Consider the following 239,369-nt stretch of genomic DNA (forward strand, 5'->3'; position numbering starts at 1 on the left):
TTCACTCTGGTGAGACGTCCTTTTATCTTTCTCAGAAGTTACTCTGAGTAGCATCTTAACATGAAACATAAAGACATTCTAACTTCATCTGCCTTAAACAACAAAACATCCGAAGTCCATATTCAGTGCTCAGAGGATACAGGCTTTCTACTTGTGTGAACTGTGTAATGTTAGAAGACTTCTGAAACATTTTAACTAAGACTTACATACACGTTAGTGAAAGAATGTCATCAAATCACATACTTTATTTTCAAGGAAATGCCATCAGGCATCATGCACAGCCAGTCTCTGTAAATGCAGTATGAGGTTATGGTTCCTGCTCTGCAGGGAAAAAAGTGTTTTTTTTTAATTACTGCAAAGCACTGCTGTTGGAAGATATGAGTACTTCAGCATAACATCAGGAAGCACTTGCAGCTCCAGATCAGCCCAAGACACTTTTCTGTCCCATTTAGCAAAACACTTTCAGTTTCCAGCTTAAAGCAGGTGAAACCATAACAAATATTGCACAAGGAATGTTTATCTGTATTCAAAGCATTTGAATAAAGTGTTTATATAAATCAGTGTGAACTTGTTCTTTCTTGACACTTATAATGCTTTACTTTGAATTCCAACAAGTTTTGACATGGTATTACACGCTGGTTCTACAGCAAGTAGCACTTAAAGGTCAAAAGGAGTGAAGCACAAACACTATTAAAATGAGCTGGGCAGGTCGCATAATCACAAAGTCACATTGCGGATGCTCAGTGAAAATTAGAGGTGCCTGTGGTTATGTGGAAAATACTGCTGGACAGATTCACCAGCACAGCAGCAGTCTGTGTCACAGTAGAATAGCGAAGGTCAGCTCACAGTATTGAGCCACAAATAATACAGCTATGTGAACATTGTCATTTGTCACCGCAGATGAGCAATTAAACCAGAAAATATTCAGAAGTGTTTTGGGTCATCCAAAATTATGCACACTAAGAGCTGCTACAGGATGAAAGCTCAGCTATGCAACCTGCATGCTGCTGCACCAGCAGTGTGCACAGTGCCGCTTGAAGATTGCCCAACACTTCCTCCTTCAAGATCCCATGTCAGTTGCTTATAGCAGAAATATTTATTTTATAAACTGTCGACCACTTGGACTCGCATTTGCAAAGCTTTGTTCCCCCCTCCCCCTTTTTTTTTTTTTAGTTGCCTTAAGTTTCAGAGTCAGAATTCTGAGGATTACTGCAGTGAAAAGAATATAACTTTAGCTTTTCCTCTAAAAATCTACTCATATCTTGTCAAGCTTTTTGTATATGGAGCCCAAGAAATATATAATTTTAAAAAACAAATTTTTCACAGTAAATACTTAAATGATACTCATAAGAATCATATAAACAAGTTGCTTATTGTGGCATAACCCTAGTAGGCAGTTAAGCACCACACAGCTGCTTGCTCACTGACCTCCAGTGGGATGGGGGAAGAAAATTAGAAGAGCAAAAGCAGGAAATTCCAAGCTTGAGATAAAGCTTAGAACATATATATATATGAAAGGAAAAAAGAAAGAAAGAAAGAAAGAAAGAAAGAAAGAAAGAAAGAAAGAAAGAAAGAAAGAAAGAAAGAAAGAAAGAAAGAAAGAAAGAAAGGAAACGGAAGGAAGAAGACATAACCAAGAAAAACAAGTGATGCAAAGCACTAATCTACCGATGCCCAACCAGCCCCCAAGCAATGGCAGCTCTGGCAAACCTTTCCCCCATGCTTTTATTGATGAGCACAGGCTCTCTGGGACAGGCTAGCCCTGGGGCCAGCTTTTTCCTCTGTGTCCCCTCCCAGCTGCCTGCTCACCAGGCCTCTCTGCTGGCTGGCTCGAGTGAGAAGCAAAGACCTTGATTTTGTGCAAGTACTGCTCAGCAACTACTAAAACATCGCTTGTTATCAACACTGCTTCTGTCACAAATCTAAAGCACAACGCCATACTGGCTGCTACAAAGGACACTTATTCTCAAGGATTTCTTGTGCAACTTTACAACGTAATTGCATGACACTCAAAAGAGTTCTAGTGTCTATATTATTTGCGAAGTACATTAAAGCTGTGTTAACTCTCTCTTCCAGTCACTATTTTCCTCTATGAAGCTGTGAAGATATACTTGTTCATCAGCTAAATTCACACGAAGATTTCCTAGCTTTACTTGGCTCCCATTTCTGCCTCAGAGGGAAGGGGAAAGTGAAATTTATTTTTGAATGCTTACAAACCAACAACGTTTCTTCTGGGTAGTTTGCTTTTTGTATAGACCTACAAGAAACAGGAAGCAACTGGACAGTCTGTATTTTTGTCCCTAAGGTACCAAATGCCGTTCTTTTCCTTTAAGAAGAGCTTGGCCCTTGGGTTTGCTATTCTAGCTAACTTCCAGTAATTTATTCTGGACTTGGCTCTGCATTCAACTGGACATTTTAATTTCTACTTGGCAATTTGCTTCCTTGCTCAGATGAAGTTCAGTAAGTTTGTGGAAACAAATCCACCATCTCTTACAGGATTTTCAATATTGGAGCCTTAACAATAGCATCATCAGATAATTTCTAGTTATTCGTGTCTGTTGGAGAGCCAGCAGTTATCAGAGAGCTCCATCAGTGTGCATAGGGGTGTGGTGGCTCCGTTAGCTTCTTTCTGAACAATGGATTTCCTGTGAAGGTAAACTTACACTCCAGAACAGCCCGATCTATTTTATAACCTGAAACAGAGAGGGGGAACACTTTATCTGTGGCTTACAAGCAAAATGCTATCACCTACTCAAATAATGACCCCAGCTGTCCTCCCTCTCAGCACTGTCTTTGCAAATGGTTTATGCACACACTCACAAAGGAGGAGCAGCTGATGAAAGAGCTTCCACAGAAAGACGGTCCGTAGGACAGACCCAGCAGTTCATGTGAAACTCTGTGAGTTCTGGACATAAATACATCTGTGAACCAAAATCAGTCAGGACAAACACTCTCAATTGAATTAAACTTTCATTAAGCTTGATTATTTTATTTTGTTTTTGACAAAGCCCTTTGCATTTATTATTACACCAGTGGCTAAAACTGAAATAGTTTTTAAATTTCCCATGTTTAGTTCATTGTTATTTCATCTACCAGTATCTGGCACAAGAGGAAAAAGGGTGAGAAAAGTAAGCCAAATCAATTTATCAGTACCGCTAACTTATCAGCCCATTCTCAAATCACATGTCCCACAGTGTAACTTGAATGACCAGTTTTTCCTTCCATTAGCAAGCACATTAAGAGAAAGGGGTCTCCCTGCCAGCAAGTGTCAGATGCACCAGATACGGTATCCTATCTGGACATTAAAGTTATATGCAGGGCCTCCAGCTGGATTTCAGTCTGGTTTCTAGCAACATCAGCACTAAGCAACAACCGTGGCTAACAAACAAGTATAAAGTACAACTTTTTATCTCCTGAAGTAAAACAATCTTCCCACCATCATAAATAATCTACCAGTAAAGAAATTCAGCCTTGACTCCCAGCAGCAGAAAGTAGAAGAGGCTCTTCTCCCACAGCCGGCCTCCTCTGCTGCAGCCCTGGTCGCAGACAGCACCAGCTCTGTCCTTCCCACTTCCAGCTGGAAAGGGGCATTCCCAGCACCAACAGAATTCCAGGTAGCTGAGATAAAATGTCCACTTGCAGCTCTAGGAATGGGTCTTGCTGCAGTGACAGGTGCATGCAGGACCTTGCTCTTAGTTAATAAATTCCATTATCACTGGAAAAAAATCCAGCTGGTTCAAAGCACACTAAGGTCTACGCAGAGAAAGAAGGACAGTTGTGAGCACGCTACTCTGACATCTGCAGTGGCTCTAAGCCAGATGTCAAGGCTGTTCAAAGCTGTACTTCTAACCTGCAGCATTCCCACTTGTAGAAGCTGCAGTCATGTGCCACTGCAACCATGGAACTACAAACAACATTTGCTAGCAATGCTAAGAACTTGCTTCCACTCAAGAGGAGTTGTTACAAATCTATCAGCTTTTAGAAATGGCTCCTTCTTCAATTTCTCTGAATTCTTTTGATAATCAATTACTTCTAACTTAAAAAAAAATAAAATAAGATTCACTATCATTAGAAAAGCCAAATTATTCAGAATATAATAATTTGGAAAAATTTTATGTTGATTAGTTTGAGGGACTGAAAGTGACTTTCATCACTGATTTTTCACATTAATCCAAGTGATGACTTCAGAGCATTTCTGACAATCCACTGGGATTTTTTTCAATTCTGGCTATCTGTAGCTACTGCTTTTGAAAAGTCTGATAGCTGTTCTTAGACCAAGTATTTAACTTATTTGTATTTTATTGCTTACCTGGTCTTCCTCTTCTGCCAGACTTGCTGAAAAGCCCTTTAGCACCACCAAAAGCAGTGTTTAGAACCTAGTTACCATCAAATTCTTCTTATGTAAAGAGGTGGCACAACTTTTTTGCTATTTTTATCTGGAGAACCTAAGGAAAATCAGTTTACTAATGTGTGAGATAAGCCACAACAGCATGCAGTTCATAAGTGAGGATTTCAATCTTTTACAACTCAGAATGGGTAGGCCTCTTCTAATGCTCTCCTTCTTTTCCTTTGCAGGTAGTAGATAGACCAAAGAGAGAAACAGATACAGTCTGTCTAGTCTTACATTGGCAAACACAAACAAAAATTTATTACCAAACTCCACCTAACTGAATTTACCTTTTACAGTTTGGGCACAGAACAGCTGGTAGGTGGCAACGTATTCAACACTACCCTTTATTATGGTTACTACAGCAAAGAACTCGTAAGCATTCCACACAATATATGTTTATATCACATTCAAATGAGACCTGCTGTCTATTTGAACTAAGAGGTGCCTCCAGGGAAGGGTGGAATGCAGCTCAGCTCCTCCATCACTGGAGACATCAAGGATGAAAAGTTTATATAATCTTTTACAAACATATTTTAAAGCAAATTATGATTTCCTTTTGATGTTTCTACTTCCTGTTGATCCTGCTGCCAAGTTCATATGTGACAATAAAAACAGGGGTGCCATGTGAGAGAACTGGTGAGAGCTGATGTGTGTCAATATAGTCTAACCACTGAGAAGTCAAAAGGGTGTTAATAGCAAATCAGAACAACTGCATTTATATAGCAGGTTTTAATCATTTGATTATTTCTCTACAGTCACTCCACAAAGGATAGGCACCGTTCCAGAAGACTTCAAACCTGTAACAATGACTATAAGCTTTATTTTTTTTATACCTTCATAACACAAAACTATGCACAGGTAAAATAACGTAATTTCATAGTTAAATAATAAGTTGTACTATCATGAAGTACATACACATGTATTTATGCATACTACAAATGTAGCAACAACACAGTCGAAAAGAAAACAAACATGTGGAGGCATAAGCAACTGGAGGAATAGCCTCAGAAGCTGACCAGCAGCATGTCTTAGAAAGAGAGCAGTGTGCTACTAGTACAAATGGAACATCCTTTGTGTCCAGGAAGAGCCCATGCTCCCATCCAACAAAGGATGCTAACCATTTCCCACCTGCCTTTGGCTTTCCTGAGTCCTGCGTGGCAGCCAGTGGTGCATCCCGCACTCATCATCGACACAACAATCACAACACACAGGAAACCTTTGACTGTTTCATCACCTGAAAGGGGAGAAGGGGTTGTCACAAACAGACAGTGATTACACAGTTCTAAGTATTCTTAATTAGAACATAAACATGTAAAAGAGCATTTCAAAACTCTCTTATTACAGCTGCCCATGTTTCAAAACGTCAGCTCACAGGAATGCAGCAGCTGAAGGATCACTGCTGGATACTGAAGAGAAACCTTCACACTATTTTGTTACTCGAAACTTAGTCTCTTTAATACTATATATATATATATATATATATATATATATTTAAATAAATAAAAATAAAGATAAATATATGAAGTGCCTTTTGCTAGGTTTGTGGGATAGTGAAACACAGTCTTTTGGCAGGACCAGCTGCCCCCCTCAGCGGGTGAGCCAATCAGGCCCCACTGCTCTGTAGAGCTGTTCAGGATTTCCTCTCCTGACACTTCTTTTCCCGTTCACTCTTCTTATTATGTCCAGAATTTTCAATTCTGTACAAAGTAAATGGTAAAATTCGGCTTTATTACTCTGAAGAGCAAGTGCATAAGGCTACACTAAGCATAGCTCTGCAAGACAACCCGCATCTCCAGTAGGCAGCTGCATAGAAAGTGACACATCTGAAACATACTAACCTGGCAGGGCAAGTTCAGTGTTAAAATGTATCATAAATACAGATGAGTACAGATACTGCAGAGGAACTGGTACCAAGATGACTTGTTTCTCCTACCTGCACTGCTGAAAGCGAAACCTTTGATGAGCTTTATTAGTCTCTTCATCCCTCCTTTTCCCACTGTCCTCTGCAGATGGTGAGATGACAACAGTCTCACGAGAAGTGAGCCAACATTTGTGAAAAGCTAACAGGTTACTGTACAGAAACGTGCTTGTTCTGCTTCTGCAGCGAGAATATATTTTCATATTTCTCAGAGCACAAGATTTGCGCAGCAGGTACTTCAAGAAGAGCCTAAGGAGATTCTGCCACCAGCAGTTAACAAATAACCTGCCTCTATAGCAAGCATCTCCCTTTCATCTTCTGCAATTATGGACTTTAATTACTCAAGTATGAGAGTCTATAGCCCTGATCAGCCCTTAATTTCATTGATTATACAAAATCTGGTTGAAACTGGATGTCTGAATTAACAGAAACTGTAACATACCAGATGGGTCTTAAGTCCGCCATTTTCTGCCCAGAGCTTGCCAAGCCAAAAAGAAGCCAAATTTCTAATTCAAAAAGACACAACATTTGACTCTGAAAGCAACCACATATCATAATATTTCCTAATATTTTAGACATTAAATACAGTTTGGCATATGACAGCTTTGAGCTGAGAACTCAGCTACATGAATTGCTTCCTGTTAAATGTATCGTGTTCCGAATTTGCAAACAAACTCTTTATCAGGTGACTGCCATGGATGACTCATCAAACCACTGAAAAATAGCACAGGTGTAGATCAGAGTTAATATTTATATGTTGAAAGCACGCAATAAAACCGTGACCAGCTCTGCAAAGCAAAGTACGACCAACCGCATGCTCCATTTGTTGTTTAGCTAGCTGGTGCCTGCATCATTGCAACACTGGCTGCAATACTGTTACTTCCTGGAGCTCCAGCGGGCAGCTTTCAGACAAGAAGGAACAAGTCTTGCCTGGGTGAAATGCTGCGTAGCACTGAAGCAGTTTGCTTGGTTTAGTTTTGCCTTACTGTGGCTTCCTGGAGGAAGAATTTGCATGTTGCTTTTCAGTAGCCAGAAAAAAAGCAGGCTACACCTCCACCTTTTCCTGTTTCTTTCAGACTCCTTGTCTTAACCATTCAGTTGACTTCAGTTTGTTCATTTCACAGTCTTTGTTTCAGTTCCTATTCACTTTGAATGCTACTGAATGTTCCTCCTGAATGCATCCAATTTACAGGACTTACAATTTATAGAAGTTACATGTCCAATTTAGCGACTGCTGTGAATAATTCTCACCAAATCCAATGGGAAACAAAGCCTAAATTCAAAAAGGAGAAAAGACAGTCTTACTTCGTGTTAGAAAGCTCTCATCATCATTTAATTCTGCAGAAAAATTATTTTGTATGTTTAGATTTGCACTATTTTTAAAGTAGGCTAGAAAGGCGGTAGTAATCTATAGACACCTATTAAATTCACAACACTGACAATAAACATAAATATAAATCCTGGATCACAGCCTCACTTGGTCTGAATGGATCCATCTTCTTTGAAATCAGCACACTCACAGGTTTGTAACTTTTCAGAACCAGAGACACATGTATAGAGGAATATACAGGAAATAAACCTGTTCGTATAGTGCAAGTTGTAGGACTGACTGCTCAAAAGGCTATTAAATAATTTATGCTATCAAAGGGCAAAGGGCTCTAATTTAGCAGTAAGTTTGAAAGGTGACAGAAATGATGTCCATTTGGAGAATGACTGAAGTTACTTCAGACTCTCTAGTCTGGAGAAGAGAAGCAGCTGGCAGAAGTCTGGTTCAAAGCAAACCAGGAAGGTGTTCCTCATGTGATAGGTGGTGGTCCTGTGCAATTCCTTGCCACAGCAATGCTGAAGATGATGAGTCCACCATGGGCTCAAGGAGAAGTCTTCTGAGGGTTACTACACACCTCAAAACCCACATTCAGCCTATGAGCTGCCAGAGCAGCAAATAGTTGGAGTACATGAACATACTAAGAGGAAGTATCTTAGAAACTTCCCTCTTTCTTCTTTAGGATCCATAAAAGTTCTTGTGTAAAAGAAAAGCACCTGTAATGCACTTTTGAGTGAACAGATCCTGTGTGTGACCTCCTCCTCTCCGTGCCATGTTACACTTAACCACCTACCCTTGCCCAGACTAGAACACCACATCACAAGCAAATAAACCTGGTTTTCAATTTGTTGCTAAATCGCAGGACAGCCCTCACAGCCACGGCATGGCAAAACTTGGAGATGCACATTTTTCAATCAAATAAAATACCTTCAGTAGCTGGTCTGAAATACAAGCAAATAGAAGGAGTCTGGATATCTGCTCAATTTCTGTGTAACCCAAAGAGATTATAATGTTTCACATGGTACACGGAAAACATGACACTTTAGTATTAAAAGGTATCATCATCCAGAGTTGGTTAAATCATTTATGACAACTGCACAAACACTGACAGAACTTCCATGATGGTATGTTATCAAATCATCTTCATGATATCAGGAGAAAAATTCGAGGAAGCGTACACAATTATGCTAGTAATATTTTGTTTGTTTGTTTTTTAAATGCACTTGAATTGATTCTTCAAATTGCCAAAGGAGACAAATGGGCTTGTCCACAAGAGGTAATCGGAGCACAGGGAAGCAGGAGATAAATTCAAAGCACGCTAGCCAGCCTCCAAGAGCTATTTTGGTCTACTTCCACATGGAGGAAAAAACTGGTACCATGGGATCTAATGTCTAACAGCTTAAGCTTAGTTATAAGTAAATGCCAGACTCTGTGAGAAAAGCCATGATCGCTCCTTTCCCACTGGTAAAGACTTTATTGCCTAAAAACCATCTTTAATTGCATAAAATCTTTCCATCTTAATGTGCAGTGAAGACTGTATTTGCCTATATGTGGCACTAGGCAGAGTTAATTTTAAGGTGCAAGTCCACACATAAAGAAGCAGCATTTTTCTTTTAAATATATATGCAGCTATTGATAGTAAAGTTCAGGGAGCTGTGCTGGGCTTAACTGGAAGGACTTATATCTCTTTAGAAGGCACAAAGCCTGTTTTCCACAGGTGGTTCTTGCAAATACTGCAGTCCATGAACAAACACAGCAGTTCCCTGGTTAGTAACTGGGGGAAGAAGAATAACGAGAATTTCTAGCCACAGCACCACAGCACCATGCTGGATTTGCATCAATAGGAAGATGTAGAAAGACCTGATCCACAAAGTCAGTCTTTGTGGGCAAATTTGCCCTTGCAACACGATGAGTTTCAGGAGAGCTCCATACTCAGGATCTGCTTTCTAACAGTTTTACGGGATTAAGAGTTTCCTTTCAGTTCAATAATATCACTCTGCATAGAAACATATGTCACAAACTCCATTTTGTCTCTTGCAGGAATCAACAAAAAACTACCTACTTTCAAAACACAGCTGGATCAGCTCAAAATGGATATTATACAAGATGTTGTAATAACACCAAAATAGTTTCAGAGGTCTACCTGGTCCCCATACAGTTCTGTGTTCCTGAACAGTCCAGACATAAGCAAGAATAAAGCAAAATGTGAATTAGAATCTTTGTCCTTCTCCCAGTACCAGCCAACATAGATACCAACTTTATTTATAATCATACAAAAATTAAAGCCACTTCAATTATTGCACCTGCCAGTTAGTGTCCATTTGCGGGTAAGCTGTCAAATGCAATCAGTTCTATAAGACAGATTTTGTTAAAAGCCTGTGTGCAAACCAGCACTAAGATATAGCTTTATATTGTTTTAGTAGGCTTGGGTAACCTCTGTTCTCACTCAGACTGTCAAGTAAAGCAGAAGCTGACAGGGATGCCATAGCTATAAACCTGAATTTTTATACACTTTTAGCAATTTGGAGTTGTAAATTAGGTATAGACACTTCATCTTATTACGGCCCCTTGTAGGACAGTGGACCGGAGAATGCTTGCTGTGAAACAAGTGTGAGACATGTAGAGATGAGGGCAAAATGCTACAGCTTCAATACTGCTATGTGTCATTGAATTCACCACATTCATCAGCACCATTCATCAACCTGGGTTACCTGCAGTATGCAGCGATAGTAGCAGAGATTATGCTTCCCATGATCTCTTAATACATATTAACATAATAGCATGGCAAAGAAGGAACGAAGACAAAGCAGGACTCATAACAAAAAAATACAGAAATTACAATCAAAAAGAGAAAATGATTATTCTGATCACACTTTTGGGTCACAAACAGGAGAGATGAAATGCACACAAGGCATAACTCTACTGGAAGGGACAGAGTTGACTGAAGAAGAAAAAAGCCTAGCATAATAACATAAAATTGGGCCCCAGGACTGTGTCAGTTCATGCAGTTGGAAGTCCTGGAAAAGATTCAGTACATCAAGTTTTCATACACAATGAAACAATGAGCAATTTTGTATAAATAATTTCTGGCTTCCTCTAGCATGCATGTTAATTATTGCAAGTGTTTTTAATTAATCATTCAAAATTTTAAATCTGGAAAACATGCTTTATGCAATAATCATGGAGTTCTACAGAAGCTTAAGCTTTCAGCTACTGTACGTTCAACATTAAAAAGGTTGTGTTCCATTTTAATTTACTGTTCAGGGTTTTGCCATAATTTTGTGCAAACAGGCAATGAGGGACCACTAAAACGCAACTAGTCCTACTGGCACAACTCTGCAATGAATTTAACATAAAGGTCTGTTCCTCTAATGCTAATTTAGCGAGGTTATAAGCTGAAAGCAGAAACAGATTTTAATGAGATAATGGCTGAGTTTTAAGCTGCTTTTATTTTCTGCTACTGGAGATCTAGGGGAAAATATTCCACTGAAGCGATCTGGTTTCACTTTAATTCCTGGAGATTTTATTGAATAAAATCTCCCATATTTAAAAAAAGATATGTGAACAAATTGGAATCAACAACATAATTGAAAAAAAGCCAAATAAATTAAGTGAGAGAAGGTTTGGCACTTAATCCATGGGAAATGGAGTATCAGAGAGACAGATTTTCAAATAGAGTAAGTTTGCTATAACGTGTTTTTGCTAAAACAGTCCAGAGAGAAAGAACGAATATAGTGATAATTTAGGTACAATGTCAATGCTATGAAGACAATATAAAGCAATTTACACTTTTCTCCCAGTAGTTGATTTGTGATGTCTACAGTACTTGGTAGACTTCATTTGAAACGTTTTATATGGGAGGCTTTCATTGACAAAATAGGTTGGCCTTTCTTAGACTCTGTGTTTAAATGCACCCGTAATTGCATTCCCTTTCCTATGAATGTTTCATACAGTTAATGTTTCCTGTAACTGAAGTAGGCATTTCTTAACTACTTGCCTATACAGTCTCTATAAAAAGTTCTCTAGACTTCACTGGAAGTATATAACCTTTATTCTTAGCCTCAACTGCAGCCTGCTTCCATAAGCTATTTTACCACAAGTTGGTAATTTCATAATTCTTTACAAGCAACATACAAGAAGCAATTGTAATTCAAAGCAAATACTTTTTGGACCAAAATACTGAAATTTGATGGCAATTACATAAATGGCAGTACACTACAAGGCAGCTAGTTAATGTAAATTTAAAGTATAAATTGCTGTCTCCACAACAGACTTCGACAGATACATTAAACAACATTTTTTGAGAAGCTTTCTTTTTCTAGCAGAAGCATGACTTAAAGATTAAATTCCAGGTAACAAAATTGCTATTTCAAATCTCTCCACCTACTGTTCAGAACTAAGCTTATTGTCTATGTAGTGTGATGGGCTCATTTACCTCAGGTACCCAGGTAAGCTGCAATTTCCTCACTCCTGTTTGCGTGATTTCTTTCTGCTCATACTTTAGGTCTGAAACTGGCAGCTCTACCTACTGTCACTCTGCATCTTTAGCTGGTCATGGAAACAAAGATCTCTGTTGTAGCAAATATCTGCAATACTTCACCAACAGAAAATGGCTAACAAAATTTTCTGTGGAAATTGCTGGGAGCAAAATCAAATTCTCATTTAGTATAGTACTTTAATTTCACTCCTATGCAGGCAGCTTTGTGTGGTCTCTGATATTTATGAAATTCAGTGATTGAATACTCTGCTAGAGAGATGGCTGTACATGCTCCTGGATTGAAAATGAGAGCATCCCTCATAATCATGCCTGGTAAAGGGCTCTTTTGTCCTCTGCTGCCTCTCATTATGTCACTCAATAATAAAGACTTCTCTCCTTGACTTCTTGCATCAGTTACATTTTTATTTGGGGATGTAAGAAATCCTCTTGCAAGTATGTGATTTAGGATCTTACCTCTGAAATGCTAATTTTAATTCATTGTTGGTATTTCTGAAACAATTTGATTGAATGTCTACGATGAAAGAACAATTTATCCTGCTTTTTTTCATTTTTGTTCTTATTTTTTTCCTAGTACTTCCATGCCAAGTGTTGATAATCTTCTAATCACACAGTCTCAATGTCATTGCCAACTAACCTTTTTTAAAAATATTAGCTAATAATGAAAAGTCATTCAGAGTAAAATAAGCAAAATAAGATTTGTTTGAATGTAAGCCACAAAGCCTTCTCACTGTATAAACTTCAGAGCAGAATTTTACACAGTCTAGAAATGGATATTAATCTCAACCTGTAACCAGAGGAAAATCTCTTCTATGAGTGACATAAATGTGACCATTTATAAGAAAATGTATCACAGCTGATAAAAGGGCAGCTGAACTTTCATTGTGGCTATGAATTAATTTTATGAACTTCCATAGAGACTTTATTCTTCCTTTCCTTTCCTTTTTTTTTTTTTTTTTCCCCTCTAGAAAATAGTCTTTAAAAAGTCCTCCTACATTTATAAAGTAACTTTCTGAATTACAAAAGTCCAGATTACAAGGAGAGCATTCAGGGAAGATGGTAGTCACCAGCAGCTACAAAGCTAAATTCAGGAGAAGAGTGCTCTGACAGAAAACAAGAGAAAAGGAAGCAATACAAAAGGAGAAGACATTGCATAAAGGAGAACATAGAGACATCAAAAGTGCTACTTTGAAGAAGATGAAATCAAGATGCAGAAAGAATGGGTTTACAAATGGAGGTCAAACCACAACCTGAGTGACTAAGAATTTGTATGAGACATTTTGATTAAGGAAGTCCACCAAGACAAAAGGAAATTTCAAACAGGGAAGAAAGACAAACCCCAAAGTTAAATAATGAAACAATGGGCAATAGATCACCTGATCGAGTGAAAAAATTGGAGTTCTGTGAGCAACAGTTCCCAATGTCTGATCTCTTACAGATGTGTCTTGTGATGTGATTTGCTGTTGTTCACAAAAATCTGAACTATGACTGATGTTCCAGCTGGTGTTCAGTATTAATAATAATTAATAATTGTGCATTCACTGGATGCAGCGCATGCTGCAACCTTTCCATCACAAACGGCAAGCACAGATCTTTCTTCTTCACCTAGACATCAGTCTCCATGAAACTTGCAAGAAGTTGGTATTCTTTAAAACCTTCACTCATCACTGAGATTGCAGCTTACCAATGAGTTTGAAAATGGGTCATTAAACATAGATGCTCACATAAACATACACACAGCTGAACCAAATAAGCCTTAAGAAATAAGACAAATTGGGTGGAACAAATTCCAGAGGAGGAAGAGCTGTGGTTATTGAGTGGAAAGGAGATGAATGAGGCAAGACAAAGAGAAAGCCGACTTTGTCGTGGCTTCAGGACAAATAGAGAAAGAGGAGATAAGATATATTGGGACAGCATCTAGTAGAAAAATGACAGGGAATAAGGCAGAAGAGAACAGTTTATTGAAAAGCTAGAGAGAAATGAATAGACAGGACAATAAGAGGCTGTGGCTTCTAGAGGAATATGAGAAAGATGGGTAAGAGAAAACTGCAACTCCCCACAAATAGCCGTGAGCTCAGAAACTCAAGAGGAGATAACGAGGTAAGAAGAGTATACGCAGTTTCTGCAGCAGTGGGAGATACAGCAGTGCTATATGACTGACGGGACAGAAGGCAGCAGGGCACAGGCGGCCAGAGATGTGGATGTGGGGAAAGGATAAGCTGACATAAAGATGAACCACATAAAGAAAAGGGAGTACTAGGCATTAGATCACTTCTGCCTTGCAACTGTGTGCCAGGGGATGAGAAGGAAGGCTGGAAGAGGCCGGCAGGCCTGCTCAGCTATTCTGGGCTGAAGACGCTGCCAAAGGGGCAGGTGGAGCATAACTGGTAAATGCTTTGTTCATGAGAGAAATATTGAATTATGCCCAGTAATTACACGGCCAGAGAACTAAAGATAATTATGTGTCTGCACACCAGTGACTCTGGGAGTATCAATTAATCACTGCACCAGTCCAAGCCGGTTGTGAACTCCCCAGTAAGACCTGGCTCTGTCAGAGCAGGCTGCTACACTGGGATCAGCATCTTGGACAAGCCATGGGGCAGGAGGCCAGGGTCCTCTGGGCACATGGCCCTGCAGGCCCGGCAGCCAGCTGGCACAGAGGCACAGCAGCTCAAAACAGGGGGCGACCTGGAGGGCAGACCTGTCCTAGCAATGCAGGCCTCGGAAGAGGAGCAGGCACAGAACAAAATTAACATGACTGTAAAAGCCACAGCTGCTGTTCAGGAGGTGGCATCGCTGAGCATGACGAGAACCACACCAATGTCAGCCAGCAGCTATCAAAGACTGCAGAAATTGCAATCTCCTTCATTGCAGAAATCCCATGTGTTGGTATTTGCAGACTCTCTTTTCAGCAGAGATTCTAGCTTACAGAAAACACCAGAAAATTGTGCCTCTCCCAGTCAGAACATAACCAAAAGTTTTCCTAATATCGATAATTCTAAGATTTGGCCAATTTTGCTTGTCACACTAATTTGCTGCTTGCAGGATCATAGCTTTTCCAGTCATGTTGAATTGTTGAAATGTTTTGGTACTTGGCAGTTTATGTATCATCCTCCCACACGTCATTAATTTGACAGTGGACATTAAATCTTTCTGCCATGACTGCAGTCCTCTGAAATGAAGTACACACAGAGGGTAAAAGAACCTCTGCCTGACTCCGAGCCACATCAGAAAAAGTGCAGAACAGACATAACTGCAAACCCAGCCAATAAGCTACAAATATTCAAGGCTGATGTTCAGTAAACGAGTACTTTTTCCTCAGTTCACGATAAGTTTTGATAATTTCAACCTACAACTTCCTGTGCTTCTATTCCATCTTCTACAAAGGAGGAACAGGCTTCTATGCTCCAAGAGGCAATGCTTAAAAAAGCAAATGTTCTGAACATGGAATTAAAAAAATGTAATTTTTCTTCTAAAAGTTTGCTTCAATTAAATTGTCCTCCCTCTCCATATTTATAGTATCCAATTGCTCTACTTTCTATCCTGACATGTCTCTCTGTCCTGAGGTCACTGGAATGTCCTGTCCTTGACACAAAGGGAGGTTAGCAACAGTGACGTGACAGGAGGATAAAAAACAGATTTGCTTCTGTCAGCCAGTGCTGAAACACAGATGTTGAAAACTGTTTAAGATCATAGAAATTGTTTCTCATGACATACGGGCAGGAGCTCCACTCCATGTTCCTCATCCGAAGGAGGTTAGCTACTCTTAGCACAATCTTTCCTTGCTGTTGTCTTTACGGTGCTCTCAGTATCTTTGTAATATAGATCAAACCTAAAATTCTTATCATGTCACATGTTGCAGTTTAGAAATAAACACTGCTTTGAGGAGAAAAATGGCCCTCTATTTTTAGAACAGAAGCACAAAGCAGAAGATATAGAAAAATATTCAACTCTTCAACTGTGAGTACTACGTAACTGTAAGCTTAGTTTTATTAATACTGTCACATTTCAAGTATATGTATGATACAACCATTCTCATGGATACATTCTCTCTGCATTATTTATGTATATGGCACTATACATAGATGAGCTTTGAACAAAAGTACTTACAGCAAGTTCCTTGTACATGTCAAAATAGAAATAATGTCCGAGCATACAGTCCCTTGAAAGTGATAAGTGTTCTGAAATTACTGCTTGTGCTTTCTCTCATGGGTCTTATGATTAATTCAAGTAATGAGTATGTGGCTCTGAATTTCATATACATAAGAGCCAGATGTTTAACACTGAGATTAAAAAAAAAAAGCATTTATGAGACATTAGCTCAGAGAAACACACAGTGCTGGACGCAGTCTTCCCAGCCTCAGTACATATCCTTGGCCTGGATATCTTTCCAGGGATGCTACACTTACAGGTCAGTCCAGCAAGAGAGAGAGATGCAATGGGCATAACAGGACTAATGACAAAGACTTTCCCACTGTAATTGGACAAAATTATTCCACCTGCCACTGACACTGCTGGTTTTCTTCCTATACCCAAGCAGTGTGAATCAATAAATAAATAGGACTGTACCGATCTTTTGTCTGCAAGAAGCACACACAGCTGTGAAGGAAATAGAGGTGGAACAGTATAAAAACTCCAGCTAAATACTACTAGGATTATGGATATTTGGATAAACTGGGTTAAGATTCTTGAAGGAAGTCAAGTAACCATAAGCAAGTCTGCAATATTAATAAGGGAACAGACAATTGTACAAGCCAGTAGCAAAAAAGTAAGTAATTTTGTGCAAATATCATTTAAAAAACAGCATATTGGAAGTAGATGTGATTGCTAAATACACTAGCGGCCCACCTGCTACTGTCTACATTGCTTTTCTCCCTTTTACAAGACAACTTTGAGCACATCTATATAAATAGATTAAACAGTAGAGGTTTCTTATCTGTAAATAGCACACACAATTCTGCAAAAAGCACCTTGCTTACACTGGTCAGAACAAAAGAAAAGATGTACTGAGTAAGTGGAGAGGGTGATGGTGACAGTTGGTGGTTCCTGAGGCTGAAATCTTTCATTTAACAACAGCACTGTGGCATAAGCTTACTTTGTCATTACTGTTCACCTACCCTCATCTGCAATGACTAATTATGGAGGTGAAAGATATACCTACAAACCTTGCTGTCTTCTCTCCTTAAACTCTTGGTTAACAAATGTGATATTGATACTACTTCTTGTCTCTTAGTCACTAGAAGATGCATTGGTTAATCATATGCCAAGACAAATGTACACTCTCACGTAATCCAACCTGCTGGGAGAAAATGAAGCAGCTGAGAAGGTACAGAGATATTTTCCAGCAGGGACAAGGACCCACTACCAGATGTTGACAAAAAACTGTCAGAGAAGAGCAGGTTTTCTTTTTGATCTTGCACATATTTTCTCTATCAGCTATTTCTGCAATTCTCCTATTTAGTAGGGTCTGATATCAGCTCCCACCAATATTCCGTAGTCCTTCTCTGGAAGTCACCACTGCTAGAATAGTGAATTTCTTTAAGGCTAAATTTCTCCTTAGCAATATATTTCTTTTTCCCAGAAACATAATAGGCTTGGAATTTGCATTTCAGCCAGCTGGTGATGAAGGAGGATGTCTTGAAGCAAATGAGCAATAACATTTGCCTCCTACCACAATTTAGGGTAGCTCAGAAATCCATCCACCCTTTCTCCTCCCTACCCTGTTCCATCCTCCTGATCTCCTTCCAACACTGCAGCAAGCTGTGTTGAGAGCCCCAGCAGCGCAGGGCTCTGCAGATCTTGGCCTGCTGCACTCTGCAGCAGCTGTCGAAAAAAGCTTTGTTTGCCCAACACAGCAGTTGGTTGGCCAGGTTGTGCTCACTCATAAATGGAAACTCACACCTGCCCCACCACAAGCCAGCTGTGGGGCTGAGGAAAGCTGGGCGGTGCACTTGTGGTCAGACCTGTAGCAGACGTGGTCTCTCACCACAGCACTGAATGTCAAGGCTTTGGCCATGTGCACTGGATCAGGCAAAGGCACTGGCATTTAATCTGCCTCCTGCAGAAATGTTGTGATTAGCTGCAAATGCGGCACTTGTACTAATGAAAAATGCTTCTTAAACTTTGTGTCTTTGGCATTATGTTGTGCTAGAAAAATACATTATTTTTACAGCTGAATTCTAAGGAAGTCAGGAAAGTCTCCTGAAGAAGCACAGATTATTCCTGTAATAACAGAATCTCTAACAACAGAAAGTTCTCACTCGTTGGAACAAGTGCTTTCTCTAGATCAAAGTCTTGTCTGTTTTTATTACTACTTTCATTATGATGCAAAGTGAACACATTCTGATTGAGAAAGCAGATAAAATATTTCAACCATTACTAAGTAGTAACCTCAGCTCATTATTTTTGAAATAAATACAGCTCTTTAATCAGATCATTTCACATGGCAGTAATAAGATACAATGTTCACTAGTAGTTAAAGTTCAGGAAATAACAAAAGTATTTAAATAAAAACGTCCAATGCTAAGTGAAATTCTGAAATTCTGAAATGAACTTATTCAGAAGCAGTTTTCATTTCAATAAATATTCCTGAGGAGACTTCACTGAAATTTTTAGGCTTAAAAAAAAAAAAGTTCCAAAATGTTTCTTTTGCCAAGCCATTTCAATTACTTTCTTACCAATCCTATACCTCTATAGACTTCTTTGGTATTTTGGTATTTTTCTTCTACAGAGCCTTATCTGTCACTCCCTGGCTGAAAGTGAAGAAATCTCCACTCATCTTTCTAGTTGTACTGAAATTGGTCGTTCCAAACTTTGAAGTCAGGCATGTCACTTAAGCTCAACAGCTTTGGCTCTTAAAAGCAAGTGATCAGCAGTTCTTGTCTCACATCAAATTCAAATCCAGAAACTGGGAAGCATCTACAACTCTTGCCTTCAACCATTTGGGGAAAGTCTTGCAATAGACAAACTCGGTAGTATAAAAAATAAGAGCAAGATGATGCAAACTAGTGCCAGCACAATAACATTCACCATTCTTTGTCCTCAAGACTACATTAACACTCCAGGTAGCATTTTCACCAACTCACTGTGGGCTGGGGACAGCATTATTCTGACTATAAGAAGAGGGAACTAGAAAGAGTCACAAGCAGGACTGATTGGACCTTTACCAAGGGAAGTCTGGGGGAAAAAAATCTGATGTCCTGAGTTCAGGGTTTTATCATCAGCTAAAGCACCCCTCGTCTGGGAGTTTACAATATTTATGCTAGCATTTACTCAAGGAACTGGGGCTGTTTAGTCTGGGGAAAAGGAGGCTGAGGACAGACCTTATTGCTCTCTTCCCATATCTGAAAGATGCTTACAGCGAGAGCGGGATTGGTCTCTTCTCACTGGTGACAGGTGACAGGATGAGGGGAAATGTCCTCAAGTTGTGCCAGGGTAACTTTAGGTTGGATATTAGGAAACCTTTCTTTACAGAAAGGATTGTTAAGCACTGGAATAGGCTTCCCAGGGAAGTGGCTGAGTCACCATCCCTGAATGTGTTTAAAAGCCCTTTGGATGTGGTGCTCAGGGACATCATTTACCGGAGGGTTGTTAGTTAGGGTAGAATGATTAGGTCATGGTTGGACTCGATGATCTTTAAAGTCTTTTCCAACCCGAGTGAACCTATGATTCTATGATTCTATATGTCGCTCTATTACAGTATCACCTAATGGCAATCAGCCAGGATCTGTGAGAGGCTTTGCTTGAATACACTAGATCACCTATTCAAACATCAAATACATCTTTTTGTTAATTTCTCATTCACCAAGTAATTATTTTCCACAGTATTTCATGTATAACATGAAGAACAAAGCCTCACATTTAAGACAGGCATTAGTCTTTATATGTCTCATAAGTAATAATTTCATGAAATCAGAGTGGAGACTCTCTCCCTGGATCTTCAAAAGCCACCTGTACAAGGCCCTGGGCACCCTGCTCTAGGTGACTCTGCTAGAGCAGGAGTTTGGACCAGATGGCTCTACAGGTCCCTGCCAACCCCAGACATGCTGTGATTCTGTGGATCAAAAGATTCCAATGGTTTCAGTCTTTGCTGTGCATGACCAATAGTAGTGCAACTCCAGACTCTCTCTTCTGGTATTCCAGTTACTGAAGCTGAAACACTGAGTCATACAGTTCCTTCTGTCAGCAGTACCTTTGGCCATCCACAGGGATTCACCCTCATGAGAGTGAGGGATTGCTTTGTTAACCTGACTTTCTGCTGGAAAAAGACTCCGTCTTAAGGACCGAAGACCTACCAAAGAATGCCTTCCTTGATTTCCTTAGCCTTGGCCCTGATCAAGTCCCAAATACCACAGCACCTCTCTTTGCTTTTGTGCCCTGAAAGGCAGTGGATCGATGTAATTCATGCTGCACAGTCACTTCCCCTCCTGGGTGCGGTTTTACTGCCTTGGCCTCACCTACAGTTTATGTTGACAGAAGCTGACTTAAACGAGGATTAAATATAGTTGTGCCTCAGCATGACTATTCACACATACAAGGAAGGTGATGAAAAATTAATGAAGTTATTTTACTTTTTAATATGTTTAAAAGCTGTCTCCTACTGCTATTCTCATTTTCAGAATTTGACTGAGAGCTGAGAGCTAATCCTCCACTGCTTTGCATTTTTACAGAGAAAACCACTACCATCGTTATAAGGTAGTATTCTGCAACTTCCAGTTTTCAAAAATATAAATACAAAGGCATTGCTGAGAATCAGATCTAAGCTACAAGGTTTTCAACTGAAATCAAATTAACTCTGCTGATTTATCCAAACCAATTAAGCAGAGTAGGTCTTTACCAGAAGCTTCATCTGTTTTACGTTTGAACTTCCCAAAGAAATCTGACAGTAACTGACCGGCAAGTGCAAAGCTGCATAACAGAGCAGCTTGCAGTCCTCATTTGAAATCATATTTGGTTAACAAAAGCAAATTGTTTTTTTGTTTTTTTGTTTTTTTTTAATATGAGCCACCCTAAACAGGAACAGAGAATAACAAAGATAATGGATAGATATTGCCACGTATCCATTTAGCTGCCACTTCAAGTCAGAATCATGTTTAACTACTACTACAGTGGTTCCTGACTAATGCTAAATATTTTCATCTCAGCCTTTCAGATACTTGTGTTGATCTACCTCAGCTGTGATTAACCAGTTATTTGTTCCAAACTATTACACACCAATGAAGTCAAGTGCTTCACGTTTTCACATACATTTACTTTTTTCTGAAGCTTTTTTTCCTGTCAGTGCTCATAAACCCTGCTTAAACAAAGCTTCAACACTATTCACAAAAAAATAATTTTATTGTCTGTACGAAAGGAAGATCAATAGTTTCTCAAGTAAACACACGGGCTTAATTATAATGCCACGTAGACTTTGGCATTTGGTATTGCTTTTCTTGAGATAAATTTACATGAAAAGTCTTTCAAGAAGGTTTGTTTTGCTGGAAGAGCTAGAACAAAGCACATTTACAATGTCCCAATTTTAAAGTAATGAAAGAGGTACTAAGTAAACTCAGCAAGACAGTGAAATCGTTAAAACAGAGGAGGCTCTTAAACAAATGGATAACCGATAAATGCTGTAAAATGTTTGAGATGCAATCAGCTCCCTGCTTGTAAGAACACTTCACTCTGCTAACACAAGGTTGGCTGATCATCCCTTATCAGAAAAATACAGATTTTTTACAAGCCTGAGTTTATACACTGCCTCCTTAAATGCAAAGGAGAGATGCTAAAACTCTGTTATGAGGATTGTAGATAATAATAATACTTACATGGGTGCAGCATTACCCAAAAGGAGTTCTTTAGATAATACAAAGTAAGATTTCTCCATTTGGAATAGCACACCTAGAATATGAAGAGGGAAATATCAACCGTTTAACTCTCAAAATACAAATGTGTCATATTCCGGAGAAATTATTTTGGGAAGCATTTTCAAATATCGATCAAAATTATCTATAAAAATCCTGAAGGAAAAAAAACAAAACAACCAAAAGGCAATGTATAGGAGAACATAATAAAAATTACCTTTATTATCTCCATAGTTTGATTTATTAAATCATAGTCATTAAAAATCAGAGATACTGAATAAAAAGGAAATAAGCACAATAAGCACAGAAACCATTCTTAAAAGATGTAAACAAGAGCTGAACAAAAACCCCTCACCAGATGGAGTCACAGTAATCTAATCTCGAGCCCATGAAACATTTAAAAAAGAGCAAACACTTGCTGAACGTAGTGGATAACTAAATGAAATATTTAAGCAGCAATTCACTGTTTATAGTAAAGAATGAAATATTAAGCCATTAATCAGAACTTTATGGGACTAAGTCCAACAAGTAGAATTGTCTGGTAAAATTCAGAATTCCAAACAAGACAGAAAGTAAGACTTTCAGAAAGAGCCCAGTGGCCAAAAATCAAACACAGTAACCTAGAACACATAAGCAGACAGAATAAGGACAGAAAGGAAAACCTACAATAGCATATTTCAAGAAGCACATTCAGGACACATGTAACAGATCTGTTGTCAGATGCAACACCGAGAGGCAATTATAACTAGTTCGTAAAGTGGCAAAATAATTCTCATTACAGTATCTACAAGAATTATCCTCCTAAATTCTGGCATCCATTAAATATCACTTGGTAATTAAAAATCTATTTACTAATTGGTCGCAGGACAAGGAAGTCATTGAATTAAAAGAAAAAATCAAGCTTTAAATGTATCTTAATCAGAATGAAAATGAAAATATTTTCATATCTTGATTGAAAGAAACTACAGCAAATAGATGATTTCTTACCAGGGAGTAGGAGAAAGGCAAAGGAAGGAGAAAGGAGGAGGTTCAATATAAATTTATACTGTTTGCTTATGTTATTTATAATATTCCCAGACAAGAAACAAAGTACACTTGCTTCATTAGAAAGTATAATGCAAAGGCTGAAGTTTCCACGATCAACATTGTGTCAAAAATACATGATTCATAGCTGTTTAAAAAAGACAAGCTGCATAAAAACTATTAAGTTATTTAGTCTAGATTGTAAATATGAAATAAAAGACTGAGGTGATATCATGCAGATGATAAATATTTGCTCCCAAACTAACCAACACATGAGGTTTCAGTGCTGCTTAGCTTACAGAATGTGTATTTCTCCCTTGTTATCTTAGAAAATACATAATGTCGCCCCAGATGTCTATATGAATTGCAAAACAGTCTGATCTTCCTTCGTATTGACAATATGGGAATACTGGATGGTAAAAATATTTCGAAAATCCATCTTGAAAGCAGTTACAAAGATAGAGATAGAACTTGAACAGGACTTATAGACATGTGTACTGGGGTTTGGTCTACCCAGAAGACTTAAGGTAGGCCTAAGGAAGCTACTCATGTTCTTTGTAGGATAAAACGAAAGCAATCTTAAAACCATGGAACCAGGCAATAGATCCCACTATTTATCACTGAAAACAAGAACAAACAAACAAACAAACAAAGCCTATTAGTATAGTATTTAATAATGGATGACAAAATATTCTGTGAGATCAGTGCCAAGCAAACTCACAAAAACGGACAGAAGTGGTGCCATACCTTGCAAAGACAACAGAACAGAAATGCTAAGCTTATGAAGCTTCGATATAGGCATAAACCTATGAATCAAAAGGAAGCAAAGAACCTTCCCAGGCAGAAATAAATGAGTTGAGCAGTGCAACTTCTCTGATTTTCTTTACTTCCTCTCTTCCAAAGTATTTTCAACTCCTCCCTACTAGCAAATACTCAGCTACACAGTAAAGGTCTCTTATCTATATCAAAACATAGCTTCATTTGTATCATTTGAAAACAGAGCACAGCTACATATAGTACACATTTATTTATTCCTATCATGTAGAAAGTTATGTCAGTGGTCTCTGTTACTATAACTGAAATGTTTTATTGCAAATGGCTGAAATATACATTTTTTTAATTTTGAAAATCTCTTTTAATTTCACAACAAAAACATTATTTTCCTGGTTTCTGTTTCATTTCCCCACTCACATGCTTTAATTTACAAGTACCAACAAATTAGTTAAATGAATAAACATCATGCAGAGATGCAAAGAATAAGTTTAGTGGAGCAGATCCAAACCAGTTCATCACCTTGGCAGTTTAGGTGAATTTAGGTCTCTATCGTTACATGCATGAAACAGTACAGAACCACAACATTATTGTGTATTCTGAGATATGTACTTCCAAAATAGTTTGTACAAGTCAAGGCAGTAAAAGGGCTGTTGTTACACAAGAAGTGCAGATATCAGATGAAAATGAAGAAGCAGACTTCTTGGCCAAAAAGCTAGACAGGTACTAGGACTAAGAAAACTCTAATTTCTAAACTAGAAAGCAGACTTGACAGAAACTCTTGCTATTGAAGTTCTCCTCACTTCAGAGCTAATCTTGCTCTGTTTGAATAAAGAGACAGCAGTCTTCTCTGGGTTGCAATGGCAGAGCCAAATGTAAGCCCTTTGTACCAAGAGCAGCCTTTCCACATGTGGATTTGCTTCCCAGAGGCATGAAGAAGAACTCTGCACTTCAGCTCCGGCCCGCACAGGCTAAATGCCATCCTATTGCTACGGCTACAAAATCTTTTCATCATTGAAACAAGGAGTTGGTATCCTTTGTATGTTTGGAGTTTAGTTTCTATGTGAGAACGAGCCACACAGTATCGATGTAAACTTCCAAATACTTCCTATTTCAGCAGTATACAAAACAAGCATCAGTACCAATAGCTTGTGTATGCCTCTTTTCACACTAAAAGAAAACAAGAAGAAAAGTGATACAATCTGGGACAGGCAACAAAATATTTATCAATTCAAGTGTCTATCTCTTGAAATATTTTACGTTCCAAAGCACTGCTGAAGAAGCAGTACTAATGGCAAGGCAAAACATGCACTTCAAATCAATGAATGGTTCCAAATTAAGTGAGAAATAGCTTATGTTCTCTGTTGTGCAGTATCTTTATGTTCAGGAGATGTCAAAGGTCCTTGACATTAAGACTCCAGACCATACTTCCTCCCGCTCCCAGCCTTTGCGGAAGAACTGCTTTATCACCTTGAACAAGCCACTTCCCCTCTTCATGGCCCCAATTTCTTCTCTGTACTTAGGGGATAATACAACAGTCATATTCAACAGGCTATTGTACAAGTTATTACATTCTGAATTGTACAGCAGAGACTGTCTGTTCAGGTGGAAATATAAACAGCCTTACGTTTCCTTCGCTGCTCTTCATAGAATTTTGTTGCTTTCTGTACCTCTTTATGCTGTGACCATGAACTGCAAGTACTCATAGACAAGGGTGAAAGCTCATCTCTCAGCACTGTCAGGCTGCCTAGTACTAGGCAATATCTACAATCAAATTAAACTCTCTGCCCCTCTGTTTCTCTCTCCCCCTCTCTCACACATACACAATGCACCATCCACTGCACCCATTTGACAGCCTAAGTCCAAAAAAAGCTTCCAAATTCTTCTAGGATTATTTGAGCAGTATCTTGGAAAAGTTTAATTTCAATAGTTTTATCACAAGCACAAAGATTTATGACTGCATAAAGTGCAAGTTGCCTACTCTATGACCTATCAAAAATAAAGAAGGAATCAAAAAGCTTTACAAGCCCACCATCCCACACGCACAGTGCATCCCCCGCTGCAGCGCAGAACTGATCTGCTTCAAGCAATGAGATGCACTCTGAAGGCATGACAGTCTCTCATCCATGGGAACCCAACAAGTAAAACAGCTATGGAAAATTACTTCCTCCTATGCCATATTACATGGCATTAACACTGTAAAGTACACTTTAGCAAACAACCCTACACTATCAGCTAGAGTGCGTTGGTGTCCCTGTTGCTCAGTTCTACTGTTTCAGTAGCCAAGGAAGGAATTTATTGACAATGTCATCTTCAGTTCTTGCAATACAGATTATCCACCAGCATCTTCAAGCCAGCAATGCGATTCTATGCATGTATCCACTGCTTAATGTTTGCCTTCTTATGTGCATCATCTCTACAAACGGGTGTAGAAATTTCTTCCTATCTGGTTTTAGAATCTAGACATAGCACTGCATGGTTTGAGAAAAGGCAGGGTAAGGCAAGTGATTTTGGAATGACAGTAAGTGAAGTTCGTGATAAACATATATTTCAGACAAATTCATTCCATATTCTCAGACTGGTTCCAAAGAAGGTCCTCCTTCCCATCTATGAGATCTTTAATCTGTGTAACTTTTTTTCATCATTAACACATTTCCTCTTGCAGACACATTGTGGTATTTTTTATCAGTTGATGTCCCCATCAGCCCTTTCGTTCTAGAAAGTTTCTACATTAGAGAGAGTAAGTCACAGTGCACTTGAGTAAGGCAACACCTTCCATCAAAACAGAGATGCAGTCACCTTGAATACAGCGTTGTATTAGAGTTTAATATCAACAAGAAAAGCATGAATCCTCATGAATTAAAGGTTTGAGGCACTGGCAGAGGCTGCTCAGAGAAGCTTTGGATGCTCCATCTCTGAAGGCACTCAAGTCAGGTCGGATGGGGCCCTGGGCATCCTCATCTGGTGAGTGGCAGCCCTGACCGTGGCAGGGAGTTAGAACTGGGTGATCTTTAAGGTCCCTTCCAACCTAAGCCATTCTATGACTCTATGAAAGGGTAAGAGGAACAACTTCATCCTTCGTGAAGGATCTAGACTTTTAGCAGGAATGGGCCACTTAGAGTTTAACAGTGTACAGAGAAAAAAAAAAAAAGCTGCTTAAAAAAAGCACATATATTCTAACTTTTGCCTCACTTGCAAAGAGACAGTAGTTTTTGCATAGAATAACTACTATCTAGTATTTCTGCTGTGTATTTCCTTACAGCGGTAATTTTTCAGAAGACTGCCTGGTCAGAGAATGAAAGCCTTTGTTGATACATAAGAGTTAAACCAAATTCATACACAGCTTAGAAAGATCTAGAATAATCCCTAATAGAATTAAATGAGCACAGACTTTCCAACTATTATGCAGGGCAGAGTAAAGAATAGCAAGCCTTCATAGGGCTGCTTCAAGGGAGTTGTTTGACAACAACCCTGTGACCAGACTGCTATAGACATAATACTAAAGATGAGAGGAAAAAGATCCCTTCTAACCAATAAACACTTGAAAATTAAAAAAAAAAAAAGAAAGCAGTTTATATTCTTTCTGTGCAGTATCTTTCTGCTCAGGAGAGGTGAAATGACCTTGGCAATGAGGCTGCAGACCACACTTGTGAGATCGAGTTTCCATTCCCAGCCACTACTGAAGAATTGCAGGACTTCAGAAGTCTCTGCTATTACACAAAGATTGAATTTCTTTAACAGGAAACAAACAGACCACAGTTCAGAATACTGCAAAGTAGATCAAAAGGTTAGTTCTTCCTTTGAAGGAATAAAAAGGAGCGTTTAATACTTCAGCATACCCACAATGCTGATCGTAACACAGGGTCTGAGCTCGCCAGCGGCGGGCTGAAAGGTGATAGCAGCGGCCATGCAGCGCTGGGCCCAGGCCCAGCTGGTGACAAACGGGTGATTAAAGCACTTGCACTGACAAACAGCAGGACACACAAACACTGGAAGGTTTCATTGCCAGAGCAAAACATTCTCAAACAGAAATAATAGTTCACAGAAAGTAGCTTTGCTCTGGGGAAAAATGAGGAAAACCCAATGGGTTTGGGTCACAATGCTGGCACTGCACCAATGTCTGCAAGAGACAGAACCTGGTTTCAAGCCTTCTTTTCATTTCACTTTTCTGGGTTTTTTGTGTTTGTTTGTTTTTTTGTCTTTTTGTTTGTTGGGGGGTTTGGGACACATCACAGCTCACAAATTTGCTGAACTTCACAACCTGTCTGTGGGTTCTAGAGGTTTCTCTATATTGTTTTGTCCAACCTGCAGAAGCATTTCTTAAACATCCATAGGACATCCATCTCCCATACAAGTTAAAACAATCTTGAACTGAATTAAAGGAACAGAAAATCCTTTCCTTTTCAGATAAGTTCTGACAAGCAAACTGACTACTTTTTTTTATTTTCCTCCCAGAAACAACACTAACTTTCAGAATTGCCAGATTAAAAAAAAAATAATCACAGAATGCCAAAGGTCTGGAAGGAATCTCGAAAGATCACCCTACTTTTTTTTCTTTAAAGGTGAAAATATTAAACATTTCAGTGCCCCCAAAGTGAAACCTTAGGTTCAAAACACGAAGCTGAAGCACAGTATTTTGCTTTGTCTCAGCACATTAATCTTCATCTCCCTAAACTAGAACAGGCTTCTTGCCCTTGTTCTTTCCAGGAGGCCAGGCTCTCCTCCAGCCCACACTTCAGTGAGGCATAGCCACCTCCCCTCTTGCTCTTTTCCATAGTGCAGGTCCCATCAAGACTGTAGACAAATTGAGATTGAAAAGAACTTCCTAAATCCATTTTACTGCCTGAAAAATGGCCAACTCTTTGTTCTTTCTTCCTCTCAGTGAAAGCTGTCAGCAGAAAGAAACTCTTGGAAAAACTTATTTCACTGAAAAACTTTCTCCATCAGCTTTTCCTTTCAGACATCCTATTAAGTTCATAGTCTTATTTTCTTATTTCTAACACTAATAAAAACCCTATTTAGACCTCAGCCTTGCTTGCTAACCTTTGAGAACAGCTGGGGAACAGGACAGGACAAAGAGGAATTCTACGTCACTGATACGTCAAGCTATTGGCACAGGGTATGTTTAGGTCTCGCACAGTAATCTGGAAACCATCTTGTAACTTCCAGTGAGCTTACTGAAAAACTGCTTCTGTGCTTAGCATGTGGTGCACACAGCTGCTTTCCCCAGAAATCAAATGCAATGGTATCTTCGTTTTGGTAGGCTTAGCTGGGACCAGTCAGGGATTGGTCAGGCCCTTGACTTTAAAGCATGATGCATCTCAGTGATTTTATCTGTTTGGTGAAGTGCTAGCTGCATACATACACATCTTTCCCGTAATGGAAAAGTTCCGCATAAGGTCTGAAACAAACACGACAATGTACCAGAGCAAAAGGATTTACCTGAATCACCTGAAATTGGATATTAAAAAGAAAAAAGAAAAAAAAACAAACAACAGTAACCAGCTGCAACAGGCTTTGGCTGATGATTCATCTTTTGGAAATTTCCACTGGCACTTATTCTCAGTCTGACCAACACGTTGTTAGACACCATGGTACACTGCATCAGGCTGCTGGAGATACAACAGAGACACACTGAGCAGCACCAGCCGTGCTCTGCTGTATGTCTCTTACTTCCATTTTCTTTGTGTGAATCCAGCAATCTCCAGTTGGCAAATTACTGAAATAATGATAATGATAATGATAAGAATAATAAAAGACTGCACAAAGCAATGATCTAGGTTGGTTTTGTAAGTGCAGGGTTGAGCTTCAGCCAAAAGACTTGCCAAACTGCGATAAATGGTCACTATGGGAACAGATGATGGATAAGCGATGATAAAGTCTGGGCTGCCAGTGCAGTTAGGAGACCATTAAATATTAAGTATTGCTTTCACAATAGCACCTTTTTATTCAGTTGTGTCCAAAGGCAGCTGGAGGCCCAGCACGGCTCACACCCTCTTTGCATGGAGCAGGAGGACAGAACTCTGCTGCTCTGTCACTCACACAGGATCCTCCACTTGAACATGAATGCGGTACCACATGCTGGGAACCCATCTTCTTTGCAAACTATGTCATAAAGACAGTGGATTTTGCAGACTGCTTTGTTACTGTTTTTTAAAGCACTAATTCTTACAAAGTAAACTTTTCATGCATAAGCTGTCCGCCAGCATGCGGAAAGGGGCAGAAGAGGAAAGTTCTCAGACAACATCTTCCCACATTGTCATCTTTTTGGAGCCTTCGAACAGCTGGCACTATCACACAGAATTACTGTGTGTAAATACTGTCTACTGCATACACCTTCACGTAAGTTTGGAAGATATCCATCTGTAAGGTGAAAGCAGGATTTCCTTGTTCCCACCCCTTTTATTTAAACTGTGCATCTGTCAAGGCAAATCTCCAGTATCTACCATAACAAAAACCTACACTTTGTTACACCTCCTTGACAGCAGTTCAACAGATATCCTGTTTCTAAAGCTACTGTTCTCTCCACAAAGCAATTCCCATTTATTACTGAATCATGTCTATAACTAACACGTTTTCAGAATAACTGCAATCCTTCATGACAGAAAATTTATTCTATCTCTATCTTCACGATCATCTGCGAGGGATTCTACCTTTTTGTCTAACTTAGTAAGACACCTTCCTCTCAGCTTTGTCTAGATTTGAAGAAGGAAAAACAAGTAGGAATTATCTTAGTGTAGAAATGCTGAACACAAAAGAATGCATTGGCTGCTATTGGAAAAATCTTTGAAGTAGATATTTGTGTTCTGTTTCATTTGTACCAGATACCAGTTCTCACTCAAATCAACATTTTTAAAGCATAGAAAACAGTGAGCTATTACATATCAGAATCATTTTCTAAACAGTCACCTCCACCCAATGAATTCTTACAACTCTGTAATAGGAAAATAATATTTATAAACAATGCTGCTCTAGTTGATGATGAATTTATAAGCAAGTGATTGGACAAGGAGTAACAACTTTAAACTAGAAGAGGGTAGACTTAGATTAGATATTAGGAAGAAATTCTTTGTTATGATGGTGTTGAGGCACTGGAACAGGTTGCCTCAAGATAAACTCCATTCCTGGAAGAATTCAAAGCCAGGTTGGATGGGGTTTTGAGAAACATGAGGTGTCTCTGTGTCTCTGCCCACTGCAGAGGTGTTGGAAATAGGTGACCTTTAAGGTCCTTTCCAACTCAAACCATTCTGTGATGCTGTGAAATACAGGCAATTAAAGACTTTGTCATTTTAGCCAAATTGCTATCTTTGCAGATACTGCTCTGCACAGAATAGGACCTGGTTCTGAAACAGACGCCTTTAAAGGCTCTGAATGAATACATGAGCCTACACCCAGGCAGGGGAATTAAAGGCAGATAATCTCCTTTCTAGCTTTTAACCCTGGAATGAGCAGGGGTCAGCTACAGCTTGAAAAGCTTCAGGGCACTCTGTGTAAGGACTCCTTTCAAGCTGTTTTTCTCACCTGCAACTACTAGATTGCATCATGTCCTAGGTCCCTCCTCTACCATCTTCAACATATTTCTCAAATTATTAATTCTGTTGTCCTCACCCAAGCAACCACAGTGTAAGTACCACAGCTGGCTGTGAGGCTGGTGTGGGGATCACTCTCATCTCACTGCTTTTGTTCAAAGGGATCTTAATAAAAAATGAGAATATGACCCTTCATTATCTGCTGTAATTCACTTTTGAAATATTGTATTTCCAAGTGGAAAGATTTCTACCTAGACAACCTTCCTGCTGCTGGGATCAAACAAGCAGGGATCAGAGAGCGAGATTCTTACCATAAGAAGGGCTTAACTTAAGCATAGCATCTTATTGTGCCCCATACTCTGCAGGGCATCTTGCAGCACTAACCTAGTGCACCAGCCGCATAGCTCACTGGGTACAGCAAAGATGCAGGAAGCAGTGAGGAGGAAGTAAAGCAGGAAATAACATGGAACTTCAAACAGATCGTGGGCACAGCAGGGTTTGGTGATCCTAAGGAATGGCAACAGAGTCTGGCTGCTCTCTATTTGTAGCAGTCTGTTCTCACCGAGAGATTTGAGCACAAAAGCAACAAGAGATAGGTGTTCTTGTCATTCTGAGTATACAACCATACCACTGACTACTGTACAGCTTAGAGATATGTCCAAATTTAAAGTTAGATATACAGAATACAGCTAGCAGCATTGATTTCACAGAGTGGAGGTCAGAATGTGAGCAAAACCCAGCTGAAGGAGCTGAAGAAAATGTGCTCATGCTGGGCCCCACGCTGTGCTGGACCAAAGGTAAGGTGAGGCAATGCTAAACCAGACAGAATGTATCTCTGAATCTGTCACCAGCCTGAGAGTGACGCAGACACATCCTGGTTGGATACAAGGCAGGCAACAGGCAACAAGACTTCGCTTCCTGCCTTCCCTCATACACAGACACATACACACAATTTGAGACATTTCCCTTTTCTTCCCTGGGTCACCCCACACCACTTGCCCCACAAGCACTGGCACAAGTATGATTGTATGCTAAAGTTTTCCTTTTATGTTTTTGGAGAGGCCTCTCTGGGAACTGGGAGCCTCACAGCTTTTTTGTTGTGGTAGCTTTTCGGGGCATTTTTGTTGTTTTTATTCTTTTTTTTTGTGTGTGTGTGTTTTTAAACCATAGTAGGACTTACTAGGCAGGACACAGATCTATTTCACTTCCAGTTCCAGGACCACCACAATCTCTTCAACTCCGAGTTGTCTGAGCCAGGGCAGTAGGTTATTTCTCCAGCACCTAATTGGGAAGTTACACAAATCATGTCATCATTACTTGAGTGGACTGTGGACGAAAAAATTATTTGTGCCAATGATAATAAAATCTATATAACTAGTGTTTAAATCATTAATCTTTAAATCTGTGAGTGTCTACCTCATTAAAGTAGCAAGATTTCCATGGGGTAGACTTTTCAAAACATGAATGTACGTTGTTTAATGTTAGCTTCTGACTTGAAAAATATTGACCACATTGAAAACTCAGAGGTAGAATCAAAATGAATAGTGCAGTACGCAGACCTTTTTCATGAAGTATTCACACCTGGATATTTCCTCCTAGCTACTGCATACAAAGTAAAAGTATTCTGTAAGATTCCCAAGCAATAGGACTACTGTCCTTTCACAGATAAATCCTGCAGGAGTTTGAAGGACACTGTAAAAGAATCATAAAAATTATAAGCCCTGTTAATTAACATTCTGCCTGTATGTCTGCCAAAGAAGGATTATTTTCCTCAGTCTTTTTTCTGAGGTTTGAATCATCCAGCTTTAAAATGGATGAGAAGATCCCCTTTTATTGCAAAGGAGCCCTAATTAATGTTAATTCACAGTTCTGGAGAGTTAATTCGAATTCTGAGCTATATGTACAGCACTGCATCTATCAGCCAAAAAACACTGAGACATCTGAGTCCAGGAGCAGCAGCATCTCTTTCTGTGCTATTCCCCCATTTTATTCCTCGTCCTTCCTCCTTTCTGTTGCCATTTATACAAAACCAGGATCTGTTCAGCAGTTCGTCTGCTCCTGCTGCATAATCCTCTGCAACACAACTATTGGCAGGAAAGTCCTGGCAGTGGGTAGTGGCCAGTGGCAGGAATGAATGAACTTGAACAGAACATTTTATTTCCATGCAAATTTCTTCTAGAAAGGCAGAGGCATGCTGAGAAACCAGCAAAATGTCTTCTCAATAAAACCACAGAATTTGCAGACAGTATCACAAATCCATCTACGCAGCACCACCACAGCACTTTAACTATTTAAACTTTTCCATATCTCAGACTTCTCAGCAGCAAAGTGAGGACAAAGTATTCCTGACAAGGGTGTTGTTTTCTTTCCACCTCAGGACAGGACTCGTAACTTGGACGCTGCCAAAGCGTTTTCAGACTCCCAGAACTAGGTTATTAAACACGGAAGAGAATCAAATTCCTTCATAGAATGTGCTTACAACAGAGTACAGTGTTTTCCTAAAGGGTCTTTGTATGGTAATGTGACATTTCACAGGCTGCATGTAAGCAATTATCTTTGAAAGAAAAATGACCGATTTATTTTTTTTCTTTGAGAGGAGGCTTTCATTAAAACACATTTCTGGGGGAGCTGATATGCGAGGACTGAATGTGGGTACAAAGCTGATTCAAGAGCCAGAGCTGTTGTTAAAGGTACTGGAATTAAGGAACTTTGGAAGGCATTCAGAGAGCAACAGACCCTGACACTGAATGGAACCAGCGTGGTCTGCTGTGTCTGTAACATATTTATTGGTATTTCCCAGATGGTTTGCACAACTAGGCTGCTGCAATGCATCACGATGTAAAGTGAATAAAGGAACAACTAAAAGACCCATTGGTGATGCTTAGCATCTCACAACTCTTTCAGCTGCTATCAAATGACGTATTGTATTAAACTTTAACATCATCTGTTTATACTGGGTTGCGTGCAAAGTTACTGATTCACTGACCTCAGAAAGAAGCTGTAATTGCTTGCTCCTACAGCATGGAAGTCGGTGGAGTTTTTACCACAAGTACAGTGGGAGCAGCAACAGGTCTAACAAGTAGATACTTTGAAACCACATTTCAAAACATGCCAGTCATCTCTATCCACATGGCATCTTTGCTGTGTGAGCAGAAGTACTTCCTTTTCTTCAGCTCACCACCAAAAGTACTCTGGCTGTCCCATGTACAGCATTCCCATTAGTTGTGTGCACGGCATCATTGCCTATTCCGGCTATGCATGAGCAGATGCATTCCCAGATCAGAAGGACCTGACTAAACGAGTCTTACGGGTGCTTGTAACTGGTACTGTCCAAACCAGAAACACACAAACGGTATCCACAAGCATTCCGAACAAACTCATTCATTTTTCCACCTGTATGCTTTCATCTATCATCTGACACTCATCTACCACTCCAACATTCCAGTTAGATCAACAAAAGAATAAATTTAGGTCCCTTCAAGCACCTCCCTTAACCACTCCACTTTCTCTCCCATGTAATAGCCATGCACTGAAGGATCTATACTTGAGAGCTTTCGCTGCAAGGATAAGGAGGCAGGAAGACAGGCAGGGCAGCAGTCTGAGCAGATGCAAGTGCAAATGTCTTCAGTATTCAGCATTTCACTGTGTGCTGGATGACAGTGCTTTTCAAGGAATGTTTTCCCCACTTTCCTTTTCCAGAAACTTCAACAAATAACTGTGGTTTAATTAGAAAACACAAAAAATGACAGCCAGCCTCCATCTGAGATTTAAGCTAGAACTATTGCAACCAGGCATTTGTAAGTTAAGAATGATTAAGTGAAGAAAAAAATACGTGAAAATCAGTTTTTTAGAGACGTTATTGTTCATCCCGAATGAAAACACTACCTGCTTCTGAGCAGCTTCATTCATGAGCCTTTGCTTATGAGTAGTATGTAAAGTCAAGTACACAAAGTTATTGATTCCTTCTCCTGACACCCTGTAGTTTGTGAATTTACTGGCGTTTAGCTCTACATTGTAAAATAAAACGCGAGCCAGAGAACAAGGTGGTGGATCAGACCCAGCATTACTATTTCTCTCCTCTGTCAAGAAAGTTAGCTACTCAGCTTTATTATGGAACAGTTTTCCTCCTTCTGTGCATCCGAAGAGCAAACCAGGTTGACAGAACAAGGACTCCAGTGGGGAGTAGCAGCCTACTTACACAATTTCCCATTACCAGAGAATGTGTCACAACAGTGAGGAGTTTATTCTGCTGGAAAGCAAATTGGGTCTGGTGATGCTCAAACCTTCCAGTTGAATCACCCCTAACAAGAAATCTATTCCCCCAGATGGCTTTGTATCTTTGGCAAAAAAAGAGAAGGAAAAAAAGCTTGGAAACCAGCTTTCATTGGTTCCACTGCTGCTCATTCAACCTTTGAATGTCAGGTGAGAGATAAAAAGGCTGTTGATGATTCCTGTTATTGTAAGAACCATATAATGCAGCCTTCTCATAAACCGATCACAGACCATCCTAAAATCATTTATGTTTCTTATCCTACAAGTCCATTTCAAAGGCTATTCTAGAATGTCACAGTCCTCATGGCCAGAAGTCTGGAAACAGAAAGAAATTCAGTTTTTCTTGGCCAGTTTATATCATTTGCTTTATAGTCAACACTGTCCTCTAGCTGAAAGACCTCTTTTTCTCTCAGTTTTTCTTTCCTCAGACTCCTTTTCTGGAAAGTATGCACTAAACCAAACTCTGTTAATCCCCTTTGTATTACAAACTTAAATCCCATCACCTACTCTGTTTTAATTCTTGTCTCCTGAACGTGTTTGTTCAGAATTTTACACAGTCGTCTCTTGTACTACAGTGCTATTACCTTATTTCTTCTTTAACTTGATTCATATAACTCCTAAAATTGCACTCCTTTTTTTTAATAGCTCTGTTACACTCACAGCTCCATGTCTTTCCTTGTCATTTCCAACTCACGAACTCTGAGCATGACCAAAGATTTCTGGTTATTAATTCTTTACATGATCTTAATACTTTGAAACGTTATAAGTCAACCTGTTTCGCAGACTTGCACCATTAAGGTCTCTTCTTCTTTCTGTACCATAACCCAATCTGTCATTCAGTGGTATCTCCTTTCTTTAACCCAGAAAAAAGTTTCGTTAGCATACTAGTGTTATAATGTTAGTATCATAAGGGAAACCACAAAGTGAATTGGTCCCAGAATTGATCCTTTAGATGCATCATCACCAATCTCCCTCTAAGCTGGTTCTTCATTCAATTACTTCTTATTCCAATTTCATGGCTGTATAGTCCACTTAACCAATCTCGCTTGTTGCAAATTTCTGCATATTCAAAGATTTGTGCCCTTTTCAGTCTTCCCATTTCAATCCATGATGAATTATTCCTATATATTAACACAATAGTTCCAGTCTATATCTTAGAACTACATCAGTCCCACAGGCCAGTTTTGCATTAATAGGATCCAGCACAAACTCCTTGCCAACCACAGATGATAATTAACATTTTTCACCTCCATTGCTATTGATTGTGTAGCACAGCTAGTAGGACCCTAAGGCTTGCATTCAACAGGAGTGACTGTTATTGAAGAAGATATTTCCATACGAGCACTTCTCTTCATTGCTGCCCTATCTTTAACCACGGCAAGCTGCTCGACTCTTCAGGACAACTGGAAGCTATGAGATCACAGTGGTTTCAGTTCGTATTAGATAAACTTGAATGGGGTGTTATCCACAAAATACTGGGACTTCAACTTTCCTATCTCCCCAACTTTCCCATTGGCCCATACACATTCTTACTGATAAAGAAGCTGAGCTTTCATACAGGTATGAAAAGAGAAAATATATATTGCTATCAACTTTTTCAGGATCAGAATAGAATTGCTCCTGCAGCTCTGTTCCTGTGGAGTCAGAAAGAATGGGCATGGAAGAGCACACAGGGAGTACATTTGACTGTTTCAGAAGAAGGCTGAGAGTGAGCATACATAAAGGACATGGAGAATAAACCAACTAAATAAAAGCAGAAATATTTTCAACACTCTTCAGTATAATTCAGTTTTAAAAGTTCTAGGAGATGTCCACTGATTATTCTTGTTTCAGCCACCTAACCAGGGTAGTGATTTTTGAGGTTGTGATACCTGATTCCCATAAGAGCAGTTATCTTACTGAGAAAGAGAAAAAATAGGTGCCCTTCTCAAAATTTCAAGATAAGGCAAAGACAAAGGGATGATGAGAATTCCTTTGACAGCATTAAGTTTTAACTCAAGTGTAACACATAACCATTCCTCTCACAGCAGCTCTTTTTCAGGAATTCACACAAAAAAATAAATTAGTGAAGAGTACCTAACTTTGGGAAAAAAGTAGCTTGTTTGTTGGGTTTTTTTTTTCAGTGATCAATATTCACCAATGCTCTTAGCATCCAGCCTCTTCTTCAAACCAGATAAGTTGACAACAATCTGCTCTGCAAAATAGAAGCCACTCATGAATTTAAGGATGACTGGAAAGTATTCCAGTAAACTACCATTTGTGCAGGTTTTAAATTATTACTATCATTTTGGATCACAACTAAAGCAAGTTTTTCCCATGATGGGCAACACATGAAAAGACGTGCAGTTTCCCTACCAAACATACTTCTGTAAAAAGAGGTAAAATTTTTGAAAGGTATCACTGTAAGCCATTTCTGTCGCTCAGTCACTGCCTGCCCCCAGGCTCTCTGGCACTGTCTTTTGCCCTCACTTATTTGTGACCACTCTTGAAGACAGGATATTGACTCATGTGGACTATCTATCTGAACAGGTTTGGCTATTGTTATGTTCTTACACCAGTACGATTACAGCCAATATTATCTATTCAGAGACATCAGGTTCCAGCCCAGTAGATACATGGAGCAGGAACACCAGCACTGGACTGCTGTAACACAGCATCACCAAAAAGCTGCTCTGAGATGAAAGATGGCAAACTCACAAGCTACGGTTGGTCATGACGAGAGAGTTACACTGATTGTCTGAGAAATTAACACACTTGCAACTTAGATGAAGCCCTCCAACGTATGTTCCTTAGAAAGCTTGATTAATATTTGATAGTTTATTACCATTCTTTTGGTAAATTATTCAAAAGCATAGCTCAGCAAAGCACACAGGAATTCCAGAGTGTCAGGTCAATTAGTTGTTTAAGCATTATGGAGAATTTCAAGTATTTGTTTCAAGTTCAGAGGATAAATGCTATGATTGGAGAACAGGAGGAAGTGAAATAAGTTAACTATGTTTCTTTTTAAAAAATCTACTTAAATTTTTGAGGATTAGTACCTCAAGTTCTAGCTAGTGCTACAGGTTTTGTAGTAATAGCAGCTGAGGCAAAAAAAAAAAAAAAAAAAAAAAAAAAAACCAACACATTGCTGTGTATTAACAGAGAAAAATTAAAACATTAATTTCTGCATGCCTTTACCTTGATTAGATGAACAAGCTGACCAGCTACAGAAGTGACTACTCTGACAGAGATCAATTGACAAACTCTCCCAGAATTTGTGAGCAGGTCGCAATTCCAGAGTGAGACAGCTGTCACTTGCCGGTGCATTTTGTCTCTCTGCCACTGCAAGATTGTTCTCCATTGTACATTTCCAATTGATCCCTCCAGAGCACTGAAGCTTTTTAAGTCTCATATATAAGGAACAATGCTTTCCTTCACAGGCTGCTTAGGCACCGTAGGGCTCATGAGGAAATACAGCCAGCCCAATTATTATTCTTCTTAATTAAGTCTAGCTTCTCCTGTATGTTTCTCCCACTCTGGAAATAGCTCTAGTCTTTTGAGCAATATATACATATCATTCCAGTACGTAAACATCCTCTACATGCTTCACTCTTAATTACTCCCTCAGTTTCACTATCCCCCTGGGTGCTCCAGTATAACGGTATGAAATGTTTCAGCATCTTAATGTCAAGGTCTGTAATTACTCAGTTTTCCTTAATGATTGTTGCGTTAGTCCCCTCATTTCTGCTAATCCTTGACTATGCCTTTGCCATCATACACACACCTAATCCATGCTGTATTGAAAATTTAGTAAGCAATCTTAAATCATTGAAAGGGGATGAGAAGATTGGTTTTGAATAATGGCATTGAAGATCCTAACTTTAGGATCAAACTCATTCTTCTAGATGCTATACAACGTCAGGTTTCTAATAGAAAGAAGATCTTGATTCCTGTCCTTAAGTACAAGCACTTCCTACTGCTTTCTGCTTCTCCTGCAGAGATCAGGGATGGGCAGCATTAGTCCTGTAACTATTCTGCCTGAACACAAAGTAACTGAAATTTGTGCCAGCACTGAATGGAATGGTCCTGCCCATCTACACATCACTAAGCACTTATTCTCACTATGTCCCTTGTTTCAGCATCACTGCCCACACAGGCACACAGTGAGCTAGATCAGGTAACTGGCCTGGCAGAAGGACAAAGAAAGGCAAGGCAAGGCAAAAGAAGGGGAAAGGGAAAAGGAGACAGAAGAGAGCAGAGAAGGTAGTAGAAGGGAACAAGGGGAAAAGGTGTTAGATGATTTAGTTTATATGGCCACACAAATACTGGTGCCCTATCCAGGGAGATAGAGGAATACTTCCAGAAACAGAGCAATGAGGGATGATCTCTCTCCATGTCAGCACAGATCTGTGCTAGCTTAAAAAAAAACCTATACAGCCACAGCTCATATGTGGCAAGCATCTTGGCAAGCCAGCAAACACACTGCACAGCCGCATCCTGACTCCACAGATGAAGCAGCTCCCCTTTATCTAAAGGTCAGAAACAAGCAGGTAAATGGGCTGATGTTTCAAGTCAATAGAATCTACATTTAAGATAGTGTTGATTACAGAGTGGGGGGGAAAAAAAAGAAGAAAAAAGAAAGAGAGGAAGGAGTACTGCAAATGGGTGCTTTAAGGCACATCAGCATAAAGGCAAGTTGACATTGCTATTCATCAACTAACTAAATAATTTCCAGACATATCTGAAGCAAGGGAAGCATACAGATTTCACATCATTCTCCATTCCCATTTAACAGGGACATTATATCTTGCTCTCCAAAGGTTTAGGTACATACCACAGCTAACAACCAAACTGGCAGTGTAATGGTGTGATAAAGCAATTCCCAAAAGCATTGCTAACACTTAGCATTTTTTTCAGTTATTTCAAGAGACTCTCAAAGTCCTATGCACAAAGAATGAATTAAAGTTCACAACAAGCCAATCAACCCTTCTGCACAGCTGGAAGACTGAGGCACAGAGGTAGTGCCTGTAACAACCACATAGTAAAGTAGTAGCATCATGTCAGTTATACGCTGATATAAAAATGTGAGATCTCTAATGTCTGCCACTGGGACCAGTGCTGATGGTGAATCAGTTACCAAACCCTGGCGGTTGCAGTTTGGGGATTGACAGACCCCATGCCCCACTGAAACAGTTCCATCCATCTGCCACATTTCAAATCAGTTCTAACTTTTCAAATGCTGTCAAGAAAGCACTATCTGTGAGGTGTACAGAGTTACTTCATCATCCAATGTTTATACATTCTTCAAAAGTAGACCTAAGGAGCAACTTGGTCAGCCATAGAAACATCACTGGACTACAGTGATTAGTTCAGGGGAAAAACACAGAAAGAAAACAGATGTGCTCACAAGAATCCGCATATTTTTACTTTTACTGCTCTAAGAATGGTATGACAAGCCACATATCCTTCGGCACACTGCTTTCAGCTTTGCACCACAGTAAGATGTGTGCATCAGCACCTGCTCCCAAGGCAGCTTTTCAAACTGTGGGAACCTGTTGGTAGGAGCAGTGAAGCTCAGCAATATGGGACCAGTCTGTTTCCACCTTGGCACTAGCAAGAGGTGTACTTATACATTAAATAACTGCGGAAAACTCATGGAAGAAGACATTTCCTGACAAAATTATCTTCTGACTACCCTTGCAGAAAAGCACACTCCTGGTGGCTCTAATCAGATGGATCACCAGTTTCCATTCTATTCATTTCTTGGAGCTTCGGGGAATAAATGATGCTGGTTAGAACTTTGAAGGATCATCCATTCTCCTCCTTGGCACGTACAATGTAACCAGCCTTCCCAACATGCCAGTTGAGCAGCCTTGCCTGCTATTAGATAGACATGCTCTTCATTCCCTGCCATACTGCCTTTTTGTACACAGAGCATTAAGTGAAACTATTCCTAAATCACAAGGGAACATGAAGTAACCCACCTGAACACAAGGCATAGAAACAACTAGTACAGAACAACTCCTGCAATACTTATCACACTGCAGGATGTCCCAGCCATCCTGTGCCAGAAAAACTGCACATGTTGCTGCATGACATCTTTGCAACCACTGCAGAGAGGTGTTTTATCTCTCCCAGAACTTCCAGTCAAGCTTTCTTGAACTTCCCAAAAAGAAGTATGTGACTCCCATGATGTATTTTCTCACATTTACATTTTGCGATTGATTCTCATTGCTCCCATACAAAAATAGATGTGAAGTTTTGAGAGACCTGTGCACAGTGTTCTTTGACAGTGACTCAGTGCAGTTCCACAGGGATGCACATCTTTTCCCATGGAGCCAGAGCATGCTTCACATACAATTTAAAAGTGAAAGATCTTGAGACTAAACAGCAACAGCAGAAGGAGATTCACATTCTTGAAGGATTTGTTGATTTAATCTTACGTTCTCCAATTCTAGATACTTAGCTTTGCAACTCCAAAATTATTTTCCATGGAAAGCTGACGTAAAAACAGATTGCATGTGCACAGATCTCACTGTGAAGCTGTAGTAAAGCATGATGGCAGGGGACAGAGATAAATTAAAGGGACCAAAACCAATCTGTGATATTAAAATAGACTACCAAAATCTTGAGGCAAAGGAGCCTCACAAAAAAATAAAACTGATTATAGGTCTGCAGAAGTCAAACCCACAACGTCCTCTCTAACACAAACTAGAAGATTTCTCAGTGCCCTTAAAGATGACTGCCGTCTCATCTTCTGGCAAACTTCTCATTGTGAGCTCAGACACAATGCAGCTATTTCACTAGTTTCTCAGCCTCCTCAGCCAACTTCTGGCTTGGTTTTTTTCCATCATTTTTTAAGATGCTTAAACAAATGAAAAAGCAATAACTTTTTCAAGTCATAAAGGTCATATATATATATGACGTCATATACGTCAAACAGCAAAAATAATTGTATTTAAAGTGTAACCAAACTAAAAAAATTAGAGGGAGTCCTAGTCACTAGTAATCTCCCTCAGTTTTTGCATTGCTTTTAGCACTGAGTGAAAGCATTCAGGTAGAATTTTATAACCAAATGTCCTTTCAGTAGGAAGCCCCAGATCACTTTGCTTCCACACAACATTAAAAAAGGCTAATGAGTTCTCAGCAGTTCCTCCATTTTTATACCTGAGGTGCACACAGAAAACGCTGATGCACTACAGAGGAGCTCCTGGTATCTCCTTGCTGTATCTCCCAGCAGCAGCAGCAGCACATCGCTGGCAAAGCACTGCAGACGCTTGCACTCAAGTTCCTTATTCCATAAATTCCTCCTGGAGCACTTGCCAGCATGTTCTCCGCACTACCAAAATGTTACATACAGCTTTGAAACATCTGTTAAGGACTCTCCCTGACAGGTACCTACACATCTTTGTTTTTAGCTGCAGGCAACTGCTTGTTGTCCTTCCCAGTTTAGGAGCTGAATGCAACTCCCTTGCATCTGTTATTGTGCCTTACCATACACATGTCACCGTAAGCATACATGATAGCTTACAGAAAATAAATGCAACCCTTTTTCCAGAGATACGGAGTACACATGACATTCTCTTTCTGAGATAAATTCACATACCACAAAGGAACAAAGGCAGCAGCATGGCTTTGGCCTTCAGGAAAAGCTTTAAGGAACAAGAGAAAAGGACATCCCATCAGATTTATCTGAGATTGCTATATGTATATGGGTAGATAAAGGCGTGCACACACATCCAACTTACAGAACCGGGAGCTCTGGGGCAGGGAGAACTGCAGCACAAAGGCTGTGTGGGAGAGACATGGGTGCAGCTGGGGCAAGGCTGGCACGAACAGCATGTGGGCCTGCGGGCTGAGCTGTCTGCTGCCTTGAGGAAATTCGATGTGGATTTGCACATGAATTTGATGTGGATTTGCACAAGGATAGATTGAGATTTATTTATTTGTACAGTTCCTTGGCTAATGTTCTGGTCAGCTCCACACTCTGACGATTCCAGAGCTCAGGGTCAGCACCGGCCAGCACAGCGCAGGCACAGAGATGCAAGACCGCCAGGAGCAGCCACGACTGCTGCTGTTCACAGACAACGCCATGGGCAGACATTGTCCATGGGACGTCAGTCAGTCCTGGTGACCTCAAATCTGCGCACCGCTTTGTTTCTGTCGGAAGGATGAAAGACGCTCGGATGTGAGAACGAGCCAGCTATTTGCCGCGCTTACCTTAAAGAAAGCACCCGCTGCGAGATGACGCCCTCCGGCCGCGCTGAGGCGGGCAGCCGGCAGCAGCCTTCCAGCGCCGCCTTCCCGCCGCCCGGCACGGGCGCGGTGCCCCGTTGCCCCTTGCCGCCATGCCGCCCGCCCTCGGGCACAGCGGGGTGTCCGCCATCGCCCTCGGGCTGTGGATCTGAAAACACAGAAGCGTAGCATAAATACAGGTTAGACAGTGAATTGAGCTTGTGTTGAGACTTGGAAGGGATGGAAACATGGGCGGCTTTGGAACTGCCGACAAAACTGCAGCTTGCTCCTGGGAGGATTGTGGTAGCGGCTGGCAAAATGCTTTCTGTATAAAAATATCTCCACGCAGCAAACGTCTTGCCAACGATATCATCACCAGCTCCCTAAGCCTGACCTGGGAGGCAGAATGGGGCAGTCTGAGGGAAGATTGCATTGTACAGTGCTTCCAGTTCCTGCAGGGCCACAGGAGGGGTAGCACAGCATTTACTTGTATCTAAAGGCAGCTGAAGGCCACCTGTGCCCATATCACCATCAGCAGCACAGGAATATGGGAATTGAGATTGCGGCCTTCTAGGCACAGGAGCAGCTGCAGGGCCCTACATTTTGCTCCACAGCTGCCATGTGGCAGAACTTCCTTTAGAGGCAAGACATCAATTCACTTTCCACAGTGCCTCACAGACTTTGCACTTTTTGAGATAATTTTAAAACTGGACTAAACTGTTACATCTGTGAGATGTGAGCATCCATCAGCTAAGACTCGCATGCTGTTATGACCTACTTGTGTTTGCTCTTCAGAGATGTGTTATGTTCACAAGTGCTGAAACACATGAGTTTTTATGTTTTTTTTAACAGAAGAGACCATTTCAGCTACCGGCTTGTTTGATTATCTTCAATTCCTCCATTTATTCCCCAAAATAATTAAATAGCTGCCTTCAGCCAGGTTGACAGGAGAGCTTAATCCAAGGGCAAATGTACAGGAAACACCTCCCCATGCCATAATGTGGGCCACATGCCCTTACCCAAGGAGTTCTCAGGAAGAAAACATGAGCATGAGGTGGCAAGCCAAGTAAATTGTGCTCAGGAGGCTGAGTCTGGATTGTAAGTCATTAATTGCATATCCTTTGCCAATACAGTGCTGAACGTGTTTTTCTTTGCCTATGCCAATCAGCTGCACAAAGCTTGCAATCAACTCCTCAACTAGATCTAGAAATGGTTTTTTTCTTTGTACCATAACACTGCCATGTTTTCCTCTCTGTAGGAAAGCAGCAGCAAACAGATGACAATTGCTTTTTTTTTGTAGCAACTCATTTACTAAGAAGCAGCAACTACTTCTAATCTCATTTTATTTGGAACTACTCTCTTGCTGTGCCTGGTTTGATCAGCAGATTTGCAATAGCCTAACCAAGTCCATTTCAAAATACCTGCCCACTCTTGAATCTTCAAGAAGTTTCTTTCTTAGCTTGAATTATTAAAGTACACCTGTGTAGTGTCTCTCAAAATATCCTTCTATTTTCCTCATAGATGGGAAAGTAGCCCGCAACACTGAACCAGCCAAGCTCATTTAATTCTGGCCCAGCACGCTCAATAGGCAGGAGAGGGGAGCTGCTTCAGTCTGACGTCACTCGCCATCTACAAGGGCAGCAGGAACAGCAGCATTATTTCATTCGCTTTGTTGCAGGGTAGGCAATGAAAAGACACATCCTTGCTATCTGCGGAGTGAAAATTCTGTGCGCAGAAGTAATCTTCAAGCCACTCAGCAGGGCAGGGGGCAGCCAGTCGCGTCTCACTTGAGGCATTTTTCAAAGAGACCCACTTCAACACTAGCACAAAGAGGGAAAAAACAACAATGAAACTTCATCTGCAGCTGCAATTAAGTCTGTCCCTACTTTCTCTGCACATCTTTTCTGGAAGAGACTGAGAATTTTGTGAAGCAAAGGAGTGGTTTCAGAAGAGGTAAGGGCAGGAGGCTCAATGAGGCAGAGGTCTTACCCTTCCCACAGGGAACTTACCCTGCTGCAGTTCTGTCTTTAGGACCCCACTCCCCAGCACAAGTGCCAGTCAGGTGGAGGAAACGCATTCCAACCAGGGCTGTGAGGACAGGTGAGTGGAACTGGTTGTGTCGTTCAGAGGTTGATGCAGTAGCAGTGTTGCGTAACCTAAACGAAGCTGGAGAGCTGGCAGGAGTGTGAAGGATCCACCATGAGGCACTGACATTTAGAGTTTGACATTACTTGGTCTCAGGTGGGTTCTTACCAGAGGTTGACATTATGAAGTTACTATGCTCTTCTGAGAATGACGCCCTGCCACACTGATCCCATCATGTGGGACTCCCTGAGTGTCCAAGAGCTTCCAGAGGTGCCCTGCCTCACAGTATTTTTCCCTATAGGTTGGCTTTCCTGATTTATCCGTATGTGGATTTTGTGCTGTACATTGGAGTACAAAGGTGACACTGCTTTGCAGGAGAGGGTGCCTGCTCTTTATTTCACCAAAGAAGCATGAGTTAAACTTTCAAAATCAGATCCCAGACATGTATTTCAGTGTCAGGCTGAGCTACAACAGAATGTTTCAGTGTTCATGCATGGAGACTTTTCAGCACAAAAACACATGATAGTAATACTTGATCTCTATTTGCAATTTATGTTGATTTTGCTTTTTAAGCTATGTAGATATTTTCCCTGGGTGAGGAATCGCAGTTTCAGACTCTGAGAACAGTGTCCTTCATTTCCCATTTCTGTCCCATTTTCTATCATCCAGACACCCATAGCTATGTCACTTCACCTTTCTTCCTTCTGTGCAAACTTAGGGAGCTTCAAATTGATTTTATATTTCATTCTGCAGTGTATGTGGGTACATTAGTCTATTTTCTGATATTATACAGTTTGAAATCTCATTTCTCTCTTCTCTTTTTTTTTTTTCCTTCTTTTTTTTCAAGGACCTACAATTCCTTTTTAAAAGAAAGGAATGAGAAGTATCCCCTGCACCACTTAACTGATTTTCAGTGCAGTTTGCATTCATTGTATATAATGTAAGGTAGACTGTTTCCTATCCCTTGATGGTTGTCATCTTTACTTCTCTCTGGAGATGACAGAGAATGATTTACTAACACCTGTACAATTGCAATGTCAAATTCCAGCTCTTGAAATAAAAGGCTTAGCTCTGTGATGTACAGCAAGGCATCTAGAAGTGCATACATCATCTCTACAAAATCTGCCTGGGACTGGTTCTTACCATGTCAGGATTCAGAGACCTTTATTAATACAAACTACTAGTGGCTGAAATTTTAAATAACAGATTGCTCTCCATTGTATAATATTAACTAGTCATGAACTTCCTTTATTTTAATGGGGGGCTCATCTGGTAGGTCTTGGATCTTTTTATTTTTGGGTAGTTCAGGAGTAACAGAAAGGTCTTCTGCAGTTAAACATTCTTTAAGAAACTGTGTCAACAGTCAGAAAGAAGAAAAAAAAAGAGAGAGAGAGAATAATGGCCTAGAATGGGCACTAGAATGGTAATTTATTAACATGGTATTTAGTATCCTGAAAGTTCCTGTAAGTTGCAACAGTCCCTAGTGTAGCTGGAAGATAAGCAGCATAGAGTCTTACTGGAACAAGTTCTTGGTCAGTCAAGCAATGTTATGAAAGGGTGATAGGATGATGTATGCATCCCACTACAGAATTCCTTAAATTTCTGTAGGAGTAACAGTCAGGGCATCAACAGCTTATGTTAAACTCTTTCTTTCCTACTCTGCCTGTTCCTCTAAACAGTAGCTGTAGAGACTTAACATTCACAGTCAGCCTTTTTCAAGTAATGTCCTTGGAGTGAAAAATGATCTTTGGCAAGAATGTGAAAATCCAAACACAAACTGTTGGCACTTATTATGGCTTTCCATATACTTATGCAGTTATATAGTAAGCATTTTCACTGCGTTCCTACAATCTGTTCCAAGAATCTTAGGAATTTGCAAAATAGGCTATTGTTTCTCTTCCTCCAGTCAGGAATCTGCAGAATCAATTCTTATTCCCCATGTACCTAATAATCCTTTGCATTCTTAATTAACAGGAGGAACGGAGGCTGATATTAAAATATTTAGGATGAGCCAATGTTGTTTTCATCCCCTTCCCTAAGCTATTTGTTTGTCTGTTAATCCATCTCCCATCAATTATTGTTTAATCAGGAAGCAGATCTGTAATCATTGGTACTTAAAAGTATGGTGGATGTCTCAAATATAATTATGTGTCTATTATGTCATGTGCTTGGCAGGGGAAACCCAAGGGAGAGGCAGGAGGTATTGAACCATTGCATATTCTATTTGTCAGCAAATATCTTGGAGCCAGCTGGTTTCTGGACCAAACACAGAGCTCGGGCAATGAGGGCTATTGCTGAGGGCACATAGGAGTACAAAATAAATTAATCCACTGTAAATCAGACTTTATTCTGCAATGCTTAGAAAAGCTTATCTCAATAGTGTGATGTACTAAGAGGTTTGGTGTATCTGCCAGGAGGAGATTTCCGTCTTCTTTTTCCTCCATTTTTGTGTACATCTAGTATTTGGAGGTCTCTTGCAAAGTAAAACTCATATTCATCTTTCAGGTCTACACAGTAGTAAATCTGAATTTTGGATTGTTTTATTTCAGTGATGTTATCTCTTCATCTTGCTCATTTCTCTGAGGATACCTTGACAAGAAATGCTGTGCTTGAATCAGAAGATCTCACTGCATATCTGCAGCTCTGCCTGAATATCGATGATCCCCATCCATTCCCAGAACCCTCTGGCTTTGCTGCCTTGCAGGCTGCGATTTAATGTTGGAAATCAGCATTCTTGGAATGTTTTGGCAGCCTTGTGACTTTAGAATATAATTCAATTAGCCATAAATACATTTATCTGTCATATTCAGAGAAGGCTTCCCTCTCCAGATTTTGCTATGATTTGTGCAGGGATTCATTGCTATGTATCAGATCTTTGTTTATTCTTTTTGGAAGCAAATATGTGTATCACATTGAATTGCCCTGTATCTTATCTGAATGATCCTTCCAAGTGGTATAAAATACCACTTCTCACTTGGTTACATCTTTCTTTTACTGGATGGCTAGCTTACATGTCAGCAGTTACTCCCTTTCTCTGTGCTGCTGAGATAATTACTCTTTCTTCTTTTAGTAAAATGCCCGCCTTAATTTCTTCCTCAAAGTGCTGACATGGTACCAGCTTCCACTGTAAATCTCTGTCTTCTTCTGACCATCACTGTGAAATTTCAGTGCAGGCTAAATAAAATCTCCGTATGTAAGTTCCAGTGTGAAATTGTCTTAATTTTGAAATTATAAAAGGAGTATGCTTCACTACATAAATTTCATACCCATCGATATCTCTTTCATGTTGTATTGATCTGTTTATCACCCTACTGAAGAAATCCATATTTCCTCCCTTATTTGTATTCCACAGAGAAGTCATGTCCCTGTAGCTTTGGGGACAGCATCATATGTATAACTTTAGCTAATGATAAACTGAAAAGTTTCTTCAGCTTGAGAACAACTGGAATTCTCACAGGCTTAGTAGGTATACTTCAGATTTCCTGTCTTGAACCAGTTCTTATTAATTCCTTTTCGAAGTGGAGATCGTTTCACAGCAGAAGAGATCTCAGGAAATGTACAACTGATTATTCTTAAGAACAATCAGACCTGAATTTCTGGAAGATCCTACTGCTGTGAGTACACCTGACATGGACGAATCTTTGTATATGCTGTTTGCCGGTATGATAAACCACTCTTTCATCTATCTTCCCAATGTCAGTAACACTCCTAATACACCTTATGAAGCCTTCATTCTATGTAAATATGTGAAATTAATTTATTAAACATGCTTATGAACATATAGTTCAGAAGATGGATCAGATAAGGGAAGCTTAATCTTTTGGTAGACTCACGTGGAAGGGAACATATATGTTCTCACCAGAAAAAAATAGTGTTTCAACACTTCTGTCACTGGTGCACATTCCATGTGAGGTTGTCACTCTTACTAAAATTGAAGACTGCCAATTCACAGACAAATCCATTTCTAGATTATTTTTCATGAGGGGACTGTTATTTTTATTTTCACAAACAAAATCATTAGAGTGCCAGGGTGTTTGCTTTCTGCTCAGTCACACATAAACCTCAAAAGTTATTTGTCTCCTTAGATTCCATTATCAGAACAACATTCAGAGCAGTTGCTGCAGTCTGTGGTGCTGTTCTTGTGGAGGGAACCAACTCAGTTGCAAAGACATCAAGGCCAGCTGCAGGGCAGACGAAGAAGTGAAAAGCTGTGCTAAACCAATTAAACAGGAGGAAAAGATTTCAAATGTAATCACCTCCTCTTACCTTCAACTCTCTATTACTTTTCCTTCACAGCATGCAGAGAGCAGCCAGCAGACCTGAGAGAACAGTCTCTCAGGCTATCTCTGACATAGTTAATTTTAGATCAAACCTGTATCTGCATCACCAGCCGATGCTTGTCTTTTTCTCAGATCAGATCAGCATTTCAACACAAAGAGAGATTTGATGAGCTGTTTGTCAAATCCCAAAAGTCACAGATATTGTTGTCATTTTGGTTTACTTGGCTGGATGCGTCCATCCTACACAGCCATATTATTATCTCAAGTTTAGCATTTGCAATCCAGACTGAAGCAACCTCAATAGCAACCTGAATAGATGCATATATTATTTTGGATGAAGTACAAAGCTGAGAAGTGAAATTTCTCGTGTAGACACTTAATCTCACAACCTAGATGCTTACAAGAAATCAGAGAGAATTTTAAAATGCATTTTATAACATTATTTTCTTTCATCTAGTACAACAAAATAGTGAGGAGCATCTGGCAGGAACTTTTGGGCAATAATTTAAAACTGTGTGTTCTGCTAGAATGTCAAGTCTTCGATTTTGTAAAATCCAGAATACACAGACCAGCCTTTGGGTACTATCTCTTACTCTATAATTTCATTGAGGAGTTAACGTGAGTATAATTTTCAGTATTTTTCAGCTGTGTTTGAGTCCTGTTCAAAGTGTCTTTGTTCAATTCAGAAGAATGAAAAACTGAAGTGTTAAGGAAAAGTGAACTTACTGGTCTATTTTCAGAAGGCATACCCCACGATGAGTGAAAAACCAAATGCTGCTAATGATGAAAAGCAAATCATTTCATTCTTCCAGTGCTAGCTGGTTTTTATGATGATGGCATCCCCTTAAAATAAAATAATAGCTTAATTAAGAGAGGAAATGTGTCCATAAATATGTCCATACAAAATTAAATGACCCCATATTTCTGTGTGAGTAGGAGGTGGGAAGTGAAAAAATGTACATCAAGAAGTTGGTCTGTACTATTTCAATAAGTTGCCACAAAGTGGAGGAAGAGGAAGGGGAACAGCGTCTATTGTAGCGTGTGCAGTTATATTGAGCCCATTGGAGAAACAACTGAGTGAAACAGTTTGTTGAACCAGATGCTCGTAGAGCTGAGGTTTGTGTCTTTAGTGAAAATAAATGCATTCATCTGACATGAGAGGGAACGTTTGATGAGGGTGGAAAGAATGCAGTGGCTTTTTAAGTAATCGGGGCGTAAGCTTACAGGAAATAAATACTGGCTTGCTAGAGGTCATTTCATGTGATAGGCATTCATCAGTCTAAGTTGTGGAAAGTGAATGCTGTAAAGGAACAGAGGGTTCCTTCCACTAACCGGAACCCCAAAAGTGATCCAGGTGCTAATGCACAGCTTCATATCAGCATGCAAACAGAGGTTGCTGGCATACAACTATGCACCTAAAGGTTTTGCATGAGATCACTTAAGGCTTGGAACTGGAAATAAAACACAAGTGAAAGTAAACCTGCACCATCAACTTGCATGAGCAGTCTGATGGGGAGAACAGAGAGCAGTGTGCAGGAGAAGAAATCCTGGGAAACAAATGGGACAGTTCTAGAGGTGGAGAGAAGACAATCTGGCCACACAGCATGCAAAGCTTTCAAGCACTGACTGCTTGATCTTCCCTACACTCGCATAAATAAATTTAATAGGAAAACACACATTTAGAATATATTGAGAGGCTGTGGACCCAGACTAGACAACAGCTGAGTCGCAGGTCCAGACATAGTAATTAGCATTCCTGTTACATTTCTAAATGTAAATCCCAATGATTTCAAGATTATCCCATTTAGACTGAAGCTGGCTGCAGCTTGAAAGCTCTCAAGTTTGTTATTGTGTTGGTTTTTTTCTTCCAGGTATCTGCAGTGTATGTACAAGTGTCACAGCATGCTTCCCTGTATCAGAGATGTGAAGCTGCTCATGAGCTACATTTAGTCTGAATAGCTTAGAATACACGACGTGCACAGACACAAAAACTCCCTTTACTGACCTGAAATCTCTCAGATGCCCTATGACACTCTTGCCCTGATATACACATCAGCTCTTTGGCACACTTTGCTGCCCTTGTGTAGCTATGAAGGCAATTTGAAGAAAAGTATCTTCTGCAGATTATGTTCATGTCTGCTGCTCTCCTCTGGCTACCCACCACAGACAATGAGGGAAGTGTCTCAGGAGTTTTAAAAGGACAGAAAAGGCAAAGGTATCTCCAAGATGCCCCACCAGGTGAGAAAGAGGTCAGGCTTTGTTTGCTTCTGAAGTAGAGAGCAGAATTTTTGAGCTGCTGCCCCTCTACATACTCCTGCAACGTAGGGTGGACTTGCTCTCTGCTAAGGGTAAAGAAGCAACCATGTGGTTTGTATCTCACAGCATCAAAACAGCACGTAAGGCTCTTGTAAGAAAGGGTGCTAATGCCTTCTGGATCCTCCCTGCTGCTTGGGATTTGAGAATGATGTCTAATGTCTTCTGAGTTCAGAGCAAGACACAGCATAGGGGACATTTAAGAAATATCTCCTGCATCCCTATAATTATTCTTGGCTGCTCCTTCAGCTGCTCTCAGGGAAGCCAGATTGGGTCTTAGCTTGATGTGCATGGCTTCACCTGCCTACCCTGCTCTCCCCCTCTGTCCATCAGAATGGCAAGGGCTTTCCTCATGTCCAGTCTTCTTCAGCCTTTGCTGAATACAACTTTACCCTGATCTGCAGAGATCTCCTGTAAGAGTATGAAAAAATTTGGTCTCCAAGATCTGTTTACCTTTTGGCCTCTGCCAGGAGCTGATACACAACTAATTAATACCAATTTTGATGATAGATTTCAATTTAGAAACTGGGCGGTGACCTGTCAGAGCATTGAGGTGTGAAAATGTAACAAAAAATTCTCAGTCCTTTTTCTCTTACATTTGACTCTAAATACGGCCTTTGCAGTCTCCTCAAGGAAGGCGGGCTGATCTGCCACAGTCTGTAATTATTGCTAAAGGAAGAGCAGACAGCTTTGTGAAACCTCTAAAAGTTAAGGGAATAATTTAAATCACCAACAGATTCAGTTACACTCTGGCATATGAACCTGAAAACACAAAAACTTTCCGTAATGTGCAGTCATTATCTTCCTCTGATGGCAGTGTTAAATTGTGCACAATGGCAAGAAAAGCAAGGATCCCAAACCTACCAACTGCTGTGATAAGAGGGAAAATCCTGAAGTGAACAGGACTGCAGTAGGGCTGTGACATTTTAATGATAGTTTAGAAATACAAAAACGTCTGAAGTGGGGACAGTCAATCTTCTATCCATTCTCTTTCTGTGTGAATAGCAGTCCTGATGGAAGCATAAGGCAAAATTCATCCACTAGCCTTCCAGTTTTGTAGACATAAACTTAAGAAACTATTTTAAATCAGAAATAATTTTTATCTGAAAATAATGTAACAAGATCTAGTTTTACTTCTACATAGATCTTTCTGTAACCAGTGATACAGATACATCACAAATGGCCCTACTTCTGTTTTTTCCCCCAGCTGCAAATTTGGGGGAAGTTCATACAGTGCTGTCTGCTGACTTAGAAAGCCCTCAAAATAACGTCTTCTTGAATCTTAAGGTTTTCCAGTAGATGTCATGGTGTGGTGTCAGTCTGACATAAAGTTCGTGTAATAGGCTGTTCCGTGCACAGTTGTACCTATCTGACTAAATTATCAAGTACTGCTTTGCACTTGAGTTTGGTGAATTCATGTGAGTATGTCAGGGTGCAGAGAGAGAGATCACATTTCTCTGGTTGTTTTTTTTTAAACTAAAACAAATTCTGTTAATAATGTGGTGGTTTAGTCAATGCAACCTCTAGGGCACTTTCAGGACTCGTTAAAATTCCATGTTGACTCTTCCTCTAAGACTTTGAAGAGGTTAGTATTTTGAAAAAACTTTTTAAAAACACATCTTGTTGTCCAGACAAACTATAGTTTTGAGGAAATAGTGGAAGAAAAAAACACAGGTGCTCCAGTGGCTTAGGAAGGAAATTAAATATGTATGTGAGGTTTTGGGGGAAGATCTGTAGCATGAAGGCCTATTTGTGGAATTTTGTATTTGCCTTGCACAAAGTCATGTCTTTGTGGACATGGACTGCTTGATTTAGCTCACGAAACAAAGTTTTTGTAATATCTGGTTGCCTGATGTAGTTGCATGCCCTCAGTAAAACTGAGATAATGGTACCCAGTCTGCAATTCTTAGAAGGAATCAGATGACTCACAGATCAGATGAATCTGTAAATTCATCTAGTCAGGCCAGAAGGGCCTGGCTTTGATCTATGAGAAGAAGTAACCATTTAGACCATGCTGGACCAGGCCTATGTTCAAGGGCCTACAAACAGCCGTGATACACCAGGGGATGGAGGTTGGAACCAAGTGTCTGTTTCTAGCCTTCCTCATCAAAGAGCTCTTAGTCTAGGCTATCTTTGTCTTGGAAACTGGAACCAAGACAGTGCTCTCCAAACTAAAACGGCATCAGATTTATTGCACTATATTCTGAAGACATATCTAACAGATGTGATAAGTGTTTGAACTTCATTTGGTAGCGGATGAACTGCTTAGTTGGATTTTTGAGTCTTTGTGAAGTATCAGTTTCACAGGCATGTGGCCGCAATTCTGTGCTTACAGCCACAACAGATCCAGATCCAGGGTGAAGAATTGTGAGGTTTGGAGGGAAACACACCCATGTTTGAACCAAATATGAGAGAATCTGTATAGATTGTTTAACTTTAAAGGACGAGCTGTAGAATTTGAAAGTACTGTTGCCAGAGATCTTTATGGCTTCTTTAGAGCAGGGGAACCACAGAGCTGTGAGAACATTTCAATCATTGCCTGCCTGTACAACTCAGTTGGATGCAATGGTCAGCTGCTTCTTCAGCTTACAAGTCAGTAAAAAAAATTAATAGAAATTCAATCATATAATAAACATACATATCCCATGAGAAATACGAGGATCTTGTATCAGAGGCTTTGGAGATCTGCCATCAGCTCTACTCCACTGTTTCATGTTGTTCTTGACTGTCTCTCAGGCCATTCTCTCCTCTTCCATGAGCTTATATATTTTCTTTCTAAAGCTAATAATGCTAATAGTGCATTGAGGCTCTAATAATGTATTATATGAGATTTAAACAGAATGCCCAATTCCCTCTCTTCCCCTGAAAAGTTTGGAGGAAGAATGACCATGGTTCTAAACATTGACCTTTTGCTCCTCTTTGCCTAGATGTTACAGCTTCTTTATTGCATATGAATGAGAACAGGCACCTTCCTATACCACAGAAAATAGAAATGAAACACATTTCTGTCTTCAGCAGTTGAATAACTAAATAAACGAACAAATAGTGGGATTCTCTTAGAAAACAATATGCTCCAGGACTCTTCATTTTGTTATGGGGGTCTAGCAGACTTAGAAACATAGAACCACAGAATGATTTGGGTTGCAAGGGACCTTTAAGATCATCTAGTTCCAATCCCCTGCTATAGGCAGGGAAATCTCCCTCTCCACCATGTTGCTCAAAATCCCATCCAGCCTGGCTTTGAATGCTTCCAGAGAGGGGGCATTTACAGCCCCACTGGGCAACCTGTTCCAGTGTCTCACCACCCTCACAATAAAGAGTTTTTTCCTAATCTGTAGTCTAAATCTACCCTCTTCCACTTTAAAAACACTTCTCCTTGTCCTCTTGCTACCTGCCCTTATAAAAAGTCCCTCCCCAGCTTTTCTGTAGATCCCCTTTAGCTGCTGGAAGGCTGCTCTCCTTAGAGCCTTCTCTTCTCCAGATTGAAGAGCCCCAGCTGAGCACTGCTCTGGTATACAAGTAGTAAGAAGGGATGATTGAGAGGGATTGCTTATCTACAAGGGTGTGTACATGTTATCAAGCAGTTTGTTTTAGAATTTTGTACTTAGAGGTACAAATTATTTCTTTTGAACTCCTCATTCACGTTAAACCAGATTTGTCAGTTAAGCTTGCATTGGCAAATTTACAGTAACAGGTAAATCAATCCCCTCCCTTTGATGGGAACTTCTGTTTGTTCACACTTAAATAGGGGTGGTGATAGCTCTTCCTTTTAGCCAGAAGTTGATGTGAGTCACACCTCAAATAATTGATAACCCTGGTGGTGATAGTAGCCAGAAATAATGGCTTTACAGGACGCCCATATTCAGTTAAGGTAACATTCATGTTAATCCTTGCTTGATTCCACATTTATTCACCTGTTCTCTGATATCTTAAAGCAGCACAGTCCAGTTCCTTCAGCCTCTAAGGACAGATGGCAGGTTCAGATACCGATGGGGCCTGTAAGTGCTGGGCTGTGTTCCTGCATCAGAGGATCTCTCCTACCATGGAAATTCAGTCTTAAAGCCCCTGACTCCTGCAAACACAAGTTGAGATTTTTGCTTTTGGGCAAACAGTGCACACAGTCAAACACTCGCTTGTCTCCTCTTAGGTAGTAGAGATGGGCTGGGTGTAGTGCACAGTCCCTGGATTGTCAGCTGGACCATACTATATTCACAGAATAAATCTCTACTAGATCCCTTTGGGTTGCAAGACTAATTCTGAAATAGATCATTATGTTCCTCATATTTATGAGCTTGCTTATCACTTTTTAAAACTTGCACACACTTCATCTAATCTCCCCTATAGAAATCAATGAAATCTTGAGAACACTGTAATATTTCAGTTGATGTTCAAAAGCTTGAAAATAACATTAAATATTTTATTAGGAATCTGGACTGATGGCCAGAAAGTAAAATATTTTTTATTAAGCTTTAAAGTGGGGATTCACTTAGTGTTTTTCAGACTTTGAAACTGAATGTTTGAAACTGTTCTTGCAAAACTATGATTAGTTCTGATATGTTTTTTATCTCTCTTTTTTATGCTTTGTGTGTCTCTCTTCTGCTGTTTCTAGTACGACGAATGGAATCAAATGCAAGTGACATGGAAGTACATATTTCATATGTCATCACACCAGAACTTTAAGTGTAGTTTAAGTTAAAAAATTTATTACACTTATCCTGTAAATCTCAGCACTCATCAAAAAATCTGTAATATCAACACAATTTTGAAAGATTAATCTTTTAATAATCCAAGTTACATTAAAAAGAAATAAACCTTGCAACAAGAGAAATATTATGAACATTAAGAATGTCCAAAAACATTAAAAGGTTGGTGTAAAATTATTTTAAATTAAACATGAGAATCTCAACAAAGATAAATGTGATCAACTTTCCTTCTGCAAAAACAGCAGTGAAATTTTTTTATTGGCTCCTGCCATCTACTGTGTGGTATCAGAAATGCAGCATAGAAATGTGAAAACCATGCGAAATCTACTTGCTGGCACTTCAACATAGAAATAGTTCCTATTTCATAACACTTCCAAGCTTAAATACCTTGCCCTAAATGTGTAATCCATCTCTGTAATTTCAGAGAACAGTTTTGCTGTGTCTCATCCATCCTGTGTGTCAGAGTTACTCTGAAATCATGATGTGAAGCCATGTGAAAGCTGAGAAAAGGTGCAGCCTTATACTGCACGTCTTGGGGAGAACAGTAATCTCAGTATGTGCTTGAAGCAAAGAGCTTTTCAAACTGCCTGCATCCAATCTGTTTGCCACTGTGAGTTAGCAGTGTAGTCTGGACCAATTTGTCTGGAGGGCAGAACTTGGAGAACCTTTGATGTAGCCAGGCTGGTTCAAGCTATGTTTCTTCTTTCGGCTTTGGAGTCAGAGCACGTAGTAGAAAAGAAGCCCACTTTTTTTTTTTTTTGCTCACCAAGTTAATAGTTTGATTTCAGAGATCTTGCTCTAAGCAATCTCTCATGCTGCATATTGTCTGCCTCAGAAATGCATCAACTGTTCAAAGAAGCACCTTTAACATCAGTTAACTTTTTATTATTATTATTCAGAAAACCATTGTCCCTGTTAATTCTGTTTTTAGGGAAAAAGGAAACATCTGTGTGCTGTTTGGAACCACACTATCAAAAGAAATGGTGTTCTCCCTGAGCATCAAGGATCCACTTTAGTATTTTTTTTCAATCTAAATGATAATTATCCAGTCAAATTCCCTGCCCCTCAGCACTTTTTCATATTCCTGTAAGCAGCCTTTCTAGAACTGTCCTTACATGACAGCAGTAACAGCCACTCACCCCCAACTGCCGTTAACTGATAATCATTGTGAAAGACAGAGGTTTCCAAGGCTAATTAACTGATAACCACCACTCAGATGAACAAGCAGAAGGATGCAATAGGACCTCTGTTGCCTGTATGCAATGTGCTGATGAAAGGACATCTGCTTCCAGAGAAATAACCTGTATGAACAAGGTGTCTCCTGTGCTAACCAGGCGACTCGACGTCTGCCATGGCAGGTTTGTTAATGGGCTTAATGATATCACCTCCTATCATTAGCTGTTCAGCCGTAGTTACCTTCTCTAAGAAAGTGCTGCAAGTCTTTGGATGAAAATTCTAATATTTATACTGACTACATTCCCTTCCCCACTGATTCAGTTAGAAAGAGCTACAATCTGGACACAACTATAGCTTCAGTTTCTTAAGGCTGAGATTAGATTCTGTTGAAGGCTTCTGGCCAGATTCTACACTTCTACAGAGAATAAAAAAGGATTTAATTGGTCATCAAGTCTTTGCTATTACGCAAAGCTTGGTCAGAAAATCCTATGAAAAAACTCCTGAAACTCTCTCAAGAAATCAGAATTTCTTATTGCCTCCTGATTTCCTCTTTTTTTTTTTAAATTCCTTTTGCCATGAAAATTTTAAATCATTTTTAATAGCTCACTTTTTATAGCTAAGAAAGTCTCTAAATGAGAAATTCAATAGTGAATTATTTCTAACATCCAAATTTGCAAAGCCATCTCCAAATTAAAATTTGTTAGATGAAATTTTGCTAATTATAAGACCCCCTTTAAGTACTATTCCTAAAATGTCAGCATTTCAAGTTTTTAATCAGACTGTAAGCATTGCAAATTCTGTAAGTGCATGAAATTAATAGCAATTCAAGGGCCATTGGTGGAGTTACTAACTAGAGTTTATATGACTGGGAACGGGTCACTACTTTGTAAATTAATTTAAAACCCACTACCATGATAAAAATGGAATATAATTCAGAACTTAGCTACTGCTTACTTGGATTCACTGTATGAAATTCAAAGAAAAACTTGAAAATGGTATGAATGTATTAGCATTGCAGTGGTGTGCCATTGCATACATCTGCCAGAATGAGTGCACAGCTGACCTCTAATGACAGGAACATGTTAGATCAGGTCAAGTCTCATAAATTTGCAACTCCTTTACCCAAGAAACTTGAGAACTGAAAAGAAGAAAAAAACAGTTGAGATATTAAAGCAAGTTCTCAGTAACTGTCCTGATGTTCAATGGGTAATGTTTGCTTTGGGAATTCTAGTTTTTGAATGTCACTAAAGGCCCTCCGTTAAGCATGAAACATGCTTTGCATTTTTATTCTTTCCTCTGCAACAAAGGACTCTAAAATGTAAGAGAAGACTGAAGAAAAGCCCTTGACTTGCTGTCATTTTAGCAAAGAAGTTGTTCTGCTAACAGCAAAAATAATGGACTCCTGTGACCTACAGAATTGTTTCCCCAGATTTTTTTTCCTTTCTTTCAGTCCCTGAGTACACCTAGATTGGTCCCTAGTTTTCTGATTGCTTCACTGTTTGAGAGACAGCATGACTTACTGAGTTAGTAGTTAGTGCTTGTGTGCCTCTGCTCAGTAGCTCCAGGCTGACTCCTTTGCATGCCAACACCTCTGAGATGGACAAGGAGCCGTCTTTCTCCTCACCACAAAATTATGTTTGTTGCATTAGAAAACCAGATCAAAGAGTCCAGAATGTTCACTAATTTAGAGGCTTCTAACTGAACTACACCATGGTGAAATTTGCTGCTCTTGTGCCGAATATAGAAACCTAACTCTGTTAGGGTTCTCTGCTGCCTCCCTCTCTGGTAACTTCCAAGGAAGCTCACCATGCTGCTTCAAATCGAGGATGCGTTGCTGAGGAAAATTCCTTTTTTCTGGCTTTTATAGGATGTAGCTTTGGAAATGTTATTACATGGACTACTATTTGCATAAAGCAGGATTTCTCCCTCAAAGTCAGCCCAATTATAAAATACAACAAAAGAAAGCAGATCCATCAGTTCAGTTATTCTGTTGAGAAACTTCCTTTTCTTGTACACCACAGTGTGTGTCATCTGGCCACATACTTTGACAAGGAATGTTAATTGAAGAGACATTTTAATATGTGGGAGTGACTGTGACAATTTTGTGTCTGCACAGGGTAGGAAGAAGGCACAGATTATGAATGTTTGTGAGAATCTTAGCCTTATAATTACAATACTATGACATATTAACTTCTGACATGTTTCTCCAATTTCTTTATATCTTTTATTATGACTGGAAATGTAACCCCAGGATCTCCTCCAGGTAGTGCTGAACAGGTCATACAGCATCTACTGTAGGTGTGGGAGGAATTTGGAGTTTGTAATTTCAGCCTGCAACTCTTCATCCACAGCTTTTCATCCTGCAGCATTAATAGATGATTCTCATTTGCAACTTTGGAAAGATGAATTTAAATGTAAGACTCTCCCTCACTTTTTAGGAACCTGAATCCAATGCTCATTTTAGACTTCTGTGTTAAAGAGATGTTATTCAGACTTTATTGCAAGGAAGCAGCATATGTATAGGTGCTGGAACAATAACCTTTTGTATATCAGCTGCTCAAGGGTAACTGGACTTTCTTTGAGAGTAGCTGTGAGAATATTTAAGATTATTTACCCTAGACTGACTTGTGTAAATATGTATAGAGCGAGGCTTGCAAATATTAAAGATACGAAATATTTTTTCCTAAACCAATACTGAAAATGAATTTAGTGATTCAGAGCTGACCTACTTAGGAGTATATACCATAATTTTCCTTTGATAGAGCTTATATTTGCATAAACCTCTTGCTCAGAACTTTTGATATCTTTCCCTTTTAAACCTTTCCAGTGTTTTATGAATTTTTGTAACTTATCACAGACATCAGTCAGTCTCTGATGAGGCTCCTATTCTCCATAGACTTATAAAGCTCCACCAGACTTATAAAGCTACAACTGTACACCTCCGTGGTGATACCAAATTCCTTCAGCAAAAGAAACACTCACATAGAGAATCTTTCAGGGGGTATTGTCCATATATTTTGTACAGCTTCCTGTTTTATTGCACAAGATTTGATTCCTGCCATGTTTTCCCTCATGATGCTCATTTCTGGTACGTATTTATATGCTTATTTATTAAAGAGAAAGTACCTCTTCACATGCAGAGAACTCACTTATTTCCTCTTCACTAACCAGAGTGGGGGAGCAGGGGCAAAAGTAAAGGAGAATTGGTATTACAGACCCATTTTGCAGATGAAACATGACAGCCTATGATTTAAGCAGAAGACCTTTGAAAGCCTGACATAGCAGCGAGAATCAAGTTTTTGTTGCCCAGAATAAGTTTATGTGGAGGACTGTCATATTTTAAGAGGTTAATAGCTTTGACTTCAAAAGCCCTTTGTACCAGAAGCTCTGCCTTCAGCTCTATTTTCAACATTTTTTTTTTCTTCTCAAAGCAAAAGAAATTTCATCCCCATTATACATCCCTTTTGCATTTCAGCATATGCCAGGGGCAAGCATGAGAGTTTCTTTCTGCATCTGATGACTCATAAGGTCGCTTCTTTGACCAGTCAGCCTTTGGCTTAACACGCTCAAGAGTGAAGCCAAACAGTAACTTCCTGGTTCTTCACCCAGTTTTTTTCCTCTAACAAGGAGGTTTTTCAGTTGCCACAGGAGCTCTCCCATAAACAGTTTTAGTTTTCCACAAGTATGTTAATAGTGCCTCTAGATGTCCACAATCACCCCCATTACTCTTCTTTAAGGAAAAGAATGAGAGGCATTTGGTTTTTATGTTCTAAAGAACTATATCACACAGACAAAGCGATCATCAGTCTATTGCCAAAATCTGAAATACGGGCTGGTTCTGACCATCGTGGTTTTGTGACTCATTGGCCAGAGAATGTTATTTGGCTCATCAGCATGCACATTTGCCAGAAGGATGCCAATCTGTTGAAGCTGATTCCGCTTTTGGACAGAAGAGGCCAACAGTATTGCTCTGCAAGTATAACATTGCATGTGTTTCATTGTGTGTTATCAGCAAGGTATCAAATGCTATAGTGAGCTTAATTAACAAAGTTTTACAAGATCTTTTAGTCAGATAATCTACGTGGCACCACACATTACATATGTTAGTTTCCTGAAATTTCCACAGGGTAAAAGAGGAAAAGTTACCTGTATCAGAATCAGAAGTTCTGTTCCTTGAAGCACACATGAAATGAATGCAGCTCTGCAATATGAGAAAGAAGTAGATGAATCCATGCACTAAGTCTCTTTCTTTTTTTTAGTTTCCACTATTCTTAGTTTGGGGATTGCTATCAGGATTAGAAGGTGTTACTTTTGGAAAACAGTGAAGGGCAAAGAGGTGGACTGTTTTTTCTTGCTCCCTCTCATGCTATTTTTCAATTTCTTTATTCATGAAATCCAATGCTGTACCACTGATGAGCTGGACTTTTCTATGAAATTGAATGAGAAAAACAACCAAAAAAGCAGCTGTAAGTAATACCTCTTTTTCCAACTGAGGATTACACTTCACTGAATTGGATATTGAGTCAGAATCCTAACAGATTGTGCAAAACCCACCAGAAGTCCATTTGCACCTTTGGCAAAAGGTGCCTCTGAAAACTCTTTCTTAAAGGATATTTCTCTTAGAAAGAGGAAGAAAAGGGCTGGGAGAGAACTTGCAAAGAAGAAATAGAAGGATGCAATGTGGGTTCTCAGTGTTATTCTTTATTCTTTATTAAACTTCATTTTGAAACCAAACTGAAAATTGGCAAAGCTTCAGGAAAATTTAGCAAAGAAACAGCTTGCAGTAATCTAGCAATGAGGGTTACTATGGCAATAGCAGTACACTGTGAGATTTAGTAGATACAATTTTCCATGATTCACAGTATATTTTTAGCTATTTTTCTTTTTGTTCTGTCATGCAAATTGCCTTTCTAAAGAAAAGGAAGGACAGAGTATCTGGATCTTGCCCTCAGAAAAGATAGAGAGGTGTCAGTTTGTGCTTAAGGGAAGTCTCTGTGCTCTAGCTTCAATTTATCAAGTCTCCTAAAGAAATCTGGAGTCTCTGTTCCCCTTCATCTTGTCTTGAGCCTTTAACACCACTGCTTGTTCCTTGCTTCTAGAAATCCTTCCATCCTTTGTTCCACTTAATTTCCTTCTCTAATTTGTGCCCCCGTTTCACAATTCAAACCCTAGGAATAATTTTTCCCCTTCTTTTCCAGCTATTATCCAGCATAATTCTTTTCCATACCACTATCTCTTTTCTGAGTGGCATTGTTTCAGCCCAGACATTCAAAAATCTAACCCGTGTCTCCCGACCTCCTTCCCTCTGCGCAGTCCTCTCTTTGGTCTCTCTGTGGCTTGCTCATATCCTGAGCTGATAAGACTTTAATGTCCTACTACTCTCAATCACACTGATTCTATCACTCTCCTAACCATTGAGATATACAGTCTAAACATAGTGATTTTTATAAGGCTCTGACATGCAAGCTGTTATCCTCTGTTTTCCCTCATATATCTCAAAGAACTGCCCTTCTGTTCTTTGACCACATGCCATACCTTGTCATTGGGTGCTCTTCTTCCATCACAACTAGAGTCTCTGCTCCTGGGATACGCTCAGAGTCATTCAAAGTGTGGATTGCTTCATTTTTTAAAATTTTATTATTATATTTTATTTATTTTTATTTGCTTTCTCAACTGCTAATCTCTTCCTCCTCCGCTATGCCAGGTTCTACTTTGGTTCCTCAACTGCACGAACTAAAAAGTTAACTAAGTGCCCTTACTCTATGTTGGTGCTTTTGATCATCCCCTTCACTTTACCACTGTCTCCAATTTCTGTTATTGTATTCCAGAAGTGTACAAGCGGTGTGTTACATTGGCTTTAATATAAGGTAGATGGCTCATGAAAAAAGTAAAAATAGCTCCTTTTATTTCCCATTTGTAATTCACCTCTGCCTCTTTATATGGAACAGTGGCACCTTAGTAGTTTAGCAACCAGGAAACTGCACAGAATCACAAGCAATCATCAGAACACACTCATGCTATTCTTCTTTGACCATCCTTACTCTTTTTCTTTGTTTGTTGAATTCACTGCAGTATTGTTACTAATTGGGCTCAAAATATCTGTCTGTTATACTCTGTGTACACAGTTCAAAAGAAATGAGGCTTTGTGAAGCCTCTCTAGATTTTGGAAGGAGTGGAAAAATGCTGAAAAGAAGCAGTTCTTTGTCAGTCAGGGCTGAAGAATCTAATGAGGTTCTGTGGAAGGTTTAATAAAAGACCTGAACTTGGATACCCACCGTTCACAACTCCTACTGGTTTCAGTACTAGCTGCAAATGTCAGCATACATAAATACAAATAAACATATACAAAATAAAAACTAAATCCTAAAAAAAATTAAAGTTAAAAAAATACAGAAAGATCATTTTATCAAAGCATAATATAATTTTATAGTCAATCCTCATGCTACAAGATACAAAAAAAAGCTGACAGTTTATGTGAATTCAGAAGCATTTAGACACAGCTGATCAGTAGCTGGGGCTGTGGTGCAGTGTTACATAATGCAAGTTTATGACTTTGTAAGATGACGTTTTCCTTTCCAGCATTACTGATTTGTTTTTTCATTATTTTTTTTTCCCTATGATAAGAAAGTAAAGTATTTCAAATAAGTACTCTGTACACTTTTACACCACGTGAGGCATATTAAATGCACTAATGGTATAAATACAACAATATGATGATTCTTCTGTCACAGAGGACACTAGACAAAGATGTCCTAATCTTTTCTGTGATAACATTCCTGTATTGCTCAGATTAAGCTTTTCTCCTCTGAATCATCATGAAGCATGGCAGTATTCCTCAGGATAGTTGATGGATGCAAAACCCAAGGAATGAGATTTCCTCTCACAAGAATCAGCAGTACTGGGGCTCCATCATCTTCTCTGTAGTGCCATCAGTCCCTCTTGTAGCAGCAGAATTAGCTGGGCAGAGGCTCTGCTGTGCTCTGGAGTGGCAGGTGGCACTGCAGGACAGGAGATCTCATCAAGTTCCCTGCATGACTGTGAGCAACCATTACAGCTAAGAATCTCAAGACTTCTAGTTCTCACTGGGCCGTGTATTTTTCTGACACTACCTGATCTCCTTTGTCCTCTTTGGTGGCTGGGAATGCGGTTTTCTGACTGTGAATTGTCTTCCTCAGGTTTTCTTTTTAAAGGTACTCAAAGACCTTTGGTTATTATTGCAGGAGTTTACAAACAATCATTAATGATATTGCTATTGTTCTACATCTAAAGTAATTAAATACCTGTAAGTAAACGTTATATTTGCAATTAAATGCCCATATTATATTTTCAGAAATGTCTCCTGTGCCCACAGCTATCACATAGCATTTTCCGCTACTAGAAACTAGGATTTCTTAGGTTGAAATCTCTTTTACAGTCTTTACTACACTTTTTACCACAGATGCATCAACATTCACAAAAAGAAAGCAACTGTAATATGTTTTTGGTGGTTTCTTTAAGTGTTTGAAATCTTCAGCGTGTTCTAGGTGGTTTGCTAAATAAATACAATATTGCTATACGTTGTATTTAGTGTTCCAGTTTCCAAAATGTATTCCCTGCACTGTCCAGTAGATGATGCTAATGCATTACAAACTATTCTTTAAGTTTGGTCCAAGGAAAGCTGTGAGTCTCAAATGTCTATTATTGGCACATCTGAATCGCTCTCTTTGATTTCAGTGTTTACTATTATGTGCAATTTATAGTTTGAGAACGTGTTGTTTTTCTGCTGCAATTTTGTTACTTCTTTTGTGTTCCTATGTACCAATCTTTTATAACTTTGATACTCCAGTCAGTCTGACATGAGTTTGACCAGTTTCAGAAGTCCTTTGGGTATGTTTGCCATCTATTTACTCATGATTTGTGAAGTATGGCATCAGGCTTTTTGCTATGTCAACATTTATTCCTGTTTCCTGTCTGCAGTATGTGAAGCTAAATTCTTGCACTAAAAGGACAAAAGCAAAAAGGTGAAATGACTTTCCATGAATCTTCCAGGATACTCAGCTTTTCTAATCACTTTCCCTAGCATAAGCGTACCTTAATTATAGACTTCAGGAAGAAGCATTATGATTTTCCTTTGCAATTGATTCTGATTTTCTTACACTGAGAGACTTGCTGCTAATTTCACACGAAACTTTCTTCATGATCCTGAAATTACTTGCAGAATGAGTATGCTCCCAATCATATATATCAGAGTCCAAGATTTTTCAGAGAGAGTGTGTCTGTATGGCATTTATAGACACTATTTATATTTTGCTACTGAAAAAAAGTAGGTAATAAAAAACGTTTGCCAAGGTGAATGCATAAGAAACTTGAGATCCTTCTGCCTGCTTCAGTCTCAACCTCATCCACTAAAGTGGTGGAATTCCTACTAGACTCTTACAGGGGCTAGATAGCTAGTTAATATTCCTCCTAAGCTAGCAAACTAGCACTTGTGGCCCTTTCAGCTGTTGGATCCTGTCATAGCTGTTACCTGCTTGCTTAATAGACTCACCACCAGAAGGACACCAGCCAAGAGAACCAAATCTTCTAAGGAAGAAAGAAAGAGTACAAAAGAGGGAACTGAGCTACCACTCTTTGGTCTTTCTTTCTTTCTCTCTCTTTTTTTTTTTTTTTAAACTTTACTCCCTTGGAAAAAGTATGAGCACCTGAGAAGATGGAGAAAGAACTGTCTTGTTTCTCACAGCAAGCAGGTCTGATGTCTGTCCTTGCTAGGCTATGGTGCTGAAGCTAACTAGACCATTTGACTTTTCTTATACCTTTTCACCCAGGAAGGATTAATTATATGAGAAAGTTCAAGCTTCCCAAGTCACTCTTTAGCAGGCTCAAAGACAGACAAAAACCATTACCGGTAATTGCATTGCAAGAGTTGGCAGCACAGATGAGATCTAAGAATAGGCCACCCAACCAGCAGCTAGGGCATGAAGCTGGTTTAGGAAATGCATGATTCAAGGTGTAGGTGTTAGACTCATGTGCCTTAATCTAGCACCTGGGCAAAAAATACCAGAACATATGAGTAAACCAGGAAGAAACACTTCAGCAGAAGCATATCTAATTGTGCAAGGCATACAGGCAGATGTGCATGATTAGTTGTTGTGTAGTCATTAAAGCAAAGAAAGAAAGAATGGGCAAATTGTTTGAATAGAGAATACAAAGCAGTCATCTTTTTCTATTTCCCTGGCATAAATCAGCAACAAATATGCATTCGTCACCATGTTCAAGGAGAAAGAAATAGTGAGAGACAGAAAGAGAAAGCACAGCACTACAGCCAACAGTACACCCTATCCCTTGGATTGGAACCACCTGCCTGGCCAGTGGTCTGCCTCAGACCTGGTTTGGTGATGTGTGCCCCTTTGGGTGTAGCTTCATACAGTATCAGAAGACACTGTATTAAAAGTGTTAAAGAGAAATCATTTGAGTACAAAATAGTAATATGTATGTGTAGATACTGATTCATCTCTAACTATCCAAGTAAGTTCTAACATGGAAAATGGCCAAATCAGCAGTCCAATTAAAAATATCTGCTTTTTTCCATGAAGTCTTGTTATATTCGAGATCTGGAGGGCAAAGCAGAAGTACCTAGCTTGCTCTGCAAGTAATTGTCTCTGTGAAGGAATAAAAGGCAAAAATTTTATAGAAATTTAAAAGCAAGGGCAACGATTGAGAAAACACAGACTTTAGAGAGAGATTGCTTTCAGCCCTGGCAGGCAAAAGAGCTATCGAATAGGAGAAAGAAGTACTGAAGAACTGGATCTGTTTTGTTTTATCTTGAACTTTGATGCGCCCTGGAGAGGGGCAGACTTTTTGTGTAATTGACAGGAATTTTAACACGCCAGTACAGCTGGATGATGAGAAAGAAGCTGCTGGTCGCTGTAGCTTAACTTGATAGAATTTGTCAGGAATGACTTTGCTTGCTGTGATGAGTAAGCACGGGAGACATTTCATTGCTACTTTGAGGCTGTTTTTAATTCACTGTAGACATTTGGGTTAGGAAGCTGAGCTTTATGGGCCATTGTGTTTAAGTAATTTGAAACAATTGTTTGGGCTATTTTAGGGAAAGCTTGGTTTCCATTATGTTGGCAATCGAGAAGAAACGTTTATGTTAGCTTTAGCTGGACTAATTTGCTTAGTTTTGCCTTTGAGTTTCATTGTATACATTGAGATTGGTATTTTTTAGTTTAATATAACAGATTCACCTCAAAATGGTTTTTAGGTCATAGAAGCATGGATTTGGGTGCGGAAAGCCTTTATATACAATAAAGATACAATCAAAGAAGATAAATAATGGTAAATGAAATTAATTTCTGGAAGATTAACAGTGGCACAGACATTCAAGAGACATCATCTAGAATGGCCATAATGCCAAAGACATTTCTCTCAAGGTATTACTCATTTATTTAAGAGAAAGTGAATTTTTGCTGAGAAAAACTCATACAGCAAATGCCCAGGGCATGTATTGTTAAGCCTTTAGATGCTGAAGGAATACTGAGTTCTTTGCCATAGCAAGGTGTGCACACTGAAAGTACGCACACTATAATTTCTTTGTATGTGATCTCCACAAATAAATTGCATAGAGAATTGTATAGCTAACAGTCTGAGACTGCATGATTCACATGTGAGATTTCAGTGGGTTGGAGCATACTGGGTAAGGAAAGAAACATTTAAATATGAAGGGCTAGATTTTTAGAACTGTGAATGTTCTAAGCAGTTTAATACAAGTAAAATATAATTTCTAAGAGTATTAGAAACTGCCAAATAGGAGAAATCTGATCAACTTCCTTTTCCTCCGGAGAATAAAATTAAAAACATTGTTCTCTTTTTGTGGGCAGGGGGAAGGGGCAGGGGCAGAATTGCAAAGAAAGTAGGTCATGATGACAGCTTCTGTCCAGTTAGGCAGGATATTTGGAAGAAAATGGAATACAGTTTGTACTTCAGTATTTTTGCTTCAATGAGCAACAAGAAAAGAAAGTTTTTCATAAATTATAATGAATGGAATGTGTGTTAAGTTCATCCTATGCTTTCAATTAGAGATCTGAAAATCAGGAAAGTGTTTTGATTCAAATTCTGAAGCTCTTTGTTTGAAGACAAAGGAACTGGCACATAGAAAAGACAAAAGTACTCTTTTTTGCCTCTTGAGTTAAGTAAGTTGAACTTAGCACTGATAGCCATTGTATAGGAAAGTTGGCAGTGTTAGTTAATGGAAAAACAGGAAAAAAAATAGGGGCATAGGAGCAGTTCATAAAACTTTAACAAGACTTTAAATATTTTAGAAGGAAAGCTTCTTTTTGAGTGAGGAAACTGACTTGGAGCCATCTTTCATAGCGCCCAAGTCTCAAGAATGAGAGAGGAGGTGGTTCCCAGCTGCAGGAGATGTCTTTGAGCAATATGCTGTTTGCTTTTTCATGGCAAAGGTGCAGCTGGGAAAAACACTGAGCTATAGCAGATGCAGTAAAGGGACAGTTTCCTGCATCATGTGAGAAGAATTTGGCAACATGGAACTTCTTTGATCTCGTTCTTTTTTCAAAGTTTGCAGGACAGTCTTGAGTGTGCAGGTGTGTGCAGTTTCATGATGTAATGCTTACAAAAAGCAATGCGATACAAATTCACAGTACCAGTTGTTTCCAGCTGATGATAATCTCCAGCAGTTATATGGCATGTGTCTACTAGTTCAATGTATTTATAACTGTAGACGCATTTTTAATACAGTCATACTTTGTGAAGATGATTTTGAAGAAAGATTGTTGGTTTTTCTTCAGTGTTTTGTCAAGGTGCATAGAACCATTTTACCGAGGCTGTTTTTCAGTTTCACTGAAGCAATGTATCGCAAAGTCTTGCAGCTGGAAAAAAAAAAAAGTACACATTTTCAACGAGTGTTATGTGTATGTGAACTTTCAAATAAAAATAAAGATAAAAGCATTCAGAGTTAGCACCACTGTAACTTGAGGGCATTCTTGCTGGGTTGACAGAGGCATAGGGAAAGAAGACCAAACAGAAAACCAGGTTAACAGCAGAAAGTAGAACCAAAGGGAGCTGAACTAAAATTCTTACTGCAGTTTAATTTCACAATTTCAGAGTTTCAGTTTTCAGTTTTTCACTAGTCAGTATATTTCTGTGGGACCTAATCTTTAGTAATATGCATGGCACCAAGAAACGAGTGCATAGACTACACTACAGGTAATCTTCTATAGTATTTCAGGCTTTCACAAAGGTTTCCCTGGTTTATCTGGAAAACACTTGCAGACCCATGCTGCAATTGCCAAGTGAGTCAAAAGCTAATCAGAAAATACAGAAATAGAATCAGAGATAAACTGTCTTTATTTCATTTGTATCACAAATCGGATTTTCACCAAAGATTTCACTGAATGGGACGAGTTTTTAAGGAACTCCTCTGGGTAAAGTGGAAAATAAGTCTTCAAAGTGCTGTACCCATACACTCCTAAATTTCTCTAGTGATAGCAATTATACCCACCTTTTATTCCTGGATCTGTAATGTCCATAAAGAAATGCAGTTGAGGATGCTGCTGCCATCTGACGACTTGTCCTTTTCAGGAACATACATGCATTGAGTGGCTTGGATTTTGTTGGTGGTACGGGGTTCAATCAAAGTCAACTTTAACAGAAGGGAAGGAAGAGTCTGCTATTTCACAGCAAATGTAGTAAATATATATATGTAAAATAAAAATATATAGTAAAGAAATAATTGCTCCAGAAATGAGACTTTATAGCTGTGTTCTGTTGAGTGGGCAGGGTAGTATAGAAGGGTAATTTATTGCAGACAATTCTGTTGTGTCATTATTCACCCAAAATAATGACTTAACACACTTGCAAACTGGTAGGTTATCTCCATAGATACAGTTAAGTGCTAAATTGAGAACTCTGAAAGTGAAAAGGGCTACCCTGAAAAGCTGTAGTGTGTATGATGCTGATCATTTGGCTTGGGATTTCAGATTTAGAGGAGTTTTGCAGCCATATAAAATTACTGGAAAATGCTACCTAAGCATATCCAGAAGGCTTATTTAAGCCTAAAATGATATTTGTGGGAGGCTGTGTGTGTTTGAGGCTGTCAGCTGACAAACATTTCTTCTAATGACAGTTCTGCCTCAGGCTGTCCTAGACCATGCCCAATTTCTGACACATGCTGGGACAACTGCACAATGAGCAGAAGCAGGGAACTTTTCCAGATGATGAATCACCTTCTTTTTTACCTTTGACTATTTTTCAGACAAATCTTTTTCCTAATGCGAGTCATCATGTAACAGCTTAAATACTCAATATGAAACATTTGAGGACCAATTTGAGGACCAATAAATCGTCAAGAGTTAGAGGTTACTTCTTAGAGCAGCACTGCTTATCTCTGTTCAGCAATATTTGCAGAGGCTCAGAAATTCCCAGGTGCACAGTTATCAGGAAAGACAGCTTTGCAGGGTGTTTATTTTATTATTTCAGCTTATAAGGAAAGATTCTGAATCCTAAGCATGCAAAAGGGAGAGTTGATAGTAAGAAAAAATTGTTAACTTAAAAAAGATTTTAAAATATGAACAAACAAATCTTAAACCCACACAGGCGTGAGCAATATGAGGAGATTTCTGACAATATGCAGATTGTCAAATAAAAATAATGAAAAACTGAGTAACCGAAAGGTTGATCGATCCTGCAAAGATTTCTTTCAGTGCTTTTGACTCATTTTCTATTCCAGTTTTAACCTTTGAGTGAGTATGAAGAGCTTAATGCTCATATTTTCAGGTAAACATTCTAGATTTGAAATGTAATTTTAGATATTGTGGGAAAATGCCCAAGAAATTCAGAAGTTAATTCAAGAAACTTGTAGAAAAATCCTAAGTACACCTAAATAGGTATGCAGAGGACAGGATAGCTTAAATATGGTTTCATAGTGTCCTTGAGATATAGAACTATATTATTTTCATTTGGACAGGAAAGATTATTTTGTAGAAAGCTCTATGTGTTCTTAACTTCAGGCAAATTTTAGTAGCACTAAAAAAAAAATTCTGAATTTATCACTGGATACAGTTTTTGTTAATAATTTGTACATTAAGGAAGTAAAAAAAAGCATCATACACACTCTGCTTATATAGTTATCATTCACTAATTGTGGAATTTTGTTTGGACTTTTGCATGGATACAAGAACAGTGGTATTGTTAATCTTTCCTACCTGTATATGCTAATAATTCTCATCTTTAGAAGTTGAAACTGGAGCTTTATTAAAGAATATAAGCATTCCAGACTTTATTATGTTTTTAACTTGTATTCTAGGGTTAAATGTGAAAGAGTTAAATCTTCCAGAATAGTTGCAAGGAAAAGAGACAAAGACTAAGGAAAAAGAGACAAGAAAATATAAGGTGTTGTTTTCTTTTTCATTTTTCAGATAGGATTAGTTCTTAGGAAAACTGTTTTAAAGCAATTGGTTGGTTGGTTGCTTTCTAGCTGAGTTAGATAGATTTGACTGTGAAATCCATTAACCCAAGGCCTTTGTATGCGTCTGCAGGTGCCCCAGTGGAATTCAGAGCTGTACATTTCTCTGATGTCTGATAACTACTTCAAATATAAGGGGAGATGCTTAGTATTTCTTCAGGAGAATTTTTGACATTCTCTTCCCCTTTGGTCATAGAGAAATGATTGGTAGAATTTTAAATTTCTTGAAATTATAACCTTCTTTCCTACTTAGGTTATGTGAGCCTTCAGTATTCCAGTCATGAGAATTGTCCTGACACTTCAGTCTTGCCAGTCATATCATATTTCTTTTTAAAGAGGAAAACTGTCATTTTTTATCCTGGTTCCTCAGACTCTAGCATTAGAAGATGAACAAGCAAAATGTTTCTTCTCTTTAAATTCTTTTGACAGCTTATGTGTGCCATACGCTGAGTTCAAACAATATTTTTTCTGTCTTCCTCTTCTGTTGTCAATGTTACATCCTTCTGGCCACTTTTCTAGTGAATAAGATGAGCATTCACGTCTGTCAAGTGCAGTAAAATTGCAGCATGCTGCCCTGTTATCACTGTGCTGTTGGCTTTATCTGCCCTTTTTGTCTTGGAGTCACCAGCAGCTATTGCTCACCTTTTTCCAAGAACTCCTGTCAGGTACCTCCTAAAATTTTCTGTTCCACTTTGCCAGACAAGTTCCTCAGCAGGTGACTTGCTGAGCATCTAACACCATTTCATAAATTGAGCATTTTCTGTTTATCTTTTCACCTTGTGTTTTAAGTAGCCAGTCTGCTACAAGGGCTTCTGCTTTTTTGTGTTTTCTGACTGTTGAGCCTTTTTCTGATGATCCTTGTCAATGGTTTCTGAATCTTGTCATTTAAAGAATATCAATTTGCTCCTATTGTATCCAGGATCACACTTCAATCCCAAGAGTATATTTCACACTGCACTTCTGCTGGCTTGTACTAGGTGCACCTCTTTCATTTAACAAAAAGGGAACAAGCATATCCAGTACTGGTCACAATTGCTGTTCCTTCATCATTCGTGCATATGGCAGAGAACAACTTTTTTGCAAAAGGAATCGTACTTTCTTCTGACCTGTCTTCCTAGGTGGACCTACTCCAAATTTCAACAAAATGATATACTCAGAATTTCTCTCCTCTTAACTTTCTGCCCTCACAGTACAGACTCCAAACATCTGATGTGATCAGTGAGTCCAAGACACAAGCTTTACATTCTTCTAAAGTAAAAAATACGCAGATGTCCCTTAAGTAGACCACTCAGAATCACCAAGTTCCAGACCATGAAAAGACACAAGCCAAGCAAAGGCTCATCAAATACCATCATTTCCAAGAACAGGATTTGCAGGTGAGCTCTCAAAAAATCCTGTTATCTATTTACTCAGTATAATCACTAATGGTATCTTATATTTGCTGTTGAGAGACTTCAATGTAAGTTAAGTGATACTATCTGCTGATCATGCAGTTTCCAGATCAATAATAAATATACACTCCACCAGTAGCCAATAAAGTTAGTTTACCTATTAGCGAGTCTTTACATGTTCTTGGGATTTTTTTTTAATCTTTAGGTTTGTTTGAATCATAACTGACTCTGATGTTTCCCATCGTGAAAGTTGTATTATTAGTGGCTGTAAACTCAGTTTGGAAATGTAGAGATTATTTCTTCAAGTTATTCCTCCTTCATTTACTGTTTTCCTAGTTGGACTTCATATCAAGTTACTTTTCAAACAGACAAAATTTTACAAGGTGGGCATATGTATCAGACACCAAAAATTCACAAGTCAATTGTCTCTCCAGTACTTTAGAAAATTAAGTATCCATTTTTATTTACAACAGAGCAAGGTTGCTTCTGTAGAGAACAGAAGTGCTAACATTAATACTGAATGAAGCATGAAGGGCAATGCCTCTGTGTATGAAGACACCAGAAGTAACAATATAGTTCAGGAATTAAAAATATGGCACATAATGATTACTGAGGGCGCTATCAACAGCAGTAAAAATGATAATAAGGAGTACATACACATCAAGACCAGAAAGCCTGAACTCCAGCTAAGACCATTTCAGGATGACTTAGCAGCAGAAAACCTGGGTTCTGCTAACAGATTGTCACACAGGCTACACCTGATATCTCAAAAGAAAGGCAGGAATAAACATTAACAGGAAGAGAAAACAAAGACAATGGGAAGCAGCCTTGACTAAGGATTATGGAAAATGAAGAAAGCTAAACTGGAAAAGCACTTGTAAGATTGTCATTTAGTAATGCCATAAGAATTTTCACAACACTAACACACACACACACACACACACACACACACACACAAAAAAAAGGCACCACAATACTCCCATGGGGCTTCAAAAGATATATCCCTGTTGGGAGGACTTCCATCTGCAGTGAGGGCTACAGTATGAGATGCCACTGGAAGATCTAGCACACTTCCTTCTTCCCTTTTCCATTTTTGCCCACCAAAACCTTCTTCTGCCTCCTTCCTAGGGACCCACGGTTAAGGCAGCTCAGCTCTCTTTAAACACTTTTTCACGGAAAAAGAGCAAATCCACTGGTTGCTATGAGTGGAATCACAGCCCATTTCTCAGCCCTCTTCCTCCCCTCAGCTGAAGCAGAGAAGGCATGAAGCAGTATTGCCCCAGTAAGAAGAAAAAACTGCTGGAGGCAGAAGCACAGCCAGCAGAAGCAGAGCAGAAGTTAAAACCATGGATTGCACAGGACAGTGCTAAGTATGTGCCTAACTTACAATACTTAGTATCTTGGTATTCAATCATTTTGACCACAACATATACATTTAGAATAACATTACTATCATACTGTTGATAAATTACTCATCATGGCTATCATTGCTAGATGATTAAAGGAATGCATTTGTCTGGGCTGTGTTCAAGATGAGCATTTTCATCTCCTGCAAGTCAGTGGTCCATTCATTCTTCCAGGAGCAGTAAATTAAATGTTGAGTAATCTGCCCTATGAAACGTGTAAAGAAGCTGTCAAGAGAGCACAAAATATGTTTAGCCAGCAGTACCAGCTGGATGTGAGCCCGTGCAGGATGCTTTGTTCAGCTGTCAGCTGCTAGCAGAACCACATGAGGGTTAGTCTGTAACTCCCATCCCTCATCCCACTTCTCATCTTCCCCTTTGCTTTACTGTGTAGGGAAGAAAGATAAGGATGTAACAGAGGGGCAGAAGCAGACACTGGTACATAGATGGCTGGGAAGGATAGGCACAGTGGCATGTATATAATGTTGTGCACTATGCTTTAGATCTGTTATTGGGGAAAAGACACCATAAATAGCATGAAATGATGTTCTGCTCATCTCACCTGCCAGTCCTCTTTATCTGAGGAAAGCCATTCCCTTGTTGTTTGTCTGTTTCCATTCTGCCATTGTGAATGGTGGGGATTGGCCTTGTTCCTGGTACCTTGGTGCAGGTGAGCTATGATGCCAAGGGAAGGAAGGAGTGGGGTGGAAATAGGTGTGGGGAGAAAGGTTCTCATGCTACAACCGGTGAAAGCAGCCCTAGGGCAACAAATGCTGTAGCATTCCCTAGGAGCAGCAACACCAGCTCCCTCAGGAATGCTCCAGGACTAGTACATTGACATCTATCTCTCTCCAAATGCAAGGTACAGCAGAGGGAAAGAACTCTGGTATTGAAAAGCCAGAACTTTTTTTAACCATTCCCATCTTCACATGTTCTTCCTGAAAGTCAACATAAGATGGTTTTACTGGGCTAATAGTAAATGTGCTTTACAAACCCCCAAATTTGCTCTTCAGGGTAGAGCAGCAGTGTGCAAAGCCTGCTATTTTGCCGTCAGCAAAAATCAATACAGATCTCCAAAGGAACAAGCAGCAGTCTCGCTGTTATGTGATGACCTAAGCAAGGCGAGCTTTCTAGGGATAGATAAGAGCTTTTGTTGAACCAAATAATGCAGCTGCTCCATTGTGGATCCGTTCGGATCCACAAATCTTCAGAGTAGAAGATCGGACGAGAGCACGATCTCACCAAAAGCCGCTCTCTTCCCCCAGCTGTACCGTTCCGTCAGCTCTCCGTCAGACGCCCACCCGAACACGGTGCTTCCCGCTCACCCGCCGAGGCGCGCGGCCAGCACACACGCCCGGCCCGCTCCCCAGAGCCTGTCCTCCGAGAAAGGCAGCGGGGATCCCGGCCCGTCCCTCACGGCGCCGCCCCGCCCCGCCGCCCGTTGGTGCCGCGCTCTCCCTCCTCCCCCGCCCCGGGGCCCGCGGGCTGCGCCGCCTCCCGAGGCCAATCCGCCACCGCGGTGACAGCAGCTCCGCACCCCTCGCCCCGCCGCCGCCGTTCCCTCCCCTCCGCCGCCCGCCCCCGGGCCCTCCTCCCGCCACTGATTCGGCGCCGGAGCCTCGGGTGCCCGAACCCCCTCCCCACCCCGGCCCCCGCGCTGCCGCCGCGGCTCCCGAGCTGTCAGTGTGCAGGCAGCGCCGCGGCCCCGCGCCCATCCCCGCGCCGCCCACCGCCGCCAGCGGCCGCAGGTACGGGGCCGGGACAGCCGTTGCCGCCGAGGCCGGGCTGCGGCTGGAGAGGAAGGGGCTGGGGCTGGGACCCCTCGGCCGGACGGGGCGACGGGAGGGGGCCTGCTCCGCGGAGGAGCCTGCGGGGGCCGCCGGCACGCGGAGCGGTGGCAGCGGGGCCGTCCGTCCCGCGAGGGCGGGCGCTCGGGACGCGCTGCCGGGTCTGAGCCACGGGGAGCCGGGCGCGGAGGGGCGCTAGGATGGGCTGCGGTCCCTCTTCGTCCCCACGGAGAGGCTGGACCGGCCAACGGGTTAACGGGGAATGCCTCAATCAGCCCCCTCTCTTTTCCCTCTTTTTATTTTTATTTTTCTAATTTCCACTCTTATTAAATGGGTAGAGTTTATGGGGACGGGCGTGAAATCGTGGTCCCGCTTGGAGCCGAGGTTGAAGAACCTCCTGAAGGCCGGCCACAGGGAAGGGAATCCTTAAAAATCTCCCGAGGGGCAGTTTCTCAGATGGCTTTAGCTTCCTAGGGGAACTAAGTCCCATGGGTTTTCCCAAGACTGGCGTATGGAGCTGATTCTGTTTTATACAGTACTCTACCAAATAATCTAGCTCACTCGTTCTCTGTGTACTTGACAATCCCAATGCCAACTCCTCAACCCACTCCCACAAAGTGGGTCAGCACCCCCAGATGATGTATCTACCAGGCATTCGGTGAGTTTCTGCTCTGCCAGCTGGCTGGGAGGCAGCGTTGTGACCCTTCATTATGCACATACTGAATGAGCCTTGCTTCAATTATTCATTCTGATGCTATTGCAACCTTCTGCAGCTTTCTTCTCCAGGGAGATGATGTGTAACAAGACTTTGAAATACTTTGCCATTGAGTCTGTGATCCGATCTAAGCGCACAGCAGCTGTTTGCTTCATGTAGCCATTCTTAAGGGTTAATTTATAGCAGTAAAATGTATGTCAGGGAAGAGTGAGGATTCCCAATAGGGCGCATTACCCTCTGCATTCCCTCTGTTCACCTCTAGAAAGCTGCAATAAAGCTGAAACCAGAGTACTTGAATGGCTAGTGGACAAGGATCTGGAAATATGTTTTGTATTTTCTGTCTCAGAGAGTTAATGCCGCAAAAGTACTTTTGGTCTCCGTAAGGGAGAACCTGTGGCTTCAGGATGGCATTGGTTTAAATCAGATAAGTTGTCCATGTGGTTGACATTTGCTATTTTACTGATGAAGAAACAGGTTCAGAAATTAAACACTCTGGAAACAGAGATTTGGCGACAAAACTGGGAATCTCATTTGTGGTTATTTGTGTTTTACTAATGTGATCATCTGTTCATTTTGCCATGTTCTCCAGATAATACTCATTGATAAATGCAGAACCATTCGTATTTTCTAAGTACAAGAGGCTAGATTGACCCACAGAGGCCAGCGGCCTTACTTGTTGAAATGTAGCTGTGACCCGCAATCAAGCAGGGCTTACATTCTCTCTTTCAATAGTAGACAAATTTTCAAATAGCAGCAAGGCCAATTGTTGATCTCTGGTTCTTAGAATTCTCATTTGTATATCAGACAGTAATCTGGATGGACACAGACACAAAGAGAAATGCTGTATGCCAGAGCTGTAGACAGCTGATGTAACTTTGCATCTTGTGTGCATAGCACCCAAGAATGTGAAGACCAAAAGAGGCTAGTGCTAATACAAGAGTGAACGTGCAGTGATCTTTAGTCATTCTGCTAAAATTTTACATTCTTACGGTTAGTTATAGGCAGAGAGTGCTGAAATAAACAAATCTGATAGCAATGATACATTTTCAAGATGGGAAGTACCCCTGAGAATATTCTCAGCTGAGAAATCTCTCCCACGAGATGTTCATCGCTACTTTGACTCTAAGGCAAGATTAGAATGAGATTAGATTGAAATGTTAGAATCTTAAAAATGCTAATGTCTGGGGCTTTGTTACCAGCATTTGAAGTCAGATATTAGGATCTGGTAGGTTTTACTCTTGAACTCTCCCACTCACTTATTCTTTTTCACTGCTCAAAGCATGAAGTGCACATTTTACTCAAAGATGCATAGTTAAAGAGAATGAAGTTCAACTTGCATTAGAACTACATCTTATTGACTAGTCTGTAACATTGCATCCTTATACTGCCTTGGAAGACATTAAGGCTTGGTATTTGATAGTTTGTCATGCTTTAGTAAAAGAATCTGCCTGATTGATTCCAGGTTTCACTCAGCAGAGCTGAAAAGCTTTAGCTCTTTCTTTCTGATTTGATAGATCCCATTGCCCAGGATATCCAAGCACAGATAAATGAGGACTTAAGTTTTCCTTTCAGCTTTCCTAAATCTTTACCTTTGCCAAGAAATGGAATTTTCCTGATGTTCAAATGAGATAAGTCAGTAATGTGCAAATGCTGTGCTGCTGTCTCTCTTTCAATCACTCTTATCCCCCTGAGTGATTTCTTGTTTTGGTAAAGCCTCTCTCTAGATGCATACATCCTCCATACAGGTTAGAGAAGAAAGGAGGAATTCCTACTGTCTCTAATCAAAGGTCTGAGGTTTCCAGCAGAGGTAGCCCAGTCAGAATCAGGAGCTGATCACAGATTAGAGCAGTAAGCGGCCACTCCTGAGGCTAATAATTGATTACTAGAGCTCCATTGGCAAACAGTACAGATTCATAAAGTCCTGTTTCTTCTTTTTCACCCTTCAGCTGGTTAATTCATTTCACGTATATGTTTTGTCGTCGGGGATTCAGCAGCAGTATCAGGAAAACTGTCATATTGGGTACAAGAATCTGGGGAAGCTATGGAAGCAGTTACTGAAATGGGAGCCGGAGCCAGTTGAGAGATTTGAGCCACTGTTGTCAGGAGGAAAACCAGGTCCTCTTTATGCCCATGTACACTAAGGTTTATGATCTACTGTGTGCCTATTCACGAGTGCTGTGACTGGTGTTTGAGCTCTGAAGAAGGAACCTGTAGTGCTTTGGTTAAGGGCAGGTGCAAAGAAAATATTTAGCTGATGAAAATCTTCTAAATGCCTCAATGCATCTCTTCCCTTGTGAACTGCTAGTTTAACTCAAAGTAAATGGAGTAAATTATGATATTTTGAATACATCCCTAAATCTATGAAGAGAACTGGCTACAACTTTCCCATTCATTCTTTCCAGCAGATTCTAACAGAGTTGTCTTTTATTTTTGTTTCTGTTTCTTTTACACATTAGAAGATTTTTTGTGGCATGGATGAGAGATTTAATTTAAGTTAAATTTGAGGTTCTGGATCATTAATTTAAATATTTGCTTCAGTGAGGTTCAGAGGGTAGCAGGTGAAGGCTATAAATAGGGTAAACATTATTTTCTGAACAGGAAGATATTCCTTAAATAATATTCAAAGATTCAGCACTCATACTGTTTGCTTTCAGTCTGTGCCAATCCTTTAGTCAGGCCACAGGCTGCTTATGACAGATACGATCTGCTTTTCTTCAGTGTTTTCTTAGTTGACTTGGACATGAATAAAAAGAGTAAGTAAATGACATTTGGCTAAGACCGGAAACTGTGAGACCTCACATGCTCTACAAGAAAAGATCAGAATTCAAAATTATTCCAGTAAGTTGGGAGAAATACTTAGAAAAAGAATGGGATGAAATTTGGTCGTGATAACAGCAAGGTGCTGCACCAGGGCAGAATTAATCAACTGTGTAAGCGCAAGAGAGAAGCAAATGACTATGCTGCAACTGCAGAAAAGAACTGCAGAAAGTGTTGTGACAGATCACAAGCTGAACATGAGTCAATGTCATGCTGTTGCAAAAGAAGGCAAACTTCTTGCTAGGAAATATAAAAGACATATAGCCTGAAAGAAATGAAGCACTTCTCCTGCTCTTTCCAGTGTTGCTAAAACCTCACTTTGAAGGCTCGGTGAAGTTTTGGATATTACACGTAGAGATGGGTGCGATTCAATTGGAAACTGCAGACAAGGGCAGCAGAACTCTTCAGAGGTCTGGGAAAATGTAAATTGCAAGAAGATTTGAAAAAACTTAAATTATTTAGCCCAAAGACCAGTGAGCTGCCAGGGGAGTATCTTCAGATATAAAATAGAAGAGAATGGTGCATGGTGGATTGAACAGGAAGCACAAAGTAGCAGAAAAAAAATATATCGTTTTAGACAGTAGAGGTAATTTTCTAGGACCTGGGATAAGAAAACTGATGAATATTTAGTCTGCGGAGTTTGTCCGGTCATTTTATGAACAAATTAGAAAATTATCTCTGGAGAATGTGATTTGACTACGTCCTCCCTTGGGAGCATACGTTGGACTATGTAATTTATTTAGTTTACTTCTATATGTATTCTTCTAATGTTTTTTGAAAGTAGCATATTTCATTTCACGTAAGGGAAATAGAAGCTGTCTGGGAGTATTTTGCTAACATTTGTAAAATAACAAAAGGTAACACAGCCCCTGGAATACAGTGTTCCTCTTTCTGAAAAGAACCTGGAAGAAAAATAAGAGTATACTAGAAAATGGTTTAAAGAGCTTGTTTTAGAGAAAGTGTAGAGAACAGGGCATTCTGATTTCTCTGAAACAGATGCTTACCTGAATTTGAATGCTGAAATCAGTGATATAGAAGAAGAAAAATCAGTGGGGATTAGCAGTTAACAAAATGATCAGAACTGAAAATACAAGCTCTTCCAGTGTATTACTCCTTGAATGATATACCCTCGTCCAAAAATCTTTTTTTTTAGCGATGAAATAAAATATTAGAATTCAGAACAGGAATAAAATAAAACAAAGTTCTACATTTGATCTTAGATACCTCTTCAGGGAGATAAAATCTAGGTCCTGTAATATTCATAGTTTAACATACACTTTTTAATATAAATGGGACAGTCCCTTGTGTATGATGAAAAATATTCTATGAGGAGACAGGTGGAAAGAAAGAAGAGAGCAATGACTGTCTCTTTTGGATGCTGTAGAGATGAGCTACTGCACGTAAGATCCGGAATAGAACTTGTTTTGAGACCAACTGAAGAGTTTTTTAATCCTCTAAGGGGAGAAGGATTTTTCCTTTCCTTACGTTTCCTCTCAGACGAAAGAAAAGCTCTGAGAGGAGTTAAAGCCATGCTGCAAGGAGTTGTATTTAGAACCAACAGTAGGGAATCTTTTCCACAAAAACAGGTACTCTTTGGGACTAAAAGGCTGCAAAGCAACTGCTGGAAGGATTCCATGCTGAATGAACAAGACCAGGCACAAATGAGGAATTAGGCTGAGATTTTAGAAAGCTGTTGCTCAGTGAACTGTAACATATTAGCATTAGAATCTGGTGTCATTTAAACACTCTTACACTGGAATGATCCATAATGTTTTTTAAATTTGCATGTTTTGATTTACAGTGGGACATGTGAGCACAAATGAAATGTTCAGATTGCTCTCCCTGCCCCTATATTTCATAGCTGCTTGAAAAATTAGGCAAAATGAGTTACCTAAAAAGCTGATCACTTGGTGCCCCAGATATTTCAAAGTAAATTCGTGTCCTATCCACTCAAGGACTGACCAGTGATTCCCATTACTTTGCCTGAGTCTTCTCCCATAATTCCCCCTGTTTTCTTCTCTTTTTTTCTTTTTTTTTTAATGAATAAAAGTGATTTCCTAACACAGTCTTTACTTAGGAGACAAAGGAGTGTTCAAAAGAAGGCTTGCAGTGATCTGATTCTAAAGTCTGTTCAGTTTTCTAACAAGAAGATTCTGGAAGGAAATGAAGCAAAGGATATCTAATGTAAAAAATAATAATAATAAAAAAACCTTTTCACTTTTAGAAGTAGGCAACAAGATGGAAGGACTGTTCTCAATGAAACTTGGGAGGAAATGTGAGAGGCTGTTCAGAATACAACTGAACATACTGGTGGGAGTTCTGCAGGTGGTAGGCTGCTGTTGGAAGCTGTTGATAATTGTCGTGAAAAGGGAGAACCTTAGGCAGAGGTCTCTTAGAAGGAGCCCATTGACATTGATGCTTGCCAAACATTATGGAGTCTAAGCAATGGATATGAGCACAATGAGGCAGTGGGTAGTGTGTTTCAGCAACACAGTGATGTGAAAGACAAGTCACATTCTGAACAGCCATGCACAACTGTCACACCATGAAATGAAGAGAGTCTTGATGAGCTCGTCTGTGTGAATCAGCGGATTATGACCAGGGAACTGTGTGCAGAGCTGAGTATCAGCTTCAATGTGTTGGAAATGATGGTGGCAATACTGGAATATTGTAAAGGTTGTTCCAGGTGGGTTCCACGAATCCTCAAATAGGAATAGAAAGAACACCATATGCAAGTTTGTCAGGACCTATTGAAGCAGTGTGAGGCTGAAGGTGACAGTTTCCTGAATCACATCATTACCAGTGACGACGTGTGTCACCACTAGGAGCCAGAGTCAAATCAACAGTCCATGGAGCGATGACACATGAATTCCACGTCAAAGAATAAATTCAAGACACAGCTCTCAGTGGGTAAAGTGATACACACTTTCTTTTGGGACAGGAAAGGAGTAGTCCTTCTGGATTTCCTGGAACCTGGACAAATCAGATCCAACCATTACGTTACAACACTGTCTAAGGTGAAGGCTCAAACTTCCAGAGTCAGGCTATAGAGAAGAAGACAACCTTTCTCTTGCAACACAATAACATCAAGCCCCACATCAGTCTGAAGACTGTGGAGCACATTGCCTGTCTTGCCGGGCTGTCCGGCCACATGCAAACGTTGTATAGTCTGTATTTGGTGCCTTCTGGCTCTCATCTGTTCAGATTAATGAAAGACGGACTGCATGGGCAGTAATTTCCTAGCAGTGATGCTATCGTAAGAGCTGTGAAAGAGAGGGTCACTTCCCTCTGGTGCAGATTTTTACAAGTGAGGCGTGCAGGCTCTTGTTCATTGCTGATGAAAATGCATGACTGATGGTGATGACTGTGTTAAACAATAGTGTTTTGTAACCGACCATTTGCACTATCAAACAGCATTATTATGCTTTTTGTATCTGTTGTAGTTTCCATGGAAATAAATAGGAGACATTACTTTTGGAGCAACCTGTGTACTTACAGTGTGCTGCTGCAGTCATTTCTTCACTATTTTAGCAAAATTCATTTCCTATAAGCAAGAATCAAAGGCAACAACTTCAAGCTGGCAAGGGCAATTTTGCCTCAGAAGAAAAAGGCTGGTTGCACAGATGAGGCTGGAATCTGTGAGCACTTGACAGGCACTGAGTGCTTTCTCTGTGTGAATGAGGAACTGATGAGTGAACAGCAGTGTCCAGCAGCGCTTTTTCATGGTAATGCCAAAGCCTTTACCAGCAGTTTCCTAGTACAGATGGACTTCTACAGAAATAGTCAGACAAACATTTCTGCTGACATTAAGAGCTGATGGGCTCTCTTTAAATACTGGAAACAGTGCAAAGCCAGAAAGCAGGTAAGGAGAAAGCTTTGCAAAATTACATACGTGTTGGGGATATCGCACAGTAAATCCTTCTTTCTGATCCAACATCCAGGGCAGCACACTCTGCCTTTTGGTCAGCAGCACTTCTGTGTCATATTTTCACAGAAAAAAATTCAATTTTAAAAGCGTATTTGAGAAAACTTAAACTGTAAATGGTTTAAGGGAGGAACTTAGTAGCTTCCTGCTGAACAAGATGAGAAACTGGTTAAGCCCGTGGACTAAAATATGCTCAGTGTTTTAAAGGGGGAAGCAAGAACTTATGTTTTCCTGAAGATATCAATGATTAATTCATAGTCCTGTGGTGTCTCATTTGCACCATATAAAACCTTCTGAGAGGTAGTTTTTAGTAAAATGGTGTCTTTCAGCAGGAGTGGAATCATTTTCTCCAGAGTGTCTGGCATGATGCTATGTTTTTGGTTCTAGAAGAGAAACAATATTGGTAACACACTGATGTTTATAGTTGCTGCTAAGCTGTTGCTGACAGGCCTTGGGTCAGCAAAGGACCCAAGGAACTGCTGGGGAGCAGGATTAGGATGTGTAACTTAAACTGGCCGAAGCAATATTCCATACCATATGACATCATGCAGAAGGAGTTTTGAAGGAGGTGAGAGTTCATCTCGTGCTCTTGCACTGCTTGAGGGGCTAGCTGGGCTTTAGTTGGCAGATGGTGAGCAATTGCTTGTGTATCACTTGATATATATGTTCATATATATATATGTACATATATTTATATATAGTCATAACTATTATCCTTTTCTCTATCTTAGTAAATTATTTTATCTCAACCCATGTGTTCTGCATTTTTTCCCATTCTCTCCCCCATCTCAGTGGGAATGGAGGGGTGTGAATGAACAACTGTGTGATGCTCAGCCACATGCTGGGTTAAATGGATAAAAAGTTGAAAGGGCTCAGGTTCCAGCTATCTACAGGCATTCCCCAGAGAGATGTCATTGCAAGAGATTTGTCAGGAACAACCACTGGAAGTGGGGAACTACACACTCCTGATTGTGAGGAGGTCAGCATTAACATATGTGACTAACTATGCTACTTTTTACTGTGTCTCCATGGACATGAATGCTACTTACCTAGAGCATGGTAAGTCCTATTCAATAAAGCAACTAATATTAAGGGGCATTATGCATACTGCAGGACTTCATTGACAGGGCAGAATTTTCATCTTTGAGTAATACTGGGCTCTGCTTATTGCTGAATGCATAATTGTTTCTTCTCAGCTCTCTAGCTCAGCCCTATCTTGACCCAGGAAAAGCAGGAGCAGAAAATAAAGTGTCAGAGCAGAAATAGAAGTAATGCTCGTGGAGATACATAGATCTTAATGCCTCCAATCACCTTCTTCACTAAACCAGAGCTCAGTGAATTTCCAAATTGAGATGTTGCAGAATGTTGGCAGCAAAGAGCAGCACTGCAGTGCAATTCACAGTGTTCTCTGAGTAGCTTCACAGTAATAAAACAGCAGGGCATGAAAAGAAATGAAGGTGATTTCTTCAGATGAGTGTAAAGGCAGATGTTAAAAGACAGCATGCTTTTCTACCTTACCTGTCAAGAAAAGAAAAAGAAAAAAAAAAAAAAACCTCTCAGGGAAAGCATCATTCTTGTAGACAAATATGCCAGTGTACGATTTTATTTTTTTAAGATGGATTTGTGAAGCCTACTGTCAGAAAATACTGGTCAATAGTACGTGATATTTTCCCAAAGTGTGCTGTAGTGCAGCCTCTGATGGATAAAAGACCAAAGCAATTAGGTTTGCATAGATGAAACATAGTGTTACATGTTGATCTATCAAGCAGAGGGAACTGAATCTTACCCAGTCTGAAAGTTTTTTCTTAACTGTGAGTAATCAAGAGGGGGACCCAGCTTGTTAATATCTTCTGTTGCATTGCTGAATAAACTACTAGCAATCAGTGAGCTGAGACATGACTAGGATACCAAAGCACATTTCATTGTCTTTGCATGTAATGCCAGCTGACATTCTGCTATCCATTAGTGTCCTTAGGGGATAATTATTGGACTCTACAAGCTCATCCTAACTTCTAAAGCGATGATCAACCAGCAAGAACCAAGATATCCCCTCTTACTTTTACCCAGTGTTAGGACTTAGAGCAGTGACTAAAGAGCAACATTCTGTCGAGTAGGGAAGTTGGAAGAGACTAATGTAGGCACAGAGTTCAAGGAAAAATGAGATTTATGTGCCCATAAAAGCAAGAGAGAGAAAGAGAAGAAAAACTTTTACTTTTTATTTTTTTATTTTTTTATTTTTGTTGTTTGTTTAATAGGACCTTACTTGGCTGGTAATTATCCAAAAATCTAGCTGATAGGAGGTATAAGAGCACAGACTCACAGAAGGTAAATCGAGAACATAAAACCATTACAGAGAAGACAGAGAACAAGCATTGAGATGGCACCATAGTTCTCAGTATCTCATTCTCATATCTCCATGGTCTCTTGTACAACAGTCTTCAATAGGAAAGAGTAACACAAAATATGTGTAAAGTACAGAAAGTCAAAATGGCATTCCTGTTTACTGCACCTTTGTATATCATGCTCTTCTACAGAGTCCAGCAGTGTGCAGTTTAGGAGGCTCTCAGCTTCTTCACTACTGTGATTTAAATATCTTAATTTTAAAAAAGAAGTTTAATGTAAAGTTATCACATAGCCATTGGGAGATCCTTCTGGTAGGTGCTGTCAAAGTGAGTTACATTTTTTCACCTACAAAAGTGTTCCTGGTATTCCAGGCAGACCTGTCTTGATTAATCCTTGATGCTAGTGTGATCTTGCTGATGCAGGAGTCTGACTCCTCCCTGAGAAATGGGTTGCTTCAGCAAAGCCTTATTCTACAGGCCCAGCATCTCTGGTGCACACGTAAACCAGGCTAAAAAGGGAAACTAGGTTTGGGGGTGGATAGAGAGGTGGGTTAAGTTTGACGCTACTGTAACTGTAACTGGATCCATGCAAAAATTCCTGCTGTTGAAATGGTCTCAGTGTTTTATACCTAAACGTAGCAGTGTTAAATAAACACTGTGCAGCAACAGAATCTCCTGCATTTCTCAGGTAGTGGTTTTCAATCTTCTCTGGCCTGTGTTTTCACATAAACCTTTTAACTCTGAGCTCATTCTCAGCAATATCTATTTTTTTTACTACTAACTACTGATGTGATTTCAGTGGCAGTTTAGTTACAGTCTGTTTAACTGCAAGTGCAGAACAACTTCATAGAATTCAACACATTTTATGAACCACAGATTAAACTCAAATGTTATAACAGTGTTTTCTTTTTCTACTTCACATCAGTGTTGAAGTATGCTTCTTTGCTTTATGTTGTGTTTTTTTTTTTTTAAATCTTGTTTGCTTGAGGATTACATATGTGGTAAAGGGTTGGACTTGTGTAATTTGATCATTGAAAAAAGTATGTAACCAATCTGTATTACATTTTAAAGTATTGGTTAGTTAAGAATAAGTGCTGGCTCCCACTTAGGGTATATTCAGCCTTCTCTACTGAAGAACCACTTTGCCTTTCTAAATTAATATATTCTCACATATGCGTAGTAGTCAAAATGAATATGCCACCTTGGCACTGCAAATTTCCCTGAAAGTTCTTACAGGAATAAAAAAGTTAATATCATAAATATCATGTTTCTATTTTGATCAGTGCATATATATATCATCTTATGTATCATCATTTTAGCTTAAACAGAGTTATTGGGGCTTCAGCTGAAATTTAGCAGGTTTAATTAATATTCTAAAATGTGGGCTAATATTAGAAGACTCTGCCAAAAAACAGTCTCTCCATTTTGTTTTCCCTAGTATGGCTGGAGTTGAGGCATTTCAAAAGAATTTTTGTCTCTCCACAGGTCTTTCAGTGCACAGAAGCTATGTTACTATGCTGACAGACTCCGCTGACTCAAGGAAACATGTAAAATGAAATGCTTTCTGTATTAGTGCCATACAGTTCTGTGATTCAGAGAGCGGTTTGTAATTTCCAAAAAGCATCCCAACATGCTTCAGTGCTTCACCTCTGGATTGATCCAGAGTTCAAAAAACACATTCATCAAAAGCAGAGAAAGCTGAAAGCCAAAAGTTGAATCCCTGGGTTTGTCATACAGTACTCTTTATACTTATTTTGCATTTGAGGATCTGCTACATATTATTTCTCCTTGATGCTGGAAGAAGTGATGCTCTTAAACTGTATCCAAAGAGTGGAGCAGACAGTATGTAGTGTCTGGGGAAAAATTCTTGCTAACAGTAGTTCAAGAAGGCTGTTCATTACACAAGCTTTCACTGATTGAAATAATTCAAACATTTGTAACTGTCCTTTTCTATTAGAGCAAGAGCTAAGAAGAACAGGACTTTGCTCTTGCTGCTCACAGGATTTTATCAACTTTTACTAACAGTGAATCCAAGTGCATCACTTTGTTTTTGTAACTCATTCTTCAGTGATATTATGATCTTATGAAATTAAAGGACTCTTCCCTAAGGTAGGTGTAGGGAATCTGGCTCATTAATGTTTTGCAATAAAAAGAAAACCCTCTGGAGTTTTGCAGGAAGACCTGGCCTACCAGACTAGAAATGGGGTGACCTTTCTATTATTGAAAGTACTTTTCTAAAATCCATGGATTTCATCAGAATAATAAAGGTAATTGTCTTTCCTCTCATGGATTGGTTCAGTTCCAGGACAGAAAAATCACCTCTAGCTAGCACAAAGCTATTAATGTTTCCTGGGTCATGCAGATTTTGAATTCTATCTCTTTACTTTCAAAAAAACGATTTGCAACTCCCGTCTTGCTATGTGAGTCACTACCATTTTAATCCCTTCTTTTCAGGTCATTAATTTAATGTCAGTGCCTTTGAGAACATCGTATGTTTTGTGCCTTCTATTCCAAAATTAGTTTCTTCTCTTCTTCCCAGCAGGCTGCTGTCCCCTGTTGGTTCTCCCTGATGCAAAGGCATCAGCATATCTTGCTATCTCTTGGATCTGCTTAGCTTCATTGTATACTTCTGAGCTAACACCGTAGGTACTATCATAAAAAGGAATGGTAGGGCAGCAGACAAAGTACCCTGATTTGTACATAAATGTAATGAGAATAACACAGCTCCTGTGTATGCCACATATGTGATCCACTTTCTGCTTCTGGCGTGGGTCTTTCACTTCACTCTGCAGTTTCAAAATCTATGCAATAGCAAGAATACAAGGCTCCACTGTAGTGCCCATGACCAGCCTTATGTCCCTAATGGTATCTCAAAGCTACCATAGGAAAAGATTTATGTCTCTTTTTCCTTTTCTAGAGCAGCAACAGAGCATTTTGGAAGGTTTATCTTGCAGATTTAATATGCTAATATTCAAGTCCAAGAATTTTGCAAGTTGTCTTTGTTTATGACAGCCTTGTAGCTAACCGAGCCTTCTTAATGACTGGCAAATTATTCTTAGATTGGTTTAATGTGAGAGGCAGTTGCTAGATACTTTCTAAATTATTTTAAATAGATAAAGAACCTAAGTCGTCCCAAAAGTGGTGAGTGGGAGCTGTCAAGGAAACAATTTGCTAATGGAAACACAGCATAATTAACTACCTTATTTAAATGACTTGACAGTAAGTTATTGGGAAGAGCTAAAAACAGGGGACTCTGCAGCAGCAGAGAGTATGCAATTGTAAGTGAGCTGTCTGCTTTCATAGTGACCTTAATACAGAGAAATTTGCTTTGGGACAGAAACAAGAATAGTGGTCATTTGAAGGAAAATAAGGTCAGATTTGCTATAGAGTTCGTTAAACTGTTATGTCTTTTTGAATTTGGCCAGCAGCGTCCTGCCTGTGGTATATTCTCCAACTAAAAACATCAATGTTAAATTCTTTACTGTCAATTCTTGCCTCGAGAGCATGCAGCAATGTCACAGTCTGCCTGCTTCTCCATGTGGCCACACCAGGGTGATCATTGGAATAACAGTGAATGAGCATGAATCAGAAACATCTAACAGCCCTTTCAAGCTTGCCCTTAGGGACTGGTTTACTAAGCTGAAAGCTGAAATGAGCCTGCCCTGCTAGATGTAGCACTGCACTCTACAAAAACAATTCTGCAGAACCAGGGGCAAGTTCACAGTGTGACTGTTTGGCATTTAGTTATTGGTGAGATGTTAGGACCTATTAGTATTGTTTAAACTCCAGTAGTGATCAAATGCAGCACAGACGTGGGAAGAGAGACACAAGCTGAGCTCACAAACTAAAAGACAAAGTGAGAAAAGATAAAGACAGCATGGAAGCGTATACTTGGCAGTTGAATTCATTTGCTGGATATGAGATTATCTGTCAGACAGACAGCTGGTTAGTTCCTTCTAAGTGTCACAGGTAAGGTTAGTCATTTTATGGCAGAAAGTAGTCAGTGTGATTAAGCATGAGCTACCCCTGATCAATCATGCTGAGCATTCCCAGTCACATCCTTTGTCTTTCTAGCACCTGTTCATAGGAGGACATGCTCTCTGATTTTTCCAGGAAGCAAAGTGAGGAGCTAACTGGCCAAAAAGCTTGTAGATCCTCAGGTTGTCTCTCTTGCCCTTTGTGAAGATGAGTGCAACATTTGCCTTTCTCTGGTCACCAGAAACCATGTTTAATCTCCATGACCTTTCAAAGATGCTGGAGTGTCCTTGATACAAAAGTGATCTCTTCCAATACTCTTCAGTGCTGCCCATAGGGTTCCATGGGTGTGATGTGTTCAGGAGAAGCAGCTGAAGTTGGTAAAATCATTCAGAATATGGGGGCATGGAGCACAGCATCTACTAGGGCTGCAATTCAGATTTAAGTTTTATTCTCTAGTGTGAAGGAGCAGGAACTTTAAGTCAAACTGAATTCCCATTTGTGAGAGATGTAAATATCACATCTTGCCAGAAGAGGATCCCATTACCACCTCACAGTCTACGTGGATTCCATCTGCTTTACTTCTATTACTATTATTATGTCATCCCTAGTTTTTTCAAATGTTTACCCATATCCTTTATAATTCAGGATTTGTTTTCACCCCTCCCCCTATGAGTGGCATGTTTTGCTCCTCTTCTGCCAGTCTGTGAATTCATTGTTTGCTGGCTGGCAAGGCACCAGTTCTAGGGTGACAGATGGGGGCAGACTGCAAACCAGGCAATTGCTTCCCAGCCCGAATGATATTTTAATAAGCACAGAGAGGTGACAGAGGGAGAAGCTTCTCACTGGAATGACTGGCAGTTTTGTTTTCAGCCTGAAAGCGCTAATAGATGACTTTTGGCATCAATCCAAAAATACAAAACCAAAGAAACTAGAGGCAGAAAATCCCATTAGCTCCTAACTTATCCCTCTTTTTTAAGGGTTGGAGAACATTTTTCTCTCTGGTCTATTCTCTGGATAGTGAATTGTTTCCTTGTTTCTTGTATTTAAGTTCTCTCTGAGGAATTCTATAATTTGGGAGACTTGCCTTTCCTTCTCTTTTTTCATTTTATTCACTTTCTCCACTGTCTTCCTTCCTCCCTAAGCAACTCTTCTTCTAGTTCCTTTACATTCTTCACAGATCCACAATGAAGTCTGTCTGAATAACAGGCCTTACCGTCTTGGCTTCCAGCTTCTGCATCCTGTGAAACAGCTGCTGCAGTGCCAGGCAATAAGATCTGCATGGGAACCTCTAGAATGAATGTCCTCTTCTCCTTGCCCTTCAGCTGTACCTCAGTTGCATAATACAAGGCCTGCGTAGGGCTTGCTTTCGTCCTTGGTTTTGTGAATAAAAGCGCTACAGAATAGAGCTCTGGCAAAGCCCCACCAAAATCTGAGATCCCTCTGCAGTGTGAGCAGCACAGTGTTCTGCAAACAAACTATAGGATAGTGAGGCTTTCAGAGAAGAAGATTCTTTTTCTTCCTACAAGTACAGGAAAAAAAGGTCCAGCTATCACTGGGAAAATATCAAAAACGTGCTAGGGTACAACTGAGATCCCATACACTGATCAGAGAACACTTTGAAAACTTCTTAGTATTTTACATAGAATTTGATGCCTACTTAGCAGGATTCAGATCTGTTTCTGATAAAGTACAAACTGGAAATTAATATGATTCCTGCTAAAATGTGGTTCTTCTTCTTTTCAGATACAATAATGGCACTGAAGGTTCAGATTCTGTTTGGCTTCCTCTGGTGTGTGATTTTAATGCCTATAGATGGCTTCCCAGTAGACAGCAATACTGAATTTCGCTCTGCTTTCTCAGTGGCCAGAACCAGCAGCATGGAAGGGAGCTCTGAGATGGTCATTACCTTTGACAAAGTGTATGTGAACATTGGCAATGACTTTGATCCCAAGACCGGTTTGTTTCGATGTCGTATTCCTGGAGCCTACTACTTCTCATTCACAGTTGGGAAATACCCAAAGAAAAACTTGTCTGTCATGCTGATGAGAAACAAGAATGAGGTGCAAGTGATTGTGTATGATGAACATCACCGCAAGGAACGGAAGGTAGCCAGCCAGAGTGCCATGCTGCAGCTTGACTATGGTGACACTGTCTGGCTGCGTTTACATGGAGATCCCAAGTATGCTCTTTACAGCAATGTAGGCCCCTATACAACTTTCAATGGCTATCTAATCTATCCAGACACTTCTGCCTTTTTCCAGAACGCTCTCAGCTCTCAAGAACTGGGCCCTCACCGTCACAGTGTTCAGAAACTTCCAGGAGAGCAGAATGTAGCTTCACAGCGACATATGTTATCTGATCAGCCTAAGCAGGAACAAGACCCTCGCTCTGCATTTTCTGTCGCCCGCTCACAAAGTCTCCTGGGCACAGATGGCAAGCAAACCCAGCATGAGCCAATCACATTTGACACAGAGTTTGTGAATATTGGGAAAGATTTCAATTCCTCCACTGGCATCTTCTCATGCCGTATACCTGGTGCATACTATTTCTCCTTCACCATTGGCAAAATGCCCTTTAAGACTATGTCAGTGAAACTTATGAAGAACCACAATGAGGTGCAGGCCATGATCTATGATGACAACCACTCCAAAAGGCGGGAGATGCAGAGCCAGAGCATCATGCTGCCTCTGCAGTATGGGGACACTGTCTGGCTCTACAGCCATCAGCATGATGGCTACGGTGCCTACAGCAACCATGGCAAGTACATCACCTTCACAGGCTTCCTGATCTATTCGGAGCCTCAGCCAAAGCGGTTCCCAGGTGCCAGCTCACTCCAAGGGTCAGAAAATTAAATGTGGGTGTGAAAGGAGCATAAGAAAAGCCAGGGCCACGAACTTGGGTATAGCTCCTCTTTGGATATAGTCCTCTACTTTGAGCATGCTATCATGTGTACAGTGCTTTCTTTATGCTGCACGCTTGTGCTCTGACTGCAGGGCCATTGCTGTGTCTGTCATTCATCCATAGAAAAGTCTGTACAGGAATGTATGTGTGTGTCCTGTGTTGGTGTTTGACTTAAGCATAAAGCATGAGGTAGTTTTGGGGTGGGGTGGGGCAATGTACTGAAATGTTGAGGATCAGTGAAACACTGTAGTCATGTTACTGCAGATCTCTAGCATCCAGAAAGCAAAGGATGTGGTGACTTTCCTTGCATATGTGGGAAGGAAATAAATGTAATAAAAAATACAAAAGGTGTAAAATTTTCTCAGGTTTGAATTTGTTGTTGCCTTGTTTTCAAAACACTTGTTTTTCTTGTCACTGCCTGAGGTGTCAGTTTAAGAGAAAAAGCAGCACAGTCAATATACGAGCTGAAGTATTGTACATTTGTGTGTGCAAAGTGTTGGTACCTCTTAGGGTTTTATTGGAAGTTTTGCAGTATTTGATGCTTTTCTGAATCTGAACTTCCTGAATCAAGAAGAACACACAAGAAAAGTGTTTAGGAATCTCATCTTCCATTTAATGAAAACAATACATTTGAGAAAAGAAAAGTCTACTTCTGTTTCTTGTGGTAAAAGATGAGGTCTCAAATCTAGGAATGACCCAGCCTCTGAAACAAGATTGCTTAGAAACAAGGTAAGTAAGAGGAATTTTAGAAGTACTTTTTAAAATCTAATATTTAGGTCATGACTTACATGTGAATAGTATTGTGCCATGTGTTGACATTAACTTCTTCAGAAATTAACTCCTAGAACATAAGGATATGGCTAAGGTTTACGCCACACTGGTAACCTAGCACAAATGGGATCAAAGTTACCTGTAAGTGATATGTTCAGCAGTTGTGTTCCAGTGGTTTCCTACGGGCTGTGTTCCGTCGAGCCGTATTGCTGCTGCAGTGGGACTGCTGTGGCTGTAGAGGGCACTGGTATGTTCCTAAAAGGCAGCAGTTGGGATTTAGGAAACCAGCGGGCTGGAAGCTTCAGCGCAGTGCGGTGAAGTGCTGCCGCAGTTGAGCTCAGCTAAACCCTGGTTTGTCTCTTAAAATACACGGCAGAAATGCACCAACTTAAGCATGCCTGGAACTGTGTGACGTCCCTTGAGTTTACTTGTAGGCTGCTCAACAAGTAGCAAAGCCCTTAAACTGACCTTAACAGCATCCTGAATTCAAAAGAGTACACTTGCATCTGCGTCACCAAGCCAACCCCCTGGACCTTTATATACAGCTCCGACTTTGCATTTTGCAGCAAGGCAGTATTTCCAGGCACTGCTACCATCCCAGCTCAGCCTTTTAATGCTGTTCTGTGCTCAAACTGAATTTGTTTGCAACCACTCCCTCACTTTATCACACCATATGCATCACATACATTAAAGACTGAAGGTATGTTTGGGAAAAGGATGACTGGAGGTACATTAAAAAATAAAAAATAAAAATAAAGACCAGAAGAGCACTGAGATAGGACACTAGCTTCCTAGCTTCCTAGAAGCTATACTTCAAATAAAATGATAATCTTAGTCTCTACACCTACATCCTTAGGGGGAAAAAAAAAAAAAAGCTTTACGAGTGGTGTAAATCTGTTCTGTAGCCTTTTGTAGCCCTAACCTGACCTCTAAAACCATTCTCTGTGTCTTCTTGCTTCCAGGCTTCTTATTCCTGTCTCACTATTTTGTCTCTCCATCTGCTGGGCAGCAGTGGCTTGGAGAAAAATAAACTAGGTCAAAAGCTAGCAGTTCCCTCTTTGAATGTCATACACCTCCTTTTTCAGCATGGAAAATTAAGAAAGTATTGATAGAAAAGAAATTACAGATCCCACCATCTGCACGTGCAATGAATACTCAAAATTAACATGGCAGCAGGAAATCCAATAGAAACAAACAAAAAATCAAAACCCTCCTGTGTAGATAATCATATTTATTTAATTCCACACAGCAATGTGTAAGACAGAGAAGGTTAAGAATCTCATTCTATAAAATAATTATGTTTCTGATTTTGAGCATAAAGATTGTGTGTTTGTTATGTTTGTCTTGTAAAGTGCCATAGCAGTACGAAAAAGAACTTCAGAAGAGGTAAAATCTGCTGTAGAAATAACTAGGTCACTCTCCTTGGGAATTTAAATGAGATATAAAAAGTATATTCCAAACTGCTGGCTGACACAAAGCAGTATACGTATGTAAATATAATATACAAATATAAGGAAGCTTTGTAGAATACATACAGTTTTGGTTGATCTTTTAAGAAAAATGAACACATAACGTGGAAAATTACTTTGGGCACATAAAATGCGAATTGCATAACCAGAAAGCTGAAATTAAATGCACTACCTGTATTGTGAAACACAGCTGCATCTGCTTAGCTGATTACTGGAGAGGAGAAAAGAGACTGCATTTGGCTGAAACCACAGAAGGAATAGAGGACGCCAAACTGAATTATTCAAGATAAATTCTGCTAAGACACCAATGTAACATCCTGGAAAAAACCTGCCAGGACAACTCCCTAGAAAGCATCAGTGATCAAGATAGATAACACTTCTAAATAGCACTGCCTACATCAGCCCAGCCCACTTAAAAAAAAAAAAAAGGAAAGTGTGAGATGCAATTTTGAGTTATGTCCTGTTCTATCTAAAAATAAAACGTTGTGTATAAATACAGAGAGCTGGATGAAAGATGTGGCATATTTCTGCAAAGTCCAGAATAATGTGGAAGGATTGTCAGCATTTGAAACAGCCCAGATTGCAGCTGAGGTCAGATGCACACCTTCCCATGGTTGTTTTCCTTATTAAGTGCCTCTCTTGGTCCTGGCCAGATTAGAGCGATAAAAATGTTTCAGAGATGCTAAATGTGAAGGCTTTTCCTTCGAGGGCCAGGAAGCCAAGAGGATGGTGGAATTTGCAGAGCAGAGCCCCTTGCACAGATCACGGAAGATTTCATCAGCTAGTTGAGAGAAAAAACGGATCCAGAGATTTTTATCCAGACCCTGAACTGAGCGGATCTGGTAGGCACAGTAAACACTGGTGAAAAGCAGACGGTCAAACTCTGTTAGAGGCAAAGGGGTGTCAGTCTGTGAGTAATATCTCAGTTGCTGCTCAATCTTCATTGGTGTTTTGGGAACTTCACGCTCTAAGATCTGCATGAACCACCGTGCTGTGCGCAGGGAGGCCAGCTCTTCATCCTGCAGCTGGACTGTCCCGTTGGCCTGAATGTCCAGCCTCCCCCAGAGCATCTAGAAGAGAAGAGCAGCACATGCATTGCAAAGCCGCCTGCTCGACCCCCGTCACTGCCAGCACCACACCCTTTCTCTGCCTGGCTCCATGCCTCAGCTTCCCCACAGGGCCCCTCCAGCCCTCACCTCCCACCTGCATCTCCCAACACCGGCCCACCCCGCTGAGGTGTTTTCCAGGTGTTCCCAAAATACAGTGAGAACAGCGCGCAGCACGGGAGCTTTTAGGTGCAGGCCGATGGGAGCGCAGGCACTAGCAGTGCCCAGGAGACCTCTAACATGACGTCGGCGTCCTCAGGGCCGCGGTGGGGTGCGTTGGTGTTGACATCGTCCCTGCTGAAAGGATGTTCATCTGGAAGACATCAGGCAGAGTTGGACACCACAAGATCATGGCCTTTCCCATTTATTTCTATCATTTGGTTGTCAATAAAGCCTTCAGTATTTCTGAGCTGGCACTTGCAGCTTGACAAATATGATAGATGCTGACCTCAGGATTTCAGTGAACAACACAAGCATCATGAGAGAAGCAGAAGTAGTTAAGGGAGGAAAATTTGAGGTGTGAATATGATGACCCCTGTCCTGCCATCGTGGAGCTAAAGCACTGGGCAGCAAGGGCATTTGATTTAGAAGACAGCAAGGAAGCCCCTCGCACTGAGTTGGGTGCGGCAGGAGTTGAGCAGATGGGTTATGGCAATGGGTTTCTTTGTAGCTTTTGCAGGGAGAAAGAAATGCTGCCCAATGAGAAGAGTGCGTGAGAAGGCTCCTAGAACTTCTGGTGGAAATAGTACTTGATGCTCACCCTCTTTTTTCATTTGTTCCCTGAGCATCTGCCACTGGCTGTTCTCACATCCAGCTAGTTCCTTACTGGGTCACCTAACCTCATTTATATGAGGATATTATTAATAACCTCAATTATTAATATGAGAGTCACATTAATCCTAATATTTATTAAATCTTCTGATGATTTAAAGTTCTGCATTTATTTTACCTTTTCTTTTACTTTCTTTGTGAAAAAAAAATAAAAGAGGAGCCACGTGTTTCCTCAGTCCAGGATTTTGGGATGGAGGCTGCAGCTCCTCCCTTCTCCATGTTGATCTGTGTAGCCATGAGCCAAGACTCCCTTCTATGGATCCTTCGCTCCAGGAAAGATGAAATATAAACTGGTATAAACTAGTAAACTCTCTGACACTTTTTTCCCCCCCACACTTTTATATGGAGGAAGGCTTTTCTATATTAAGAAAGAGGGAGAATATATACTGAGTACTCCAAAGTTAAGGTCAGCAGGTGCTTATGAAAAGCGGAAAAATGATTTAATACTGCATGTGCATGATGACTACTACCAAACCCCACTTCCAACTTTCCATATTTTTTAAAGCTCTTCAGGGAGATGTACAAGCTGCCTGTGCACTGCTGTCTCCACAGACTGAAGTTTGTTTCTCTGCACAGCTGCAGGCTCCCTGATCTGAGCCACTTGAGGCTTCAGAATGTGAACAAAAATGTAGCTGCTCTTTCCTCTTCCTCCATAGATGTGCCAGCAAAGCTTTTACACCATCTGAAAATTTCTTCGTTGGGCTTCCCTTCTCAGCTAACTAATACACTAAATTCACAGAAACCTCTAATAAGAAACATCTGGTTGGCTTGTAAATCAGTGATAGCCACAAAACTACTGTTGTTAATAAACATAACCAAAGCATAACAAATAATTTATTGAAATAATAAGATAAATGTAATTTGGAGATGGAAAAAAATGATCCCTTATTTACTTTTATCATCTCACCATAGTTTTTTTTTTCCCAAAAAGCATCTAGAAAACCTGCAGACATCATTGCAGGAGCAGATTTTTTCAGCAGAGACCAAGAAAACCTCCTCCTGTCATCAAAAATAGCAGCAGGTCTTCATCCTGCAGGTAGGCATTAATGTCTCTCCTGCTGTACAAAAGCCAGCTAGGACTCCAGTTAACACGCCCTCTCCTTCATCAGCACAGCCAGCTGATGCGTTTGATCATATCTGAAGAAGTAGGCCAAGTGTAGTACTGCTGGAACAACACAAATATTTGCCAAGCCAAGAAGCTACATCATGAACGAACAGGTGCACTTCCTACCTGTTAGCCTCTGGGATCCAGCGAACATGCACAGGATCAGCCAGGTGTTGAGCTGCACCTGGGCCATAGCAGCCGTGCTCAGTAATGGTTCACATCCCCTCTGCAGACTGTGCCGAGTGTGAAGTGAAAGCTGTTTGTCGTGGTGTCTTTCCTGGCTGCTTCTGATCCCAGCAGCCTCTGCTAGAATAGATCCGCCTTTCTGTGTTTATGATTGCAGCCCTGGGAAGGGCCTTGCAGCTGAACTTGCTAACCCCAAAGGATATTTTTCATCATATTTTGGAAACTTGGAAGACTTTGATGTGAAGGTTTTGGCAGAATTACTTAAGCTTCTCTTCCAAAAACTGATTTTCCACTGCAATTAATTATACAAAGCTATTTGTTTTAAGAACTTTCATTACACGTGATTGCCTCTGAAGAAGGGGGTCCCTTTCTCCCCCGCACAGTGCCTGTCTCATCTCCATGGAACTTCTCCACTCCTTGGCTTCACGTTCAGTTTTCCCTTTTACAGAGTTAGAAGATCTGCAAACAATCCAGAAGTGTCACAAACATATAAGGCCAGCAGCAATTTGGGCAGATTCATTCTAGGGCTGTAGCAGCCAAAATATACAAGCAGGCAGAAGAAATGTTACTTGCTCAGCTCTGTAGCAAACCTTCAGGAAGGGATACTCATTATATTGATCTAGCAAACAGCAAGGATGGAGTCAGTTAGGCTTTAATACGTCATCATCCTCTCCTATGACTTCTGGGTTACAGTGAGCAAGGTCTACTTTAGGTGTTGAGAATTACCTAGGTGAAACTTCATCTGATTCCCTTCACAGAAGATAGCTGTGCTATACACATCTTTGCACTTCTGTTACTGCCTAGCCCTCACTCAGGATGTCGTGTATTTCTACTCCATGTGGCACAGTATTATTCCAGGATCACCAACAGGTTCCTGGATAATTAGGGTCATACGAATCAGTAATAAGTTTAACTAAGTAATAGTGCCATCTCACTCAAATTAAACATGTTCTTTGGGGAAATATGTCTACTAAAAAAGAAAGGAGGTGAAGCTGAAGTGCATACTTTTCTCAGCAAGTTAGAGAATATCAGTTTGTAGTGACTTTGGTCACCAGATAGTTTATGAGATGGCCTTCCACTTAATAAATTGACAGTGTGCAAACCATGCAGCCAGACTTTTGAAATTTCCAGTGTCTGCAGCTATACTTTGCTTACAGCAACTATGAAGAAAAGCACAGATTTATTAAGAGAGAAAGGGACCTCTGTATCCAGGGCCGTTTTTTCCACATGTGCATCATGTTTATTTCTGTCACAGCCCTGGCTGTCTCACAGCTAAACAATGTGTCTTTCAGTTTTCATTATTTTCTGTTGCTTCCTCTTTAGTTGCATCTCTTTATTCTGGGATGAGATATCTTTTACTAAATTGTAAATAATGTGCTACTCAAGAGAGATACTCTAATGTCCCATTTGTGCAGTGAGATTGATGTGTCATCTGAATCCTTTAAAATCCACTGCATTCATGTAACTGTCTAGAAGTTACTTTGCCAAAACAAGCAAACAAACAAAAAACAAAAAACCCAACAATGCTGCATCTTTTGGGACATGAAATAACCTCTTTTCAGCATCTGTGGTGTTTTGCAATACCTGACAAAGCAGTCATCCAGGACTTTGGCCAACATCTGCATAAGGTATATTTGATTTTGTCAACAGGAATATGTCCTAGGAACTGCATGCAGCTGAATTATCTAGGAAAAGATAGTCGTATTGGTGGGAGAAAGGAGAGAAGGCCCATAGGCTGCGTTCAGATGACTGATCCAGCAACAGGTAGGAGGTGGTAGCATAGGTAGTGTTTGTTGCCTTGAGCTGGGGGAATTTTGCAGAATTGCCTCACTATCCCACAGAGAAAGACAACTGCAGTGATGATAAACACGTGCCTTAGGTGTTTGTAAACCAGCAGTAGTTATATGGGATGTGCTTCGAAGCAAAAAGGTGATCCTGACAGTTGAACATAGTCCCTGTGCAAATGCAATATTGGGTGGTGCATCTGTTCCTCCTGAGGGGTTGTGTCCTTGCCAGCTATTCACAGCTGAATGTGCACATTGCTGCTCCTCCACATGCCCTCTGGTCAGGCCATCTGTCACAGGAGCAGTTTCAGAATGTCAGGTTTCTTCAGGGGCACCTTGGCTGATTGTGGCATTTACACAATGATCTTCTCAATCTGAAGGTAAGAAAGGGAAACAAGATATAGAGTCATAGAACCATGGAATATCCTGAGTTGGAAGAGTCCCACAACAGTTATTGAGTCCTACTCCTCACTGCACAGGACCACCCAAAATTCAAGCTTTGTGTCTGAAAGCATTGTCCAAACTCTCTTGAACTCTAACTTAGGGCCATTACCACTGCCCGTGGTACTTTTTCAGTGCCCAACCACTCTCTGGTGAAGAACCTTTCCTAATACCCAACCTGATCTCCCAATGCAGGTCTTGGGTCCTGTCACAGTCAACAAAAAGATCAGTGCTGCTTATTTTCTCTCCTTGTGAGGGCTGCCATGAGGCCTGCCCTCAGCCTCCACTTCTCTAAGCTGGACAAGCCAAATGACCTCAGACAGTCCTTATACATATTACCCTCAAGACCCTTCACCTTTATAGCAGAAACGCTAAGTCATAGCCTGAAGCAGTGATTGAGCACCTGGGGGGAAAGCAGGGCCAACCCAGGGGAGCTCAGCTGCATGCAATGCCCCTAGGTGACTGGAAAAGCTGGAGCCAGGATCCACCCCTTCTCAGACCTCATTTAAGGGTTAGCAATGGAGGTAAGTGTATCTTGCTGGAGTTCCCTATGTCCCTGAGGCTTTCTAAAGGTAAGCAGCTTCTTTTCTGTATATTTGTGCCTACAGCTGTTGTATTTGAGCAAGCCCTCGCTGCAGCCCAGGATCTTGCTGTTCTGCTATCATTGCTGTGCTTTTCATTGTATTACAACCATCTTTGTGTACAGACCAAAATTTGTAGGAGCTGGCTGAATGTTGAGCCAAACTTTGTTCCAAGCAGCAGAAGGCTGGCTCATCACCAGGTGATGGTGCAGCAGAGGGAGGAACTATCAAAGGAAGATACAAGTGAGGTAACAGCCACTCAAACCTAGTTTTCTGAAGTTACAAATGACATACCTGTTGGGAAGAATTCCTCTGGATCTTGCGTTATATAGACTCCTGCAAGCCCTCAAATCTTGTATCTGTTCATTGGTACACTTAGTGTCTCCATCCACAATTACAGTGCTCATACAGGCCTTTTCTTTTGCACTGTGTTGAGTCTTTGTGTGTTTTTTGTTGTTGTTGTTGTTTGTTTGTTTTTCAGTTGTGAACACACACATAGCAGTGTTTGTACAGCTGAAGCTACTTATCCTCTTGGTGCTGTGGATTTCTGCTGCTGCTTTTTCCCATTGCAGATTACATCTGTATGGTGGGACAAGCATCTTGTTGCATAGGCTGTACTTTGATACATATGTGGTCTAGAGAAGCATCAGAAGGCTTAAGGTGTGCTTAATACGGCACCAGAAGAGCCTCTTTGGAAGGGAGGCTTCTTTGAGATTAGACTGTAGAGTTAGATAGCATCTTGAAAGCAAAACTTTCCTTAAAAACTGGAGGAATCTCTTGCTTCATGTCTCACCCACAACATGGGGAGATCTTAGAATCACAGAAACACCAAGGTTGGAAAAGACCTACAAGATATCCAGTCCAACCATCCACTCATCACCAATGGTTCTCACTAAACCATGTTCCTCAACACAAGATGTTGTTCCTCCTTGTTCCTTGTTGTTCCAGATGTTCCTCCTTGAACACCTCCAGGGTCAGTGACTCCACCACCTCCCATTCCAGTGCCTGACCACTCTTTCAGAGTAGTAGTATTTCCTAATGTCCAGCCTAAATCTCCCCTGGCGCAGCTTGAAGCCAATTCCCCCTAGTCCTAATGTCAGTTCCTGCCCCAGGCCTATCCAGCAAGCGCTCAGGGGAAGAAGATGAGGAGAAGGGGAAGGCTAAGAGTGAAAGGAAGGAGATATGTGGCTCATGGGGTAGGTGATACTCTGAGTCACAGGAGGGGAAGAAGTGTAACAAGGTTGAGTAAAGCATTGTCTATAATCAGATGCAGCCTGCACAGTGACATTTTATTTTATAGATACAGTGATGCTGGTCATATAAAATAGTTTCCTTCTATTTTTCTTCTGGTCTGTGGACCAGCTGCCTGAAGAACTAATGGGCTGTCTAACAGTCTAAGAGATGGCCCCATCCCACTGCACCTGCTAAACAAAAGGGGTGGAATGGGGCCTCACATAAGATGAGGCAGGTGTGATAGGGTGCAGTAATATGAGGTGTGATGTCACCTAGCCAGTCCTCCAGTAGTCCTGTAACTTCTGCTCTGAAGGACTTCAAGGTCCAGCTGAAATCCCTGTCTTCATTTCTGCCTGGAGATCAATCACCAGGGTCCGCCTATACAGCCTGCGTGGGTGCAATGGGGGTGGATACCCTAATGCATCAACAGTTCCATCAGCAGTGAGGAGAGACTGCTTGCGTGGCTGTAGGGAGAAATGCCAAAGTTCTGGAACACACCAATAAAACACACTCAGCTGAGGAAGCTCAAGATGGTGACTGTGAATCATCACCTAACCTCTATTCAGCTCTGTGTTATAAGAAAATGTCTCCTCTGAGTAGGACATCTCTCTGTCACCTACTGCACATATGTGTCTCATCCAACATCCTCCTACGTTTGGAATAGCCAATGTAGGCAAATGAGCTGACAGCCTCATTGAGGCAGTGACAGAGAATTTAGAAGACAGCACTGTGTCTGACTGTGCTGGCAACAGCCTTGCCCAGTGTGAAGCAAGCACCAGCCACAAGGACCCCGGAGCAAGCAGGTTCCCATGCAAGCATGGCCCCTGGGGCTCAGAAACAGTGTAGGTGGTGTGCCAACATTGGCAGTACTTTGTGAGGTTGTGTAACCTCCTGTCTTCTGGGATAATGTGTATGGGTGAGTAAACTGCACTCTTTATAAGCTCGAAGACTTTTCTAATTAGAAGATTTTGGGTCCATTAGCAAATATTTCACATATTAAAGACCTGCTGGAGCCAATGCTTGTCCCTACAGGGCTGGCTGCTTGGACTCTATTGGATTCTTTAGCAAATGCTGCATTTTGTCTAACTTGACAGTGCATTGTGTGATGCTGTCAATCAAATTCTCCCTCTGCACAAGCATGTTTAGTGGTTTTTCCTTCTGTTTTAGTTACTGTCACTCTTCTGACCTATCGTACTGGGAATAGTATTTCTGTGAATGCATCATAAGTCGTGTTATGGTGCTTCAAGCATCCTGAAATGGGTAATGAAGAACATAGTGGGGGAAAAATGTTCTTTATTAATATTTTTCACAGTGACAGAAGTGATGTTTTACACTTCTCTGTCTTGTGCAATGAGCATCACAGTGCAAAAGAGCTGGTGCAACAGAAAATAAAACCAGCTATGGAATATATTGTAGAAATGATTAAAAGTACATTTCCTATTTAATCAATTCAAACACTGCTAGATCCTAAGGGGACCTAGAAATTATTTAAAACACAAAGTTCTGTGGATTTCTTGTGTTCCTTTCTTCTTTTTTTTTCTTCCTATAAAGAGGTGTAATTTTTAAAAATAATGGCAAATGCTACCACACCTAATTAGAAAATGCTGTTCTGAGTCATATCCCAAACATTACTGGCCACAACAGCCTGAAACAAATTAAGGAAGAAAAAAGAATTTAAGAAATCCATGCTTACAAAGCTAGGGTGTAAACAAATATGGAACCTGATTCTTACCATACAGCCCAGCTCTTCTTGCAAACAGGTCGCATTCTAGTTGCAGTGATTTACTACTTTTTTTTTTTTTTTTTTTTTTTTTCCTTAAGTGAATTTATCATTTCTATCCCTTTCTCTGTCCCATACTCTGATTTTCCCAGCCCCTGTTTTTGTTTATGGAATCATAGAATCCTTAGAGTTGGAGGGGACCTCTGAAGGCCATCTAGTCCAACTCTCCTGCAATCAACAGGGGCACCACAGGTAGATTAGGTTGCCCAGGGCCTTATCCAGCCTCACCTTTTTTTAGTGATCCTAGAATTTAAAAAGCCCTGAAGTAGTACTGGGATGATTCAGATAATCTCTACAAACAGTTTGTGAATTACTTTATGAAATTCTTACACAACAGGTTTGAGAGCTTAATGAGGTCAGTCAGCTTTCTGGTAGCAGAAATGTTATGTGTTTTCTGGACTATGAACAATAGACATTATTAATTGATGACTGCTGTGATGTAATATCAACAGCTGGTGGGTGGACAGAAACTACAATACTTCTCAATTTTTATTTTTATTTTTTTGGAGAGCTGAGATTTTCCACAACGGCAAAGATAGTGGTAATGCTATTATGTGACAGAGCTCAGAATAACTGGAGAAGTGACAAAGATGCACACACTTTTGTCTACAAGAAAAGGGAAGAAAAATACTTTAGCTGCAAGGAAAACCACAGTCTGAAGAAGCTGGGAAAAGAAAAAGCTGGTATGGAGTAGAATGTGGGAAGTTACCTGCCACTCCTCCTGCCAGTAGAACACAGACTAAGTTCCCAGAGACAGTGCAGCTATTTCCACTGTTCTTGTGGTCTGAATTCAAGTGCTTCTTGTGTTGTCCTAATAACAGTTGGTTCAGAATCATGAACATACACGAGCTCTCCGTGTTTGCTACATTACTATAGTCTTCCCAGAGCCCATTGTAGAGATGAGACATTCCTATTATTTAAGCTACACAGCTATTTCAGAAGTCTCCTGAAGTTTGCACTATTAAGTGCTCAGGACTTACGCCTCCAGGGACAGCCAACAGAAGCAGCATATCTAAAGCAGCTTAGCCACAGGAAATACCTGAACTCCATTCAATTTCCAAGCAAAAAAGACAAATCTAGTATTTTAGAGCTCAAAGTTAGATCATCAGGACTGTAAATTAACATCCTTCATTCTTTGTTTTTCATCTTTGTTTTTCATCTAGGTTGAAAACAACAATTTACGTGATCATGACAGGCAGGAGTCTCATAACAACTTTTATTACTATAAATATTACATTTGAACAGAAGGGATGGTGCCATGCACCCGCTCCATTCTGCTGCTATTTTGCATCTTCCTTCTTGGCTCCAGCTTGTATTTTCAGGGGTTCCGGAGGTGCACGATAAGCAGGAAATGCCTCCCAAGGGCTATTCAGATCAAACTTGCGAAATTCCTGAGATAGTTCCACAGGTTCTGCCACTACTCGTTTCACTTCATCGTCATACCGCACCTAGAGCAGAGCAAACGACAGTCATTTTCATACAGCCCCCAGTGTCACCTCTGCCACTGGATGTAAATGGTAATGACCAAGTCACCCTCCAGTACAAGTAGCTCTTGTTTTTATGCCTGGATAGGATAAACGACAGGCCTCTGATACAGCTTCAGTTCTCCTAATTCACAAAGAGGAGACCTCCAGATGACACCAGGACCTCTGTAACTCTCCTGGTTAGCCACTCTGAATCAGGAGAACCTAGCTTACAGTCCATACAAAGTCTACTTGGAATAATGTGGTTAGTTTGCCACATGGCAAAGGAAATTCTCCTTAGTCATTGCAGTAAGGTGGTCTATCCACACCATCATAGCTGGGGACTACTCTCGTGAGTCTCTGTGAATTGCCATCATGTCAGCTTGTTTGGTTTCAGTTGTGCTTCTTAGCATAATATTTGGAATACAGGGCAAGGGTAGGTGAATACTAGGTAGGACTGATTTATCCTTACTATGTCAATCCAGATCTCCAAATCTGCTGCCTGCTCATCACTTACAGGACTGCGCTATTTCTAGTTTCTTAAAACCATCTGTTGCCTGCAGAACTTCACTGTCTCTTCTTGAGACTCGGCTCAGCCTCAGAACTACACCAAATACAAATGCTTCTGTGAAAACAGATACTTTGAAACTAGGCAGATAACCAAATATGCTCATTTCGCTTGTGATTTAACACACGGTAGTAAACATTTGATGAATGGAAAGTCAGTTTAACTGTAGTTCTGTAACTTAAATCTACAAAAACTCCACAAAGCAGAGTTCCAGGTGCATAAAGATCTGTTTTGTTATTTACTCCCATAGGCATAAATAGCTTTTCAGTAGAAAACTTCATTCTAAAAGCAGAAGCACTTTCTCTGCCCAAGAAGTGTCTGTGGCACGCTGCACATTAAATTTACTCAGTGTTCCTATCTTTAGACTGCCTTATTGCAGATGGTACATATGATGACTTTAAATGCTGGAGATATGTACAGGTTGCTAGAATGCACACCAGTTAAATGTCTTTAGCTTCCCTTTAGCTGAAAGATTATAAAGCAATTGCATCTCTGCATTGAAACACATAAAAATATTAGAGAGATTTTATAACTTCAGGCACGAATGCATCTCCTACCTCTACATAACCAGAGAGTGGAAAGTCCTTCCGGAAAGGATGGCCTTCAAACCCATAGTCTGTGAGGATTCGCCTTAGATCAGGATGGTTGGCAAAGAAAACACCATACATGTCCCAAACCTATATGAAAGGGAGACAAGTTGAATTAGACAATCTATCTCCATTCTAACCTTTCTAGCATGTCCACGATTCCCCACCTTACCTGGAAAGGCCAATCCAATAATGAAAACAAACAAGCCCTGCTAACAAAGGCTTCTCTTACTTTGAACAAAGTATCCTTTGTTATTGTATCCACAGAATTTCAGTTACTTGCCTGGTTTTGTGTACTACCAGTGCAAGTCATAAAAGAACTAAACAAAAAACAAACCAAACACCTTTTTTTTCCCCCTATTCAGAAGAGGAAGCCAGTGAAACACTTCTTTCTTTCTCAGTGCCCTAAGTATTAAGTTTTATCAGGAAAACACAGCTCCCCTCAATAGAGACTGCTCCCAAGTATGCTGGCACTCACCTCTCTTTCATACCAGTTTGCTGCTTTGTGCACAGACACTGCTGAGTCAATAGGTGTCAGCTCATCAGTGTATGTTTTCACACGGATCCGACTGTTGAATCGCAGAGACAGGAGATTGTAAACAATCTGAAAGCAGAATACAAGAAGGCATTGGGCTTGTATGGACTTCAAAGGTCTTCTTGCGATATAGGACAGGTTGTGCAAAGATACATTAAGCCTATTTCAAACACTCCTTTTCAGCAAAATCACGTTCAGCTCTTAGGAGCTGTGCACTGAAAGGCACTGTAACTGAGGTTCCAATGCATTATCTCCTTAGAAGTGTAACAAAAAGCATGTGGGATTTATAAAATGTCAATTGTTGAAAAACAGTTGAAGAGGAATAGTAAATCTTAGAGAATACTGGAGGAATGAAAACATGACAATAGTCCGTCTCAAAGAAAATGGCTACCAATTACTCTCAGTATTCAGTGATGCAAATGGAACATAAATTTGTTACCACAAGATAAACAAAAGTGGAAAAATAAATTATCTACTTTTCCTTATCCTTGTAACTTGCTGGGAATTAAACCACATCACTTCTCCCATTTGAAGGATGATCTGCCCAAATTGGACAAAGAAAGAAGGATATCTCCTTCATCAATAAGGAGGCAGCCTCCTACAACCTGTGACCCAGAATCTTCTGCTTTTATACTGTACCTTTTCCTAGGGTAAAGTACAATAAATTGAACAGAGCTTTCTAGTACTAGGTGAGAAAACGTCAGGAGACGTTTTTAAAACTACTGAAGTTTGTCCTTTTTTAGAAAATTGTTAAGGAGAAGACTGGTGGGATTTTAGGGCAAACCATGATTGGCTGTGTCAACAGCAGCTGACAGCCCCAGGCAGAATAAGGAAGAGCACCAGTCTGTATTTAGCAGAAAGAAGGCTCTGGACATTTTTGTAAAAACAAAGCAAAACAAACAAACAAAAAACCAACCACTACTACCACTGCCCGTAAAAAGACTTTTAGCAGAACAGAACAGGAAAGCCAAGCTAAGAATTCATGCAGTATCAGTTCTACTACTACTTCCATAATCAACAGGTTAAACAAACCCTACACTTCAGAGTGGATTTCTATTTTTGTGAAGTAAAAATGCAGTTCTAGCTGTAACAGCACCCACAGCCATCAGCGCTTGTGAAACTCTCTGAGTTTGATGTCTTAGAGCAGTGCTTACCTCAAAGCGGTACTGCCGAGATGGGACATCAACAGCAGTCAAGTCAGCCAAGGACTTGAACTGAGCATTAGTATGATCTCGGAGGAAGGTCAGAACTGGAATAATCCCATCTGGATGGATCAAAAGCTCCAACTCATTGAAACAGGTCACCTGATGAAAAGGATGGAAAGGGAACTAGCACACACGCTAATAGGACTGAACACTGCACAGAATCCAGCAGGACATCGTACAAAGAGAGTCTATGGACAGCAGACACAATGACATCAGAGAAAGCGGCTCAGTAATAGTTGTAATTTTCACGTAACTCTGACAATCTCCCCTCCACACAACAACCTTTGACATCTAACAACAAGCAGTGTGTTCATGCGGTCCCTTGCCTCCCAGCAAGAATAATTTCTTGAGCAGCACCTACCTGTACTTGCTGGATATACTTGGGCAGGATCTCAGCCACATACTCCCCAAATGCACACAGCTGCTTCTGTTCTACTTCATTTTTTGGTCTGACAGTAGCTACAGAGAACAATAGATTACAGCAGGGCAAGCCACAGAAAGAGTAGCAACACTCATCACATCCTTAAAAATCCCTTTAATCACTGTCAGTCTCTGAGTAGCTCTTTCAGAAGCTGGGCAGATTCAGGCATCCCACAGAGCTTACTTAAGGTAAATCTGAAGCTAGATATACAATACATGCATAGCAGAGTGCGGAGTTCACTGTCACAAAAATAACATCTGGGGAACAGACAGCTGAGGGGAGACCTCCTCTGAGCTACCTGAGAGGAAGGCTGGCGGTCACCTTTCTTGTGTGGTAAGTAATAAGGTGTGAGGAAAGAGCCTCAAGTTGCAGCAGGGGAAGTTTAAACTGGGTACGAGGATGAATTTGTTCATGGAAGGGGGGGTTGGGCATTGCAGTGGGCTGCCAGGGAGGCAGTGGAGACCTCAACCCTGGGGGCATCTCAGAGATGTGCAGATGTAGCAGAGCAGGACATGGCTTAGTGGTGGGGCTCAGCAGGCCAGACAGATGGTCGGGCTTGGTGATCTCGAAGTTCTTTTCCAGCCTAGACGAGGAGCCACAAACACGTTAGCGTGGCCAGAAAGAAGAGGCAGGAGGGCACCTGCAGCGCGCACGGCCACTGGCACCCTCACCTTCCTGCCCAACATCTCCATTCCCGGCAAGCCGCTAACCGCGCTCGGATCCGAGACAACGCGAACGAAGCCCTCCGAAAACAAAAGGCCCCTCCCGCCGCAGCCCGCTTCACTTACGGCGCGTTTCCGCCGCCGAGCCCCCCGCCAGCCGGGTCTGCGCCGCCGCCGCCGCCGGGCCCGCACCAGCTGAGAACAGAATGGACACGCGTGAGGGTCGCGGCGCTCCGAGCCGTCACCGAGCGCCGCCCGCCCGCCGGTCCTCACCTCGCCGCGCGGCCCGCACCAGGCCCCGCGCCGCCGCCGCCAACATCCCGCCGCCGCCGCCGCACGGACGGGCAAGGGCACGGACCGGAAGCGGAAGGACTCGCCGCCGCCAAGCTTCCCCCGGGAGCCGGAAGCGCGCGGGGACTGCTCGGCGGCGCTTCCGGGTGGAAGGCCGGAAGTGGTGAGTGCCTGGCGGCGCCTGGTGCAGGGTGAGGGGCGCGGCGGAGCCGCTGGGGCAGCCCGGGGCGGCGGTGGCTAAGGCGAAGGCGAAGGCGAAGGCGAAGGCGAAGGCGGAGGGAGGCTCCGGGGCGGCGGCATGAAGGGAGGCGCCGCAGGTGGGTGTCGCGCCGGGCGGAGCGGGGCTGGGGCCTGCTGCGCTGCGCTGCGCGGAGGGGAAAGTGGGGGGGCTCGGGTGCGGAGTGCCGCAGCGCCGTGCTCACCGCCCGGAGGCCGTGCTGTGCGCTCTCTTCCCAAAGATCGGCCTTCCCGTTTGTTTTCTGAAGCGTTATGTCTGCTGTAAAACCCACGTCCTTCCTCGTGGTCTGTAGCCGTTGCTGACGCTTCCCCGTGACGCGGCCCAGCCCTCGGGAGCCGCTTGGGCTGCGCGCAGCCGCTCGTGGCGTGGGTTTTGGGGCTGCGGCTGTTGGGTGCCTGACTGGGAGCGCTGCGGGACGGGCTTCTACCTGCTAGAGATGGGAACTTGGGGCTGAGGGGTTCTGGTCGTTTCCTCGACCTCGCACAGCGTAGTGGATGGTGCATTCAGTCCGACGAGAATGCCGTAGAAAAAGAGGTCGTATTTAAGATGGACTGTTCGAGGTGGGGGGACCTGTCCAGCTGTGAGGTGGAGGAACGGCCTCTAGTGAACAAAGCTTGAGTGAGGAATTAGGAGCTGTCCTGCACCAGCAAAACTGCTGCAGGAACATGCGTGTTTGAAGGCATGGGAAAGTAATCATTAATCTCCTGGAGAGAAGTCATGTATTTGAGAAATCATGTATTGGAAGTCATGTTCAGTATTAATCAGTTCAGTTTTGCTTTCAGTCACCATAGTTGGATAGCTGAGGTGTAGAACCAGAGGGAATGCAAACAGGCCTCTGTTTGTTCTTAATGCTGCCAGGAGCTGTGTTAAAGAAAAGCCTCTTTCCTACAGCAGTCCTTAGCTGGGTCTGAAGCTTCTTCAACCCAGAACGCTGCCAGTTATCTCCGTTGCCTACTCAGCAGTATTGCAGACTGAGTTCTCCTTGTCACTTGGGAAACGATGTCTAAAAGCATCTAGCAAGTTATTTTGCATGCTGAAAATCTGTGGCCACACAATGTGGCCATCAGTTACCTCATGTAGTTAGCTTGAAGGACTAGTGGTTGTGTCTGGCAGACTTTTTGGTAAAAACAAAAATCACATTACTTGGTGCATTGCAAAAATTCATCCCATTGTTTTTGGATGCTAATTAACTCTGCTCTTTGCAGTACGAACCCCTTTCTCTCCCACCTAGCACAGCTGCAGTAGTGTCACTTTCTCTGGCTTTGCAAGTATTTCTTTGCGTCAGTGAAATGAGTTGTGGAAAGATATGCAAATCTTCTGATTCTCCTGGGATGCTGTGCTCACTAGAAGTTTGGTATATATTACAATTTTAATCATGCCAACTTCTAATTTGTTTCAGTTGTTTTAGTTTCTGAAACTCCAGCAGAAGCTTCTGGCTGTGCTATTTATGTTCAGTCTCTGAAATATGCTGGCTGCTTACCAACACGCTTAGTTTTCCCTGTATCCTGAAGGATTGCATAATCTTGTTAGTGGAGGGAGAAAGCCTTATAATCATTGTGATTTCATAGATTGCTGGAGGTCTGATCTGTGTGGCACCATGGACTCGTCAGAAGAGACTGGAGGCTCCTCTGCTGAAGAGAACTACTTTGTTAACTACACCTTCACTGATCGCTCGCACTCGGGCCGCGTGGCCCAGGGGATTATGAAATTATGTTTGGAGGATGAGCTCTTTGCTGACGTTACAATATCAGTGGAAGGCAAAGAATTCCAGCTGCACCGTTTGGTCCTCTCAGCTCAGAGCTGCTTTTTTCGTTCCATGTTCACTTCTAACCTGAAGGAGGCTCACAACCGGGTGATAGAGCTGCAGGACGTTAGTGAGAGTGTCTTTCAGCTCCTTGTGGACTATATTTACCATGGGACTGTGAAGCTGAGGGCCGAGGAGTTGCAGGAGACCTATGAAGTGGCAGATATGTACCAGCTGACTGCCCTTTTTGAAGAATGTTCCCGTTTTCTGGCCCGTACGGTGCAGGTCAGGAACTGTCTGCAGGTGATGTGGCTGGCAGACCAGCACAGTGACATGGAGCTCTACACGGCTGCCAAACACTGTGCAAAGTCACATTTGTCTCAGCTGCAAGACACGGAAGAGTTCCTGCACCTACCTCTTCGCCTACTGACAGACATCCTTACAGGTAAGGAGTTCTGGAGGCCAGCCATGACCTGCATCTGGGAAGAGACTTTGAGTCTGAGAGTCTAGCAGGGATAAAACAGATGGAAAGATGCAAGCTTTCATAATCACTGTCTATTCAGAGGCTTAGCTAAGCAATGCAAAACAGCCTGGATAATTTAATCAGAAAAAAAATTCACCATAAACTGTCAGTGGAAATGAATGATCTATGCTATAAAAAAGAGACGTAGAGAATGCTGCTAATTCTCAGCAGTTTCTGAGTCAACAGATTGAAAGTATTCCAGGTTTTTAAACATCACTTAGTAACTTTCAACATCATTTATTTTTGTTTGCATTAAAAATAAAACCAATAAGCCTTACAAAATAAACATCTTATGAGCATGTTTTTTTTTTTTTAATTCTTTGTCATTTAACATTGCAGTGCAACAAGTCAACATTTGTAAGGCTTGAGCACACAGACCGTGTTTCTAGACTCTGTTAGTGTTACTAACAATTTTATGTAATTACTAGAGTATTAAGGCTAGACACTCAGCTGACTGACACAGAGGCATTGTAACATCTTAGGTATTGCAGTAATTACCTGTAATGTAAATGTAATGGATGCAGTGACTTAGTGTTGGGAAGGATGTGTCAGCACATTAACAACTTTTTTCATTCGACAGCAGTCCTTAAAGATTCTCTGCTGCCCTCACAGGTACAGGCAGTACATTAAAGCTTTTTCTTGATGCTTCAGTCACAATTCCACTTTTGTACAGTTACATATCACTGTTAGAGGAAGCAAGAACAGAAAAGAAGCTCATGCATTCAAATGTGCTGGGCTTGGGTCCTCAGAGATTATCTCTTTCTTGCTTTATTTAGAAAATAACTCTGTAAACAAGTAAAATAATATACTTTGTGTGTCAATGGTTTGTGTGCTGATATAACAATATACCTACCACGATTGGCTTCTTTGGAATAGTAACAAATCTGTCTGGTAAGACTTAAAGTATCCTCTAAAGTTGAGTCTTTACAGATGTTGCAATGCAGTATTGCAATATTTAATTTGCAATTAAAGGAATTCAGAGTCAGAAACCTGTTCAGAATATGTACTGAGAGTTCAAAAACGATGATAAAACTAGGGTAATTTTGGTAACTATCCCTACCTACAGTTTTAAACTAAGTTGTGACTTCATTAAAAACAAAATACTAAAATTATGAAATAAAGCTATAGAGGTCAGTTACCCTCTAACCCTTCCTTATAATGATTTCACCTAGTAATCATAGTTCAAAGGACTATGACCTTTAGTGTTTGTGGTCCTGAAGTAAAATAATTGCTTAAGAATTTTTTTCCATGTCATTTATTTTCATATATAGATTCATGTCACTCAGTTTTTATGGTTAAACTTAGCTCATGAAAATGGATTAAGAACTGAAATACACTCTCACTGCTGGTAGGGAAGAACTTTTGCAATTGCTGCTTCTTTGTTTAGTCAGTGTACAATTAAATAGAAGTTATTACTAGCAAGGATTAAAATAAATGTCATTAGATAGTAAGTTGTTAAGCTTACCTTTTATTGTGCCCCATGATCAGTTTTAAAATCCAAGTTTTTTTCATTTAACCACTACATCCAACGGATAGCTTACAGAAATGCTTTTTACTGTTGAATAGTCAAAATACCTGTTTTTCTTCCTCTCTTTTCCTCAATCCTTTCAGTGGGAAGAAAAAGAGTTAGTTGGAATTTGTAGGATGCCTTCAGCATGGCTGAACTCAGAGTTTGTTGTGAGAGCAAATTACAAAGTGAGAGGAGCCTTTAAAAGGGAAGCCTCTTGATGAACACAGACTTAATTGTGAGTGTTAGAGCAGCTAGCTGACTTTCAGACTACAAGGAGATACTTTCTAAGTAATATATTGATGGTGATGATGCAGTAGTCTGTGGCATAACAAACTTTTAGTTAAGCCTGGAAACTGGTAGAAATCTGATGCAGTCTGTTACGGTAAGTGTCACACTGCTAAAGAAAGCTGTAGCAGCTCACAGGGGATTTCCAAATGTTAACAGGATAGCAATGACAGAGACATTCTCTGAACGCCGTCAGAGCTGACCCTCAAGTCTGAACAATTCCTGCAAATGACCTTTGCTTGATGAGTTTCTAGGACCAGTCAGTGATTCAAGAAATGCAAATGCTGAGAATTTTAAATAAGAGAATTTTTATGCTTAAATGCTTCATTAAGATAATGTTTTTCATAGTCACAAGACAACGTAGGGCCTCTTCCCTGCTCTCTTCCTCTTAGACATAAGTTCTTCTCCAAATTTATCTAAAATGCTTTAGATTTGCCAGCTCTATCTCCTGATGCTTAAACAAGGAAACTTCATGTAGTTGCCAGTCTGCCATTACTGATCATGCCTGCCAAAATGTATAAACCTCCGTATTTTTTTCTTTTTCCTTTCTCTAGGAGGTAGGGCTTTTTGTGGGAGGGGGTGAAGGAGTTGCAGGAAAAGATGTTCCTCGGTACCTATGTCTAGATACCATAAATTCCTTTCTGCCCCAAACCACAGATGGCGTTCCATGTTCTCAGAATCCAACGGCTGCCATAGAAACCTGGATCAACTTCAACAAGGAGGAGCGTGCAGGCTTTTCAGAGACTCTGCGATCAAGTCTGAAGGTATAAAAAGACCTTTTTCAGGCTGATGTTTAGTAGTTCTGCACTTCCCAAGGCAGGGTATATTCTGCCCACAGGTGTCATTGAAAGTTACAAATCACAAATGCCATTGAAATTCGCTGTGTTTGCATGAGGAATACTTTCACTGTTATAAATAGCAACCCCACTGACTGTTTTTTTTTTTTTTTTTTTTTAATTTTAAGCTGAGGTAGCTTTCACTGGTGGTTAGAGCATTTCCACAAATAACTCCTTTTAGCAGATGCTCAGTTGTTTGAAAGACCATTGAGAAATTTTAGTTTGGCATTCTCTTTGTAATAGTTACTCCATCAGCGATGTGACCATCCCTCCATTCAACTGCAGCCACAAAGATTCCAGTGAAGTCTGTGGATAACTTTGCTATGTCAGATATGAGTGCAAGCTCTAGGGTAGCGTGGCTTGGCAAGCAGAGTGCATGCCTCAGGCTCATAGGTGGGTTCCGAAATTCTGATAAAAATCAGTCTTAGGCATCACTGATGTTCGTGTAAGCAGGCCTAGTCCTACTGAGACTGACAAATTCCTCGTTTCTTAGGTGATTGGAGAAAATGTTCACATCTACCTGATTGGAAAGGAGTCATCACGAACACATTCACTCGCTGTCTCTCTGCATTGTGCTGATGATGACTCCATCAGTGTGAGTGGCCAGAACAGCCTGTGTCACCAGATCACAGCAGCCTGCAAGCATGGTAGTGACCTATACGTTGTTGGTGGCTCCATTCCACGCCGCATGTGGAAATGCAACAATGCAACTATAGACTGGGAATGGTGTGCCCCTCTGCCCCGTGACCGGCTCCAGCACACTCTTGTCTCCGTGCCAAGCAAGGATGCAATATACTCCCTGGGGGGCAAAACTCTGCAAGACACTCTCTCTAATGCTGTCATATATTACAGAGTACGAGACAATGTCTGGACAGAGACCAGCCAGTTGGAGGTGGCTGTCTCTGGGGCTGCAGGTGTAAATCTTAATGGTGTCATTTACCTGCTGGGCGGGGAGGAAAATGACTTGGACTTCTTCACCAAGCCGTCTCGGCTTATTCAGTGCTATGATACCAACACAGAGAAATGTCACGTGAAGCCATATGTACTGCCTTTTGCAGGGCGCATGCATGCTGCTGTACACAAGGATGTGGTGTTCATTGTAGCTGAGGGGGATTCGCTGCTTTGCTATAATCCCTTACTGGATAGCTTCACCCGGCTGTGCCTGCCAGATGCCTGGAGCTCAGTACCATCCCTCTGGAAGATTGCCAGCTGCAATGGCAGCATCTACGTTTTTCGAGATCGCTATAAAAAGGGTGATGCAAATACTTTTAAACTTAACCCAGCCACTTCTGTTGTAACAGTCACAAGTGGCATCAAAGTGCTGCTCACTAACCTGCAGTTTGTCCTGGCCTAATGGGGAAGAACAGGCCTGTTAATAGGACAGGCAGTGATGGTGTTCTGCTGCGCAGCTCAGAGGTACTCACTACCCTCAGCACCAGTCCCAATTACTACAAGCTCACAACATCCAGTAAAGAGCCCATCTGCACAGAGGAAGTACAGGCCTGGTCTTTTAGATAGCACTATTAAAGCTGAACTGACGCATCTTAGATTTCAGATGGACTAAATGCTATTACTGTGATCCCCTTGATGATAAGCTGCTTGTGTTTGAGGCCCAAACCACAGCAAGTGGCTTTTTTAGCTTGGAACCCATCCACAAATCCTATAGCATATGGAGGACATCCTCCTTGGCACAGACGGTAAGTTTTAACTGCCTGGGAGACTACGTGTTACTGCCATTGTCAGTCACAGAGTTAGATTTGCACTGTCTGTCCTCCAGGGATGCCCCCACTTAAACGTTCCTGTGTCGCTACTGCAGGAGAGGCTGGCAGAAATATTTACAGCAGACAGATTCCAGAGCTGACCCCAAGTAGGTTGCGTTATTCAGCACTTCTAGAGGAGTGGTAACAAAATGGGAGTTTGCTTATTGCTGTGTCATCACCAACCATAAAGAAGGAGATTGTTCTTATGAGCATTGGCTTCCTTTACTGTACAGGAAATCTCCACCTGTAACCATAACATACTATTGGTAAAAGATGGCATTAAGACCACTTCCTCCTACCCCTCTCTGTTGGCACTGTAACTCCTTGGGTAAGAATCTGAATAAAGTCTCTGCTGAGACAAAGTTTTCTTTTCTTGGCTGCAAGTATTACAAAGCCTTCCATGGATTGTGATTCAGCCCAGCACTCGTGTGTGGGTGAGAATGATAGCACTCCAAGAAAAAAGTGGTCATAAGGAGAAAAAGTTATAATGAAACAGCCCAAACTCTCCTTTACCATAATTTATGTAAAAATTTCTTTATTGAGGGTCAAGAAGTACAGTACTTAAAAGAGCTGAAACTGAGATTTTGGTAGTTCTCACTGACACTCTGCAGTTGTCCCAGCAGTAACATCCTTGTGAAAACTCTCCAGGACCTGGACTTGTTTACGCCGAATAAGGATGTGGGGACGGATCTTGGCAATAGCCTCTATTGCTTCCTGAGGGCTCCAGTGATGCAGCTGAAAAGGCAGAAACCCTGGAAGTGAAAATTCATTCCATCCTTGCACCATTTAAGGGAGCCCCCTCTGGATGTTACAGGCAATGTTAGCACTGGTTAAAGAACTGGCATCTTTATCCCTTCTGTTTACTTAAACTTCCTCAGAAGGGCCTGAATCTCAGTGCACTTTCATGAAATGAGTTCTTCAGTTAAGGAGGGATGGATGGTTGCTGCCTAGGACCTTCACTGTCTATCTCACTCAATTCCTGCATGTTGTGAATAGTTTCATATCCCAGTCCCACCAGACCAGAAAGAAAGGGCAGTATTTTATTAAAACATTACTATTACCCTGGTACTTAAAGAGTTAGTGCATCACTACAGAAAGACTTTCCAAGGAGCATTCAGCAGCACCATCAGTAGGATCCATACGTGGGATTTTGTTTTCAGTGCCAACCCAGTTAGCTCTGCAGAGAACTCAGAAAGCCAGTGCTGCTTCCCTTGATCCTGAGTTGTATTTACCAAGAAGCGTAGAAAGGCTCAACCAAGGAAAAGTTCTGAACAACAAAAACACACGATTATCTGCTCAGTGAACCTAGAATCAATTAAGAATCTCAGAATCTCTCAAAACCTGCTCAGAACTTGGTATATTGATGACTCAGCGGTCCAAACAGCTTCTTGAAGTCTGACTACTTTGCCAGAGCCACTACAGATAGCATCATATTACACGTTTCAGAGCTCTGGCACGACAGCAGTTTCTCTTTCCAGTAAAATCAGGCCATCTTTGCCAGTGCTAATAACATGTGCCATAAGTGCAGGCAAGCTAGGGATACAAAGATAAATGAGATCATCAAAGAAAGCTTAGACCGCTGCTCAGAAAATCTAAGCATACTTGTTCGTTTACCCTACATTTGCCTGGTTCTACAAAGCAGACAATAGCGTGAGTCTGGGGCTTTGCTATATACCTCTCTTGAAATGGGTGTCTATTTTAAACTCTAAAATCACGGAATACGAATGCAGCAGTGCTTGCTCAGGTGTTTCTCGAGCAAACGAGGGTAGCAGCTTGCACACTTGTCTATGAAAACAAACCCCGTTCAGCAGAGAGCTCTCCTTACTCGGATCAAATAGGCCGCCACCACGGTGGCGCTGCGGGAGCGCCCCGCCTTGCAGTGCACGTAGACGCTGTTACCGCGCTCGCGGTGCTTCAGGATGAACTCGACGCCCTGGTGCAGGTTTTCCAAGGTGGGGACTCCGGTCAGATCCACGGTGCCGAGGCGCAGCTGCTCTACTCCCAGCGCCTCCCACTCCTGCAACAAGCGGCACGTTCACCCGCTCGAACTCCGGTTCGCGCCCTCGAGAAAGAACACCCGGAGCCTACCGAGGTACCGACAGGGAGACGCGGCGGTGCCGTGACCGCGGCGAGGCGAGGGGTCCCCCCGCCCGCCGTCCCGTTCCCATCCACCGCTCCCTGGTCCGCCACGAGGCCGAGCGGAGCCCACCTGCGCGGAGCAGCAGAGGAAGCGGGTCTCGTACTCCTCGTTCAGGGTGAGGACGGCGCGCACGTTCTCCTCGGCCATCAGCTGCGGGCACAGCCACCGTCAGGCACCGCCGGGCTCCTCCGGCCCGCCCCGCCGCGCCCCCTTACCCTACGGCTGCGGCCCCGCAGCGGCAGAGCTCCCAGCAGCACGGCGTGGTCGATGCGGTGGAACCAGGGCCGGCGGGAGGCGGGCAGCTGCGCCCGCAGCGCCGTGTACAGCAGCGTCGGGTAGAAAAGCAGCCGCGCCGCTCCGGCGCCCAGAGCCGCCGCCACCCCCATCACGGCCGGGCGGGCGCACCGCCGGGGAGCGCGCGGGGGAGTGCGGCGGTGGCTGCACGGGGCGCAGAAGGGCCGTCCCAAGGCTGAGGGAAGCGGGCCGGCTCCAGCTTTCCCCCGCCTCGCGCCCGGCATGGTCTCTCCCGGAAGCGCCGCCATCTTGCGAAGCCGGCCCGAGGCGGCGCAGGGAGCCAAGCGGCTGCGGGTGGGTCTCCGGGGGCAGGTGAGGGCGGCGGCCGAGCGGGAGGAGCTCGGGCCGGGCCGGGCAGGAGCGGCGTGGAGTCCGCGGAGAGCGCGACCCGCCTCGCGCAGGTAACGGTCGCGTTCCCGCCCCGCTCCCCGGTCGCTCGGTCCCTAACCCGCCCGTACCGGGCCGCGGCGGCGGCCTCCGCGGCGCGCCTCGCTCCCCCCCACCCGCTTTCCCGCACCGCACGGGGGATCGAGCCCGCGGGGGCCGCCCGCCGCCTCCTTCCGCGCGCCGCCCTGAGGTTCTGGCGGCCCCGCCGTGCTCCGGGCCCGGGGAGACAGGCCGCCGGCCGTCGTCCGCGATCCGAGCGGTGACAGCGCCTTGGGCCGCGGGGCGGCGGCGGCGGGGGGCGCTGCGGCTGCGAGTGCGGCCCGGGGCGGTGCCGCCGGTGGGGGGCGGGAGAGCGGCGGCGCGGCCGGGCCGCGGCGTGGGGTCCTGCCGAGCGGCGCCGGAGCTGTGCCGGCAGCGGGTTCGTGCTCTGGGGCTGGTGAGGGGGGAGGCGGGTTGGGTCGGGGTGAATACGGGGCTGGAGGTTATCGCCGTGCGAGGCGGGCAGCCTCAGGCGTGGTGGTGGACGCCGTTGGAGCAAAATATAAAAAGCAGGAGAGGCCGATCGTAAAGTGGATGGTAAACACGTGTCGGAGCAATAAAGGTTAATAAGAGCGTGAGATTTTTATGGGGCTGTTTACGAGGAGGAAGTAGGGAGGCTGCGTTATAATAAAGCACGGAACCTTTACTCCTTCGAATTCCCGAGGATTCGTGGCTCGGACGTTCTCACCTTCAAGGCACGGGCATTCTTTCTGCCAGAAGTCGTCTGTGCGTTTTTCAAAGGCTGCAGCTTTTTCCCATTGTACTGCTTCAGTGTGCTCCTGGGGTGTGTTTCGACAGGAGCTCCCTTGATCTAGAAGAAAACTTGGTGGAGATGTTCACCTTAAAACATGCTTTGCTTCTGATCTGCAAGAGCTCGGCCTTCCTGAGCATCTTGATTTGTTTTATTTCTTGTTTTTTGCTTGTGTCTGTCTGTCGCTTCAGGCTTAGATCTTTGAACTAGCAGTCACAATAATTGCTGAATAACCTCCTAGTGCCTTTAGCTGTCTTTTCTATTGCTTTTTTTTATAGAATAGCTTATCAGCTAGATTAAAACACTGCAGTGACTTGGCACCACGTGTACACAGTAAACTTTTTTTTCTTCATTCCCCTTAGCTGTATTCTTGGGAGCTCTGTAACGTGAGGTATCTGTATGCAGGTCTGTAAGAGGCAGCTTTACTGGAAAGAATATTGCTGTGGCACATGTTTAAAAATCCTTACACCTTTACTGTGTTATAGGAAATGGGAAGGTGGGTGCAGCATGCATCCAGCAGGTTTATGTCCTGTTGCATCTCTGCTGATGAGGAGACCTCTGGGTACAGACAGAATTTATATATCTGTTTCAGGACCTGCCTGCACCTCTACGTACCAGCAGAAGCCTTAAGTAGGGATAATGTGAGATTTGCTACTGAAGCAGCTGCAGTAGCCCAGTATTCTCAGATATGTTTCAGCATTCTTGTTTATCAGACTTGACCTGAGTTTCTTAATGCTTTACTACGATCGGGGCATTTTCAGTATTGCTTCTTGTCTTTTAGTTTATCATTCCCCAGGAGTTTTGCAGATATTTGTTGCCTTGGTAACTGCCCTTAGGTGAGAAGTACCGTTTTAATTCATTGGTCAGAAAAAAAAACCACAAAACACAACAGTATAAATCAAAGCAAAATAAAATACTGAATTGTTTATTGGAATGGGAGTTGTAAATTAAGAAAAGTTGTGTGGGCCCTCTAATGATATTTCTCTTGAGGGTTTGCAACACAGTATCTTGAATTGTTATCCTATTGCAAGGTTTTTTTGAGGCAGGAGAGAGGTTTTGGTGGAAGAAGTATCCAGCTTCTTAATGTACTTCATCTTGACACAGAGCTGCCTGTGCTACATGGAAAAATGCCAGATACCAATTCTTCTGTTTCCACTTGATTGTCCTGCCAAGATGCTTTGTGTTTGGGGCATAAGAGTGAAAAAAGAGCCTTTCAGCATTTGCACTTCCAGGAATTCCCAGATGTCATTTAAGCATCATCTTGTTCACGCTTGATCCAAGCGCATAAAGCTAAAATATACATTAGGGGAAGGAGATCTGGATAGGACAAAGGAGAAAATATAAACTGCTTTAAAGCTATGGGGCAGATAAATCTGCAAAGACTTGCTGTAGGGTTGAATAGCTCACGGCTCTGAACTGTGGTAGACAAAGCAGGTGTGTTTGTTTATGACAGCAATGTGATGGGGCCTGGTTGTCATCTCAGGTAAAGGAAGTCTTTCTGACATCTTGATAAGCGTGTAACTTTCAGCCATTTTAGCTCCGTATGTTGCAGAAGAAAGAACATAACTCTCCCTTCACCCTGAATTCAGCCAGCAACAGTGAGGAGTAAGTAGTGAGGACCCCAGGCTGAGCAGGAGTCTTCATTAAACTCAGAAGAGAATTTCAGTTTTGGAGGTAGCTTGTGTGAGTTTATTTACTTTGTGAAAGCTTTATCTCGGAACTGGAATCATGGTCCATGAGCTGTCTTTGTCCCATGTGCACGCGTTGTCATACTGTCTTCAATCTTCTCAGTATGTTGTGGTCTGTTTTTTAATTTGCATTGGCCATTTTACTGGCTGCCCTGCTAGAGTGCTAGGGGCAACCTGCACAGTTTGGTAGCCAGTCTGTACTGTTGTAGACCTAGAACTAATTTAATGATTTGACTTGATGTGATATCTTTAGACTAAGATGATACAAAGCGGTCTTAGAATTACCTGTTAGATTACATATGTTGGTTAAAATTAGTTGTAAATGTAATTTGGAATAGCTGGTTTAGATATTGCAAGGCAAATAAGTAGGCACTTTGGGCTCTTTATCCTTGTCAGCAGCACATCTCGAGGAGGTCTTAAGTGAGGATGTGAGTGAGAGGGTGAGTGGTTGCTGAGCGTGCATTGTGTCATGTTGGTACATAGCAGGCTTCCCTTTGCAGAGAAATGTTTTCTCTGCGGTTGCATGCTATGTGTTCTCTCAGAACCAATTTCTTGATTATTAGAAAAACTCAGCTGAAGTTCCAGAATGGCTTATATTGCTTTTGCTTGAAATTAATTCAAGTTTTTCAGAACCTTGGTCTGAAAATAGGTCTTTGCTGTAGCTTTCACTTCTGTCTGCAGGCTGTTTTGTACTATGCCTTTCATAATAATAACATCGTTCTTATTTGCTAGATTTCAGCATTACACATGTCAAAGTAAATCCGTCATTCTTCAAACATCTTATTTAAAATTCAGTTTTTCACTGCATCCGTAAATATTCTTTGCTATTTTTTACTCAAAGTGTGTGGTTCAAAAGCAATTGCAGCATATATATATCTGGGATATCCACAAATGCTTCAGAATCAGTTGGCTTTCCAATTGAGGATTCGTGCCTGTTTTCCCAAACCAGAGGAGATGGTTATTTATGAAGTCTGTAACTGAAGTATCTGGCATCGTTCAAGTCCACATACAAAAGTGATAGCATCTTGCTTAACTTACTCTAGAGATTTGCAGGATGGATACCAAGCATCCTAATACATGCAAACATTTTACAAGGTAAAGCTTTGAATGGTTCTTCCTGTGGGAAAGCAATGAAATAATGATCTTTCAGGAACAGAAATATTTTGAATGTCATCTCTAGGTCTTGCAGTTCCCATAGGTAAAACAGTGTGAAGGAAACTCTTCTCTCATTGACAGTGCTAGATTCCCTTCTAGATCACTGTCTTAAAATCTCCCTGCCACCTCAGCTGTACCTGCTCATTATTTACTGTCCACAAATTCCTGTTTTCTATTTAAGCTTTTAAGTAATAATTAAAAAAAAAGAAGTCTTGTGACAACTTGACTTAGTGAAGAATTGCATTTCTTCTCTGTATTGTCTTGCCTGTCTTTGTGTTATGACTGCAGAGTGCTTAGCACGATTCCTGAGTAGAACAGTGAAGAGTCCTTGCACAATCAAAAGAGCTGTTAGGATTTACTGTTGGGAATGATCAATGTGTAAGGTCTTCCGAGAAGGGGTTGCGTATTTACTTCAGGGGTTTTGACTGCTCAGAAGCTTGTGTGAGTGCATTTCTGGTTCTGTGGTACTATGTTCCTAGTATAGCTGAAAGTTACAGCTTACACTTACTCAGATGAGAAAACTTTTCTGCTAGAATTTCTAACTTAGTTCCTTACCACCACATAAAATACATGATACACTAAATAGAAGGAACGGGCAGCAGCACAGGGAGAAAAGGTTCAAAAAGACTGCTGTAATTAGCTTTTGGGCAAAAAATGCCAAGCGTGTGTGTGCTTCCAAAACCAACAAGGGAGACCTGGCCAGTTCAGCAGTTCTTGAAATGTTGGTAAACGTGGGGATTCCCTGGAAAGGAGGTTTTTGTCTCTCTTCCAAGTTGCTGCCAAATTCTATTGGGTAAAGAAGAGCATTGGTAGTTTCTGTGTTGATGAGGTGGACTTCAGCAAAGTGAACTTGGACTCATTTCAAAACAGTGACGACTCCTTTAAGTTTGTACACTTCAGTCTTTTCTTTCCGTACAGAGCATGATGGTGAACGAGTGTGTGCGTGTGTGGAGGAACTTGTCTGAGCCATGGGCTCTGTCAGAGACCATGTATGGGTAAAGCACTTGGGCCAGTTCAGCCCTCTGCTCCTCCCTCCTGGAGAGCCGAGCAGAATCCCTTCTGCTGAAATGCTTGTTCCACTTTCTATATTTGTACAGCAGCAGCAGCAGCTAGCTAGGCGGTGTGGCCGGCCTTGTGTGTGTGTGTGCGGCATTTGCTGAGCGGAATTGAGAGCAGGGTCACGGTCTCTGTCCTTACGTCTGTCTGTCTGTCTGCGTCTGGGGAAGACTGGCATTCCGAGTGAAAGGTGATCTATTTGTGGATGCTGTGTTGTTTGTTTGTTTTTTAATGTAAAATGCAATTTGTCCAAGCTGGGAGTGGAAGAGGGAAAGCAGCTCTCTTGCAGGGAGAGTATGTGGTGAGTGGCAGCAGCACCAACAACGTTACTGCGAGCTGCTGTCTTCTGGGTGGGTTTAATAGTCTTGCCTGCTTTGGGGAGTGGTCAGCCAGGGTCTGATTGTTGCCTTAGAAGGTCTGTTGTCCCTGTCTGCCATGAAGATTAATGAAAACATGATCCTGCCTTTGCTTGTTAAGGGCGGGAGGGATTAATGAAGAGCCAGACCCCGGCCAGCCTAGTGTAGAATAAGGAGTTGGTGTTGAGGGGATGGAGTTGTAGGAAATACCCTATTAGGAAGAGCTGGAAACTTGTTCCTGGGACTTCCCTGGCTGTTGATTTGCATAAACTTTGTACTAAGGTTCTGCAGGCAGTGGGAGGGCTATTCACAAGTGGTTTTCTTAAGCAGTAGATCAGGTGAACAAATAGTGAGGGCAGTCTGTTGGCTGCTTGAACTGTAGTCAACTGTTGATACAGTAGTGGAAGGGTGCTCAAAATAGTGGCAGTAACTGGATCCGCCGTTAACGTTGGCAAGAAATCAAGAAGGGGGGAATGGGAAATAGGATACAAGTGCTTTTTTTCTGTCTTTTAGGGAATGCTGTCCGCTTCAGTTTTTCTTGCCCTTTGATTATCTGTGCAAACTGAAATCTGCTTTTGGAATCTGAGTGAAGAAAACATCGTTTTACTTATAAAGTAGAAGTATCATCTTGAAATCTTTTTTGAGAACAGTGCTTCAGAAAATCAGCCTGATTTATTTTTCTTTCATACCACTGCAGTGTCTTCAGCATATTTCCTGCTGAGAAAGCTGTGTGTACCTTGAATTTGGAATGAGGAACTCCTGGAGATGAATGGTGGGATCTCAGCTGCCTAGCAATGCCTGAATCCCACAGTGCATGCAGGCAGGGAGCTGTGGTTGATGTGTGACAGAGGGACGTGTCATGCATGAGCTCAAGCATCTTTATCATGTGACTGCTTTTGGATCATTCTTTGTGTAACAGGGATACACCGTGGTAGTTTTCTCAACTTCATCAGGCAGACCTGTGGAATTTGTTTGGATTTTTAGGATATTAAGCATGCGTTCTTAAGCATTCTTATATGTTTTGGGATTGTCACGTCCTCTTAAAGCTCTCTGCCTTTTTTCCTGCTTCTCTTCCTGACTCCCCACCTGACATCCTCTGATTTGTGCTAGCTGGAACAAAGTGGCACAAGCAACATAAACTGTTTCTAAGTTTACAGTGACAATCAAAAGCAAATGTTGGTACTATTCAGTGCCAACAATCAAGACTGTGCAATTCTTCTATTTTGAAGTGTTCTCCAATAACATACTTAATTTTTGCCTTTAGTCTTGTAGCAGGCATGTGATTAGGCAGTTTCAACCAACACTTGGAAGTAGGCTATAGCAGATTCAAAAACTGTTTATCTGTTCTGTGAATTCTGACATAATGACAAATGGATAGAGCACCGTAGAAATGCATGTTTGCCAAGTGCATTGAGTAGACGAGATATAGCCAGGCTTTAGAATGGCATTAGGAGTTTTAAATCTTCCATTTTGTGAAAATCTTCTTACCGATGCTTAAGACAATGACATTGTTTAGTCCAAACAAAGCAGTCAGTTGTGTTTCTTGGAAGGCAAACGCTTTGAGCTGTGTAGCAAATTTATCGTGTACCTGTTGCCAGCCAGTGCAAAAAGAGAGACTTTGTACACTGCCCATTTCCAGGAATTCCAGTGGTTCGTGGAGCAAAATATGATGCTTTAGATGCGTAAGGGCAGGAAATCCTACTTGGTGTATATACTTGGAGTTTAGGGGATAATACCTGTTAATCCATTCTGGATTGACTGCATTGTTATGCTGTTTGTAAAAGCAGTTACATCAGGGTTGGAGACAAGTAAGAAATTAACTTTTATCTGACATTCTTTGTAGGTCCTGAAATTCCATAGCAGGAGGGTTTTGTTTTTCTTTTTAATTTCTTTTAAATATTTATTACTTTCATTCTGTGCTTTTTTTGGCATCATAATTATGCAGTTGGAGAATAATGTTATATCAGGGGTGGATATGTGGGAAGATTGTGGGAATTTGGAATTCAGCCCAGAATGAAGTTAGCTATATTTGTAAAGGCTGTTGAAACAGAGGCGTTAAACTTGAAGGGAAGAGGTAAGGTTGATAAGTGATTTAAGCAAAAGCTGATAAGACAAGGTCGCTGAGGATTTACTTTTGATTTAGGAAGCTGAATTATGCAGTTAAGGAAGGGGCCGACATCTTTAAATAATGGAAATAGTTCATGGGTGCAGAGCTGGGAAGTGAAGATAATTGTATAGATGAACACTCACAAACCGTAGTGTGTTAGTAATGGGAATAGTGGAACCCTCATCACTTGGGACCTTTAAAACTAAAAATGGTTAATGAGAAGAGAATTAATTATGACAAACTCAGCACCTAAGTCTGATAGTGCAGATCCACGAATCATCTGAATGAGCACATGCTGGTAAAGAAGCTAGTTCCATCTTTCAGATGTTTCCCCTTTCCTTTGTGCTGCCTGGTTCTTTTGTGAGGTTGTGCAGTGAATTGAAGCAGGGAAGATGGCTGGGTTAAAACTGCTGGTTTCCTGTGATTGGTAGGCTAGATCAGACCTGGGCTCATTACACACAGGTAGGGATGGATAGCTGGGGAGGGAAGAGTTATGCTCTGTTCTAATGTCAAAAGCAATGACTTAAAATGGATCTGCAGTAGGATTATCTTGAATGGTGCATGTGCATTTTCTCTATGTTTTTATCTCATCTTTTTGGAGACCTTATAGCTAGTCTTCTCTGGAAATACAACCTGAAAAGTTTAATTAAGAATCGTTTGCATGTGGCAAATATCATTTGGTCCTAGGCAGAAAGGTGTTCTCCAAACACACTTCATTATGCATGCATATCTGGTACATGCCATGTTTGGTGTTGATATGCAGAGAACCCTGCTCTTGTTTTTGGGGAAGAAATGGGTAACTTTCCTAGTGTAAGGATAAAGAGAAGACAGCGTGCCGTGTTCTTTGTTCTGTGTGGTTTTGATTCTGGAAGTATGAAGTACCTGTAGAATCTAAATGTGAGGTACAGAAACTCAGAGAAACTGGCAAGGTATTAGTGGGTTTTGTGTCCGTTTGGTGGCCTCGTGCAGCCAGAATGGTATTTGTAGCACTTGCTGTGTCATAAAGTTCCTGTTAGCGGTGGAAAGCAGCTGATGTCATGCTGTGCCTTCCAGGAAAAGTGAATGGAAAAAATGGATGGAGATGTCAGTGAAAAACATCTGAAAATATGTGCGTGAAACTACAAGCAAGGGCTGAGTCTTTCCCATTCTTGGCAAAGCATAGGGACAGCCTTGATCCTTGGAACTTCTTCCTTCCCAGCCCTTCATAAAGGGCAGTGACTGATCCAGCCTTTGCAGGAGGGAGTGTTTCTGAGGCCTTGAGTAGAGAGGAGCAAGTGAAACTGCTTGGCACAGGTGTCCCTGAGCAAGAAACGCCAAAGGTTAGCAGTCTGGGTGGGGTGTTTCAGGGTCCTCAAAAGAGCTACACGCATGCTTTGTGCAGTAGAAGGCTACTGAAATGAGCAGGAAAGAAGTCTCTTGATCTACTTAACTAACTTTGGATAAGAATGGACGCTGTGGTTCTTTAGGCAGAGAGAAGTTCAATTTAAGCGTGGTGCTGCGTTTGTGAATGATACTCAGAAAGATGTTCCATGGTGCCCTGCAAATTTATTGATGTGTTTTGGGGTGATTTTGGCAGTGTTCGGCTGTGAATTAATGCAGAAAAACTCGCGTTTCTCAATTATTTACAGCGGTTTTTATACTTGACATGCTATATGAAGATATTGAAATACTGTAAAAAAAAAAAAGAAACCAAAATATATCAAGTGAAGACAAATGTGAAACTTTCAGAGAGCCTGAGTGGAGGCTTAGGAAGAACTCCTTTGCAATGAAATGCTTAGATCTGTTCAAAAACTCAAATGAAATCAGAAGTCAAAATATTCCCAAGGTAATGTTCCCATAGGAAAACCAGTAGTTTCCTCTGAAGAAGAAATAGTATGAAATGTTTTTGAGAGTTACAACTTCACATGCCCAGTAGTAAAATTTCTTTAAGTGTTAATAAAAAATTACCTGCTTTTGAAACTGATTTGAATCAGTTTTCATTCTTTAAAATGGAGTGTTGGCCTCAGTTCTTTACAGATGTAAAGTAAGAGTTTATCCATTCAGTTCTGCAAAGAACGCAACTGTGTGCCTGTTGCCAAACGTGTGTGTGTGTGTGTGTGTGTGTGTGTGTGTGTATGTTATGTAAATATGTTGCAAATGTGGGATTTCAAGCGTAAGTCAACTTCTCGATCAGTTACATTCTGAACTTTAGGAGTTGGGACACATCAAAATTGTTTTCACTCTGAAGCTGGCAGTAGATGCTGAAAATGTGTTCCCTCTTTGTAGTGGGTGCATTAGTGGAGAATGGTGATGGCTTTAGTTAGAGACTTACCATATATTTTTTTTTCCCCTCTGAATTTAAATCTATTTGATTCCATGAAATCAAAGAAGGGCTTACTTTACTGTGGAGCTATGCAAACTGTGTTTATAGACGTTACACAGGGATGCTTTTCCCCAAGGTTTTTACTTCTGGGTTTAATGATAGAGAAGTGAAAGTGTTTCAGTTTTTTGGCTGAAATGGATGAGGCTGTTGAAATGCAGTATTGCTTCCAAAAGCAGGCACAGTGTTTTAGCTGAGAATTTTGCTTCTGTTCAGTATACCCCAGTCTTTTACCCAAATAAGCTGTTAAGCTACGGCCAATTAGTCTTCCCTTGGCATGTGTGGTACCATAAAGCAATTGGGAATTTTCCCATCTCCTTTTTTGTTCTAAACTGCATTGATCCTCAAATGAGTACCTCTCTTATTCTTTAATCTGTTCTTCCTATTATACCTGTTAATGGGTAAACTCAGGCTCTGGTAGTTGAGCAGACTGTCATGGGTGGTTCAGCTGGTGTGCTAACTGGCTGTACAGACTGTCTGGTAACCTGCGTGCAGATGAGTCATTTTGCCTGGAAGACTGGAGAAAACAGTATCTGACAGCTCTGTGTGCAGAAATGAACAGGCACAGTGGCTAGTAGCTGTTGCTTTGTGTTGCTCCAAGTGTTGAGAGGGGCAAGGGCGTCCAGGTTGCTTTAGAAGATGGCAGATTCTCAGATTAGAAAGTATGGTTGTCTCCTTGGTAAGTTTCTGGCAACATAGGAACCTTTAGTTCCTGACAGGTTTCTCATTGCTCTCTCTGTTGTCTTTTTGTCTTGTAAGTGATGTTGATTGGAAAGTGGTGTGCCTTCTGTGGGTTGTGATCTAAACTGCCGCATTAAAACTTGAGCTACTTTGTTCAGGTCTCTCTATTTGTAATCTCACTTATCCAGTCTGCTTGCTCCTCCACTCTCAGATGTGTCATTGCTCTCCTCCTTCATTTCTTCCTTAGAATAGCTATTTTTATATTTCAAAATTCTTAGTATTGGCTATATTGTTACTAAATGTGTATACATCCGTCATGAGTCCAGACTTAACATTGATTTACGTGAGAGAACGTTGATACCACGATGTCTGTTTTACCTGTTTTCTTTTTAATTGTAAGCGGTAGGCTTGATGCCCACAGATGTTCAATTCCTGGAAGGTGCAATCGGAAATCAGAGCTAACTGGTCTAGGCAAGTGCTGACTGTGGCAGTAATTCCATTGATTGGAACCCCATTAATTGATCCAGTAACCTCTTAAAGATAGTCCTGGGTGCTGGGGAGACTGAAGCTTTGCCACTAAGTAACAAAGTGGTATCATAAGATTTATTGGGCTCATCTCCATCCTCCAGTACTTAGCAGCCAGAGCCATTTGTTTTCATTACCAGCTGCAGTTCTGTTCGTATTGTGTGGCATACTGGAAGTTACAGCTCTGCTCATCAGTGGGTATATTTTGTCTCTCTTGGGTGCGGCAGGGCCAAGCGTTAAAGCTTCATTTTCCTACCTGGGGTTGTCAGGTGGTGTCGTCGTTCCTGCCAACTTTGTATACCAAAAATTAGAAGTGACGTTGGAACTCAGATACAGCATTTCAGTAAAGAAGGGTAACTGCAGGAAAAGCCTTAGTGAAAGATATGATGTCCTAGTTTACACTTATTAGTTGTTTTGTTGTCCTCACGAAGAACCCACGCTCAAGCAACTATGAAAACATCTGGCTATCGGCCTCTGGTGCTCAACTGGGGTGAATCTGCATGCAGGAGCATGCCAGCTGTGTGTACCTTCATCTGAGGTATCCAAGTTCTGATTTCTTCTGAGAAGGAAAAAAGTTGTCAGATTCCTTGGCCTTTGGGCTATGTCTGTCTGGTGTGTGAACTTGAATCAAATATTCAGTGTATTTATGTTCTGCATGCAATTATATGAGCCATATTGAAACAATTTTGTTTTGAGAAACACTTATGATTTAAGACCATTCTCCCAGGCTTTCTACAGGTGGTCGTCAGATTTGCTGCTTGCTTTCATGCAGCTTTTATTGTGTTGGATTTTGTCTTTGATTCGGTGAGGTATATATATATTTTTTTTTTCTTAAAAGGATCCAAGAGTTCTGGTTTCCTCTGGCTATGTTAGCTGTAATTCATCTCCTTTGAAGTTTTCAAATTAATTCTCTAGTTTAACATAGTTACGTGTGCTCAGGGAAGGTTTTCTTTTTACCATTTAAAAAGTTGTTTACTGGTATATTCATAGGCATTTACGTGATTGATGAGCTGTATGTTTCAGATTTTACTGAAAGTTGATTATCACAGAAATGTAACTCAGTTTTTATGACATTTTAACTTGGATGAAATACTTTCTAAAGTTTGGGAGTAAGTGGAAGAAAAGTAACATTTCTATTACGTGTTCTGAAGCCAGGGCTGTTAGCAGGAATCTGAGATCACGTTTGGGCCGTAAACAAATACTATTTAATTAAACATCAAAAAAGCAGAGGAATGTGGGTGAGGTGAAATAAGGTGTAGTCAGATAAAATATTTGCTAGGATCACGAGTAGAAGTTAGTGTCTGAAATGGTACATTTGTTTCTTCTGAATTCATTATTCCAAATGTTATAATGAAACAAAACAAAAATATGTTACCAATAGCCAATTTTCAGTAATGTTCTGGAAAATGTAAGTGAACCCATAATTTTGAAAATAGGCATTTCAGGCAACCAAATTATATTTCTCAGGATTCCTGGATTGGTTTTTATTTTTCTTAATTAGTATTTGTAAGAAAACTCAATTTTTTGTTTAAGCTTCTGTACTCATTTAGAGTACAGAATTAATATTAATGTTTTAATAATATTAATATATTTTATTAATATTATTGAACAAAATAGGAATGAATTTAAAATAGCTATAAAACAAGGATGTAAAATTTCCAAGAGGTCTCCCTGTGGAAAAGAGGGTGTGAGTACATGTGATAAATGTCCAAGGATATGGAAGAGAATAAGGATCACTTATTCACACTTCTCAAAGAATATAGAACAAATGTTATGAAGAGGCCTGCAAAGCAAGGAAGATGTGTACACTCAAATAGCCTTATAAAACTCTTCTTGTAGGTGAATGATGGTTTTGGTTGCTTGCCTGTAAACAGATAACTTGTATTTTCTGTAAAGTATTTCAAGGCTGCCATAAGCTTAGTATACAACCTAAGCAGAAGCATAGAAGAAGTTGAAAAATAAAATGAAATTAAAGTCTTGTATTTCAGTGTATTCAGCTTGTGTTGTGAGCAATTATTGAGCAGTGTAATGAGGATTGTTACCACCTTATGAAAACTTGCATTACTAGAAGTGGGCTTTAGTCTCACAGGTCTCATACTTCCTGCAAGGTGCGGTTCATGTTGTGATTATTGCTATTAGCTGATTCTAACTCTGGAGTACTCAATGTCTGTTTTTCTTTTTCTTTTAGAGTGAAGACTGGAAGTGCTAGAGAAGTGCATAGCTGCAGGTATGAACCAACTACAGTTTGTGGCCCACAGTTGCTTAGTGGAGTTTCATGTCAAACGTTCAGAGAGAAGTTGTCTTTACTTTCAGTGATGAAAGCAGTCACTCTCTACTCCAGCGAGCAGCATTCCCTCAACCTTAAGCTCTTTGGAGTTTGCTGCCCTTGTGCTGCTGAAGGGTGTTGGGAGTGTAAACAATTTAGGACTGCTAGTAACTGGCTAATAGGCTCGTTTAGCTTCATCTGTAACTTAATAGTTTTATAAATGTAAGTAACTACAAAGTAGGATTGTGTGTCATGATAGTAATTTATTCACTGGAATAAATCTCAAGTATTCTATTGTACATAAAACCTTAAAGATATTAGTGGAAAATCTCTGAACAGGCATTAGTTGCAGCATAAAAGGAAAATATTTGTATGTAAATGCTTGGAGCTAAATGTGAGGATTTTCTGAAGCAGTTCTGCTGATGCCTGAAGTCCAGTAAGAGTGTAGTTTCATGAGCCAGTTCCTCCTTCCTGCTTTATTTGATTTCCAGTTGTTTTGTTTTTTGTTTGTTTGTTTGTTTGTTTTTGTTTTTTTTTTGTATATGATTCTCGCAATAATTTGACTGCATGGCAAACAGTCACTTTGCTAACCTGGTTAAAAGCTATTTCACAATCAAGTGGTTATTTCTCTGGTTTAGCGAATTGGGTTGTGTGAAACTCTCCAACAACAACAACAAAAAAGTAGATCTGATGGTAACTGTGCAGCTTAAAGACTTGTGGCTGCTATGTTAAGTAACACTTCATGCTCAGATTGCAGTGGCTGCTGGTCTTCTGGTAATCACCTGTACTGTGGCAGAAATACTTCAGGTGTGCTTTAGTCCATCAGCAGAGCAAGGAGGCTCTTTGAGAGGGAAACAGTACACCAGCCATGGCACTTCCCAGCTTTTATACAGAATGCTGGTGGTAGCTTTACCAGAGCTCTTGAGAGATGAAAAATATGTGTTTTTTTTCAATTTCAATAAGAGTCAATCTTATCCCTGCCACACTCTTAAATGTAAGGCTTTCTAAAGAAAAATGTATCACATCGATACCAGCTTCGGAGATATTTGAAGTGATTTGCTGACAAGGTGGATGCTTGTTAACAGATTTACCTAAGCTTGGAGGTGAAATGTGATACAGAGATCCAGATTAAAGTAATTGTCCCTTTTCAGGAGATCTGAGAAATAAAGCCACGTTATGATTTTACAAATTCCTGTGAATGCTGAAAGGACAAAATTGAGTTTGTCCCATTGTACAAATCTGCCATATTATTCTTTGCCTGGCTTTGAATTTTCCATAGCTTAATCAAGTTTCTCAGTTGCAAGAAGAATGATGGTACTGGAAACTTCTTCATACTTTGTTCTCACCTGTTTGTAGCTAGAGGTTGAGCTGGGAGCCAGTGGCATTGATCCTGTCACCTGTTAGATACAAGGCAGCCAGAGGTGCTGCGAGAAAGCATCAGTGACTAGGAAGGATTCCTTCCTTCTGTTGTACTTCCTTAACTAGGAACTTAGAAGCTTGACTTGCTCTGTGGACAGAGAGAAACATCCCCTTACCAGCTTTGGTACACTGACTTTCTTGTCCTGTTCAGACAGAAAAAGAGCCAGGAAGAACTATGGAAAAAATGTCTGGGGCAAACATTGCTGAAGAAAATAGAACAAAATAAGATCTGTGGTCAGTGGAAAATCATACGTGATATGGTGGCTTATAGATGATGCCAGTCCTGCTGGCTAGTCTAGTTGCAGTCCAGGAATTCCATAATTTTTGAGTGATTTTTAGAAATTGGTGATTGTATGGAAGTGCCTATTGGAAGGCATTGGTCTCCAGGCACTGCAGGTATTGCACAGCGTACAACTCCTTTCCCAAGTGGCTAGCACTCTGTCACTTATCCTTCCCTCTCCTTTGCTGCTCCTTTAGGACCATAAAGAACATATGAAAGAGGGGTTACTGTGTTTGTGTCTGAGACATTTCTACCTTCTGAGACAGTCTAATCTGTGATTAGACCTCGTTCTTCAGACTTAAAGGATTCTACCAATTACAAAATGCAGTTCCAGAATCAGTTTGGATTATGGAAATAACAAAAGGTTCACATTATTTAAATAAATTAGTCCAGTTTATGATTGCTGAAACTAAGTTATGGAAAGGAAAACCTCACTTGGGTGCAAGATACATAGTTTCTCATCCTTAAAAGAAACCCTGAATTCATTTGTCTTAATGTGATGGTAGAGAGGTGTCCAAATAAAGAGGAGTAATTCTCCAACATCTGTTAAGGTTATATAAAATTCCTTATGTACATCCCACTATAAAATACCTCTTATGATGAACTAAATGAATTGACAGTACAGAAATGGATTGGGGTAGAACTGTGATGGAATTCTGATTCTAGTCTGGTAAGTGTATGACACTGAAGAAGAGTCAGCTTTGCTTTGAGATGAGGAATCAATGAGCCTTTGTTTCTTGCTTTTATGGTCATTGCTGTCTCCAAGTTTTTGAAATGGAGACTTTATTCTGAGACTTGTGTTTCTTCCTTCTATTCAGAAACTTGTATGCCATGCTTTGCCAAGGCAAATTACAGTTATTCTTGTCAAGAATTAATGCCATGTAAGCACTGATAGTTTCAGGAGTGAGGAACTTGTACCTGCTGGATTGTCACTTGTCAAATCCACGTTCACTGTGCTGATGGTCTTCTGGGCAAATAAATTTACCTTTATGCTGTTACAACACTTTGTGAACAGTCAATGTTCTTGTCCTGCTCCTCCTTAGGATGGTCCTTTTTTAGCTTTCCTGAAGGTGCAAAAAATTATCTGCTTGGCATCCCTGTACCAAAAGCCAGAGGAAATCATGCCTTGTCATGGTGTGACAAGGAAGATAGAAAGGAGATTATTGCAGTGTGATAGGAAAGATTATTGCAGTGTTTCGTATTTCAAATGTGGATTGTACTCTTCTGGAGCTGTCTGTGCTGTCTGTAAACTCTTCAGATAACCTGCAAAGGAACACTTGGATAAAATGAAATTGGAGAGAAATAGTGCTTTATTCTTTTTATTTGTTACTATAGTACAATTCTAACTGTTCCTGTTTTGTATCTGGTACTATCAGAAGAAACAATTTGAGATTAGATTTGCCTGGTTGTTCTGATTGCTGCAAAGGACAGAGAAACTTGAGATTTGTTGCTTTGTTTAGTCCAAAAGGTCCCTTGACACCTAAAAAGGGAAGGGAGGAATCTTAAAGAATGCAGTGTTCTTTAAGGGGATTTTTAAGCAGATCTGACTGCTATTCTAAGAACTATCAGAAATATCACAAATTTAAAATTTATTCAGTAATACAAAGTTTGTTCCTTTGAGTTTAGGTCATGCATGCCTTTTCTGAAGTTTAAAAAACAGAACACGTGAACTGATCAGTTTTTAATTTTCTTTAAATTCTTTATGCAAACTGGGGTACACTGCTTGTGACAAGCCTTAGCCAAAGGTATTTCTCATTACTGTAGTTCTCATGTGGAGTGACAGAAGAATCCTCGTCTATGGTATTGTGCTGGAATGGTACAGCTGGTTCTGCAGTCTCCCCTGGGAAATGTGGTTAGGTGGCTTGCCCATTCTAGTGCTCTGTGATGTGTCTTTCTGACTAAGTACAGAGCTGCACGTTCCTGTAATATAGGAAACGACAGCAAAGTTCAGGCCTCTTTGAAACCAGGTTCCTAGGTCTTGTTTGTACTCATACATTAAAGCTGAAGTTGATCTAAAATATCATGTTCTACAGAATTAATTGCTTGCAGGGTTGTTTCTTAGATAAAAGGCTGAAGTAAATTCTTGGCTGTTAGTAGTGACCTCTTCTAACCTTAAAAATTAAAATCGTTCTTGTAAGCTCAGAAACAATGTTTGGGAGAGAGAAAGAGGAGAAAGACAGCATAAATGCAGCTGCACCTCTGCTTTCAGGGCAGGAGGGCTCGCAAGCATTGATCTGTGGAAGATTGGGCGTTGTGTACCATCCAGACTTCCTACGTGTGTCATGGTCTGAATTCAGTTAATAAAAAACAAGGAGAACAAAAAATAACAAAACAACCAAATCCTGCTGCTGCCTTAAGTATTCCATCCTGCCTCCTTCTAAAAGCTCTGTCATTCCACAGGGCAAAGATGCACATCCTCACTTCTTGTACTCTCATTTCCTGCCTTGACTCCTGCTCTGTCGTATTGCTGCTTTTATTTCCTCTTTCTATTGTTGTGACCAAGCCTTTTTTCCTACTTTCTCAAGATTTTTTTCCTGTCTACGTTGCCAAAGTATCCACAGATCTTTCAGATCTCTTTGGTATTTAATTTTCCATAGTTTGCCTCTGGCAAAGTATGAGCATTGTTATGTCCTAGCACTATAATGATAAGAACTCTAAATGCTTCCCAAACTGTTTGCTGGAATTGTTGCAGGTGTTTAAAATGAGGATAACAGGATTAAATCCTTTACTTTTTTTAATGGCTGTATGCCTTTATAAACAGTAAGTCAATAATGAGAGGAAGAAACTTATAAACTTCTGCTTCAAAAACATTAGCCCTAGGATACGTGCATCAGTGCTGTTTCTTTGTATCAATTATTAATTGTAAAGTGCCTCGCAAACAAGGATAAACATGCAATGATTACTCCTTGTCTTTGCTTTGACAAAGTTAATTATTATGGGGTGCCTGCGTTAAGGCTTGCCATTATCTGTTCTACAAGTACAGCTGCTTTAATATGTTGTCATGCATTAATTGCTCCAGATTCATGATTTGGCCTTGGAGCTATTTGTTCATCTCTGTATGTGCCTCATGCCAGTTATCTTTCCTACTGTTCCTTCTCAGGTCTCTGCTGTCTACTTTGTATCAAATGAGTTTTGCTGATTTTTTTTTTTTTTCCTAGTTATTGTTTTTTTTTAACCCACTGCTACCACCACCAAAAAGTAGCTGATAAAGATGATTTTGTTTCCTTCTCAGTTCCTTTGGTCTGAAAAAAAAAAAAAAAAAAAAGGAGGAAATATGCCAGATTTTAATGAGAAAACGTATCTGGGAAAGACAGAAATTTAATACACATTTTAGATCCCAGTTGTGACCTTAAGAACAGCAAGCTTCAACTACAAAACTGAAATCTAAAGCTGGCAACAAGAAAATGCCTTGCATTAATGAGGGACAGATGACAATCCAGGCACCCCTCCTGTTATATTTTTATGACAATTAACATGTATGTTTAATGTGTCATTGGGGAGCGGGTATAAGAAGGAAAATAAACACGAAAGAAAAGCTGGAGTTCATTGGAAAATGTTTCAACATGAAAATTTTCCTGACATAGACGTCTCTTATTTATTTCACTGTACCAGAATAGCAGACTATTAACTAATGTTGCATAGGTACCGTCCTTGAGAACAAGGTGGTCAGATACTGGCTGCCCTTGGAAAAACGCCAGTAAATCCTAACCAAAGCTGTTTGTTGCTGTACATGGCACTACTATGGGCTGATAGTTGAAGTTCTTATATCAAATATTTACACGTTATTTTGAGTAACCTCAAACCAGAGAACTGCGGAGGTGATCAGCTTACTTATTCTTCATTATTGTAGGATTACAGGAAATGTTATGGTTGGAGATGGGTGTTCGAGGCTGTTGTGAGGAGGTGGTTTCCTCCCAGTTTCCTCCCAGTGGGCCAGTCGATTCCCATTTCTTCTTTATTTTTGTACGGCTTGCGTGAGCATTTGTAGTGTGGCCACTGAAGCAGCAGACACAGCTGCAGCAGGTCAAGCACTGGGTTGGCAGCCCCACGCTGCTGTTAACTGCTAAGAAAGCAGAAGTCAGGGCAGCGTGGTGCAGCTGTTCTGTCCCAGAGAAGCAGGGCATTGTCTGCAGTGCTGCGGGTTGTGCTCACACTGCCAGACTGATAGCACAGCCCCGTTGTTTTGGTCACTGCCTGCCTGTGCTTTCCCTCTCCTGCAAGCAGGTAAAGACTGTGAGAGGAAAATGTACAAATTTTGGGGGTCACAATCTTGAAGCCTGTAAACTTCATTTATCTGCTGTAAGTGGGTACTGAGACTGATGATACAACTTCTGAGTTTATTAGGTGCCCTGGTACTTGCAGTTATTGGCAGAGCAGTTCCTTGTGGAAGGACAGGGTTTGGCTTTGAGGATTTGAACAGATGTTGTAACCCGTTTCTAGTAGATAAGTTCTCCTGTTGCAGGGCTGTCATCTCCCATTTGGTGTATATTGTTTGAAGGAGTGGGCCAGATACTGAGCATCCCACAGACTGAATTGCAATTGCAAGGTGTTTTAAAAAGAAGAAAGGTGCGTACACTGGTAACTGTGCTGTTATGTTCCCTTAAGGCTAAAAGTGCAATTTACTTACTTATTTTTGCTGCTTATGAAAGCATTTGCATAAATTGCTGGTAATAACTTAGTATTTTTAATTATTGTTTACACAGTTTATGTATAGCTTGATTTAGCTCTAAGAAGACAACTCTTCCTTTTATTCAATCATTCTTTTTGCCCTTCTTTTTTCCTGCATGCATATACAGGATCTTTGGCAAGTTCCAGACTTCTGCCATCTGTATTCATGGAGTAGCAATATCTACTGTTTGTTTTCACCTTTTGACTGCAAAATGGACTCAGTAATCATCCATGTTTTCAGCTGTTAAGTACCTGTTGTGGTTTGTCTGGTAGCCTCTGGTCATTTTCTTCTGAGTACTTCTCCAGTCTGCCCTTGCTCTCATGAATGTTTCTTGTCTCTGCAGTATCCTGCCAACAAGGAGTTACACAAATCTGCCCTCCTTTGCACAAAAAAAAACCCATCTCTGGTGAGAGAAGGAATGCTATCTCAGCTATTAAGATTTTACTTTCTTATCTGTGATTTGAAAAGCCACCTTAGAGATATTAGTTACTTGAGAAAACAATAGCCAGGCACGACCTATTTCAGTTGATTCATTTTAGTCTTGTTTAAAATAGAAGTGAGAGGGGTGATGCCTAGACTTGTCAGTCACATGGACGTGTGGCAATTGATGCAGAACTGTTTGCCTTCACAATGATGTGTGGTAATACTGTATATACAAAACTTTCCTATCTGGTTTTACCATTTTTACTATTACATTAAGGTCAAAGAGGGTTCTGTTAGAGCATTACTCAATTCATGGACTTTGCAGTTTGTTTTTCCACCAAAATGAAGGCTTGAAGTCCCTGGACTGTCAGACAACCCAGCGTTGCAGGCATCTCTGCTTCTGCCTGCTGTATTGCCTGGACACATGCAGCACAGGGAACAAACAGGAGCAATTGGATGTCTGTGTGTGGTCTGTGCTTCAATTCAGAATTGTTTTAATTGATTGACAAAAAATAATAAATTTCTGCCACGGAGAACTCAGCTCTTTAGTTGCTTCCTTTTAAAGGAAACAATGCACAAGGTTTATGCCATCATTCTTTCCTGAAAACTTTTGAATCCACTGTTCATTTTCTAAAAATGGCAGAGCAGTAAATGCCTCAAGGCACTGAGTTCATAATAAATCCACATTAAATGAATGTAATATTGCTTTGAGTAAGTAAAAATAAAACATTCAGCTCCTTCTCTTTCCCAACAGTGTGTCAAAAGCTCTGAAGTAGTCTTGTCATTAGCTGTGCTCTGAACAGGTACACAGGTAGAAGACATTGAAGGCTCTTGAAATTCATTGGATTTATTGTAAGGCAGTAAGATACATCTGTAGGAACAGCTTTTTCTCTTAGTTCTGCTTATGGACTGTCTTGCCATATTTGTAGTAAGGGTCAACTCTGCAGTGCTTAGGTTTATTGTCTAGCAGGCAATATTCTCAGTTCTTTATATCTTAGGAAAGCATGGCTGCATCCCAATTGGCTTGTCTGACATCTGGAAAAGGAGCTAAGGGAAATCTCTTAATTTTTACATCAGGTCTGTACAGAGCTGAGAAAATGGAGCCTTTTCTTTTATCACAGTTTGCAATCCCCAGTGCTTCTCTGAAAAAGCATCTTCAAGTGACAGGATCTTTCTGGCCAGCCTGATTCAGAACACCTTTGCACAACAGATTTCTACAGATGTTCTGTTTTGCTGTATCAGACTTGTAATTACAGCTGCCATAGAGAGGCAGTAACTTGGAGATTTTTAACCTGAGCAGTGTCTTCAGCATCTATTTTCATGTTAGGGATTTGTAGTGTATGTGTTAATCATAGAATCATAGAATGGCCTGGGTTGAAACGTACTGTAATGATCATCTAGTGGAGGTTTGTCAGGCAAGCAAGAGCTGAGAAACCATTCGTTTTGATTGTTCATAGAATTAATTGGAGTAGAAGCTACAGGTAAGCAGGTTTCATTCACATGCCAGGGAAGTAAATCAGGAATATGTTGCTTCACCTTGCATAGATTTTTCTTAAAAAAAAAAAAAAAAAATAAAAAATAAAAAAAAATAAAAAATAAAAAAAATTCTGATATATGACAGATATTTGATACAGTACAAGCTATTTTTAGAGTAGATGTTACTTAATTTGAGAAAATGCTGCTGGGTGTGGAGGAATTATATGCTCTGATGAAACTGCTGCTTTCTCAGATAAAAGCAGTTGTCTTCCCTTCCTATTCTTTTCTTCATATAGGAATTTCTATGAAAATATTAGAAAATGACTTTCAGTTAATTTACGTTGTAGGCAACCCAAAGCTTCATGTATTTTAATGGTAAATTCAACATTCTCAACATATAAAATTTCAGTACTTGCAGTGAATAACTGTTGTGAAGATTGGCAGAAGCAGAAACTGCAGTTTTGGCAATACCTATTGAGGTATGGGGAGACATTTCATTTTCACATAAGCAGAAAATATTTGATCACTGCTTACATGATCAACAATGAAACAAGAAAATATTGACAAGCAGTTACTGTATTTTGATGCATATAACCTAGGGTTTATCTCTTGAAAAACAAAACTGCAATTCAGCAGCACTGTAGGGATCTAGATATGCACAGATAATACAAGGGGAAGTTTATTCTAGGACCTGTCTCCTTCAAAGTTTCACAGTGTCTGATTTCCCTATAGCCTGCATCCTTTCCCATAGTTTGCTCTCACCATCCCAGTCGTCCCTCAGCTTCAGAGCTGTATATGTTGTTTGAGGTTCAGATTGTGTAAAATAAAAGATGGTGTTATCTTTAGCTTCCAGAGTTAATTGCTCATTGAAGTGAATGAGGCTTTTTTAGCGAAAGAAATTAGTACATGGAGCTTTGTTTTTTTGTTTTAAGTTTTTTTTGCCCGAAGATGCGATGTAATTCTGCAAGCATAAAAACAAAAGCAAAATGTTTGGCATTTATGCCTTGTGGTCTGAGGAGTCTATACGATGGTATATTTTGCAGTATAGTCTAGGGTTTCAGAAATGCAAAAAAGTGAGATGTAGAATGCACAGGACTTTTGTGTTCATACTGTCAGGTTAGCACCACATTTAAATGTGCAGCTACAGTCCATAGAGCTTGGAATTTCAGACATTGTTCCTATTATCCTTTGAATAGAAACAGTAAAAGAATGGGCCTGGAAGCCAGCAGGAATTTGACATCTGAGCAAAAAATATGTGCATTTAGCTCTGTACATTTTCTTTCTTTGTGAGCAGTGGCTGGGGTAACTTTCATGTTTTTATAATTCCAAAGAAACAGCTTCACTTAATTCTTCCAGTTTCTATGCAGTAGTGAAATAAGATTTTTTTGTACTCTTTCTGATACTTTCACAAGCAAAGTCCAAAGGATTTCTAATCTCATCAAATTCATGCCTTCAACTCAATAATGTTTGAACAAATCTGTTCTCTGTACTGCTGTTTTTTCTCTGAAATCACCAGTTACTGCAGAATTGTGCTATTTTGAAGCATGGATATTTGGCTAATGCATCTTCAGGTATTTACCCACCATTCTAGTATTGATTTTTCCTTTTCTGCAAATTGTGCGTAACAGCATATGAAATATTCTTGGCACTGTTGTTTATTAACCGAAGTGAGCATATCACAGGAGAAATGAGAGTAAGTATGACAAGCATAGGAGATTAACGTATAGCGGGATAATTGCACAAAACCAATGTTTTAATTCTCAAAGCCAGTAGATTGAACTTGACATGGACTGTAACAGTGTGACAGTGAAGGGTTTGGGAGCTTCTCTGCCTGTAACTTTTTCTGTGTTTTAATCTTAATGGAGGAAGCAAAAAAGGTCTCAATTTTGAGGAGCAGAGAGATGAGGAAAATGGTGAGGGTAGAAGCAAATCGTAATGACTTAGTGATTTTCTTCAGTAAACTAATCAATCTCAGTAACATTTTTGAAACCCGTTTTCTAGAATATCTCTTACCAGCATCATCTATTATTGAACCTGTGATGAACACGGCTGCTGGAGTATTTTACCGGCTGCTTAAAAAAGCAAAAGATGACAGGAGGTGTTCTGTTCCTTGGTACGGCTAGAATTTGTAATGGTGAGCTGCAAAATTACACAAACAGTGGAGAGAACCCCACTACATCTTCTACTGTTCTTACAATGTAAATCTGAAATGTTTCTCTTTATGGACTTTTTTTCAAACAATCCCACAAATTGGACTCCAGGTTGAATTCAGCATTTGAAAGTAATGCGTTTTATTCAGCATGGTGTTTTTCAAGAAGGAGGCCTGTGAGGTGTGTCTGAAGGAAGATGCCAGCTGTTTACTGAAAGCTAATAAATTGACCCATGTTCCATAGTGCCTGCTTACATGTTCGTAGGAGTGGTGCATTTACCATGTAGCAAGAGCACGTGTGAAATAGTTGCTGCTGAACATCTAATATGTGTGATAAATTCACACCTTCTTTTATTTTGCAGTAATGTGCTTATACCTCTGTATTAAAAGGTCCAGCTCTTTTTAATAGAGATTTTAAATAAATCTCTCTGCAGGCAGAAGATGAAAAATGGTCTTTTTCCAGAGATTAGAAATAGTTATTAATGTAAAATAATAATAATAATAATAATAATAATGATAGGCATACTCTAATTTTGCGGGCATAAAGAAAGCCGTGTACACTGGCCATTCTTAAATAACTACAGGTAGATGTTGCAGTCCTTAACAGATGAGAAAAATGATCACAACTGCCTCAGTATGCGTTCTGTGATGCTCTAAGAGTTTATTATGTGGTTATATTGGACGTATACATAAGGCTTATCTGGATTCATACTGGACTTGAGCTAATCGTCTGGTGCTCAGACACACCCAGCTGGCTCTGTAGCACGCTCTGCAATCAAATATTTCTCGTGTATCTCACAGTGCACCCAGTATTATCAAGATTATCTCCCCATTAGTTGAAATACTGGAGGCTTAACAGGAGGTCCGTGTTACGTGTACAAATACACCTCACAGTTAGTCGATGAACACGTTATTCCTGTTTTATTGATGAAGAAGCTGTGGTGTTAGCATCAGTGTTTTCAAAGATTATACAACAGTTTTCAACAAATTACTAGCAGGATCAGTACAGAAACAAAAATGGTATAACCACCAGGTGCATATTTTTCACTTTCTTTATCTTCTATAGGCTCTGTATGTCTCTGGAATTAAAGAGGCATGATGTGCAAAGTGCTCTTTCCAAAACAGTATACGTTTTGCTTCTCTAAAGAGGATTACGTAGCCATTGATGTTCTGTGATCGTTATGGATTTTTTTGAGCAACCAAATTTCCTTTGTTCTAATTTCTTTGATAAATTCAGATTTGTCTCCATGTAAGTTAGGAGTGTGTCAAAAATGGCACAAGGTGGAAAGAGTGAGATTGTTAATCAGACACTGAAAAGGTTTATGCTGAAGGAACTACACATAACAAATTGTCTGCCTTAATACTGGTGACGTGGGGAACTGTCTGTGTCTCAAGGTCTTGGACAGCCATTTTGGGATGCAAGGAGTTAGTTGGGGGTGGAAAAACTGGAGTTTGTATTCTTTCTGCTCTGTTACCCATTGCTATCTTCATGGATCTGACACTCTGTTTATCTGACAGTGCGCTCAGTACTGCTTCGCCAGGGAAAATTGCACAAAACAAGCCCAGTGCATCAGCATTTTCATTGTGTATTGAGCTGAGCCTCCCTTCACATGGTCACATCCCCTTTTTAATCTGGGATTCCATGTCCCTTTCCCAGTCCAGCCTGTTTCTGTGGTGTCTATTGCTGGTCTCCCTGAGCTTCTGTTTCTGTGGTTCGAGTGTTTTTTGTGTGCCGAGTGTTAAGACCTGCAGGTCTTTTGGAAGTGGTGTTGTTGAGGGTTTAGGCAATACACTGAGTTAGTGTTAGTAGTTTGTGACAGACTGAGGTGATGGCTGCGTTCAAGTTGGATTTTCTTCCAGAGATGATGGTGGACCATTGCTCCTTGAATGCTAGCCCTGTGTAAGTATTGTGTGTTCACGTCTAAGCTTGTAACCGAAGTGATAGTTGGAATTGCTGTCTCTGGAGCCACTGCTGTCTAATATGTTCCCTTTGTGATGGTGGGAAAAGAGGGATAGGAGGATCTGGAGGTCTGAAGTTTGCGGAGAAACCATACTGGGCATTAAGAGTCAATACTGGGTACTGGATGAGGGGGGAGGGATTAAAAAACAAAACAAAACACAACAACTTGTTTTTTAGGATAAGGGATGAGGAGGAGTAAAGCTATTTGGTTGTACTGATTACAGTATGCAAAAAGTGCTGATATTATAGAATGTTATTAAAATGTGTTGTTGGGTGAACATTTCCATTTCTGTCTGTTGATGACTCCAGAGTACCCTTTAATTGGGAATGAAAGATTCCTTGGAATACTGTTCAAGTCTCATGAAAGTTGCTCGGTTAACAGGAGGTGGACTGTGCTCTTGAAACTGTTCATGGGAAAGAATGCGGGGCTGAAAATTATTACTTAAGGAGGTTAAGTGATTTCCAGTTCTCAATTGGATTCAAAAAGCGTGGAATCTACATCTTTGTATACAGTATTCTTTACCTTGGATATTTGAAGAGTGGAAAGGTTGGGTAGTAAAGGAATTTGTGATTATTTCCATCCCTTCTGGTAAGAAGTCTGTTGATACTGTTGATACTATGGCAGCAGTTCTTTATCAGGCTCTGTACAGCAGCATATCGAGAAGAAAGAATAACTAAACATTGCCTGCTTTTGAATTTTTTTTGAAAAGTCTATTGAGGGAGGAATCTGCAGATGAGCAATGGAACACTGTTTAATGTACTGTTAATAAGCCACTGAAAAATAATCTTTAAAAGGGGAAAAAGGCAGAAGTGAAGGAAGCTGAGTACCCTGGAAGATGGACATTTGTATCCTTCAACAAAGGGTTTGGGGGCCAGCAGGGAATCACTGCATGGCTACTGTTGTCCTCCCTACCTCCTTTCTAGATTGTGCTGGAATTGGTCAGCGATTTTAGCCTGCTAATCACTATAGCTGCAATAGAACAGCTGCTGTTACAGGCAGTCTTCCACAGAGGTAGATCCTGTGGTATACCAGACTGACTACCAAAAACAAGACCTCACACTGTGCTCAGCAGGCAATGAGGAATCAATACTGAAAGCATTGTATGGCTTGCAACTAGCTGAACAGGTTACAGTGCAGTTTATTAGCATGCCATAAATAATATTCATATAGCTAGTAGTGCCATATTCATACATGTAGTGCCTTGGAGCCTTTTGTGGAATCTCAGAGAATCACAGAATGGCCAGGGTTGGAAGGGACTTCATGATCATGAATCTCCAACCCCCTTGCCACATGCAGGGAATGTCATACTCAAAACTTCTATGTTATAATCTAATAAATGTCTCTTTCTCTGTTTTAGCAGCCTGCTGTTAGTCAGCTTGATTTACTCTGAAACTAAGATTATCCAGGCCCAACCTGTTCATCTGCACTGTCAGCCTGTTTTTTTTGTTTTTTTTTTTGCCAAGTGTTGTTCAAAGCTGCCTAGTTTCACAAAGCTGCTCTGTTGAAAATCTTTAATGAGACTTCTCATCAGTTCAGTTGTATTTTTTCTGTTTTAATATACTTATTCACTTTGACAAACAGTTACAGATAGTCATGCTTAAGCATACAGAAAATGTCCTCTTATTTTCCTTAGTTATTAATAACTACAGTAGCTTGTGGGTCAGCTGAGTTTAGTTTTTTTTTCTTATATGGTGTCTTCTGTAAAATGTAACAGAATTGAACCAATATTTTTCCAGTCATCTCTACAGACGTGAAAAGCACGTGAAAAGTAGATGTTGACTACATTATAAGAGCAAACAGTAGGTGAAGTTTTAAACAACTATGTAAAGAGAGTACTTGGTTTCCAAATATGTTGCTTGCGAGTAATAATAATTTTTCTGAAAGTGTAATTGTGTATATATATATTATTATTATTTGTATTCACTGGCAAGCAATGTACATATCTGTGTATATGGCATATATATGTAAATGCATGCATATTGATGTAAGAAATGTTTTTAAACTTGCTGTAGGCATACTGCTTCTAACTGCAATAACATCTAGAATTTGTGGCAAGCTAAGTAACAGACATTCCTTATTGAATTTTTGTAGCTCAAAGAAAATGAATGGTACACTGGATCACCCAGATCAACCTGATCTAGATGCTATCAAGATGTTTGTGGGTCAGGTCCCACGGAGCTGGTGTGAGAAAGATTTAAGAGAACTTTTTGAACAGTATGGTGCTGTCTATGAAATCAATGTCTTGCGAGACAGGAGCCAGAACCCTCCTCAAAGCAAAGGTGAGAACTGTACTTCTCATATTAGAGTTGAGCTCTCTGCTGCTTTTACACTGTTCCAGTCTTACATGTTTGTTTGGGGATGTATGAAGAGTATAGATTATGAGTGCTGAGCAGAGCAGTTAATAAACAAATATTTTGTTGCTCCAAAGCATTGCTATAATGCTATGGTATGGCCAAAATGTTGCTAGAAGTGTTACTATTTCAAATAATATACAAAATTTGATGCAAGCAGTTGCTGTATACCTGGATTTGCAATTCAGAATCATGCAATATTGTATTGCCACTGAAACTAGATGGAAGTTCTGGATACAACCAAATAATTGAGTTTAGAAATGGAAGCAGCCAGGAGTTGTTTGCTAGATGTGTCCAAGTGATTGTTTTAGTGGTGTGCTGGTAGTATTGAGTCAGTTAAGAATGTTTTAATTACACTTAGGAATGTTTTTCTCAACAGTTACTATCAGTGATACCTACCTATTTCATTATTTAACTTCTTTTGCTTGTCATTGGATGAGTAGAAGTGGGACATGTAATTTCTCTACAGCATGTCAAGATTCATGGAGTTCTTCCTTGGTTAGCATTTTGTTTCAATTGCAGGGTGCTGTTTTGTTACATTTTATACCCGTAAAGCTGCACTAGAAGCACAGAATGCTCTTCACAACATGAAGATTCTCCCAGGGGTAAGAGAAGAGACATGCTGCCTTCACAGCTCTGTCTTGTCTTTCTGATCTCTTATGCCACTGATGTAAAAACGTACATTATCTTGCTCTGAAGTCCTGTTTTAAGGGAACTGTTAGAATGAGAAAGATCATAAAATTGGAGCAATAATAGATATGGTAGTGAAGTGGGTGGACGTGTCTCCTGTAATAATGCTGTCTTGGGAGGAATGATGGTATATAATTAGGAAAAGATTTTTCTTTCAGATGCTTATATATTGTTATTTATGCCCTTCTGTAGTGGCAGCATAGGCTACAAACTGACACATTCACCATTGTTGTGGGAATGTATTTCATTTAGCGTAAAGTGAATGCATTTATGATTAAATAATCTGTTTGCATTTCAGATGCACCATCCTATCCAGATGAAACCAGCTGATAGTGAAAAGAATAATGGTAAGATTTACTAAAATCTGAATTTTGTGGCATCATTAATTCCAACGGGAAACTTCAAGATTTTCCTTGTGTTCAACTGCTTCTGACAAAGTCATCTTGCAGTGGGGTTTGGGTTTAATTATTTTTTAAACAAATGTTTTCAATACACTAGGCTGTGTAAGTGAGATCTCTAGAATTTCATGACTAAGTATCTACCACTGTTGCTGTTTGCTGGAAAAACCATGGTGTTGGTTAGGGAACCATCCAGTGAGTTCTTGGTTGAACTAAGGTGGCTGAAATCTATAAATGCTTTTCAGGTCTTAACTAATTTGAAGGCCTATTGTAGCTAGAGTGGGAATCAACACTTCATCTCCAGCAGAGAAAATACTGTGAATGTACTTCTGCACATTGACCATTTCAGACATTTACATCTAACATTGGGTAAAATGATCATTTATCCATGTGTGTATATATGAGTTTATTTATGCACACACATATGCGCATACATACACATGTACACACACACAGGTGTGTGTTTCCTGGGAAAATAATGGAAAGGGAGAGGCAGAAAGGACTTAGGGGTGTTCTAGGATGGCAGATCTGAGGCTATGATATGAATTTTAGTAAAAGATGTAGATGAAATTATAAATATGAAGGCATCGGTTAAAAAAATATTTTAACTTGCCATTAATAAAAGGAATTCTGGTTCTCTTGAGCTAAAATTGACTACAGTAAGGATTTGAAAACAGCTTTATGCTCCAAGAATTTGACAGTGAATTGGGTGCAACTTTAAAGATATAATGGTCAGTTGAAGCCCTGCCAGCTGGAATGGTTTGGGATTTTTCTCTCCAACTCCAAGGAAGGCTCAGCAAATAAATTGCCTCTTACTATGACACTAAATAGAAGACTTTTTTTTTTTTTTGTCTTGAAGCTTCAAATTGTGCTGCAGCATTTGTCATATTATAGCGTTGAATGTTTTATTTGCAAACTGTTTTATATGTCCAAATGGCATTCTGAGTATAATTTCCTCATTCACTTAAAAGTATTTAACAGGTGACTAACATCTTCAAATCCGTAGTGAGAGGTATAAAGTTCTGACGTTAGTAGCCACAAACTGGCAGATGAAGAAAAATGTCTCTGCACCATTTATCTTAAAGTAGTCCACACTGAAAGCTTTCCTTCAATTTTAATATATCTGGTATGCATGGTAGCATTGGCATTTGGAGGTAATATATGGTAATAGCTCAGATTTGAGGTGTCATTTTCATGCTTTTGGTAAAGATCTGAATGGATCAATATGAAACAACTAAAAAGCTTTTGCTTCCGCTGTTGGCAGGAACATAAGGAAATAGGCAGAACTTAATTCACATGATAGAATAGAGAGGTAGAGGGTAATCTAATAGTCTAGAAAGAAGCCTTCTGCAACTAACATGCTTGTTTAGATACAGTGTTGGCTGTCTAGAATGAAGAGATGAGAAACGGTGAAAATGGTCCAGTAAAATACACACAACTCTTCCTCACCAGGAAATGAATGTAGGAGGTACAGGGAAGAGCTGAATGCAATATTTATTTATTTTCACTTCTTGCAGCTCAGTAAAACGTAGTAAAACAAGGATCCATATGATTCACTGAGATGTCTAATATGAATCTTCTTAAACAAAAAGATTCCATTGTTAGGAATCTGGTTTTGACGAGCAGCTGGAATTCCCCAAATTAGAGGAGAAGTAATTCTACAGTTGATGGAGAAAGTTTGACAAAATAAGATCTAGTAAGTACATACTTGCTGGTAATACTCTTATCCTTTGATTTCTTAGCAGTAGAAGATAGAAAGTTGTTTATTGGAATGATATCGAAGAAGTGCAATGAGAATGATATCCGAGTGATGTTCTCCCCCTTTGGGCAGATTGAAGAATGCAGGATATTACGGGGCCCAGATGGGCTGAGCCGAGGTAAGCAGGAACCTTTCTGGCTGTTCTCTGCTGGGTGCTGCTTTTTGCACCTCAGGGTGGCATTTCAGTTATTCCTGTGATTTTTCCAATAGGCATTTTCATTTCTTTATTTGTTCTAGAAATGTGTATATAGTGATGACTTGGTTCCTTTTTGTGTTCTTTCTCCAGGTTGTGCATTTGTGACTTTTACAACAAGAGCCATGGCGCAAACTGCAATCAAAGCAATGCACCAAGCGCAAACCATGGAGGTAAGAGAAGTTAGTGGATGTCAAGAGATGATGCAATTTGTCAGGCAGTCACTGTGGAGTTTGGGGAACTAGAGAGTGGAGAGAAGATAAGTATATAAATACTACTCCTGAGCTGTTGTGTTTGCTCTGCTTGTACTATTAGGATTCAAGATAGAAACCTCATCTGCAGAGAAAATACGGAAATACAAAGTAGAATAAAAAACAAATGAGATTTTGAACCTTTAATTAAATGCATTGTTTGATTATGTGTGTTTGGGGAGGGTATCAGAAATGTTTCCAATGGCTGGTCTTAATGCAGTAGTTTTGTGATGGTAAGTATGTAATTGTTTCAATTGCTATTTGCAGGGTTGCTCTTCTCCCATTGTGGTAAAATTTGCAGACACGCAGAAGGACAAAGAGCAGAAACGAATTGCTCAGCAACTCCAGCAACAAATGCAACAGATCAGTGCTGCCTCTGTATGGGGAAACCTGGCTGGTCTCAACACGCTTGGACCGCAATACTTAGCAGTGAGTTTCTGACCTGGTTTCTTTTCATCTCTTCATAGCTTGGTGTCCGATTGTCTTTTGGTGTTTGATGGTTTCTGAAGGCTCCTTATAGACAGGAGTAGGGCTGTTATCTTCCATTTGGTGGATGAGGAATCTGAATTACAAGGAAATTGTCATTTACTAAAAGCTAGTCAGGAGGTGTTTAAGTGCGTATTTCAGCCCCAGTTTCTGAAGTAGTAAGCACTGAAACTTTTTCCTATTATGTGTAAAATAACTTTGTGTAGGGAAGGTTTTCCTCATATGTTATGGGCTCTTTATCCATCTAAATACCCTTTCATGTCTTTTGTGACATAATGATAATATAATTCTTGTATTCTTCCATTGTTCCTCATCCAGTATTTATTTCTCTCATCGTCTTCGGTGAAACATAGAATAGTGCTTGGTGCTGTGCAAATAGAAAAGCTGATCAGGTGAAAGCATCAAGCAGCTCACAGTGCACAATAAAAAAAACAAACCCACCAGTAAATAGAGAGAATCTGCTCTCTTGCAACAGTGATACAACAGAGTGCAGTGTGCTGTTTGTTTTCATAAACTGATGTGCTCTAGGTTGTTAGAGTAGTTATGAGAACTGTTTTCATGCAATGTTAAAATCTAGGAAGCAGAAAAGGAAAACTTCATTTCATTCTTGGTATGGTGTACTATTGCAGTGGGGGCATTCTCTTACTACTGCTTAAGTTGGTAGATTGGAATTTTTTTAAGCAATACATAGGTAATGGAGAAAGAATAGGAAATCTTCCTAAGTAGCTTCCTAGCTAGGACTTGAAATTTCTTTAACGAGTGCTGTGCTTAAGGAATGTGAAGGAGATGCCCTCTCACATTGGCTCTTTGAGTTTTGGCATGCCATTTGTCCTGTGTGGGTGATGTCACTTGTAAAGTCTGACTTGAAGTAGTATATCCTTGCAGATGGCAATCCTGCCTGAGGTACTTTGAAAAGGAGCTTTTTCTTATAACTGAGTCTCAGTACTGATTTGTCTTTGTGCATTAGACAGAAACTTCACCTTGGCTAGTATATTGACTGTGCTGAGTGTGAAAAGCGTTGTGCTATTGCTTTGTCTGTGATGTAGTGCATGGGCAACACTGATTTTCACCATGGTGGTGTTCTGGCTGTGCTTTATAAGAGGAATTTTTGGTGTGCTTTGCTGTGATGCGGTGTGTGAGCAGTGGGAATTCCCTTTGTGACGGCACTCTGGCTGTGGTGTGATGCAGTTTCTCCCAGAAGCGGAGCCAGCCCTCACTCTCACTCTTGTTTTGTTTTTTGGTGTAATGTCTAGCTTTATTTGCAGCTCCTTCAGCAAACAGCAGCAGCCTCATCTGGGAACCTGAACACGTTGAGCAGCCTCCACCCAATGGGAGGTGAGTTTTTTCACCAGAAGATAAATTTGGTATCAAAGAAAAGAGGGGAGGGGGGTAGACAAAGTAGCCAGAAGGCTGTAGACATATTGGATTGTAGTAAGTAGTAATGAGTTTACTGATCGTGTGGAATAATAGGAATCCTCTTCCTATAAGTGTGGAAGTTGCCTCTTAATCTTAGTCAATCATTGTCCTGAAGGTAAGTTGTGGTATGCTGTTTACCTCTCTTACCTCTGGCATTTGAAATTATAATCTCTTATGGATACAAAAAAAAAAATTGTATTCATTTTCATCAAAACAGATGCATATTTTGAAATAAGCACTACTGCGTGTGTTTCAGTTACAATGAATTTTTTAGGTCTCCTGTTTTAAATTCTTTGTTTTTAATTACTTCAGAGTTGCAAATGCAGCATTGATAGTACTTTTAAAGCAGTCCTTCATTCTGTTTATTTTCTGCGTTTGAGTTAGTTGATTACAATATTTTCATGATGGAGAAATATCAACTTAATAGATATGAACCAGATTCCTAGCTGTAGACTACTGATCAAAATTTTCACAAAGTACAGATGTATGTTTTATAAGCGAGCATACTTGAAGTAGCTTTAACTTTTTCTTCTAGAGCTATGGAGATATTCTTAAAGTTTCTGCTATTGGGCAGCAAATTAATTTTCCCTTTTCACCCTCATCAGGTTGGGAATAATAAGACCACTGTTAGTAACTCCATTTACCACATTCTCTAAATGCTTTTGCTAGTTAAAAACAAAAATCAAAAAAAAAAACAAAAAAAAAAAAAAAAAAACCCACAACAACGTAGCTTTGGTTTTGGTACTGAACATTTAAAGCTTTTAAAATTGTTTCTTTGAGTTGTCTGGTGGTTAGCAATAGTCCATGCCCTGCCTGTGCGGACATTGACCATGAGCTATTAAGAAAGAAATGTCTCTTTGTACATCTGACTTGTGTTGCTACACCCATCAGCTTTGTGATGGTGATGTATACAGATTTTGTTATGAGCATGATGCCAGTTTTTCCTTCTTGCTTATGTATGAAGGCACATAGTAGTAAAGGAGAAAAACTAAAAGCAGTTCATGTTTGTTGTTACCACAGGGCTGCTGAGGGGGGCCTAGCTAAATGAAACTGCATGTGGAGTTTTCAGGGTAATTCTGTCTTCACCATATAAAAAAACACCTTAAAAATTGAGAACCTAGGCATATAAGTAGCGTGTTGCATGGTGTTTTGAATTTTCCAAGGCTGTTGTTCTACACAGGGAGAATTTCATTTTATTTTCAAAGCTCCATTAATATCTCAATTGCATTTCTTGACATTGATAGAAAAATTAGCAGGTAATTAGATTCCAGTCTGCATTGGGCTTCATAGACAAAATTTAATCTTGACCCTATTGGAAAGCAGAAGGAAAAACAATGTAATGGCAAGAGAAACAGGTGCAGCGTGTACATGCCAAACTGCTTCAGAAAGGAAGCAAGCTGCTCTGTTCTTCACTAGCTGTAGCACTTGCAATTTTAACCCTCTGTAGCACGGTAACAATGACAACAAAACTTAGGTTTTAACTTAATATTTTTGTTAGAATTGCATTGTAGAGAATATAAACAAAGTCAGGATCCTCTTGTTTTGAGCACTAGATAGAATTAAAGATACGGACCCAGTCAGAAAGTTAAAACAATTTGAGGTTTAAAAAATAAAAAAGCTAAAGGTAGTATAAGCCACTAAGAAGATGAACAGTTTATTCTGCATTGCCATTCACATCCTTATGTTGTCTGTTTGCATCCTTATTTGTAAAGCCGAGATTTTGATGCATGTGTTTTGTCACCAAGTACTTACGAAGTATCTGAAAGACAAGGAACCACATCGACAAAATCATGTGAAAAGAGGAGAAATCTGTTAAGATAAACAAATGTGGAGATGTGAAGGGGAAGAGGAAGAAATGGAAGAATTGAACTAGCTAACTGAAGGATGGTTGAAATACAGGAATCTTTAGAACAGAATAAGTATGAATGATAATACAGTGACAAGGAGTGAGGGCAAATTAGTGTCAATACTGACTGAATGGTTTAATTCATAAATTATAACTCAAAGTGAAGGTGAGTCAGATATGTAAATGACTGATAAAAGTTCATCAACACCTCTTCCTCTCACTTGAGTATTCCTGGCTTATTACCCACAACGTGCTTAATGTTTTCTATTTTCTTTACCACTTTTGTTTGACCAGCTGATTAATCTGTGCACATAGTGGTTGATCTCGTGGTTAGGAGTTGCCAGTTAACCTTGTTTCACAGTTGACTGTTGCTTCTTGGCTGCCAAGGAGGCCAGACAAAACAAGCTGATGTTCAGCTGATGACAGGTTAAAGGTATGACATTGGCCACTGTGTTATATAGATCTTCTTAGAAGAATTCTGCAGTTGTTACTGTTCCCATGTAAAGAGAGCAGAGGGATATAAGATGAGAAGAGGTAATTAGCCTGATGTCTAGACAAGTTCTCTGGCTTGCAGATCAACTCCATCAAACCCTGGCTTAACTTTCCATAGCAATTAAAATCTCTATGCTTTTGTGACTGGATGTCACACTGCTTGAAAATGCCCGTGCTCTGGAATCTGCATCTGAGATCATGGTCTTTTAAAGAGAATCATCATTATGTGTGAAATATGTTCCTTTTTAGTTCTAACAAAGAATCACGAGGTTGAATAGATCAGTAGTACTGAAGTCTGATGTTCTTAAGCTCCTTCCCATTACTGCCTACCCTATTATGAGGTGCTGAGGCTGATGGATCTTAGGCTTGGGTGATGGTGGCTATTGTAGGAGAAACTGTACATTCTTCAATGTGTTGCAGGACTGAATGCGATGCAGTTACAGAACCTAGCTGCATTAGCAGCTGCAGCCAGTGCAGCTCAGAATACACCAAGTGGCACCGCTGCACTCACCTCCTCCAGCAGTCCCCTGAGTGTGCTCACCAGCTCAGGTAAGAGACTGCCTATGCCATAGTGGGTTATGACATGGGTTGCCTTGGGGAGTCATTTCAGGATTGATGTAATCTATTTTGTCTATCTCTGTCACTGTTGTGTTGATAGAGACCTTTAACTGATGTCTTTAATGTCTTCAATAGATAGGAGTTCTACCTGCAGATTCACTGCTATTTGCTTAGGATAGATATATCTTTGCCACTAGCAAAGGCTTTTTTTTTTTTTTCTTTACCTGCTGGGTTTCTTCCAAATGGCCAGTTTAATGTAAAAAAAAAAAAAAAAAAAAAAAAAAAAGCTTTTAAATGGTCACGAAGCAGAAAGGTAAGTGACCTCTTTCCAGTCATTTTACTATAGTCTCATATTTAGTATAGCTGTGAATTTAGGCAGATATTGCAGCAAATGTGCCCTGTTCTTGCAGACATGGTTATAGAAGATGCTTTAAACATGAAGTAATGCACTAGAAATGTCCACTTTATTTTTCTTTGGCATTGGTGAAGAAAATACTACAACTGCCTCAATAGAAGCAGAATACACAGATCTCTAGTAACATGGAGGGGTATTCTGAACTGCCCCAGGTGACTTTTTGTATTGTACAGCAGTGCCAAAAAACTAGCCTAAGAGATATATGAGAGATTATAAGAAACAGCTGTTTAGAAAACCATACGTCACTTGATCAGGAGTTAAACTGTGGGTGCTTTGCAGTTTTCTACCTACAGAAATTCCTGAGAGAGAGAACTCAGCTCAGAGTATTCTGTTGTTGCAGTTTTACAAAGTAAAAACTTTGTGGTCTGAAGGCCTTCAAGGTAAAACCTCAACATTTATCTTGACTACCAGTTATAGTATCCTATTCTATAATATTTCAAAACAAACTAAATTCCTACAGAGCTGAGGCTATAGAAGAACTACATTTACAGTCCATTACTACTGCTTTGACATTGAGAAAGAATGGAAGTAGATGTGACTGAGAATTTCTACCGTATTTCTTCGTGCAGTGGCAGAGCAGGAATTGAGGTTAATTGGTGCTTAGATCTAATCTTTTGTTTTTGCTTTGTCATCTACTAACTGGAGCTGGCTTTTTCTATCTGTTGAGGTGGGGAACAGGACTGACAAGTTGTGAAATTAAAATTTTGTACGTGTTAGAAGAAGCAGAACCAGCTTCTTAGAAGTGTAAAGCAAAAAGAACAAGAACAGTGGACACAATAGCAGAAAATTCTGACTGGCTGTAAAAGGGGAAAAAAAAAACTTGTGGTGAAAGTGATTAAGCACAGGAATCAGGTGCCAGAGGGGCTGTGGAATCTCCATCATTTTAGAGATTCAGAATTCTGATGAAAACAGCTGTGAATAGATCTCTCTAACTCAGAGACCAGACCAGCTTTGGGCTGAGTTGGACTATATAATCCATGAAGTTCCCTTCCAACTGAAATTATGCTATGATTCTATGACTCTTGGAGACTGCTTACTCCTCTATGTATTTTAGCTGTCTCACAGCTCTCTCCTGATGCCATTTCCTGAGGCTGAGTGTGAGGAACAGCAGTCTGATTTCAATCACCAGCTGCCCTAGGCTTGAACAAGTTTCTGATGGCCAATCACATTCTTAAATTATTGTACATTTACAATCAAGTAATCATAGAGTGTCATCTGAATTAATATTCTATACAGATAGATTAGTTTATTCTTCACAAGCTTCTAACATGCAACAGTCAGTAAGCTCTTAAAACAGAATTTCAAGTATAATTTAAGAGTACAGGTTATCTTTCTTCAAAAAAAAAAAAATCTAAAAATAATTCCGGAGGGTATAATGGTCTATATGTAGTCACTTACCAATTAAAATCAGTTTAAGGGTTTTTCCTCGTACACTTTGCATTTAAAACTGTACTTAAATGGAAAAGAAAGCCTTGATGTGCATATATACAGCATTCAGTCTCATGATATTTCTCATAATTGCAGAGCATGCTAGCTCTTCACTCTGAACTATTGTCGCTTTTAAAACCAAACTTGGAATTGTCTTTTGATTAATACTTACATGTATATGCACACTGTATTTTCATAGAGCACTGTTAGACTCAGCATTCAGAGCATCCTTTCTGGACTATGCCTAGACCTTAAAAACTCTAAATATAGCTGTTCAGTGCCATGTGTTAGTAAATGTCTTCTTTGTCTGTGTGGAACATATGGCAACATCTACTGTGATAACCTCTTAAACCTAACTACAGATGAGATGACTACCAGCTTGACTCCTGTCCATCTGTCATCCAAATGTCCACCTAATGCTTATTTGGCTATCTTTCCTGGATTGTCTTCAGATTGCATAAGTGGTGGAAAAATCCAGACAGCAATTATGAGGTTTTCTTTTGGTTTTCTTTTATCTGCACTGATACCTTTTGTGTGTTGGAGAAGTTGGAAGTCTACATGGTGCCATATCTTGACTAAACGTAGGTTCTGTGTCACTGTGGTTGAACTCAGAAGTATTAAGAATTCTTGTTATGCGTTCAACTTTGCAATAAAGCAGCTTCCAAAGCTAGCCTTTGAAACTGAATGTACTACTGCTGCATCCACCTATGGGTAGTCCATATTAAAGAGGCTGAAGCCTTAGATTAAAAACTGCTGGTTTGTGAAAAGTGTGCTAGATGACTGAACTGGAACAGACTTCCTCTCTTCTGGAAAGCATCAGGAAAATCCCTCAGTTTACACTCTGTAAGCTGGTTGTCCAAATTTTGTTATCTTTGCTAGCTATTCTTTACTACCTGTTAAAACTTGCTGAAAAGCCCTCAGTCCTTTCAGTTAGGAAGCTTATAGTTAGCTGTTTTAGCTAGGTGTAATTCAATACATTAATGCAAGAATATTTAACTTCAGTAGCAAGCAAGAAGAAAGAAATGCAACAAGAGGAAGAAAAAAAATGTTAAAAATTAGGAATGGACTAAAGCACATATATAAACTTACATTGCTTTTCCATCCCTATTACTGTGGACTATTTTTCCATCTAACATAATATATGAAAACTAGAAAAACAGAAGAAGAGAGGATGAGTAGAGATGGAATTCCTTTCCTATTCAGTGCAACTAGAGAGTCTGTAAAAAAAAAAAAAAAAAAAAAAGAGGTCTGGTGTTGGAGGAGTATATGATAGAAGCCTAACAAATACATAGGTGGCATGAAATAGATGAATAGGGAAATGAATAAAGAGACTGGTCACTAGATGTTCTAAGGCAAGAACTGCAGGATATCAGGTGAAGTTTTGAGCTTCTTAAATGCTTAAATGACAGAACTCAGTGCCTTAGAACACAATAGTGTAAAAAAAAAAAAAAAAAAAAGTGTTCAAAATGCAATGTAATTAATGAATGAAAATCATAACTTAAATACAAAGACATTGCCCTCAGCTGAACAGGTCTTAATGCTGCAGATTGCTGGAACTGTGCTGAGGAAATATTGTTTTGTAATTGCTTTATATTTGCTTTATTATTCTTTAATATGCCTTTAGTCACCATTACAACCGGAGTGCTGACTCACTACAGCAATTCTTGTATATACCTGATAAAGAAAATACGTTGTATTTTCTTGTTCTTATTTTCAGCAATGTTCACGTCTTAAAGCCTTTCTTGTTTGCATAAGCAGATGTTTGTTAAGCCAACTAAACTAAAAATAAATGCGTTCATCTTTTTGCAGTGGTTTAGATGAATGTGTTTAAAATCACAACCTTTTTAAAGTTGTAAAGGATCCATTCTGTCTTTTACGTTGCTCTCAAGCCTTGGCTTCATTCTTTCTTTCCCATATCACCACTTTTTTATTTCTCTCGAAATGGTGTGCTCATCTGTCTGCTTGAATATGAAGTGTCTGCTTGAATTATGGAGATTAGCAATGAAGTGCTGCAAAAAACAAGTGATACTCTAAAATCAAGGCAGCTGTATTATTTGTACATTGGCTTTTATTCAGCTAGCTGTGCTGTTTTTCTACTGACTTGAAAATTGCTGTAACCTTGTAATACTGTAACTTGAGAATTTTTTACAGCATTTAAAATGTTACTGATAATAAGATGAAAAGTATCTCCTTTTATTTGGAGTAAGCATCTTGAAATATTGTTTGGGACATTTCGATTTCTGATACTAAGAATGCTTGTCTAAAAGTTCTCCCTTCTCCACTCTGCAAGCTTGTCCCTTCCTCTGTCAGTACAAAAACTCAACTGCATACAGAGTGCAGCTCCCTGGGTTCTTTTCAGCTTTTGTTAGGTACCAGAGCACACTTTTGCCCTGTCTTGTTAGATGAGTTTTCTGCATTCTGTTTAGTTACCACATTCCATGTTCCATGCCAGCAGAGACGTGGTGCTACCTATATAAAATGATGAATATGAAATGTAAGTAAATCCACTTGAAAGATGTGAACAATCCTTTTCAAAGTTTTAATGGATACAGCACAGTGAGAGTTACAAAAATGAGAAGGAAAGTGAAAATGCCTGAATTTCAGTTCTTCTGTTACCTACTTGATGTGACGTAAATTCCTCTTGGAAGACTACAGGATGTCTCTACAGCACCAGCTTTCAGTTTTAACTCTTACCTGTTGCAGAATGTGGCAGGACATTTCAGCTATCAGTGTGCTTGGGACTGTATCTGTAGACATTACTTGCTGAGGTAAAAATGGTTGAAGGCGTTAGTGGTGCAGTCAGTAGAGGACAGACTGTATTTTAGATTTTTGTTCCAATCCTTTTCTTGGCCATAGTCCGAGCTGCTGCAGTACAATTTTTAATGGAAAATTATTTCATGTCTGGGCATCTGCTGTTCCTGCTTTGGCTGTACTGGAAAACCATATGTTCAATTTGACTGGAGCTTTCTTTGATGTTGCTAATATCTGTGTTTTTGGTCATCTTCACCTTGTGTGGTGTTTCAAGGATTCACGTTAATATGTAGCAAATCTTAGTCACTTCTGGCTGCAGTAATAGGTATTGCTGCTAGTCATTTTGATTGAGATACAAAGTATAGATGTCACTCATAAATTGGTTGAATCTCAAATGTCTTACGTGTCATTAAATTGTTACTGCTGCAGAAAATAGATGTTATAATGGAGAAAGTTTTAAAAACACAAAGTTTTGGTACGAGATCAATCAAGTTTTATGAGTGTTTTTGACAGTCTATTCTGTTGCCTTGGTTTGTTCTGTACTAGCTGTTCCTACAAAAATGATTTAATGGAGAAGCTGAATTATCACAATAAAAAGGTATTTGAAATTTAATTATCTTATTTTAATAGCAGGTTCCTCACCTAGCTCCAGTAGCAGCTCCTCTGTTAATCCCATGGCTTCTCTTGGAGCATTGCAGACACTGGCAGGGGCTACAGCAGGCCTGAATGTTAGCTCTCTAGCAGGTAAGCTGTGTGTTGTGGTGGACTGGGGGAATAGCAGGTTATCATTCCTCAAACTGTGCTAATTTTGTTTTTCTTGCTCCTTGCTTTTTTATAGTAGTGCAGAGTAATGAAAGATATTTGATCCAACTTAATGGCAGTACTCAGTCATCTTTACTTTTTCTTTCTTATACAGGCATGGCAGCTTTAAATGGAGGACTTGGCAGTGGTGGTCTGTCAAATGGGACAGGTAGCACAATGGAAGCTCTCACACAGGCTTATTCTGGAATCCAGCAATACGCTGCTGCTGCATTGCCCACACTCTATAACCAGAGTCTTTTAACACAACAGAGTATTGGTGCAGCAGGAAGTCAAAAAGAAGGTAGGCAGAAAGTTGCAAGCAACTTCAGAGGAGTTTTCAAAAGGGCAAGCCTAGCCCTTGCAGCTACCTTATGTTGCAAAGTTTTAATTTGCTGGCATTGTTTAGAACAATAGTTATTGAATAAACTGAAGGAAAACCCGTGAGGTCTCTCTACTAATGACTTTGTAAAGTTATTTCTATATAGATATTTTCTCCTAGTATTTAATTTGTCTCTTCAGCCTAATATACCATATTGCTAGAGAATCAATTGTGGTGTAGGGTGTTATTTTCTTTGTTTTGTTTTCTAATTTTGGTTTCTTGGTATTTCTAAATGTGAAGTTCTTTGTCTTCCACCTCATTGTGCAGATCCTTAATGCTCGTTTCTTCAGTTTCTCTTCGATTCTCCACTTTGCAATTTCTGAATCAATGTAACGTGGTATAAAAAAAAGAATATAAGAGTAAGCTTTCAGCAGAATGTAGGGTGGTATTTAGAAAATAATCTGTCAAATTATTTGTAATGTTATTTCTTACAGCTTCAATTGAGATTTACCTTGTTTCATTTGGCCAAACGAAACAAGATCAAGCTTATTGTTCGGCTTTCCTTACAATAAGATGTCTGAAGCAGTCTTAGTATAGTGTGGAAATTGCAAGCAAAGATGGTGGAGAAAGAGCTAGAATTATGTAAATGATCAATCCTAGCAAAAGATCAAGTTGACTTACTCTGGAATCAAATACTCTGCAGAAGTGCATACAACAGATTTCATTGTTTTTTCTAGAAGATTCAGCTAGAATGGTCTTTTAACTCTTATTTTTTTTCTATAATGTAGGCTTATGTTATCTCTTCTTTTTCTGAACTTATATTCTTGTTTGAAGGTCCAGAGGGAGCCAATCTGTTTATCTACCATCTCCCCCAGGAGTTTGGGGATCAGGATCTGCTGCAGATGTTTATGCCATTTGGAAATGTTGTCTCTGCCAAGGTTTTCATTGATAAGCAGACCAATCTAAGCAAGTGTTTTGGTACGTTGGGTCTAACTGTTACCTGTAGATGCACGACTTCTTTCTAGTAATCTGTTTTTCCAGTATATAGTCCAGTTTAGCTTTTAGGTCAAGTGATTTTTCCATATCTGTAAACTTAAACTTCAACTCTTCCAACTGTGAACTGAATTTTCCTGATTTTCTTCGTGACTTCTTGTGGTTTCATGCCAAAATGCCTCAAAATATACCATTAGGACCCAAGATAATTGACCATTGGTGTTCACTATGATTAGAATTTGAACAGCTCCTCCTCTCCTTCTTGTTTGCCTTTTCAAGAGCTCTTTACATTGCTGTCTATATTGCTTAATACATTATCATTATGAGTTATTTCTAGTAATACTTTTATTATTTTACTATTATGGCTACCATACATTATAAAAGGTTTGGACTCTTGTGCCCTGTAAATGCTCTGAAGGCCATTTGTAAAGCTTCCTGCTAATTCTGAGATCTTTGCAATTAGAGAGCCATTTCAGCTGTTATTCACTACCTAATTTTGGTTGCATTCTTTAGCCTAGTTTTTCTGCCTATTGTGTATTTAGATTGGAGATGCATTGGGACAGGAATTTTATTTAAAAAAAAAAAAAAAAAAAAAAAGTAAATCAACACATCATGTTTTTGTTGCTATTCAAATAAATTATTTCCTGTTGCCTGCCGATGTCTGCATTGCCACAGGAGCAAAAGACATATCCTCCTTTAGCTTACGTAGCAGAAAACTGCAAATGTGGATTTGAAAGATTCATAGCTTCATTTTCTCCATAAAACAGCAGTGGGAACAATTTTAGCATTTTTGTTGTACTGTAAACTCTCACGCCTGTGATGGTATGAGATGAACTTTTCTCTATGGTTTTCAAAGCATTGTACTAACATAATACCCTGTGGCTTTTTAGTATTTAGTAGTCCAAAGATAAGCTGGTGCCTTCTGAAAGTACAAAAAAAAAGTACGGCGATCATCAGACTGTAAAACGTGCATATGGAGTGATCTGCCCAGGTAGTAATGCCAGCCATTGACTGGTGTTAGAAACAGATTTTTTCAAAACCCTGAGAAAGTTTATTTTGAGGATGTTTTTTCTCTGGAATGTTACACAAAGTGTCAGAAGCTTAAACGTAATACTGGTACAAGTATTACACTACTGTGACAGCCTCTTCACTGACTTAATCCCATAATACCAACGTCATATAATCAGGGAATCGCTCAGGTTGGAAAAGATCTTTAAGATCATCAAGTCCACCATCACCTAACACAGTGAAGTCCACTACTAAATCATGTCCCTAAGCACCATATTCTTCAGTTTTGTCTCTTTACTGAACTTCATGTTTTTTGGGTTTGATTTTCTCCCAGGTGGAAATTTTTAGTAAAAAAAGCATTGATGCTTCTTTTCGTGTTGGAATTCTAGAAAATATTGATTTAAATTTTCTGAGTTTTATATATCTTTTACCCAAAGTTCAGTATATCAGAAAACAATACATTGTCAGAGAGCTCTTAATAAGAGATTTTTATGAATATTCTAAACAGTTATCAGTTCTTGAAAATTGCATTTCGTGAAAGCCTCTGTCACCTTGTGAGCGTGTTTACAGTTGTGAGTAGCTGTTCTGGACAACTTTGGCACGTTGTAACTGCATGTTTCCTTTTTCCTCAGGTTTTGTAAGTTATGACAATCCTGTCTCTGCACAGGCTGCCATTCAGTCAATGAACGGCTTTCAGATTGGCATGAAGCGTCTGAAAGTACAGCTCAAGCGCTCTAAGAATGACAGCAAGCCATACTGAGCGCCCCTCCCCTCCGGGACTGGAGTGAGAAGGATCTTTTGGTAAGTTGGAGAGGAGCGCACTTAGTGATTCGAAGCCCTAAGGCTGTGTTTTTACAGTCCTGGAAGCTGATCCATGCCGTTCTATCTGGCACGTCTTCCCCTGAAGACTCGGCTGCAGCCTCTACTGAGAATCCTGCTTCGAATGAAGGACAAGTTTGTGCTTTTGTTTCCAGTGTTTTACTTTGGAGTTTAGGTGCCATATCGCTGAGGTTTTTTTTTTGTTTGTTTTTTTGTTTTGTTGTTGTTTTTTTTTTCCCTTATTTAAGTTTGCTGTGTTTGTAACCAGTGTGTGTTGAGAAGGACCAATGCCAGCTCCTTAGGGGTGGGGAGGTAGGGCAAAGGGAGCCGCAGAATCTGAAACCACACTGCCTTGGGGTAGAGAAAAGAAGGGGAAGCAAAACTGACACCACACTGCCATGGGGAGAGGAGAAGGGAAAGCAGAAATAACACTGAACAGCTGATGGAAACAAAGATGGGGAAGGAAAACTGAGTTTATCTAAGTTTGGGTGAGCAAAGAACCAACTCCAAGTAGCCTTTGTCATGCCACACCCACTCTTTGATGCTTCCTTAACTGTATGCCATGGTGAGGAATTAATAAATCATCTCTAAAGCAGAAGACAGGCTGGAAGGGTGAACACATTAACGAGCCAAAGGAAAACTGCAGTGGTTTTTTGTTTGCTGTATATGAAATAGTGTGTATGTAGCACTGTGAATGTACACAGCACTTTATAAAATTAGATAATGTCTGCCCAGAAAATTTCACTATTTACCGCTGAATGTTAATGAGATGCAGTGGATTTCACCATTTTTAAGAGAACTTACCCTTTAACTTGGTTTAGAGAGACATTACTTAGAGTCTGGATGAATATGTCTGAGGCTGGAAACAGGAAATTTTCAATCTCTGATAACCTGCAGAATTTTTTCGACAGTTTTTTTTTTTCCTAACAATTCATTACATTCTCCATTTCTATGGAGTAATGTCCTTTTCTCAGAGTATTACTTTGAATTCATTCTGATAAGCGTAATATGTGCTGTTTGTTTCTCTGTTAAAATAACTGTTAAATTGAGATACAAAGCACGGAGTTACCCTGAAACAGCTCTTGAAGCTCCTGCTTTATACGTATAGGATTTGCTTTCTTGGTCTTTCTGTTCCAAAGATAATTACCTATTTAAAAAAAAAATAATAATCTAATTTGTGCGGTGATATAGTCTAGTAGATGGGTATTCTTTATACTGCAGTTTTCCTTTAAGGTGGTGTGTACCAGTGCATAGCAGGGCTAACACACTTCCAAAGCAGAGCATTGAGCCATTCAGTCTTACTCCACGTTTTGGTCCATTATCTTTTATACTGAAGGAAAATTAAACACAACCCTTCAATCAGCACACTTTTTTTTTTTTTTTTTTTTTTTGCATACATGTGAAATTGCTAGTGCATTGCTATAAGGGCCTTATACCCTGGTTTTTAGGGGCTCAAAGGACTTTTGACACTCTGGCCTGAGTTGTTTTAAGAAATCAGATTAGAGTCTTGTGTCATAACCACCAAAACCCACCTGTCAGAAGAGAAAGTTTACAATTTCTGTATATCTTTAACAAAAATTCCATTTACCTCATATTTTCTCCTTGTCCTTATTTCCTTTGTATTTCCAGTTGTTGCTATTTCCCAGGGCATGAACTATCTCTGCAGCTTGGGATTCAGCTTCTAAATAATGAATGTGTAGAGTCAGACATAGGGTTTGGACTTTCTGTTCTGCTCCAGCAGGAGGAGCACTAAACCCATCAAACCATCATGTTCAATCTGTGTGCCCACGGGCAGTGAACTGTTGGGAACCTGTTGCATTCCCATTCTCAAACCTCAGAAGTACAAGGCCTGACCCATAGCAGAAGAGCCCTTTTCATTGTTAAATTGCAAATCAGTTAGTTGATGCCTGTAGATATTGATGGCATATAGGCAAACCTATCAGTATTATTCAAATTATTTTGTGGTGGCAAAGGTTCAAAGGCCAGATTGCCAAATTTCCCAGTTATGCTGGCATGTGGTACCCTTCAATGTTATTATTTGGATCTCTCTAAAAACGTAAACACTTAAGTGAGCCATGTACACTTGAATTCTACACATGGGAAAGTTGTGTCCTGGTTTTCTGAGAAGAGAGTGTTGGAGTGTGAAGGCCTCCAGGGTGATAATGGGATTTTTTATAAATAATATACTTTTAAAAAAAAAAAAAGAAAAAAAAAAAGAAAAAAAATAGTTGGGAGCAGCTGCTCCAGGTGCAACCTGCTGTAACCAAGAATGTTGTTTCTATTTTTATAGAAGTTTTATACCGCTCCAGGGTGGAGAGTATTTATTACCTAAATTATTTCACTGGAAAAAAAAAAAAAAAAAAGGCCAGGATTTTGTAGAATCCTGAATGTGATTGTTTTACACTCATAACAATGTGCACAATTGAAACTACTGAGTGGCCTGTTTGCAGCCCAACGACTGCCAAATGGGAAAGATGAATGCTGTGAACCAGTGGAGGAGAGCACTGTGCTCTGGGGTCTCTACAGTCACTCTTACCTTCTTTGCACCCTACCCCACTGTACTATCTGAGAATTTTGTCTCGTTTTTCTTTTATCTGATGCTCTGGCCTCTTTAGTAGTCATTTCAGCTGCCCAAAATTAGACATTTTAGCTTTCACATCCTACAGCTTGTCCTCAGTGCTGTGACTTACAGATCAAGCTGGGCATCATTGCAGATAGGTGCTTAGGAGATTGACCTTTATACTGTTTGGTCAGTGTCTCCTCCCAGGCATAACCACCTTAGACAGGTAACTTGGGCTAGTTCTTGTGCCTTACTGGCATAACTACATTGTAAGTATTGCCAAAAAGGAAAAAAAAAAAAATAATAATAAAACAAAACAAAAAAACTATGCAGGTTAAATTCTAAAATATGTGATCTTCAGTTGGTTTGGATGAATGTAGTTCTGCTTTCTTCAGTAGAGCTGCATCAATTTTCACCAGCTGAAGATGTTGCCCTTTTTCTGTATATGTTTGAGATTTCCCTTTTTTGGTGTATCAGTGTATATGTTGCCAAAGTTAATAAATGTATCGAGTTTGTGACTTTAGCAGATTTTTCTTCTGATAACAGAACTGGTCAGATAAAGTTAACATTCCTGTGTCTTTCTGGTTGCTGCTGCTCAATCTAGAGACTTAGGTTCTTGCCTTCCAGTTCTAAGTCAGTTTTCTTCCTTGCTGTCTGTCAGGAAGGAAAGTCTAGGACTGCTGGGAAGGAAGCTCGGGGCTTATTTTATTTTATCTTATTTTTAATTCCTGTCACGCTCTTATTCAAGCACAAAACAGATCAGTCAGCTCTTAGGACCTGATGGGGGCAAACTGCCCAAAACAAAGAATTAGATTCCGATTAGTATCTGTTTTGAAAGGATATATCAAAATACTTTAGAAATAAGGAAATTATCTGCAGAACAACAATTTAGTAATAGTAATTTAAAAAGCATGCTTGTATAAGCCAGGGACAGTGAGATTGGAAGGAATGTTAAAAAGGCATAAGAAATAGCAGTAGCAAAATCATTTGGGGGCAAACTTGACTCTTCATATTATAATATGGGAAACTATCATCAGATGTTTCTTGATAATAATCTGTTCTTGTGTCAAACACTTTACTCCTGGGCAGCTCAGTAAGGATCAGATGAGTTCAAATAAGCTCTAGAGGGATTGGCTTAATTAGCCATACAGGCAAAATTTTCTTTTAACTCAAGCCAAAGAATCTGAAAGTTTTTAAAACAAAGCCTCATGAGACTTCTCATGAAATAGAATTACACATTACCTGTGTTACCAGAAAATACTTAAGTACTTTGTAGGAGCAAGATGGAAATGTGTCTACTTCATACATTTGTCTCAGAATACATTTGATTTTACTAGATATACTGTAATAATATGAAAGTATTATGAATAATTTAAGTCTTAGTCTGACGCTACTTAGTATCTAGTACCATTGCAAATGAGCTCATAGATTCTTCTGTCTCATAGATAACCAACAGTCCAAAATTAGAAACCTCCCTATAAATTATTCTTTTCCCTTCTTGCACTGTTAGAAAATGCCTTTGATACATAGTCCTTAAATTTGAAATCTAAGCAGAAGAGAATTTGAACTTCTCAAAAGTATGAGACAATGACAGTGAATTTCTTTTTATATTTCAATGATGAAATAGACTCTACAGCTAGTAAAGTATTTTCTGGAAAATAGGGGCCTCAGAAAATTTCTGACCAGCACATAAATGAATAAAGGAAAAAGCTTTAAATCTGAATAACAAGTAACACATTGTGATAGTTTTTGCTTGCCTCATACAGTCAGGTGAAGTGTTTCTTGTTAATAGTTGTGAGGTAGGGAAGGGCAACTGGGCAGAATCCATCAAGTTATGAAGTTGTTTCTAAGTGTTTTATTTGGAAGCATCTTAAAAACAAACGAAAACTTGAATGAAACAAGCTGCAAATGGGAGTGCTGCTATGAACAAGCAAAATGCTTTGAAAGGTTTTTTTTGTAGACATTTAAACATAAGGGTGTTATACATCCCTGAGCATACTTACTACAAAGTATAAGCTACAGAATGCAGAATAGTTGCATTACACTATCATAGTCATGAGAATAAAACAAGGACAAGCTGAAATAATTTTCTCCAAATAATTGAGTTCTCATTCAGTTTCTCATGGCTCCTTCCTAATGGCTTTATTGGAATTTAGTGACTTGAGTGGTAATTCTAAGTGAAATATTTGAAAAATGTATTCAAAAAGCTTAAACAAATCACACTCTCAATTCTGAATGGTGCATGCTAGATGCCACTTGATTTCATGCCTTGTATTCTGTCTCATGCCTCAGATCATGAGAAGTTTGTGGTTAGAACCTCGCAGCTAGAGCATTTCTAGAACTGTGGAAATAATTGCAAGAGTTGCATTGTACTCTGCTGGAGTTTGTTTCAGCTCCATGCTAAGTCCTTTCTCTAAACTGGAAAGTATGAAGAGCAAAGTTATCTCAGCATTTTTTTTAAGTAGTCTCACAGTTTTAATGGACAACGTACTGCCTTTTGCTTTGGAGCTAAAATACAATCCTTTGTGTTTGTGAACATATTATGAATGCTGTAATATAATATGAAAGTCTCATCCTGCACTAGTCTATAACCTCCAGCTTTGAGAGGTGCTGAGAAAATAAGGCAGCATACAGGAAGTAAAACGGAGTTCAGGAGAGTTGAGAAGAGAAAAGCCTTGTTTCCTCTCTCCTCTGCTTTCCGCACTCTTCCCAAAATGTTTCTTCTCTTTTGCAGTTCCAGAGGTTGAGGGGAGGAAACAAAGGTGTATCAAAATTTAAGAATTAACATATTTATAAACCTTATGAATGGTTCAGGAAACATATTTTTCTATTCATCAAACTGGCAACAGTGACTGTAGAGCTACTCAGAGCCCAGAATCCCCTCCTTGCAAAGCCAGGGAGCTGGGGGCTGTTTACATATAAAGGCTGGGAAAGGAAAATCCCTGTGCAGGTCTAATGGTATGGAAAGTGCTCAGCTAGGACAAGTCTTAACTAGCAGTCAAGTCTTAAGGAATTCTTCTCTAATGTGTAGGGTTTTGGTTCCATTTACTTGTCTTGTATAATCTTTTTATTTTCCTGTTCCAAACTACCTAACTCCACAGTTTCATGGGCTACTAGGGAATGAGAAGGGGCTATGGTTAGGATGCTAAAAAAGTCTCAGCTGTCAAACCACCTGCGAATCCCATTGAGTCCTTTGTCTTGTCTCTCACAGTCTCAATCTCTGTGGTTGCCTGTGAGCACTGGAGCCCTATGTTTTTTGAATCGGTCTCCTGAGGAGAGAGCTTGCTCTGTTCTTCTCTTAAACAGAGCTAGTGGAAACCCTGGACAATGGGACAGGGTGAACACAGTAGTCAATGTAGCAGTAGGCCATGGTGTACTCCACAGAGTGGATGCTGAGGGAAATCGAGGCCTCTGTTTCCATTTAGTTTCTGGCAGTTTGATGTTTACTTGGTGTCCTTCATGTACTTTGACTTTTACTTGTCCATCGTTGGCATGTGCTGCCCTTCCCTGTCAACTCCCTTCCCCAGGAGGTCTCATTGTACAGTGCCCATTCTTGTTCTCTCTCTCCTTGTTTGGATGTACTGCTCTGTGTAACTCAGTGGGTCTCCCTCTTTCTGGTTTGTTTTTTTTCTAGATTCCTGCCGTTTGTTCATCGTTGTGCCTAAAGCATGTCGATGTGGCGTTCAAGTACATCGTCCAAATCCTTGTCTCTTCAGCTTCTCTGATGCTTGAACTCTCACCTTTGACCTTGTGTTGACCTTTGATGCTGATGTGTATTTTTATTATGTTTGTTTCTTTCTTTGTTTTTTTTTTTTTTTTTGTGCTGCCAAATTGGTTTTGCTAGAAAGACTGCTGAAGGGGGAATATTTAAACTTGCATTTGAATATAAAAGAATTTCTATTTTTCTAGACCTTCGTAAGATAACCACTTGATTTTGTGAATCTGATTCTTTGTAATTGTCTTCAGAGCAGCCTTGCTAGCATACCTTGTGGAGTGTTTGTATTTCTGTGAACATACAGCCAATCACTTTCTAGGCTTAGTTTTTCTGTGTGCTTAGTTTTAAAAACACAGTTTTGAAGAAAAAGTCAATTATGTCGTGTGATTCGATTTTTGAGGAGACTTCCTAGTCACATTTTGCTGATCTGGTTTCTGTGCTTGAGGAGACAGCATGTGTTTTTGAGTTCGAACTTGTGACTTGAGTGGCATCAGCAGAAAACACTTGAATTACATTTTCTTCCGATTGTAGCTACATTTTTGCCCTTGCATTCATTGATTATTTTTTTTATTTTATTTTTCCCCTGCTTCCATGTGTGATTATCAGTCTGCAGTGAAAATTTGATCAAAGTTGATGTTGTATTTTGTTAAGCCCCAGCATGCCTGTTTTTTTTTTTTTTTGTAACTACAATCTCCTCAGCAAAATGTGATGTTTTTGTTTTATTCTTTCAAACTGAGATCATGCCCAGAAGTGTTTTGCATGTTTCCTGCTGTTTTCTTCACACCCTCGTATATATCACCTTCACCTCTCTGTTTTCTATAGTTTGTGCAAAAACTGAGCAATTTAATGGGTTTCAAAGGTATCCTTTTAAATTGGTGTTTTTGGTATGAGAAATATCTGATCAGAAGCCACCTGAGGGCATCTACCTGTGCACTTAGACTGTCTGCCTGACAGAACACCTGGACCTTGTTCCATTTCCAGCACTGTCAGAGGCTCTTGGGGGCTGGGCTTCACTATTCCTGTAGTAGGAGTCTTGCTGGAAGGGGATAGCTGGGAAGCAGGAAGATGGGGGAACTTTGTAGTATTTCTGTTTCTAAAGTTCTCTGAAGCTAGGGCTCCTTTGAAACATTCTTTACTAATACTTTATATAATTCAGGGCACATTTTTATGAAGTCTAGCCTCAGCTTAATGCCATCAGTCAGACTCTGGTGGTGGCAGGAACCTGGAAAGATCTAGGGTAGCTCTTGAAAAAAAGTATTTGAAATATTCTAGAGAAAGCATTTGTAAACCTAGTCATACAACTGCTGGCTCTTTTCCCAAGTGACAAGCACAATACGACAGCCTCTGAAGCTGTTACCTGAACAGGGTACCATCCCCAGCTGTCTTCTCAAGGGGCTTAGCTGGGGAATCTCTACGGAGATTTTTTAGTTTTTGTTTAGTTTTTAATTGGGTAATGAGCTGAGCAGTTTTTCTGGCTTGCAGAATGATTGAGAACAGATCACTGCTTTCTGCATGGCAGGCTTCCCCCAACCCTACTTAAGATCTGCACAGGTAGAAAGTGAGAGGTAGCTTCTAGATGAAGGCGTCTGAAGGGTGTTGTGCTGTGATGAAGTTTCAGTCAAAAGGAGCAGAGATCTAGTGTAGATATCTCAACAGTATAGAATGACATGACATGAAATCCCAGGAGAAAGGAGTTTACTAATTATGTTTGATTGGATAGAAATCATACTTTTGTCGAGTGTTTGGGATAATGAAAATGCAGTGAAGATTCCATCCCAATCCTGAGTTGGCTGAGGATACTATACCATTGATATACTAGTTAGATCTGCGTAGACAGTCTTTAAGCAGTTGAAGAGACAGAACATTTTTGAGATTTGGTACATATACCTGGGAATGAAGTGTGAGGCTGGATGAGAAAAGGATAGAGACTTGTTTATTTTGAAGGTAGGGTTGTGGGCTGGCTGCTGTTAGTCCCACAGTCTGAATGCACAGGGCTGGGTGTCAGTGGGCACACTGATACCCTGCAGTGTATTGAGTAACTGCCAATACATTTCTGTACACGCGCATTTGGTTCCGTAAGGAACTCTGGGGAAACCTGTGGAAAAATATCTGAAGAAAACCAAAATGCCAAATGTTGGATGTTTCTTTCCTTTCTTATTTCCTTTCCTTCCTTTGGTTGTTTTAATTGTTCTATGGTGGTTTTAATGGATTTGAGATAGTGGAGCAGCAGCTGCCTTTCTGATTTTTGGCTGCTTTTTGTGAATAATTTAAAAAGAAAATTTACATTTTGGAGACAAACCTGTGGGCTTTTTTATTGGTACAAACATTGTATTTAACACTAGGGGTTTTGTACAGTTTTTTGCCTTTTCTACTAGAAAACAATGTAAAGTGATTCACAATGTGACGAGAAAACAAATTGCCACTATGACCAAATGTAGAGTCTGTTCTGCAGTAATGGGATTTAATCAACTCGAAGTCGTGGTTCAGTCATAGAAATGCTTTTCTTTACCTTGTTTGAGCTGTTCCTTTATTTTTCTTGTTTTGATTTGCAAAACAAAATGTCTTTTCGTGTGAAATTGTGTTGTACTCTGTAGAGAATTACGGATTTTACTTCAATGGTTTAAGAAGCAGAGGAGCACATTTCGCTTTTCTGATGGCAGTTTGTGTAGTGGATTTAAAAATGAAAAGATTTGTTACAAGTTTGGATCAAGCGAGTATGTGTTAAAGGAATTTTCCTTTTGTGTGTGTGTTGTTTTTTTTTTTGTTTTTTTTTTTTTTGTCCCGAAGGGCAACTTAAAGCTGTTTTAATTGCACAGACACACCGACAATAAGTCATTTTGTATATGCCAAGTGTGGTACCTTCCTTTGTTTATTTGCTATTAAACTGTTTGAGAAGAGTCCCTGTGTGTTGTGTTTGCGTCTTAAATTTGAGGTTCTTTTTGGATCCAGGTATGGGATGCTGAGGAGAGATGAGAACAGTCTTTCAGTTTCTTACTTGTGAACTACAAAAATTTTCATGATCCAGTGTCACTTGTTCTGGATGCACAGAATTGCTTTCCATGCTGATCAGCTACTTTGAGTGCAATTGAAAATGTTTCTATGGTTATTTAGCTTCCATTTGTGTCATTTCCTGCTCAAGTTCTAAACATCTTGGATAACGCTAATATGTGGTTCACTGAGGAATGAGTTGTAGACATACCCAGCCTCACACCCTGCCCATGCAATATGCTTTCTGGTGTTTGAAGGGCTGATTAATTCCAGCGCAACACTAGACTTGAGCTATATATTAACAGAACGTGTGCATGGTGGTATGTAGGATTGGATAACCACTTCTGGACAAGTCATCTCATTCTACTCCTACGATCCCCGTACCTTCCACTCCCACAGCCACCTTACCCCAGACAAGGCTAAGCTTGCTGAACTTGTCCTGATTCTGCAACATGGAAGTGTCTGCAGCCTTCGTGCTTCTGTCCCTGGAAATACTACTCTGGGAAATCCAAACAGGTTAGAATTTTCATAAAACCTCCTGGAGTTTTATAATACCTCAGGACTTAGTAGCCAGGTTTTATGATAGGCAAAAATTTGTGATAAGCAAAGCCTGCTTTGCTTTTAGAACTAAAGTACAATAATTACTTGAAATGTGTTGCCTAAAGGTTAATATTTGTCATAGGCAGAATATAATTCATTCAGAAACTTGACACTAGTTTGATGTTAGTATTGCCCCTCTCAGAGGAGAAAGTACCACAATGACCATGACTCTGTTATGTTTATACTACTATTACACTACTATTTTTTATAGTGGTTTATACTAGTAGATTATACTAGTATTCTACAGTCCAGTAGCGTATTTCCTTCTGCTGGCTTCCATCTCAGACTGCAAGAACACCCAGGGAAAGCTATATTCCTCTCTCATGTTCTTTTCCTCTGTTAAATGGCATACTTGGTTTCACCCCATTACTTCCTACATGACTGTAAATCCGAGAGCACTTGCAAGCACCAGGATTCACTGCTGCATTCCTTCCTTTGCAGTGCCCCATTGCAGAGTGAGGCGCCAAGCCACCTGTTGCATAGTGTGCTGGGATCACTGCAGTTAATTTGCAGCTGTTGAGAAGGGAGGCTGGAGATATTTCAGTTCAAATATGTCTGAGGTGAAAGATGGAGCGAAACAATTGAATCACAGAAGTGGCTTGCTTACTTGGGATGGAAGATTGCCTCTTAGGGCTTGCTGACTTTGTGGCACATGATACCCGATTGGTTAATAGCAGCTTTGTCCATTGCAACTTATGGAACTGATGGTAGATCCCTCTGGGTAGATAGCATTCATTTTCATTTATTTATTTATTTAGGGACGGTATTTTGTTTTGTTTTAGCCTTTGGAAGTCCGCCACTGATCAATAGACTGTTAATCTATAAATAAGAGCCAGTGTATTAATCTCTGAAAATTAGCAGCACTTTACATAGGTTTTTAAGTTCATCAATATCAACAGGAAAACAAATCTGTGCACTAAGTCCTGATATTGAATGTTTTAGGATACATTGTTTTCCTCTCACATTCTCCTCTAGCTCTCACTATTTGTTTTGACTCCAGGCTCCAATATTCCTGATTTTTTACACTGTGTTCTGCTGTCTTCATATGCTCAGGAGCCACAGGGGATGCATTATGAAAAGTAATGGGCAAAGAGATGAACAGCTCAGCACTGTTAGAAAGTCAATATGTGTATGACTATAGCTTCACAGTGTAACAGGTGAGATTCTGTGATTTCCACGCATCTTACAAGCTTGCAGTTCCTTATTTGCAGTTCCATTGATCTTGATGGTTTAATATAGAAGCTGTATTGTATTTATATACAGTATAGAAGCTGTAATGTATTTGTTTCTCACGTGATCTAGAGCAATCTTGAGCTGCAGACTGATGATCCTGCCATTAAATACTCAGGTACACGTAGTCAGTATCTAGGTGATGCTATCCACTTAACCCTCTATATTTAGACAGATTTACTGGGCTTAAGGTGGGTACTGTTCACATCACAGTATGTTTCTGTTTATTGAGGATGATTAGTTTGAGCTTAGTGGTTCTCTAAACTTTAAATTAAGTTTTCATCTTGGCAGATTATTTTAGTGGACTCTTAGGAGACTAAGCACTGTTTCATTGGAGAATAACATGCAAGTAGGTATGCTGTGATCAGCAAAATGCAGGGCAGATCATTTCCCTGGTAGAATGGCTTTATCAGGCTGCAAATTATCCTTCCTCATGGGATGTAAGAGCAGTGTTACAGTAAAGTGGCCCAGAAGTATCAGGATAAGTTTAAGTTACAGACAGGTATGAAAATAAAGTGAAGTAGTCTGCTCCAGCAAAGAATTATGTGATTTTTTTTGTTTGTTTGTTCCCCCTTTTTGAGTCCCAACTGGCTGTTGTCTCTGAGTCTCTAAGTTTCTACAAGTCCAGAAATCCGATGGCCACATCATTATTATTGCTTTCCACAGGGATCTGTCTTCATCATGTGTCCATCCCATCACCCACCTCTGGAGAGGCATATAGAAATCACTGCAGAAAGGAGCGTTTTTTTTGTATTCTGAATCAGGCTTTTAAAGAAATCCTGAAATCTAAGGGAACTAGATAATTTTAAGTGTTGGCTTTGCGCTTTGACCAGCTCTTTGGTAGCTTTTCTTTCCATCAGTCTTCTGTAGTTTTCCATAGTTTATTTCCAAAGTTGGGGTATACAGAGGCTCTGCTGAAACACTTCCGAGCACATCACCTCCCTGAAAAACAATACTAAATTAAATAATGAGATTATCATATAGATTACAGGCTCACAAAAGAAAATAAGCCTGATGGTATCAATATTTCTACCATTAAGAAATATGTATTTTCAATTGTTTTCTGGTAGAATTTTGGATAAAGGCATGGATGGAATCTCCAGCCTCTGATTCCTTATTCTTGTGTGTCCTGATTTCTTTAAGAGTATTAAGTCAGGAAGGCTCTTTTTGTTACCTTAGGCAACTATGACCCAGACCAGCATTCCATCAGTTATCACAGAATGGCCCAAGTTGGAAGGGACCTCAAGGATCATGAATCTCCAACACCCCTGCCACAAGCAGGGTCACCAACCTCCCCATTTAACCTGGACCTGGTTTCCCAGGGTCCCAGGCATCATATTCATATAGAAGCATGGACATAGCTGGAGATACGCCTGCTTCTGTATTTGGGTCTGTTGTTGAAAATCTGAATTGTTATTTCTTCTATTTGGCCAGTAAAAGACTCACAAAACTGTCGGGGACTTCTGTATCTGAAAAACTTTATATATCCCTGATGCATCTTCACCCCCCCCACAGTTATGTATTTCTTCTGAAGGGCAGAGTAAGTCTATAGATGGTTCAGAGGCTGGGTCCCTTAAAAATGCATACCAGATCAATAGAGATATGAAACTTACTTCCTAGAGTAACCAGTCTAATTTTACTCTTTCAAAGATATACAGGAGAATAAAAAGCTATCTTCAAATTGGGCTGAGAATCTTATGTAAAGCAGAAGGCGCAGGAATGTATTGCCTCAATTCATTGTAATTCCTCATTAAAGTTCAGAAAAGTCTGGATGTAGAACTTCAAAAATGCCTTTAACAAATTCTGTTGAAGACTCTTGGAAGACTGTCACAGGTATCTGATGGCAGCGAGCAACAGTCAGTCACAAAGTTTTTCCGGGTGGTTATCATCTTGAGAAGTGAAGCCATCAGTGGCATATTGGCAGTGAATTGATGACAGAGCTGATCCTTGAGCACAGAAACAGTCCCCATTGCCAGCTGAGGTCCTCAGAAAGGAGGCAGAATTTTGTGCCTGGCGAAGTATAGAGTCATAGAATCCTTAGAGTTGGAAGGGACCTTTAAAGGTCATCCAGTCCAATTCCCCTGCAGTGAACCAGGGCATACACAGCTAGATTAGGTTGCCCAGGCCGTGATCCAGTTTCGCCTTGAAAGTCTCCAGGAATGGGACATCTACCACATCTCTGAGCAATGTGTTCCAGTGCCTCACCACCCTCACTGTGCAAAAGTTTTTTCTTATATCCAACCTAAATATACCCTCTTTAAGCTTGAAACCATTTCCCCTTGTTCTGTCACAACTGACCCTGCTAAAAGAGTCTGTCCCCCTCTTTCTTGTAGCTCACTTTTGTGCATTGAAAGGCCACTATCAGGTCTCCCTGGAGCCTTGTTCAGGCTGATCAGCCCCAGCTCTTTCATGCTGTCTTTGTAGGAGAAGTATTCTGTCTTTTGGATCATTTTTGTGGTCCTCTCTGGGTATGCTCTACTATCAGGCACATTGTTGCAAGCAGAGTGTACTTACTGGAATTTTTGAATTCCTTTGTAAAACATAACCTACTTCTTAGAGTATATATTGTTCCTAAAGATACAGTGCTAGCTGAGTCTACTACTTCCCAGACTACCCCATCACCACAGTGCTTTTGCAAAAGAAAATGGCAAGTGAGAAAAGAGAAGCAAACATAACATTGCTGTGACTGCAGCTGATTGTCTGTCCCTCCATGAGGTATTTATAAGCTGCATACTGGCAGGCTGGGGTGGGCAGTTGGCTCACCCTGACCTTGGAGGCTGGAAGTCTGATGAGCATTCCTGGGAGCCACGTGAGCCAGATTGGCAGGAACAGCTGCAACCAATGGAGATGCCTAGCAGTGGCTGCTCAGATTGAGTTTCACTCCAGTCACTTGAGATTTTTCTCTTTCTCCCCCTGTTGTGCTTTTCGTCTTCGTTGGTGGGGTTGGATGAATGCACTGATGCAGTCTTAGTGAGCAAGACATTCGTTTAGTGGATTTGGGATTCTACCTTCATTGCCTTCCACAGCTCCAGCTGCCTGGCATGGCTGGGCTTTTATAGCTCCAAGCTTTCTGAGCACACAACCTGCCCTCCTGTATCAGGGCATTTTATGTTGTGTTCTCTCAGGCTCTTCTTTTTTGCTGTATTTAGAGATTAGTATATGAGGCTTTTTAATGCATGGGAGATGGGTCAGGACCAGACAAAGCAACAGATAGAAAAAGGACTCCATCTCTACCAGTCTAATCGGACTGAAAAGGCTCTGCAAGTCTGGATGAGGGTTTTGGAGAAGTCTGCGGATCCTGCTGGCAGGTTTCGCGTTTTGGGTTGCCTCATCACTGCTCATGCAGAGATGGGCAGATACAAAGATATGCTGAAGGTAAGGCAAACTGGAGATGAATGCATGCTGTTGTGTTATACCCACTACAGAGCGTGGCTGGAGATTAGAATGTAAAATCAGGGCTTTTATGTTGCATAGAGTAACATGTACTGGCTATTGGGAGCATGTTGTGAGCTGCCTTAATCGCTGTGTTGATAGCTCCAGCTTACAAGATACATAGAGTACAGCTTCTTATTGGGCCTCATCCTTCAGGATGGTTAATGAGGTTCTCTAGGTAATCATGGGGACTTTTCTTGATTTATTCCTCATACAAGCATACCATGTGATAAAGCTTCAGACAAAGGTATGAATACAGAACCTTTACTACAGCATAAACTGTTTTCAGCGTGTACATCAGAGTAAATAGAGATCTTCAAGTAGATTCTATAGAATAAGAGTAGTCTTGTGAGGAGGTGTCTGTTTTCTTGTTCAACTGCTTGGTATCTGTCACAGATCTGACGTTTTTCTTACAATTGTTTGCAAGGGGACTGATTAAGAGGGGAACAGAGATTCCTTTATGGGAGTGGGAGGGTGGATGTTGAAAGATGTTCAAGGAAGAGTCTGACAGCTGAGGTCAGAGAGGGGCTCCCAGTTGTGAGGACAGCATTGGAGAAAGGATATAGGACTTGATCAAAGAGTGGCAAAAAGAAGCTGAAGCTACATATAGAAAAGCATGAGGATAAACACATTTGATGAAGTGAATAAGAAGAAGCTGATGAATGGATCTGAGAAGTCACAGGATGCACACATATAGTAGCAGACAGTGTCTGGGAGAGTGATTAAGGAATCTGGAAGACATGACAGTGTTTTAACAGTCTTAAGTAGCTACCCCAGCCTAAAATCGGGTCTTACTAAAGGGCTTTGATGTTCTGATGTTTTTGACTGTCTCTTACTAGACTAGTAATCATTCAGCACGTAGCACAAAAAGTGAAGGGGGTGCCCACATCTCATTGAAAATTTCCTGGTAGCTCTGTTTAGAAGTGGTGGGGTCATCTTATGAGTAAACCCGTGCACATGTCAAAACCTCATCTACAAAGCAGATAATTAGCATGAAGACAAAAAGGGTATTAACACATACGGAAAACATCTGAAGACAAAAAGTTCTGAGAAATGTTGTGGGACTAGGTGGTGGCAGAAACAACAGACTGATTAGGGAAGAGAGAATCCAAAAAGGTAAGGTGTAGCTACCTGAAGAAAATACTGAAGTCTTCATGGAAGCAAGAAACAGGCAAATGAATGAACCCAAGATACTCAAACCATAATTTGTTACCCCTGAAGAGAACAGAAGAATGGGATCAAACTAGGTGAATTTTAGTTCCTCCTAGTATTAGGAAAAACAAATAGCTTCAGTCAAACTGAGTATTTTACTGCAAATTATCAAAGATAGAGGATGGAAAACATTAGCATTAATCACTGAGAGAGGAAATAATGGGGAAAAGGGGTCTTTGAATTAAACACACGAAATTAACTGTGATTTAAGAAGAGTTGTTATGCTCAGTCTCTCGGAGAGAAAAGTTGCTTCACACCATGGAATCAGGCTGTGGCAATCGAGAAGTAATGAAGAACTTACATAAAGGTAAGGGAATGCAGGAAAGACTAAGCTAACACATGCTAATGAGCACGTGAAATGCTAAGGAGGGGGTGGACATATACACCCAAGCATAAGCAATTGTATTGGTTTTTACTTTGTGGAATGCATAACATGTTCTAGCAGCTTAAATTATTATGTATTGCCAATGTGCAAAAATGAAGCAGTGCGTTTAGGAATTGTTATCTATAAATCTGACTGCTAGTCTTTAATGAAAACACACATGGAGAAAATTGCTGAATATTTACCTTTGCTATGAATATTAATTCAAGGCAGCAGTGTGCTTGGTTCATCACAGAGCACAGAAGAGAATTTCTGCTCAGAAGAGCATGAGGTCTAAAAGAAAAAAGACTTAGAATTTACTAGAACTGGATGCAGGGAATCATAGAATTAAAAAACAATACTAAATTACAATTTTTAGTATAAAATTGATGAAATAGCTTACTTAGTTTCTTTAATTGAGTATTTCAATATCTTAAGCCTTCCAGAGAAAGCAGAATTAATTATGTGAGCAGAAGAAAGTGGAGCTCCCAGAGGTTTTCTGCCTCTCCTGCTTCTCTTTAAGGTCACTTAACATTTTTCTTCCACTAACTGCCAGCTCAATTTCCATGTCTGAGAGGCTGAGAAAGAGATTTCTTCAGACTGCTCACATGCATAGACTGCTTACGTGTAAACCTTCAGATAATTAATTGCTCGTTGTATACAGTGCCGTGTGATCCATGCTGCCCTGCTCAGGGATGTGCCACTTTTCCAGTGCAGGATGATACTCTGTGAGTGTTTGAGCTGTATTTAAGTAAATTACATGCCTTTTATAAACATGGTCTTTTCTACTTGAAGTTTGCAGTGGTACAGATTGACACAGCACGGGAGCTGGAAGACCCAAATTACCTTACAGAGGGCTATCTAAACCTGGCTCGCAGCAATGAGAAACTCTGTGAATTCCAGAAAACAATATCTTACTGTAAGACATGCTTGAACATGCAGGGTACTACTGTGAGCCCGCAGCTGAATGGCCAGGTGAGCCTCAGCATGGGCAATGCCTTCCTGGGCCTCAGCATTTTCCAGAAGGCTTTGGAGTGCTTTGAAAAAGCTTTACGCTATGCACACAACAATGACGACAAGATGCTGGAGTGTCGAGTCTGCTGTAGCCTTGGGAACTTCTATGCCCAGATAAAGGTGCAGTAATCCAAAGGGGGGGAGGATGGGAGGGCAATTGTCTTATTATGGAAAGCACTGTGAATTTCAACTTATATCTGCTATAGGAAGTGCAGTGCTGGCAGAATGTTCCAAATTTAAATATCTACACTGTAAAATCATCAGAGAATACTCCTCTTTGCAGTAAGGACCGGTGGAATGCTTATGTAGTGCAGCAGAAACAGCTGTGAATTGAAGAGATTAAACTTAGCTTCAAAGATCACATCAAAGGAGGCAAGGTCTGCAAGCAGGCAGAACTCAAAGGATTCTAGTTCAACTACTGTTGCAGGCAAAATAGTTATTTGAATGTACAAAACCAAGCAGCAATTGAGGGCGAAGTGATTTGCAGTTCCAACTTCCATTATAAATGCAACAAATCATATCTCTTCTCGAAAAAGTCTTGATTTTTGTCAGTAATGGAAGACTCACTAACTGAAGTATCTCACTTGAGAATGGTTTAGATATCTTTAATACTTTTATGTACTTATCATAAAACAAGGTTTATTTCTAAACTTTTTTAATGCAGAAGGGTGTGTTGATTTTTTTTTTTTTTTTTTGGCATGTGTGTTTTAACTAGTTATTGTGGATTTGCTGAGGCCATTATTACTTTGTTCCTGCTTCCTGCAGTGCTGAATAACCAGCCTCTGAGAGATCTTGACTTTCCACATGAAGAACGTGAGGGCTCCATGTATATGCTGAAAGCAGAGATAACATAAAACCAGAGACAGTTTTCAGGCTTCAGCTACAGAAGAGAACAATTAATTCTGGCAGCATACGGCTGTTGGCGTACTATATAAAATTCATATGCTGTGTCATTTCTCACATGTCCTGAAAATAGAGAGCAATATGAATTCAGCACATGGCAATTCCACCTTCCACATTTGTTTGATATTCACATTAATAGAGAAAGCAGGGCACGTGGAAGAGGACAGGCAGGGGAAGAAAGGCGTACAAAAATCTGCTAGCTGTTGCAGTATTAGTAAATCAAAAATAGTTGCTTTTTTCCCTTTTTTTTTTTTTCTTTTTCCTTTTTTCTTTTTCAGTCTTTTGCTGTCACTACTGTCTGTCTGCCTTGCAGGACTATGAGAAAGCTTTGTTCTTCCCATGTAAAGCAGCAGAGCTGGTGAATGACTATGGTGCAGGCTGGAGCTTGAAGTACCGTGCAATGAGCCAGTATCACATGGCAGTCGCCTACCGGAAACTGGGCCGCTTGGCAGACGCTATGGACTGCTGTGAGGTACAAGGGTGCAAGCAGACACAGAGCTGGCAGTGGTGGCATCTTGCCTACAGGACAGGGCTGGGAGGAAGAGGGAAGCCATGACTTTCACACCTGGCTCTAGATATTCCCACCGTCTCCCAATCTTAAAGCTCTAGTTTTAGTAGCAGTGTGTGCCTCAAAATTGGAGCCTATGAATGTCCTCTAGTTAGGAACATGAACAAGACTGTACTTTTAAACTAACTAAAAAAATGCTGCACCATTTCTCCAGAGCTGACCCTTCAGTGCTGGAACATAGAGCCCTGCTCCGTTTGTTCTGAGCTCCTTACCCACCAAAGGCCTGATTTCTTTCAGGAGTCCATGAAGATTGCCCTTCAGCATGGTGACCGGCCTCTGCAGGCACTGTGTCTGCTGTGCTTTGCTGATATCCATCTCAGTCGCAGAGATGTGCAGGTACAGCTACCATGAAAGACACAGGGGATGGGAAGAGGGTGCAAAAAGCGGGTCATAGCAAAACATGTCTGTTCCTCCCTGCTGCTGCAGACAGCCTTTCCCCGGTATGATTCTGCCATGAGCATCATGACAGAGATTGGAAACCGCCTGGGTCAGATCCAGGTGCTGCTAGGAGTGGCCAAGTGCTGGATGATCCAGAAGGAGCTGGACAAGGTCAGTAACAAACTTGTTTCTGCATAAGTCTTTTAGATGAGATGAGAGTAATCATTTTCTGAGCTGAATGCCCATCAGATGCATAGAGAGCTGTCCCCCTTTGTTCTACCAACAGTCTCTTGCTTGTGTAATTTTGTTTCTCCAGATGGTTCCTCTAAGCCAGGAATTAGTTGCTAACAATATGAACATCCATTCTGAGTCAGGCTGGTGAGCTACAGAACTGTCTCATTAGTCAGTCCTGATGACTTTAAACACTACACTGAGAAACCAGCATTGAGGAAAGGAAGTCTGCTTCTGCCACTGCAGGCAATCAGCTTATTCTCTAAAATAGATTCTGCTGCCTACTCCCTAGCAATATGACTAAGCTTATTACTGTGATCATTTTTAGATAGCCCTACAGCTCCACCATGTGCTTTGCAGACAAATGTGACCATAAATTCCTAGAGAAACTAGAGGTATATAAATCATGATGTGAAGCAGAGAAATGAACAGAAAAGGATTTGAGAACAGACAGCAGGTCAATATAGTATAAGAGGGTGAAGTTCACTGTTTTGAAAGTGCTTAGGCAGTGTATATGTCTTAAAATCCAGATTGTACTAGATGCAGCGGATCCCACTGTTAGTGGGCTGGAGAAGAAAATGCTCAAAAGTTAGTCATCAGTGCTGAAGGACCTGGAATGTCTACATAGTGACACACTGGGTTGCCATTTTGGGTGTAGATACCTGAAGTTTCACTCTTATCAATAACGAGAGACACAAAGTATATGAGGTAAAATGAAGCTTCTCAGAAGGAAAACAAGCATGTGCCAGTCAGAAAAAACACGCTCAAAGTGCAATCAGCATCTGAGTTCCCTACAGCGGGAAATCAATTGGGTAAAACACACATTGCAATCTTACTACGTAAAAACTGTTTGCATTGGAAGAAGAAAAGGTGGACTTAAAAACTTTCCCTAATGAAACCTCATATATCATGTATCTCTCATATATCATATTCAAAAATATGGGACGGGACACAGGTAGGCCACTAAACAAAAAAATATTCAGAGCACTTATCTAATCTCTACACTTCCTCATCCCGCCTTCAGCCACTGCCATCCTCTGATATCACAGGCAGATCTCTGTGAAACCCTGACAAGGACTTTGCAGAGAGCCCTAATCTCACCAGTACCCATAAAAGAAGGGAATGAGTTTTGGTTTCCACACTAAGCGTTAGAGGCAAGTCTGTCCTAATGGTCAGGGACCTTATGCCCATCACCCCAAACATAACCTCCTTAAATGTCAAAGCACTGAACGATTGCCCAAGGCTATTCCTCAGTTTACCCATCCCAGTTTCCATTTCTGATGCTGCTCCATCCCAGTATCAGTTACTTAAGAAAGCTTTCCACTTGCAGATTCCCTGTTCTTATCCTGGCCTTCTTGGGGCAGTTTCCTCTAACAGTTAGTCCCACTTTCCTTTCATTGCATGTAGTTAATACTGTGTCTGTCCCAATTCCTCTCCAGCTGCTGTCACAGCCTATTTGCCCAAACTCTCATGCAGTCTCGTGTTCCTCTCTTAGACAAACTGTCCCCTGAACTTCTCAGCATCTCTTCTCCTTCCACTTCATATGCTTCACTTTCTTAATCCTAGTAATTAATTTCAAGTTTTCCAGTATACGGTCACTATTCCTAGGCACACCCTTCAGTAATATTTTATCTGCTACCCATTGGTTCCTGCCTACTTCCTCTGCTGTTACTGCCACAGATTTAATGCCATCTCCTCTGTATTCAGAGTGCATTCTTTCATCTCAGATGGTTCTCAACTCCTTTAACTTTACCTACTATTCCACTGCGGAAATTTGGTAACATTCCTCATCAATATTGTGGTTCGGGGTAAACGTCTTCTTCCCCCTCAACAAACCTGAAGTGGGTCTCTGTAGTTCTGGGAAATGGAGACTGAGTATCAGAACAGCGTGGAACGCCCTGACATGTAAGGGAAAGTAGAGATTCATTTGATATAACAGTTGCCATGGTAAACATTTTCCTTCAAACTGGAAAAGATTACTTGCAGTACACTTCTACAGTGTGCTATATGTAAGTAGGACAAAGTGGATGCATGAAGAGCAAGAAGAAGATGGAAAAGCACGTTAGTAGTGCTGATCCCTTCCTTCCCCTTGTAAAAATGAAATTGGAGCTGCTCAAAGAGATTGGGCCTGTAAGGCAGGATGGGGACAAGTCTTCCTTTACTTATGCTTCATCCCAACCCTGAAGACTGTGTGATTGATTTTAAATGAGTGTATTCTGTCTGCTTAGAAACCCACCTCTGCCAGCATCATAGCCCTTCTTTGCATGACGTGGTTGGAACAGAAATGATGCTCTGTTATCTGTGTGGGTTGTTTTTCTTCAGAAACAAAGCTTTTCTTCTGAATGGACTTTTGGTGGGATATATCTACCAGACAGCCATGTGTTCAGGGTTGCAGGGATGTTTGTTCATTCAAATTTCACTCTGTATCTCTACTTCTTTCAGTTCCTGTCAGGGCATTCATACATGTACATTTTTGTTATATCAGACTGAGAATTGATAATATATGCTCTCCATTTACAGGCTCTGGAAAGCATTGAAAAGGCACAGGAACTGGCAGAGGGACTAGGGAACAAGGTAGGATCCTATAGCTTCTCTTCATTACTTTCTCTAGTCTTCTGTCAAGCAATTTAATAATCCAAGCATTAAAGTATCCAGAACTTGTTATTGCTTACTAATGAGTCTATATTAACCAACTGATGCTTTGTTGTGTTCAGTTATAAGCACTGGCATCAACATGCAGATCTGAAAAGCGAGGAAGAGGTTACTGTGGGATAAACAGGGACAAATGGGGAGCATTAAAAACGCAATGTGAAGCAACTGCAGAGCTGGAGGATTAGGGGTCTCTCTTGAAGAATACTTTTGGCCTGTGCCACACCTGAACTGAGTACTGGCTGCAGGCAGAGGGAAGTAAAATGCAGTGTATGTTGTGCATAGCTCAGAAACACCATTTTGATGAAAAAGCATCAAAGTGCTTCAAACATGGTGACCCCTTTTCTGATGTAGGGAAATAGCCAGTGCTGCAGGACCAAACGTCCTTATGACTGATTCTATCCCTTGGGCACCCTTTTATGCTGACACTTCTCTAGCTGACTAATTGGGACCATAGTGGTCCTGTCCCTTTGATACTGCTCTATCTTCACCTTGTTCATTTTTCTTGTTTCTGCCTCTCATGCGCAGCTTGGTCTGCTGAAGCTCCACTGTCTGTGTGAAAGGATCTATCGCACAAAGGGGCAGCAGCGAGAATTGCGTGACCATGTAGTGAAGTTCCATGAATGCGTGGAGGAGATGGAGCTGTACTGTGGCATGTGTGGAGAATCTATTGGGGAGAAGAACAACCAGCTGCAGGCGCTGCCTTGCTCCCACTTCTTCCACTTGAAGTAATGAGCTGGAAATACTGGAGATCTTTGCCCTTATGTTAGAGTAAGGAGCAGTTCATGCCCAGAACAGGACAGCTGTGTATGCTCTTCCCCAGGTGTTCTACAGGATCTCATTAGCCATAGCCTTTAGAGGGTGAGATTTAGTCATAACATCCACCTCACTCCCTTGCCTTGTAGGCACTCAGCTCAGTTCACAGATGATCTCATTTACTTTCTCATGGGAGATCTGTGCTCCCACAGGTGGTTTGGCTTTTCCCCCTGAACCCTTCCATTTCACTCTAGTAGGTGAAGCATACAGAGCTGAGTAAGGCGTTCAGTCCATTACTGTGCTACTGTCACGAAGGACATCATTTTTAGTTCCAAAACTTAAGTATTCAAGAATACACCATCAGGGTGACGCTACACCACTATGGGACTGCCTCCGGAGTCCGGGGGGCTGCTGTCCCTAGCAGGAAAAGAGAGCAATGCGGCTTCCTCTTGTAGAGGAACGCGCTACAGCGCTTCCACCAAACCGGTGTATGAGAGATCTCGGGAGTGTCCGGGCCGGCTGCGTGCCCGCCCGTGTGTGCAGTGCTCAGAGGTAGCACTGGCAGCGGGGGCGGCGGAATTCCCTCTCACCCGCCCGCCTTCTTTTGCAGGTGCCTGCAGACCAACGGGACGCGGGGCTGCCCCAACTGCCGCCGGCTGTCGGTGAAACCCGGATACGTGTGACCGGGACTGCGGGCACCGCCGGGCATGGGAGCCGCGGGGCCTCCTGCTGGGGGCTACGGGGCGCGTCCTCGGGCCGCTCTCGGTGTCGCCGCATCGGGGCGCCTCTCTTCGCACACCTCTGTACGCGCGCTGACTGGAATAAACGCTGCCGCCGCCACCGGCCCGTCTTCCGCGCGTGAGGGTGGGCGGGCGCAGGGAGGGGGAGCGGTGCTCGCGATGGCACCGCCCCCCCAAGATGGCGGCGGGGCCATAACGCAGCAGATTTGGCCGGAGCACGTGACCGGCGCGGTGGCCGCCGCCTTCCCAACCGCAGATTCGGCACGCGAGGGGCCGCGCAGCGGGGCGCCGAGGGGCCAGAGTCGCGGCGGGAACGGGGAGGGGCGCGAGCCCCCACAGCCGCCGCCGCTCTGCCGCGCTCCCCGTGCCCGGCGGCGGGAGAGCCGGATCCGCTCTGAGGAATCGGCGCGCGCCGCTCTCTCGCTGAGGGAAAGATGGCGTCGGTGTGGGATGAGTCGGAGGTGCGGGCCGGGCCGGGCCGGGGGGAGCGGGGCCGGGCCGGGGATCGGGGCTGACGGTGCCGTTGTGCCCCGCAGGATGGCGTCGGCGAGGAGGTGCTGAAGATGTCTACGGAGGAGATCGTGCAGCGCACCCGCCTGCTCGACAGCGAGATCAAGGTAGTGCGGCCGGGCCCGGGGGGAGCAGGGGATAGCGCCTATCGAGGGGGCAGAGGTGGAACACGGAGAGCCGGGGGCCGTTAGCGCTTCGGGAGCCGAGACGGCGAACAGCGAGCCTGAGAGCTGAGGGGAAGCCGACGGGCGGCGGTTCTAACCCGGCTCCGGCGTGGTCAGGCAGCGCGGTTCGGCTGGGGTCTCAGGAGGGCCGTGACGGGCTGCTGCCCCTCCTGGGCCTGAGCCTGTGCGATCGGAAGGCTCTCTGTGGGCGGAGGTCGTGCCGCTTCTCGGGGAGGCCTGTAGCAGTGCGGGACCGTCCTCGTGAGGATACGTACAACCTTACGTATAGTCTGAATCTCTCTTGCTTCAGTCTTTATTGCCTCTCATCCTTCTCTGTTTCTCGAGCTGAACAAGGCCTGTTCCCGCAGTTACCTCTCACAGCACCTGTGCTCCTGCCAGGCCAGCCTGCTGGTCCTGGGCTGAATTCAGGCAGGGTTATCGATATGTGTGCTGAGTGGGGGGTCCAAATCTGGGTGCCATACTCCAGATAGAATCTAATAGGTGCTGAGTACAGAGGGACGATCACTTTCCTCCATTTGCTGGTTCCCCTCCTGTTGTTACATTATTAGAGTCTCTTTGAGTAGCGCCTCTGCGCACCTCTGTGCACACAGACTGTTCCCCTATGTTGGTGTCATCTGCATATGTCCCCTCATCCTGGTCACTGAGGAAGTGGTTACATAGGACAAGGATTAGACCTGACCCAAGATGGTCCCATACCACCTGGAAGACAACTTTATCCCTGCATCTTGAGGCAAGATTGTGATAAGTTGTTTCATAAGCTGTGCAGGGCCACTTCATCCTGCTGCTTAAAGCTCTACAAGCATTGCTGACTTTTGAGCTTACCCTTTTATGTGTTAAAGACAGCAAAAATAAATTTGTCTTATTTTTAAGTTGCAGAATAGAGTAAGCATAAGCAGCTTTTCCCATTTTATAGTAAGAGCATTATACTCAAAGTAGCAGAAATATTTATGGGCACACTCCCTTCATGCAAGACTATGTAGAATAAAATTTCTAAATTTTTGCATTTTTACATAACAGATTCTTTATCAATTATTGTATTAGTTCTGTCCTTTGAATAATTATGTGTTAAGAACAGTATTGTGCTTAACATCAAGAGTTTTAAATAGTTTATAAAGAATGGCTTTTCTATTACATAGAACCACGTAAGCCAGTTCAGGTGCAGCGAGTTCAGAGACCATGCGGTTTTGCTGTCCGTGGGGCTCACAGAGCTGTCAGGCTGTGACAGCAGCTAGGAGCAGGAGTAAAAAGTGTGTGGTTGTCTCTCAGATACCACCAAGAACTACCTATATTAGGTTTAGTAATTTGGGATATAAATGTGCTTGTTGTTGGGTGGGTATTACAGAACTTTCTTATCTTCTATTTGATTTTCTTTCCAGTTAGTAGAAAAATTCACAGAAAAGTTGGTAAAATTAAATGATGATGAGATGTATGAAATGTAAGTTATCTACCATGTGCCTAACATATTTTGGTTTGTCTTTCTGTTTTTTGGTGGGGTTTCTTTTTTGTTATTTGTATGGGAACTGCTGAATCACGGCCTGAACCTCTAATTGATCACCTGAGGTGAACAGTGAGTCAGCCAGGGGAGCACAGGTGAAGGCAATTCACCTGTGCTGCCGGAAGGGGTGGAGCCTGGCTGCACCTCTCCTAGACCCATTTAAGAGCTGACTACCAGTGGGAAAGGATCTCTTCTGGAGATCCCTACTCTGGAGTTTTGTAGCAAGCCCAGGACGTGGGTAAGCGTTCTGTCTATTCTCTTTTTGTTATTATAATCTGCTTTGCCAAACTCTCTTGTTCATTTCATAATTATAACATCTTTATATTCATTGACTATACATTCTTAGAAAGGTTTTATATCATATTGAGGTCCAGGTTAAGGTTATCTTGAGCCAAAAAGGGCAAATCATAAATTGAAAAAATGAGAGGTTCCTTGGGGCAGCAGGAACCTTTTTCCTGTAAGGGCAGTCAGACAGTACGATGGATTGTCCAGAGAAGCTCTGCTGCGCGTTGTGCAGTCCTGTTCTTAGGAACTTTCAAGATTCAGTTGGGTAGAGTCCTGTGCAATATGGCATGAGCTCAGCTGGCCCTGCTCTCAGCAGATGGAGGTAGAGGCCCCCAGAGGTCCATCTCCTCAGCCCAAGTTGGCCTATGAGCCCAAGTTTGCCTTGCTTTGCTGTCATACGAGATAAATAACGTATGTTACTCTAGAGCTGAGTGATACGCTTCTTATAGAGAACAAGAAGTGTTTTTCTCTACAGAAGCAAGTGATAAGTTTGTTTCTTATATGTAGGTGTTGACATAAGCGGTCTTGTAGATAAAGACAGCACCCGCATTTCTGTTTGTTCCACTGGAAGCAATGGTAGTGCGTCCCATTGCAAAGGGAAGCCCTTCACTGCTTCCCACTGATCTCAGTAAACACAAGTCCTAATTCTGCCATTTCCCATTCATATTCTGTTTACTTTGATGTGTCACTGTAATACTTTCAGTTGCTGACCACTCCAGTGCACAATTCTTTAAACTCAGCAACAGATAATTTCTATATGGATGCATATAAATGTGCACGTGTGTATGTTTATTTAGCTGTGTATCTATCTATGTCTGTATATCTAGGATGGTGCAATCAGGGGTGGTTTGGTTTTTTTGGGTTGTTTTTTTTTTTTTAAATCATAGGTTAGTTTACTCAGAACCAGGCCTACTGATAACAGATGGGGTCTACTTGACTCAAAGGGGGAAAAGGATCCTAGCCCAGCAGTTAATGTGGCTCGCTGAGAGGGCTTTAAACTAGATTTGAAGGGGAAAGAAGAAAAAAATCAGGCTTGCTCGAGATGAGCCTAGGGGCAGCATGCCAGGGCTAGGGTGAGACTGACAGCCTAGCTGAAGTGTATCTACACTAGTGCACACAGCATGGATAACAAAAAAAATGAAGCCACTGCGCAGCAGGAAAAGTACAACTTAGTCACCATGACTGAAACATGGTGGGAACATTCCCAGGACTGGAGTGCTGCAGTGGAGGGCTATAAGCTCTGTAGGAGGGATAGGCAAGGATGGAGGTGCAATGGAGTGGATCTTCATGTTTGGGAGTGTTTTGATGTTGGAGAGCTTAATGCTGGAAATAATATCAAGCCCTTGTGGGTAAGGATCAGGGGGAAGGACAACAAAGCTGGCATCCCAGTGTGCATCTGTTACAGAAACAGCTGGCAGAAGTCACGCAGTCGCTAACACTTGTTCTTGCAAAGGACTTCAACTTACTTGATATTTGCTGGAAATATGATACAGCCCAGTGTAAGCAGTTTGGGAGGTTTGTGAACTGTGTAAAAAATACTTCCTGACACAGCTGGTAAGAAAGCCTACCAGGGAGGTGCTCTGTGAGACCTGCTGTTTACAAACAGAGAAGGACCAGTGGGAAATATGGTCAGAAGCTGCCCTAGGCATAATGAGCACAATATGATTGAGTTCTCTTATTGGTGAAGTCAGGAGTGGGGGTTCACCAAAGCTGCTACTTTGGGCTTCGGGAGGGAAGATTTTAAACTCTTTAGGATGCTGGTTGAGAGAATCCCTTGGGAGTCAGTCCTGAAGGGCAGAGACGTCCAGGAAGACTGGACATTCTTCAGGAAGGAAATCTTAAAGATGTAGTAACAGGCTTGTCCCCCTGTGCCTAAGCTGAGCTGAAAATTGTCCTGGCTGACAGTCAGCTTTTGCTGAGAGTCTGGGAAAAAAAGACAGTTTGCCATCTCTGAAAGAAGGGTCAGGCATCTCAAGAAGAGTACTAGGTTGTTGCTAGGGTATGTGGAGTGAAAATTAGAAAAGCTAAAGCCCAGCAGGTGCTTAATCTGACCACCATTGTTAAAGATGATAAAAAATGGAAAAAAAAAACGTTTCATGAGAAATATGTTAACAGCAAGAGGAGGGCCAAGGAGAATCTTCTGCTGCTTTTTTTTTTTTTAATGTGGTGGGGAATGTTGTCCCTGAGGATGAGGAAAAGGCTGAGATTCTCCATGTCTTCTTCACATCTGTCTTTAATAGTCAGGCCTGTTATCCTCAGGGTGCTCAGCCCCTTGATCTGGAAGACAGGAATGGGGAGCAGGATAAACTCCCCAGAATTCAGGAGGAAACAGTTAGCAACTTGCTGCTTCACCTGGACTGTCACAAGTCTGTGGGGCTGGAGGGGATGCACCCAAGGGTGCAAAGGGAGCTAGTGTAAGTGACTGCTAAGCTACTTTCCATATTTATCAGCGGTCCTGGTCAAACAGGGAAGTTCCAAACATGAAGACCTATTAATGCCCATCTGCAGGAAGGGTCAGAAGGATGATCTGGGAACTATAGACCTATTGGCCTGACCTCAGTATTGGGAAAGCTCATGGAGCAGATTTTGAGTGTGATCATGTGGCGTGTGCAGGACAAGCAGGGGATCGTTCCTAGCCAACAGGCAGGTACTGCTTGACCAACCTGATCATCTTCTGTGACCCACCTAGTGGATAAGGGAAATGCTGAGCATGTAATCTACCTAGACTTCAGTAAAGCCTTTGGCTGCTCCCACGGCATTCTCCTGGAGAAGCTGGCAGCCCATGGCTTGGACAGGCATGCTTTTCACTGGATAAAAAACTGTGTAGATGGCTAGGCTCAGAGTGTGATGGTGAATGGAGTTAAATGCAACTGACAGCTGGTCACTATGGTGTTCCTCAGGGGTCAGTACCGGGGCTGGTCCTGGTCTGTATCTTTATTGTTGATATAGACAAGGGAATTGAGTGCACCATCACTGAGCTGTTATATGGCACCAAGTTGGGAGGAAGTGTTCATCTCTTGAATGTGGGAAGGCCCTGCAGAGGGATCTGCTGGGCAGGCTGGATCAGTGGACTGAGGCCAATTATATGAGCATTAGCAAGACTAATTGCTGGTTCCTGTTCTTTGGTCACAGCAAACCCATGCATCACCACAGGCTTGGGGTACAGAGGCTGGAAAGCTGTGTGGGGAAAGAGGATCTGGGGGTTAGCTGACAGCTGGCTGAACAAGAGCCAGCAGTGTGCTCAGGTGGCCAAGAAGGCCAAAGGCATCCTGGCTTGTATCAGAAATAGTGTTGCCAGCAGGAGGAGGAAGGTGATTGTCTCTGTGTGCTCAGCACGGGCATCCAGAGCATGTCCAGAAAAAGGCAGTGAAACTAGTGGAGGGTTAGAACATCTTATGAGGAGCAGCTAAGGGAACTGGGATTGTTCAGTCTGTAGAAGGGGCTCAGGGGAGACCTCATTGCTCTCTGAAAGTACCTGAAGGGAAGTTGTATCGAGTCAGGGTTGGCCTCTTCCCAGGTAATGGCCTTAAGTTGTGCCAGGCGAGGTTAAGGTTGAGTATTAGGGAAAGTTTCTTAGAAACAGCGGTGAGGCATTGGAACAGGCTGCCCAGGGAGGTGGTGGAGTCACCATCCATGGTGCCTTTCAAGAATCTGGATGTGACACTGAGGGATGTGGTTAGCGGACACGGTGGGGATGGGCTGATGGTTGGACTTGGTGATCTTAGTGGTCTTTTCAACTGTAATGATTCTGCAATGCTATATATGTTTGTGTGTATATGTATATCTGTATGTATGTACATACATAAAAAAAACCACAAACATTTGCTTTATCTAGGCCACGTTGCAAACCTGTGAGCTGATGTCTCGATCAGGGTAAATGTATCCAGTGACACTGGGACGAAATTAGTGGTAGATATTACTTAGGCTAATTTGGTGACTTTTTCTATTTTTATGTTACTCTTTTCTTTTTTTCCATTGTCGTCTCAGCCTTACATTTTTATAATTATTTTACTCCCAGAATAATATAAATTATATGTTGCCACGCTGTTCTGATTTCTACCTCTTTCTTCTGTGAACTGATTCCAGATCATGAAGAGCGAAGTGCTGAGAGTGACCCACGAGCTTCAGGCCATGAAAGATAAGATCAAAGAGAACAGTGAGAAGATCAAAGTGAACAAAACTCTGCCGTACCTTGTCTCAAATGTTATTGAGGTGAGTGCATTCCTAGAGCAAGGAAAGAAGCATACACCATTTGTGTCAGGAGGGGGTAGGGATAGGGAGCCCATTGGTAATTGGAGACGTGGCTTGTTGTCAGACTATTTATGATCCTGAAGTCAAGACTTCCATGTTTTTCTGATGGATTTTATTTGTGACCTGGAAGTGCTTATCACTTGCCCACTTCATGTCAGGGTCATTTCTTGGGAAGATATTAGCTTCTGTCCTTAACACAACTGTTGGAGGTGACACAGCCTCACTTAGTATAGACCTGAGTACGTGAAATATAGCAGAGTGATTGAGAAGCAATGGGTCTGCAACTTGTATATCTGTACACTCTTGCCAGCTTTGCAAGAAGACGAGTTCTGCAGTTAAAATAACAGTAATTAAGAGACTTTAATCAAAAAGATTTTTAAGAGTTACACAAGTAACACAAGTAACTCTTAAAAAGAAAGTAGAGAATGGACTGGAATTAACAAATTCTCAAGTGCTTTCGTCATAACTAATACTCATTTAGGGAGCAGTCCCTGCAAGCTCAGGGACTTGCTAGCCATGTTGCAGCTTCTATCCCTTAATTGCATTGGTATTTTAAGATAAGAGCTGATGGCCTCAAATTGTGTCAGGTGAGGCTCAGGTTGGATATTAGGAAAAATTTCTAATCAGAAGGAGTGGTGAGGCACTTGAATGGGCTGCCCAGGGAGGTGGTGGAGTCACCGTCCATGGCGGTTTTTCAAGAAGTGTGTGGATCACAGAATCGTAGGGGTTGAAAGGTTCCTCCAGAGATCATCGAGTCCAACCCCCCTGCCAAAGCAGGTTCCATACACCAGGTCGCACAGGTAGGCGTCCAGACGAGACTTGAATATCTCCAGAGAAGGAGACTCCACAACCCCCCTGGGCAGCCTGTTCCAGCGCTCTGTCACCCTCACCGTGAAGAAGTTCTTACGCACATTTGTGCAGAACTTCGTATGCTGCAGTTTCTGGCCGTTTCCCCTTGTCCCGTCTCCACACACTGCTGAAAAGAGTCTGGCCTCGCCACTCTGCCCCCCACACCTTCGATATTTATAGACCTGGATCAGGTCCCCTCTCAGTCTTCTTTTCTCCAGGTTAAACAGACCCAGTTCACTTAGCCTTTCTTCATAGGGGAGCTGCTCCAGGCCCTTCACCATCTTTGTGGCCCTCTGCTGCACTCTTTCCAAGAGATCCCTGTTGGGGAGGCCAGGACTGGACACAGTACTTCAGATGAGGCCTTACCAGGGCAGAGTAGAGGGGGTGGATCACCTCCCTCGACCTGCTGGCTACACTCTTTTTAGTGCACCCCAGAATGCCATTAGCCTTTTTTGACCACTAGGGCACACTACTGGCTCATGGCCAACCTGTTGTCCACCAGGACACCCAGGTCCCTTTCTGCAGAGCTCCTCTCCAGCTGGTCATCCCCCAACCTGTACCGGTGCATGCAATTATTCCTCCTTTTTTATTATCCTTTATCACCTTTGCCAAATTCAATTCCAACATTTCTATATTCTTCCCAAGTGGTCAGACTCTTTTTCCACATTTCATGGACCTTCTTCTTCCCTTTGAGTTTGTGCACGAGCTCCTTGCTCATCTACACAGGTCTCCTGCCACCCTTTCCTGATTTCTTGCTCACAGGGACACACCAATCCTGAGCTTGGAAGAAGAGCTGTTTAAATGCTGACCAGCTCTCACAGACACCCTTACCTTCTAACACCCTAGCCCACAGGATAGCTCCATGTAGGTCCCGAAAGAGACCAAAGTTGGCTCTCCTGAAGTTCAGGGTAGCAGTCCTACTTTTTGCTTTGCTTCTTCCATCAAGATCTTGAACTCCACCATCTCGTGGTCAGTACAACACAAGCTGCCCCCGACCTTTATTTCCTTGACAAGCCCTTCCTTATTAGTGAGAATAAGATCCAGCAACACCCCTCCCCTTGTCGGTTCCTCCACCACCTGCATCAGAAAGTTGCAGGAACTGTCTGGACCGCGCGTGCCTGGCCATGTTACTTATCCAGCAAATATCTGGATAATTGAAGTCCCACATAAGCACCAGCGCCTGGGATCATGACGCTACTTCCAGTTGCTTATGGAAGGCATCATCAACCTCCTCCTGATCAGGGGGCCTGTAGTACATGCCCACAACAGTGTCACCCATACCAGCCTGCCCCTTGATTCTCAACTACAAGCTCTCCACTGCTACACCACTCTCCCTCAGGTGGAGTTCAATACATTCTAGCTGCTCTCTCGCATAAAGAGCAACTCTACCACCCTGCCTTGCCAGCTGATCTTTCCTAAAAAGCACGTAGCCCTCCATGACAACATTCCAGTCATGTGAGCTGTTCCACTACATCTCTGTGATCGCAGTGAGATCGTGGCCATGCGACTGCACGCAGATCTCCAGCTCTTCCTGTTTATTTCCCATACTGCGCACATTAGCGTACGGGCACTTTAGGGGAAGTAGCATCGCCCTGCCCCTCTCCATCCCTTTGAACTCCACCTACATCACCCATCAAGCTCTGTTTTGAGCCTCAAACTACCTGCTCAGCCCCAGTGGCCCTCATTTTGTCCCCTTCCCCCTTCTTACCTAGTTTAAACACCTTTCAATGAGTCCTGCCAGTTCCTGGGCTAGGATCCTTTTACCCCTTGCAGACAGGTGAGTTCCATCTCACAGAGCTGTCATGCCAGGTGCTGAGTAAATTGCCCCATGGTCAAAAAATACAAAATTCTTGTGTTTGGACCAACCTCTTAGCCATTTATTTATGAGGAGGGTTTTTTTGATCCTTTCAGTATTCTTCCCTGCCACTGAAGGGATAGAAGAGAAAACCACCTGCACGGCTGCTCCATCAGGTATACCCTCCCCAGTCCCTTGAGGTCATTTTTGATAGTCCTCAGGTTCTCTCAGCAGCATCATCACTGCTGACCTGAACTACCAATAAGGGATAGTAATCAGATGGGCAAATAAAACCAGGAAAGCTTTCTAGAGATGTCCCTGACTCGTGCCCTAGGGAGGCAGCACAGTTCCCTATGGGTGGGGTCAGGCCAACATATAGGGCTCTCCATGCCACTCAGAAGGGAGTTGCCTATGGCAACCACCCTCCTTTCCTTCCAGGTGGAGGGTCGACTGGTTCACCAGAGACAACTTACAGGTGGACCTCCCACTCACCCTCAAGTTCCAGAGCCTCAAAGCTATTTTGCAGAGGTATCAGGGGAGCGAGCATGGTCAGGATGAGGGTTTCCTACGTCTCCAAGCTGTTACCTGCTTCCACTCTTCTTCTTCTCTCAAACTACCTCTCTCTGTTTGGCAATGGCAGGGCAGGGGTTCCACCACCGCCTGTGGGTATCACCCTGGTATCTCTCTCACAGGGAGTTACTCCACCAGTCTATCTTCCGGTCACACTCTCGGATGGTTCGTAATCTCTCAACCTCCTTCTTGAGTTCCACCACCATACTGAGCAGGTCATCCTCCTGCTCGCACCTTGCACAGCTGGAGTCCCTGCCCTCCCTTCACTAGCAGCAACAAACTCAGGACTTGCTGCACCCAGAGACTTGAACTGCCACATCCTTAGGCAGGGACTCAGTCTGAGTCACCACTGTCTTTCTCACTTGACTTCTCTGCCTAGTGGAGGCCATGCTGGAGTATGCTGATCGGGAGGCAGCCAATAGGTGCCTACTAGTGGGCTGAGATACTGCTGCACTGTGTCCCCAAGTCGCTGCGCCCCTGCGGACTTTAAGCACGGAGGGCAAGGCTGCTATGACTCCTAGCTCTGCCCCCGGATGTCAGAGGGTTGCTGCCACGCAGAAAACAATGGCACCCGACAGCTGCTCTGTGACAGAGCTAGCCCTCAAGCAGCTGAGGCAAATTCACTGCCGCACTGCAGTATGCTTCTCTGTGCTGAGTCCCGCACCAAAAAAGAAGCCTGTGGATGTGGTTAGTGGACATGGTAGGGATGGGCTGATGGCTGGACTTGGTGATCTTAGCGTCTTTTCCTACATTTACGATTCTATGATTCTATAGAAACATAGAAACTTTGCAAATGTCCTTGGAAAGTCCAGATATTACATGATGTCCTTTTTGTGAATCAATTTATTTATCTGATTTTTCTAAAACGTAGCCGATTTTCAATTTTGGAAAACAGGGATAGGTTGGTATTAGTGTTTTAGAACTTAATGTAAGTTGCTGTAAGGAGGAAAGAAATCAGTGCCATTAGCTACTGCTTTGTTCTGGGCTGTACAGTGTCTTTTTCTGATTTATTGTGTGCTGCTGCATGAGGAAAGGAAAAGATAAATTTTTATAAGGTACTTCAGTGCTTTCAAGATTCTACTGCAAATGGAAAATGGGAACTTTTATTTTTTATATTCCATGTTACTTGGAAGCCACTAGTCTGATTACACTATAGGGAAGATTTTCACTCTGGTTTTCAGCTATTGGATGTTGACCCCAACGACCAGGAAGAGGATGGAGCAAATATTGACCTGGATTCCCAGAGAAAGGGCAAGTGTGCTGTTATCAAGACCTCTACACGCCAGGTAAGAGCCATGTGTCCAGTTAGGTGTGAGGAGCAGCCAGAAGCTACTCTGGTCCGTTACTTGGTGAGGTTGGTCACCTGGCAAATAGTGATGTAAATAAAGCAGGGATGTTTAATGCCTTCTTCGGCTCTGTATTTAACACTGATGATGGGGCCTCCAGAGCCCTGAAGTGTGGGACAATGACTAAGGGGAACAGTCAACTCCCAGCCAACTCTGAACTTGTTTGGGATTTGCTGCTCCAGCTGAATGAACATAAGCCTATGGGGCCCAGTGGGATTCATCCCAGGGTACTCCGAGAGCTGGCTGATGTCACCACGAGACCTTCATGAGTATTTTTTCAGTGATCCTGGGAATCTGCAGAAGTCTCATTTGGCTAGAAGCTGGCAAATATTGTCCTAATTTTCAGGAAGGACAACAAAGAAGGGCTTGGTATTTGCAGGCCTGTCACTGCCTGGTAAAATCATGGAAAAGATTATTCTGGAAATTACTGAGAAACACTTGAAAGACAATGCAGTCATTGGTTATAACCAGCACAGGTTCACAGATTCTTTGATTCTATGAGTGCTGGAAAGGTCCTTGTCCTAGTACAGCTGGCTTTGCTTACTTTAATTCCTGTCCTGTAGACGTATTTCCTGCCTGTTATCGGGTTGGTTGATGCTGAGAAGTTGAAGCCTGGAGATCTAGTGGTGAGTAATGTTGTGACTGTTAACTTTGATGTTGGCCAGAAAATTGCATGTGCCTCTTCCTTTAGAAAGGATACAGTCTGTTCAGATCCTTCTGAGATCATTTTTGTACTAAAATTTTGATTTAAAAAAAAAATATGGCTTCAATAATATTTGTAGTATAGAAAAATAGTGTTGGAGAGCCTATTTATACAGACAGTTAAGTGCCCCAAATTTAGCTATCTACCTGGTGGTATATTGGGCCCCTTCTAAAATGTGCCAGATCAGTTGTTGTGTTGTCCACTTTGCCAAACTGTTGCAATCTGATGAATGCTAGTGTTAGAGCTCGTCATACCTGCATCCTAGTGGCCTGGTGGATCACCTCTGATTTTGTGTGCTTTGATTGCTATCTGAAAGGCCTGTTCAAAGCAAAGAACTTGTGTTTGCAGGGTGTGAACAAGGACTCTTACTTGATTTTGGAGACTCTGCCTACTGAATATGATTCACGGGTGAAGGCCATGGAAGTGGATGAGAGACCCACAGAGCAGTACAGCGACATCGGGGGGCTTGATAAACAAATCCAAGAGGTGATACCAGTGTGAATGAGGACAGCGGGCTTTGAAATTCCTAAAACGGGCAGCCTGGATTTGTGAAGTTTGGTTTTGACTTAACATTTTCATTTTGCTGTAGCTCGTGGAGGCCATCGTCCTGCCAATGAATCATAAGGAGAAATTTGAAAACTTGGGTATACAGCCTCCCAAAGGAGTCCTTATGTACGGGCCTCCAGGAACAGGGAAGACGCTTCTAGCTCGAGCATGTGCTGCCCAGACCAAGGTAAAAGGAACCTTTGAATACTTATGCTGTGGTAGAATAGTACCTGAAGATGAAAGAGGCAACATCTCCAAGGGAAAAGGGAATTTTACCTATAAGCTGGTGTTATGAGGGTTGGGACTTGTTTGTTTACTTGGTTGTTTTAATTAAGGCTTATCTGTAGTATTCAGGTCTGGCACTACTGGAAAAAAAAAAAAAAAAAAACACCAAAACCTAGACATAGGATTGTCTTTCACTTCCCAGGCTACATTCCTGAAACTTGCAGGGCCACAACTTGTGCAGATGTTCATCGGTGATGGAGCCAAGCTGGTACGAGATGCTTTTGCTCTAGCCAAGGAAAAAGCTCCTTCCATTATCTTTATTGATGAACTGGATGCCATTGGCACTAAAAGGTGAGATACAGGCTGTGTTGCAAAGCTCTTAGGAGCTGCCTAGCTGTGCCCTCTGCCTGAGTACACAAGGGAAGTCAAGCTTAATGCATGGCCTACAATAGAAAGAGGGTAAATCACAGATACTGCACTCGCCACAATCCTTGGGCTCAAAGTACGTGTGCTTGAGTGAAATGTGTGAGCCTGGAGATCCATCCAGTTGTCTGCTGCAACACAAAGCTGTTCACTGGTAAGTGCACCAGGCATAGGAAATGTTCACTCTCATCTACTGCTTAGGCCTGGACAGTGTTAGCTCCATTCAGCTCTAAGGACATAAGAAGACTTGGATGCTGCTGACAGTTCTAGTTGCAGTGTTCAAGGTATCAAGGAGGAATTTGGGAGAGCTTAACCAAGGAGTGTGAAATGCGGTCATTCTGGTTTTTTGTGTGATTAAAAACATAAGGGTGGGGTGATCAGGGTCCAGCTGATCATTTTGTTTTACCCTCATTTCCTCCTCAGGTTTGATAGTGAAAAGGCTGGTGATCGGGAAGTGCAGAGGACCATGCTGGAGCTGCTTAATCAGCTTGATGGTTTCCAGCCCAATACACAAGTCAAGGTTGGGATCTAGCAGATTGCTGCTGAGGGCCAGGGCATTTTAGTAGGGGAGGTAAAAGGGAAGAAACCTTGGTGGATCCTTGGGGAACGAGAGAGGCCTGTCCTCCAGGCCTCTGTGCCTGCATCCAGTCTGTGCCTCTGACTGATAACAGTACTTGTACTTAGGTGATTGCTGCAACCAACCGCGTTGATATCTTGGACCCAGCTTTGCTCCGCTCTGGGCGATTAGATCGCAAGATTGAGTTCCCAATGCCTAATGAGGAGGCCAGAGCCAGAATTATGCAGATCCATTCACGCAAAATGAATGTCAGGTATGCGATAGGTGTGACCTGGGGCTGTGTTTGTCACTAATGCTGATGGTATTTCGGGGCTGTGGGAGTTCTGTTGGGTTTAAGAAAGCTCTGTACCCTGCTTCTGTTCGGCACATGTTCTCAGACTTCTTTCTCTCCCTGCTCTAATCAGTCCTGATGTAAACTACGAGGAACTGGCTCGTTGCACAGATGATTTCAACGGAGCCCAGTGCAAGGCTGTATGCGTTGAAGCGGTAAGTAATTCTCTAGGGCAGCCAGCAGCAACCAACCACCTCCACATAGGAGGGCAAAAAAGCTAGCATGGAGTTCATTAATGTGAACTGATACGGCACTCACTTGCCCTTGCTAAAATGTGTCTTGTTGGGCAGGGGATGATTGCCCTCCGCCGTGGAGCTACAGAGCTCACCCATGAGGATTACATGGAAGGAATCCTAGAGGTTCAAGCAAAGAAAAAAGCCAATCTGCAGTACTATGCCTGATCTCTGCGCAGCCAAGGCAGTGGCCATGGCAGAGGACAGGACTAGTCTGGACTGTACCACTTACTTTCTGTCTGGAAAAAATAAAGCATTTTTTTCCTCTAAAATGGTGATGTGTTGGGGCTGTTGCCTCATTCAGTGGTTCTATGTCTACAGAAGGGAAGGTAAGAATCTCCTGTCCTCAGTGCCCATCGTGCTGCCCATGGATTAAATCCTGCTCTGCTACTTCAGGAGGACCACCAGGTAATACTGCAGTAAGTGTACTTTAGAATCCATGATCTGCAGCTCAAACAGCATCCCCTGGTTTTACAGATGCAGTCAGCAAACAGGCTGTGCAGATTTGTCAGAATCTTTAAAAAAATTTCAGCAAACACTTAGCTCTGCAATGGAGAGGTGAACAGGACTCACACGTGAATTAACTTTTTCTTTTACGCTTAAACTGAACATTGGGAGCTTTGACACCATGGGAGTGCAGTGGTAAATCAGTCTGGTAATCGGTAAGAAGGAATTCACAATTACATCCACTGAGCAAGTCTTTCAGTAGTTTTAATGCCAGTTGAGAATTACAACTTCCATTTAAAAATTACACTTTTCATAAATACACTGACTTTAGCATTAAGTATCTTACATGCCACTGTATTGTATTTGAAATACAATGTAAACATCTCCAAATGCTGGCCATCTCATCCTTGCCTGTGCAGTTTTTGGACACTTGGGAGAGGGGCGGGGGATGTGACAAAAGAAAGAATAGATGAATGAAAGAAAAATGCACCCAGAGTACTTTGGCGGGTGTTCCTGAGTTAGCCATAGTACTTGCACTGGTTCCAAGATCCCCTGCTGCTCACTCTAGAGAGGGAACTTGTTCCAGCAGAGCACGTGTGTTCTTGCTGTGCTGTGCTCGGGGTGTTTGGCATTGTAAAGGGGTGAGTGGTGAAGTGAGCAGAAGCCACACGTTCCTGAGGAAAACACACTGCAGTTCCTTTGGACATTAATATTAGAGGGGGCTGTACATTCTGCGATACTAGCAGTACTGCTGTTTGAGCTCAGGGAGAATAACTCATCTCCTTTTACAGAACAGGAATTGTACCCACAAGTTACTTGGGTGGAGAAGGTTGATCCCAGCAGCTCTAACTATATTGTACTTTATCCTGACCTCTAGTATTACAATAGTTAGAAGCTGCGTGTTACATACATCTCTTCATTGAAACAAGGTGTTTTTTGTTAGCCAAATGAGTAACCTGACCTGTGTAAGAAGCTGAAGAAAACTTACCCCCTTTTCCTAAAGCCAGTAAGAGATTTTTCAGTCTTGCTGCTCAGTTACAGCAGGCTCCTTTTGGAAACAGCTTTAGTGGTGAGTAAAAACTGATACTACAGCATAGAATAGCACAGATTTCTGCTTTAGATGAATTAATACTAATGATGGGCTAATTCTTTGGCCTAAACCCTGGCACGGTTCTTTTGGGAAATTATGGCCTGAGCCAACACTGGACAAGTCTGTTGCAAAAGTGTTCAAGCCAACTTCACATAGCTTCTTGCCCTAATTTGGGTCTGCGTTACACAGACCTGCAGCAATAGAGTTGGTGCGTAAACATCCCTTACAACTGGACAGTAACAGGACCATGGAGGTACAGTTCAAAAAACAGCACAAAAGAAGACACAGCCTTGGACTTAATCCCTTGTAAACAGAAAAACAAAACAGAACTGTCCCCCCTTAAACCATCAATGAGCAAATCGGCAATAATTCAAACCTGGAGTTACTTGCAATATCCGTGGCTGGAGTCTGTAGCAGCAGCCCCCAGGCCGGTATTTCCACAGCTATGGCACCGCTCCTCACACCGACACGCCGCCTCTTCTGGTGTTAACCCACAGCTCTGCCCAGGCTGCGCTTTCCAGAGTCTCTCCTCACCCCCGCCGAGGTCACACAGCCCCGTTCTCTTGTCTGGGTTTTTGTACGGATGCTCGCGAAGTGTTGAGGGACGGGGCCAAAGTGCAGAGGAACCCAGCCAGCAGGGTGAGGCCCAGGCCTCCCCAGGCACAGAACATGGACCAGCCATAGCCATGACTGATGTCCTCTGGCAGCCCGTAGACGTAGCGAGGGTAGCGCGACAACTCAAAATTGATCCCAGCTACGCATGTGCAGAGAGAGATGATGCAACAGGTACCTGCAGGAGAAAAGCAAGAGGGTTCTACAGTGCCCTCAGATTAATTACTCTGATTGTTTCTGTTTTTTTCATTTGTTTAGTTCCCTTCTTCCAGCCCAGGTATTTCAAAAGCTGTACATTTTCATAAATAAAGATTACACCTTTTCCCTTCTAGCCCCTCACTTTTAAAAGGCAGAAGAAGAAATGAAAAAGAATGGCAAATACACATGACTAGAGCATATCTCACACACCAAATAATCAGTACTGTCTTAGCTCCCTCTGTTACTGTTTAAGTCTCAGTCATTTGTAGTTTGTCATGCAACAGATCTCCAAAGGCTCTATTTCCAATGACAAATGTCTCCTGTGGAAAATAAATAGCTGAAGCCCAGTTCTGCAATGCTCACTCACTGCTTGCTTTCCTTTGGGAACTTCCACACTGCTGCCAGCTGTGGTGCCAGGGGCTTTTATCAACTGCTTCTCCATTGCTAAGTTTCAGAATACCAGCGAGGGTCACAGACTCTCTCAATGGTACTGCCTTGTGCTACCTCAAAGTTCTGCTACAGCATTAACTAACTGCAGTGCATTATCTCTGTGAAACCATAGGAAGGTTCAAGGCAACTGTTCTGGAGACAGGACAGCTGAGCCTGGGCTGAAGTTCTTCAGAACGCTTTTTAGACACTAAGAATCTTGTCTAATTATCTTATTAATGGAAAAAAAAAATCTCACATCTTTTATGGAGTTATGCTTAAACTACTTTCATCCTGATCTAGCCTAGGTACAGCTGGTCCAGGCTGATTTCTACTCTCCAAAGCATCCACGTTAACAAAAAGGATCCTGTCAAACTGAGACAATAATAGACCCAAGGCTGGGTTAATTTTTGTCCCTGGCTCTGGGTCTAAATACTAATGACATCTTAGTGCTGATGACAGCATGCCCATCAGAGCAAAGCTTAAGTGCAGAAGCACTCAGAGGGTTCCCAGTCTACCCATTCCACTTTATTCCTTCGCTGCATTAAAACGTTAAAAACAAAAGCATTAAAACATGCAGCTAAGCAACATGTAGAAATGATCAAGGACAGCACGAGGCTAACTTCAGCCTTACTGGCTTCACATCACAGCAGCAAGTTGGCTTCCAGTGCAAAACACTTCTGGAGAAGATTCTCGTACGAAGATTCCTCCCATTTGCAACATGGCAACTAACGACTACCACAACTGTTTGGTTAATGGATAGAAACACTCTTAGGCCATTGTGTTCCTTGCCTCCATTACAGATGCTGACACCTGACCTCTTAGGTAGCAGTTCTACCTTTCAATTAAGATGAGCAGCTACTGAAAAGTTGCATTTATTGCTTGCAATTTAAGAATCTGTATCTTTGCAACATCTCAATAGCTTTTTGGTGCATTTCTTGCTGCTGTGCTCCTTTCGAGTAAAGAAACAAACTCTCCTTGTTTTTCAGCTGGACAAGTGAAAGTACAGATGCCGTTACCAAAAGACGTAAGCATCTTAGAGCAGCAGAAAGGTGCTGTACTTGGATTTGTTTTAAGATTCCCTAGAGAAATCTATGAACCAAGTTGCCTGAGATGAGCAGCAAGCCGTATGCAGAGCAAGCAAGAGGACTATGGGCACACACCAGCTTTCCAGAGCAGAAAGCTCATGTGCATATACCGCAGGGTCCTGCCAGGTGCCAGAAGTGGCACCGGGAGCAGAAGACAAGCGAAAAGCTCTCACCTCCCATTAGGAAGAGCAGTCCAGCCACGTACTGCATGAGCTCCTGCTGTTTGCAGCACCCCAGCACACCGATGATCCACCCAAACAGGATGATGGAGACTGCCATGCCAATGAAGCCAGCTGTCATCCTCCGCAGATCTAAGACAAAACAGAAAAGTAAGAATCAAATGAAGATGGTGGCACCCAAACAGGACTTGCTGTTGCTAACATTTTTACTTAACATGCGTGTGCTCCTCCTTTAGCTTCCTTGATAGGCATCTTGCACAGCACACTATGCTCAACCAACCAGCCTCCCTTCAGCTGGGCACCATGCAACTAGAGGGCATTCCTTTGCTGACCAAGAGCAATTCTAGTAAACACATGCAGTGCAGCCAAATAGTATTGGACAGAAGGGGCACATTATGAACTCTGCAATGATTTGCAAACGTTAGCACTGCAAGAACTGGTGTTCATGTGTTTTTTTTTTGCATTTTGGGGTGGGTGCCGAAAATAGAATTAAAAGAAAATACTGAAAATACAGAGGGCAGGTGGCGTGAGGTGAAGACAGGAATGGTGGGAAGACAAGCAGACAGAAGATCAATACAATATGAAGGGAAGAATTACAGTAACAAGTTCTTAAAAAAAAAAAAAAAAATGCTGATACAAACAGCACTCATCCATAACACAAGGGCTGTTTTTGTCCCCTCCTAGTTCTGTCTATAGATTTCCACAGCACTGCAGCTCACATAACTGAGGCCATGAAGAATTATGGGAGCCACTGCAACCAAAGAAATACAGGGAAAAACAGGAGTAGGAAAGCCTGACTAAATCATGGTCATCAAGAGGCTACAGGTCAGTCATCTGTGTGGGAAGGACCTGGGCACGAGGCAGCCTGTGGGTTGAGACAAACAGAGCTGTTCCCTAAAAGAGCTTGTTGTCAGAGAGCTGTGTCAGATCGCCTGCATGCATGCAAAAGAACCACAAGCTCTTTACAGGTTATATGGTGCCACAGTGCCTTGGCTTCGAGCCAGCTAGAAACGGTCTATCCTCAAGAGATCCAGAATACAATTTTGTCTCACAACACACTATGCAGTTTGGTATTCCTGAATTCCCCTGCAGAAACCCTTCCAAATCTTAAGGCCTCTTCCAATTATACTCTCATCTGCTTTCTCATTCTCACTAATAAGTTAGGGACCTGTGACAGATATCTGGTTTCAACACCTCACATGATATGACATCTAAGGCAACAAGTCATCCAGCCTCGTACTCCGCTTTGGGTTACTTACGGAGAGCGTGCCACTCATCCTGTCGGATGGTGTTGGTGATGTTGATGGGTAAGTTCCGTGGCAGAGAGCTGGAGGTGTAGTGATACTTTACAGCAGTGCAGCGCTGAATAACTCCTGTAAAAGAGACATCAGTATGAAACAGAGCAAAACCCTTGTGACTTGAGCTTGCTGCTGAGTTGGCTGGCCCGGCAGAGCTCACGTAGGGGGAGTACCAGAACAAACGTCATCAGAAAAAGAACAGCTTACTTCTAAGTCTTTGGGGACCTGGAACAGAGGTAGTCCTGCTACAAAGAACAATTGGAAAAGGGGAACCCAGATAACACAGGCAGGCTGCAGGAAGAAAAGCTTGAGGGTGAACAGTAATTATAGCCAACAAATGTCCCAGAAGCTTCCTAAGGGAACTGGTACGACATCTTTGGGATAGTTGGGGTGTCAAGAACATGTCAGAATACCAACACGACTGTTTTGTCTCTTAAAAATACAAAATGGAATCATTTTTTGAAATTTTTGAATAACAGCTGGAAAGTGAACTGAGGGGGAGAAAGTTTGAATTTGTAGTCACTTGCTCTTCACTTTACTTCTAATGAACAATAGCACGCTGTAGGCTTGTTGAAAACATAGCTTGAAAAAAAGTGTATCCCTGCTACAAATATGGACCTACATACACTCTCCTCTTGAAAGGGCTTTTTACTTCAGAAAACAACCCAAACCAGTGAAGATACTGGGGGTGTGAGGGAGGGAAAGAACAGCCAGAAAGGTAATGAAGCTAAAGAGTACAAAGAGTTCCCCCAAACAGTGGTTACAGGTCATCACCACCACTACTTGAAATGTGGAGCAGAAGAATCATTCAGAAACAGCTGACCAGCAAGTTGGTGGACAGTCACTAACAGGGAGCTGCAGTCTCCCAAGCTCACAAAAGATGCCAGAAAGCCCAAGAGAAGAAATTAGCTTTGAGTTGCTCCTTCAAGCACGGGAAGTAGGACTTTGTTCTTTGACACCACTCACTGGGACTGCACCCAGCTATAACTGCAGAGCCCTGCGAGGAGGAAGCTCCTGCTTCACAAGAGTGGGAGTTCCACAGTTGCTGCCCGGGCACCTCCAGCGAGCAAGCTGAGCCTCCAGGTGGGAAGGGGACCTTAGTGACAGCTTTGAGTTCTGGCACCAAAAACCATTTTTCCTGTAAGATTCCCACTTCTCTGAGAATGCAGAATGGTCCTGCCCAGGTGTGAGCCAGGTGGCCTCTCACTGGGGTCCCTTTTCCACTTTTTTCAGAGCTGAAACACGTAGGTAAGAGTTAGGATCAGGTGAGCAGTGAGGGTGATCTCTCAGCTGAGCATAACCCACTTTCTCCCACAAAATTATTGCACGCATCCAGGCAACCCTCAGTAGCCAAATTTTGCATCTCCTGTGACTAATTCATGCTTCCAGTTTGCTGAGTAAGGCTCAAGCCCATTTTGCAGAGACCATATGCACCCAGATGTCACACAGGTACCCTACGGACTGCATTCAGTGCATTTTTCAATCTCAAAGTTATCACAAACTCAAAAGTATTTCAAAGATATCCTTCAACATAAACCTTCATATACCTTAAATCAAAGACTACCAGACAGGGACAGCATCCTGCTCTCCATTTCAGAAACCTGCCACCAAAGTTACTCTGCTCCCCCCCACCACTTTTTTTTTTTTTTTTTTTTTTTTTGTAACACACTGACAGCACAATAAGAAAGCCTGCCAAAATTGAAGTTTACCTTCAGGCAAGAGCTTGAACAGAATGGAGTAGTGTGGTGATCAAGAACAACAATTAAGGGGAACGTTGGGTTTTTTGGCACACAAATAAGTTGAAAACACAGGACAGAAGGGAGCTGGTGCTCAAGAGATTACATTATCATACGTAGAAGAAAAAGGTTGCATAGCATTCTAATCCTAGCATTCTTCAGAGGCATTACAAGAACATTCTGAAAGTTGTACTGTATGTGCTATTTTCTTGATTAAAAAATAAATACAAGAAGCAACGAACTGCTGACCCCTCCATGGCAGACAGTCATTCCTTTAACTCTTCCAGTTTCTCATCAGCTGGGAGGACTGGAAGCACAGACACCAGAACAACACCATTTTCCCTTAGGGGCCTCGTTATTGCCACAAGCTGCCTCGTTCCTGCACTTACACATGCTTTGGTTCTTACCTTCTCAGCTACATGGTGCTACTGAGGAGTTATTTCTGCCCAACACATGGGATGCACCAGTCCCATCCCAGGGCTTTTTCAGAACAAGCTACAAGGAGCTGTAAACCCTTCGGTCGATCAGTAGTGACCAACCTTTTTTTTTTTTTTTTTTTTTTTTTTTAAGTAGAGAATAGAGTTCCTTCTATTTACTGTTGTTAAAATGCACGATGTTCAAATGAACCCACCAAGTTCTGCAAAGCAGCCTATCAGAACAGAGTTTTCCTGATTAATCATTTGCTACTGCCACCATTTTGCAAACAGCGTGTTTTTCATTTAATAGACTAAACAGCATCTAACAAATCCCCACAGGATCTCCCTACCTACAAGTTCTCCAAGCAAGATGTTTTTGTTGCAGTACCCACGTGTGACCCACACACAGCACAGGCCTGCACACCAACACTCTGGACTCAGGTTCCCATACTCACTGTGCCCCTGCACACACCTGGCTTCCCTGCCACGCGGCAGCTCCTCGGCTGTTATCTGCTACTAATTGCTAACCTCTGTTTTTCCATCTGTCCACTATTTCTTCCTTTGCATTTTAAAGAAACACCCACACATTTCTCCCCTCCTAGATTTAAACACTTCCCACCTCCCAGTTTTGCTCTGCGTTTTTTTAACTCACAGAATCACGGAATGGCCAGGCTGGGAAGGGATTTCAAGGATCATGAATCTCCAACCCCCTGCCACATGCAGGGCCACCAACCTCCACATTCAGTACTAGACCAGGCTGCCCAGGGCCCCATCCAACCTAGCCTTGAACACCTCCAGGGACGGGGCATCCACAACCTGTCTGGGCAGCCTGTTCCAGCACCTCACCACTCTCTCTGTAAAGAACTTCCACTTGACATCCAACCTAAATCTTCCCTCCCTCAACTTAAAATCACTTCCCCTTGCCCTGCTGTTATCTACCCTTTCAAAGAGTTGATTCCCCTCCTGTTTGTAGGCTCCCTTTAGGTACAGGAAGACTGCAATTAGGTCACCCGGCAGCTTCTTTGCCTCTAGCCCTGTCCCTTCTTGTTTCTTTTTTTCCATTTCTAACTTCATGGAAAAACAAGGCTCAGGCACACAGGTACGTGACCCTTTGGCACAGCCCATCTCCTTCACACATCTATTGAAAGTTGAAACGTGCAAAGGCTGAAGGATCAGAATCCAAAGCTGGAAACTCTGTGTAGGATTAACTGCTGCTTTTCCTCTTTAAAAATATAAAGCAAAGATAGATACATATATAAAAGTACGCACGCCAGCTAAAATGCTTAAGTTCTAAACTTTTCACAGAACTTGCTTTGCATTTCTGGCAGTACATCAGTACTGGGCTAGAAATCCATGGAGTTATCTAAACGGGTAAGGGCACTATTAAATGGATTTAAGTAATTTATTTCAGACTCAAGAGATATCCAGAAAGGAGAAGAAACCTTATTCCAGAAGTATTAGACAATAAAGAGTATAAGCCTTCATCAAAATTACCATTGGACTCTCACAACATTTATCTCTGCCACTAAAAGCCTACAAAAATCTCCAGTTCCAAGAATAGAAGGCAGCACCACACATCACCAGAGAGCGAGCTGCAACCTTACAGCTAATCAAAGAGAAAGTAGGACTGCAGAGGTGCAGAGCAGAGAGCTTCAGCTCTCACTCAGGAACAAAGCCCATTTGTTTGGGAGGCGCAGATCCAGCAGCACTCCTGAACAGCAGCAGCCACACCTGAGCACCAGCTGGAAAAGGCTGCTTAATAAGAGCTGCCCGAGAAAAGAAGGACAGCCAGAAGAAGGAAAGGCTGCTAGTAAAGCAGGTCAGTGAAAGGGATAAGAAGAGTCCCACATCTATTTAAAGAACCGACTCCGTAAGAACTATTATTAATAATTTTCCCTCTATATGCAAATCTTTAAAGTAGCAACGCAGGCAAAGAATAGAAGGGAAGTAAGGTGTGCAGGGAGGGGCAATGTCTATTATTAGCACAGCTGAAGAAAAAAAAGAAAGTAGAGGAAAATCTTTTGCATTCAGAGCTCTCCCAGTTGAACACACCAGACCTAAAGGCAGATCAGTCCCCACCCACAGTGCCCTCACACCTGCAGAATGCAACCTCTGCCCTTTCAGTCCGACTGCAGCAGAGTAGGGAAAAATCCCTCAAAACCAAAAGTACTGAGGACCAACCAAAATGGTATCCTTCCCATCCCTTCCCCTCCTTTCTTCATTCCAATGGGAACTGGAAGCATTTGGTTTGCTGTGAAGCAGAAAAACGTTTTACATTACAGGGCAACTGAGAGAATGAAATTAATAAGCTGCTCTTTAACAAACGAGATCAACATGGAAATGAAAATGCTTAAAATTGATGCTAGGAAATTGAATAGAGGAAGCAGGTAGTCCTATAACACTAGGGCACGGGTATGCAACACTTTGGCTTGCCTGGGCCATGTATACGTAGGCTGCTCCAAAAGTAATGCCTGCTACAACAGATACAACCAAGCACGGTAACACTGTTTGATAGAGCAAATTCTCAGCTACAAAACTTTGTTTTTTAACACAGTCACCACTATTAGCTCAGCATTTCTGCCAGTGATGAACAGAAGCCTGCATGCCACACTCACACAAATCCACACCAGCAGATGTGACCCACTGTTGCTGTCACCGCTACTGAAATGCACCACCCACTGCCTCACTGTGCTCACATCCGCTGTTTGGTCTCCAGAAACTTTCAACAGCAAGCATCAATGGATGTCAGTGGGTGAAATGTTGTCCTCATGGAAGAATCCAATCACACACCTTTGCTTTATGCGCATTTTCATGTCAGACTGCATTCTGTCAGACCGCCCCTCTGCTGTCAGCTGTCACACAGCAACAAAACGTAATGGAATACTGGCTGGAAGGTTCAACCTCTACTGCCATACTGCCAACATGCATCTCTGATGTTGTGGCCCAATAAAATAAAATAGGAGGCATTACTTCTGGAGCAGCCCTCATAATACATATAAGTTAACTATGTTATATGTAAGTAAAAAAAACATTTTAGTTTTTAATTTTTCTTATTAAAACCTAAAGAAAAAAAAAAAAAAAGGACAGCAAGAGAACTGTAAAACTAGTGGGATATTACCTTGTTTTTGTGAAACTAACATGTCAGGCTAATCTGACTGCAGTGGCTGCAACTCTTAGGGAGTTTTCCAGATTCTCAAAAAATACTTTTCATGAGATTGTATTTTTCCTGTGCTTCATCTTTGAAAACAGTTGTTTACAAATGTACGTAATACCAAGGAGCGAGGACATGAATAGGACATGACTGCGAAGTGAGGGGTATTTCTCTGCTAAAGACTGGACTATAGAAGTCCAGGAGAGAGGCATGACCACATTTTTGAGTCAAATATCTGATTGCAAATCTATACCTTCCATTTAAAATCTTGTGGGTTGTGTATTTAAGCTGACTGAAAGTAGAGTTATAAATACACAAAAAAAATTGTAATTTTTTTTTCTGCAATCTTAAAACCAGTTCTCAAATTCCTTTATCACAGTGGAAAGCACGGCTGCATATTTTTTGTTTTTCACAGGGCTGCGTTTAGCAATGCATCAAAATGCACAAAATTATTAGTCATAATTTCAGCTTCACGTTGCACTGTGCCTCATGTTTTGCTTTCAGCCCAGACAGGATTAATAGTACACTGAAGTTTGCTTGGTGCTGAGTGACAGCTGCAGGCCCAGGGCCGAACCACTTAGCAGGGCAGAGCCACTGCCATTTAGCACAGGGCAGAGGCTGGGCTGCATCGTGAGCTATGCTGGGCTGGACATGCCTGCAATAGGGTTTCTAAAAGTACCAGTCACCGCTGTGCACTGGAAAGAACAGACAATGACAAGCTGTGCTGCACAGTGCCGGTCTATTCCTCCTCTGCTGCACTGGGTTGGCGTCACAGTTGGAAGCCACTGAAGGACTGCTCATGTTTTCTTAAGATAGCATTTCCATTTTGTGCTTCAGTGGAAGCACTTCTCCCAACTCCTACTCTCCCCGTGCCAGCAGGTACCTGCTGGAACAGTAGCTCCTGTTATTTGCCATTAATCATGTACAGCATTTCTTATCCTAAGCCCGATTTACACGTCATCTGTTGACTGGAATTTCATCCACACACCATGAACCACCTGGCTTTGTGCTGTACCACACCAGCATTGGATTCACAGCTTTCCTTCCCATCAGGCCCAGAGCTCCGCATGACACAGACATGACACAGACACACATATCGGTCACAACGGCAACCTGCCCATCACTCATCCCACATCACTGCAGCGACGCCAAGACCCCCACGCCACAACACCTCCTTTTTTCCTTGCCACAAACGAGACCGCACGTTTCTCTGCACCGACGACAAGACAGGGTGAGGGTTAGGAGAACGTCCCGGCCCGAGCACCAGGCCCAGCAGCGGCCTACAGAAGGGGCTCCCGAGGCCGCGGTCCCACCCGGCACTGCAGCGTTTAGAGCGCACGGGGACGCGCAAAGCTGGCCGTGGCAGCGGGGCAGGGCCGCCCGGAGCCGCACCCGCACGGCGCCCGTCCCGCGGCAGCGCTCAGCACCACGGACAGCAGCTCTCCCCTCCCCGCCCCGCCCCGCACCTTTCCGGATGAGCTCCTCGCTGTCCGGCTCGTAGCCCGCGCGGTGGCAGCGCCTCCAGAGCCCCGAGACGGTGGAGTTGAAGCGGCGGCCGCAGTGCGAGTCCAGCGCGGCGGCGGCGGCAGCCGGGGCGGGGGCCGGGGGCCGGCCGGGCAGCAGGGCCCGCGGGGGCCGGGCGCGGAGCGGCAGGTGCGAGCCGGGCGCCGACATGGAGCCGGGCGGGTCGCTGCGCTTGTGGCCGAAGCCGCGGCAGCGCTCGCGGTGCCGCCGCGCGTCCGTCTCGTACCAGGAGTCGGTGCCGATGGCCACGGCCAGCAGCGCCAGGGCGGCGGCGGCCAGGAGCAGCCCCGCGCCGCTTAGCGCCTGAGCCGCGGCCGCCATCTTACCGCGCCGGGGGCGGCGGGGGCGGGCGCTTTTCCCGCAGCGCGGCCGGGGGCCTCGCTCGCCGCGCCGCCCCCGGAAGGGAATCGGGGCCGGAGCCCCTCGCCGGGCTTCGAGAGCCGCGAAGGCGCGGCCGTCCAGGAGCTCCGTGCGCCCCGCCTGGGCCGGGGCCGCTCGCGCGGCGCGAGGCCCCTCGCTTCACCTCACCTCGCCTCACGGCGGGCGCGAGGCCGCGCGCGAGGGGCGACGGGCAACGGCCCGTGAGCGTGCAGCGCCCCGGGGCGGTGCGGGCGCGAGCAGCGGCGGAGGGGAGGGGCGGGGGGAGGAGACCGCCGGGATCGGGGCCGGCACCGCGGGAGCACGCGGCGTGCTTGGGGGGGGGGGGGGGGGTGAAACGCAAACCAGCGCTGCCGCCAGCCGGCATCTTCGTTATCGCCACACGGAAAATAAGGTTCCAAGTGCCAAAAAATCTTATTTCATGCGGTAAGAAGCAGACCAAATCCCAGCCGCGAGGGAAAGGCAGCGTTCCTCCAGCTGTGGCTCTCAGCCCCCATTTTAGGGCATCACCTTTTCACACCGGGCCTGCAGCTACGGTTAGAGAACCCCGCAGGTGTTCCCCCCCTCTCCTCGTTGCACTCCCGCTACCCCGTGCGCAGCTGACCCCACAGCAGGGCTCCCAGGACCCCGCAGGCAGAGCCCGCTCCTCTCCCCGCAGCGCCCGCAGGAGCACAGGGCGACCCATCCCGCACAGCGCTGCCATCCACCGCGCTGCAGCAGCTCTTTCTGGATGGATGGGATTACCATCCACGCGGCTGCACATTCGTGCCCCGAAGGCAGACAAAATGAAGGGAACTGATAGGGCTGCTCTCGGAAGGATTTTCTCACACGTGCCAGCTAAATTACAAGCCTTCCACATCAAGAATGAAAAAATTCCTTTCAGACACTTACTGCCCTAAACAACGCAGATCTTTCAACAAAGCTGTCCTGGAAAATATTCAGAATCCTCACAATATTCACATTCCCTAAATCCACAGCCCAATCATCATAGACTTACAGAATCGTTGGAGCTGGAAGGGACCTCCTGCCATCCACCATTATCCCAAGTCCTTTTCAGAAGGGCTGTGCCGTCTCCTTTTATGCTCCAGCTTGTACTGATTGCCACAACCCAGGTGCAAGACCTTGCACTTGGATCTGTTGAACTAATGAGGTACACCTGGGCCCACTGCTCCAGTTTGCCGCTCCATACCAGTTCCTCAGGCTCTAGTTTCAGAAGGGGCTCCAGCAAAACCACACCAAGTTGCAATTGTTACTGCTGCAGTTATGCAAAAGCCACTCTGTGTGGAGGCACTTAGGCAGCTCTGCCTTCAGAGGGAGAAAGGATTGAGGAAGGAGCGCACAGAACAGACCCACAAACAACCAAAGAAGGCAGCACAGTGAAGCCAAGGACAGAAAAGCCCAGAAGTACCACCTCAACCAAAGCCCCCATACCACCAAGCCTCCATCACTTACTTGTGTTTACTTTCTTCCAACTCCCTGGTTATCGTTCTCCTTCTTCATAAAGAAGTCTTCAGCTGACAGTCACTTATTACCATTCAGTATTTATAGCCTGAAAACCTTTCAAATGAAGAGTGGGAGAGACATGCTTCGAACCTGTGTTTTTGAAGAGTAAAGAAAATCCCTTTATTCCTCTCCAGGCTCTTCCTACATATGGTGAATAAGTGTCTTTGTCCCAGATGGCAGGCAACCAGCTCTGTGTCAAGTGCTGAAGAACTTAACTACCAGGCAGGCTTTGTGAATTTTAGATGGAAAAAAATATATATATATATCACTATTACAAAAAAGCATATTCGCAGAACTCTCTGGATACTCAGTTACTATGAAAATTCTCCTCTCAAAGAGGAGTAACTGACCCGGTGACACGTTCCAGAGGACCGAGATTGGCAACCAAGAAACACTGCACTCCTAACCCAAAGTGCCATGGCTCCAGGAACAGCAAACTGGATTAGAAACTTTCCCTTCTATTGTGAAAGTCAGAGGAGAAAACAGTCCAGATTTGTTTAGACTAACCCAAATGAATAATACAAATGAAATCTGAATGTGTAATTTGAATTCCAACAAAAAACACAAACCCACATTGAAAACCATTTATTTCATCTCTACTGTCTCCATGCAGAGCAGACCAATACAGATGAAGGGGGAAAATGCAAAAGAGCAGCTGAAAAAAATAGAGCTTAGAAAATACTAGTCTCTCTGCATTTCCAAAAGTGACAAATGTGGTGGAGTGATGCTCCATTTCCTCCCAAGGCTCTGCATCCTTAGCCCCAGGGCTGACATTGCACATAGAGGAAAACTAACCAGCCCATCCCATAAGGCCTCTGCTACCTCCTACGGGGTGTCTTCCCAAGAACTACAGACTCTCAGGCTTCTGATATCAGCCAAGGAAAACAACTCAAATTCTTTCTTCAGCATCAACCACTTGACATTCCTGAATGCTGAGCACGAATTCCTGACTGTGGTTTAGTCCTGGCAAGACTCAGTGCTGATGCAATAACGCCAACTCACAGGCACTCACCTGGCAATCCTTCAACTTAAATTAAATGCCATTCTAATTTTAAGAAAGACATCTTGGGAAACAGCAGTCACATCTTTCTCTGCAAACTCTTCCTCCAGAGCCCTACTACTACAGGGTCCGGTTAGCTTCAGACCCCAGGGAGAGTGGGGGAAAACTACAAAACCAGAACTAGGAGATTAGTATAGTCCCCCAATTCCTGCAGGATAATCAGATTAATCCTTATCCCAGGAAAAGTGGATGCTACATTCAGACTTCAAACAACTGAATGACAAATAAGCTGGCAAAGAATAGCAACTTTTAAAGAAAATAATAATAATTGCACTAAGCTTCCCTCCTTGTGAAACTAGTTATTTTGTGAGCCTAGAGTAAGGAAAATTTTAGATAGCAGTTCCTGGGCAGAGAGAGCTGCAAGCATAAGCTCTCCAGCTTTCTCTGAAAAGTAGGACAGGAGCTGTCATAAGAAAATAACTGTGTCTACAGTTCAGGAATCTCTCAGGGAAGTAAATGCCACTGCTGTGGGCAGCATACCTGTCTCACTGCTCTGACCAAATGACCCCCTCAAGGGATGAGCCCTCTCGATAAGGCTTTATGCAGACAAAGTCTTTAAGTCATACTGATTTACAGAAGCTATTTAAAAACAGAACTGAATTGGTGCAATTTACATTGTGGCACCTGTTCTGTGTTCAATGATTCTGCTAGTTCAATCAGACCAGTTTCTAAACAGATTTATGCAAAGAGAGGATAAGCTCTGCAAAAGGCAACTGCGCACACCTCTGTGGTACTAATGCATCCCTGGGGAATGAGGGCCTGGTCAGCCCTGCCAGCTTTGCCAAGACAGGCAAAGCACTAGAAATATCATTCATTTTTGTTGGCCTAAAACTGCCAAAAATTTTATCCCAAGCATTGTACAACAGAAAAACTTTAAAGCATGCTTATTGCATTTTCTCTCCTTACTTACCACACAGCTTTTCCAGACCCATTCTTTCCATCAGCACTTTCACCCTTTCCATTTCACCCTCTCTCCAGTATTCCCTGCTGCTGTGGCCCTTGTTTAAAGAGCCAGCAGTATTATTTCTTTCTCCAGCAGACTAACTCCACTATGAGGTATGAAGCCCAGAAATCAACCATTTGGTTATAGCATGCCCTTAAATATACTACAGTGAACAAAGGAAAAACTAACCTGGAATATATACTGTTGACCAGGCTGCATTGTGTTCAGTCACTGTCCAAACTGCCCAGACAGACCTTAGCCATGGCAGTCCCGGACTGCAGTAGCATGCCAGATAACATGCTAACCATTCCATCTAAGGAAGACTCTGAGATCGGCGTGGGGCAAATGGTTGGGTGAATTAGGTCTTGAGAGCAGGCTCAGAGCCATGTTCAGATAGTGGTTATGAGGAGAGAAAAGTCAGTAGAAGAAGCTACATGGCATTCTTTTCAGATGTAGGTGAGCTTATAGTTTGGCAATAGAATAAGCATTTCTGACCATTTTTCAGAAAAAAAAGCAGGCTGTGCTGGCTGTTGGAGTGGTAAGGGTTGAGGGAAGTTATCTCCAAACTGAGACATTTAACTGTAGTGACCTATTCTGAAATGCCTCAAGTTCTTGGCTTGTTTTCAACATCAGTACAAAACAGACCGAAGTGGACTGCCTAAGCTAATACTACGTTTAGAAACAAGTGATGTCAATGAAAAGCCAGAGAAGTTGAAAGTAGCCTTTCCTCTCTATCTACAAAGCAGGTTTTCTTAGCACTGTAACTCCTCATGGGTAAGGAGTTACCCAAGGCTAAAGCTGTTGGGTTACTGTTGCTTTGCCATCCCTGTTCTGTCTCCAGCCCTTAGAGTGGTAGAATAAGTTCCTCTTCATCAGCTGCAAGAACCACCTTCGTTGTTTTCACAGAAGACCTTGGGAGGTGCAGTTCCACTAGAATGAACCAAATGAAACGTCATCCATTCTCAGTGAAGCATTTGTTCAGTTCATTCTTCTCACTGTTTGCTCCATTAAAAAATATAATGGAAGCCCCAATGTGTGGGATTTTAGCAGAACAGGGATGGGAGAGCCAGGTCTTACACACCCAGACCTCCTCTCTCACCTGCTTCTCACACTAGCAGCCAGATCTGCACACACGCACATAGGAAGTAACACTAGTGTTCCTTATTGCTTTGTAACATCTCAGAGACTCTGTGGTAGCTCTGGGAGGCATCATGAGGTCTGTGAAGAAGTCAGTCAGTTGTGAGCAAGTAGCACCATGACTGTAATGCCTGTACACAGGAGCAGAACTTGCTGCAGGGAGTTCCTGGGGAAAAAAAACAGCAAAATTAGGAGGCAGCATAGACCAATTAGTCTCAATAGACAGCAGTCTACTGGTTCATGACTGGTTTGTTCTGTGCCTTCCAAATCTACCATAAAAAGAACATGGCAGTTGCATGACACCATTAACACAGCTGAGAAAACTCCTTCCCAGCACCCCAAACTAAAATGTTGTTTATAATCCGGCACACATTTGATCTCTCAGCTGCAAGGTTCAACTTTAGGTTTCAAAATCAATTTAAGCTGATTCAGTCATTCAGCTACTCAAGTGCAGACTCCTGTCCTTCTCACAAGAGAACCAGCACTTGTGCAGCAAGGATTAGGGACCTCATTCAACTTGACAAATAGTAACAAAAGAAAAAGCTGATGAATTTTACCCCTCCTTAATCAAGCATAAATTTAAGGTGATGCTAAAAGTGACTGCATACCTACTACCTCTCCATACTCTGCAAACATCTGTACCAGCACAAGAGGTTATCAACCAAAAATAAATCTTCCAGCTGGCAATTACCATATCTCTACCAAAGGTTCCTGCCTCCTCAGATGCAACCGCAGTGCTGTTTTGGAGCACTTCCTGATTTGTTTCAGTGAAAATGAACTAGATTAGTGAAGGTCTCTTAGACAAACTACTGGAGTTAACCTGTCATTACAGCTAAAGCATATAGGAGCATTCAGGGAGTGCTCTGCCAGGAGATCCAAGAGGAGATTTACTGTGGTACAGCTGCCACAGCTTCATTCAGGCTCCAAGAAACTACAATAACACAAATGAAGAAAGGCTGCATATACTAGAATACATATTCTGGGTTATACATAACAATGTAGATAAGGAAACTTACTATTTAGTTACACAGCAACACAGTGACATCTAATCAAAATTAAGAAAGTAAGAGACTAAAAAACAAATAATAGGAAGCATCATTTCATGCAGTGCAGCCAAACTATGGAATAATGCAGAAAGCCCAGAGTAATACACAGGGTCTCAGAGAGATGTAAGAAGCATGTGAAGGATAGGTTGGATAGGTTCACGTGTGGTCATCAGACACAAAAACCTACATGGGGCCCTGGTTCTTACAGCCCCTAAGCCATTAGATGCCAAGAGAAGACAGACAAAAAAGGGTCACCTTACTGGACATATTTCTCAGCATCCCGTTTTAGCTGGTTGGGCTATTTACTACACTAGTACAATCTTCGGGACTGACCCATTGGAAGGTTTTCATGTTTTGTAGAGTCTTTGTAGTCCCATAAGTTCAACAGCTAGAACAGTCAATGGGATTTGGGAAGCTGGCATTCATGTGCTTCCAGAACAGGCATGGGAACCATCACAATGCTGCTCCATAGCAGTCAGAAGTGCTGCAGTACAACAGGAAGAAGCACTTACCATGGGTTCTTTTCCTCCAGAAGATCAGGCACAACATTTACCAAGGCAATATACAGAAATCCTCCAGAAGTGAATGGGAGGATCCAGGCTACAGTTTCCCCTGCACAAGTACAGAAAACTATCACTATTATGGAGACAAAGCCACTGGAGAGAACAGAGAAGGGAATTAAGATATATACATGGAGATCACTGGCCTCTCACATTCCTACAGAAGTCTTGGGGAGCCTTACCTGCTCCTTTTGGTGACTGTGCACATATTGCAAAGCAGGCTCCTACAATTCCTCCCAGAGCTGTAGAAAGCTGCATCTTGGCTGCACTCCAGCGATCAAACCCAGCCCGCAGTAGGATTGCAAAGTCCCCAACCTACAAAAATCAAGAGCCAACAGTAAACAAACATTCTCAGTCAGAGGACACCCTTAACAAGACAAGTACTTGTAGACTGTTTTTAACTTTCCACATTTCAGGTCTCCCAGAGGAGAGCTTTCAAAGGGACAAGAGAACATCATGCAGATTCAGCTCTCCTCGCCTAGGCAATGAAAATACCCTTGTAACGCCCTCCCCGATGGCAAGATACAAAGCCCTCTCACCTCATGTGGTATTTCATGGAGGAGAATGGCCATCGTGGTTAGGAACCCAACCTACAGCAGAGGAGAAAAGGTGTTTTGGAAACAGTCCCTCAGATATCTTCTAGCAAGCGCACAGATTCTTTATCCAGGATTCTTATTTACAAGGGCAGATAAGCAACCCCTCCCCAGACATCTGCACAAAGGACAAATATGGCCCAGATTTGAAGGAGCTCTGCAACAAAGGGTCAGATTTGCCCTTTTTTCTCAGAAACTTTCAGAAAATAGGAAATAATTCTTCAAATCTTTGTGGGTTTTGTTTTTGTTTTTTTTTTTTTTCTTTAAATACAAACTTGAGAACAAGCATCTCCATTTCAGTATAAAGCTGGTGACAGAAACCTTACCTTTCTGCTAACCAGGAAGCTGGCTGCTACTGCCAGGCCATGAGTAAAGTTATCAATGGTGTTGGCCAGCAAATTGAGGTACCCACTAATCTGCAAAGAGAAGGAAGAGCCCCTGATAAAGAAATATAAGACAAACGAAGCACCAGACAAGGCATAGGTTACATAGAGTCATGTTCAGATGGCAACAGCAAGGACAAAGCAGTTCTGGCGACAAACTACATCGGTGCTCAAGTACAAATTAAATATTTAGGATAAACTCAGTTTCGGAGTAGGCAAGTATTGTCTGAGATTAGGAAAGTCATTTTACTGGAGGAGTAATGGAGACAGAATGCAAATGACAAAGGGGCTCCCAATACAGACGCAAACTGAAAAAAGAAAAACAAAAAATATCCAATTCAAAATGAGCCAATTTTTAACATTTCACTATCTTACACAGGTGACTGGCTATAAATGTGACCTGACTTATCTTCTAGTCATGTATTTTAATACCTGGCTGTTAAATACCTCCTTCAAAAGTTGGCAACAATACAACAGAACAAATGCTGCTGAAATTGCTTTTTAAAAATAAATAAACCTTGAAATGTTGCACTAAAAAAGGCTTCTGCATGTGGGTTTGCTTTCTCTTAACAAAGAATAAAGAGAAGAATGTGATGACAGTCCCCCCAAAAAAACACCTGCTGGGAGGCTGGAGAGCATGTGTATCAGTATTCAAATGCATATATACTTCAGAACATCAAAAGCCTGTACCAGCTTCCTTTCTCAGAAGTCCACCTCTATGTTAGACTTCCCCATCACGTTAAGTATGTTCATGTTCAGAAAAATTATATACCTGATGTAAAGTGATATGAGGGTACCATCCAAGATGATCTGCTCACAGGCTTTTGTGCTTTCTCCCCACTTTCTATAAGGTTTAACAATTAAAAAAAAAGCATGTAGGTCCTGAGACACTGCAGTCACCGGAGTTTATTATCAATCCAGGCTCCCTGGATTGCAAGAACGAATCTGGCATACATTAGCTGCAGATACAGGGCAGCAGCCAATGAGTACCAAGGGAAGACCCTCTAGCTCTTACTTTACCGTAAGGTGCCAAAGTTTAGCTGGAGAAACACACATGCCAATGGGTTTTAGAGGCCCTTTATCAATCTCCTGCTCTTCCTTGTTTCTATCACCGCCCCTTGGGGAATCTTCCTGCCATCTGTATGACAAAGCTCAGGAGGAGGTTTCTGTGAAGTATCTCTTTCAAAAGCATCACCTTTCTGCAGAGTAATTTCCACTACACAATCTCTGAACATCTTCAAAGGCTTTATACTTTTCAAAGTGCACATGAAAGCAAAATATGAAAATATGGAATAAAGCAAAGCCTGCCTAAGGATCATGTTTAAGTCAAGATCTAAGTAACATCTCCACAATGGATGCAGAGGTTCCCTGCATGTATTTCTAACTACGGAAAACACAAAGTAATAACGTGTGCAGACAGATTCACAAACACAGCAGCTTTTCTTATCATTCCTTATTTTCAGTTAAATATGACTGCCTACAATTTCTTCTTCCCATGTTGGGATTTTATGTGATTGCATTTTCCCCATGGGCTAGTAATAATTATTCACAGACGTTTTACACAAAAAATGATTTCCCATACCACTGTATAGGCAAAAAATAGACCTCATGATTAAAACATTACGAATTCTGCTTGTCAGAGGCTGGGGCAAAAGCTGTCACTGAAAGAAGCAAAGCCTTGGAGTGTTCAGAAATAAATTGGGTTGATTTGACAGTTATGAGTCTCTGACATTTGCATTCTGCGAATATTTAATAGGATGCTCTCACTGTTCATAAAGAGCGCAGCAAGATGAAGTGTTTATGTTCATGAGTCAGAATTAATGTCACTGTGCAATAAAACTTACTTCTACAAATCTGCAAGGATCTCTGCTACAGGGAAAATGAATGATAAGCAAGGAAGATGTACTCTACGGTGTTTTTACTTTTTGAATGAATAAAGGCTGCGATGTAGAGTAGAAGCAATCTATGTTTGAGAGCAAAAGAAGCCAGGTATATTAGAACCTTTACTCTCTTGCTGCTGCTGTAACAATTTGTCCTAGCTTAAATACTGCAGGTGGGAGGCATTATTTGCACTCAAAGAGGATAACCAATTGCAGCTTACTAATTACTGGAGCCCTGAAGGGTGCTTTTTCTTTAAATTGTAAGCTTGCCTTTTTGTTTTTTGAAAATAAGCATTACTGAGTGCATAATAGAACTAAAGAAAGGTTTCCTATGGATTTTTTTTCTTCGAAGGCACCTACCTTGCTTGCTTCCAGCAAGGCTTTATCTGTATGTTCCTTTTCACCCAGTGTAGTCCATGACAGCCACCTTCCCACCAGACAAGGGCAATGAGATTCACCTGCTGATTTGCCAACCAGGCAGATCTGCCAAGCAGCATGCAACATCTAATTTCTACCAGAGTTTTCAACAGCACATTAGTGTGCATTCCTCCTCTAGCACCATGCTGATTTTTATGGAACTCAAAATCTGATTACCCTTGAGACAATCACCCCTCTTGAACTTGGGTAAGCTTAATTACGGATTCAGAAGTTACTGAAAAATGAAAGGAGGAACAGATGGACAGACAGATGGAATGACTGCTGACATCATTTCCTAACAAAATAAGGTAACAAAGCAGGTATACTTTGGTAGTTTTAGTAATCTCTCCCCTACCAGAAAGGCTATTAAAATATTAAGATTATGTGCCCAGAAGGTAGAAAGTTAAAACTACCCCTTAACTCATTATCTCCTATTTCATGTGTATTCAGAATAGTTTGCAAGACTGAAAACAGACACATTAGGATTTCAAAGTTAGAAAGCCTCTCTACAATCATCTAGACCTACATAATGCAACTGAAAGAGCCTCCTTACATTTCCGCATAAAGCCCACTGTTTCTTATGGTATAGCATATTTTGTAGAAAACATTTTAAATGACAGCTTAAAAACACACAAGCGACATAGACTCTATGTCTCCAGGTAAACTGGTGCACTGTCAAGTTACTCTCTGTTACAGAGTTGCCTTCAATTCCTGATCTGTTCCTATTTAGTACAACTCTACTCTTCAGTTGTGTCTCTATCACAGCTATTGCTATACTTCAAGTCAGCCCTGATTTATCACATCTGTAAAACTAAAGGCTAAAACATTTTTTTTCCACGTTCTGCAAACTGGAAGTGATTATTTCACATATTTCCTGATCACGCTGCAATTTTTTGGTACCATTTTGGATATAATGAATAATGCTACAGAAAAATTCAGATATGCTGCTACGTAGAAAGTCAAGTCTACAGCTACATGGGCAGGAACACTTGCTTTTTATCTTACGTACTATTTCCTACACACCCACTCATCCTCCTGACTGTATCATAATGGAAGGAGTGCATTCAAACAACTTCCTATCGTTATTCCTGTACTTTTTTCCATGGCATTGACTTCCTGGAAACTGCCCCTGTCTTGCAAGTGTGATCTGCATTCTTTCTTAACCTATTGCTTAATAGCTACTTATAATAAGGCAAATTAAAAACTCAGCTCAAGTTTCTCAGTTTTGCCATATGAATTAGCATTAATCACATCATAATTTCTTACATTAGGAAAAGGCCCTGAACATTTGTGTCCCTCATCAGCATTTCATTTCTACTTGAAATCAAAGTCCACAGCTCCTGGTATACAACTTTCTAAAGTTATGGCACAGTGTTTCATAATCCAAAAACACTGACTTCTGCACTTCTATCACCTCTAGAAACACCAGTGCAGCACCTCGCAGTTTGTGCAGTGTCGTGTACCAATCACATGAATGTGATGGGTACTGAAACATCCGGTGATCACAGCACATCTTTCACATAGCGTTAAAAGAAACACGAAGTTATAGCAAAACTGACTTGAAATAGAAAAACCAAAAAGAGCTTCTGACTGACCACACATCCAGTTTTGGGCTAGACTTTGCAACCACACTTTCTGTTCATAGTCATCTTCCTACAAACTTTCATATTCTTATGGGCTTTCAAACTCAAAATACAAGTCTTCTCTCAGCCAAACTTGTCTTTTACTCTCGCTTGTACTGTTCAATCAGAGTTTTCCACAGTGAAAAAATAGTAACAAAATTGAAAGCAAAGCCAGTCTAAAGACTAGTCTCTGCCCAATGACACGGTCCTCCTTTTCCACTCTTCACATCTTATCCTATGAACTTGTTGATCTACCTTACCCCAGCACTAGAAGCTTACATGGAAAGCTGATTTAAGAAGCTAAATTAGGAGAGAAACCTACAGGGGAAAAATAAAACAAACAAACAAACCTTAACCTTTTTAGTTCCCAGAATAGGCTCACTATAAGAGTCAGATGATATATAGCAAAAAGGAATGATGGGTAATGCAGGTTTGGAGATAGAAGCAGAAGACAGGCTCACTCTTCTGGGAACAGATAGCTGCTAATCAGAAACAAACACACTGTGCATCTCTTACCTTGATTCTGTTGTCTGTTCGACAAGATTGGAGAGAAGAGCCGTTACACTGAGTTGAATTTGTTTCTGCTCTTTGTGATTTGCCTGCCACCTTTGATAGAGGGTAGCCACTTCCATTGGGAATCTTTCCAGAAGGGGTCTTGTAATCACAGCCCTAAATCAGCAGAAAACAGCTTGTTACTGTTCTTTTGTCCCCAACGAAGAGCGCAAATCTGTGTCAGAAATCCAACCCTTCAGCCTTAATGGTTTTGTCCTTTCAACACCAATCAGTAGCCCAGTCTAACCACAACAACAGCTAGAAACAAGACAGATTTCATAGAGTCACATCTGTAGCGTTAAACAAGAGCAAGGACTTCCTTAAGGATCAGGAAAACAGAAAGAGAGAAAGGGAATCAGAGTCATGCTTTGACATGAGTAAGGTTCCGCTGGAGAGATGAGGGGCTCAATCTGTCAGTCCTGCTGGCAGCTGCTGCCTACAGAAATTCAACTCCATTGAGGCAGGGGGCAGAGGGGAAAAGTTTTGTTTTTCCTAGTGTGCTAGGATAATTCAGTCCATAGAATTTGTCTATATATGGGATTGTCAGCTTCCAAATAAACTGTTCATCTTAGAATTCAGTCTCAAAAGAAGTTGCAGTTTATTTCAGAATTCTTGTGTCCAGTCAAAGCATTACCTAATTGCTATTGTCCAGTGTCTGACCTGCACTTTTATCTCTCAAAAGGCATGGCACAGCAAGTACTGAACAGCTGCTGTTAGGAACTGTGAGATGGCTTAAGACTAGCCCCTCTCCTCTATCTTGGTATTACCTCCTGGTCCCTCTTTGTCAGTGCTTCCCTTCTACTGCTGTGATGACTTGGCCAATTATAAATCCCTTCTACCATGTTAATTCCACGGAATAAATGCCTGGACCAGACCATACTCAGGTCTTCCAAAGAATGCTGGTCTTTGTCCTGACTGAGGACCCAGGAGGAGAGTGAGTCACAATTGCTCAGTGGAACACATCAGCAAGCTGTCATCCCTCAAAGCTTATCTGAGCAAATGTCTCAACCACAGAACACTCCAGCTCCCAGTCTCTACAGGAGGGGAGCTTTTTTTCACATATACCACATCAAGAACAAAACCAGCCCAGAGGTGAGAAATCAGCTAAAACCACAAAACCAGAGCCCAGAGATGAAACAACTTCTAGTACCCAGTGTCAAAGAAGCAGCAAAAAGCTTCACTGATAAGCTACTTGCAGCTCCAAGATCATTTGCTGAGCCTGTCAGATAGAGCAGATGAGGTGTTCAGTACAGTGCTTACATGTCTGACTCACGATCCAAACAGAACAGCACACCCTCCCCTCTGGCTGCTCACTTACCACACCAGGGCATCCCTCCTCTTCTTTCTCTAGGAAGATCTTCTCTAGTGCCAGGAAAGTCAAGAAACCAACGATCACCCAGAGACCCAGAAGCTTCTGCTGCTGAAAGCTCTGCCCTTCTCCTGAAGAAGGGGAGAAAAATCTTCATGTTACTATCAAGAACAGTGTCTTCCCATGGGAAAAAAAAAAAAAAAAAAAAAACCAACACCAACAACAAAACAACCTGACCCTGCAAGAAGTTGGGAACAAGCATATCTCATAGCAAGTAACTTTATCATCTGTTCATTCTTGATCTAAGAGACATCTTCATTTCAGAACTCTCAGAGTGAGAGCCCCCACTCCTTTTACTTCAATAATGCAATCCAGATCATTTCTTGATAACATTAGCAACTTCCCTGTGCCCCTGAGGCAAGAGAAGATTATATCAACAAAAATCCTGCACCTCTATCTACTGAAAAAGCAAGCCCTAACATGAAGTCTGCCATTAGTAGAGCTATGGACTCATCTTTGCCTTTCTGCCACACCTGGGCAAGTTTTTATAGCTTTGGGCTTAATGTTTCTTTTCAAATACTGCCAAGTATGTGAAATAATCAACCATCCAGCCTGGCTGCAGAAACTGAGATTGCACTGCAGTGAAAGAACAGAACAATTCTGCAGTGGGGTATATATGGGTCATGGAAACCTTCATGCTTCAGAACAATGTCAGACACAAACAAGCTAGTGCAGGAAGACATTTGGGAACCCCTGTAGGAAGGGAGTTAAAAAAGGACAGCAGATTTTGCTAACAGTACCAGACTCATGAACAGGAAGTGGACCAAAGAACCAACAGATTTGTGGAGGATCTGAAATCCCAGGAGATAGACACAATGAAGTCTGGAAAAACCAAAACATCTTTTCCCCCACTGTTTCATTTTTAGCAGAGAATTTCTTGGTTCCTCAACTGACCAGACATAGTAACACTTGCCTTCTCATTACATGTTGGCCAAAGAAGAAAGATATAATCCCTTTAGGTTTCAACAAGCCAGACTACCCAAGGAAAGAAAGAGATACATGGACACCACAAGTCCCATCCAAATCCCAACATTTTAGTTTGCTGACCAACACAGGTCTCCATCACCTGTACTTGTTTCCTTCCCCACTCTCCAGCCATCATCTTAATCAATGGCTCTATTGACAGTAAATTTTCCATGGCTTCTCCTGGAGCAAAGACTAAGAGGGCAATACATTTGGGCACAAACTGACTAAATGCCAATGGAAAGGCCTCAGTTCCAAGTAAAAGGCCCTAGGAGTAGCACTGTGATAAGGGTAGATTTATAGGCAAGGTGGCTCTGACAGGGCAAAATGTCTACCATCTGAGATGGTAAACAAGTTCATGTAGCATACCACATGGATGCACTACTTTATATAAGAAGCATTCCCTTTCCTCAGGGAAAACATGAAGGAAAAACAGAGTCTAAGGTGAGAAAAGTTGAGGAATGAGTAATCTGTTACAAGTTACTAAACAAAAAAAACAAACCCTATATCTAGCTCAGGAAGTTTCCAATCTTGAAATCTTTGGAGGATTGCACATACAAAGAGAACATATTACATCTTTTTGTTCTTGTATACTCTTCTCTAGGCATTTACTTTTACACATTATTCAAAGCAGAATACCAGATCAGTCTTTGGTCCAGGGCTGACCCAGTCTGGTTAGCCTTGTGTTTTCAAGACTCAAAAAATGTAGTAGTAGGCACAGCATGGGCAGCTTCTAGGAATATAAAGCTTTCATACCTGCTGTTGCACTGCATGTATAGGCCCAGGCTTCAGGAAGCAGGTGGAGAAACACATTCCCCAGTAGTCCACCAATTGCAAAGCTCAACAACTGCTTCAAACGACGTGATCCAGCTAAAGAATAAACAAAACCCAATTATGACTCAGCTAGAAGTCAAAATATTTCCAGCTGAGCTTTTGCACAAAAAGACCTCAATTAGAAGCATCTGCAAGCCAAGTTTTCAAAACAGAGAGCATGGAAGAAATAGCTGGAGTGCAAGAAGCCCTTGCACCACCTTGCTAGGACAACTGTGTGTGGGAAGTTCTGGACTAGGCAGCTCCCGAGGGTGTACAACAAGAGATACTCTTTATACAGTCTCCTTCCAGGATTGCATTTGTGACAGGACTCCCTATCAAACTAACAAGCATGGCCTAAAGTAACTGGAAATTAAGTGCCTATACTGGAGGACTGTATTTCTGTAACACTGGCATGATCCAAGGTCCTGTTTGTCACAATCATAACCCAGGATCTATGGCTTCAGGAAGGCTAATGCAGGTAACAGGCTGACCTTCTGACCGTAGAGCAGCTCCTGTCTCAAAGGGGATCACCAGCAAAGGGAAGATCCCACTCAGCCCCACCATGAACGAGCCAATGAGGGAACAGATCCAGGCATCCAGCCGCTCACTGCTTAACAGGTTTCCCCAGGACTCTGCCTCCTTCTCACACAGAGGACCAGAATTGGTGGCAGCATGACTCCTCGGAAGTTGCTGAGCTTCACAAGCCGCGATCAGAATCAAGGAGAATGTTCCATCAAGCAGAAGCTTTCGTTTTGTCATCGCTAAGTGGTCTCAACCAGGCTGGCCAATCTCTGAAAAGAATAGATGAGAGCAGTTCTGAGAGCATGCAAGAGGCTCCTTCCCACCACCCAGGAGGAAAAGCCTTGGTCATGATACCCTGTCCCTCAACATCTTATATTTCCCCTCCCCCCCAAAGAAACGTGAAATTCTGTCATATCAGTAACGAACATTGTTTATCATCAAGCATCTGAAACTGTGCATGAGACATCCTGTGAAAGAGTCTGCCTTCCACCATGTCAAAGCATCTCTGCAGTGCTTTGACAAGGACTCCACAAGGCCTGGACCTGAGGTCCCCATCTTAGCCCTTCAATTTTCCAAGGTCTCAGAGAAAGATCTTCACCAGAGGTGCTAGAAGGATTAGTCTTCTCTCTGCCTTTTGGTACCAGTTTTCTCTCTAGTACTTTTTATCATGGAATTAGTACATTAGAATTACAAAAAACCAAGAGACACATGCGGTTGCGGGATTACTGTATAGAGAAGACAACCAAAAACGTGACAAAACAGGCAACTAAAAGGGTCAGGCTAAAAAGCAGAGGTTCATAAAGTTATGAGTGGTGAAAAGAGCAGGAATAGTGATAGATGATTAACGACTGTCTCTTCAAACTTAAGTACTAACAGCCATCACATGATGACAGTGAGAGTCAGCTACAAAATAAAAGCAGATTTAACTCTTCACTAACAGGTAACTTGTATGCAGGCACTTCTCGAAAAGAAAAGAAAAGAAAAAAAAAGAAAAGAAAAGAAAAGAAAAGAAAATTTTAGGTGGATTTAACAGGACACAAACAATAGGAAAATACATCTATTGACTGTACATGGTTAGACAACTCACACTAGGCTCAGAAAAATCCCTGTCCGAAAGGAGCCAGAGGCTGGAAAGTATCAATTATATGTGCCTCATTTTTAATGTTTCCAAGGATTCTGGGTTAGACAGACTCTTAATCAAAGTCTGCACAGGTGTTACTAAGGATTTTTCAGTCGCAAGAAAATTTGAAAGAAAAAGGGCTGGTAGAAGAGGAAAATAAAGATAATTACTCATAAGCAAACAGGAAAGGAAAGCAAATGATACAAAGGCTGAAGTACAAATGCCTCCTTCAGTCTCCAGAAGTGAAATGTGACAAGAGAAATTAGTTTGCAAGCAGGAGAACAGACTGGGTTAGAAAAGAACAGCATAACAACTGTCCACATGGCAGCTGTAGACTGAGAGGAAATCATAGCATTCACCTGAAAGCATTCAAGAAACCAGTCATGGTAATCTCTGAAGCATCTTTGAAAATTTACAGGAATATGCAAAGGCCACAGAAGTCTGGAGAAGGATCATGCCTCATCTACCTTTATAAAAAGAAGAAATAAAAAGAGAGACGGAGGAGAGACTTAAGAAGTTACAGACCAGTAACTTCAGTCCTCTGAAAGATCCTTGATCAAGTTAAGTGATCAGTTTGTAGTTATACCTGCAAGATAAGAAAGGAATAAAGATAGCAAGGCATTAAATAACAGCCAAACAGAAAGGGGCCTGAAATAAGACAAAAATCAAGATGTCAAAAACTAATCTAAGGGCTCACACCACCACAGTGCTGCCCCTCATCCCACATCCCCTCAGTCAGTATCCCCTGCCCACGTTCACACCTGACACCATAAGTGAGTGGGTTCAAAACAAATGAACAGATTTTTATTTTTTTTTTTTACCGAAGAGGTTTTTCCAGTTTCAGTCCCCGAACTAGATCACTGCTGGAGGAAGGCCCAGCTGCAGCGAGCAATGGAAATGAACATTAAAGGACAGAGTCCTGCAACTCTGTGAAGGAGGATACTCATCTACCTATTACATACTGCTAAATCAAGCTCAGCAAAGATGAGTACAAATAGGTAGACAAATAAATCAAATGGGCACAACAAGAGATTAACTCCAACATGCCAAAGAAAAAATAAAATAAAAAAAGAGGCATACATGGATTACACTGATTCAGAAATTAATTCTGAGCCAGCAAGATAAGCCTGCTACAAAGCAGGCAAATGACATCCTGGAACACATTAATAGCTACATTGTTTGTGTGACACAGAGGCAGTGATTCTATTTTCCTCTCGACAAGGGACACATTAGCCAAAAGACTGCACCTACTGCACGTACTGTACTTTATAAAGTAGATGTAAAAATCAGAGACATTCCAAAGGATAGAAACAAAAACTGGAGTTTAGAAAGCATGATCTGGACAAGACCAAAGAAGCCGGGCACGTTTAGTCTTGAAAAGATAACACTGGAAGGAACAGAACAGTCTGCTTATATCAAAAGTCACAAAGAAAGAGAAAAATGCTCAACTCTTTCACATGATGGAATCAGCTCAATTAGTTAGAATTATGTGGCTTGGACATGAAGAAAAAATTTAAATAGTGCCAAAATTGTGATATACTGACATGGGTTATGCAGATTCTCTCATACTGGACTTTTTTTCCTTTTTGGGAAAAAAAAAAAAAAAAGGAGTAAGCACTCGATTCAGATTCTTTTACCGCACAGACCAGATCCTATCTTGAAGTCCCTCCCAGCCCTACACCTGAGGTCCTTCTTCTACTGGCAGCTCCCTACCAAAGGCTAAAGATGTTCAGCTTCAAGAATGGTGAGTGACAGAAGCAAGGGGCATTTTCATCTCACAGCTCTCCATGTACAAACTCATCTCCATCAGTGCAGTGAGCAGGGACTGGGCTGATCTCCCCAAGATTCAGGTCCCCTCCACAGCTACAAGTTCAAACCCTCAAGGCTACAGTAAAGTCACTGAATCCCCCAAATTTCCCTTTGGAAAACAAAAGAACAAGAAGATAAGATGCTCTGCAAACATCAGCCGTCCCATAACCAAAGACTTTCTCCTGTCCCAAACATCACACAGACTGAAGCCACCCAGTCAGAAGCATTTGCCCAGGGAGTTGCAGGGATTCAACAGGCAGATCACACCAGGCTCAGCTTTCTCACCGCTTACCAGCTACCTGCTTAACAACCTGCATTTAGATAATCTCCTGCCTTAAAAACGACAGGCATCCCTTTCAACCCCAGACTGCTTTCATGACAGGATTAGAGCTTGAAAATGACTGAGAACAGTTCCCCTGCAAGGAGCAAAGCCGCTGTGACACGTCAGGATTTGTACCACCACCATATGCATGTAAAGATGCAAAGAATACACATAGTACAACAACTGCTCTCTGCAGCTCAGCAATGACAGAAAGCAGCACAAACCGGCCTCTTCTGTGATACGGCTGCCAAAAAGTTAACAGCTTTTTGAAATCAATCTGGAAAAGAAAAAACAACTGATGTAACAGATCCACTTCTTTCATTTAGTTCTCCCTGCTCAGAGCCCATGTCTGCCCCAAGGAACACCTGGGAGGGTCTCTGAGATGGAGAGATCTCAGCTTGAGGCAACAACACATAACAAATGGCACATCCAGGTCTCTGAAAACAAGCTGCAGATATGAAAAAGATGAACCCATAAAGGACATAGAGGATCTCCAGAGAGAGATGGTGGTGGACAACCATGGGTCATAAGTGATTGAAAACCAACTGCCCTATCTCATCTTTGTGTCAGCTAACCTCCCGTGACCCACAGGTCTTTTCCCCCTTGTTATTTACAACAGGGAAAAACAGTATATTTCTCCACACCTGCACCAGCTGACCAGCATCACCTCATATCTCAGGCAGTAAATTCCTGATGTTCACAAAGCGTCTATGAAGAACAGTGCATCGCCCTGCACTGATCTTTGTATTTGGCTAATTATTCAGAGCACATTTCCAGCATTTGCTTCTTCCTGACACATCATAACCGCCTGCCCTACAAAAGGCAGGTTTTATACCTTAACCCCTTTGCTTTTCAGTCTCATTGCTGCACACTCCTCAGGAGACATTAAGTTTACTTACTATTTCTAAAGTCTCTGAATTCAAACTGTCTGCTCTTGAGATGTATTTAAGGGGAAGGAAGGGAGCAATCAAGATGTAGTTCTAGGACAAAAAAAGCTCAAGAGAGAAAATAATACCCCACTACTATAGCTGCAGAAGACAGTCGAGGTCTTTACCTACCCGTAATTTAAGGCATCAGCATCTGTTTCAGGAATCCGGCTAGGGAAGTCTAGAGAAATTTCTAAATAAAGCAGTTTTGGGTTCTCAGAGATCAGCAAACACTATGAGGCAGAGAGATAAACCAAGATAATAAGAGATGTGCTTTTTCTCATGGAGGGTAAATGGGTTATTAAAAAAGATGCATAAGAGAAGAACAGGCATGGTAACATTTGCTCATCAGTTTTGCCAGAGTCCCATCAGTATCCCCTCTCCAGCCACGCCGAGATCAGAACCTGTTCACCACTACCACCAACAGCACCTCGTGTCCTGACCCGGTCTGTGAGGTGATCGTGCACTCTGACCATGATTTAGAGCTGGAGTACCAGTGAGGTCCTCCCATCTCTGGAAGTACAAATTCACAGGAATCTGCTATTTATACACACCTGACTGTGCTTGGAAACACCAAGCAAAGAGTCCAGCTGCCACAACCTCTCATGGACAGTGCTTTTTCGGACCACACAGATGCAGTTCTGTCTCAGTACAACTGCTCACTGCTACACAATGACATTTCAGATATCAGCAGAAAGAGAAAAAAGAGTTTATAACAACTCTTATAAACAACTGTTCTCCCTGGAAGCCGGTTGCCTAGTCTTAGAGTTGCAAAAGAGTTGCATGGAAAAAAATAATAGTTATTTTCCAGGGAGGGAGCATAACTTTCAGCCAAAAAAAAAACCAAAAAACAAAAAAACCAAACAACTCCACACACCACCTCCCTGCATCAGCCCCGTGGGGAGCTCTGAACTGCTGGAAGCCCTGACCCCGGTGTCCGGAGCACTCCCTTCCCTCCCTGTCACTGGCAGCCCGCAGCCAGCCCTGCTCTGACGAGCTTGTGCCCCTCCAAAAGGGGCACAAAGACTTACTTCTGCAAATCAGAGACACATCAGAGCACGTGCAGCTAAAATCTGGAGGTGCAAAGGCCTCGGAACGATGGCGTACCGCAGCACAAGGAGGATGTGACACCTAGCAAACCCCTCGCCCGTTCCTATGGGCGATTAAAACACGGATTTAACGCTCCTTCCCCACCTCACCGCTACCGGCCCGCAAGGAGACGCAGGCAGAGGCGCAGCCCCGCTCACCGCTCGGGTTGGGATAGAGGCTCTGCCCCCCGCCGCACATCGCCTACTGCCGTGCGGCCCCGGCGCTCTGCCCCGCGGGCGGTGACCCGGCCCCGCTCTCGCCGCCGTTCCCATCGACGTCGCGCCGGCTCCCGGGGGGGCGGGCTCTGTTTTTCCGTCAGAGGAATGCTGACAAACGCAGAACGAGACAGAGCTGCGGGGGAGCGGCCAGCTCTCTCCGGGTACTCATCGGCCGGGCCCCTCGGGCTCCCCGGGGCCGCGCAAAGCCCCCGGCCGCCCCGCGCGGCGCTCCCCGCGGAGCCGAGCGCGCCGCAGCGCAGACTCTCGACCGGAGTTACTTCCCAAACTTTGTCCGCCTCATCGCGCCGGGGCTCGACTCCCGGCTCCGGGCACCACGGCGGCCACACATGTGACGAAGCCGAGTCGAACCGGAGCGATACCGGGACCGGACCGCAGCTCACGGCTGACGGCAGCGCGGAACCCGGGCCCGGCCGGGCGCTACCCACCACCCGTGCCCAGCGGTCGGGCCCCGCCGGTACCAAACGCGGCGCAGCCGCCCCCGCTCATCCCGTAACTACGCTCCCCCTCCCGCCGCCCACCCCGCGCCCGCGGTTACCGAGCGCCGCCGTGCCCCGTGCGGACGCTGCCATCCAGCCGCCGCTCGGCGCGGGCCTGCCCCGCCCGGCGGCCCCTCGGCCCCGCCTCCCCCGGCCGGCCACGTCGGTCCCGGCCTCCTCGGCACCAGCGCCGCCGCCCCGGCGGGGACACGCCGCGCGCGCTTCCGGCCACCACCGAGGGGGGCGGCGTCGGGAGCGCTTCCTGCCGTCTGAGTGCCGGCACCGGGCGGCCCGGGATAGGGGCTGCGGCTCCCCGACGTGCGGCGTCCAGCCTGACCCGGTGTGAAGGCCCTGCCGAGGGACCCTCGCAGCACCGTCTCGTGGGGAGAGCAGAGCTGGGGAGGTTTTTACTGTCATAGGGGAAAATGCAAGGAAGAAATGGCACCGGCGTGCTGCCAGCTGGTCAGAAAAGAACCGCGTGGTGCGGGAGAGCTGGCGTTTGGGAATGTGCCCGTAGGGATTTGATTTGTTTAAACGGATTATAAATTCTTTGGGCTGCAGATGTTTAACAGTGAGCATGATGGGAACCTGGGTTTGGGCAGAGCTTCTGGATAGCACTACAGTGGAGAAAAGTATGGCAGTATAGGACTTACCCACTAAAAGCTTCTAACAAATACAACATTCCTGACTCTTAGCAGGTTTCTAAGCAGGTGACTGCCTGACAGCCTTTCTGTGGCCTGGTAACACCAGGGCTCTGCAAGCACAGCTGCCGACTGTTAATGATGAAGAATATCTGTGGTTATTAAACTGATCTGCAGAAGCTGCAAGTGCTCCAGAAACTAGGTCAGCAGAGAACAAAGATTTACTTTTCTACAAGGCTGAGCTAGCTTGGAGCTATAGTTTCCAATACGTTTTCCAAAATACACTAACGTATATACCTTTCTGTTCCATCCCTTACCATTTTCCCTGAGATGCAGAACTTGCTTCTCACTGTATTCCAGAGCAAATCCCATTCCTCACAGAGATGCTGTGGATGCTGCTGCTCCTGTCTACAGTCCCGCCCGAGTCCATTACATCACCCCAATATCACGCTGTGGAACAGCACTTAGGAATGAAGGCAGCCATCAGCAGCCTGTGCCAGCTGAGCTGCTCTCTGCAGTCATGCATGGGGAACACAGCCTTACACGGATGTGTTGAAAAGGCAGTTTGAGAAGTTTTATCTTTTTCACTTGCAAGCAGAATGTTTACAGTGGGCACTGAATTCTGAAAGCAAATTTTCATAGGAAAAACTGTTGGCATTTGGTTCTGCAGTTGTGGTTCCTGTGTTTCACAGACGCTTTCCATTACCTCAACATCTGCCTCCCAAAGCACAGCTCCCTGTGCTGCCAGATCGTATCTGTGATGGTTACCATTGCTTTCTTAGGTGAACTGAGCCACATTGTGAATTTGGGGGTATTGGGATCCATAGTGGTGTTCTGGGTTCAGTGAAGCAAATGGGTTTGCTTTGACTTCGGGAATGCAGGATTTCAGTTTCAGTTCGTATCCTGCCGTAAGCCAATACGGGGAGCACAGTGGATGAAATGTGCACTCAGTAGCTCATGCCACTAAGCGGCAGCAGCTACCATGCTGTGCATCGAATGGAGCTTTTCCTCAGCTGGTGGCTGAATTCTCAGCTGCAGTGACGTTTTGGGAGCAGGCAGAGATCAGTGTGGCTCAGCCAGAGTCCGATGGGCTGGGGCCAAGAGCTGGGATTTTGTTGCAACAGCGATGAGGCAACAGGAACCAAGCACAGGGACCTCCTCTCACCTTACCCGTGCCGCAAAACATCTTCATCCTCATTTCTCCAAAAGTGACTTTAGGTTTCTGTATTCCTAATTGATCAGTGTTCTCATCTGAGAAGAAAAAATACAAATCATTTATAATGGCAGACTACAAAACTAGCCAGCATGCACCCAGTTCCCCTCCTTTCTGACCTGTAACCCGTTCTTGCCTCTGTGACATTTATACCTGGGGGTCCCCAGCACTTACCTGTGCTTAAGTCTGTAGCTCCTTGTGGCTTTTTGCAGGAGTGGGGCACTGTATTGGTGGAACGAAAGCAACCATCCAGAAAAAAACCTGTGAAGTCCCTGCAGCTCACTGGTATGAAGTGAAGGCAGAGGCACGGGGTACACTTCATGCAGAGTCTCCAAAGGCTAGCATGGTGTGCATCATAAAAGCCATGAGATGTCGGTAGAGCTAGTCCCATACATTGGGCAAGTATATTTTTAATGAAAAATTATTTACTGAAAAATGACAATTGCTGCAAACAACGTGATTATCAAAGTCTAATGAAAAACACAACTACTTGACGTGTTATTGCACAATCAAAGCTAAATATTAGAATTAGTATTGCGTGTCAGATCAATAATGAGTTTAATTCAATCAAAAACATACCTAATTGGCTGGGTCACCAATCAGAGAGAGAAAAAAAAAAAAGTCTGGAGCACTCAGGATGAAAGACTGATGGAATAAATATGAAAGGAGAAATGCAGAATCGGTTACTCTCGCATGTCTGATTGGTTCTTGAGACTTCTGGAATCTGGCAGTTCGAAATTTCTCGGGAGCAGCTTGATACCGTACTGGGGAAAGTGGCGATCTTGTGAAAGCTGTAATTCTGCAGAGACACCGCAGGGAGGTGCCACCCGCCTTCAGAA

The 239,369-nt window shown here is 41.7% G+C and overlaps 10 protein-coding genes across 34 annotated transcripts; 5 read left to right on the top strand and 5 right to left on the bottom strand.

The window, feature by feature from the left end:
* Positions 1–58,368: 58,368 nt before the first annotated feature.
* Positions 58,369–96,731, top strand: C1QTNF4 (C1q and TNF related 4). Of its 3 annotated transcripts, XM_085224635.1 has the most exons (3): positions 58,369–58,517; positions 73,990–74,175; positions 92,901–96,731. In XM_085224635.1, exon 3 carries the CDS (start codon positions 92,909–92,911, stop codon positions 94,007–94,009), a length of 1,101 nt encoding a protein of 366 aa, XP_085080761.1. In that variant the 5' UTR covers positions 58,369–58,517; positions 73,990–74,175; positions 92,901–92,908; the 3' UTR covers positions 94,010–96,731. The 3 variants fall into 3 exon arrangements, with proteins under 3 accessions (XP_085080761.1, XP_085080760.1, XP_085080762.1); XM_085224634.1 differs by lacking the exon at positions 73,990–74,175; XM_085224636.1 differs by lacking the exons at positions 58,369–58,517; positions 73,990–74,175 and adding an exon at positions 77,185–77,341.
* Positions 96,046–99,676, bottom strand: FAM180B (family with sequence similarity 180 member B). Its single transcript, XM_010711383.4, has 3 exons — positions 99,467–99,676; positions 97,638–97,717; positions 96,046–97,368 (listed from the first exon to the last, which is right to left on the bottom strand). The coding sequence occupies exons 1-3, from the start codon at positions 99,531–99,533 to the stop codon at positions 96,925–96,927; spliced, it is 591 nt and encodes a 196-aa protein (XP_010709685.2). The 5' UTR covers positions 99,534–99,676; the 3' UTR covers positions 96,046–96,924.
* Positions 99,677–106,547: 6,871 nt separating this feature from the next.
* Positions 106,548–111,194, bottom strand: NDUFS3 (NADH:ubiquinone oxidoreductase core subunit S3). The gene is made up of 7 exons (XM_085224666.1): positions 111,060–111,194; positions 110,913–110,981; positions 110,065–110,162; positions 109,653–109,802; positions 108,442–108,567; positions 107,934–108,053; positions 106,548–106,793 (listed from the first exon to the last, which is right to left on the bottom strand). The coding sequence occupies exons 1-7, from the start codon at positions 111,103–111,105 to the stop codon at positions 106,626–106,628; spliced, it is 777 nt and encodes a 258-aa protein (XP_085080792.1). The 5' UTR covers positions 111,106–111,194; the 3' UTR covers positions 106,548–106,625.
* KBTBD4 (kelch repeat and BTB domain containing 4) lies at positions 111,153–118,335 on the top strand. Of its 3 annotated transcripts, none has more exons than XM_085224656.1 (4): positions 111,153–111,240; positions 112,884–113,504; positions 116,035–116,141; positions 116,707–118,335. In XM_085224656.1, the coding sequence occupies exons 2-4, from the start codon at positions 112,913–112,915 to the stop codon at positions 117,565–117,567; spliced, it is 1,560 nt and encodes a 519-aa protein (XP_085080782.1). In that variant the 5' UTR covers positions 111,153–111,240; positions 112,884–112,912; the 3' UTR covers positions 117,568–118,335. The 3 variants fall into 3 exon arrangements, with proteins under 3 accessions (XP_085080782.1, XP_085080781.1, XP_085080780.1); XM_085224655.1 differs by having other exon boundaries at positions 111,215–111,268; XM_085224654.1 differs by having other exon boundaries at positions 111,221–111,394.
* A 156-nt stretch (positions 118,336–118,491) lies between these two features.
* Positions 118,492–120,655, bottom strand: PTPMT1 (protein tyrosine phosphatase mitochondrial 1). 2 transcript variants are annotated; one of them, XM_085224667.1, is made up of 4 exons: positions 120,329–120,655; positions 120,183–120,263; positions 119,799–119,990; positions 118,492–118,708 (listed from the first exon to the last, which is right to left on the bottom strand). In XM_085224667.1, the coding sequence occupies exons 1-4, from the start codon at positions 120,653–120,655 to the stop codon at positions 118,568–118,570; spliced, it is 741 nt and encodes a 246-aa protein (XP_085080793.1). In that variant the 3' UTR covers positions 118,492–118,567. The 2 variants fall into 2 exon arrangements, with proteins under 2 accessions (XP_085080793.1, XP_085080794.1); XM_085224668.1 differs by having other exon boundaries at positions 119,773–119,990.
* On the top strand, positions 120,630–174,300 carry CELF1 (CUGBP Elav-like family member 1). Of its 16 annotated transcripts, none has more exons than XM_085224638.1 (15): positions 120,630–120,808; positions 133,700–133,738; positions 148,246–148,433; positions 149,028–149,110; positions 149,494–149,542; positions 151,336–151,470; positions 151,639–151,718; positions 152,064–152,225; positions 153,536–153,617; positions 156,457–156,585; positions 161,819–161,932; positions 162,105–162,290; positions 163,143–163,286; positions 164,942–165,110; positions 171,323–174,300. In XM_085224638.1, the coding sequence occupies exons 1-14, from the start codon at positions 120,630–120,632 to the stop codon at positions 165,067–165,069; spliced, it is 1,698 nt and encodes a 565-aa protein (XP_085080764.1). In that variant the 3' UTR covers positions 165,070–165,110; positions 171,323–174,300. The 16 variants fall into 16 exon arrangements, with proteins under 16 accessions (XP_085080764.1, XP_085080763.1, XP_085080765.1 ...); XM_085224649.1 differs by lacking the exon at positions 120,630–120,808 and adding exons at positions 125,511–125,673; positions 131,943–132,049 and having other exon boundaries at positions 164,942–174,300; XM_085224637.1 differs by having other exon boundaries at positions 164,942–174,300.
* A 4,614-nt stretch (positions 174,301–178,914) lies between these two features.
* Positions 178,915–188,565, top strand: RAPSN (receptor associated protein of the synapse). Of its 3 annotated transcripts, none has more exons than XM_010711377.4 (8): positions 178,915–179,596; positions 182,022–182,360; positions 183,457–183,615; positions 183,949–184,047; positions 184,138–184,260; positions 186,841–186,894; positions 187,498–187,740; positions 188,336–188,565. In XM_010711377.4, exons 1-7 carry the CDS (start codon positions 179,381–179,383, stop codon positions 187,699–187,701), a joined length of 1,194 nt encoding a protein of 397 aa, XP_010709679.1. In that variant the 5' UTR covers positions 178,915–179,380; the 3' UTR covers positions 187,702–187,740; positions 188,336–188,565. The 3 variants fall into 3 exon arrangements, with proteins under 3 accessions (XP_010709679.1, XP_085080786.1, XP_085080785.1); XM_085224660.1 differs by having other exon boundaries at positions 178,921–179,596; positions 182,022–182,201; positions 187,498–187,697; XM_085224659.1 differs by having other exon boundaries at positions 179,007–179,596; positions 187,498–187,697.
* Positions 188,566–188,698: 133 nt separating this feature from the next.
* Positions 188,699–203,061, top strand: PSMC3 (proteasome 26S subunit, ATPase 3). Its single transcript, XM_085224658.1, has 12 exons — positions 188,699–188,926; positions 189,002–189,082; positions 195,027–195,152; positions 199,587–199,691; positions 200,315–200,377; positions 200,803–200,940; positions 201,044–201,187; positions 201,428–201,576; positions 202,072–202,168; positions 202,333–202,478; positions 202,630–202,711; positions 202,847–203,061. Exons 1-12 carry the CDS (start codon positions 188,900–188,902, stop codon positions 202,955–202,957), a joined length of 1,269 nt encoding a protein of 422 aa, XP_085080784.1. The 5' UTR covers positions 188,699–188,899; the 3' UTR covers positions 202,958–203,061.
* Positions 203,062–203,484: 423 nt separating this feature from the next.
* LOC100551155 (transmembrane protein 178B-like) lies at positions 203,485–215,317 on the bottom strand. The gene is made up of 4 exons (XM_085224657.1): positions 214,897–215,317; positions 208,089–208,202; positions 206,824–206,961; positions 203,485–205,116 (listed from the first exon to the last, which is right to left on the bottom strand). The coding sequence occupies exons 1-4, from the start codon at positions 215,273–215,275 to the stop codon at positions 204,872–204,874; spliced, it is 876 nt and encodes a 291-aa protein (XP_085080783.1). The 5' UTR covers positions 215,276–215,317; the 3' UTR covers positions 203,485–204,871.
* A 2,088-nt stretch (positions 215,318–217,405) lies between these two features.
* Positions 217,406–236,876, bottom strand: SLC39A13 (solute carrier family 39 member 13). 3 transcript variants are annotated; one of them, XM_085224664.1, is made up of 11 exons: positions 236,736–236,872; positions 232,175–232,282; positions 230,665–230,964; positions 230,117–230,230; positions 228,347–228,468; positions 226,993–227,145; positions 222,501–222,590; positions 222,121–222,171; positions 221,764–221,896; positions 221,534–221,633; positions 217,406–220,141 (listed from the first exon to the last, which is right to left on the bottom strand). In XM_085224664.1, the coding sequence occupies exons 3-11, from the start codon at positions 230,930–230,932 to the stop codon at positions 220,072–220,074; spliced, it is 1,101 nt and encodes a 366-aa protein (XP_085080790.1). In that variant the 5' UTR covers positions 230,933–230,964; positions 232,175–232,282; positions 236,736–236,872; the 3' UTR covers positions 217,406–220,071. The 3 variants fall into 3 exon arrangements, with proteins under 3 accessions (XP_085080790.1, XP_085080789.1, XP_085080788.1); XM_085224663.1 differs by lacking the exon at positions 232,175–232,282 and adding an exon at positions 232,341–232,401; XM_085224662.1 differs by lacking the exon at positions 232,175–232,282 and having other exon boundaries at positions 236,736–236,876.
* Between the last annotated feature and the right edge of the window lie 2,493 nt (positions 236,877–239,369).

This window comes from Meleagris gallopavo, chromosome 5 (genome assembly GCF_905368555.1).
Source record: "Meleagris gallopavo chromosome 5, MGAL_WU_HG_1.1, whole genome shotgun sequence".
Lineage (NCBI taxonomy): Eukaryota > Metazoa > Chordata > Aves > Galliformes > Phasianidae > Meleagris > Meleagris gallopavo.

Coding starts and splice junctions, on each gene's coding strand:
- CELF1 (XM_085224637.1), top strand. CDS start 120,630: ATGGTCTCTCCCGGAAGCGCCGCCATCTTGCGAAGCCGGCCCGAGGCG. Junction 149,111..149,493: donor ACATGAAGATTCTCCCAGGG/GTAAGAGAAGAG, acceptor TTTGCATTTCAG/ATGCACCATCCTATCCAGAT. Junction 151,471..151,638: donor CCCAGATGGGCTGAGCCGAG/GTAAGCAGGAAC, acceptor TTCTTTCTCCAG/GTTGTGCATTTGTGACTTTT.
- NDUFS3 (XM_085224666.1), bottom strand. CDS start 111,105: ATGTTGGCGGCGGCGGCGCGGGGCCTGGTGCGGGCCGCGCGGCGAG. Junction 108,568..109,652: donor CTCGGCAGTACCGCTTTGAG/GTAAGCACTGCT, acceptor TTCTGCTTTCAG/ATTGTTTACAATCTCCTGTC. Junction 106,794..107,933: donor CACTCTCTGGTTATGTAGAG/GTAGGAGATGCA, acceptor GCTCTGCTCTAG/GTGCGGTATGACGATGAAGT.
- KBTBD4 (XM_085224654.1), top strand. Junction 113,505..116,034: donor ACTGACAGACATCCTTACAG/GTAAGGAGTTCT, acceptor CCCAAACCACAG/ATGGCGTTCCATGTTCTCAG. Junction 116,142..116,706: donor CTCTGCGATCAAGTCTGAAG/GTATAAAAAGAC, acceptor CTCGTTTCTTAG/GTGATTGGAGAAAATGTTCA.
- SLC39A13 (XM_085224662.1), bottom strand. CDS start 230,932: ATGACAAAACGAAAGCTTCTGCTTGATGGAACATTCTCCTTGATTCTG. Junction 222,172..222,500: donor GCTTCCTGGTTAGCAGAAAG/GTAAGGTTTCTG, acceptor CCTCTGCTGTAG/GTTGGGTTCCTAACCACGAT. Junction 220,142..221,533: donor CTGGAGGAAAAGAACCCATG/GTAAGTGCTTCT, acceptor TTTTTTCCCCAG/GAACTCCCTGCAGCAAGTTC.
- PSMC3 (XM_085224658.1), top strand. CDS start 188,900: ATGGCGTCGGTGTGGGATGAGTCGGAG. Junction 200,378..200,802: donor TGAAGCCTGGAGATCTAGTG/GTGAGTAATGTT, acceptor TTGTGTTTGCAG/GGTGTGAACAAGGACTCTTA. Junction 201,188..201,427: donor CATGTGCTGCCCAGACCAAG/GTAAAAGGAACC, acceptor TTCACTTCCCAG/GCTACATTCCTGAAACTTGC.
- PTPMT1 (XM_085224667.1), bottom strand. CDS start 120,655: ATGGCGGCGCTTCCGGGAGAGACCATGCCGGGCGCGAGGCGGGGGAAA. Junction 120,264..120,328: donor TGCGGGGCCGCAGCCGTAGG/GTAAGGGGGCGC, acceptor CTGTGCCCGCAG/CTGATGGCCGAGGAGAACGT. Junction 118,709..119,798: donor TGGCGGCCTATTTGATCCGA/GTAAGGAGAGCT, acceptor CTGCCTTTTCAG/CTGCATCACTGGAGCCCTCA.
- RAPSN (XM_085224659.1), top strand. CDS start 179,381: ATGAGGCTTTTTAATGCATGGGAGATGGGTCAGGACCAGACAAAGCAA. Junction 182,361..183,456: donor ACTTCTATGCCCAGATAAAG/GTGCAGTAATCC, acceptor TCTGCCTTGCAG/GACTATGAGAAAGCTTTGTT. Junction 184,261..186,840: donor TCCAGAAGGAGCTGGACAAG/GTCAGTAACAAA, acceptor CTCCATTTACAG/GCTCTGGAAAGCATTGAAAA.
- FAM180B (XM_010711383.4), bottom strand. CDS start 99,533: ATGGCCCAGGTGCAGCTCAACACCTGGCTGATCCTGTGCATGTTCGCT. Junction 97,718..99,466: donor TGGATCCCAGAGGCTAACAG/GTAGGAAGTGCA, acceptor GATGTCTTCCAG/ATGAACATCCTTTCAGCAGG. Junction 97,369..97,637: donor ACGCCGACGTCATGTTAGAG/GTCTCCTGGGCA, acceptor CTTCTCTTCTAG/ATGCTCTGGGGGAGGCTGGA.
- LOC100551155 (XM_085224657.1), bottom strand. CDS start 215,275: ATGGCGGCCGCGGCTCAGGCGCTAAGCGGCGCGGGGCTGCTCCTGGCC. Junction 206,962..208,088: donor GGATGAGTGGCACGCTCTCC/GTAAGTAACCCA, acceptor GTTTTGTCTTAG/ATCTGCGGAGGATGACAGCT. Junction 205,117..206,823: donor ACTGCTCTTCCTAATGGGAG/GTGAGAGCTTTT, acceptor TTTCTCCTGCAG/GTACCTGTTGCATCATCTCT.